The sequence below is a fragment of the Hemiscyllium ocellatum genome, chromosome 1 (genome assembly GCF_020745735.1).
Source record: "Hemiscyllium ocellatum isolate sHemOce1 chromosome 1, sHemOce1.pat.X.cur, whole genome shotgun sequence".
In the NCBI taxonomy this organism is placed as follows: Eukaryota; Metazoa; Chordata; class Chondrichthyes; order Orectolobiformes; family Hemiscylliidae; genus Hemiscyllium; species Hemiscyllium ocellatum.
Window position 1 is genome coordinate 115,538,127 of NC_083401.1, and position 288,358 is coordinate 115,826,484.

General features: G+C 40.6%; 3 protein-coding genes across 3 annotated transcripts; 1 reads left to right on the forward strand and 2 right to left on the reverse strand.

The window, feature by feature from the left end:
- Window positions 1–76,566: 76,566 nt before the first annotated feature.
- Window positions 76,567–91,791, reverse strand: smim20 (small integral membrane protein 20). The gene is made up of 3 exons (XM_060831376.1): window positions 91,611–91,791; window positions 84,433–84,489; window positions 76,567–77,743 (listed from the first exon to the last, which is right to left on the reverse strand). Exons 1-3 carry the CDS (start codon window positions 91,717–91,719, stop codon window positions 77,706–77,708), a joined length of 204 nt encoding a protein of 67 aa, XP_060687359.1. The 5' UTR covers window positions 91,720–91,791; the 3' UTR covers window positions 76,567–77,705.
- A 19,248-nt stretch (window positions 91,792–111,039) lies between these two features.
- On the forward strand, window positions 111,040–206,043 carry LOC132816516 (protein sel-1 homolog 3-like). The gene is made up of 23 exons (XM_060826257.1): window positions 111,040–111,493; window positions 118,172–118,298; window positions 119,346–119,467; window positions 133,702–133,817; window positions 134,038–134,096; window positions 144,082–144,214; window positions 149,388–149,523; window positions 150,924–151,082; window positions 151,584–151,804; window positions 155,966–156,145; window positions 171,451–171,570; window positions 173,041–173,181; window positions 173,408–173,470; window positions 176,282–176,458; window positions 183,107–183,234; window positions 183,327–183,410; window positions 184,445–184,535; window positions 184,647–184,725; window positions 184,820–184,929; window positions 185,027–185,154; window positions 187,939–188,041; window positions 189,174–189,246; window positions 205,157–206,043. The coding sequence occupies exons 1-23, from the start codon at window positions 111,223–111,225 to the stop codon at window positions 205,300–205,302; spliced, it is 2,967 nt and encodes a 988-aa protein (XP_060682240.1). The 5' UTR covers window positions 111,040–111,222; the 3' UTR covers window positions 205,303–206,043.
- A 7,676-nt stretch (window positions 206,044–213,719) lies between these two features.
- On the reverse strand, window positions 213,720–228,884 carry slc34a2b (solute carrier family 34 member 2b). The gene is made up of 12 exons (XM_060826393.1): window positions 228,800–228,884; window positions 228,550–228,666; window positions 228,293–228,421; window positions 228,033–228,176; window positions 227,803–227,914; window positions 225,506–225,701; window positions 222,030–222,125; window positions 220,144–220,264; window positions 219,010–219,177; window positions 217,947–218,063; window positions 217,734–217,858; window positions 213,720–214,289 (listed from the first exon to the last, which is right to left on the reverse strand). Exons 1-12 carry the CDS (start codon window positions 228,882–228,884, stop codon window positions 213,720–213,722), a joined length of 1,980 nt encoding a protein of 659 aa, XP_060682376.1.
- Between the last annotated feature and the right edge of the window lie 59,474 nt (window positions 228,885–288,358).

The following is a 288,358-nucleotide window of genomic DNA, read 5'->3' on the forward strand; positions in this document are numbered from 1 at the left end:
GATACTAAGACAATGAGAATAAGAGAGAAGCAGTGAGAAAGGGAGAGGGGAGATACTGAGAATGACAGCAGAATGAGACAAAGAGAGAGAGAGGTGGACAAAGAGTGGGAGACATTCAGAATGAGTGAAAGGGACATTGGAAAGAGTGATTGTGAGAATAAGACAGAGGGGGAGACAGTGAGAATAAGAGAAAGAGTAACAGTGAGGATAAGAGAGAGGTAGTAAGATGAGACTGTGAGAGTGAGATTGAGAAATAGTGAGTTGCTCAGAGGATAGATCATGATCAGCCACATTGCTGTGGGTGTGGATTCACATGTAGGCAAGACTGGTAAGGATAGTACATTATTTCACTAAGGACATTGGTGAATCAGATGGGTTTTCATGACAATCTACAGCGGTTTCACGTCATCATGAGGTTGTTAATTCCAAACTTTTTTTTAGTAAATTAAAATTCGCTATCTGCCATGGTGGAATTTGAATCTGGGTCCCCATCACATCAACTGGTCTCTTACATAATAGTCTAGTAATAATAACCACAAATCCATTGCTTCTCCTAAATAGTGAGAATGGGAGAAATAGAGAAAGTGAGAATCACAGAGAAATACAGACAGCGAGAAAGAAAGAGAAATTGAAATAATGATAGAGAAAAATAAAGACCGTGACAATGAGCAGGAAAGAGACAAATAACAACAGAGAGAAACAAGGTGGGAGAAAAAAAGAAAGAGAATGAAGGAGAGAAATAGAAAATGACAGAAATAGAAAGTGAGAAAGAAATAGGGACAATAGGAATGAAGCAGAGTAATAGCAGCAGTGTGGGTGACCAGTGGAATGCCACAAAGATGGTGCTCGGTCCACTACTTTTTGTCATTTATATAAATGATTTGGATCTGAACATAGTTATCTTGAGAATATGACTTAAAAGAAGTTCTGGGATTTACATGTTAAAGAAACGAAACCAGCAAACCCATTCTAAAAGATGAAAGACTTCACAATCTAGGGTTGTTCAATATATTATTTCAGCTGCATGAGACTAATCTGTTGTATTAATTTTTCTGTCTTATAGCCCTGCTTCACAACCACACAATGAAGAAACAGCGCGTTGAAAGCTAGTGCTTCCAAATAAACCTGGTGTTGTGTGATTTTTAACCTTACTAAACCGCTACAACTTGCCTCATTAATATATAACTTCCTATCTGAAGAAATACGCCAACCAAGCTGGATGTCAAGAATTCTGGATGTGTTATATTAGAACAGGTACCTGGCTAGTTCAACTCATCTCTGGTTGTGATGGACCCCCCATGTTGCTCACCATGCAACGCCATCTCAAGACACGATCCATATTCACCATGTACTCCTGCATCTTAGTACTTGCCAATCATCATGGTACATCTCTAATTGACTTGCAGGTAACTTAGGAAGCACAAACTTGCATTGCAGGGCATTCTGGCAACCAGGATTGAAAGATTGCTGTCAGGGCACTTTGTACACAGGGACAGAAACCCATTTAAGGATTGGACCGGACTGCATTTCAGGTCCGTTTGCTTGCTCTTTCAATAATCATTTAGTAGTTCATTCCCAACATCCCTCCCCCAAATCCCTCCTCCCTACCTTTTATCTTAGCCTGCTTGGCGCACCTTCCTCATTCCTGAAGAAGGGCTTATGCCCGAAACATCGATTCTCCTGCTCCACGGATGCTGCCTGACCTGCTGCGCTTTTCCAGCAACACATTTTTCAGCAATAATCATTTAGTGTTTATCTGCACTCTTGCAGTATCCATGTATTGCATTGCCATCCATGTTAGCAAATTGCTGCTTCAGCCAGAGCCAAAGACTATCAGTATTGCTTTATAAATATTCTCTTTGTGTAAACACTTACTGGAGCTTATCTGGAGAGGACTGGAAGGGATGTTGGGGAAGATTGCTGTTATGAACAATGTACAAAGACATCAATCTAACACCTACAGCACATGCCATTTGCTTGTGTGACAAATGTGCTGCGTGTTTATTCAACCAAATAGTTGGAGGAAAGTTGGTCGGGGAAGGTAACTGTCACTCAGGGATTCCCCATACCATTAATAAGGTACACAATCCGCACATACTCCAGGGAGTTGTTCCCAGTCAGTTATCCTGTTGTATTATTCATAGTCAGGGCATCTGTTCGATTACAGTCCAGGGAATGGGCAAAGGTCAGTCATGTAGGGCCAGCACCACCTGTCAGGGAGTTGTATATTGTTTGTTAGGGAGGTAAAATTTATTACGATTGGCCTCCACATGAGGATGATGGGTGGAAATGGGCTTTTGGGGTAATGTAAGCTGAAAGGGGATAAAGATGGGGGTGCAGGGAAGAAGTGACACCGTACTGACTGTATGCATTGTAAGCTGTGTTTCCTACCATTGCTTGCCTTTCTCTAGATGCAAAATGCACTGGCAAATCAGGGATAGCATAGGGAACTTGTGTGTGGAGTCTGAGGAGGTAGGGGAAGCCCTAAATGGGTTTTTTGCTTCTGTCTTTACGAAAGAAACAAACTTTGTAGTGAATGAAACCTTTGAAGAGCAGGTGTGCATGCTGGAATGGATAGAGATAGAGGAAGCTGATGTGCTGAAAATTTTATCAAACATTAAGATTAGATTACTTACAGATTAGATTAGATTAGATTACTTACAGTGTGGAAACAGGCCCTTCGGCCCAACAAGTCCACACCGACCCGCCGAAGCGCAACTCACCCATACCCCTACATTTACCCCTTACCTAACACTAAGGGCAATTTAGCATGGCCAATTCACCTGACCCACACATCTTTGGACTGTGGGAGGAAACCGGAGAACCCGGAGGAAACCCACACAGACACGGGGAGAATGTGCAAACTCAACACAGTCAGTCGCCTGAGTCGGGAATTGAACCTGGGTCTCAGGCGCTGTGAGGCGGCAGTGCTAACCACCGTGCCACCCACGGTGATTAAGATTGTCACCAGGCCTGGACTTTGGGAAATGCGATTGCATCACCACTTGCAAACATCTTTGAATCCTCGCTCTCCGCTGGAGTCGTACCTGAGGACTGGAGAGAGCCAAATGTAATTCCTCTCTTCAAGAAAGGAAATAGGGAAAACCCTGGCAATTTCAGACCAGTAAGTCTCACGTCTGTCGTCTGCAATGTGTTAGAAAGGATTCTGAGGGATTGGATTTATGACCATCTGGAAGAGCATGGCTTGATTAAATGCAGTCAGCACAGCTTTGTGAGGGGCAGGTCATGCCTCATAAACCTTATCGAGTTCTTTGAGGATGTGACTAGAAAAGTTGATGAGGGTCGAGCGGTGGATGTGGTGTATATGAACTTCAGCAAGGCATTTGATAAGGTTCCCCATGGTAGGCTCATTCAGAAGGTCAGGAGGAATTGGAATTCAGGGGAACTTAGCTGTCTGGATACAGAATTGGCTGGCCAACAGAAGACAGCGAGTGGTAGTAGAAGGAAAATATTCTGCCTGGAAGTCAGTGGTGAGTGGTGTTCCACAGGCTCTGTCCTTCGGCCTCTACTGTTTGTAATTTTTATTAATGACTTGGATGAGGGGATTGAAGGATGGGTCAGCAAGTTTGCATATGACACAAAGGTTGGAGGTGTCTTTGACAGTATAGAGGGCTGTTGTAGGCTGCAGCGGGACATTGACAGGATGCAGAGATGGGCTGAGAGGTGGCAGATGGAGTTCAACCTGGATAAATGCAAGGTGATGCATTTTGGAAGGTCGAATTTGAAAGCTGAGTACAGGATTAAGGATAGGATTCTTGGCAATGTGGAGGAACAGAGGGATCTTGGTGTGCAGGTACATAAATCCCTTAAAATGGCCACCCAAGTAGACAGGGTTGTTAAGAAAGCATATGGTGTTGTGGCTGTCATTAATAGGGGGATTGAGTTTAAGAGTCCTGAGATCTTGTTGCAGCTCTATAAAACTTTGGTTAGCCCGCACTTGGAATACTGCGTCCAGTTCTGGTCGCCCTATTATAAGAAAGATGTGGATGCTTTGGAGAGGGTTCAGAGGAGGTTTACCAGGATGCTGCCTGGACTGGAGGGCTTATCTTATCAAAAGAGGTTGACTGAGCTTGGACTTTTTTCATTGGAGAAAAGGAGGAGGAATGGGGACTTAATTTAGGTATACAAGATAATGAGAGGCATAGATAGAGTTGATAGCCAGAGACTATTTCCAAGGCAGAAATGGCGAACACGAGGGGTCATACTTTTAAGCTGGTTAGACGAAAGTATAGAGGGGATGTCAGAGGCGGGTTCTTTACACAGAGAGTTCTGAGAGCATGGAATGCGTTGCCAGCTGCAGTTGTGGAAGCAAGGTCATTGGGGACATTTAAGAGACTGCTGGACAGGCATTTGGTCACAGAAATTTGAGGGTGCATACATGAGGATCAGTGGTTGGCACAACATCGTGGGCTGAAGGGCCTGTTCTGTGCTGTACTGTTCTATGTTCTAAATCGTGAAGGCAATGCCCTACAGATATAAGGACCATTGCGGAATCTCTCAGTTGTACATCTACAAATGGGTCAGAACAGTGACTGATGCCCCATCTGTGTAAGATCACACTGATTCATTTCCCAATGACAAGGTCAGAACTGCAGCCTGGGCGTTAGGATTCAGGAACATAGCTGGCTTCCCACAACTGCTAGGTGCCATTGATTCAGACACTTTGCACTGCAATGGCTGTAACAGAATGTTACAGAACTCATCAACAGAAAAATGCTCCATTCAATTAATGTCCAGATGACCTGTGATTGTTACAACTTCCTGGAGGTATGTGTCCATGAATTTGGCAGCCGCAATGACTCCTATTTGGTACATTTGAGGATGCTTACCAGTTTGATTAATGGAGGACGAAGTCTATCCACTACAACTATGGCTCATGTGCCAATTCACAGGACACTGATTGTACCTGCGATCTTCATCAATGTGCTCACGCTTTGACCAAGGCCATGGCAGAACAGACAATAGGGCTGCTGAAGGTGGTTTCACTGCTTGTAGTAATCTGTGGGAGAGTTCAATAGCATAGACTGAACATAATATGCTGCATCATCCTGGAATGCAGTGCTATGCACAATTAGAGTAGACAACAAGGCAATGTGATAGATGCTGAAGAACTTTGAGAATGAAAGCAATCTTCCAAGGAGGAGGATGAGGACACTGAGGGAGAAGGAGGCTCTCCTTGTCAATGACAGCTCAGCTGTGCCACCACAATCCAGGCAGGACTTACTTGTCATCCAGTTCCAGTAGATAAAAGCTAGGTGCAGCAGGCCATCAAAGAGTTATACAGCATAGAAATAGACCCTTCGGTCCCACTTGTTCACACCGAACAGATATCCTAATGTGACCTAGTCCCATTTGTCAGTATTTGACCCATGTCTCTCTAAACCCTTCCTAATCATGTACCTTTACAGAAGCCTTTTACATGTTGTCACTGTATCCGTCTCTACCACTTCCTCTGGCAGCTTGTTCCATACATGCACCACCCTCTGCATGAGAAAGGTACTCTTCAGGACTTTTTCTCACCTTAAACCAATGCCCTCTAGTTTTGGATTCTCTCAGCCAAGGAAAAAGACCTTGGCTATTCACCCTATCAATTTTTGCACCCTCTCAAGTCTCTTCTACAGCAAGGCAACAAGAATTGTACACGGTATTCGGAAAGTGGCCTCACCCATGTCCTGTAAGCCGCAACATGATATCCCAACTCCTATACTCAATGTTCTGACCAATGAATGGAATGTAAAATTGCTGATGGTTAAGGTTCCAGCTTTTGATTTGCGTTGTGGAGGCATCCTGCAGGCTTTATTTGTTTTGGTTGTGTTTGCCTTTGGTGGCTGTAATAAAAACTCTTATTTGGAAATGTCTGGTTTGCCTGTAGGCAAGTGTGGGAATTGTGGACAGAGTAATGGTAACCTAGAAATGGCGTTTAGATGGGATGTAGTAGTGACAGTGTGGCCTGGTGGTGAAACAGTGAATAGAGTGAAAGAATGTGGTTGTATTTGTGAGAGAGTGTCAGCCATGCCAGCTATGAGCCCTTGAGCAGTGTGGCTTTGGGCTGCTATGCCACTATGTCAGTGAGGGATAACACTAGATTGCCAGCACTTGGACCTAGTGTTATTATTGCTAGACTATTAATTCAGAGACCCAGCTATCTCTCTGGAAACCCAGTTTCAACTCCTGCCATGGCAAATCAGTAAATTTGAATTCGATAAAAATCTGAAATTAAACAACAATTGATGAAAGTATTGCCAATTGTCAGGAAAATCTACCTGGTTCACTGATGTCCTTCAGGAAAGGAAACTGCTATGCCTACTTGGTCTGGACTGCATTAACTCTAGACCCAGAGCAATATGGTTGTGTCTTAACTGCCCTCTGAAATGTCTGAGTGAGCCACTCAGTTGTAATAGCTGTTAGAGACTGTCAAAAAAAATAAAATCAGACAGACCATCTGGCATCAACCTCGGCACCAGAAATGATAACAGCAAAAACAATGCCTGTTAAGTCCTCCTTATTAAAATCTGGGGACTAGTGTCAAAACTTGAAGAGTTGTCTCACAGATTAATCATGCAACCACCTGACATAGTTACGCAAAATCATACCGTAAAATATCCCAGACACCACCATCACCTTTCCTAGATATGTCCTGTCCCACTAGCAGAACAAATGGCAGCATGGTGAGATACAGTTGGGAGGGGGTTGCCCTGAAAGTCCTCAACATTGACTCCAGATTCCTTGAAATCTCATGGTATTAGGTTGAACATGGACAATTATCACAGACATATCAGCATTTCTTCGGGTTGACCAACATTGGAAGAAGCATTAAGTGCAGAATGGACTCTGGATGGGGAATTTTAACATCCACAATCAAGAGTAGCTCACAGCAGCACTACTAACTAAGCTGGTTGAGTCCTAAAACAAGTAGGTTTGGTCTGCAGACTTGATGAGAGAATGAACAAGAAGAAAAATCATATGTATTCTCATCCACACCAATCTGCCTGTTGCAGACACAACTGCCTGTAACAGTAAGAATGTCGCTGCACTGTCCTTGTGGAGATGAAGTCATGCATTCGCATTGAGACTATCTCAAATTATGCTGTGTGGCATTATCACTGTGCTAAATGGGATGGACACTGAATAGATCTAGCAACTCAATAAGCATCAGTTAGGTGGTATGGCCGTTGCAACAGCAGAATTGTACTGCAACACAATCCACAACCTCATTGTTTGGCATATCGCCCACTCCAGCAAGGGAATCAACCCTTGTTCAAAGAAGAGCATAGGAAGGCATGTTGGAGCAGTACCAGACATACCTAAATATGAGGTGTCAACCTGGTGAAGCTACAAAACAGGACTATTTGCGTGTTAAATAACATATGCAGCAAATCAAAGACACAGCTAAACTATTCTGCATCCAATGGATCAGATCGAACTCATGAATGACATTGGTTAATAAAACAACTCACATTTGGAGGAGGCTCCACAAAAAGCCCCATCCTTAACAATGGGAGTGCTCAATAAATTATTGCACAGGATAAGGCTGAAGCATTTGGAACAATTTTCAGCTAGAAGTGCTGAGTTGATGATCCATCATGGCCTCCTCCAGAGGTCCCCAACATCACAGATGCCAGCCTTCAGCCAATTCAATCCCCTCCACTTGATATCAAGAAACAGTTGGAGGTAATGAATACTGCAAAGGGCTGAAGACTAATGCTCTAGAACTTGCCAAATCCCTAACCAAGCTTCCAGTACAATTACAACACTGATAGGGCAAAAAAAAGAAAAATAGAAATGGAAGAGAGAAATAGAAATGGCAGAGAGAGAGAAAAATAGAAAGCGTAAATAAGGGAGAGTGCAATAAATTGAAGTAGTAAAATTGAGAATAGAGTATGAAAGGGAATAAGAAATTCTGTACCTGGCAGACATGAATATCTAAGTTAGTGAGAAAAGTAAATAATGGGCATATGACAACAGTAAAAGAGATTATTAAATAGTGAGAACAGTAACTTTATGGTTAATTACTGCTCTGATTCCAAGGTCAATTATGGTTTCCTTAAATTTCATGATCAGAACTATACACAATAATCCAGCTGAGGCCTAAGCAAGGCTTTGTATTGCTATAGCAAATCTTTCTCTCTATACCTTGATCCTATAGATACAAACCCAACATTCCAGTAGCCTTTTTAATTCATATTTGTATTTGGCCAATATTTTAATAACCAATGATTGCGGAATCCTATATCTCTTTGGACCTCCCACTGTTCCTGGTTTTACACCATGTAATTGTTTTCACCACCAAATGATTTATTTCACATGTAATTGTGTTGAAATCCATCTGCCATATTGTTATCTAAACACTTAATCTATCAGGTCTTTGTGAATTCATGGACCTTTCTGCATGTTAATATGCTATATTGCTGTGTCATCTGCAAACTTTCAATTGTATTATCTATGTCAATAATATATATAGTGAATACTTGTGACTGAAAAGTTAATGATAAAACATAGAAGTTATTCCAAAGTCACAATCTCCTTTGAAGAACAAAAAAGCAATTCAGAAAAATGTTCAGAGAAAAAGACTTTAGTTGTGTCTCTCCACTCATTAGCTGTCAATACCAACAAAATGTTTCTCCATAAACTCATTTGCCAAGGGAGAAGCAGGTAATTAAGGGTTATAAGAAAATTGTTGGAGGCAGTTCCATTAGTGACGCAGACTTTGGGAATAACAAAGTCATGACAAATATTAAGGTTGAGTTGGTGGCCATGAATATTCACCAGAGAAGTTACAGGGCAAGTAGCATTGAGAGAAGCAAGACAGCATATGAACTCAAAGGTCAAAGTCATGAGAATATAGACAAGAGCTTTACGATTTAAATGTCAGTTCCCTCTACATTCAGTTACTTGAGACATCCTATCATATTCGTGTGTCACCTAGCAAAAACAAATTACATTGAGAGCATTTCTTTGTTAGCTTCAAGTGCGTCCTTTTGTTTACCTGGTTGACTGATTCTCAAGGGTACCTCTCCCTTATGAAGCAATTTTGATGTTGACATTGCACACCAAACATAATACATGATAACTCATCTTGGAGATGCGACTTTGTTTCAACATTTCTTCTGCATTATTACCTTCAAGATGCTTTAGATTGATTTAAGTGAAGAAAATTTTGAAGCGAAGAGAAAGATTAAAAGAGAATATTTTTGTTTATCCATTATTATGCCATTATTAATTAAAATTATTCATGCAAAATCTCAACAGATATCCTATGATCTTAAAAGTAAGAGAAGAATGTACAGAAAGATATGTAATTGTTTGGCTGACCTTATATAGGTTCTGACATCTAAAAAAGGTAGAACAAGCCTGAAACCCTAATCTTGGATCTATTTGTGCAGTGTTACATGAAAAGAAGGTAAATAGGAGGACGCCACTATTGAATCAAATAATAATTAATAACGAGATGATGGAAAAGCAGATTACACTGAAAGAATACAGATACTTTGCCACTGTGATGACATCATAAGAAAACTTGGGTTAGATTAATAGTAGAAAAGAGAATATGATCAAAGGATTATTAACTTTAAGAAGTTAAATTCATGGCTATGATATGAACTGATGGACCTAGAATAAAGGGAAACAGGTGAATTATGTTTTAGATTATATTATATGGAAGTACATAGTGCCTGTTGTGGTACAGTGGTAGTATCTCTACCTCTCGTTCAGAACATCGAAGTCCAGACTCCTTGCTCCAGGGAGGTGTCATCACATATCGGAACAGATTGATTAAAAAAAACTCTACATTTACATTAAGCTTATTATGACACAGTGGTAGTGTCCTTTACCTCTGAGCCAGGAGACCTGGTTCAAGTCCCACCTTCTCCAGTGATGTGTAACAACATCTCTGAACAGGTTGATTAGAAGATATCTAATAGTAAAAGGTACGTGTGCCAATCCAGTAAAGTGTAAGGCTCTCATAAGACCATAAGATTTAGGAACAGTTGTAGGCTATTTGGCCCCTCAAGCCTACTCTACAATTCAATAGGATCATGGCTGATCCACAATTTCTCAGATCCACTTATCTGCATTTTACCATAAATCTTGATTCCCCTCTGATCAAGAAGCTATCTATCTCACTTTAAATATGCACAGTTCTCTGTGGCTAGGTATTCCAAAGATTTACAACCCTCTGAGAGAAAAAAAATCCTCCTCACCTCAGTCTTAAATTGCGTTCTATTTATTCTGAACCTATGCCCTTTGGTCTTAGGCTGTCTATTGAGAGAAAATGTATTCTCAACATTTACCTTGTCAAGCCTCTTCAGGATCTTTCATGTTTTAATAAGATTATCTCTCATTCTTCTAAAGTCTAATGAGTAGAGTCACAACTTTAGCCTTTGCTCAAAAAGCAATCCCTCCATACTGGGGATCATCCTCCTGAACTTTCTCTGAACTGAATGGGAATGAACTGAACTGCAATGAAATGTTAGCTATCCTTAAATAAGGAGATGAAAACTGCTCACAGTCCTCATTTTGCAATCATTGACTGTTCCACTTTCCACCACACTCACAGGTAGCAACTTTCAGTTCAATGTCACGGTTTAAAATAAGTCCTCACATAACTTCTGAATCACTGCTCAGAACTTTATATCTGTAGAGCATTGTCCTTGTACTCTCAGTGAATGGGAATCATATTTCCTTGTCTACCGTATAAAAATCTGTCAAAATATTGTACATCTGTCAAATCTCTATTCAATCTCCTCTGCTCGAAGGACAACAACAACTTCTCCAGCTTGTTGCTTAAAAAAACTCCATCTCTACAACCATTCCTGCATCTCCTCAAGCATCTTCACTAACCCTAACTCCACCTTCTCAAGGACCCTCATCTGATTTTCCTAAACAGTAATGATCAGAAATACACTAGTTCAGGCAGAACCACGGAGGTAAAATTTCAACATAGCATCCCTGCTTTGTACTCAATGTGTCTATTTCTTATGTCCAAAATCCCAGTTCGTTAATCACTGTCTCACCAGGTCCTGATAGCTTCAAGGATCAATGCATGTATACACTCAGGGTTTTACAACTGCATTGTGATGCCTATATTGGCTCTCCCTAACTCTCAGGAATGTAGTGCTGCTGACTGCACCAGAGTGCCATTCCAACACCCTCACTGGGCAAGGCTAATGCCCTTTGGTGTGGTTGTGGGCTTATTGTTGAGAAGCCTATCAATGAGATAGTCAATGTCCAAGACAAACAATAAGGAACATGGACAATCTTAATCGACAGGTCATTCAGACAATGAATTTTGTTGTTGTGAACAATAATAATGATTGTTTGGGAGTACGTGTCAGATCCCTCAACCCACTTTCTTGCCTAACTCATGGACATTTGTTTTGGTCTTGTCGTCCTTAATCTTTTCTGCTGCTTTCTTTATATTCAGCTGTGTCTGGAGTCTGTGCAAAGGAAAGTTGGTGACAACGTTTCTAAGCAACATCCCCCCAGTCTGATAGTTAACGTCTTTCCCTGTAAAGTGAAGAATCAACTTCTCTGTTTCAAATCTTCAATTCATTGGAACCTGCTTCTGATTTAAACCCGCCCACCATGGTCTTCACCCCTTCTTCTCCTGCATCTGTGCATTTGCCCAATGTTATCAACAATTCGAGATTAGATGGCACTGGATAAGAAAGTGGTAGCATGAGACATCAGGCAACTTGTAGGCCACTACCAAAACGAAAAAAAGAGTAAACCTTTAAATGACTCACACTGGTACAATATATCTTGAATATCTCAAAATGGAGCTTCAGTATACTTCCAGGTATAATAGGTATTTCCTTAGGCAGTTTGGCCATGAATGGAATTTGAGTTTGCCTTCAAGGTCTTTCCAGTTAACTGTGTTCTCAATGTCTGGCTACCATTGATAATTTACCATGGAAAGTTCTAATGCCAATTTTTTAAGGTATGGATGCATCATCCTTGCCTAAAAGCTATATCAGCAAGTTCTTCTGCCAACTGGATAATAGTAATTTAATTTGGTACAGAATCTACTACAGATATTTTGCATGTAAGAGGAAGGTTGGAAGTCCAAGACTGACAAACCAAGTAGAATTTCAATAAAGGACAGTCCAGCAGTATTTTGGAAAGTAAAAGACTATTAGGTAAATTTGCAGCAAACCTGGGCATGAGAAGAGTAGGTGAGGCAGTTGTTGGAAACTAACCATTATACAGTACTGCCAAAACAGTCCAAGGAAACTGTCCAAAGAAGAGATTAAAGCACCTGGAACCAGACTGTTCTTGCTCTTGTCAACTTTATTCCCTCAATTGTATATGGGTCCTGGCCCATCCATGCTTTTATGATTACCCTGACTCCTATTTATAGAATGGAAACATCTTGATTTTTTTTATGAGTCAAGTCCCATTGAGGTTGCACAAGATCTGTGAGGATCTTCAACTCATCTGCTGTTCTTATGCCAATACTGAGGAGATTCTTACTTGTTACTGAAGTCTAGGAGAATGGTCTGGAATCCTTAGCTTCAGTAGTTGAAAGAGATGGAGTTTTTACCAAATCACTTCTCCAAAAAAATGTTCAGGCTCTATTTCCTCCACAGGTTGTTCTGGTTATGAATGTGTTATTTTAAGCTTTTTAAATGTTCCTTTCATCTCCTCCAGGCCTTTATCCTCCCTCAATTGTGAGTGTGTCAGTAAGTGCAAGTAAGAGATTTGGCTTGAACATTGAATCAGATGGAGATTGCAATTTTTGGAGACTTTATTTAAACATCCCTTGCTTCACTGATCATTTATTCTGGTGGTTCAAATGATTAATATCGAGGAAATGCTGGAAGCAATATATTTTCATCAACTTCCAGAATCTCAAAATTAGGCACTCCACCTCTGCTATCTCTTCAGTAAAAGTGAAAAACCTCACATTAAATTAGAACATTGGGAAATATTGAGACAAGTCAAAATCGATCAAATTAGCTCAAAAACGTGTGAGCTTTGAAAGATCCCAAAGGTCAAATGATAAAGGAATAGTAAATCTGGATGAGTGTCCTCATGAAGTACACAGCTGACAATCTCCTAAACCATTTCTCTTTCTGGGTCAGGTAGGAATGGAGGAAGTACTAAAAGAAATAGAATTTCTATAGAGGCAACCATTAATAGAAGGTGTTAGGCAACAGGGTATCATCTCTGGATGGACTTATGCCAGTGACTGGTCTTTTTTCTGTCTTTATGAAATTAGTAAAATTATTATTATTATTATTCAGATCATCATTATTAGAATAATTATAATTATAAATTATTAAAACTTTACCTGGCCCAGGGTAACTATTCAGATATGGGACAATCTGGTTTCCAGCTGGTCTGGCCCCTGCACAGTCTCAAATGTTTTGGGTGCTTTCCCAATATTTTTAATTTGAATGTCCAGACAATATAACTGAAATAGCCAAAGTACAAAGGGATCTGGGAGTGCTAGTCGAGGATTCTCTAAAGGTAAACAATCAGGTTGAGTCTGTGATTAAGAAAGCAAATGCAATGTTGTCACTTATCTCAAGAGGAGAAAGTGAGGTCTGCAGATGCGGCAGACCAGAGCTGAAAATGTGTTGCTGGAAAAGCGCAGCAGGTCAGGCAGCATCCAAGGAACAGGAAATTCGACATTTCAGGCATAAGTCCTTCATCAGGAATGAGGAACCATTCCTCATTCCTCAATCCTGATGAAGGGCTTATGCCCGAAATGTCGAATTTCCTGTTCCTTGGATGCTGCCTGACCTGCTGCGCTTTTCCAGCAACACATTTTCAGCACTTATCTCAAGAGGGTTGGAATATAAAAGCACCGTTGTGCTACTGAGACTTTATAAAGCTCTGGTTAGGCCCCATTTGGAGTACTGTGTCCAGTTTTGGTCCCCATACCTCAGGAAGGACATACTGGCACTGGAGCGTGTCCAGTGGAGATTCACACGGATGATCCCTGGAATGGTAGGTCTAACATATGAGGAACGGCTGAGGATCCTGGGATTGTATTCATTGGAGTTTAGAAGATTAAGGGGAGATTTAATAGAAACTTACAAGGTAATACATGGCTTGGAAAGGGTGGACGCTAGGAAATTGTTTCTGTTAGGCGAGGAGACTAGGACCAGTGGACACAGCCTTAGAATTAGAGGGGGTCAATTCAGAACAGAAATGCGGAGACATTTCTTCAGCCAGAGAGTGGTGGGCCTGTGGATTTCATTGCTGTCGAGTGCAGTGGAGGCTGGAACGCTAAATGTCTTCAAGGCAGAGATTGATAAATTCTTGATGTCACAAGGAATTAAGGGCTACGGGGAGAATGCTGGTAAGTGGAGTTGAAATGCCCATCAGCCATGATTGAATGGCGGAGTGGACTTGATGGGCCGAATGGCCTTACTTCCACTCCTATGTCTTATGGTCTTAAATAAATTGTTTTTCTTCATTGGTTAATATTAGTTTATTTAAAATTATCATTATACAGGTTCTGGCCATCACTAAACCTAGATTGAATTAATTGACAATGAACTCTATCTAGTCATGTTTGAGGTGCCAGTTCATTGACTCTCTCATGATTTGTGCTTTCCCTGCAGAAATTTCTGTGCAAACCAAGTTACTTGATCATGTTCTCAATGTGGTGTAAGATATCATGTCCAGTGTAAATCTGCTGCAACACTGAATAAGGTATTTTTATCACTGCACACCATCATGATGTTGTCTGGTAGCTTTCTCAACCGTGCCCAGACATGAAGTGCATGAGGAGAGTTTAGTGCTCTCTTTATTAGGCAGTCAAGTGCTACTGTTGGTTCGATCCTGGAATAAGATAATAAATACATGCTCAAATAATGGCGGATGGACACCCATCTGGCGTAATGGCTTTAACCCAGAAAGACTGTAGCCTCTTGTCACAGTGATTCTATGCATTTGATCTCAAATTGGGATTCACAATCAGGCTTGATGGAGGACTGTCTAATATTCTTGAATTCTCTGCCACTCTATTGTCATGAATTAGAAATGAGTTAACATGACTCCAATCCTTAAAAGGATGCATTGATTGCCTTAAAAAGAGCACATAGCAATATTCCATCTGGATTAGATGTCCCAATGGCAAGCAGTGGGAACTGTTGTAAATGCTCATTAAGTTATAAATTCTTAGATTGAATTTTGTGATTAAGTGGAAGGTGAAACATGGTCCTTCATATTCAGGTCTGGTGAAAACTGTGGTGGAGCCGGCAAGGTAGTTTTTGAGATAGATTAGGAGTTGCTTCACTATTTAGGTGGCGGGGTGCAGGAACAGGAGATGGACGTTTTGCTGTCCAATGAAATGTAGGACTTGGCATTCTATGGGAGGGTGTTAACTGACTTAAAATGGGGGACTGTAGGTGGGAAACAGAGAGTGGCAAAGAGAGAGGGGTTGAAACAAGGGCAGCTTAAGTTTGATTGAGGGAAGATGAATGATACTTGAGGAAGAGTTAAGAGTCACCATGGGCAGAGCAGGGATTATGGGGTAGGATCAATGGTGAATGCATGGGGAGAGTGGAGGGTAATTGATGGGCAATTGAAGATGGCGTAGGGAACAATGAGGATAACTGAAGATATTGGAAGGTGGTAATAGTGGGACATTGCAATCAGAAGAAGCTGGTAGAAGAGTAGGCCATTCAGCTTCCCAAATCTGCTCTGTTATGCAGTAATGCAATGGCTGACCAAATTGTGGCCTTAACTCCATTTTCCTGATTGCTGCACCCACCCATCCCAACAACTCTATTTAAAAATTATTTCATGGGATCCGAGCATCACTGCCTGGCCAGCATTTATCACCCACCTCTAATTGTCCAGAGGGCAGCTAAGAGTCTATCACATTGCTGTGAGTCTGGAGTCACGAGTTGGTCAGACCAGGTAAGAATGGCAAATTTCATTTCCTAAAGGGCATTAGTGAACCAAAATTGGCTTTTACAGCAGTCAGCAATGGATACATGATCACCATTAGGGCTAGCTTCTTATTCCAGTTTTTTTTTCTTAAATTCAAATTTCACCATCAGCAATGGTGGGAATGAAACCAATGTTCCCTGAGCATTGGCATGGTATTCTGGATTGCTTGTCCAGTGACATTATCGTGACACCACTGCCTTCTCCAAACTCCTTTGGTGACCAAAACCTCGCTACAATTCATCATCAAAAATATTCAGTGACCAAATGTTCACTGCTCTCTTGGATTGAACATTATAAACATTAATGGTCCTCTGAGGGAAGAAATTTTGTCGTATGTCAGTCCGAAACAGGTAACCCAGTATTTTAAAACTTTGTCTCCTAATTCTCTATGATGGGAAACTTTCCCTCAGCATTCATGCTGTAAAATCCTCTCAAAATCTTGTATTCTTCAATAAAATTACCTCTCATTCTTCTAAATTCCTTCCTTTTTGCCTTTTAATTTTCCACATTTCTCAGATACCTTTTGTGTCTTTTACTGGAAAGACAGGCACAAAATACTCTTCAAATCTCTGCCAGTCCCTTGTTTCCTCATTATTAATTCCACAGTCCCTTTAGTAATTCAATGGAACAATGCTTGGTTTAGCCACCCTTTTTGTTTTTATTTACTTATAGAAGATATTACTGCCTTTTAAAAATATTTGTTTGTTTTCTTTCATAATCTAATTTCTCCACATATATTACTCTTTGAGTAATCATTTGATTGTTCCTAAAATGCTGAATTTGTTTGCCCTACCACTAATCATTGCATATTGTATGCCTTTCCTTTCGGTCTAATGCCTTCTTAACAGAATTATCAACAGATTGCACATCCTACTCACAATCCTTTTCCAGTGGACTACAGTATAGCACTGTTGAAAGTTATGAAATAACAACTGTGATGTTGGGGACTTCATGAAGAGGTGAAGATTGGTCATCCATTTGACAATTCTGTCTGAAGATGGATATACTGGCCTCATGCATTGTTGAGAATGGCATATTTGTAGAGTCTCTTCCTTCCGTTAGTTGTTTAATTGTCAACCTTCATTCATAACTGGATGTGGCAGGACTGCAGGAGTTAGCTCTGATCCGTTGTCTCTGTGGGATTGAATAGCACCGTCAACTGCATGCTGCTTCCGCCAGATGGAATGGAAGTAGTCCTGTGTTATAACTTCACCAGGTCGACACTTTTTTTTCTCTGAGGAAGGGTCACTGGACTCGAAACATTAACTCTGATTTCTCTCCACAGATGCTGCAAGACCTGCTAAGCTTTTCCAGTGGTTTTTGGTTTTGTTTCTGATTTCAGCATTCACAGTTCTTTCAGTTTCTACCTCATACCCTTTTGTGGGTATGCCTGGTGCTGCTCCTGGCTTGCTCTCCTGCACTCTCCATTGAACTAGGGTTTATCTGGGCCATGAAGTTACATATTGTGTTTGAGCACAATTCTACTGCTGCTGATGGCCAATTTTGAGTTACTAGATCTGTTTGAATTCACTGCTAATACTGCACAACTCGATGGAGGATATTCTGAACATGAAGATTGGATTTTATCCATACAATGATTATGCAGAGTCAATAGGGCCGTGTTTACAGTTATTTTTCTTGGTGCTTTGGTCAATGCCAGGTGTTCTGCCTAGTTTCATTCTTTTCTTTAAACTTAGTAGTAATTTTGCAACAACTGAGTTGCTCATGAGGCCATTTCAGAGGATAGTTCAGACTCAATCACATTGCTGTGGGTCACATGTAGTCCAAGGCAGGTAACATCATTCATATAAAGGATTTGGTTGTGAACCTAGGAGGTACAATTAGTAAGTTTGCAGATGACACCAAAATTGGAGGTGTAGTGGACAGCAAAGAAGGTTGCCTCAGATTATAATGGAAGCTTGATCAGATGGATCAATGGGCTGAGGAGTGGCAAATGGAGTTTAATTTAGAAAAATGTGAGGTGCTGCATTTTGGAAAGGCAAATCAGGCAGTACTTATACACTTAATGGTAAGGTCCTGGGGAGTTTTGCTGAACAAAGAGACCTTGGAGTGCAGGTTCATAGTTTCTTGAAAGTGAAGTTGCAGGTAGATGGGATAGTGAAGAAGGTGTTTGGTATGCTTGCCTTTATTGGTCAGAGCATTGATATAGGAGTTGGGAGGTCATATTGCACCTGTACTGGATATTAGTTAGGCCACTTCTGGAATACTGTGTGCAATTCTGGTCTTCCTCATATGGGAAGGATGTTGTGAAACTTGAAAGGGTTCAGAAAAGATTTACAAGGATGTTGCCAGGATTGGAAGGTTTGAGCTATAGGGAGAGGCTGATTAAGCTGGGGCTGTTCTCCCTGGAGCATCAGAGGCTGAGGGATGACCTTATAAAGATTTATAAAATCCATGAGGGGCAAGGATAGGGTAAATTGATAGGGTATTTTCCCTGGGATGAGGGAGTCCAGAACTAGAGTGCATAGGTTTGGCATGAGAGGGGAAAGATTTAAAAGAAATCTAAAGGGCAACCTTTTCACACAGAGGGTGATGCATGTATGGAATGAATTGCCAGAGGAAGTAATGGAGGAAGTTAAATTACAACATTTAAAAGGCATTTGGATGGGTATATGAATAGGAAGGGTTTTGAGGGCTTTGAGCCAAGTGCTGGTAAATGGGACGAGATTCATTTTGGATATTTGGACGGCATGGACCCAAAGGGTCTGTTTGCATGCTGTACATCTCTATGACTCCACGATTGCAGACTTTCTTCTGTAAAGAACATTGGTTAATGACTTGAGATTTTTCAATAATCAACAACTGTTACCATGCTAGGTGTTCTCTGTTGATTCCTTGCACCATATCTCTACTAACAGTAAGTTTTCTCAAGTCCATGAAAAGACTTACCTACCGGGAGCTTATCAATCTGCATGCAATGCATACTAGATGACACAAAATGAAAAGTAGAGAGGAGAAGTGAAACCAAATGTTGAGCAACAGGTCCTTCAGTTAGCAATAATGTGGTTGCAATGTCTGTGACTGCAAGTGCCAATATATCATATTAATTAACTAGGAAACATTCCCTTAACAATTAATAGCAGTTGCGTAACTGGTTAGGTCAAAGTAAAACTATCCTAAAATTAATCTAAAAAATACGATGAGAAGGTGGCAGTATTGTACTGGGGTGGACTAGCTACCTGATGAAGGAGCGGTGCTCCAAAAGCTAGTACAGTACTTCCAAATAAGCCTGTTGGCTACAACCTGGTGTTGTGTGATTTTTAACTTTAAAAATATGTTAAGCGTTATTGTACACAAGCTTGTTTTCAACTTTATTTTATTCTCCTGATACAATTTAGGACAAAGGTAGTTCTGCTCAGTGTAGCAGAGACCATTATGGTCTCTCACAGAGGTCACACTGCTGACTCTAATCTGGATTCCATCCTTATCTGACATATGCACATGCATATGTTCCAGCTGATGTCTATGGTTACCGATTAGACACATGGAATGGTGCCACTTTATTGCTTCCGGACCCTGGCACTCAGACCTAGCCCATAATTCCCTCTGCACCTTTTGATTCAGATGACTTTACTAATAAAAACAGATAATGCTGGACAATACTTAGGTCAAGCAGCATCTGAAGACAGAGAAAAACAAATTTGACAATTCATGGTTGTGACCTTATTTTTAAAAGCTGGATATTTAACCAGTATAATTGAATGATACCTTCATGAGACCCTTTCTCCTTTGGGAATCAGCTCTCTTGAGAGAGTGCACCATGCCACTCATCCTGTGGCCGACATATTTCTGATATTAGATAAATTACCTAGATCCAGGCAAATAGCGCAATTTGAAAATTTACAGATAATACAAAACTCTATGATCTGCATGGTGAACTATGAGGAGGAGAGAGAAGAATTTCAAAAGGACATAGCTTGGCAGAATGGGCAAACAATTGACAGATTAAAATTAATTCAGGGAAGTGTGTGGTGATTTATTTTGGTTGGAAGAACGTGGAGAAAAAATACAAAATAAAGGGCAAGTTCTAAAGGGGATACAGGAGTAGCAGGAACTGCAGGTGCACAAATCAGAACAGTTTGAAAAAACAGGTAATAAAGCATACAGCATTGTTGGCTTTATTGATAGAGGCATAGAATACAAAAGCACATATGTTATGTTCAATTGTCCAGCCCCAATTGCATCCAATTATGGGCAATGCATTCCAGGCACAATGAGAAAGCATTATGAAGAATGCAGAAAAGATTCACAAGATCGTTATTCAAAATAACTTAATCTATGTGGAATAATTGGTACTTCTCCTTGAAGAGGAGATTGAAAGGAGATCTGGTCATTGTATTCAAAATCTTCAGAGTTTTGACAGAGCAGATCGGAATAAAATGTTTATATTGATAGACATATCAAGAACAATTGGGAACGGATTTAAAGTAATTGGCAAATGAAGGTGGCTTGAGGAAAATCTTTTTCAGGCAGCGAGTGGTTAGGATCGACTCACCACTTGGCCATTGCATAAAAGATGCAGCGAGATTTGGCTGATGTATAAACCTCGGCGGACTTCTCATGTAATTCTCCCACAAATCCTATCAAAGTCCACATTACTCAGGCCTCCACAAGATTCCACCCGCTATAAATAAGATGTGAAAATTGAGCATTGATATGCATTAAATTGTTCTTAACATCCTTGGAGGAAATATGTTTTTCACAAAATATTAATCATTTGTTAATATTTTTAAATATATGCCAATTTTTGAAGCATTTTGAAACAATCCTGGAATTGGCTTGCTGAACTGTATAAGTGAAAAACAGACCCATCCAGTTAACAATTTTCATTGCAAAACTGTATGCACAAAAAGAAAAGTTTTTTTTGCAAGAAATTGTTTATTTTCAACTTACCTGCTACAAAACAGGAAACCACAAACAGTCAACATTGTTAGTATTGGTTAATTGAAATGCTCTCAAAATCAACAGTGAAATGGAGGTAGAAATTGATCTGTGGTGCAGGTACTTTTCAAGCTAGAAATGAGCACCAAGCATGTACACATCACAATGGGACAGTAAACTACTGATCCATACAGGCATTAGTTTTATCCCTGAATGTGTGGATCCATTTTATATGATAGACAACTAAAATAGTATTAGGACATTGGAATATGCTATGAAATCCTGTAATAATAAATGATGTAGCATTGATACATTGATATACCCTACATTCTGATCTATGTCCTGATGATAGTGCAATTCTAGAGGAAATGTTGCAAGAATAATACTTTAGTAAACATACAGTAAATGTATATTCCAAAACAGTGAAGTTCAGAAATGTTGTGAATTAAATGCTGAATTTGCTGAAGTAAGTATTGTAATCAGTTACTGCAATGAAACAAAATACAAATTCAAAAATCTATTTCAAAAGCATTTTTCTTCCAGTTTACCTGTAAATAAATTAAACTTTATCAAAAATATTTTGCATCCTAAAGTATGCAGTGGATGAACATTGTCCTCTTAAGGATTATCTTTGGAACCTGTCTAGTTAACATTTCAGTAAACAATTAAAGTGCTCAATTTGATGAGTTTGCAAGTACAGTATAGAGCTATTATAATAGAAAATTACAGGGACTCCACATTCTGCTTTAAACAATATGACATGGCACATGCTATTAGTTCTGGATCATTGGTGTCCCTGCACCACCATCTGCTGAGGTCAGAGTATGTGTTGGATTTGGCGTCGGTTGCAGACACTTAGTGTTGTGTGTGCACTGGACCAATTGTACCATGCATTTATACAACTAAGAAAGCTATAGCTTCTGTATGAAGTAAAAGATCACAAAATCCACACCACATTCAAAACTTTGTGTAATTGCAAGAAAATAGCAATTGTCATATTACAATGCACTAAGTTATTAGGGAAGGTATGGCATTAGGATGAGTTAAGAGACAGCAAAAATATACAATTAAATAGGTTCAACTTGGAGCTGCTTTGAATTCAGCTGTTTCAGTTAAACCAAACATTGAAGGGACTTGAGGTTGATTTAACTGTCAATCATAAAGAAGTGCAAGTTTGGTTAAAACCTGTTCAACAGATAAATTCAATCTTGTGAAAGATATGTTTTTTTTCAACTGATCAGGCTTGGATGATTGTAATGGTAAACATCTGTGGTAACAATAGCCAGGTGTTATTATTGCATGAAAGTGCTCTTATATAGTTGATTTACAACTGACATGTAAACAGCATATAAGTGTAGAAACGATATACTTGTATTTGTACATTTCTAAAATATCAAATTGAAATAATGAAAATTATATACTTCAGGAATAAAGATTCAATAGAGCTTTTAAACAGTTTCATTAAATAAAAATGTTTTCAGCAAACACAGAAAGTACCATTTTAATCTCGATACAATCAATTGAATTAGACCTGAGATATTGTCAGTGAATCCTGACAAGAGTAAGGAATGGATGGTGTAATTCTACACATGTCGCAATCTGTGTGAGGCTGAGGTTGACAGATGGATACACAAAAGGAAGTGGGAAGAAAGAGAGTTAAATAACACAGTGAGACAGAGGGCCGTAACAAAAATGAAACAAAAGGGAAGAAACAGGCAGTGAGAGGTCAAGGTCTCATCCAAAAAATGTCAATTGATCAAAATGTCAATGTTGAAAACCTTTATGTATCTGTGGTGTGTTTCAGAATAAAATCAGATTTAGCATTTACCCATCTTTACAGCTTTTGGACATAACCTCTCTGTGAATATTCTGCAAGCCGCTAATGAAGATGATGAGGCATGTAAAAGTTAGTGAAAATAATTTTGTACTGGGGATTGTGTCAGGTGCCTGGTTTATGCAACAGAACAATCGGAACTTCCCAGCTCACTTCATTCTCTGAGTCTGAACCCCCTCTCTGGGATTTAGCTTGCTGCCAACCAGACTGTTTGGCAAGCTGCATTAGGTGCCTGTTTGAGTGGACAGTGCATCAATTCTATTTAAATGTGGCAGATGTCAGAAATGGTTCTGCTCAGCTAACCTCCATCTTCCAGTGGTTGTCTGCTCAAATGAGCAACTAAACTTTTTATGACTCATAGTTCACTTAACACTAAACATGTGCAAACATTGCAAAACAAGTATCAGCAGAGCAAATATAATGTTGGCTTTCATAGTCAAATTAAAAGAAATTAAAACACATTTCATCATACACTGCTCATACTGCATCCAGATCTGTCTGGCAAGGAATAAGAGAAATTCAAACATTGGAAACATAATAATCAGATCCCTGATGCAAAGAGCAAAGACTATGAGAAAGGACTGAAAAAACCTTGAATTTTTCAGTCTAAAGGGAAGTGGTGATCTTATAGCAACACAAAGCATTGTCAAGGGGATAGAAAAAGTTAACTTGAGGATCATTTCACATTTGACTGCAGAATTTAAATATGGAACATAGATTCAAATTAATAAAAAGTAATTTTATAATTGATGTTGGGAAACTATCCTTCACATAAAGTGTGAATAACATGTGGAAGAAACTTTCTGATAGACTATGGAAGGTAAAAGAAATTTCATATCATTTCAGAAATAATTGGATATTAAAATAAGAGGGTAAAATTAGGATCTCTGGCTAGATAAACTAAGATGGATTGAATGGTTTTCGGCTATAATTATGCTGTAATTTTATGAAGAAAGTTACCACTTGGCCTCACTCCTTCCCTTATGAAGAAAGTTTCTTCATAAGGGAAGGAGTGAGGCAGAGTGGTAAATTTCAAGAAGGTTATCGGATTCTTCTCTTTGCTGACTTTCTCCAAGATGGCAACGAAAGAAAGAAGGGAAATCTGAGTCTAGGGACTATGTAATTTCAAAGATGTTAAGGCATTGAGAAGCCACTTAAGAGCTGATTTAGCACTCAATACTGGATTTTCCAGTTATGAAAGCTTTTTGTCAACTTGTCAGCAACTCTTCAGCATCATTATTGTGAGCACACTGCAGCAGGAGCTGTTTCAATGAAATGGACAAGTCGTGAAGACTTTCATCAGTTACACTGAAGTATGACCATTGAGAGACTAGTATCAAAGCACTTCTTCTCTCAGAGAATCTTTTCCCTGCTTTCTAGGTGCTTGCTAACTTCATAAAAGACACTTTAAATGTCTTGCACTTCACACACGTTCAGCTGCACTTCCCCACTGACAGCCTTCACTATGACATGACAACTGTTTATGCAGCTGAGGATCATGAACAGAGGTCACATCTCCAACTGTTTCAGAAGCACCAATACCTCAGCAGTCTCAAGCTTTCATCAATCCATCTCCAAGTGCACCAGGTATGACACATGATGTCCGTGGTTAATCAGATCTCTGTCCCAGGAAGCTCAATCTCAATGCCTCCCTTCATTCTGTATTTCTGCTTCTCACCATGTCCCAGCTTTTTTCTCCAACAAAACAAGAAAGCAAAAACCTGTCAGAACTCATAATGGCTTGTGGCAGAGGAGAAAATACGTCATTTTTAGAGAGTAACTGTGAGGTGGGGTGCAAGATCTAAGATTAAGTGTGAGTGTTCACTGTTCAGATGAGTTAGCACCGTACCTGCAGAGAGAGGCATGAGTGGAACTGCAAGTTTGTTGATCTGACAGATATAGTGGATGAGAACATTGTGCAAGTCTGTATGTGGTATTTTGCATTTGAAGGTGTTCACCCTTTTATCTTTCCTGCCCTCCTAAGGCCTGGATGGTCCAGGTACCCAGGAAACACTTCTGTTGCTGACTTTCTCAGTCACTTAAATCGAAGGAGGGATTAGTGGAAACACAGAGAATCAGCACAGTAATGCAGGCTCCAACCTTTAGAAACTACTTAGATAGTATTTGAAGTATTTTAACATTCAAAGCTATGGGCCTAGTATGGGAATTTGGGACTGATAGTAGTATATTTTTGGCAGTACACTTTGGATCAAGTGGCCTCTTCAGTACGGTATGATTTCATGATTCCAGAAGACTGGGAGAAGAATGCGAATCAACACTAACTGTGCCAAACACATTACTAGCAAAGTGTTGTGATGGAGGTTCCTCATCCAAGCACCAGCCCCTAATTCAAGAAATACTCGAGGACCTAATCCCAAATTGGCAGCACTTCCTGGAAACCATAGGAGTGGGCAATATAGTTCAGGCCTACTGGTATTAAAGCCAATATTAAGGGCAGATTTTGCAATTTTAAAACATTTATCCAAGGGATGAGGGTATCACTGCAAAGCCAGCATTTATTGTCCATCCTTAACTGCCCTCAAGAAGATGATGGTGGGCCACTTTCTTGAATTCCTGCTCTCCATTTGTTTTCTTTTGTTGGATATTGGCTTTGCTGGCAATGAGCACTCATGTCCTATCCCTAATTGCTCGTGAATCAAATTACTTGTCTGGACACTTCAGACAATAGTAAAGAGCCAACCACTCTTCTGCGGGTCTGGAGTTCACACACAGAGCAGAGCAGATGTGAATTGTAGATTTCCCCACCCAGAGGAAGACAATTTATGACAAACAATTATAGTTACACCATCACTGAGATTAGCTACTCATTCCAGGTTTAGTGAATGGATTTTAAATCATATCTGCAGAATATTAGCCTGGATCTCAAGATTACAACACAGCCATCAACTCCCCCTTTGGAAGGAACTGCAACAATTTTATTTTATCGGGTGTTCCAAGTTTCTGACCCAGTGACATTGAAATTAACAATCTATTTTCACATAAAGATGATTTGTGACTTAGAACTCCCATATGCCTGCTTCCTTTGTTTTTCAAGTGTCCTTTTTTAGAACTCTCTATCTCTGTGTTTGGCTTTTTATCCTAATCCAATGAAGGCCAACAGAAACTCAGAAAACAGCACTTTATCCTTTTATTAGGTATTTCACACTCTTTCAGCCTCAAAACTACTCATCCATGTTGAAAGCATGGAGCAGGCATTGAAGGTGGCAAAGGGCAGAATGTTCTCTGGGTGGAAGAATTCAATGTCCATCACCAAGAGTGGCTCAGCAGCAGATACTAAAGGGCATAGCTGCCAGATTGGGTCTGTAGCAGGTGGTGAGAGAACCAACAAGAGGGAAAAAACATTCTTGACCTCATCCTTACAAATTTGCTTGCTGCAAATGCATCTGTCCACGACAGGATTGGTCTAGACTGACCATGACAACAGTCCTTAGGGAGACAAAGTCTCATCTTCACAAGGGGAATCCCCTCCATTATGTGGTGTGGCACCATCACTGTGCTAAGTGGAGCAGATTTTGAACAGATTTAGCAACTCAAGACTGGGCATCATGAGGCACAGTGAGCCATCAATAGGAGCAGAATTGTACTCCAGCACAACCTTTAACTTTATGGCCCTGCATAGCCCCCATTCAATAATCACCATCAAACTAGGAGATCATTCCTGGTTCAATGGAGAGTGCAGGAAGGCATGTCAGGAGCAGCACCTGGCTTACCTAATAATGAGATGTCAACCTGGTGAAGCTGCCAAATACCACTAATTGCATGCAAAACAGCACGGATAAGCAGCAAGTGATAGACAGAGCTGGCAATCCCATAACTAAAGTTTAGATTTAAGCTCTGCAGTCCTGCCATATCCATTCAGAAATGGTGGGGGACAATTAAACAACTCACTGGAGGAGGAGACTCCACAAATATCTCTATCCTCAGTGATAGAAGAGCTCAATGCATCAATGAAAAAGATAAAGCTACGGCTCCCTAGCCAATCTGTTCCAGTACAGTTACAATATTGGCATCTACCCAACAATGTGGAAAATTGTCCAGGTGGATCCCCTGTACTTATAAGCAGGACAAATCTAACCCGGCCAATTACCTCCCCATCAATCTACTCTCGATCAAGAGTAAAGTGATGGAAGGTGTCATAAACAGTGCTATCAAGTAGCACCTGCTCAGCAGTAACCCGCTCAATGACACCCATTGCAGGTTTCACCAGGACCACTCAGCTTCTGACATCATTCCAGCCTTGATTCAAACATGGATAAAAGAGCTGAATTCCAGAGGTGAGATGAGAGTGACAGCCCTTCACATCAAGCTGCATTTGACTGAGTGTGGTATCAAGAAGTTCTTGTAAAACTGGGATCAATGGGAATCTAAGCAAACTCTCTGCTGGTTAGAGTCATACCAGGTACAGAGGAATATGATTATGCTTGTTGGAAGTCAGTCATCTCAACTCCAGGACTTATCTGCAGGAGCACCTCAGGGTAGCATCCTTGGCCCAACCATCAATGCAAGTGTGGATGCTTGTTGTTGATCATCCAGTGTTCAGCCACCATTCACAACTCACAACTCCATGGATACTGAAACAGTCGATGTTCAAATGCAACAAGGCCTGGACTATATCCAGGCTTGGGTTGAAAAGTGACAAGTAACATTAGCCTCATAAATGCCAGGCAATGACCATCTCCAACAAGAGACAATCTAACCACTATCACATGACATTTAATGATGTTACCATCACTGAATCACCCACTATCAATATCTTGGGGTTCACCATTGACCAGAAACTCAACTGGACTCACTAGACAAACACAGTAGTTACAAGAACAGATCTGGGACTAGGAATACTGCAGTGAGTAACTCACCTCCTGACTCTTCAAAGCCTGTCCATCATCCACAAAATATAACTCAGGAGTGTGATAGAATATCCCCCACTTGCATGGATGAGCACCACTTGAACAACCCTCAAGAAGTTTAAGACCTTTCAGGACAAAGTTGATTGGTACCACATCCACAAAGATCCACTCCCTCCCCCACCAACACTCAGTAGCAGCAGTGTGTATTATGTACAAGATGTCTGCAGAAATTCACTGAAGGTCCAAACCCAAAAACATCTCCATCTAGATGGACAAGGGCAGCAGATACATGGGAACAACAAATACTGCAAGTTCCCCTCCAAGCCATTCACCATCCTAACCTGGAAATATATCATCATTCCTTCACTGTCTCTGGGTCAAAATTCTGGAATTCCTTCCTGAAGGGCATTGTGGACCTACCTACAGCACATGGACTGCAGAGGTTCAAGGAGGCAGCTCACCACCATCTTCTCAAGGGCAATTTCGAACGGGCAAAAAATTCTGCCAAACAGCAAAGTCCACATCTCACAAGTGAATAAAAAAATCCTAATTATAATTACTTGAGGCCTTAACTATATCTTCCACATTCTCTTCAGCAACATCAGCCTGAAACTCAACAGCCTCAAAATGAGTGCAAAAAATTTCAATTTCTGCCCTGTTTCATTTTCCACTGATGTATTTTATTCAAGATGCAAAAACTGCTCAGGTGCTTTTAAGAAAATTTCTTCACCACATTGTCCTTTCACCTCTCAGACAGTGAATGGAAGGGCTGAATAAATTCTTTTGGCAGGGGTCTCATCGCGCAGTGTGAGGGTGGAGGAGAGAACCTGTTTCGTGCCCTGAGCTGCATTTTGTCAGCTGCAGTCACATAAGGGCGGCCACATGTGTCCAAGAGCTATCAAACATCCAAATGATGGCTGTTCAGCAACCTCTGCAGCGCCTCTTTGGGCAATGGTCACTTCTGGATCTGCATCCAGAGGATAAGTGCGGATCAATGACTAACACTCTCAAACCCAGATAAGTGAGATCTGGGCACGCTCAGGTTAGTTCGGGGAGGTCCTGGGGTGAAGTGGGGATGTTGGTGTTGAGAGTGTGTGTGAGACGCCTTTAACATGGGCAGCCATTGGCATCAGAGCTGTAAAATGGAGGGGTTTCCTGCTGCTCCTGAAAAGGGCAGGAAGAGTCTGACTGCTCTTGTGCTAGGGGCCTTCTTGAATATGAAAAGACAAGACAGAGTGAGCTGGGAGTGCCATGCACTATATTCGTGGTCTCAGCATGGTTGGGAATTCAGATTGGCTTGGCTAAGTGGCTCAACTGGGCTCCTGGTGAGTAAGTTATCTGCTCACTTATCCTGTCACTTTCAAGGCACGGCAAAAGGTGGACCATAGGCATACCCACCGCACTCTTGCACCCCTTTGACAACCTTCTAACCACCCAAGCTTGTAAAGAGCTTGTAAACTCCAGCCCACAATTTCTTCTTTGATAGCCTCTTGGTGTGCCTTCTTAATGAAACAGATCTTTGCCAATCCATTATGTATCCAAACTGTTTACAATTTGGCAACGGTACTCAGGGAGGTTGTGAGGTTGGCACCTGGAAAACATCATCCAACTGCAAGCTGTGCTACTCAACTGTGATTGGATCAAGTCACATTATTCATGGACCATAGCAAAGCTTCACTCTGTCCTGTGCTTGATATGGGCACAGTGGTGACTGGGTTTTGTATTCCCTGAGACTGATATCATTCAAAGATCATCATCAAATTTAAAAGAAAACATTAATTTGAGGAAGTTTTGTCTTCTATTTATTTAAAATAATTTGATTTGAACAACATGATGACCTGAAATCTTACATTGAACGACTTGCCCTGGAATTAATTTAAATTTATTGCACAACATTGTCTGTAGCCTGTGTTTAACATTCAAGATATTTACACGACTACAGCTTCACGACAGTGTTAAAGCCATAGGAAGTACAAAACCTCCAACTTTTGTCTTTTGCTTGATTGGCACTGAACTGTGAGTGAGAGTCAAATGACATAAACCACAGGAAATATGGTCATCACTGACTGAATCTCTGGTGGGGAAACAGGACGGTAATGTGAGAAAATATGGAAAGTACCCATGAAAAAAGAACAAAAAAAAGAACATTAAGAAACTGAAGTATAATTATGGCAATTAAGCACTTAAGATAAGAACTTTACAGAGATAAGCGCTACTCAGGGAAATATAAACAGAGAGAAATATACTGTTTCATCATGTTTCAAATAAAGCTGGGAGTGAAAATCAGGCAACATTTTACTGGGAAGAGAGTTCTGATAAAAGTGAAGATGTAACAGGGTAGTACTGCATTGGATCTTTACACATCCTGTCAGTGTGCTTGAGGACTGGGAACATGTAATATCCAGGGTGTATACTTTCTGCCTCCCACTTGCCTGCATTCCTCCCAACCAGTCTGAAATGTTACTGGGTATAGGAAAGACATTGAATAGCCTGTGGATGCTCGGTTACTTAAGGGATTCATCTTACTACTACTGGTATATAATTCATGGAGGGAGGAGGTCCTAGCCATTTGGGAAGATCCTTATTTTAACTGCAGGGATGGGTAACAGGAAAAGCAGGAGGAAATTGTTCTGACAGTGATGAGAAGTCCATCATTGTCACCTTGTTATAATACAATGTAAAGCCTGGGGACTGACCACTTGTGGTTGGGGTCAAGTATTGCCATCAATCCTCTTTCCTATGCTAGTCTAAGCGGTTGCTCTGTAGTCAAAAGTGGAAAATAGTCCATGGAAACATCTCAGCCAAAGGGACTCTTTCCTTCAATAACAAAATTTAGCCTATTGAATCTGAATAACTAAATAGAGTATATATTAATTCTTAGGCATATGAACTATACTAACAAGAAGTAAATAGGATAAATGAAGAAACCATACCAGATGCAACTTAAACTGCCTCCAAATTGTTCAAACTGAGTAAAACTGTCTGATGTGCCACTGAGTGTCTATGTCATGTATCAGAGTATTATTTTGTTCCTCCAGGGGGTGATGTGGTGGGATTGGCTCAGCCCAAAATTATTGCCCATCCCTAATTGCCAAGAGGAGGCACTCAGAGCAAACATGTTGTTAGGTATCTGGAGTCACATGTAGGTCAAATTGCATGATCCGCTATGATAAGGTTCAAACCCTGATCCCCAGACAATTAGCCTGCCGTTTGGATTACTGATCTATGAAATTACCACCATTTCCCTCTAGACTGGGCTGACTTTAGCTGAGCTCAGTTTAGCCCTTTCATAACAATTGCCTTATACAACAGAAACCTCCTTTGTAGGTTTCCGAGACCCATCGGAGGCAAGATGCATACCCACCCACGCCAACCAATTCCTACCCACAGTCATCTCCTCCTTTCTTTAACACTGCCCCAATAGGGTCTTCAAACTGACCTGTCAGCCTCCTCATAGAGAATCTTTACAGAATTACCTCGGGTCTTCAGGATTTCTTTTCTATCCTTCCCTGAAAGATTGCCATTTAAAATGAGAAAGCAAGAGCTGATAGGGAAGACCTTTCTTGGCTAATGGATAGCATTTCCAGTCTATCAAAGGTAATTCTGCAAGAGGTTTTCCTGAAAGCATATGGAGCTGGATTAAAGAAGGTCATGAGCAGTTGTTCAATGCTTCTTCCATTGAATCCAGAAGATGCGACTCAGGCATTATTGATGGAATTTTCCCGAGTTCTTACGTGATGCAGTTACAGAGTCCATGACTCGGGAATATGGTGACAACTGCTCTGCATGGTAGGACTTTTATTCAGTTGTGAAGATTTTTGTTGTCAATTACTTGTGGGCGGCACAGTGGTACAGTGGTTAGCACTGCTGCCTCACAGCGCCAGAGACCCGGGTTCAATTCCCACCTCAGGCGACTGTGTGGAGTTTGCACGTTCTCCCTGTGTCTGCATGAGTTTCCTCCGGGTGCTCCGGTTTCCTCCCACAGTCCAACGATGTGCAGGTCAGGTGAATTGGCCACGCTAAATTGCCCATAGTGTTAGGTAAGGGGTAAATGTAGGGGCATGGGTGGGTTGTGCTTCGGCGGGTCGGTGTGGACTTGTTGGGCCGAAGGGCCTGTTTCCACACTGTAACTATTCTAATCTAATCTACTTACTGTTATACTTTGTAGAAGGCAGAGTTGATGCAGCTGGTCTGGTGTTGGACCTCCTGTCAATGCTGGCTTCCCACTCCAGACAGTTTCCAGTCTATCACAATTGCAGGATTATGGTAAAGTTTCCTGGACACTCAATGCTTCAAGCACAATCTACTGATTTAATGAATCAATGATTTGGTCAAGTCAATGAATGCAGTGACAATTTTCTGTTGCTCCTCTCCATGTTTTTCTTAGATTTTTCTGGCAACCAAGACAGTGTAAGAGATTCCTAAAGCCACACTGTGTCTCTGGAGACATGCCCTCAGCAATAGGAAACAGACGATTTGGGAAAATGCATGCCAGATTTCCTGCTATGAATTAGACAGAAATGCCTCAATATTTGCAATGGCACAATTTATCTCTCTTCTTGGAGATAATTATAATTGTTAATTCCCAATGTTGGACATTGGAGGTAAAGGCAGGGAAAGATACTTAACTCTTTCAAATCTATAAGATAAACACATGGAGTCTTTATGAGAGCGTAAGAACTTTAAAAACCTCAGCTGGATTGCATTTGCAGTCACAGACTATGTTATTTTATCCATTTGATTACATTTTGCAGATTTTCCATTGATAGTTGTTCACCTGTGGACTTTACAGTTGGTTATTGGTGATAATCTGGAAGAGTATCAGCTGCCACCCTGGGATCACATTTGGAAAGTTGTTCAAAACGTTCTTTCTGATGTTAATGGATGAAATTGTCATCCTTAAGAACAGAAACATCACCTTCTGCATGAAGGGGATTTTTGATGGTGCTCGTGGGTTTTGTCAGGATGGTTAGTATCTTTCTGGATCTCCTCAGACTTTCGCTTTCCACCACCTTTACATTTTCCTTCAGGATTTGTCTTTGAGTGTCAGGTTTGAGCTGTTGGAATGCTGCTTACTTGTGACCATGGATTTTCTGCCAGGCAAAGAAAGCTGCTTGTTTTTAGTCCATGAGGTCACATATTTCAGAAGTACTTTTGTTGAACCAGTCAACGACAGAACTCAAACCTGATCCTCATACAGGAATCTCGTAGGGCTGACTTTATTTGTTCCCACTGTTGTGAAATTCAGTTGGATGTTGGAAGACTTTTCAGATTTATCATGAACTTTACTTGGAATTCTTTTCTTTACTCTTGCTGGTTTAGAGCTGAGATGTTGATCTTCTCCCTGTTGGACTTTTAGGTCTGGGGCTCAGTACTGCTGCCTAACAGTGCCAGGCACTCGGGTTCGATTCCATCCACAGGTGACTGTCTATGTGGGCTCTATGTGGGTTTCCTTGGGTGCCCTGGTTTCTTTCCACAGTCCAAAGTTCAAAGCCATGCAGGTTAGATGGACTGGACATACTAAATTGTTCATAGTGTCCAGAGATGTACAGGCTAGATGGATTAGCCACTGGAAATGCAGGGTTACAGGGACAGGGAAGGGGGAAATGTGTCTGGGTGGGATGCTCTTCAGAGGTTTGGAGTTAGCTCGTTGGGCCAAATAGCCGTCTTCCATGCTGTAGGGATTCTTTCATACTATGAATCTCCTGGTGCTGGAGTGGTTCATCACCGATCAAACAAGTCGATGTTCTGTCCAGTGATAGCAACACCCACATTGATTGAGTGGTACAGACATTACCTGGATATTTAAACAAAATAATGACATAATTTAGGAGATTCCAATGTTTTAATCTAGGATGCCTTCATATGGTTTTTACCCTTCTGGCAGATACATGGTTTGATATAATGAAGCCCTGTTGAGCACACTTTGTCAACAAAATCAGGTGTTTATGTTAACTTTTCCCACCCTGTTATTTTCCAACAGTTCCATTCCAGACATCAGAGTCACAACCAACCCTGGCATCAAAGTTTTGCAGAAAGATTACCTTTTATTCTTTTCTGATGGAAGCGAGGTGCTGATGAAGGTCAGATTAGAAATTTTCTCTATAACATCTTCATCAGAGTCAAGGGATGTGGTATAAATGCTGATGACCTCCACTAGCTATTGCCTTATTGGACTCTCTCATTCACATGAAAGAACACTGATCATTTCGATTTTAATGCATAATTTCTCTCCTTCCTTTTGTGTTTTTTTTAATTGTATGTGAATATATGTTGTGAACTTTCCCCTGGGGTTTTGAATGCAATCATATCATTCAATCAATGTGAGGGAATAAATCAGAAGAGTGTGGAATAAAGAGCAAATGGGATGTGAGACAGGATGACCAGGTTTAAAGTCACCTAAGACCGTTTCAGTCCTTGCACTGATCATGGTCTCATAAGGGAGACCTAAAAATGGATTGTCTTCTTCGTGGTGTTTGGACACATGCACCTAGCCCTCTCCTGTTAATTCAAGTTGAAGGCATAAGCTCTTCATCAGGAATTACAGAACAGAGGGATGTGGAAATCCTCATCCATAAATCACAAAAAGCTAGCATCCACATTCAGCAGACAATAGATAAGGCAAATAGAACATTCACCTTTATTTCAAAGGGAATGGAGTGTAAAAATATGGAGGTTTCACTAAAATTATACAAGGCACTGATCAGACGACAGATAGACTACTGTGAACAGTTTTGGGCCCTTTATCTGAGTAAATGTATATTGGCATTGGAGATAGTCCAGAGCAGGGTGATCGCTAGGCTGATACCAGAGGGACTGTCTAATGAGGAACATAGAAACAAGAGTAGGCCATTTAGTGACAGCATGGCTAATCTGTAGTTTAACTCCATATACCTGTCCCATATACCTTTGTTCAACAAAAATAATCTGTCTCAAATGAAAAACTAACAACAGATCTGGTATCAACTGCCATTTATGAAAGAGAGTTTCAAATCTCTACCAGCCTTTGTGTGTAAAGTGCTTCCTAATACCTTTCCTGAATAATCTGATCTTAATTCTCATACTTTGCCCTATTAAGATTGTGTAGATTGGACTTGTACTCATCGGAATTTAGAAGAATGAGAGGTAACCTTATTGAAACATGTAAGATCCTTTGGGGACTTGAAACAGTAGATGTGGATGTGGGAGAGTCTAGGACCAGAAGATATAATCCCAGAAAAAGGAGTCGCATATTTAAAACAGAGATGGGGAGAAATTTCTTCTCATAGTGGGTAGTATATCTGTGAAATTCTTTACTGCAGCTGGTTATTAAATGTATTCAAGATTGATACAGACAGAGCTTTAATCAGTAAGTGAATCCAGGGTTCTGGGGAAAAAGGCAGGAAATTGAAGTTGAAAATTATTAGATCAGCCATGATCACATTGAATGCGGAGCAGACTCAGTGGGCTGAATGACCTTTTTCTGCTCCTTCCTCTTGTGGTCTTATTATCTTCACTGAAAGCCTTCTACTTGCACCCAACACATTCAAGTGTTCAAACAAAGTCTACTTAATTGTAAACCCTTCTCAAGCTAGTTCTGGAAAATGGTCACTGGACCCAAAATGTTAACTCTGCTTTCTCTCCACAGATGTTGCCAGACCCGCTAAGCTTTTCCAGCAATTTCTGTTTTTGCTTTCCACGTTGATGGTTAATCACTTTTTACTGATGGAACTACCAAAAACTAACTCATAAAGAACTGCAATTCTGACCATATACAATGAATTTGAGAACAGATATTCCAAGTTAGATTTTCCAGGATATAATTTATAGTTTAAAGGTCTGCCAAAACCTTATGAACCATTTGTTTATTTGCAAATTTTTATTTGCCAGCTCAGTTCTGAATAACAACTATACTGGACTCAAAAGCTTAACTTTATTTGTCTGTCCACAGATGCTGCCTGACATGCTGAGTTTCTCCAGCAATTTCTGTGGCTTGTTTCTCTCTTTTGAATTTGTCAAAATTTGACCATGCCTCATAAGCAGTTAGTAAATCAGCTTTTTAATAAATTTTATCCATTCAAGTTAATACTTGTCCAAATCTGCGTCACTCTCCAATTCTGAAAAAAATTGCAGCTTATTCTGCTTTTGTATAATAGGGAAAGAGCCAAGGCAGACCTTGTTTCCTACTCAATAATGAAGTAATGTCCTCCATACGACTACTTCACTCTTCCACTGACAGGAACAGGATTGGGTAATCAGACTCATCAACTTTAGATTTTGATTCACTCATTTCTATTAGGTTTTCTGCAAATCATACCTTGGTAAGAATGATGCTAAGTTTTCAATCTTTGAGTTACAAACAGCAAATTGTCCTCAGCTAACAATATTAAATACCAGAGGTTAAAGGTTGAATAGATAGAGCCCTGGCATAAATGTTTCTAATCATATTTTTATTTTAACTTGCGCATCTCAAAAATCCAAACACATTGATTATTTGATCCTTATAAAGACCCATACAAATCCTCACTCAGAAGGCCTCCTGCAGAGAAAGGAAATCTCTCCTAGAATCCATCTCCTCCACCTACGCCTCTATTCCAGTGAAAGAAAATGGTGGAACACATGCTTTCCCATAATGTACTATTATTCATTCTAGGTCAGCTTCACTTTCAGCATACTCGCCGTTTTTACTCCAGCTACAACATATCTTCACTTTAAGAATGCACATGGTGACAGGAAGTTATGATTTTCTGTTGCAGTGCAGTGTTAATCCTGATTGTGTGCAGCAATCATCAAATGAGCAGTCAATACGAAATTGACATGACACCTGTATTAGATTGAATTATATCCTTTGAAATTACATTCCATGTGGAGATGAAATATAAGAGAGATACCCTACATCTTTTGGAAATCCTCCACATACAAACTCAGAAGGAAAAGATAGGAAGTCAGTATCATCCTTACAACCAGGATGATGCATTGTGAAAGTTTAGTGATCTCACAAATATGGTCTTGGTCAACATTGTTATCATTTAGTAAGATCTAGTAGAGATGCCTAAGACCAAATGGCCCACAAAATGTAATTAGCATGGCTCTTGTCCACAAAATTTTAAAACTGTCACTTCAAATTTTATGGTGCTTATCAGATGAGAATGCAACAGAAAAAGGAAATGATTCATGTTTCTAAACGTTTGAAGCCAATGTGCGCTGCATTGGGAATTTCTGAGAAATCACTGCAACTTTCAGCCTACTCACGCTTCTTAACTGTTCGTTAGATTTAAAATTGGACAGTATTTTTGTGACCTTATTGTTGCTGCTTGAAACAAGTATTTGCATATTCCTCAGAGAGTCCAGCAGAATTATTAACATATGAACCATTTGTGCTTCAGGCCAGATGCAATATTTATGAAAGACTCATATGTGTTCTGATCTTGTTTGGATTCCAAAACAATTACGTGAGGGATGATTTGAAGTTTTCAAGATATTAAAGGAAACAGATAGTTTGATAAGGAGGAACTATTTCTTCTGGTCGCGGAGCCTAGAACTAAGGTCATAGTCTGAAAATGGAAGCCAGAAGTGAAATTAAGAAAAACTTCAGTTCATACAAGACCACTGTTTTAAGAAGGAAGCTCACTACAAACTTCTCCTGAGCAATTAGAATGGGCATTAAAATGCTGGCCTAGACGTCAATGCCCACATCCCACATATGAATTTCAAAAATGTTTGGAACTCTCTAAACTAGCAAATAATGTTGGAAAAAATGGTCATCTTAAAATAGGAAGTGGTTGATGATTGTTATCCAAAGGTATCAAACAATATGGGTCTATGATGGCTTTATAGAGTTTGGTCACAGTTCAACCCTGATCTCATCGAATGGCAAGTGGCACAGGATCAAGAACCGTGCATACGTCCCCATATCTGTTAACAACATCAGACTTTGACATACAGTGAAGAAAAATAAAAAAGTAAAAAATTGCAATCTAAAGAAGATCTGCAAGCATGCAAGAAACTTAGTGATATTTAACATAGGGAAAGGACTTTAAGTCTTTTTCTGATTGAGTTGTTTGTTTTCTGCAGGGATCACTTGGCTCTAGATTCAATTCACATCAAAGCAGCATTTAACCCAGTTGAACTTAAGTCATTGGAGATCAGGGAAGAACTTTCCAATGGTTAGAGCAACACTTAGCACAAAAGGTCATGATTGTTGGAGGTCAATCATCCCAGTCCTAGGACATCACTCAGGTCGGTCCTCACGGTAGATATTTTCTTAATCAACCTGTTCAGAAATGCTATAACAGGCCTCTGGGGCACATGGACTTGAATGTGGGTCTTCTGCGTCAGAGCTTGGGATACCATCACTGCACCATAAGAGCCCCCAGTTCTTCAGGATAGTGTCCTAGGCTCAAACATCTTCAGCTACTTCCTCAATTACCTTCTTTTTATTATTTGGTTGGAAGTGGGGATGTTTGCTGATGATTGCATAATGTTCATATTTGTTCTCAACTCATTAGATACAGAAGCATTCCTTTCCTGGGAAGACCTGGGCAGCATTCAGGCTTGACTGACAAATGGTAGGTAACACAGGTTGTAAGTTTGCTTGCTGAGCTAGTAGGTTTGTTCTCAGATGTTTCATCACCATGCTATATAACATCGTCAGTGAGCCTAGGTGAAGTGCTGGTGTTCTGTCCTGCTTTCTATTTATGTGTCTTGGTTGTTAAGATAGGTGATATCATTTCTGGGTCTTTTTCTTAGAGGTTGGTAAATGGGGTCCAAATCGATGTGTTTATTGAGGGAGTTCCAGTTTGAATGCCTCACCTCTAGGAATTCTCGTGAGTCTCTTTGTTTAGCCTGTTCTAGGATGGATATGTTGTCCCAGTCGAAGTGGTGTCCTTCTTCATCTGTTTGTAATGATATTAGTGATAGCTGGTTATGTCTTTTAGTGGCTAGTTGGTGTTCATATATCCTGGTGGCTAGTTTCCTGCCTGTCTGTAGGATGTAGTATTTGTTGCAGCCCTTGCAGAGTACTTTGTAAATGACACTCATTTTGCTGTTTGCTGGTACAGAGTCTTTTAGGTTCATTCATAGCTGTTTCAGTGTGTTGATCGGTTTATGGGCTATCATTAATGCCAAGGGGTCAGAGTATTATGGTAGTCATCTCCGAGTAGTAACACAATTGACAGGTAACGACCATCGCTAATCACAGTGTGCTTACACCCACTTTGACAGTCAATGACATTACCATTGCTGACCGACCCCAGTGTCACCACTGATCAAGAACTTAGTTGGACCAGTCACATGAATACTAGGATTTTAAATGCAGATCAGGGTTTGGGTATCCTGAAATCAGTAACTCACCTCTCGACTCTGCAAAACCTGTCCGTCAGCTCCAAAGCATCATCAGGCACATGATGAAATATTCGTCCCATTTACCTGAACAAATGTAGCTCATTAACACTGTACCATCGAGGGCAAATTGGAGCTTAGTAGCATGGTGCAAAAACAACAATTTTTCCCTCAATGACTTCAGGAAGCAGAGAGGAGGACATGCCACTCTCTGTATCAATAGTGCTGTGATGGAGTTGGTTCAAAGCTTCAAGTTCCTAGGAGTTAATATCACCAATAATATGTCCTGGTACATTCACATTAATGCTACAGTCAAGAAGATGCACCAATGCCACTGCTTCCTCAGAAGGCTAAGAAAATTTGGTGTGCCCACAATGGCTGCTACCAATTTTTATAAATGCACCATAGAAAACATTTTATCCAGATGCATCATAGTTTAAGAAGCAACTGCTCTCTAAGACAGCAAGAAATTATAAATAACAAAACACGGTATCATCATATTACTCAATTCTCTTTGTCTTTAGAAATGTACCCAGGGTTGATTTTTTTAAAAATCCTGTTTATTAGACCACTTCAGTGGCTTTCTTTGCCTTCAACTTCCAGAACAGGAAGATTTCTGAAATATTTTTCTACCATGTGAATGCAGACCAGCCCATCATGCAAACTGACTCAATTGATTCCATCTATACTTGCTGCTGCCTCAGGAATGCAACCAATGAATCAAGAGTCAAGAGTGTGGTGCTGGAAGAGCACAGCAGGTCAGGCAGCATCCGAGAAGCAGAAAAATCAATGTTTTGGGCAAAAGCCCTTCAAAAGTCTTTCCTAATCCCGAAATGTTGATTTTCCTGCTCCTCAGATGCTGCCTGGCCTGCTGTGCTCTTCCAGCACCACACTCTCAACTCTAATCTCCAGCATCTGCAGTCCTCACTTTCAGCCAATAAATCAATACCCTACCCGTGGGGTGGCACGGTGCTCAGTGGTTAGCACTGCTGCCTCACAGCACTAGGGTCCCAGGTTCAATTCCAGCCTTGGGCATCTGTCTGTGTGGAATTTGCACATTCTCCCCATGTCTACGTGGGTTACCTCCGGGTGCTCCGGTTTCTGCCCACAGGTGAATTGGCCACGCTAAATTGCCCGTATTGTTAGGTGCATCAGTCAGAGGCAAATGGGTCTGGGTGGGTTACTCTTCGGAGGGTCAATGTGGAATGGTTGGGCCGAAGGGCCTGTTTCCACACTGTTGGGGAATCTAATCTAATCTACCCACCCTGGTTATATGATCTCTCACCCTCTTCCATCAGGCAGAAGATACAAACATTTGAAAACACATACTACCAAATTTAAGAACAGCTTCTTCTTCAGATTTATGAACCAATCTCTCATAAATTAGAGTTGGTCTTTCTCTGCTTCTTCTCTGTAGATGTAACACTATATTCTGCATTCTGTTCTATTACCCTGATGCACTGATGTAAGTTATGATTTGTCTGGATAGTATGCAATACAAGGCTTGTCACTCTATTTCAGTACATGTGGTAATAACAAATCAAATTAAATTAAAATCAAAATTCCAAAGCCATTTCACCAATACCGAATAGAAAAAACAGTCAGGATGCAAAATTCTTACTCTTGGCAAATGTAGTTAGAAAATCAACAACAACTTTAATAACGTTTAACTTCATAACAACATTCTCTACAAAAAAATCACATTCAGGTCTCATAGAAGTCGGCAGTTAAAAAGGCGAGTTGTATGTTGGCCTTTGTAGGAAAGGATTTGAGAACAGGATCAAGGATGTTTTGTTGCAATTATATAGGACATTGGTGAGACCACACCTGCAATATTGTGTGCAGTTTTGGTCTCCTCATCTGAGGAAAAATATTGAGGGAGACCAGTAAAATGTTTATCACATTGATTCCTGGGATGGCAGAACGGACATATGACGCGAGATTGAGTCAGTTTGGATTAATTCACAACAGTTTAGAAGAATGAGGGAGAGCGTCATTGAATTCTAGCAGGACGCGACAGGTTAGATGCAGGGAGGATGTTCCTGATAATGGGGATTTCCAGAACCATAGATTAAGAAGTCGAAAAGCACAGCAGGGCACACACCATCCGAGGAACAGAAAGGGCTAATGCCCGAAATGTCGACTCTCTTGTTCCTCTGATGCTGCCTGACTTGCTGTACATTTCCAGCGCCATACTTTTCGATTCTAATATCCAGCATCAGCAGATCTCACTTTCTTAAAGGTTAAGGATAAGAGGTAAACCTTTTCAGTCTGAAATGAGGAGAATACTTATTCTCCCAGAGGGTGGTGAGCTTGTGAATTCACTACCACAGAAAGTGGTTGAGACCAAAACATTATGTGGTTTTAAGATGGAGACTTGTAGCTAAAGGGATCAAGGGACATGGAGAGAGGGCAGAATCAGGGTATTGAGTTTGATGATTAGCCATGATCATATTGAATGGTAGAGCTGGTCTGAAGGGTCAAATAGCCTTCTCCTGCTCCATCTTCTAGGTTTCTAGGTTCATAGTTTTTTTCATTATTAAGGTAGCTATGAAATATTTTCTGTCACTAGCACATTCTCTCTTTTAAAAGATCAAAGATAATCAACAATAGAGTTTCTAAGAAATACATCCAAACCCAAAGCCTCAATTCAAAAGCACTGTAATACTTATTGAGACGTGCAACATTATTGTTGCATGCTGTTCATTGTAATTTGCTTTTTTTTATCAGAATCATCTGTTCTGATACTTATAGTATGCATTTGGTGTTTATGAATAGTACTTTGAAAGTAAACTTTCTAAAAGTTTACAACCTATAAAAGTTAAATGACTCAATGCTGGGGGAAGCTATGTGCAAAAAATATCAACCACAAAGGAAAGAACCTAAATAAACCGTTTGTCAAATCTCATATCAAATTATAGCATGCAATCTATTGACTGTTCATGAGACTGTATGCTCTATGTGGTGCTTTCTTAAATTAAAATAAAAACAGTGCTGATATGGCATTGACAATGTCAGCTCCAGTTAATACTCCAATAAATCCAATTGCTGTCACTAATTAGATCCATGATGATTATGATACTTAGTCGTGGTATTTAATAAGAAACTCTGTGGAGAAGTTATTTTGCAGACATTCAAATTGTGCACTGCTCACAAAGCCCACATTATATAAAAAATACCAGTGGAGACACTGAAGTCACAGCAGCCTATTTTGTACCCGAGAAATAAATGGTCAACAGTGGGGAGGCATGAAAGGAGATAATAGTCACGTATGAATTAAAAAGGAGTAGGCCATTTAGCCCCTTCAGCCTCCTCCAAATTGAGTAAAATTGTGGCCAATCTGATTCTGACCTGAATTTGACCTTTGTGTCTACCCCCTTTAACTCACTTGATTACCAAGAATGTAATTCTGTTTAAAAATATTCAGGAATCCTGCCTGAACTATTCTCTGGTTAAGAGAATGCAACAGAAAAACAACCCTCTGAGGAAAAAAAACTGTGACCTAGATTTCTAGAATCTCCCATGAGGGGAAGCATGCTTTCACCATCAATCCTATCAAGTCCCTCAGGATCTCATGTTTGATAAGCTTGCCTCTCATGTTACTCAACTCCAATGGATTCAGGCCCAACCTGTCCAATCTTTCCTTATAAGATAACCCTTTCATTGAGTTGGCAGGATGTGATGAGTGCCATAAATATCAGTATAAGAGCCTCAATTATTGATAATTTACATCAATGACTAGAATAGACCAAATGTTTGATTACTGAATTTGCTGATGATAGAAGGATAGTGAGAAAGTAAGTTGTTCAGGGAGATAAAGGGCTACATTTTCTCAGGCTTGTAGCACAATGCTTCTTTTGATTGGATTTGTGGAAGTTAGTCACACAACCCTCTGTTCTTCAATTCATTAATTAATTAACTGGCCTCTACATTGCCCATCTCAAGCAATTGTAAGCAAGAGTGTTCACCATTGCCAGCATTTTGTAATGTTCACGCTGTTGGCACCATGTTTAAATTCTAGCTCCACTGCACTTCACATGTGGCAAACAAGGCAAAATAACTCCACAGAAGCCAGTATCTTGCCACCGAGTCACTGGTTATTTACATATGGAGAGTCCTTCACACCGATCCAGCTCCCTCAGAGCCAACTTTCTGAGTGAACGAACCCCTGACACTCCTGTTTATATCTGTCAGCTAGGGCTCCCTGATTGGACCAGAATACAGCTCCAATTTCTATGAGGTCTACCTGGCTGACCTCATTACAATCACTACACCAAAACTATCTCTCACACTCTAGACCTGCACCTTATCCTCCAGAAAGGCCAGTTACCTCCTTTACTTTGCTTAGAATCACTTGAAGGTGCAAGTAGGTGGGTGGTGGAAAGGAGGGCAGTCCTTTTACTGCTGTCCTGCAATGGAGGCCACTCCACTGAGCACAGCCAGCCTGCACTGAGATGGCGTCCAAGTTAAGTGTGACATTCAAGTTTAAAAGAAACACTCAGCAGAGCATGAAGAAGATTCAGGACCTTCTGCACTCTGCCACTATATTCTCTCTTATTGCCTCACACTGAGAGGGCCACCATTACTCATTTGAAACCTGCCACTGCACACACATCTCAGCAAGGTTCATCAACTACAACTTGCACTATTGCATGCGGCATGTCAACTCAGCAGTTTTCACCCTACACATTGTCTCAAACTGCTAACCCTTCCTGATCCTTAAGCTTCCAACTCATTCACTTTATCGCTTCTCCCTGCATCATCACCAATGCTTCCTCTACCGCATTGTAGGAAAGAAACAGTTCATAACTGAACAGAGAGGGCAAAGACTGGTGGCAGGCAGGTGGACATTAGGTTCCTTCCCCAGTATGAGAAGAGAATGCAACAGTTGGCCATGAAGATAGCGACTGCTCATGTGGGGATGCTGAGACCTCCAAGAGCCGCCAATCAAGTAAACTTCATTGTGTTGTGCTGAACTGCTGTCTCTCATAAAATGACTTAGAGCAATTTTGACAAAAAGTCTAATTAATATCTGCAAATAATTCATAGTATAATACTGATTTTTTTTAATCAACATGTTCAGACCTATTATAGCACACAGCTGGAGTAGGTGGGACTTGTATCCAGACTTTCTAATCCAAAAGTAGGGACTCTAACACTGTGATGCACTAACACTGCATCACAATATGTGTTTGCAAAAACATTAATTTTAGATCCATGTTAACATTCCAAAGGTGAGTCCAGGGCTTGCCCATGATTAGGTGGGATGTAGGGTTGCTGTCTGTGGTGGAGAGATTTGGGGACTGGGGAGGAAAATCAGGGGTCTAAGCCAACATTGAGCAAGTTTGGACACTAAGAGATAAAAACTCATATCAGTGACCCAAGAGCAGCAGCAACATCAGTGGGTGAGCAGCAGCATTCAATTTCTTTAACATGAACTAGACTGGATGAGTCAGGAAGCAGGTCAGAGGCTAGGAATCCTACAGCGAATAACTCACCTCCTGACTCCCTACAACTTGCCCAGCAATTACAGGGCACAAGTAAGGAGTGTGTTGGAATACGCCCATTTGCCTGGATAAATGCAGCTCTAACAATACTTAAGAAGCTTGACACAGTCCAGGACAAAGCACCCCACCTGACTGGCACCACATCCACAAACATTCACTGCCTCCACTACCAAAAATCAGTAGCAGTACTATTTTGCACCATTTGGAAGATGCACTGCAGAAGTTCCATAAAATCCCTTAGACAGCGCATTTCAAACCCACAACCACTCCCATCGAGAAGGACAAGGGCAACAGCTAAGTAGGAACACAGCCACTCCAAGCCACTCACCATTCTAACTTGGAGGATCTTGACTATTGCACTTCTTTCAATGCCACTGAGCCAAAATCCAGAAACTACCGCCCTAATGGCACTGTAGGTGTATCTACATTAAATGGACTACAGCGGTTCAAGAAGGCCGCAAACCACCACCTTCTCAACTAAAAATGGGCAATAAATGCAGGCCTAGTGAATGACACCCACACCTCAAGAAGGAATTAAAGTTGAAGTTTGGAGCAGCATGCCTGCCCTTCCCAGATTCACACTCAGACATGTTACTGACACAAATAAAATACTTTGTAATTTACACATCCCTTCTTTGAAGATTTCCTACTGTTAACCTCCGGGCCAGCTTCTTGTAAAACATATAGAAATATCCTTTTGTATTTCCAACTGCTCTATCTTCACAGTTAATTATTTATTACATTTTTTGAATTCAATCAAGCATTACTTCATTAGTTCATCTAGCCAACAATCCTGGGTATACTGAAACAATAATTCCGCACTGAGGACTATATACATTACCTTTATTTCAATCAACCTTGGGGTAATGAACATGATTTAATAGTTTAATTTCTTGTTCTCAAATATCAGTCTGAAAACATTTCTAATTTTCACCTCCAATATTATGTAGCTTTATGAAATGTCATGAATTTTACAATTTTCTCTGCAATTCCCTCTCCTTTTCTCTAACTTTTGATGCTGCTATTTCTTCTAATGTCATAATTGAACAAAAGTTGAACTGAAGCACCCATTATCACCAGTGTTGCTACAACTCAAAACAATATCTTCGCTATTATGGGCTAAAATTAGAAAATGCACCAGGTCTATATTGTGTAGAATAGGATTTCCTAACAAAAAAGGGTTAAAGGGATAAATAGCCAGTCTATATTACATGTCACAGAGGCAATTGGCAATGTAGATGCCAATGTTTCAAAATAAAGCAACAAAAAAATGATACAGTAATGTAAGTTCCTAGAGAAACTCAGCACGTCTGGTAGCATATGTAGAGTGAAAAACAGTGTGGTCCCTGTTCAGTAATTGGTTTTGTCAGTGTGCGTGGATGAATAGCCCCTTTAGAGTGTAATCTTATCTCCAAGTAGCCCCATATGCCAGTTTTATACCATTGTCATATCAGTCTAAATAATAATCGTCATTTATTAGTCAAGTGTTTGGTAAACATCCCATTATCTAGTATTATTATGAATCATGAATAAAAATAATAGCCTTTTCTTGATATAAAAATTACTTCTTTTTCCAGATGAGTATCTTGTAACAATTCTTCAACAACGTCTCTATTTCCTTCTTTGGATTCTCGGCCATTTCCACTTCTCATTTTTAAATATACCACAACTTACTCAGTAGTTTCCACTCGTTATTAAATTACTCTCTTCCTCATTGCTGCCATTAGTATTAGTTTTCTACAGAATATTTGCCAAAATGTAGTGATGCGCTGACAGAAACTGGAGAACTATATTTTCAGGGGAAACTCGAGTATAAGAAGAAAAATTATAGAGTAATGTGTTTTGTTTAATATGTCGTACATGTATCTCGTCTTTATAAAAGTTTATCTTTTAGAAACTGTTGGGGCAATACAATGTTGCAACTCTGCTGAGTGACTAGTCTGCTGTGAAGCTGCAAGCTGCTCACACATACACACAAAAATCAGTTGGTTCCTGTCTTGATTGCTTCTTAACTTATGATGTGTTTTATTGTTTTAAATAAACTAACCCACACTGTTAATCAATCACTGATCAGCAACTGATTATTAGATTCTGGATCAGTGGTGCTGGAAGAGCACAGCAGTTCAGGCAGTAGCCAACAAGCAGCGAAATCGACATTTCGGGCAAAAGCCCTTCATCAGGAATGAAAGCAGAGAGACTGAAGGGTGGAGAGATAAGCTTGGGGGGGTTGGGGGTGGGGAGAGAGTAGCATAGAGTATAATGGGTGAGTGGGGGAGGAGATGAAGGTGATAGGTCAAGGAGGAAAGGGTGGAGTGGATAGGTGGAAAAGGAGCTAGTCAGGTCGGACAAGTCTGGACAAGTCATGGTGACAGTGCTGAGCTGGAAGTTTGAAACTAGGATGAGGTGAGGGAAGGGGAAATGAGGAAACTGTTGAAGTCCACATTGATGCCCTGGGGTTGAAGTGTTCCGAGGCGGAAGATGAGACGTTCTTCCTCCAGGCGTCCGGTAGTGAGGGAGCGGTGGTGAAGGAAGCCCAGGACCTCCATGTCCTCGGCAGAGTGGGAGGGGGAGTTGAAATGTTGGGCCATTGGTGGTTGATTGGTGCGGGTATCTCGGAGATGTTCCCTAAAGCGCTCTGCTAGGAGGCGTCCAGTCTCCCCAATGTAGAGGAGACCGCATCAGGAGAAACAGATACAATAAATGATATTAGTGGATACTGATTATTAGACCTTATTATTAACATGACATAATCAACTGAAATGGGACTCCAAAGAATACATCTCATACTGATGAGGCCTACTGTACTTAAACATGTGAAAAGAAGACCTCTTGGGTCTAAAGATATCAATGGTGCACAATATCTTCGATGCAGTTCCATTTAATGTGATACACCTTTATTACACTACTAAGGACTCTGGTTGCTTAGATGCCTCACAAACCAGAGTCTGTCTCAAGTGGTCAACCCATCATCAGATCTTCTGATTTGATTTTGGAGCAATTGACCAAATTGTTCTACATTGTCTGCAGCAATGAACTGTCTAAGATGTCCTTTCAATGTATGTCCTCTTTTGTTATGATTGTGGCATTTAAGATATTACCTGGTTTTGGCCCATTTAGTTGATTTTTTATTACATCGTTGTTCCGTTTCATGCTATCCTCAGATGTTTTCTGTCTGGTCTTTCTTCAAGGATATGTTTGAAGAAACAGAGATGGCTATCTGACTTGCCATTACAGTTTGGATACAAGGGGACACAGTTCTCCAACATAGTGTTTTTTATTTTGTAGACGTTTGACAAGGTCTGTGTGATTTTCTATCCTGCCTTCCTGTTGACATATCCAAGATACAGTTCCTCTGTTCAGCGACTAACTTCTTAGATGCCCATCGATATGCACCAGGACAGGCCCAGCACATCAGTTTACATTTGTTAATAGAAAACAAATAAATGCAGTTACATGATTAATACAGGTAAATTATGCATTGGATTACAGAGTTATTGTGTATATGTACATGCATGCGTGTGTGTTGACTTGCAGCCAGTCAGCAAGCATGTTATCTATAGGTGAAAAGCATGATCCAAATTCTTAAATCATGCTAAAGTGCATGAGAAAACCTTTGATGTCTTTTTTCATTATAAGGTAAGAGAGAGTTGAAAACACAGCTTACTGGAAAGCAGACGAATCCCTATTGAGAGACCAATTTATCTATACAACTTTTATGGCCAACAAATCCTAGAATGGGTCATAAATCAAGAGCTTCAGACTCAGAGGTAGGGTATTTCCCATTGCATCACAAGACAGTCCCTTTGAAGTATAGCCTTTCCAAAATCGAGAAATTTTGGAACTGTGTTAAACATCTAATTTTCATAACTAACATTGTGTGTGTGTGTGTGTGTGTGTGTGTGTGTGTGTGTGTGTGTGTGTGTGTGTGTGTGTGTGTGTGTGTGCGCTGACACCCACTCAGCTAGCAAGTTCATCTACAGGTGAAATCCATAGTTCAAAGTCTTAAATCATAAGAGCATGAAAATGTTATTTGATCCTTCAGCTTTTGGTGACCACCAGAATACCAGATGAATACTTATTGAGTTAATCAACTATCAGAGGCAGGGAAATGATAATGATAAATATTCCATAACGTTATGTTATGTTTGGTTCACACCAAATTGCAGAAGCATGGGGTAGTGGATGATTTTATAAAATTCACAAAAACAGGATATGTGGCATCTAGCGGAGACTTAATGAGGTAGGATGTGAAATTTTGATTTTGTAACAACAGATTAGTTGCAGAAATAAAGTGAGTGATGTGCTTGCAACTTTCTGAGCATTGGGCTGGTCTTTGGGGAGTTTGCATTTGTAATATATTTGCATTCCCTAAATACTCATTAATGTAAAGCCTTTTTTGAATAAAGGGCTACCCTTTCGATAAAATCAGTAGCATGTGAGAATCGAGAGGCACCCAGTTTGTGGTTGTTTAATGGTGTTGTGCACCCCAATGTGCTTTGTGCAATTGTGTGTGAGGTCAGCAGTTTTCCTTATTTAAATCTAAAGCACAAGAGAGGAGAGAAAGAGACTGGCAGCTTACATGGAGGCTTGGGATTGGCAAAGATGAATCAGTTGTGAAGGACTACGTAGAGTGGGGAATAGAGGAGTGAAAGAGGGACAGAGGATGAGGTCAGCACATGAGGAAATGAAGAGATATCCAGGAAAGGACATGGTGATGGGGCCTGGGGTATAATTTGTGTGGTCAGCCGTGAGATTTAGCTCTCTAGATTAGATTAGATTAGATTACTTACAGTGTGGAAACAGGCCCTTCGGCCCAACAAGTCCACACCGACCCGCCGAAGCGCAACCCACCCATTCCCCTACATTTACCCCTTTACCTAACACTATGGGCAATTTAGCATGGCCAATTCATCTAACCTGCATATCTTTGGACTATGGGAGGAAACCGGAGCACCCGGAGAAAACCCGCGCAGATACGGGGAGAACGTGCAAACTCCACACAGTCAGTTGCCTGTGTCGGGAAATGAACCCGGGTCTCTGACACTGTGAGGCAGCAGTGCTAACCACTGTGACACCGTGCCGTCCGCTCTATCTAAGCTCAACTCAAAAAACGACAGTGTTGTACACTTGAACAAGGTGAAACCAATGTCAGGTGAAATATTTACAAGTGGAATTTAAATTTAAATAACAGCCTTGCAAACCTTTCTGATCATAACTGTATGTTAAAGACAATGGAATTGAGTATGGTGCTGGACCTACCTGTTTGACAGGAGGCTTTCTGAACCCACCTATGATTGCTTTATTATTAGATGATGACAGGTTTCACCAATAAAGAGTTGCTCCTGATACTGAATTGTAGTTCCATACACAAAACCAGCACTTAGAATTTGTGCTATAATCACATAGGCAAGGGTAATAAGAGAAAGATCATAGACCATAAGACACAGGAGTGGAAGTAAGGCCAGTCAATCCATCAAATCCATTCTACCATTCAATCATGGCTAATGGGCATTTCAACTCCACTTACCCACACTCTCTCCATAGCTCTTAGTTCCTTGGTGCACACTTATTGTTACAACATTAGAAATAGTATAATATTGACAACTACCCAGACAAAGGTTTACATTTCCTATCTCTGAGCTTGAAAACGCTTTCTGGTAATTTTTTAGAATCATTGAAACTTATAGATTGAAGATTACCAGTCAATTGTACTAATTTTAGAGAGAACAAAAACAGAAAATGCTGTAGAAACTCAGCAGATCTGTCAACACCCATGGAGTGAGAAACAGAGGCAACATTTCAAGTTGGATATGATTCTGCTTCAGAACTGTTCTCTTCTGAAGAACAGTCATTAACGAAATTGAAATATTAGCTGCGTTTCTCACCCGAATATGCTGCCAGACCTACTTAGATTCTCCGGCATTTTCTGCGTTTGTTTCAAATTTCCAGCATCTGCACATTTTTCCTTTTATCTTAGAAAGAGCAATTGTGCTTACTTCAACAGCCCTGCATCTTGTCCATATCATCATCCTTGAGTAGCTAATGAACTCCCATTAAAAGAAGTCATCTCCAGGCCAAGCATTCCTGATACCAACAAATACCTGAGTGAAAATATTTCTGCTCATCTCCTCTCTAAATCTTTTATCAGCGATAATAAATCTATGATGCCTGGTCATTGCTATTTATTCTAATAAAAGCACTTTTAGTTCTTTGATTATATCATCTTTTAATATGCTCCATTCAAAGCACAGTCCAGACTTTTCCAACGTTCTATTACTGAAGTTCCTTAGTCCTGGTAATGTTCTGGTATATCTCCTCTTTACACTTTCTGTGGCCGATATATATTTACTTAAAAATGCTTACATTATTCCAGTTGAGTTCTAGAATCATCCCATTGCTTTTATCTGTTATTCCTCACATAATAAACCCAAGTAATCCTCATGCTGTTCTGACCATATCATTTATCTTTAAGATTTTGCAAATTTGTCACCAAGATCTCAATACTCATCTAAAGTTTCTAAAACCATGTCATTTGTAGTATGAAATCTCTCCATATTAGTCACTTCAAACTACATCCCTTCACATTTTCTGACAATGAATTCCATCTGCCATGCTTTCTCCTACTTTACTAGCCTTTCATGTCATTCTGAAGTTTATTAATATCATCACCACTATCGACAGCTTTTGTTTTGCATCATCTTCAAACTTTATAATGTTGTTGCCTTCTATAATTTGTTTCATTGCACATGAAAATTCAATAAAGATTAACTAGCATTTGCCTAACCAGGCACAATGGTATAATAGATTAGAAATCCTTTTCCACGTCTGTTTATCAACATCTGTTGAAGTAAGTTCCATGCCCTTGTCTTGCCCTTGTAACAGTTTCACCTTTCTTCTTATCCAACACAAATGCTTCCTGTTTCAACTGCCTCATTTAAAAACTGCACAAAGACAAGAAAAAAGGCAGGATGCTCTCTTTTCACTGTTACTGTGTAGCAAATGTTTCCTTCTTACAATGTGGAATAAAGTAAAAGTCAAGGTGCCATAGTCTCACCAGACCATTGGACAGCTCTCATTTGGGAGAGTTGACTGATAACTTAACCTGAGGGTCACCATGCCTTAGGTGGGAGGAAACGTTGAGAAGGAAAATCTTTCGTGGTAACCTCAGCCTGTAGAATAGAAAATCCTTTATTGTCACTTGTATACCAGTACAGGAGAGAAAAGTTTTTACAATGGCTGCCTCTAATGGTGCCATATTAGATAAAGTACCTAGGTAAAAATCTTGAATGCAAAAGAGGAATAAAAGGAAAAGTAGCAACATTACATACAGCATCTAAAAATTATGTAAGAAATAAGACAGTTATAATATAGTTAAAGGATTGACATACAGTCCAGTAAAGAATTTCCAACTGCAGCAGCACAGCAGTGGTCTGACTGCCCGTACCAAGCCATAGCCCAACAACTGTCCCCCACTCCACTCCGAGCTTCCGTCTGCTCCATACTGGCACACAACTACACCAAGATAAGTTGCGTTGCTCTGGAACTCGTTTCCCCTCACACTGCACCACGACTCATTTCCCCTCACACTGCACCACAACTCGTTTCCCCTCATACTACACTGGGACTCGTTTCCCCTCACACTGCACCACGACTCGTTTCCCCTCACACTGCACCACAACTCGTTTCCCCTCATACTACACTGGGACTCGTTTCCCCTGACACTGCTCCAGGACTCGTTTCCCCTCACACTGCTCCACAACTCGTTTCCCCCCATACTACACTGGGACTCGTTTCCCCTCACACTGCACCACGACTCGTTTCCCCTCACACTGCACCACAACTCGTTTCCCCTCATACTACACTGGGACTCGTTTCCCCTCACACTGCTCCAGGACTTGTTTCCCCTCATACTACACTGGGACTCGTTTCCCCTCACACTGCACTGGGACTCGTTTCCCCACATGCTGCTCCAGGTCTCGCTTCCCCTCGCATTGCACCAGGACCCACTTTCCCTAGCGCTGCTCCAGAATTTGTTTCCCCTCACACTGCTCCGGGATTCGCTTTATCCAGCGCTGCTCAAAGACTACTTACCCATGCGCTGCTCCAGGACTCACTTCCCCTCACACTACACTGGGACTTGCTTTCCCTCGCACTGCTGCAGGACTCACTTCCTCTTGCACTGCTCCAGGACTCATTTCCCCTCACACTGCACCGGGACTGTCTCTTCTTGCATTGCACTGGGATTCGCTTCCCCTTGCGCTACTCCAGGACTCATTTCCCTTCTCGCTGCTCCAGGGCTCGGTTCCCGTCACACTGCACCAGGATTCACTTCCACTTGCATTGCACCGGAACTTGCTTTCCCTCGCGCTGCTTCAGGACTCGTTTCCCCATGTGCTGCTCCAGGACTCGTTTCCCCGCATCCTGCTCCAGGACTTGTTTCCCCTCACACTGCACCACGATTCACTTTCCCTCGCACTGCTCCAGGACTCACTTTCTCTGGCACTGCTCTGGGATTTGCTTCATCTCGCGCTGCTCAGGGACTACTTGCCCACACATTGCTCCAGGACTTGTTTCCCCTCCAACTACAATGGGACTCACTTCCCCTTGTACTGCTTCAGGACTCGCTTCCTCTTGCGCTACTCCAGGACTCGCTTCATCTTGTGCTGCTCAGGGACTACTTGCCTATTCACTGCTCCAGGATTTGTTTCCCCTTTGTGTAGCAGGGAATTCAACCTATACCTGTACAGTGCAAACCAGCTGTCCAGCTAACTGAGCAAATTAATGCCTAATGTGGAATATTGTAGATATCAGTGTTTAAATTGACCTTTGAAGCAGCCCTCCAAAAGTTGGGGTCAACTAATACACTTAGTAAAGACCCAATTCACTGGCATGGATGTGGGTGGTGGTACTTTTGTTGTTCAGAATATAGAATCTGCTATGGTATGCGTGTGCCTTAACCTCCTGAGCATCTTCACAATACAGCCTGCATTGCTTTTAATATTCATTCATGGACTGTGGACATCACTGGCCAAGCCAGTATTTATTGCCCATGCCTAATTGCCCAGACAATCAATCACATTGCCGTGGGTGTAGGTCAGACTGTGTACGGACGGTAGATTTCCTCTCTAAAGGACATTGGTGAACCTGATGGGTTTTTCTGACAATCAGCAGAGTTTCATAGCCATCATTAAATGCAACTCCAGACTTAATATTCATTGCAACCCCCAGATGCTTTGCATGTATGATCCCTTGTTCCTAGTTACAATGTACCAGTAACTTAAAAATTCTTAGGTTGTTTGAAGAATTGTGGCTGACCACTAATGTAAGTACAGCATGTTGTGGCTGAAAAGAGTATGGGATGAGTGTAAAATTATATGCCAAATATATGCAAAAACATGATTTTTGGGGCTGAGAAAATAGGGTAATTGTTTTGCTGCATCAACATATGTGTTGCAATCTATTGTAATCATGGAAATGAATGGGACCTTAAACTTTTGTGAATAAATAACTTCATACATAGAGCAAGTAGTTTGTTGTCACGCTGATAACAGAATTTTCGTGGCAGAAATATTTTATTGCAGATAATCCAGTAAATTATGTTACACACAAAGCATGGAGAGGTTTGAGCTTTTATCATGCAATATCAGGGCAGATAAATCCCTTGCCATTTGTCACAAGGCATGAAATAAAGTGAAGAGCTGCAACTAACCTGTCGATAAATGAAGCAGTCACATCCAAGAGTTATCTGTGGCTGCAATAATAAGGTTAAAATATGGACTAAAACTCAAAACTTATTATAAAAGACTTTATGTTCTTCAAAAATGCAATGAATAATTTGTAGAAATAGGGAAAGTCCATAGAAGACCACAAAAGATTTGACAGTGTAACGAAACCAGACATTGTTGACTAATAAAAGAGAAACTACAAGTTATCATCTGAAACTTGAATTGTTTCACAATTTAGGCACAAATGTATCATTCTTCCTGCAGGCAACCAAAACTGTCACAAAGATTCCACATAAAACTAATACAGGGAGTGTCTATTTATTGCATAAAGCATGTATATCTATTCTATTACAACTTCAGTGACTTGGTTGAAAGAAATCAATATTCGCTAAATATACAATGGAACCTTAATGAGACACCTGGGATGCTATTTTGCACTGAAATGCCCAAAACGTCGATTCTCCTGCTCCAGTGAAGGTCCTATTTCCATGCTGTACATCTCTAAGACTCTAAAAGTTTTCACATATTCACAACCCTGGAACACTTCTGTAGGAAGATATTTAAATAGGTTAACACAACACAATCACTGATTCATTCTTCTGTCTGAAATACATGTTATTTAGATTAGATTAGATTAGATTACTTACAGTGTGGAAACAGGCCCATTGGCCCAACAAGTCCACACCGACCCGCTGAAGCGCAACCCACCCATACATTTACCCCCTCATTTAACACTATAGGCAACTTAGCATGGCCAATTCACCTGACCTGCACATCTTTGGACTGTGGGAGGAAACCGGAGAATCTGGGTCTCTGGCGCTGTGAGGCAGCAGTACTAGCCACTGTGCCACCGTTTACATCATCGAGAGTAAGTTTGATTTGATAATGTCCAATCAACCTTGCTTTTAATGGTTCCCCAGGAACAGGTAACAATACTATAACTTTGGCTCCTGTGACAAAATTACCATCTTTTAAGGTTTTTAATGTACTCTAGTTGTGAGTACCCTTCAAATTTTTTTGTTTTGCAAACTCACAAGCTTTGATCAGTTTCCAAGTGAAACTCAAAATTTAGGTTGGACGCATAGTCTTTGAGTTTGGTTTATCAATTTTTTTTATTGAAGTGGTCCCCTCTCCTATGTCAATATATTAATTCAAGAGAAGTAAATCCTGTGGACTCTTTAGGACCGTCCCTATTGACAAATAAGTAGCAAAGAAATTTGTTTAGCTCATTCATTAGGATATTCTTGACAATAAACACAAATTATGGCCTCCAAAGTTTGATGCCATCTTAATCACCTGACATGAATGGCAAAACTTGACTGCACCAATAAAAATATTTTTATTTTCAATATGGGTTTTCCTAATATCTAAGTAACCTGCTTTTGGAATTTCATGAGTCACTTATAAAGTTTTGTTATGATACACAAATAAGAATACCTCCTGATGGACAATTCCTCGTTGGTTGGTATTTGAGCTGGTCCCCATTTTCTCATCAATACTTTGTTTCTCTTTTCAAATAATTTCACTAAATATAACTCATTCAATTCAGAGTCTATTATTGCTTTACTTCAGGTTCAGTGGCTAGCACTGCTGCCTGACAACACCAAGGACTAGGGTTTTATCCCAATCTTAGGTGACTGCCTGTGTGGACTTTGAAAATCCGCCCCCCGCCCCCCACCGTGAGTTTCCTGCAGGTGCTCTGGTTTCCTCCCACAGTCCAAAGTTGTGCAGATTAGGTAGTTTGGCCATGCTAAATTGTCCTGTAGTGTCCAAGGTTGTGCTCGCTAAATGGGTTAGCCATGATAAATTCAGGATTATGGGGATACGGTATGGATCTGGGTGGGATGCTCTTCAGTGAGTTGGTGCAGACTCAATCGGCCAAATGGCCTATTTCCGCACTATCAGGATTCTATGAAGGTATTGTTTCTGATTCAATTTCTAAGTAGTCTGTTAGATATAATTCTTCCAATTCAGAATCCATCATTGCATTTCTCTTAATGAAGAGGAGCTAAACTTATCATCATCATTTTCTTCATCTTCTATATTATCTTACATTTTTCAAAATTGTACCCAAAAATGAATTTCAAATTATCTCCCTCTTGGATAGATTTCTTTTTTTTCTGTTTAATTCCATGAGCCTAAGATCTAGCCATAATACAGTCAGGAAACAATTCAGGATATACCTCCTGTAAAATTTAAGTCTCATTTACTTCCACTGGCAGCTCCACCACTTTTGATGAAGGCAATACTCCTGAACATATTGGGTAATTTTCCAAAAGAAGGAAATTCCTTCTACAGGGATTTGTTTCACTGCACCCAACTTGTCAATTTACAAAGTCACTTTTTAATCATTCTGTATGATGGGACTTTTCATGTGTATCTCGAATTGTTTTCTTCTTCATTAACTCCTCTGGAAGACAAACATTATCATCAATCCAGCATCAGTGACTGACTTGCTCTAGTATCTCCCAATATATTTATTAGTTTACCCTCTTGATTTGTAGCATAAGAAAATACCTCAAAACCTCCAGTGCTCTGATTCAATATTCAGAAAATAACTTTAATGACTGTCCTGAACTATCTCTTTCTTCTTGGTACATTCTAAGGAAACATGTTCTTTTGTACTACCTATACCGTTATAATATATATTTCCTTTTCTGATGTCTTCTTTTCTGAAAATTTCTTATATATTTCTATTATTGCAATTGCTTTCCCATTTAACATCTGGAAGTTGGCTTTGGTATGTCCAGTCTTATCAGAGTGAAAGCATATTAGTCACTTTGTCTCACTTTTTTATTCTAGGTTTTCTTCTGTATTATTTTGGTGTCTTTCTATCTAACTGTATCTTAGATAATTCCACCAGTAACACTGCAATTTCGGATTTCCTTTATTACAGTTCTAAACATTGGATAACCTCTTGAAGCATCTCATCCTTCCAAAATCTTGCTTCTACCTTTGCCTTTAATTTATGACTAAGTCTCAGTTTGGCTTTCGTCAAAATTTTAAAATAATCACTATTAATAGTTTCTAGTTTCAGAAACATTCAAAACACATCTCTAAATTCCATGCAATAAACTTCATCGTTACATAATCAATTATGTGCAGAATCATCACATACCCACTACTTTAAGAAAACAGAAACAGATCCTCCTTAAATCTAGTTAATTCAAAATCCACAAGAGCTCCACTTGTTATTATCTCATTTACTGGACGAGTCAGATCCCAGACTGAAATTTGGCTTGATGGATATTACTTTGCTTTGTCATTTAATTAACAGATGATGTTACACAGACACAGTATCATACAATGCTGAAACTTTGGTAGATGAGACAGAACTATTTGTTTACAACCAATCAATTCATCAATCAATCCATCAAGGGAGGACTGCCGTTGGCCAACCAATCACCGAGAATGTTGAAAAAGGAAGAAAAAAATTAAAAGTGGCCTGACTCTGACTGTTCTTTTCTGGCAGGACGGTTTTGCTTTCAAAGCTGATGACCTGGGAAGCTGTATTTTGGTCTTGCTCTCTCTAGTTATTCTCCAGTCAATGTTTTGTTGAAGTTCTGAGAAAATAACCACAGACTGTAATAAATAAGGAAAAGTTTTACCTGTTTGCACTGACTACTGACTTTGGAATTCAAGCCTGATATACTGATACACTGACCTGTGAGCTTATAATACAACCCATCATCCAAGGATTCCATGAAAGCCAAGTATTCATTGTTAAAATAGTGATCAAACTGGCAAATTACGATTCTTTTATTTTCTTTTAAATTTATCGTTTAAGTATGTGTCTGTAAGTGCAGTTTATATTTAAAGAAGATCGGCTTAGAGCATAGGTATTAATTAGATTGCCTTGTTATTCATCTGTGTTCTGTTGAAATAACATGTTTGTCTTTTTTTAATTTAAGTTATGAGCTTGGTGTCCAAGATCTGTTATTTGTAAAGTCTGTTCAGGAACAGTTGAGCAATTTTGAAGGTTATTGAATGTTTTGTGAATCCAGTGAACGTGAGGCTAATTTAATTGGGCTTGCTATCCTTGTATTATTTCACTTTGATATTTTAATTTCATTCTCTACAACTTTCACCACCGTAACACACCCTTCTCCTTACTGCACATGGTGCACTAGCATGACATATAACTGATTTTTCGTCCTTTCTAAAATTATCCCTACCTATTTTACATTATGGAGTATCTTTTGATTTGATAATGTCCAGTGAATTCTGCTTTTAATGGCTTTCAAAGAGCTAGGTAACAATGCTAACAAATATCTCAAAGAAAAAAATTAAAACTTTGATATTTTATCTTCTGTAGTTTTTATTGTTTGTTAGGGTATTTTCAAGATTTAAAATCAGGAGGACAAAAAGGGGACATGAAATAGCTTTGGCAAATAGAATTAAGGAGAATCCAAAGGGTTTTTACAAATATATTAAGGACAAAAGGGTAACTAGGGAAAGAATAGGGCCCCTCAAAGATCAGCAAGGCAGCCTTTGTGTGGAGCCACAGAAAATGGGGGAGATACTAAATGAATATTTTGCAACAGTATTTACTGTGGAAAAGGATATGGAAGATATAGACTGTAGGGAAATAAATGGTGACATCTTGCAAAATGTCCAGATTACAGAGAAGGAAGTGTTGGATGTCTTGAAACGGTTAAAAGTGGATAAATCCCCAGGACCTGATCAGGTGTACCCAAGAACTCTGTGGGAAGCTAGAGAAGTCTTTGCTGGGCCTCTTGCTGAGATATTTGTATCATCGATAGTCACTGGTGAGGTGCCGGAAGACTGGAGGTTGGCAAACATGGTGCCACTGTTTAAGAAGGGTAAAGACAAGCCAAAGAACTATAAACCAGTGAGCCTGACCTCACTGGGCAAGTTGTTGGAGGGAATTTGGAAAGGTAAGGCCTTTGTGCATGGGAAATCATGGCTCACAAAGTTAATTGAGTTTTTTGAAGAAGTAACAAAGACGATTGATGAGGGCAGAGCAGTGGATGTGATCTACGTGAACTTCAGTAAGATATTCGACAAGGTTGCCTATGGGAGACTGATTAACAGGGTTAGGACTCATAGAATACCAGGAGAACTAGCAATTTGGATACAGAACTGGCTCAAAGGTAGAAGGGCAGAGGGCGGTGGTGGAGGGTTGTTTTTCCGACTAGAGGCCTGTGACCAGTGGAGTGCCACAAGGATCGGTGCTGGGTCCATTACTTTCTGTCATTTATATAAATGATTTGGATGTGAACATCAGAGGTATAGTTAGTAAGTTTGTAGATGACATCAAAATTGGACGTGCAGTGGACAGCGAAGAAGTTATCTCAGATTACAACGGGATCTTGATCAGATGGGCCAATGAGATGAGAAGTGGCAGATGGAATTTAATTCAGATAAATGCGAGGTGCTGCATTTTGGGAAAGCAAGTCAGAGCAGCACCTGTACACTTAATGGCAAGGTCCAGGGAGTGTTGCTGAATAAAGAGACCTTGGAGCACAGGTTCATATCTCCTTGACAGTAGAGTTGCAGGTAAATAGGATAGTGAAGAAGGCACTTGGTATGCTTTCTTTTACTGGTCAGAACATTGGATACAGGAGTTAGAAGGTCATGTTGCAGCTGTACATTGGTTAGGCCAATTTTGGAATACTGCATGCAATTCTGGTCTCCTTCTTATTGGAAGGATGTTGTGAGACTTTAAAGGGTTTAGAAAAGATTTACAATGATGTTGCCAGGGTTGGAGAATTTGAGCTACATGGAGAGGTTGAGTAGGCTTGGGCTATTTTCCCTAAAGTGTTGGAGGCTGAGGGGTGACCTTGTAGAGATTTATAAAATCACGAGGGGCATGGATAGGGTTAATACACAAGGTATTTTTCCTGTGCTGGGGGAGTCAAGAACTAGAGGGCTTAGGTTTAGGGTGAGAGGGGAAAGATATAGAAGAGACCTAAGGGGCAACCTTTTCACGCAGAGGGTGGTGCATGTATGGAATGAGCTGCCGGGGAAGTGGTGGAGGCTGGTACAATTGCAACATTTAAAAGGCATGTGGATGGGTATATGAAAGGGGGCGGGTTTGGAGGGATATGGAGCAAGTGCAGGCAGGTGGGACTAGTCTGGATTGGATCGAAGGGTGTGTTTCTGTGCTGTACACCTCTATGACTCTATTTGAGGAATACAATGTAGACCTTAATCTGATTTTACTTTCTTGGAAACTCAAATCCCATGAAAAGTTTGACTAATTTTCCCAACACCACCATTGCCACCAAGGGCATTGCCTCAGAAAATCTTTTGAAACACTCTTAATTGTTTAAAGATACCAATTCCCTTTGCTGTTTTAGATAGGAGACTTACACAATATATTATGACCATGTTAAACTGTTCTTCAAAAGCTGATAACAGAATTGAAGTGGAAAGTTTAACTAATGGTTAGGTAAAACTTTAGCCATGTCTTTAAACAATCCTGTGCAATAAAAATATTTTTGTACTTTAGCCCTAATGTTTTCCTAATGTCTTAGTGACCTGCCATTTGAATGTTATGTGCCACTTATAAAATTTTGTGTAGATACTCAGACCACCTGATGGACTACTGCTATTGATTGACTGGTATTTGACCTGATCTCCTCTGTCCTCTAAATATTACTACTGAATGTCATGATGATGGTATTCTGATTCAGGATCCACCTCATTTTGTCCGATGTGTCAATACCAAACCAAAGCCTCCTCAATAGTGGTCACTTGATTTGGATACTCACTCTTTCAATCCTATTTTACATAACGTCTCTCACCTTCACATTATTTTAGCTTATGACTCATCTGGGAATGATCTCAGGCTTGAACAATCTTATAATCCCTTACTGGGCAATACTCAGCACACCTGGGTAATTGGTGAGATCAGGTCACCAGCTGGTGGCGCTCTTCTCGTGTCAGTTCCCTTTCTGGAACGCTGACCCTCTCATTTTCCCCCATATCACCACTCATGTGAACCCAGAACACAAAGCCAAGCAACTAGGCTTTGATGCTAAGACTCTTTTTGACCATGCTGATCAAACTTCCCATGAAATTCAGCTGCTTGCTCAAGGGTCGATCCTATTTTACGCACAGCCCGACTCGATTCGGGGCAGCCTTCATCATCATCACGCCCACTCTCACCTGCAGGACGCAGTATGTCCTGGGGTCTAGGCAGCCTCTAAACAGAAGTGGGCCTTGCTAAGGTCCCACCCATCTCCATTCTGATCAAAACTAATTGTCTCCTCCCCTCTACACCTCAATACCACATGAAACCAGAAGCTGAAGGTGGCATTCAACCTGTTATTGGTTCATTTCTACAGTAAGGCATCCTAGTCCCATGCCATTCTTACATCAATACACCAATCTGCTCGGTCCCTAAACTGGAACGTCCTGAATGGTGACTCGTTCAAGACCTTCATGAAGTAATTAAAATCATTGAGCCTCGTCATCCTCTTGTTGCCAATCCTGCTACTATCCTCAGCCAAGTTCCAATTGTTGTCAAGATCTTTACTATTGTTGACCTCCAATATGCATTCTTTTGTCTTCTGTTGCTTCCAGATGGCCAATACCTTTTTGCATTCACTTTTAAGGAACACCAAAATACGTAGACTTGTCTACCTCAAGGTTTTATTCACTCGTCCACACTCGTTTCACAGACTCTTCACATCCAGCTTGACTCACTTGAATTTCCTGGAGGGTCTACCCAAATTCAATACGTCGATGACCTCCTCCTTGCTAGCCCTGATGAAGTGTCCAATCACACTGACTCCACTATCTTACTAAACCATCTACATCAATGTGGCTATGTTGTACCCTCAGTAAGGTTAAGTCGAATCAGAAAGAAGTTAAATTCCTAGGTACTCTCATTTCTGAATGCGATCAGCACTGAACGTATTGATCCTATTCTTTGTATTACCCCTCCAGCCACTCCTAAACAGATGCGGTCATTTCTAGGTCTCGTCAATTATTGCCAACAATGGATTCCTAATTGTGCCCTTCTGACTCAAAAATTATCTCCCCGTCCTTGTCTAACATGTCTCAATGGTATGAACTCGCCCCTGAACAACTACAAGCCTTGACAGAACTTAAAACTATCCTCTCTTCAGCACTCGCGCTAGGCCAACCTTTGTATGACTGCCACTTCCGTCTTTATGTTGCCATCCTTGACACCTGTGCTACAGCTGTTCTTGCCCAGCAACATGATTCCTCTTGGTGCCCTGCTGTGTATTATTCTACTAAGCTTGACCCCATTGCACAAGGTATGCCTTCCTGCACCCAGATTCTCCCTGCTATCCATACTATGGTATTGACTGCCTCTAATATAACTTTACATCAAAGTGTAGAGGTCTGTACCTTGCAGTCTGCAGTATCCTTGCTTACCTCTAAACATACTCAACACCTCACTACAACTCGTCTCAGTCACTATGAGATTTCATTACTTCAGAATTCACTTCTTTAAATACTGCTCCAACATTAACCCCGCTACATTCCTGCATGTAGAACCTCTTGAACTACCTGATCCTCCTCATGACTGTCTTCTCATAAATGGCCTTGTTACTAAACTATATCCTGATCTTACGGATCAGGCTCTTGTTAACCCTGAACTTACACTTTCTGTCGATGGTTCTTCTTCTATCTCTCCAGAGAGCAAACGCATGTCAGTATATGCAATTGTCACTTTGTCCCATATAATAGAAGCTTATTCTGTCGACCCACACTGCTCCGCCCAGCAAGCTGAACTCCTTGCTCTCACCCGTGCCTGTATACTTGCTAAAGAAAGGTCAGCTAATATCTGTACTGATTGCTGCTAGCCTTTGGATGTGCCCATGATTTTGGTCAACTCTGGCAGCAGCACAGCTTCCTTGCCTCATCAGGAACCCCCATCCTCAATGCTACCTACGTTGCTAACCTCCTTAGTGCTATTCAACCTCCCTCTCAATTCGTAATTATCAAATGTTGTGCTCACTCCTCTGATGCTTTTGATGTCACTAAAGGCAGCAACACCACTGATGTGGCTGCTTTGAAAGCAGCTTTTGTGCAAAAAGACATGGTTATTCGAATAACAAATAGGAAACCAAAGGGAGACTCTCCTATTTCCTCTTCTAACACTCCGACCATGCCTGACCTAGAACAAATACGGACCCATCATGGGGACACCTCTGATGAGGAAAAACAAAGATGGATGGACCGTGCTTGTTATGAAAATAGTTACAATAAGCTTTGGGTTATGCCAGTAGGACAGATCTGTCTGCCCGACTCACTTTTGCCTATTCTAGTTGATCATGTTCATACACATCTGCATGTAGGTAAGGAAGGAATGGTGAACAGAATTCTCCAAACTTGGTGGAATCCCCACCTGCAAGAAAAAACAAAACAAGCAGCTTCAAATGGCCTAATTTGTCAAAAGCATAATCATGGGAAAGGAGTAAAGTGTCCACCATGTGAAACTCCCTTAACAAGTGCACCTTTTGATACTATCTTGTTAGACTTTATAGAATTACCTAGATGTCATTGTTATACGTATTGCTTGGTGATAATCAATGGATTGAAGCTTATCACTGTACTGACTGTACAGCAACAACTATTTGTAAAATTCTGCTAAGAGAAATCATATCCAGATTTGGAATATCAGTAATGGTCTCTTCCAATAACAGCCCCCCCACTTCTGTGCGGAGCTAAACAAGGCACGATGTACAAGTTTGAATATGAATCAAAAATTCCATTGTGCCAACCATCCCCAAGCAGCAGGAATTGTAGAAAGAGCCAACTGTACTTTAAAAGGTTAGCTAAGCAAATTGGTAGAAGATATAGCCTTAATTGGCTGCAAGTACTCCCAACTGCCCTTTTTAATATGAGAACCATGAGACAGAAAAAGAATAGGATTCTTGGCGGCTGAACTGATATATGGAAAGCCCCTGAGGACACCCTAGTCTGCACAATTAACTGCCCAATACACTGTTGTACATGTCATGGCAGAAGTGTTCACAGGTACCTGATTAAGCTAAGCAAAGCATTGCAGTCTTATTATCACAAGGTCATTGAATACCAGGGAAGGAAGAAGAAAGGGATCCAACATTAATGCTGGCAACAACATAATACTGGAAGACTTTAATCTTGAAAAATTGGGCCCACAATGGAAAGGTCCTTATCAAGTTCTTTTGACAACCGAAACTGCAGTAAAAGTAGAAGGATGTTCAACATGGGTCTCAAAGGACATTTCAAGCTTGTATCCCCCTCACAGTCCTAGTGTTAGTACTGATACAGGCATCCGATGTAAATCCAACCCAAGTACATGCGCCCAAATGTAACCAACCTATCTGCGATATCTCAGACTAGCTAAAACTCCAATGTGACTGTATAAATGAAATCTGTACTAATACCAATGGAAGTCATGAATGCAGCTGCCTAGCTGAAACTCATTTAAACTACTCACATTGTGTATCCAAACGTCACTCTCGACCTTATTGTCATCCTCGCAACACTTCTATGCCAGTCATCATGAGATGGCACAATTCCATAACCTCATCCGTTCTGTCAACTGAAAACTGTTACTTTGAAATGTTTGTCTGTTCCCCTCTCAGTGTACAGTGTATAAATAGGACTCACTCACTTGTTCAATCCTTCATTTGTGATGGCAAAACCCATTCAGTAGAAGTAGCATGTCACTATGTGAAGTGCACTAACAATCCTAAAGGATTCAATGTTAACGTTGTTCCATTGTTAGAATGGTGCATTGAAAGACACTCCGGTACCCATGACATGGTGTAGATGAAACAAAAATTATGTAAAAATATTATCAAAGACACTGGTCGTACTCCTACTCTCCATCAGTTAATACACTTGGACAGCTGAATGCTTGGTAGCAGCCACTGTTTACAAGATTCAGCTCTCACTCTGAGTGGACTAGTCATTCACTCACAGAAGTGCACCCTTTGAACTCCTTTTAGCCTTCATTGGCTTATGTGAAAACAAAGACTACCCATATTTACCCAGTGACTGGTACAGATGTTGTGCCCTAGTATGCACCTTACCACTTTTTACCCTCCACCATGAAGTACCTGAAATAGATGATGAATGGAATGTCCACCAACATGTGAATCAGCTCGGAACAAAAAAATAGAGGAAAAACAAAACAGGACTTACACATCTTCTTCCACCAACAAACCTGGAGGTCCAGGTTGCTGGGATTCTTATTCCTGGCTGGGGTGTTGAGATGGCCCTAGATCAGATAAGTGACCTTGCGTATGACATTAAACATCTTGCCAACTCAACTGCCATCTGAGGCTGGCGAACAAAGAGTTACAGGAGACCCGTTGATGACACTTCAAAATCGGCTAGTGCTAGATTTCTTCCTTCCGAAAGAAGGAGGCACTTGTTCAGTCATTGGCCCCCAATGTTGCACCTACATCAGTGATTTCTCAAAGGACATTTTGGACAACACAGATGTTATCAACAAAACGGGTCAAGACGCAGGGACACCCCACCGTCGTCCGATTCATGTGGATGGAGTATGACTTGCTGATTATGGTCACTGTACGGATGAATTGTGTGAGACATACTGATAGTCCTTGGTCTCATCCTAGGAATACACATTGTTGTCTGCATATGCATGAAACGGACCGTATATTGCTTTTTGCCTAAGCCAAAGAGGAATCTGGTTAATCAACCCTTGTCTACTCCTTACCACCATGTCCAAACTCCCATGCTGAAATCAGTATCTTTCAGACTCTGTTCCTCCAGATGATGACTTGTCAGAGGAGGTATTTGACTTACTAAGAATATAAATCAACTTATTTGACTAATTATACTTGTATAAGCTATGTAGTTGTCATGAAATGACAAAAGGAAGGAATGAGAAAGTTTATAGCCTTAAATACTTTCCTTAAACATTTAGACCAAAATGTAATTTTGAATTATAGTACACATTTGCTGCATACTAGAAAATGGTATGGCAAGGAGGATAAGATAATTAAGAACATTTGCCTTAACATCAGCGAATCTGCATAAACAAGACACCGAGTGATAACATTCCTTTGTGAAATTAATAAACAATGTTTAATTTTGACCTCAGAACGAAACTCAGTATCAATTAACTTCTCTCCCAAATTATTGCCCTTCGCTATTATCTGTCTAGTACAGAACATGCAGTACTTTCGTTAACTTTTGTGTTTGTGACAGTAACGCCTTTCTAAACCTGTATATAAAAATAGTCTGTTTTTGATAGTAGCTGGTCAGGGTTCTTGAAAGAAGAGCGATTCCTACCCACCTTGGTTAACATAATCCAGTTAGCTTGACTTAAGTATCAGGGTTATGTTGTAACAGTAATGCTATTAATTAAGGGGATAATTAAAATTAAACTAAACAGTCTAGGAGTTTTTTTTACTCCAGACCACCAGAGAGTACAATCTCCAGGACAAACCATGAGAGAGGCTTACAGGTCTGAGTCCACAAGTGATTCCCTGAACTGTCTCATATCTGTACTTTAACACACTTTCTTAAGACAAAAATTACGCAACACCAGGTTATTGTCCAATAGTTAATTGGAAGCACACTAGCTTTCGAAGCAACGCTCCTTCATCAGGTGGTAGTGGAGGGCTCAATCGTAACACACAGAATTTATAGCAAAAATTTACAGTGTGATGTAACTGAAATTATACATTGAAAAATTGATTGCCTGTTAATCCTTTCATCTGTTAGAATAAAGTGATAGTTTCACTTCTTTCATGTGTAAATCACAAAACCTTTTTTTTAAAAGGTTGCATGGTACATTGGGGAAACCGAGCAAAGGCAACGACAACGGATGAATGGGCACCGCACAACAATCAACAGACAGGAGGGTTCCCTCCCAATTGGGGAACACTTCAGTGGTCCAGGACATTCAGCCACGGACCTTTGGATGACCATTCTCCAAGGTGGACTTCGGGACAGGCAGCGGAGAAAGGTGGCCGAGCAGAGGCTGATAGCTAAGTTCAGTACCTCAACCTGGACCTTGGGTTCATGTCACATTACAGGTGACCACCATTGCACTATACACACACAGACAGATACTCCTACACACACACACTCTCTCACACACACAGGCACTCCTATACCCACATACACACGGACACACATACAGACATGCACGCAGATACCCACACACACACCCTTACGGACACTCACACACCCCCTCACAGACTTAAGACACTCTTCACTCACTACACAAACACACATCACTTTCCCACACTCACAACCCCCACCCCAGACAGACAGACACACACACACAGACAGACAAAGACACACATGCTAACATATATTTTGTGGGGTGAATTTGTACTTGCAGGGTTACATTGTACTTTGCTCAAAAACTGCATGCATTCATGTAGAACTCTGAGCTCAAAAACTGCATGAATTTATGTAAAACTCTGTTATCTCACTTTTTAGATTAGAATCAATCTAAACATCATGGCATAGACAGAGAACACAGGGGGCCAACACCTTCAACATATTGTCTTGCTATCACCATTGTTAACAGCTAACCCGAGGTTTTGTGATTTACACATGAAAGAAGTGAAATTATCACTGTATTCTAACAGATGAAAGGCTTAACAGACAATCAATTTTTCAATGTATAATTTCAGTTACATCATACTGTAAATTTTTGCTATAAATTCTGTGTTAGGATTGAGCCCTCCACTACCACCTGATGAAGGAGCGTCGCTCTGAAAGTTAGTGTGCTTCCAATTAAATCTGTTGGACTATAACCTGGTGTTGTGTGATTTTTAACTTTTTACACCCCAATCCAACACTGGCATCTCCAAATCATTTCTTAAGACACTTTGACTTTATATAAAAACACACAGGGTAATGATTCTGATTTAGTGTTTGAGTAGGCTGTTTGTTACAGCTTGCTCCATTCAGGAGTTGACTGTTGTAGTTCTATTAAACGAAATAAGCTAAACATATCACGCTCAACCCTTTTTTCTTTCTCTTTTTATTTAAGTTTTTTGTAAATAGTGCCATCTTTCTTTGGTAAAAATTCGTTCTCTTCCCATCCAATTTCATAGGCCTGGGTTCTCATCACACCAGAGTCAGAAAACAATTCAAGATATTCCTCCTGTAGCATCTCAATTCCTTTTACTTTCACCAATAGTTGTAACTATCTCAGAAAGGCTAATATTTGGAACCAACCAGATCAAACCTCAAGACAAAACCAACTCCTTCCACAAGGATTCCAACTATAAATACTCTCCTTGACAAGTCACTCTTTAATCCAAGTCCTTTAAATGGGTCCAGTTTATAACCTTCAAACATCCTTTAGAGGACAAATTGTGTCATCATCAAACATCAGTTACTAACTTCCTCAAATATGTTTTTATGGTTTCCCTCCTAGATTGGAAGATTAAGGGAATGCCTCTCCAAAACCTTTAAGCCTTTCTATTTTGTTTTATTTTGTTACAAATGAAGGGATCATTTCTCCTTTGAAATAAAATATCCAAAACTTCAAGTGGTCTGACTCTCTTTAGCAAAAATCAGGGAAGTATTCTCTTGACAATCCTGAGCTAAATCCCTTTCCTAAAAATTTCTGGGAGACATGCTTTATCTGGACCACTGTTATGGTTTAAAAAGCAATTACCTCTCCTGAAATAACCTTTTCGAAGGATTCCTTAGGCATTCCTACTACTGCAATAAGTCACCCATAACATTTCCAGCAATCAGCTTTCATATTTCAGGTCTTATTACAATGGAAGCATTTTATTTTCTTTACATCACTTTTAGCTTCTAGCCTTCCTCCTTTACTCTGTTGGGATTGTCTGCTAGCTCCCTAAGTCTAATGACCTTTACAAAAATGGATTTTCTATTCCTCCAATTTTCTTATTAATTTACACATTGCCACTTTCCATATGTAACTGTTTGTGTGAGATATCAATGTTATTCATCAGAACTATCACTTCTCAGAACTTTCATACTTGACTTTTGTCTCAATAAACCTTGGATGATCACATTACTGTTTCAGAACTCTTTCATAATAATGATTTTCCTCATGTTATCAAAAGCTTACTGTATCTTCACAGATCAAAAGCATTAGTTCAGCAGCATTTGTCTCTCAAAGATCCTATGAATGTCTACTAGATTTTTTTCCAATAAGCCTAAATTCCAATTGATACGCTTCAGAGACAACTTGATAAGCATCGACTATTGCCCTTGTAACAGCTTCATAGACTTTAGACTACTCTTTCACCAGATTGGTTTGCACATTCATAAATGCACTTATCAATTTACTCTGTAACATGAAGGTCCTAGTATCTTTTGACCACTTCAACTCCACAGCTATCTTTACAAATTGAAATATCTTTCAACTCCTTCCTCTGTAAATTCAGACATTAAATGAAGATTGTTAGTTAAGTTGTTCAGTAGAATCAGAATCATTCTGTGAATTACTATCTCATACTTCTTTACTCTCATTTTTTCTCTAGCTAAGTCATTTTATTTGAATTTTCTCAACTCTCTTCTGAATTCAAACTTTTAATTGCATTTCCCGTTCCATTGCACCTTTTTTCTTGCCAATTTAAGCTTTCTTATTCCCAATTCTCTTTCTCATTCTTCTCCCTTTTGATATCACTTTTCTTCCTTCATTTAAGTTTTATTTTCTTCATTTATCTCTCCTCCAATTTTCTTTTTTTTTCAGTTGTCATTGAATCTTAACTCATTTTAATTGTTCAAATCGCTATCTGGTTTCTTTTCTGTTAATTCTAAACTGATGATGGATTATCACTTTAATGATATCATCCTTACAAATTCCTCATTTAATTACCACCTTCATTTTGTTCACTACCTCACTCACGTTAACCCTTGACAAAAATTTCAAATAATCCACTGTTCATGTTGTACTTACAGTAAGATCTTAGAAACATTAAAGGTATTTTAAAAGTCCAACTTTAGTAATATACTTTATGGCAACCTATGCCCAGTACCTCCATGTTTCTTTAAAGATACACAGAAATCTCGAAAATTCAAGGAATTTCAATCTCAAATGAGTACCCATCTTGTCACAGTCACTGCTGATGTTAATACTGGACAAATCAGAACCCAGAGCAAAACTTGTTGAATGAGATTCGAACTATGTTATTTTTAACAATGGGGGACACTTACTGAACACATTGACATGAGTCTGCCAGTGCACTTTTAAGGTAAGACTACAGCAATTCTCGAGACATATAACACTCTTCAGATAGTTGTTTCCTCTGCATCCTCAGATCTACACTCAGTACCATGCACAATCACATGCATAACCTCAACCTTTCTGTCCATGAGCACTGTCTCCCGCTACATCTAAGCTGCTGCAATCCCAAATTCCATTTTATTCTTTCATTCGGGGCTTTAACAAGAAACATTTTTTTTCTTCATTTCAGGTATTAAGGAACAATTCTGAAGAAGTCAATCCAGATATGAAATAATAACTCTTGCTCTTTCCACAGATTCTGCCAGACATGCTAAGTCTCGTCAGCATTCTGTTTGTTTCAGATTTCCAGCATCCACTGATTTTTTTTTTATGTTAGTTGTGATTTGATTGTAGGACTGAATCAAAGGTTGAATGTTCCAAGTGTAATATTAACACAAAAATCAAGGTTGACACTCCAGTGCAATAAGGAGAGTCGCACAATTAGAAGTGCCAGAGTTTGGTTTGGCATTAAATTGAGGCCTAAATTGCTCTTTCAAATATTTCATGGTATTATTTTGGAGAGACATTATCCATGGTGACCTAGCCAATATTCATTTTTTAATCAATAACACCAAAACAGATAATCTGGTAATTATCACATTTCTGTTGGTGAAACCTTGCTGAACACTTTTTGTCTGTCATGGTTCCAAATTTAAAACAGTGACCATACAAAGTACTGCACAGTCAAAAAAATACTTTGAGACACTGCTGATTGTGAAAGGCATCATTGTCATGTCCAAGCATATTGTGAGCTTCAAACTAATTGGTATATCCTTAAAACTGTTCACAAAGGCTGTAAGAAGAGATCATCTGACTTCTTTTGTGCATTAAATGCTTTCTAGTCCCCAGAGAAAATTAAAGGAACCATCCAGTTTGATGCTAACTCAATGTCTTTTTCTCAAAGGCATTCAAAAGGGTAATTTCAAACTGAACTGCTCATTCAGATATGCAGATCCTGGCTGTCTCAAACTCCCAAGGTACGAATGCCCAAGCACTGGATGTATAATCAACCTAACAGTCGTCCTTACTTGGAAAAGGACTTTGAACTAGTGGATTACAGATGGTGATATGGTTATGCTCTTTAATAAAACAAAGAACTGAAGTTGCTTGAAATTTGAAAGCAGAAATTGTTAAAGAAATTCAGCAGGTTTGGCAACATCTGTAAGAGAAAGCAAAGTTAACATTTCAAGTCCAGAGAATGGTCTGGCTAATTTTTTGCTTTTAAAAATAATAGCAGGAAGCTGCTTAGAGACAGAGTTCTATCAGAAAGTCATCAAATCAGCAGTAAGTCACAAAGCTAGTTCAAGTGTACTGCAACTATATAAACTGCTGGTGAGACCACATCTGGTGTACTGACAGCAGTTTTGTTTCCCTTATTTAAGCAAAGTTATTTCTTTGCAGGCAGTTCAGAGAAGGTCACAAGGATGATCCATGGTATGGAGGGATCGTCTTATGTGTAAAGGTCAAAAAGATTGGGATTTTACTCGCTAAGAAATGTCATCTACTGTATCTGATGCACCCGATGTGGTCTCTTCTACATCGGGGAGACAAGACACCAACTTGTGGATCATTTCAGACAATATCTCTGGGACACCCGCACCAACGAACCCCGCTGCCCCGTGGCTGAACACTTCAATTCCCCCTTCCACTCAACCAAGGACATGCAGGTCCTGGGCCTTCTCCATCGCCAAACCCTAATCACCTGACGCCTGGAGGAAGAACACCTCATCTTCTGCCTTGGAACCCTGCAACCACATAGGATCAATGTGGATTTCACCAGTTTTCTTATTTTCCCCTCCCCCCACTTTATCCCAGTCCCAAGCCTCCAACTCAGCAACGCTCCCTTGACCTGTCCATTGTCGTTCCCGTCTATCCGCTCCACCCTCCTCCCTGGTCTATCACCTTCTCCCCCACCTTCATCTACCTATTCCATTCTCAGCTACCTTGCCCCAGCTTCCCCACCTCTCATTAATCTCTCAACTCCCCCGCGCCCCGATGCACAAGCCTCATTCCTGAAGAAGTGTTTATACCCGAAATGTCAGTTCTCCTGCTCCTCGGATGCTGCCTGACCTGCTGTGCTTTTCCAGCATCACACTCTCATCTCTGATCTCCAGCACCTGCAGTCCTCACTTTCGCCTCCCTGTCTATATGTGGTGCAAATTTCAAAGAATCATGTACCTGCACCTCTAGAACAGAGGCACCTACAACACTACCCAAGGTCCTACCATTAATTGTATAAGCCCTACCCTTGTTTCTTGCACTAAAATGCAATACCTCACGCTTATCCAGATTGAACTCTATCTGCCATTTTTCAGCCTATTGACCCATTTGATCAAGATTCCTTTGTAATCTTAGAAAACCTTCTTCACTGCCTACAATGCCACCAAATTTGGGGTCATCCACAAACTTACTAACCATGCCTTTTATAATCTGAAAAACAATGATCCTACTGAATAACAGAGCAGGCTCAATGCACTAAATGGTCTATTTTTATTCCTGTTTTTTATGTATTTAAAGCAGACAATGTAATAAACATCAATTATGAATGGAAGGACCCTCCCCAAACTGTCCCAATGTTGAATTTATGAGTTTCTAGGAAATTTGGCTGCAAGTAGCATTTCAGATTAATGAGAATACACTACTTTTCCAGATTGTCAATTCATCTGAAACATTGATTCATTTAAGGAATTACAGGTCTATCACAAAAAAGCATGGACAATTATAAAAATATATTTTATTTTGTCTGTATTGAATCTTTGCTTGTATGAATCAAATGATTTAGATGTTGCATTTTCTATCATCTGAGGGTATCCACTTTTGACTTAAAACATATAAGAAAGCTTACTGCTGCAGTTGCTTATATTGCGGCAATCACACTGACGGTAAAAAAACACATACCTCTCACATAAACATACTGACCACAGCTGTAAGAAAGCCTAAAATCTGACCCTGACATTAGAGAAATGTCCTTCTTTCCTTTATGACTGTAAATTCTGACATAATCATTAGTTTTGCTTTACGTTTTATTTTGTCCTCATGATAGATAAAGACAGTGAAACACTCCAAAGATACAGGAATTGGTGTAGGCCATTTCACCCTTCAAGCCTATTCTACTACTCATTTAGATCCATGTTGATGAACGTGATCTCTATTGTTCCAAAGCTCATAAGGTTACCTAACAAAAAACTATCAATCTCCATTTAAATTTCAAATAACCTCACGTTACCAGCCTTTTAGAAAAAAAAAGTTTCAAATAATCACAATCTTTTGAGTAAAGAAACATTTCCTGACTTCAATCTTTGATGGCCTAGTTTGAATTATAAAATATGCCCCTTCTTGCTAACTTTCCCCAGTCTCTCTATTCCACCCTATCAAAACAAAACACCCCAATCAAATTTTCCCTTAATCTTCAATACTCAAGAAAATTCAAGCTTCATTTACATAACTTGTACTCATAATTTAATACCTTCAGCCCCAGTATTAAACTGGTAAACTGAGTTGGACAATACAATGTCAGTCAGTAATCCAAATGCATCCTAATCAGAACTTTTAAGAACTGTAACATAACTTCCATCCCTTTGAACTCTGATACCCTTGAAATAAACGTTAACATCCCGCAGATCCTTTTAAGCATATTTTTGTATTTGTCCACTCCTTTTTAGTGCTATCAGTACACTAATACTAAAATTTCACTAATTGTGCACAGTGTCTAGCTTCTCAACATTTAGAAACTATTTTGATAATACTTCAGTCCATGAACTTCTCAAAACTGATGTCCATTTCTCAAATTTACCCACTCAGTTCATCTATCAATGTGCCTCTGCAATTTTCTGCTGCAACCTGTACTGCAACTTTAATGACAACCTCTTGTTTTCATTAAGACAAAATTTATCAGTAGGAATGACAGCACTTGTCTTTCTCCAGCTGCTTACTGAATGCAGTGCTAGTTTCAATAACTGATTACAATATTTCATATTTCATTTGCAGAGAGACAATTTATCTTCAGCAGCTAGAAATCACATGGTCCAAGTCAAGTTGCTAGTTTCAGCATTAAGCATTTGAAAATCTCAAATAGCTTTAACAACTTTACCCCAACAATTGACTAATAATACCTATCAATTTTAACCCTACTGCGAATCCTCTTGCAAGGATGTCTGCCTTGAGAAGTTTTCCTCCTCTCTCTCTCTCCAAGAACCTACCTGCCTATCTTCCTTTCCACCTATCCACTCCACCCTCCTCTCTGACCTATCACCTTCATCCCCACCCCCATTCATAGATTGTACTCTTTGCTACCTTCCCCCATCCTCCTCTCTGACCTATCACCTCCATTCACCGATTGTACTCTATGCTACTTTCTCCCCACCCCCCTCTCATTTATCTCGCCACTGCAGGCACTCTGCCTCTAATCCTGATGAAGGGCTTTTGCCCGAAACATCGATTTTCCTGCTCCTCAGATGCTGCCACTGTAATCTGGACTCTGGTTTCCAGCATCTTCAGTCCTTGTTTTTACCTAATAATACCTATCTACAGCCTGAGAACAGCACCCACTAGTGCTCCAGTTTGTTTAATTCCATTTCTTACACCTCCCAGCTTGATTACAGTGATCTAATTGAAGTGTTTACACAATCAGAATGATAACACAGATTGGTAATCGAAAATAATGGACAGAAACTTAAAAATAAGGCTAATCGCGAGTCAAATCAGGAAGTATTTCTCTGTCAATGACCTCAGGACGTCCTATTTCATCTTGATAGGGAGAGGCTGAAGAGGCTGGAGCTGGTTTCTTTGCAATGTCGGAGGTTTATAAAGTCATTAAGGACGTGGTTAGGGCAAATAAACAATGTCTTTTCCCTGCAGTGGGGAGTCCAAAGCTAGAAGGCATAGTAGTTTGAGGGTGAGGAGGGAAAAATTTAAAAGGGATCTAAGGAGCAACATTTTCATGCAGAGGATGGTGCACGTATACAATGGGCTGCCAGAGGAAGTGGTGGAGGCTGATACAATTACTACAGTTAAAAGGCATCTGGATAGATATGTGAATAGGAAGGATTTAGAGGGATGTGGGCCAAGTGCTGACAAAGATTAGTTTTGGATACCTGGTCAGCTTGGACAAGTTGGACCAAAGGGTCTGTTTCCGTGCTGTACATCTTTATGACTCTTAAGTGCTTTGCAAGTGTTGAAATACATGAAAGATGCCTATCAGCCTGTACCAAAAATCCTATCAATAACAAAGATAATGACAAATCAGCAGCAATGTTTAGGGATACATAATAGTCAGGGCACCAGCAGAATACATACTTTCTGGGAATGCATGGAATCTTTCACAGCTACCCAGGGGAAGGGAGTTTAATGCTTGATCTCAAAGATGAATTTTTATTACATCTTCAAGTTCATAAGATTTTTTAAAAAAATAAACAAGTGAGGATATCAAAGAAAAAAAGGATCAACCACAGCAAATGAAACTCAGGTACAGATCAGCCATTTTCTAACTGAATGGTGGGCTGATGAACTAATGTTCCTACATTTTGATTGGCATTATTAATTGGAGACAATGTTATGTTGCAGTTGATAAAATGTGGAGCTGGAAAAGCACAGCAAGTCAGACTGATGCTGTCTGACCAGCTGTGCATTTCTAGCTCCACGTTTTATCGTCTGACTTCCAGCATTTGCAGTCCTTACTGTTTCCAATGTAATATGGCATGCTTGTGTTTATTAGATACTAGATTAGGAGTGCTCAAATTGGTTTAACAAGGAACTTTTTAAAATGAGAATAAGAGCACCTCATCCTACCAATGATGGATTAAGAGGCCAGTGTACCATCCAGTTCTCAAACGTGATTTTTTTTTGCCACTTTTTGGTTGATTTAAAACACCTCCTTTTGTAGCCCAGCTTATGAATAATTTTTATGCATTTGGTCAATATCCAATTTATATCATGCAACATGATAATTTCAGCTACATGTTCTCTTATAAACATTCAACACTAAGGTGCAATAGATAGGAGACAAAACTCAAAATATGTATACAGATAGATGAGTATGATTGATACTCTCTTTTGCTGATCTTTCCTGTTAAGTAAATTCAAATCATTTTAAAATAAGTTTATTTTTCACTGCATTAAGTAAACGACAACAAGCAGTTCCTGGAACTTGCCACCTTGGTGCTCAAATTGAGAAAACTTCTACGTAATACTCTTTATTGTTCTTTCAAACCCAACTGTATACATCTGTAAATAAAATGATTGTATAAACAATGCAATTCACTTTTTAACAAAGAAATAGTCAGGGGAGCATGATTACAGTTTTTTTTATTCAATGAAACACTTCATAACACTCATTCATTAGGCAAAACACACATTTTAAGAAGTGTATACAAGTAGAATATACATATTCCAGATAAATTTGAAAGGACAGCACACAACCTTGTGAATTCAGCAGCTTTTCACTTGACATTTTTTCACCTGTGACATACTAGAAAATCCAGAAGATATGGAAACTTTGTGATTATACAGAACTATGTTCTGCTGCATTGCAAAACTTTACTCTGTAACATATTTTCTTATTTAAAATGAATATCCACAAAATTTACTTCAGGCTATTTTAGTTATTTAGATTAGATTCCCTACAGTATGGAAACAGGCCCTTCGGCCCAACAAGTCCAACCGACCCTCCGAAGAGTAACCCACCCAGACCCATTCCCCATATTCACCCCTGAATATGGGCAATTTAGCATGACCAATTCACCTACCATGCATATCTTTGGATTGTGGGAGGAAACCGCAGTACCCGGAGGAAACCCATGCAGACACAGGGAGAATGTGCAAACTCCACACAGGCAATCACAGGAATCGAACCTGGGATCCTGGTGCTGTGAGGCAGCAGTGCTAAACACTGTACCACCGTGCTGCCCCACAGGTTTTTAAAGCAAATCTATATAATTATGAAACTTTATGGATTGCTGTTTCTCCAAGTTTTTGAGATGAGAATTTTACAACTGATTGACACATTTTTGGTGACTTTAATTGGAATATCTGAAGCCACAGGTTGAACATTTTATTAATCCTTACAGCTTCATTATGTTAAAGTTATAATGTTATTTGGGATATGAGCTGACAACGTTGTTTTCCTTGTAGATTTAAAATTTTGCTTAATAAACATGTTGACCATATAGCTTGAATTTCAATAGAATCACAAAATTGCAGTTTGAGAAAAATATCCATTTTAATTGTGGCAACATTATACAGGAAAATGTTGACAATTTGGGAATTTAAATGCAAAAACGTATTTCAAACAGTGTAAATGTCGTTAATAAATTAAATGAAGGGACGAACCACAGCGTATTAGAATTCTTTCTCCACATCACGGTGACATAATTGAATAAAATAGTCAATCTCTGAAGGGTTCTTCCTTAAAACGGGTCAATCCTGAGGTTACTTCCTATTGAAGGGATCAGACCAGACTTTCATTCCTTAAAATAAAATATTCATAATGTCAATATCCCAGTATTTTGAATTTTTTGTGATGAGATTATACATTCAACGTCTTCACATTCAAGAAGGCAGGCGCAATTAAAAAAATAAACTAGTTGAAAAAATTAGAATTAAACATTTGCTGTCAAGTGAAATTTTAATTGAACAGGGGCAAGTTATATATTGTCATGAATGAGCCATGGATATGGTAGTATCCCGGTAATGTTACTGGACTGGTATCCCAGAGACAAACTAATATTCTACAGACGTACATTCAAACCCCACCACTGCAGCTCAGAAATTCAAGGTGAACTTATGAAATAAATCTGAAACAAAAGAAACTGTCAATATAAAACTACTGGATTGGTGTGAAAACCCAACTAGTTCACTAATGTTTCAAAGAAAAGGAAACCTGACATCTTTATCTGATCTAGCCTATATATCTGACCAAAGTTACAGCAATATGCTTGACACCTAACTTTACTCAAGATTTGGAGATGCCAGTGTTGGACTGGGGTATATAAAGTTAAAAATCATAACGCCAGGTTATAGTCCAACGGGTTTATTTGGAAGTACTAGCTTTTGGAGTGTTGCTCCTTCATCAGGTGGTTGTGGAGTATAAGATCATAAGACACAATTTATAGCAAATGTTTACATGTGATGTAACTAAAATCACATGTTGAAAAAGACCTAGATTGTGTGTTAAGTCTCTCATCTTTTAGAATGACCATGTTGGTTTCAGTTCTTTCATATGTAAATTGCAGAACATTTTTAAAGTTACATTCTCGCGTGAATAATTGGTGTCATGCCAGCCCAGATAATGCACTGCCCTGTGTGATACTATCTGTGCTACAATGTTCAGACTGATTCTAATCTAAAGAAGGGATTTACAGAATTTTACATGGATTCATGCAATTTTTGAGCAAAGTAAAATGTAATTCTGCAAGTACAAATTCACCCTACAAACTTATAGTATTTGGGTGTGTGCACGTGGATGTGGGTTATGAGTGTCTGAAAGAGTCTGTATGTGTGAGAGTGAGAGTGTAAAGAGATATAAAAAACAGGCAACTGACTGTGTGGAGTTTGCACATTCTCCGCGTGACTGTGTGGGTTTCCTCCGGGTGCTCTGGTTTCCTCCCACTGTCCAAAGATATGCAGGTCAGGTGAATTGGCCTTGCTAAATTGCCCATAGTATTAGGTGAAGGGGTAAATGTAGGGGTGTGGGTGGGTTGTGCTTCGGTGGGTCGGTGTGGACTTGTTGGGCCGATGGGCCTGTTTCCACATTAAGTAATCTAATCTAATCTAAATCTGAGAGAGAGTGCATGTGCGTGAGTGTGGGAGTGTATGTGTGAGCATGAGTGTCTGCATGAGTGTGCGCGCGTAGGAGTGAGTGCACTCATAGACAGACAGTCAGACATACACACTCTTACAGAAACACACACTCCTCCAGACCCCCTCTCATACAGGTCGGCCAGCATCCAAAGAGCAGGAAAATCGACGTTTCGGCCATGAGCCCTTCTTCAGCTCATGCCCGAAACGTCGATTCTCCTGTTCCTTGGATGCTGCCTGACCTGCTGCGCTTTTCCAGCAACACATTTTCAGTTCTGATTTCTAGCATCTACAGTCCTCACTTTCTCTCTCTTATACACTCACACATGCACCCTCTCACAGACTTATACGCCTTTACACTCTCACACTTATAAGAGGATTGGAATATAAAAGCAGTGATGTGCTTCTGAGACTTTATAAAGCTCAAGTTAGGCCCCATTTGGAATACTGTGTCCAATTTTGGGCAACACCTCAGGAAGTACATACTGGCACTGGAGCGTATCCAGCGGAGACTCACACGGATGATCCCTGGAATGGTAGGCCTAACATGATGATTGGCTGAGGATCCTGGGATTGCATTCATTAGAGTTCAGAAGACTGAGGGGAGATCAAATAGAAACTTACAAGATAATGCATGGCTTAAAAAGGGTGGATGCTGGTAAGTTATTTCCATTTAGGCAGGGAGACTACAGCATTTTCCCAGTAACCTTGTGACATCAAGAATTTATCAATCTCTGCCTTGAACACATTTAGCGTCCCGGCCTCCACTAAACTCTGCAGCAATTAATTCCACAGGCCCACCACTCTATGGCTGAAAAAATGTCTCCGCATTTCTGTTCTGAATTGACCCCCGCTAATTCTAAGGCTGTGTCCACATGTCCTAGTCTCCTTGCCTAACGGAAACAATTTCCTAGCGTCCACCCTTTCCACGCCATGTATTATCCTCTAAGTTTCTATTAGATCTCCTCTTAATCTTCTAAACTCCAATGAATACAATCCCAGGATCCTCAGCCGTTCCTCATATGTTAGACCTACCATTCCAGGGATCATCCATGTGAATCTCCGCTGGACATGCTCCAGTGCCAGTATGTCCTTCCTGAGGTGTGGGGACCAAAACTGGACACAGTCCTCCAAAATGGGGCCTAACCAGAGCTTTATAAAGTCTCAGTAGCACAACAGTGCTTTTATATTCCAACCCTCTTGAGATAAATGACAACATTGCATTCGCTTTCTTAATCACGGGCTTAACCTGCATGTTTACCTTTAGAGAATCCTCGACTAGCACTCCCAGATCCCTTTGTACTTTGGCCTTATGAATTTTCTCACTGTTTAGAAAGTAGTCCATGCTTGTATTCTTTTTTTCAAAGTGCAAGACCTCGCATTTGCTCACATTGAATTCCATCAGCTATTTCCTGGATGACTCTCCCAAAACTGTCTAGATTCTTCTGCAGCCTCCGCACTTCCTCAGTACTACCTGCCTGTCCACCTAACTTCGTATCATCGGCAAACTTTGTTAGAATGCCCCCAGTCCCTTCGTACAGATCATTAATGTGTAACGTGAACAGCTGCAGCCCTAACACTGAACCCTGCGGGACACCGCTTGTCACCGGCTGCCATTCCGAAAAAGAACCTTTAATCTCATCTCTCCGCCTTCTGTCAGACAGCCAATTCTCAATCCATGCCAGTAGCTCACCTCGAACACCATGGGTCCTCAACTTACTCAGCAGCCTCCCGTGTGGCACCTTATCAAAGGCCTTTTGGAAGTCTAGATAGACCACATCCACTGGGTTTCCCTGGTCTAACCTACTTGTCAACTCTTCAAAGAATTCCAACAGGTTTGTCAGGCACGACCTACCCTTACTAAATCCATGTTGACTTGTTCTAATCCGATCCTGCTCTTCCAAGAATTTAGAAACCTCATCCTTAATGATGGATTCTAGAATTTTACCAACAACCGAGGTTAGGCTAATTGGCCTATAATTTTCCATCTTTTGTCTTGAACCTTTCTTGACCAAGGGGGTTACAATAGCGATCTTCCAATCATCCAGGACTTTCCCTGACTCCAATGACTTTTGAAAGATCTCAACCAACGCCTCCGCTATTTCCTCAGCCACCTCCCTCAGAACTCTAGGATGTAGCCCATCGGGGCCAGGAGATTTATCAATTTTAGCTTTTCTAGCACTTTCTCTTTTGTAATGGCAACCGTTCTCAACTCAGCCCCCTGACTCCCTTTAATTGTTGGGATATTACTCATGTCTTCCACTGTGAAGACTGACGCAAAGTACTTGTTAAGTTCTCCAGCTATTTCCTTATCTCCCATCACTAGGCTTCCAGCATCAGTTTGAAGTGGCCCAATGTCTACTTTTGCCTGTCTTTTATTTCTTATGTATTGAAAGAAATTTTTACTATAATTTTTAATATTACTGGCTAGTCTACCTTCATATTTGATCCTCTCCTTCCTTATTTCTCTCTTTGTTATCCTCTGCATGTTTTGTAGCCTTCCCAATCTTGATTTCCCAGTGCTCTTGGCCACTTTATAGGATCTCTCTTTTTCTTTAACACATTTCCTGACTTCCTTTGTCAGCCATTGCTGTCTAATCCCTCCCTGGATAATCTTTCTTTTCTTGGGGATGAACCTCTATACAGTGTCCTCAAGTATACCCACAAACTCCTGCCATTTCTGTTCTACTGTCTTCCCCGCTAGGTTCTGCTTCCAGTCTATTTTCGTCAGTTCCTCTCTCATGCCCTCATAATTACCTTTATTTAACTGTAACACCATTACATCCGATTTTGCCTTCTCTCTTTCAAACTGCAGACTGACCTCTACCATATTACGATCGCTGCTTCCTAAGTGTTCCCTTACTTTAAGATTTTTTATAAAGTCTGGTTCATTACATAGCACTAGGTCCATAACAGCCTGCTCCCTTGAGGGCTCCATGACAAGCTGTTCCAAAAAGCCATCCTGTAAGCATTCCATGAATTCCCTTTCTTTGGATCCACTGGCAACATTATTTACCCAGCCCACCTGCATATTGAAGTCTCCCATGATCACCGTGACCTTGCCTTTCTGACATGCCTTCTCTATTTCCTGGTACATGTTGCGCCCCTGGTCCTGACCACTGTTAGGAGGTCTGTACATAACTCCCATTATGGTTTTTTTGCCTTTGTGGTTCCTCAATTCCACCCACATAGACTCCACATCATCCGACACTATGTCATTCAGCGCCACAGATTTAATTTTGTTCTTAACTAACAAGGCAACCCCACCCCCGCTGCCCACCTTTTCTATAAGTTGAAAATCTTTAGATGCTTAACTGCCAGTCATGACGCCCCTGCAACCACGTCTCTGTGATGCCTACCACATCATAATCATTCACGATGATCTGTGCCATTAGTTCATCTGCTTTGTTACAAATGCTACGAGCATTCAGGTAAAGTGCCTTAATGCTAACTTTCTTATCATTAGAGATATTGGAAGTCATAAGATGTCCTGTTATCCTTCCTTTTTGCTGCATTCCCAGTCTGCCTCAAGTTTAAATCTGCCTGCACACATGCTATCCTGCTGCTTATCTTTCCATTTAACTCCATACTCACTGTTGCTTTCACTTTCCCTTCAATTTAGAACAGAAATGAGGAGACATTTCTTTAGCCAGAGAGTGGTGGGCCTGTGGAATTCATTGCCACAGAGCGCAGTGGAGGCCGGGATGTTGGGTGTCTTCAAGGCAGAGATTGATAAATTCTTGATCTCGCAAGGAATTAAGGGCTACGGGGTGAGTGCGGGTAAGTGGAATTGAAACACCCATCAGGCATGATTAAATGGCGAAGTAGACTTGGTGGGTGGATGGCCTTGCTCCCACTCCTATGTGTTAAGTATTATACACATATACACACTCTCTCACAGTCATTCATAAATCACTCCCCACACCCCTTCCCACCCACCCCACACATTTAAGCAAAAATATAATTTCACTGGAGGCAGTTCAGTGAAGGTTCACTTGGGTGATCCACAGAATGGAGTGACTGTCTTATGATCAAAGGTTAAAAAGGTTTGGACTCTACTCACTGCAGTTTAGAAGAATGAGAGGTGGTCTCATTGAAACATATAAGATTAAGGGGCTTGACAAGGTAAATGCTGAGAGGATGTTTCCCCTCATGGAAGAGTCTAGGACCAGCAGGCACAATCAGAATAAAGGGGCACAAATTTGAGACTGAATGAGAAGGCATTTCTTCTCTCAGAGGGTTGAGTGTCTTTGGGACAACTTGCCACAGATTTGTCAGGGCAGAGTCCTTATGTATATGTAAGGCTGATCTGATATTCTCCATATCTACTTTCCTACACTTTTACAGTAACCCATGATTCCCCTAAGGATTCTATTGAATGGTGGAATCAGCTTGAGGCATCAAATGTCCTACTCCTGCTCCTATTTCTTATGATCCTATTGAACAACTCTGGCAGCTCGGAAATGACACCTATAAGGCAATACAGGATATCTGCTGTAGAAGTGCAGACTGTGATCCAGCAGGCAGGTAACCAAGTCTAGTTTAATGAGGGATGAACAAAAGCATCCAGGAAGAGCATCAGGAGTAACTTAAAATGACATGTTACCCCGGTGATCAATGACAGGTCCACATGCCTGCTAAACAGCAGAAAAAGTATGTTTTTAATAAAGCTAAGCAACACTACATTCAGTGAATCAGGTCAAAGCTCTGGTGTCCTGCCACATCCTGTAATGATTAGTAATAGCAATTAAGCAAATAAAATGAGGAGCCTCGATTTATATCTGTTACAACAATACCCACTTGCTATGAATTACAGAAATAAAACTAAATTGTGATTCTACTAACTGCATCAAAATAAAGCAATGCTATCTGGTTAAATTTGCAGAATATCTACCTGCGTAACAGCCATTTCATCAGTCAAATCTTAAGACACAAATCTATGGATTCCAATATGTTGACTGTTGGTTTTTGAGTGTTTATTAGACAAAGAAAAACACAAGACAACATGATCTGCAAGGATATTCACTGGTCTAACCTCAAGACTGCATAATAAATTATTTATTTTATATTAAAGCAAATTAAACTTTAAATAAGGTGGCTGCATTTTAATCTTCTATGATAAATATATAGTAGCATATATAAATATAAATATAGAGTAGGCCATTTGGTCCTTTGAGAATGCTTCACCATTCAATATGATTTTAGCTGATCCGCCAACTCCATACCCTCTTCCTGTTTTCTCACCATGCACGATGATACCTTTAGTGCTAAGATTTATATCTAAGTCCTTCTCAATACCATTCAATGCTTTGGCCTCAAATACTTTGTGACAGAGAATAGACTGATTCTATATACTCACCTCCAGGTTGAATTTCCTCCTGCTTTATTCCAGTTCGGTTCACCTTTTGTTCTTGCCCTGTTTAAAAAGCAGTCAAGTAATTATTCTGCATTCTTTCCAAAATACTATTCATCCTAGGGAGGCGATGGTAACATCACTGAATTCATAATCCAGAGGTCCAGGCTAATGTTGTGGTGACATAGAGTTTAATCCCACCAGTGCAAATGTTACAATTTGAATTCAATCAATAGATGTAAAATTAAAAGCTAATTTCAAGATGATCGTTATCACAAAAAGCCCATCCAGTTCACTAATGTTCCTTCAGGAAGGAAACCTGGCTTGCATGTGATTCCTGGCCTATAACACTGTGGTTGACTCTTCCTCTGAAATGACTGAGCAAGCCACTCAGTTGTATCAAACTACTACGAAGTTGAAGAAAATTGAATGGACAACTGATCATTGACCTAGGCACTGGAAGCGACAATGACAACAAACCTGTTCACCCTGCAAAGTCCTATGTATGAAACACTAGGGAACTGTGTCAAAATGGGACAGCTGCCCCAAAGATTAATCAAGCAGCAGCCTGACACAGTCAAACTCATTAAATTATTCCTCACAAAGGAAGTCCTAGGTACCATCATCACCATTCCCAAGTATGTCCTGTCTACCAGCATGACAGACACACCAAATGTGGAGACAAAGTGGTATCGGGTTGGGAAAGATTGAACTTGAGTCCTTAACATTGATTAGAGTAAAAAGTGAGGTTTGCAGATGCTGGTGATCAGAGCTGAAAATGTGTTGCTGGTTAAAGCGCAGCAGGTCAGGCAGCATCCAAGGAACAGGAAATTCGACGTTTCGGACAAAAGCCCTTCATCAGGAAGGGCCTTCATGATGAAGGGCTTTTGCCCGAAACGTCGAATTACCTGTTCCTTGGATGCTGCCTGACCTGCTGCGCTTTAACCAGCAACACATTTTCAGCTCCTTAACATTGATGTCTCAAGGCATCAAGATATGAATCATTTTCAGAAATGCTGATTCATCACAGGCTCATCCTAAGGTGTCCAGCATCATAGATACCAAATCAATTCACTCTATATGAAGTCAAGAGATAGCTGAAGGAATTTGCTACTGCAAAGCCTATGGGCCCCAACAATATGCGAACAACAGTACCAAATAGCTAACCTGTGTAAGTACAGCCATAATGCTGTCATTTACACAAAAATGTAAAAACATTAGCAAGTTGCTTTGTCCACAAAAACAGGACGAAACAATCCAGCAAGAGTGATTGCCCTTGACATCAAGATATGTTTGACTGAATTTGGCATTATGGAGCTCTAGCAAAATTAGTGTCAATGGAAAGTTAAGGGAAAAATCTACACCAGCTTGTGTACATTATTACAAAGGAAGATGGTTGGATGTCAATCATCTCAATCCAAGGACAGATGTTGTCAAACTTGAAAGGGTACAGGAATGATTTACAATAATGCTGCTAGGTTTAGGGAGTATGAGCTATAGGGAGAGGCTGAATGGACTGGGGCTATTTTCCTTGGCGCATTGGAGGCTGAGGGGTGATCTTATAGAGGTTAATGAATTCATGAAGGGCATGGACAGGGTAAATAGACGAGGTCTTTTCCCTCGGGTCGGAGAGTCCAAAACTATAGGTGTAAGGCAAGGGGGATAGATTTAAAAAAGGGAATTAAGGGGCAACTTTTTCCGCACAGGGTGGTGCGTATATGGAATGAGCTGTTAGAAGAGGTGGAGGAGGTTAACACAAGACAACATTTAAATGGCACCTGGATGAGTAAACAAATAGGAAGGGTTTAAGTGGGATGTAGGCCAAATGCTTGCAAATGGGAGTATATTTATTTAGGAAATCTAGTCAGCTGGATGAGTTAGACTGAACAGTCTGTTTAGGTACAGTATATCTCTATGATATCAATGCAGGTGTTCCTCAGTGTGGTGTTCTAGGTCCAGCTGCCTTTAACTGCTTCATTAATGACCTTCCATCCACCACTCGTTTACAGTGGAATTGGAAGTGAGATTTACACAATGTTTAGCATCATTTGTGCCGTACCCCAATTACTGAAGTAAACCATGGCTGAAAACAGCAAGACCAGGACAACATTCAGTCTTGAGCAGACATGGTCGCAAGTAATATTTGTATGACTTAGATGTCAGGCAACAATCATCGCCAACAAGAGAAAAATTAACCATCTCTCCATAATGGGGTTATCATGACTGAATTCTCCATTAATAACATCTTGGGGGTTAGTATTGACCTTAAACTGAACTGCAGCAGCTATAACTATTACCACGGCTACAAGAGCAGTCAGTATTAGTCTCTATGATGGAACTGGTCAAAGCATTCGGCTGGAGATCCAAGATGGCGGCGACTCAGCAAGTCTGAGTCTACAGAGCCCTTCCCAAAACCTGGGAAAAGTGAGTTTCCTGCCCCCACCACACTTGCCAAACCACCCAAAAAATTTCTTTAATCTTAATTAGCTGCTGAATATTATATTTAAATAGTCTAATACTGAGTGGATAATGAGTAAATCAAAGGGACCCCGCAGCTCTCAGAAAACAAAGACCCCTCCCCCACCCTCCTCTCCTCCTCCGGCTGCAGCTGATGTAAAAACAGGCCTTGTAGAGATGATTGCCAGGCTGGAAACGACACTCGTCAATTTCATTGCAGAATCCCGACAGAGATGGAATGCATTCGAAGAAAAGCTGCAGAAACAGAATCAAACCATGGAGGAGCTGCAGGGCCGAGTGGAGGGGACGGAACTAAAGGCCACGACCTCCGAGGCTGCAGCTCAAACAGCTGCAGAACAGGTGCGAGCTCTGGAGCAGAGAGTCAGGGCCTTTGAAATTTACATCGATGACCTGGATAATAGAAATCGGAGAAAAAATATTCGGTTGCTGGGCCTTCAAGAGCAAGAAGGGAAAGAACAGTTAGTAGTATCTCTGGAGCGATGGCTGCCCCAGCTTTTAAACCTGGGGGCTGAAACTGACCGGGTAAGGGTGGAGTGGGCCTACCGGGTCGCAGTACGCGGATCTGGCCCAAACCAGCGCCCACGCCCAGTCCTGTTCTGGCTGCAGAGTTATAGGGAGAGGCAGATACTCCTGGATGCCTCCAGAAAGCTTGGAAAGGATCCTAAAGCTATGATTCATGAAGGATCCAAGATTATGTTATTTCAGGACTTCTCCCCGGCTTTGGCACGAAGAAGGAAGGCGTTTGATGAGGTGAAGAAATGTTTAAGGGACTTAGATATTCAATACACCTTACGCTACCCAGCGACGTTATGCTTTACCCACGAAGGATCCGAGTATAATTTTAGATCATTGGAAGAGGCCAAGAAACTTTTAGACTCGGTTAAATAAATCGTAAGAGACAATTTATGTTGGCTTGCCTCTCCCTCACTCCGTGGGGAGAAATGGATACTTTATTCTACTTTACTTTTGCCTCTGGGAGCGGGGTTGTCTTCCTTGCTATGTTATTATACTTAACTGTAATCTGTTGGAGTTGTAATTTTATAGTTATGTGTGTTTGTACGTGGCATTGATGCTATTAGATATACTCAGGTATGGGTGGGGAGGGGTGGGGGTGCGGCGCTCACTGTTAACTCTAGCTCGGTATTATATCTAAATCCTATTAAGGAGCGCCCGGGTCGAGGGTGGGACACTGTTTGGGAGAGGATATGGTGGAACGTTGGAAAGGTAGTAAGGCCCCCTGAGAACAAGGGGGAAGATCTCCATTCAAACATGTTTAATTTTTTTTTTGTTCTTATTGTTTGGAAATAGCTTCCTTTTTATCATACTGTTATGAGTGTATTAGAGAACATTTTCTCTTATTTGAAGGATGTAAGCGACTCAACTATACACTCTGGATGATTGTGGATTAGTTGAATTTTGATGATTATATATTTAAGATTTATTTTTATATTAATGTTTGTGCTTGAAAATTCTGCTTATTTTTGTAAATTTGTCAAAATGTTAAATTCCCAATAAAAATATCTATAAAAAAAAAGCATTCGGCTGTTACCTGAAAGGTTGGTACTTCAAGGCCATCTAAGATGAAACACTTACTATAACAGGGTCTTGTGCACTGTGGTAGCTTGCCTACTTCTGAACCAAGAAGCCCCAGATTTACATATTACTTGTTCAGAAGGGTGTCACAACTTAAAGTCATTGAGATGTACAGCACAGAAACAGACCCTTCAGTCCAACTTGTCCATGCTGACCAGATATCCTAACCCAATCTAGTCTCACCTGCCAGCATCCAGCCCATGTTCCTCCAAATGCTTCCTATTCATATACCCATCCTATGCCTTTTAAATGCTGCAATTGTACCAGCTTCTACCATTTCCTCTGGCAGCTCATTCCATACATGTACTACGCTCTGCATGAAAAAGTTGCCCCTGAGGTCTCTTTTATATCTTTCCCCTTTCACCCTAAACCTATGCCCTCTAGTTTTGGACTTCACCACCCCAAGGAAGAGACTGTGTCTCTTTATCCTATACATGCCCTCATGATTTTATAAATCTTATTCTATAAGGTCACCCCTCAACCTCCAATGCTCCAGAAAAACAGTCCCAGCTGAACACTGCTAAGAAAATATCCACAACAGCCAAGCCAGAGGCAGGAAATTCTGCATCAAATTCTTCCCATTTCTGCAAAGACACAATCTACAAGCCACAAATCAGAAGTGTGATGAAATACTCTTCATTTGCCTGGATGGATGCAATTCCACCAACATGCAGAACAGAACACTTTACTAGCACCTCATCTGGTACGGTCACTCCTTTCACTAACATTACACAATACCAGCAGTGTGTACCATTGATAAGATGCACTGCAGAAATCACACAGATGCCTTTAACAGCACCTTCCCAACCTATGGTCTTTACACAATGAACAAGGATTGCAGATGAATGGGATCATGTCTTCTGCCAGTTCCCCTTAAGGAAAGCAATCTTGACTTGGGACTGTATCACAGTGCTTCCATTGTCACTGGATTAAAACCTAGAAAAGCCCTTCTTAATTGCTCTGTGAGTGCATCCCTAACCCAAAGGCTGCAGCAGTTCAAGAAGGCAGCTCACCATTACCTTATCAAGAACTTTGGCAATATGAAATGAATACTGGTACACAAATGATAGAAACAAAAAAAAACTCATGCTTCTGCATGCCCAACAGTGGAACTTACTGTGAAGTTAAAATATTCAGGAACAAGTAGTTTGACATTACAAATAACAAATTTCATCTGAACTGAATAAAATTGTGACATATCTCTTCAGTAATGTTAAGAAAACACATCTATAATCTGATTTCATGCGAGATTATTTAGAGGTGTCAGCCACAATCTTCGAATTCTTCTTAGATTAAATTATGATGCCTGAGGACTAGGGGTCTGTACATATGAGCCACTCATTCAAAAAAAGGTAAACATTGAATCTGGTAATCATATCCTAGTGAGTCAGTTTAACATCAATGGCAGTGAACAATTTAAATATGGCATAAGCAAAAATGGCTAATTACTTGGATAATCATGAACTGATAAAAGGTGGCAAGCATGGAATTGTTAAAGTCAAATTACGTATGACTAATTTGACTGCATTTTCAGTGCTGTTAAAGTTGAAGCTTGCTTTTTAACGACTTGTTTTCAGAATGAGAGTAGCATTGGCAAGGTCACCATTTATTGCCCATCTCTAATTGGCATGGAGAGGATAAGGGTGAGCCATTTTCTTAAATTGCTGGAGTCCATATGTAGGCACACCCACAGTGTTGTGATAGAGGGAGATCCAGGATTTTGACCCACCAACAGTGCCTGAACACTAGCGTATAATATGGGGGGGGGGGCGCTTGCAAAAGTAACATGGAAAATAAAAGCAACAGTAGGCATTTGTCCCAAGGAGCACAGTCTACCACTCAACATAATAATCATGGCTGAATTCTCCTTTTCAAGGTGTGATTTACAAAGATGTTGCCAGGGTTGAAAGATTTCAGCTACACAGAGAGGCTGAACAGGCTGGGGCTGTTTTCCTTGCAGGGTTGGAGGCTGAGGGGTGACCTTATAGGGGTTTACAAAATTATGAGGGGCATGGATAGGATAAATAGACCAAGTCTTTTCCCTGAGTGGGGGAGTCGAGAACTAGAGGGCATTGGTTTAGGAAGAGAGGGAAAAGATACAAAAGAGACCTAAGGGACAACTTTTTCACACAGAGGGGTATGTGTATGGAATGAGCTGGCAGAGGAAATGGTGGAGGCTAGTACAATAACAACATTTAAAAGGCATTTGGTTGGATGGATGTACGAATAAGAAGAGTTTGGAGAAATATGGGCCAGGTGCTAGCAGGTGGGATTAGATTGGGTTGGGATATCTAGTCGACATGGACCAGTTGGACAGTTCCATCCTATACATTTCTATGACTTTATGTGGAGGTGCCGGTGTTGGACTGGGGTGGACAAAGTGAAAACTCACAGAATACCAGGTTACAGTCACAACAGGTTTATTTGGAAGTACGAGCTTTCGGAGCACTGCTCCTTCATTAGTTAGCTGACTACCTGATGAAGGAGTGATACTCCGTAAAGCTAGTATAGGTTGACCGCCATATCTGCGGGTCTGGTTTCCGCGGTTTCAGTTACCCTCAGTCTACCGTATCCCAAACACATTACAGGGAACATTCCAGAACCAGGGAGCTGCCAGGAAGGTAAATTTCCTATTTAAAGGGAATGAGTTCATGACTATCCATGGTTTTGGGCTTCCATGGTAGATCTTGGAACATATCCCCTGCAGATACAGAGGGAACACTGTCCTTCTAAATAAACCTGTTCGACTAAAACCTGGTGCTGTGTGATTTTTTAAAAAATCTTCCTCCATTTCAACACCATGCCCCTTGGCACTGCTAACCTTGAGAAAAGTATTTATTTTTAAAACACATTGAGCGAACTGGCCCCCACGGCCTTCTGTGGTAAGAGAAGGCCACAGATTCATCACCTTGAGAGAAAACAGCTCCCTTTCAATCCAAAATGGCCAGTCGCACATCCCCAGGCCATGACCCTTACGGTGGAGGCTACGCCCGGGGAAAACAGCACCACCGCATCCGGGGTGGGAGCCAGCCGTGCCCGCAACCACCGGCCCACCTCCGCCGCAGACTGTTGCCCTTCCACAACCCCTCCCTTTCTCTCTCTCTCTCACTCACTGTATTGCTCAGTGTAAATCAGCGGCCGAAAGTAGATGGGGTAAAAGGCAGCTCCCAGCAGAGCAGCGAAGCCACCGAACAAGAAGACCACCCGCGCATGCCCGGCCATGGCGCACGCGGACAAAGCTGACGAACGGGTTACCCTCCTCGACACACACACACTTCCGCTATCGGTCTCGGAATGCATGCGCGGAATGTCACGTGATCGGGCACCCGTCCGCCATCTTTGAGACGGGCGATTCCCACAGAATGGGATCGTCGAACGCACTAGCCTGCTGCGCACGCGCTGGGAGTTCCATCTGTCTGCCTTGTTGATTGTTGTTGTCTCTCTTCCAACAGTTTGCAAACCCCTACATATTTTACACAGTGGCTTCATATCATAAAACATGCTTTGTCGTGGATATTCCATAAGTTCACTTCTCAACCACTGAAAACGGTGACTTTGTGCACTTTTCATTGTACGCCTGGCTCCTTTACCTGAGGAATTAAAATGACGTTTTATTGTCAAGTGTACTGAAGTCCAGAGATACATGAGCATAGGGAAAAATATACAAAGTCACCTGTCCCTGCACCATCTTATGTACAAAGGTACGTAGGTATAAAATCTGAGGTACAGTCAGTTCTTCCATGACGCAATGGTTGTGTTATAGAGTCATAGAGATGTACAACCCTTCGGTACAAATAGTCCATGCCGACCTGACATCCCAACCTAAACTAGTCCCATTTGCCAGCACTTCGCCCATATCCCTCTAAACCTTCCTATTCATATACCCTTTTAAATGTTGCAATTGAACCTGCCTCCACCACTTTCTCTGGCAGCTCATTCCATACACGCACCATCCTCTATGTGAAAAAGTTGCCCCTTAGGTCCCTTTTATATCCTTCCCCTCTCACCCTAAACATCTCCACTAGCTCTGGATTTCCCCACCCCAGGGAAAAGACTTTGTCTATTTATCTTATCCATACCCCTCATGATTTTATAAACCTCTATGAGGTCACCCCTCAGGCTTTGACGCTTCAGGGAAAATTGAACTAGCCTATTCAGCCTCTCCCTATAGCTCAAATCCTCCAACCATGGCAAAATCCTTGCAATCTGCTTTATAGAAAAATCATGCTTTAGAAACAACGCTGTAAGTGTTGGCAATATAATCATGTTACAGCCAACACACATTTTAAAAGTTCACACTTCAGAAACAGCATCCCCAATTCATCAATCGTGTTATAGCGAATTCACGTTGATGAAATACATGTTATAGCAGAACGAACTGTACACAAAAAGAGGAACCCCGGTCAAAAGGGGATTTCTTTCAGCATCTTAACTCGCCCACTGGCAGCACTCATGGAATTGCAAGTGATAATATCCATCTGTTAAAACAAATCCTTTCTTCAAAAATAATTAGTGAGACTCTAGCTGATTTCTGTCTTCGTAAAAATGATAAGTAGAATCAGAAAAATGAGGGGAGACGTAGCAGTAAGATTGAGTCTTACAGTGACAGGCTAATGAGACAGTGTAATATACAAAGGAACCTCAATTATCCGGTTTTTGATTATCTGAATATTGGATTAACCGACAAGATCACAAGGTCCCGATTGTCAGCTAAACTATGTTATCCAGCATTCGATTATCCGGAATTTGATTAACTGAACAAAATACTCCGCTTATGGAATATCCACAACAAAGCATGTTTTATGACATGAAGCCACTGAGTAAAATATGTAGGGGTTCGCAAACTATTGGAAGAGAGACAACAACAATCAAAAAGGGAGACAGATGGAACTCCCAGCACATGCACAGCGGATTAGTGCGTTTGACGATTCCATTCTGTGGGAATCTCCCATCTCAAAGATGGCAGATGGATGCCTGATCACGTGACATTCAGCGCATGCCAGTGTCCTTCGGATAATCGAAATTCCTCTGTGTATAGAGAAAGTGAGGACTGCAGATGCTGGAGATCAGAGTTGAGAGTGTGGTGCTGAAAAAGCACAGCAGGTCAGGCAGCATCCAAGGAGCAGGAGAATTGATGTATCAGGCACAAGTCCTTCATCAGGAATGAGGCTTATGGGCCAGTGGGGCTGAGAGATAAATGGGAAGGGGGTGGGCGGAAGGTAGCTGGGAATGTGGTAGGTAGATGAATGTGGGAGGGAAAGTGATAGGTCAATCCCAGACCATCCACAACCTCATCACTTCTGGGGATCTCCCATCCACAGCCTCCAACCTCATAATCCGAGAACACTACACCGCCCAGTTTTACCTTCTACCCAAGATTCACAAACCTGACTGCCCCAGTTGACCCAGTGTCTCAGCCTACTCCTGCCCCACTGAACTCATCTCTGCATACCTTGACATTGTCCTGTCCCCCTTAGTCCGGGACCTCCCCACCTACGTTTGGGACACCACTCACACCCTTCACCTCCTCCAAGATTTTCATTTCTCCGGCACCCAATGCCTTACCTTCACCATGGACATCCAGTCCCTTTACACATCTATCTGCCATGATGAAGGCCTCCAAGGCCTCTGTTTTTATCCTCTCACGCCGACCCAACCTGTACCCTTCCACTGTAACTCTCCTTCACATGGCTGAACTGGTCTTCACCCTCAGCAACTTCTCCTTCTAATCCTCCCACTTCCTCCACACCAAAGGGGTAGCCATAGACACCTGAATGGGACCCAGCTATGCCCGCCTCTTCATCGGGTATGTGGAACAGTCCATCTTCCACAGCTACATTGGCACCGTTCCCCACCTTTTCCTCTGCTATATCAATGACTGTATCGGCGCTACCTTGTGCTCCCATGAGGAGGTTGAACAGTTCATCAAATTCACAAGCACCTTCCATCCTGACCTCAAATTCACCTGAACCATCTCAGATACCTCTCTCCCCTTCCTGGACCTCTCTTTCTCCATTTCTGGCACCAAACTAAACTCGAACATTTACTACAAACCCACCAACTCCCACAGCTACCTGGATTACACCTCCTCTCACCCTGCCTCCTGTAAAAATGCCATCACTTATTCCCAATTCCTCCGCCTCCGCCGCATCTACTCCCAGGAGGACTGATTCCAACTGGAGAATATCCCACCTGGCTTCCTCCGCCTCCGCCATATCTGCTCCCAGGAGGACTAATTCCACCAGAGAATATCCCACCTGGCCTCCTTCTTCAAAGACCACAATTTCCCCTTCTACATGATCGATGATGCCCTCCAGTGCATTTCCTCCACTTCCCGCATCACTGCCATGAACCCCACCCCTCCAATCCCAACATGGCGAGAACGACAACCCACCCCCTCGACCTGACCTTCCACTTCAGCAACCTCCGGATACATCGCATTATGCTCCGCCATTTCTGCTACCTGAAAACAGACCCCATCACCAGAGATATCTTGCCCTCCCCACCCCATTAACATTCCAGAGAGACCATTCCCTCCGTGACTCCCTTGACAGATCCACTCCCCCGACCCACGGCACCTTCCCCTGCCACCCCAAGGTGCAAAACCTGCAACCACACCTCTCCCTTCATATCCGTCTAAGGCCCCAAAGGATCCTTCCATATCCCACAGAAATTTACCTGTACCTCCACACACGTCATCTACTGTATCATTTGCACCCGATGTGGTCTCTTCTACATTGGGGAGATGGAACACCAATTTGTGGATCATTTCCAAGAATATCTCTGGGACACTGCACCAGCCAACCCCACCGCTAATGGTTGAACATTTTAATTCCCCTTTCCACTCCATCAAGGAACGCCGGTCCCGTGCCTCCTCCATTGTCAAGCCCTAACCATCTGATGCTTGGAGGAAGAATGCCTCATCTTCTGCTTTGGGACCCCAAAATTACTTGGGATTAATGTGGCTTTCACTAGTTTCCTCATCTCCCCTCCACCCAAATTATCTCAGTCCCAAGCCTCCAACACAGCACTGCCCTCTTGACCTGTCCATCTTCCAACCTCCTCCCCAACCCATCACTTTCACCCCCACCTTCATCAACCTACCACATTCCCAGCTCCCTTCCCCCAAATCCCAGAGCCCTCCCATTTATCTCTCAGCCCCACTGGCCCACAAGGCTCATTCCAGATGAAGTTGAAAAATGTGGTGCTGGAAAACCACAACAGGCCAGGCAGCATCCGAGGAGCAGGAGAATCGACCTTTCGAGCATAAACCCTTCTTCAGGAATGAGGCTGGTGTGCCAAGCGGGCTGAGATAAAAGGTAGGGGGGAAGGAATTTGGAGGACGGGTGCTGGGAATACGATAGATGGAAGGAGGTGAGGATGAGGATGATAGGCCGGAGAGGGGGTGGGGGTGGAGAGGTCAGGAAGAAGATTGCAGGTCAAGAGGGCGGTGCTGAATCCGAGGGTTGGGACTGAGATAAGGTGGGGGGAGGGGAAATGAGGAAGTTGGAGAAATCTACATTCATCCCGTGTGGTTGGAGGGTTCCGAGGTGGAAGATGAGGCGCTCTTCCTCCAGGTGTCGTGTGGCTAGGGTCTGGCGATGGAGGAGGCCAAGGACCTGCATGTCATTGGCGGAGTGGGAGGGGGAGCTAAAGTGTTCAGCCACGGGGCGATTGGGTTGGTTTGTGCGGGTGTTCCAGAGTTGTTCCCTAAAACGTTCCGCAAGTAGGCGGCCTGTCTCCCCAGTGTAGAGGAGACCACATTGAGTACAGCGGATACAGTAAATACAGCTTCCTCATTTCTCCTCCCCCCCACCTTATCTCCGGCCCAACCCTTGGATTCAGCACCGCCCTCTTGACCCGAAATCTTCTTCCTGACCTCTCCGCCCCCACCCCCTCTCCGGCCTATCACCCTCGCCCTCACCTCCTTCCACCTATCATATTCCCAGCACCCCTCCCCCAAATTCCCTCCCCCCTACCTTTTATCTCAGCCGGCTTGGCACACCGCCCTCATTTCTGAAGAAGGGCTTATGCCCGAAAGGTTGATTCTCCTGCTCCTCGGATGCTGCCTGGCCTGCTGTGTTTTTCCAGCACCACATTTTTCAACTCTGGTACTCTAGCATCTGCAGTCCTCACTTACTCATTCCTGATGAAGGGCTTGCATCCAAAACAGCGATTCACCTGCTCTTTGGATGCTGTCTGACCTGCTGTGCTTTTCCAGCAACACACTCTTGAATATAATATATATAGCATAACTGGAAGTGAGGCAAGTCATGCAACCATTCTGAGGAAGGGTCACCAGACCCAAATCATTAACTCTGATTTCTCCTCACAGATGCTGCCAGATTTGCTGAGCTTCCTGAAGAAGAGTTTATGCTTAAAATGTCGACTCTCCTGCTCCTCAGATGCTGCCTGACTGGCTGTGCTTTTCCAGCAGCACACTTATTCGACTCTGATGTTTAGCATCTGCAGTCCTCACTTTCTCCTGCTGAGTTTTTCGGTCAGCGTCTGTTTTTGTTTGCGTAAGTGATACGACCTTGCTCTGACAAGATGGAGCCATGGCAAGATGTTGTTTAGAGTTAATGTTTTCCTTACTTCAGTAGATGCTATGTGTATGCTGCATAACCAGAGGGGAAAAAAAAAGTTTTAAAAATGCACTAATGCTTGAAAATGAATGTACTGGTCAGACTGGAGCACTGTTCTGAGATATCCAAAACAGGTCTGACCAATGTGCGTCATTCACAGGTTTTACTTTTTTTTTTACCTTTTTGGGTACCAAGACCAAGAATATTATAATCATCTAAAGGCCAAAACAAAAGCATCTCTACTTTTTTGAAGACTGCAACAACAAAGATATGAATTACAGAGCACATAGGAAATTCTTGAACTTGAAAAATAATTTTTGCTCATCATAGAATGTTCTTGAGATAGTTTCTTAGAACAGCATATTTTGCAGCTGAGATGATGTGACTGGATTAGTTAATTACCTCAGTAAGGCTACCTCTCAGATAAGTAACCACAATATGATTAATGCAAGGTTTGTGAAGGTTTGTAGCTCAGGTTGAGGTTTAGGGTGTAGGTTTGCTCACTGAGCTGTCGGTTTGATATCCAGATGTTTCATTACCTGGCTAGGTAACATCATCAGTGGCGACCTCCAAGTGAAGCGAAGCTGTTGTCTCTGTTTTCTATTTATATGTTTGTCCTGGATGGGGTTCCCGGGGTTCGTGGTGATGTCATTTCCTGTTTGCTTTCATGAGGGTTGATAAATGGTATCCAGATCTATGTGTTTGTTTATGGCATTGTGGTTGGAGTGCCAGGCCTCTAGGAATTCTCTGGCATGTCTTTGCTTAGCCTGTCCCAGGATAGATGTGTTGTCCCTGTCCCTTGTAGTCCTACACACGGATGAAAAAAAACACCATTTTGACTGGGACAACACATCTATCCTGGGATAGGCTAAGCAAAGACATGCCAGAGAATTCCTAGAGGCCTGGCACTCCAACCACAACGCCATAAGCAAACACATAGATCTAGATACCATCTATCAATCTCTCAGAAAACAAACAGGAAATGACATCACCACAAACCCCAAGAACCCCATCCAGGATAAACATATAAATAGAAAGCAGAGATAACAGCTTCGCTTCACTTGGAGGTCGCCACTGATGATGTTACTGAGCCAGGTAATGAAACGTCTGGGTATCAAACCTACAGCTCAGTGAGCAAACCTACACCCTAAACAAAATGATTAAATTTGATATGGTAGTTAAATTCACAGATGACACAAAGATAGGAAGGAAAGTATGTTGTGAAGAAGACATCAGAATGTTGCAGATAGACATTACTAATTTGAGTGAGTGGTCAACAATCTAGCAGATGGAATCTAATGTGGGAAAATGTGAAGTTGTTCATTTGGTGGGAAAAGTAGGAAAAAACAGATTGTTTAATGGCAAGTCACAGGGAGACAATGATGTATTATTATTGCAGGATTAGTATTATACAGACTCAGATAACATTCTGGGAACTGAAATAACTCCACACAGGCTGGTTTTGCGTCACCAAGTCACCCTTTATTTACATGAGGTGAGTCTTTGACATTGATCTAGCTCCCTCAAAGCCAGCTGTCAGAGTGAACAGAATCTCTGACACTTCTGTTCTTATCTGTCACCCAAGGCTCTATGATTGAACCAGGTTAACAGCCCCAGTCAGGATACTTATATTGTATGAGGTCCACCTGGCTAACCTCATTACAATCACTACAGGAATCTGATTTGGAATCACACCATGGCAGATGAAGAATTTCAGCCTCAATAAAACAAAGACTAGAATCTGAAACATCTGAAAATTAAACTTGTCCACTAATGATCTTCTGTATCAGAAAATAAACCTGCCATCCCTACCTGGTCTGGCCTACATATGACTCCAGACCAACAACAATCTTTCCTGCCCTCTGAAATAGCTAGCAAACCATTCAGTTCAAGGGCAATTAGGAATGGTCAACAAATTCTGGCTCAGCTGGTGAAACCTATGTCCCATGAATGAATTAAAGAAAAACTGCAGAATCCTGAAGTGCAGAGGGATTTGGATTTCTGATGAACAAGTCATAAAACATCAGCAAAGCAGGTACAGCAAGAAAGCAAATAGGATCAAGAGTCAAGAGTCGAAAGTAGCTTCATTTGTCATTTGTACCATATACCTGTACAACTGATACATTAAAAACAAGACTGTGTTCCTCCAGGACCAAGGTGCTACATGGACAGGACAAACTACATGACTATATGCAGGGCAGCATAAAGGATGCTGTCCTTTATCACAAGAGAAATTGAAGACAAATGTAAGGTAGTTATGCAACAATTATGCAGGACATTGGTGAGACCACATCTCGAATCTGTGTGTAGCTTAATCTTCTTATTAAAAGAGAATGTGAATGCATTGGAGGCAGTTCAGAGGAGGTTAACTTGACTGATAACTGGAATGAGTGGTTCACCTTTTGAAGGTAGGGTAGTCAAACTGGGCTTGTTTCCACTGGAGATTGGAAGAGTCAGGGTGATTGGATTGAGGTGTATAAGATCCTGAATTATCTTGACAAGGTGAATATGGAAAGCATGGTTCCCCACAAAGGATGTTTGTGGTTCAGTCCAGAACAGCATGAGGGAGCTGGGTTCAATTCCAGCCTCGGGAGACTGCCTTTGTGGAGTTTGCATGTTCTCTCCGTATCTGGGTGGCTTTCCGCCTGGTGCTCCAATTTCCTCCCACAGTCCAAAGATGTGCAAGTCAGGTGGATTGGCCATGCTAAATTATCCATAATGTTCAGGGATGTGTACATTATGTGCATTAGCCATGGGAGTCACAGTGATAGGGTAGAGCAATGGATATGCGTTGAAGGGTTGGTGTGGACTCGTTGGGCCAAAGGGTCTGTTCTCACACCGTAGGATTCTTTAAAAAATACTAGGGAACAGTGTATTAAAATTTGGAGTCACCTTTCAGGGCAGAGACGAGAAGAATCTTTTTGTCAGTGAGTTATGCAATTTTGGATCTCTCCACCTCTGAAGGTGATGGAAATGCATCATTGAATATTTTTAAGATGGATTTGGATGGATTCATGTTAAGCAGGAGAGTCAAGAGTTATCGGGAGTAGATGGAAATATGGAATTCAAAACACAAACAGATCAGCCATTACCTTACTGTATAGATGAGCAGGCTCGATGAGTCAAATGGCCCACCTCTGCTCCTATTTCATATGTTGAAAATGCGTTGCTGGTTAAAGCACAGCAGGTCAGGCAGCATCCAAGGAATAGGAAATTCGACGTTTTGGGCATAAGCCCTTCATCAGGAATGATGCCCGAAACGTCGAATTTCCTATTCCTTGGATGCTGCCTGACCTGCTGTGCTTTAACCAGCAACGCATTTTCAACTGTGATCTCCAGCATCTGCAGACCTCATTTTTTACTCCTATTTCATATGGTCTATATTTGGCGATAATTGTTATGGTCACCATTACGGAGTTGAGTATTTGAATCCAGACTTTATTTATTGAATTTAAGTTCCTCCAGCTGTTGTAGTGGTATCTGATCCTGTGTTCCCAGATCATTAACCTAGGTCTCTAGATGACTAATCCAGTGATGTTACCACAGCACCACCATCACCTGCCTATAGGTGGATATTTTGCCAGGAAATCCAGAATGCCAGTGTTTTCAAACAAGGTTTAAAGGAGCAAAAACAGAAATTGTTAGAGAAATCTATACAATCTGTGAAGGATCAACGTGAGCCTTCTTCAGAACAGTTAGCAGCGAGGAAAAGGTGGCAGTGGAAACAGAGCCTAGACAGAGAGAGACAGACAGACAGACAGAGACAGAAAAGTTAGGGATTGTTGACAGTAAGCCAGGTAAAACTGAAGCTAGAGATGTGATAATAGGGTTGATGAGTATGGTTGGTAGGTTGAAAATAAGTTTCTCCAGCAATTTTCTTTTTTTGTTGTTTATTTCAGATCTCCAGCATCTGCAGTTCTATTTTAGGGTTTAAAGGAGGCTATGCTTGCTGCCAACGCAACTGCAGGGGGCCCACTTACCAATTATGCAAGCCTTGTATTATAAGGTAAATATCAGTGACACCCGTTTTCTGTTCCAGTGCATTGGCAGGAGATACACTTTTTAAAGGAAGAAAAGGAATTGTAGAGATGCAGAGTTTAAAGGAGAGTAAACCAAGCATTGACTGCTGAAGTTGAGAGTATGTTGCTGGAAAAGCACAGCAGATCAGGCAGCATCCGAGGAGCAGCTTGCTGCCTGACCTGCTGTGCTTTTCCAGCTACACATTCTCAACTCTGACCTCCAGCACCGGCAGACCTCACTGTCTCCATTGACTGCTGAAGGCCTAACTGCCAATGGATATGGAAAGAAAGCATGATGCAGGATAGTATATAGACAGTTAGTAGTGGATGAACTCAAGTTTATAGGACGTGTAGGCTGGAAGGCTGCAAGCGGAGCTAGGAATCGAAAAGAATGTCATGATTGCAAGTAATTTGAGTCACTCTGAGACAGTCACTAGTTAGTGATAAGGCTTTGAGTTTGTAGTGCAGATTGGAAGTAACAGCTTCATTCTTTCACATAACTATATGTCCACATGGAGGAATCTATCAGGATTCTACAGAAGCAATTTGACAATAGACAGTCCTGAATGGGTCAAGGAGGTGATACAGAGACAGAGCTGTCTGGACATGTGGAAGCTGACATCATGTCTTCAGAATAATATCGCCATAAAGGCAACATGTAGACATGGAAGAGTATGAGGTTGAGGATAGATCCTTGGAAGACTCCAAAAGTAACACCATGATGGGAGGAAGAGAAGTAATTCTTGGAGATGACTGGTTACATTTGGATAAGTGAGAATGAAACCAATCAGGAGTAGACAATGGAGGTAAATAGAGAAAAAGAGATATTGGAAGAGTATGCAGTAATTAACTGTGTTAAAGCCTGGTGGGATGAGCAGCAACAAGAGGAATTTAACTCCACTAGTCTTAGAGGATGCCATTTGTGATTTTTAAAGGTGAAAATCTGACAGACAAGATTCAAACGAGGGATGAAAAGCAGGTGACATCAGCTGAAACGTCAACTAATTAATGACAATCCAAAGGTACTTGAAGGCTCTAAGGTTACATTTGAAAGAGGAAGAGAGAAGCCTGTGTTGATCTGTAATCTTAGAGTAAAAAGAGTTTCAGCAGAAGCCCAAAAGTGCTACAATGCGGTGAGGGATATACTTTATATTGTGGTTCTGTTTGCTGAGCTGGGAATTTGTGTTGCAGACGTTTTGTCCCCTGTCTAAGTGACATCCTCAATGCTTGGGAGCTCAAAGTTTGTGCGAAGATTTGTAGCTCGGGTGCTTGTTGTAGTGGTTCTGTTCGCCGAGCTGGAAGTTTTAGTTGCAAACGTTTCGTCCCCTGGCTAGGAGACATCATCAGTGCTCTGGAGCCTCCTGCGAAGCGCTTCTTTGATGTTTCTTCCGGTATTTATAGTGGTCTGTCCTTGCCGCTTCCGGGTGTCAGTTTCAGCTGTCCACTGTAGTGGTTGGTATATTGGGTCCAGGTCGATGTGTTTGTTGATGGAGTTTGTGGATGAATGCCATGCCTCTAGGAATTCCCTGGCTGTTCTCTGTCTGGCTTGCCCTATGATAGTAGTGTTTTCCCAGTCGAATTCATGTTGCTTGTTGTCTGAGTGTGTGGCTACTAGGGATAGCTGGTCGTGTCGTTTCGTGGCTAGTTGGTGTTCATGTATGCGGATTGTTAGCTGTCTTCCTGTTTGTCCTATATAGTGTTTTGTGCAGTCCTTGCATGGTATTTTATAAACTACATTAGTGTTGCTCATGTTGGGTCTTGGCTCCTTTGTTCTAGTAAGTTGTTGTCTGAGCGTGGCTGTTGGTTTGTGTGCCATTATGAATCCTAAGGGTCTCAGTAGTCTGGCTGTCAGTTCTGAAACGCTCCTGATGTATGGTAGTGTGGCTAGTCCTTTTGGTTGTGGCATGTCCTCGTTCCGTGGTCTATCTCTTAGGCATCTGTTGATAAAGTTGCGCGGGTATCCGTTTTTGGCGAATACCTTGTATAGGTGTTCCTCTTCCTCTTTTCGCAGTTCTGGTGTACTGCAGTGTGTTGTAGCTCTTTTGAATAGTGTCCTGATGCAGTTTCGTTTGTGTGTGTTGGGGTGGTTACTTTCATAGTTTAGGACTTGGTCTGTGTGTGTTGTTTATAGTGCCGGAGGAAACATCACAGAAGCACTTCACAGGAGGCTCACAAGCACTGAGGATGTCACCTAGACAAGGGACGAAACATCTGCAACACAAATTCCTAGCTCGGCGAACAGAACCACAACAACGAGCACCCAAGCTACAAATCTCACAAACTTTGGATATACTCTACGTTAGATATTTGGAAGTCTTTGATACTCACTTCCACAGAGTGAGGATGGGTCTGCATGAAGCGATCTATTAGGTTAGGCTATTTCTTAAAACTCTTGAATGTTATCCCATTTTCTACCACATCTATCTTCCATGACATCTAAAACTCTATCTTCCATATTCTAATTCACATTGAGTCAATTTCAGCTATCACCTCTTTGCTTGTTGACTCATACCAGCTCCCAATAAACAACATCATGATATTAAAATTCTTATCCCTTCTTGAAAATCTCTCCATGGCTTGACCTCCCTATCACTGTAATCTCCTCCAGTTCCACAGACCTCCAATATATCAGTTCTCCTAAATTTTAGCCTCGTAGGCATTCATTCCACTACTGATGTCCATATGGTTAGCTGCAAAAACCCTCCCTAATTCGAAGGGCAGAATATGAACATATATATGATGGGAGCATGTGCATGGAAACATGGATAGTCTGGGAGATGTAAAGAGCTGATTGTGAATAAACAATGATTTATCTGGATGTTGGCAGTAGTCTTAGTGGAATATTGGCAGATTCCACATGCAGGAGGAGCAGTAGAGGTGACCTACAACAACTGAGAGCATTTCTGAGAGATTGACAGTAGTAGCTCATCACAGATACTTTGCCAGCACCTTCCAAACCTGTTATGTCTACCACCTTAAAGATAAAAGGTAGTAGGTTCCTGGGAATGTCACTAACTGGAAATTGTCTTCAAGCCACATACATCCTAATTGGAACTCTATTGCCATGTCTTTACTGTCCCTGGCTCAAAGACCTGACATTCTAACCAACAGCAATGTGGGTGTTTCAATCCCACATGGTCTGCATCTGTTCAAGAAGGCCACCTTTTCAAGGCAAATGAGGATGTGCAATAAATTCTGACCTTGTTAGTGGTGCCAACATTCTGTGTGTGAATACATATAAAAATCAACAACAAATTGATAAATTAATTTGACATTAAGGCTATGAATGTGGATCAGAGTCCATGATTTGGAGGGGCCAGTTGGACTAGGATATACAAAGTTAAAAATCACACAACACCAGGTTATAGTCCAACAGGTTTATTGGAAGCACTAGCTTTGGGAGGGCTCCTCCTTCATCAGGTGGTTGTCAAGCACCTGACGAAGGAGCAAGGCTCTGAAAGCTAGTGCTTCCAAATAAAACTGTTGGACTATAAGCTGGTGCGTGATTTTTAACTTTGATCAGAGTTCAGTTAGCTGAATGTGATACAAGAAGCATTGTGAAAAACATCAAGAAAGGATATATTACATGATGCATCCCTCTAATGTCTTGCCAATCAAGTTGTCTCAGTTCCCCTGAATGATGTCAAGCTTTTTGAGTGTTGTTGGAGCTGCACTGATCAAATTAAGCTGGAAGTGTTGTGTCACACTCCCATCTTGTGCCTTACAGATGGTGAACAGTCCTTAGAAAATCAGGAGGTGAATTAGTCCATGCATGATTCCTAGCTTCTGACCTGCTTAGCATTTATTTGGCAGATCCAATTACATTTCTGGCCAAGAGCGATGTGGTGGTGATGGTTTTGATTATGCTAATGCTATTAGACATCAAATGAAGATGGCAAAATTCAATCTTGTTGATGATTGTCATAGTCTAGCATTTAGGTGGCACAACTAACAGCCCGAGATTGAATGAGATCTTGGTTTTGCATGCAGATATGGTTTGCTTCATCTCCAAAGCAGTGGGAATGGAACTGAACACTGTGTAATCATTTGAGAACATTCCCTCTTCAGACATCATGGAGGGAATGCTGTTGGTACACAACTTACTTGAAGCAAAGGCTGACAGATCCACTGAGTACTTCCAGTACCTTATGTTTTTTTTCAGATTTCCAGCCTCTAAAAAAGTTTACCGATTGAATATTTAATACCTGACCTGTTTATTTTTGATTAAGGATTCGTGTGAGCAAAAATTTTGAATTCTTGGCCGGTAAACCCACCATCAGGGATTCTGAAATTAACTCCTGGGTTCGCTGTGAACATGTAGTGAGCAGTAGTTGTTTTGGTCATATTGAAATATACACTGAACATTTATTTCTTATAACTCCTTTTAAAAACTAAAAATCAAAGACAAGCGTTACAGGTCAAAACTGGATCAAAAATTACGTTATATTTTTCAATTATTGCTCCTATAAATCTATCGCAGGAAGAATTAATTGAAACAAAACATAGTTATTTTAACAACTGTGGTTTCTGGAGTCGTTTATTCAATAGAATAGAAACACCAATACTGTAATGTCACTTTGCTAAATATAATTGTGGAGCACACAACGTTCTTGTCACTTCGCTATTTTGAATCCATGCTTGCTCACCAGAGGAAGCTTGAGTTTCTAATGAGGAATTGCAACGCGTTCCCAGAGTGGTCAGCGTCACGGGTGGTGACAGAGTGAAAACAAAATCTCGAAATCCTGTTTGTAATTGTTATTCACAGCGACGTGGCAGGAGATGAATGAAAAGTTATGTGGGGCAGAACTAATTGTATACACAGGAAATGGCACCGCAGTTCACCAGTTCCTTAATCCTGGAGACACCCACTTACACCTCGGGCAGGGCATTTTATTTCTTCAGAATAAGTCGATCCCGGCCTTGGTCCATTAGTGGTCGGAGAAGGGGCATGATGTGAAATCAAACGTGCTGGCGGGAGCAGTGGACCGCGCACACCTCGACATTTCAGCGGCGGCGGCCGCAGACCACTCGCTGCCCCGGGGCTGCGGCTCGATCTTCCTGGGGTTGCTCCCGGGACGCCTCTCCCATGAGCGGTGCCGTTCCCGGAAGTGTTTGCGGAGGCTCCACGTCTGCCAGATTTCCCCAGCCCGTCCTGCAGCTTCGGGGCAGCCTGCTGCACTCAACCCGGATCAGGATTTACCGAACGAGCCTTTGTCTGTGAACTGCTTTGGTGTTCATTTCATAGTCTTAAACTGCGAGTTACATAACTCCTGTTTATCCAACCTGAACGTAATCGCGATTAACTCGATGTGAAATGTAAATGGAAACTACATATTGATGGGAGTGGGGATGATGTCCAGTTTGTTTCTGGTATCCCCTCACAAGAAGATGAGGCAACTCTGGCAACTCTGTTTGGGGTGGTTATTAATCCTGGTAAGTGATGCTCAGCGGGGAGACATTCTGTCCCAAGCGCAGTCTTTCCACGGTTCTGAGGTATATCCAATTAATTGGTCTGGAGTTTTCGCTAAGAACAACAGTGAAACATTCCTGTTCATTATCCCTCGCAAATTTACAGCACTTTCTGCATCCGCGCATGTAACTGGGCAAATTCAGAAGTCACTCCTCCCTGTTCCAACTCTCTTCACTTGCTGCAGACACCTGTTGAGTATGTTCCAGTTTGCACAGTAATCTCACTGCGAAAAAAAAAGTTGAAGACGGGTTTTACTTTTGGCCAAAGCGGCAGCTCATTCTGGGAACCCCCGGCGCATAGCGGCCGATGGACCATTCCAGCAGACGCTGGCTGTTCCCCGATCGGTGGGCGCCCCTGGTTGGGGGCCAGTCTTGGATGTCCATCCCCGATTGCCCTTGAGAAGGGGCCGGTGAGTTGCCTTCCATGTGGTGCAGGTACTCCCACAGAGCTGCTGGGGAGAGATTGATACAGCAGTAAAAACCAGAGTCTCTGAATATTTTTTAAAGTAGAGGTAGCTTCTTGACCAACTTCTCCCTAAACTGCAGCCACTGGAAAGTTCCGCTCATGTTGAACACATATGGATGCAGGACTTCAGCGTATTGACCTTGGAGAACCACACAGCAGCAGGAAAGATTACAGAGAACATTGTTTGTGACTAACAAGGGGTGAAAGTTATCCAAGGTTAGACAGGAATGTGGAGTCATCAAATCAACCATGATTGTAATGAATAATGTAGCAGGTTTGAGGGGTGACTGGCCTATCCCTGCTCAGAATTTATATGTTCCAATGTATACAAGTGAATTCCTGTATTTTGACTCAGGATTAGTGAAGGAACAAGGATATAGTTCCACATCAGGATAATCTGTGGTTTGGAGGGGAACTTGAATTGTTCTTGAGCATCTGTTGCCATGCAGGGTAATAGCGGTCATGGGTTTGGACAGCACTGTGAAAAGTAGCTTAATGAGTTATTGCAGTACATCTTAAATACAATACACACTGCTGCCACTGTGCCTGGTGGTGGTGGAGGGGGTGATGGTTTATGTGATCGATGGGATGACCGGCAAACTAGCTACTTCATACTGGTCTTGAGCTTGAGTGTTATCTAAGCAAGTGGAAAGTATGCCATCACACTCCTGATTTATGCTTGATGAATGGTAGACAATCTTTGGAAAACCAGGAGCTGAGTTACTTCCCTAAGAATTCCAAATCTCTGATCTTCTCTTGTAGCTGTAGTTATGTGGCTGCTTCAGTTCAGTGTTTGCTTAGTGATAATTCTCTAGAATGTGAATAGTATGGGATTCAATGACAGGGATGCCATTGAATGTCAAAGGTATGATGGTTGGATTCTGTCTTGTTGGAGATGACCGTCACTTAGTATTTGTGTGGAGTGAATGTTACTTGCCACATTAGCCCACACCTGGATGTTGTCTCTGTTATATTCCTTTTAATATTAAATTCTTTAAGCTTAGCAAACATCTTTTAAAATAATCCTTTACATTGGAATTATTTCACTCTTTTATTTTCTTAAAGAACATACCAAATTTGTCAGTGTCAAATTTGTCACTTTTTAAATGAATCTTCAACTATTCTTTAATAACTGTAATGTAGCTGCTCCAGTTTGTTTGTGAGTGATGTCATGTTTATCTCTGTGTCTGTTGTCGAACAGAGCGGCCAGAGTAACAGCCTGTTTATTTTCTGGCATGTTTTGAATGTCCAAGCTCTTGAATACATGATTCTGCTGTCAATGCAGTACTAAGGAAGTTATGAACCTTCAGAAATGCTACCCGTCTGATGAAATGTTAAACATCCTGTTCAGGTGTTCATTAACAAGATCCTGTGGGATTATTCAATTCAGATGAGTTCACTTCCCTCATCACTTATATTTGCCAAGGCACAAGTAACTTCCTGGCTAGGAAGGCAGGGCAGAGAAAAGTTTTAAGACTGATTCCTAACATCAAAGCACTTATTTGTTGTGGTTCTGCTTGCCGAGCTGGAAGTTTTTGCTGCAAACGTTTCGTTCCCTGGCTAGGGAACATCATCAGTGCTGTTGGAGCCTCGTGTGAAGCGCTGCTTTGATGTTTCTTCCGGTATTTATATTGAACAAACCAATATAAATACCGGAAGAAACATCAAAGCAGCGCTTCACACGAGGCTCCAACAGCACTGATGATGTTCCCTAGCCAGGGAACGAAACGTTTGCAGCAAAAACTTCCAGCTCGGCGAGCAGAACCACAACAATGGATACCCGAGCTACAAATCTTCAATCAGATTTTAATCAAAGCACTTAGTTATGAGGACGAATTGGAGAAATGTGGATGTTTCAGTCTTGAAGAGCACATAAAATGTTAAGTTTCAGAGCTGTATAATAAAGCGGTATTCAAAATGGAACATCCAGAAAAAAAATTGAAATGACCACATGGAGAAATAAGCAATTGAACTCCAGTTCCCAAAAAGACTGACCCATTACTTAAAAAAAAACAAAGAATTGCAGATGCTGGAAGTCAGAAACAAAAAGAAAAACTGCTTGAACACTTCTGCAGGTCTAGCAGCACTTGTGGAGAGAAAGCAGTGATAAGGTTTTGGCTATTGAGGGTTTAACAGACAGATGTGAGATTGATGTACTGGGAGAGATTGGATTAGTTAGGACTGTATTCACTAGAGTTTAGAAGAATGAGGGGTGGATAAAATTCTAACTGGGTTAGACTGGATAGATGTAAGATTAGATTCCCTACAGTGTGGAAACAGGCCCTTCGGCCCAACCAGTCCACACTATCCCTCCGAAGAATAACCCATTTCCCTCTGACTAATGCACCTAACACTAATGGGCAATTTAGCATGGCCAATTCACCCGACCTGCACATCTTTGGACCGTGGGAGGAAACCGGAGCACCCGGAGGAAACCCACGCAGATATGGGGAGAATGTGCAAACTCCACACAGACTGGAATCAAGTCTGGGTCCCTGGTGCTGTGAGGAAGCAGTGCTAACCACTGAGCCACTGTGCCACCCTTCTCAGTGACTGGGGACTCTGGGACCAGGGAAAGGTAAAGGCCTTTTAGGACAGAATAAGGAGAAATTTCATCACTGCAAATGGTGAGCATGTGGAAACTGTTGAAGTCAAAATATTGAAGACTTTCAAGAAAGATGTCGGTATAGTTCTTAGGACCGAAGGGATCCAAAGGATATGCGAAGAAAGCAGGAATAGGGCACCAAACTGGATGATCAGCCAAGATCATATTTAAATGCTGGAGCAGGCTAAAAGGGTTGAATAGGAGACAGTGAGGTCTGCAGATGCTGGAGATCAGAGTTGAGAGTGTGTTGCTGGAAAAGCACAGCAGGTGAGGCAGCATCTGAGGAGCAGGAAAACTGACGTTTCAGGCCAGAGCCCTTCATCAGGAATCACTAAAAAGGTTGAATAGTCTACTCCCGCTCCTATAGTTTATGTTTCTGTCCCGCCCTATTATTCTTTTAGGAATGCTCTGTCGTTCTTTACATTCTGATCTGCCATTCATATTTGTTCAGTTATAAGCATTTTCCTTAAGTTTAACTCTTTCTTTAACTTCCTTAATTAACCACATATAGGGACCCACCCTTTAGAATATTTCTTTACAGTAGGCATATTTAGTACTTATAAATACTTATTTTGAAATATACTCCAAAATATCACTTCTGCCATGATGTGTCTAATAATCTATAATCTAGCCTACTTTGTTAGTTCACTTCAGCGAGCTCAGTTTTTATGCCTACATAGTTTCTGTTATTTAAGTTTAAGTCCTAATCTTAGACCAAATTTTCTCCTTTTCAAACTGAACATAATGTTCAATCATATCGTGGTTACTACCACATATAAAGTGCCTTAACTTCAAAGTTATTATTCAATCCTGTAATACTTCACATCACAGAGATTAATATAAACTGCTGTCTCATTGCTGCTGAGCACAGCAGGTGAATATTTATTTGCTTACTGGAAATGCTTCAGTAATGTTAGTTAGACTGTGGTGACATTCAGTGCTCATCACAATCCAGAGAACATAAGTGGAAGCTATGAAGTTCACACATGCAACCTAAATTTATCTGAGTAAAATGTATTAATCTCTGCTTCAGATTTTGTTCATTACAGTGCAGCAGTGATGATATTAACACTTATTTGCTTATGAATTTTATTTCTTTGTATTTTCCTTATTTTATTGTCCCGATTCATCTAATTCATTAGAAAATAGTGAAGGGCCATTTCAGTTGATATATGTGTTTTAAGGAATCTAAAAATGCTAAGATTTGATATAAAATGTTAAACAATATTAGTGTTGTGCAGGTGCTGAACCTAATAGAAATTTGTCCTTTTTGCTTATTTTTTCCAGATGCCAGGACCTTTACACAGTGCAATTACAACACGAACTACCTCAATTTTGAAATCTTCAACAGACAGACAGCGCAATGATTTCATTAGATTTGTTAATGCATCTGACATGGTAGCAGCTGACTACAAACTTTCCATTGATTATTTGTGCTCTGAGCCAAGTACTATTAGAGTTGAGGTGATAGTTTCAACCAGCATTCAAACTGGAGTCGTCATTTACAAGAAAAAATGGAAATGTGAAAAACATCTTAATATCTTGAGAAATCGGACTCTGTGGGTGAAATTTCCAAACATTATGTTATACAGACCTGATTATGTGCTTCGACGTTCTATTGTCATAAACAATGTAATGTTAAGAGCATGGATTATAAATAATAGATTTGAAGCTCGTGAGAATCACAATCTGTTTGTTTATGAACAAGCTGCAACTAGAACCTACAAGTTACTGAAGACATTAAGTTCTTTTGAAAGGCCTTTTAAAGATCATAAAGAATGCCTTCAGTGGGACACAGAGAAGATACGGGCAATAAAAGAAAGGAAAGTGCTCCAGTGTTTGCTTGATAATGGTATGACCATTTTTTTCTCACTTACTTTATTTAACTATATATATAATTTTTTTTTCCTATTGTGCTTGTGATACATAAAAGTGATCAGCTCTAATCTCGTCTCTTTGGGTCATATTTCTTCCACACACAAAAAAAAGTTTCTCATGTGTTTCATTTGAGTTCTCTCTAATGAAGGGATGTATTTAACTTCAATAAACTTTTCTAGAAATATAGTTATATAAGCAGTTATAAAAACCTGAATATTTCCCAAGATGTCCAATTTAATCAAAGCAATTTTAGAAATTCCAAAATCATTTGAAATGCCTTGGATGTGCTCAGCTGTACATTTCTATGAATCTATGAGTCTATCTAACATTTAGCTCATATCTTTGCTGTTTGTTTAATAAGGTTCTCCACAGTAGGCTCATTCAGAAAGTAAGGAGGCATGTGATATGGGGAAATCTGGCTGTCTGGATACAGAATTGGCTGGCCCATAGAAAACAGAGGGTAGTGATAGATGGAAAGTATCAGCCTGGTGACCAGTGATGTTCCACAGGGACCTCTGCTCTTTGTGATTTTTGTAAATGACTTGGATGAGGAAGTGGAAGGGTAGGTTAGTAAGTTTGCTGCTGACACAAAAGTTGGTGGAGTGGGGTAGATAGTGTGGAGGGTTGTTGTAGGTTGCAATGGGACAGTGACAGGATGCAGAACTGGGCTGATAAGTGGCAGATGGAATTCAACCTGGAAAAACGTGAAGTGATTTACTTTGGAAGGTCGAATTTGAATGCAGAAGGCAGGGTTAAAGGCAGGATTCTTGGCAGGGTGGAGGAACAGAGGGATCATGGGGTCCATGTCCACAGATCCCTCAAAGTTGCCACCCAATTTGATAGGATTGTCAAGTAGGTGTATGGTGCATTGGCTTTCATTAGCAGGAGGATTGAGTTTAAGAGCCACGAGGTCATGCTGTAGCTGTATAAAGCCCTGATTAGACCACAATTGGAATATTGTGTTCAGTTCTGGTCATCTCATGAAAGAAAGGATGTGGAAGCTTTAGAGAGAGTGCAGAGGAGATTTACAAGAATGTTGCCTGGACTGGAGGGCATGTCTTATGAAGAAATATTGAGGGAGGTAGGGCTTTTTGCATGAGAGCGAAGAAGGATGAGAGGTGACTTGATAGAGGTGTACATGATGATGAAAGGCATAGATAGAGTGGATAGATAGAGACTTTTTCCCAGGATGGAAATGGCTATCATCAGGGGCATAATTTTAAGGTGATTGGAGGAAGGTTTTGGGGAGATGTCAGAGGTAAGTTCTTTACACAGAGAGTGGTGGATGCGTGGAATGCACTGCCAGCGGTGGTAGTAGAGTCAGATACATTTGGGACATTTAAGCAACTCTTGGATAGGCACATGGAAGATAGCGCAATGCATGGTTTGTAAGTTAGCCTGGTGTTAGAGCAGGATAAAAGGTTGGCACAACATCAAGGGCTGAAGGGCCTGTACTGTGTGGTACTGTTCTATGTTCTTCCTGCATTAATTCTCAGCTTTGCATTACCCAGATAATAAAAAAAATCATGTATGAAAGTTTAGATTACCTACGGTGTGGAAACAGGCCAATCAGCCCAACAAGTCTACACTGACCCTCCAAAGAGGAACCCACCCAGACCCATTTCCTCTGACTAATACACCTAACACGATGGGCAATTTAGCATGGCCAATTCACCTGACCTGCACATCTTTGGATTGTGGGAGGAAACCAGAGCAAACCCACGCAGACACGGGAAACCGTGCAGCACCACACGGGAAGTCGCCCGAGGCTGGAATTGAACCTGAGTCCCTAATACAGTGAGGCAGCAGTGCTAACCACTGAGCCACCATGCCAACCTGGAGCATTGACACATGTTTTATTTTTATTGTATGCATCAGGTGGGATTTATGTCTTCTCTTCATAGAGGGTAACCTAATGAGTTGATCATCTATCTGTTACAGAATCCATTTGATTTTCATTCCGCCGGAACATTGCCCAGGTGACAAAGATAAACATCGACTCCAACTCAACAATAATAACAAAGTCAGGAAAGATCTAATGAAACAAATCTTATTTTGTAAAACTAACCATCTTGTACCATTTAAAAATTATTTGGACATCCTGCTTCAATTGAAATATTCCAATTTTTCAAATTTAATCTGTAGAACCCAAGAAAACCGCAACTTGTAGAAAGATTCAGATTCTTATTTTTGCTGTTCTGTAATGCTTGTTCGATTGCAAACCTTAACAGTGGACAGTTATTATTTTCTAGATTAAGTGAATGTAAGATACCTCTCCACTCTTCAGCAATTGCTCTATCAGATTTTGTCTTGTTTTCTGTTTCATCTTAATGTTTATAAGGGAACCTATGTTCCTGGATTTGCTTGTGAGCATATCACTTGAGTTCAAATATAGATCACAGTGTGAAGTACCGAGGCCTGTTGTAGCATGACATGATATTCCATCACTGTTAACATGCCTTTCTGTCTCCATTGTGCTTTCAGTAAAATCTTTCTCCAGTTAAACGAGAAACTTTTTTAATCCATTCAAATTTCTATCAATTGTAGGCTGTGAATTCACTTACTTATATTTTGATATAGGGATTGTCATTTATTTTAGAAGTTGGACTTTGAACTAATGGCAAATCAATTTTGAATTATGTGCATCAGAAGTTTAATACTTAATTTGTCAGACTTTCTGGATCCATGACTTTTAAATTAGCATGTGAGAGTGGTAATGGAAATTTGTTTGCAGTGTGAGTGTTTCCCACGCACAAAGTCATGCTGACTATCTCTAATCAGTTCTTGCCTTTCCAAATACATGTACATCCTGTCCCTCAGGATTCCCTCCACAAATGTGCCCACCACCGACATCAGGCTCACTGGTCTATAGTTCCCTGGCTTGTCCTTACCACACTTCTTAAACAGTGACACCACGGTAGCCAACCTCCAGTCTTCCGGCACCTCACCTGTGACTATCGATGATACAAATGTCTCAGCAAGAGGCCCAGCAATCACTTCTCTTGCTTCCCACAGAGTTCTAGGGTACACCTGATCAGGTCCTGGGGATTTATCCACCTTTATGCGTTTCAAGACATCCAGCACTTCCTTCTCTGTAATATGGACATTTTGCAAGGTGTCATCATCTATTTCCCTACAGTGTATATCTTCCATATCCTTTTCCACAGTAAATACTGCTGCAAAATACTTGTTTAGTGTCTCCTCCATTTTCTGTGGTTCCACACAAAGAGTGCCTTGCTGATCTTTGAGGGGCCCTGTTCTCTCCCTAGTTACCCTTTTGTCCCTAATTCTATTTGCCAAAGCTATCTCATGTCCTCATTTTGCCCTCCTGATTTCCCTCGTAAGTATACTCCTACTGCCTTTCTACTCTTCTAAGGATTCACTCGATCTTTCCTGTCTATGCCTTATATATGCTTCCTTCGTTTTCTTAACCAAACCCTCAATTTCTTTAGTCATCCAGCATTCCCTACACCTACCAGCCTTTCCTTTTACCCTGACAGGAATACACTGTCTTTGGATTCTCGTTATCTCACTTCTGAAGGCTTCCCATTTTCCAGCTGTCTCTTTACCTGCAAATTTCTGCTTCCAATCAGCTTTCGAAAGTTCTTGCCTAATACTGTCAAAATTGGCCTTTCTCCAAGTCAGAACTTCAACTTTTAGATCTGGTCTATCCTTATCCATCATTATTTTAAATCTAATAGAGTTATGGTCGCTAGCCCCAAAGTGCTCTCCCACTGACAACTCAGTCACCTGTCCTGCCTTATTTCCCAAGAGTAGGCCAAGTTTTGCACCTTCTCTAGTAGGTACATCCACATACTCAATCAGAAAATTTTATTGTACACCCTTAACAAATTCCTCTCCATCTCAACCCTTAACACTATGGCAGTCCCAGTCTATGTTCAGAAAGTTAAAATCCCCTACCATAATCACCCTATTATTCTTATGGATAGCTGAGATCTCCTTCCAAGTTTGTTTCTCAATTTCCCTCTGACTATTGGGGCGGTCTATAATACAATCCCAATAAGGTGACCATCCCTTTCTTATTTTTCGGTTCCACCCAAATAACTTCGCTGGATGTATTTCCAGGAATATCCTCACTCAGCACAGCTGTAATGCTATCCCTTATCAAAAATGCCACCTCCCTCCTCTCTTGCCTCCCTTTCTATCTTTCCTGTAGCATTTGTATCCTGGAATATTAAGCTGCTAGTCCTGTCCATCCCTCAGCCATGTTTCTGTAATTGCTATGATATCCCAGTCCCATCTTCCTAACCATGCCCTGAGTTCATCTGCCTTCCCTTGCATTGAAATAAATACAGTTTAATTTATTAGTCCTACCTTGTCCCTGCCTGCCCTCACTGTTTGTCTTGCTTCTGTTCTCAACTGTACTAGTCTCAGATTGACTACTTTCCTTACTATCTTCATGGGTCCCAACCCCCCCGCCTTACTAGTTTAAATCCTCCCGAGCAGCTCTAGCAAATCTCCCTGCCAGTATATTAGTCCCCTTCCAATTTAGGTGCAATCCGTTCTTCTTCTACAGGTCACTTCTACCCCAAAGGAGATTCCAATGATCAGAAAATGTGAATCCTTCTCCCACACATCAGCTCCTCAGCCATGCATTTATCTGCTCTATCCTCCTATTCTTGCCCTCACCAGCTCATAGCTCATATTCTCAAGGACCTCCTTTTTAAATTCCTGACTAACTCACTGTAGTCTCCCTTCAGAATCTCAACCTTTTCCCTTCCAATGTCGTTGGTTCCAATATGGACAATGACCTCTTGCTGGCCCCTCTTCACCGTGAGAACATTCTGCATCCTCTCTGAGACATCCTTGATCCTGGCACCACGGAAGCAACACACCATTCTGATTTTTCGCTGCTGGCCACAGAAACGTCTGTACCTCGGACTAGAGAATCCCCTAACACAATTGATCTCTTGGAACCCGACGTACCCCTCATTGCATTAGAGCCAATCTCAATATCAGAAACTTGGCTGTTCGTGTTACGTTCCCCTGAGAATCCATCACTCCCTACATTTTCCAAACAGCATACCTGTTTGAAATGGGTATAGCCACAAAAGACTCCTGCACTAGGTGCCTAACTGTCTTATCTTTCCTGAAGGTAACCCATCTATGTGACTGTATCTGAGACTTTCCCCCCTTCCATTAGCTGCCATCCATCATATCCTGTTGGTGTTCCAAATTCCTCATTGCTTCTAACTGTGTCTCCAACTGATCCATTCGATCTGATAAGATTCGCAACCAACAGCATTTATGGCAGATATAATACACAGTAACCCTTAAGCTCTCTTTATCTTTTGCAGAATGAGCTTCTGTTTTATTGTTAAAACCAAATCTGCTGCATAGCATTACATTTTTGTATTTCAATGAAATTCCCACCATGTTAAATACTGAAAGGAAAGATCTGTCAGGCTGAGGTCTGCTGTATCCATTGGTAGAATAGAATGAGATAGAATAGAATGCCTAAGTGAGGAAATAGGCCATTTGGCCCAACAAGTCCACACTGACCCTCCGAAGAGTCTCCCACCCAGACCCATCCCCTTACCCTTCGCCTATAGCTCTACATTTCCCATGGCTAATGCATGAAACCTACACATCTCTGAAAACTATGGACAATTTAGCACAGCCAGTCCACCTAACTTGCACATCTTTGGACGCATAATCAACTGGGTTCATACTATATCATTTTTCAAAATATGCTACTCGCTCCTTTGCACCAATTTCTTAATTAAGGTGACTTGACAGGCTAAACAAATGACAAGTTTGATTCATATCTTCCAAGGAGCAGCAATGATCTTTGGATTGAGCTCTATATTTCTGTCCAAATCTTCTGATCATAGCTTCTTTGGAAAAGGGTCTTCCGTTGAACTACTTCCTTTTCATGCTGAAGTTCCAGCTAGGGGATCATCGAGTGATAGAGCTGTACAGCACGGGAACAGAGTCAAGGTGAGAGTGGTGCTGGAAAAGCACAGCAGGTCAGACAGCATGCGAGGCGCAGGAAAACCGATGTTTCGAACAAAAGCCCTTCACCAGGAAGTATCTTCATTCCTTCCTGCTGTCAAGGAGACAGGTGCCAGCATTCTTAAAGATCTATTCCACCCTGGCAATGCTTTTCTCCAACCTCAACCATCGGGGAGAAGGTACAGAAGCCTGATAACACGCACCAGCCGATTTCAAAACAGTTTCTACCCTACTATTGTTAGAATACTGAATGGACTCACAAACTATTAGTGTTCGCCTGTACCTGTGTTTTTGTTTTTGCCGCTGTTTATCTTTTATTTACTTTTCTATGCTATTTAACCATACGATCTGCCTGTGAAAAGACAAAACTTTTCACTGTGCCTCGGGACACGTGACAATAAATTCAATTCAATTCAATTTCTTCCTCTCACTAAACCTTGTGTTCCCTGACATTTTTGGGACGTCATTTGTATCCTCCTTTGTGCCGGAAGAACTCATGTATGTCTTTAATTGGTTTTCTTTTATATCTTTTAGCTGTTTCTGACTGAAATTGGCCAACATTTATCTTCACTGTTATATTTCTCTTTGCAAATTGATTTACTGGTGCTCCTAACTGTCAAATATTTACGTTGTTTTGGACGCATTCATATCTCCAAATTAATTTTATTTCTTCTAGATGTTGTTGAACTACTTCGTTTTCCTTTTGCATCATCTGGTTCAAATTTTGGCATAGTAAGGAAACTAAAAACATTTAATAACTTTGAAATGGAAATGACAAGTAAAGACCTTCTTAATAATCCAAGGTATGTCCTACAACTCAGAAAATCCAAAATTATATGCTTGACATTCATTCTTATGATTTATACTTCTAATATCCTATTTGCTTGCATCAGAGAATAGCACAAATTGTCTTTGTAGTTTAAAATAGTTCAATAACTAATGATTTATTTTACTAACTTAAACAGAGCAGAAGGTGTATCCAGTAATATGTTTTGAATTAAAACTTATAATAAGGCTTCAAAAACAGCAAATATAACAAGATGCACCATAACCAAAGATATGGCCAAAACCTCTCATATTTTCTTATGCAACTGAATGTCAAATTTTCTCTTATAATGTTCCTGTGAAGCGCTTTGGGATGTTCTATTATTTTAAAGTCGTTATATAAGTATTAGTTGTTGTTGCCATTGGAAAGGGTGGCGCTGGAAAAGCACAGCAGGTCTGGCAGTGTCCGAGGAGCAGGAAAGTCGATGTTTCGGGCATAAACCCTTCATCGGGAATGTGGAGGGGGAAGAGAGGTGAGAGATAAATAGGAGGGTAGGGGTGGAGCTGGAGGGTAGGTAGGTGGGATGGCAATATGTGGATGTAAGGGCAGGATAATTATGATAGATTGGGGGAGAGGGTGGTGAGGATAGGTGGGAAGGAAGATGGACAGGTAGGACAGGTCAAAAGGGTGGTGCTGTGTTGGAGGGTTGGATTGGGATGAGATGGGTGGAGGGGAGATTTGGAAACTAGGGAAGTTCGTGCCGTGTGGTTGAATGGTCCCAATGCAGAAGATAAGGCATTCTTTGTCCAATTGGCGGGTGGCTTTGATTTAATGGTGGAGGAGGCCTAGGACTTGCACGTCCTTGGGCGAGTGCGAGGGGGAGTTAAAGTGGTTGGCCACAGAGTGGTGGGGTTGTTTAGTGCGTGTTAGTTGTAAAGCAAGCAGATACTGTATGTACATGTTATGTTTTTCTTTAAGATATCTTTTTTCTCAGATTAGGCTATATTTTGCTAAACATTATTTATAGAATTTTCCGATTGTTTAACATAATCAGGTTTTTTTTTCCTCTAATTTTGTTGGATAGGTTCACTGTATCCATCTGGCTTTTTGTGCTTCATGATTGTAAATGGCCCCTGTGTGGGATCTTCCATCACATCAATGACAAACAGATCTATGCCACCCCATTGCTGTTTCTTACTCAAGATGGTAAGCCATGCTTCAGTGACATTCTAAATGGCCAGATACACTTTAACCAAAGCAATCACAGTGCTGTAATGGAATTAAATTGCTACTTTCAGTTTTTCCTTTGATCAGTAGGTAATTGTGAGATAATGGGAGGGGAAGTTATTGGAAGCCCCATTGTATCTGTTTTGGAACAGATAGGAGTGGAACAAGCGGAGGTTGCTGCAGATAAAAAGTACAAAGGAAAGATGATATGGCATGTGGAGGAAGGAATAGTTACTTGTGGAGAAGATGCTGTGATTTAACAGTTTATGGTAAATTTAACCACCACAGGTTTTGTACTGTTGAATCCTAGGTTGGAGCAACTAAACAGGGCATAGTGATGTGACTTGGACTGCATGACATTATTTCATTTTAGGTTGGGGCTAAATGTTTGTCAAGGAGATGTGAGTTATAAATTGTCCAGATTCTGTAATCCCATCTTTGACCTGGAGAAGCCCACCCTTCCTATTTTGGTAACAGGGAGGTAGGCATGGGTTGAAAACAGATGTCTGGTCAGTTGTTCAAACAACAGAAGTCCTAGCACTGATCCTTGCGGAACACCATTGGTAATAAACCTCCAGTCAGTAAGACACCTTCCATAACAACCATTTGTCTTCTATGATCAATCTAATTTTGTATTCAATTTAGTAACTCACCACAGATCCCATGTGACTTAGTCTTCTGGACCAGACTACTATGAAGGATCTTATCAAAAGCTTAATAAAGCCAATATAGACAACATTCAATGCCTAACTCTCATCAATCATCTTTGTGACTTCTTCAAAAAATTCAGTCAAGTTTGTGAGACAAGATGTCCCCCACATAAAGCCACACTGACTATCGCTAATAAGTCTTTTCTTTTCCAAATGCAAATGGACATCGTTCCCTCAGTTAGAATATTAAAGACTTAACTTATGAATCAGCAGTTTCCATTTCAGCAACAGGAGTCAAGAGATCGCAAGCCAGGAAGCAGCCCGGAAAGTAAGTTAGAATATTAAATACTTACCTTGTGAGTCAGTGGAGTGAAGGCTGAACGGAGTGAAAGTGGACACAGGAATTGCTGAGTAAGTGAACTAATATATTTGGGCAGTGGCTAAACCCAAAACACTACATATGTAGGGCCTCCCACCCTTTCTCCTCCTTTAACCAAACAAATTGTGTGGAGGGTGGAAGATAAGTTTTTTTTTCGATTTCTTTGGCAATTTAGAGTACAGGGAGGGAGGCTAGGGCAATTGCACGCCCCTCTTGCAGGATGTGGGAGGTTAGGGTCATCATTAGTGACTCCGCTGAGTTCACCTGCGAGAAGTGCACCCAACTCCAGCTCCTCACAGATCGCATAGGGAATGAACTTCGGATCATTCGGAAGGCTGAGGGGTGATAGAGAGGAATTATAGGGAGGTAATCACACCTGAATTATAGGATAAAAGTAGCTGGGTGACTGTCAGGAGAGGGAAAAGGCAGACTGTGCAGGGACCCTTGAGGCTGTTCTCCAATAATAATTATACTGCTTTGGATACTGTTGGAGGGACAACCATGTCTCTGGCACTGATTCAATGGTTAAAGGGACAATGGTTGGAGATTCTGTGGTCGCGAACGAGATTCCTGGATGGTATGTTGCCTCCCGGGTACCAGGGTCAGGGATATCTTGGATTGAGTCTACAGGGTTCTTAAGAGGGAGGGTGAACAGCTAGAAGTCATGGTAAACATTGGTGCCAATGATATAGGTAGGGAAAGGGATGAGGACCTGGAAAATGAATATAGAGAGTTAGGTTAGAAGCTGAAAGGCAGGATGAGCAGAGTAGTAATCGCAGGATTGCTACCGGTGCCACGAGCTAGGAACACAGCAAGTGCAGATGAACACGTAGCTGCAGGGCTGGTGTAGGAGGGAGGGCTCCAGATATATGGATCATTGGGATACCTTCTGGGGAATGTGGGACCTGTACATGGAGGATGGGTCGCACCTGAATTGTAGGGGTACCAGTATCCTGGGCAGGATGTTTGCTAGAGCTCTTTGGGAGGGTTTAAACTAGTTTGGCAGGGGAATGGGAACTGGACCGACAGATCAGAGGATGGGGTAGCTGGTGAATAGGCAGATATAGTGTGCAGAGAGTCCATGAGGAAGGATAGATAGTTGATAGGGCAAAGTTGCAGTCAGTGTGATTTGAAGTTTGTCTATTTTAACGTAATAAGTGTCAGGAATAAGGTGATGAACTTAGAGCAAGGATCAGTACTTGGAGCAATATGTTGTGGCCATTATGGAGAATTGAATATCCCAGGGCAGGAATGGTTGTGGGATGTTCCAGGGTTTAGAGCTATAGGGAGAGGCTGAACAGGCTGGGCTGTTTTCCCTGGAGCATCGGAGGCTGAAGGGAGACCTTATACAGGTTTACAAAATTATGAGGGGCATGGATAGGACAAATAGACAAAGTCTTTTCCCTGGGGTCGGGGAGTCCAGAACTAGAGGGCATAGGTTTAGGGTGAGAGGGGAAAGATATAAAAGAGACTTAAGGGGCAACTTTTTCACGCAGAGGGTGATACGTGTATGGAATGAGCTGCCAGAGGATGTGGTGGAGGCTGGTACAATTGCAACATTTAAAAGGCATTTGGATGGGTATATGAATAGGAAGGGTTTGAAGGGATATGGGCCGGGTGCCGGCAGGTGGGACTAGATTGGGTTGGGATATCTGGTCGGCATGGACGTGTTGGACCGAAGGGTCTGTTCCATGCTGTACATCTCTATGACTCTAGATGTTTCAAAAGGAACAGGGAGAGAGGTAAAAGAGGTGGGGGAGTGGCATTGCTAATCAGGGATAATTTTATAGGTGCAGAAAGGGAGTTTGTGAGGGGGGTTATCTACTATCAGTATGGGTGGAAGTCAGAAACAGGAAAAGAGCTTTCACTTTATTGGGAGTTTTTTTATAGACCCCCCACATTAGCAACAGAGAGACTGAAGAGCAGATTGGGAGACAGATTTTAGAAAGGTGCAGAAGTAACAGGGTTGTTGTCATGGGTGACTTCAACTTCCTTAATATTGATTGGAACATCCTTAGTGCAAATAGTTTGGATGGAGCAGATTTTGTTAGGTGTGTCCAGGAAGGATTCCTGACTCAACCTGTAGATAGGATGACTAGAGGGGAGGCCATTTTGGATTTGGTGCTTGGCAACTAACCAAGTCAAGTGTCAGATCTCTCAGTGGGAGTGCATTTTGGTGATACTGATCACAACTCCCTGACATTTAGTGTAGTCATGGAGAGAGATATGAGCAGACGGAATGGCAAAGATTTTAACTGGGGGAGGGGGAGTTACAATGCTATTAGGCAGGAACCGTGGAACATAAATTGGGAGCAGGTATTCTCAGAGAAATGCACTATAGAAATATGGAGGTTGTTTAGGGAGCACTTGGTGCGAGTGCTGGGTAGGTTTGTCCCACTGAGGCAAGGAAGGGATGGTGGGTTGAAGGAACCTTGGATGTCAAGGGGTGTGGAACATTTACTGAAGGATGTAACTGGAGAATGGACTGAGGAGAGCTAGAAGGGAGCATAAAAAAGCCTTGGTGGGTAGAAGTAAGGAAAACTCGAAGGTGTTCTACACTTATGTGAGGAACAAGAGGATGGCCAGAGTGAGGGGAGGCAAAAGTGAGGACTCCAGATGCTGGAAACCAGAGTTTAGATTAGAGTGGTGCTGGGAAAGCACAGCAGGTCAGGCAGCATCCGAGGAGTGGGAAAATCGATGTTTCGGACAAAAGCCCTTCATCAGGAATAGAGTGTAGAGCCAACTAGGGATAGTGGAGGGAACTTGTGCCTGGAATCAGAGGAGTAGGGGAGTTCCTTAATGAATACTTTGCTTGAGTATTCACTAGTTAGAGGAACCTTGTCATTTGTGAGGAAAGTGTGAAACAGGCTGATGTGCTCGAACTGGTTGATGTTAAGAATGAGGGTGTGCTGGAAATTTTGAAAAACGTGAGGATAGATAAGTCCTCTGGGCCAGACAGGATATAGTTGAGAGTGTGTTGCTGGAAAAGCACAGCAGGTCAGGCAGCATCCGATGAGCAGGAAAATCGACGTTTCCGGCCGGAGCCCTTCATCAGGAACGAGGCTGGGAGCCCCTGGAGTGGAGAGATAAATGAGAGGGGTTTGGGGCTGGGGGAAGGTAGCTGAGAGTGCAATAGGTGAATGGTGGTGGAGGTAAAGGTGATAGGTCAGAAAGGAGGGTGGAGCAGATAGGTGGGAAAGAAGATTGACAGGTGGGACAGGACATGTGGGAGGTGCTGAGCTGGAAGGTTGGAACTGGGGTAAGATGGGGAAGGGGAAATGAGGAAACTGGTGAAGTCCACATTGATGCCCTGGGGTTGAAGAGTCCTGAGGCGGAAGATGAGGCGTTCCTCTTCCAGGTGTCGGCTGGTAAGTGAGTGGTGATGGAAGAGGCCCAGGATCTGCATGTCCCCGGCAGAGTGGGAGGGGGAGTTGAAATGTTCGGCCACGGGATGGAGTGGTTGACTGGTGTGGGTGTCCTGAAGAGATGTTCCCTGAAGCGCTCTGTGAGAAGGCATCCAGTCTCCCCAATGTAGAGGAGACCGCATCAGGAACAACTGATACAATAAATGACATGTATGGAATTGCAGGTGAAACTTTGATGGATGTGGAAGGCTCCTTTGGGGCTTTGGATGGAGGTGAGGGAGGAGGTGTGGATGCAAGTTTTGCAATTCCTGTGTTAACAGGGGAAGGTGCCAGGAGGGGAGCGTGGCTTGTTAGGGGACGTAGACCTGACCAGGTAGTCACGGAGGGAATGGTCTTTACGGAAAGCGGATAGGGGTGGGGAGGGAAATATATCCCCGGTGGTGGAATCCATTTGTAGGTGGCGGAAATGTTGGTGGATGATGCGGTTTATGTGGGGTTTGGTGGTGTGGAAGGTGTGGACCGGGGTGTTCTGTCCTTGTTGCGGTTGGAGCAGTGGGGTTCGAGGTCGGAGGTGCGGGACATGGATGAGATGCGTTGAACAGCATCTTCAACCACATGGGAGGGAAAAGTTTGGGTCTTTAAAGAAGAAGGCCATTTGGTGTGTTCTGTGGTCGAATTGGTTCTCCTGGGAGCAGATGGGACCGAGGAATTGGGAACACAAAATAGCATTTTTGCAAGAGATAGGGTGGGAGGAGGGGTAATCATGGTAGCTGTGGGAGTTGGTGGGTTTGTAAACAAATGTCAGTGTTGAGTCGGTCCTCGTGGATGGAGATGGAGAGATCTAGGAAGGGGAGGTGTCAGAGATGGTCCAGATGAACTGTTCGACCTCCTCGTTGGAACACAGGGTTGTGCCGATGCAGTCATAGTGGAGGAAGAGGTGGGGCAAGGTGTTGGCGTAACTGCTGAGGATGGACTGTTCTACGTAGCCAACAAAGAGAAGGCATAGCTAGGGCCCTTGCGGATGCCCATGGCTACCTGTTTGGAGGAAGTGGGAGGATTCGAAGGAGAAATTGTTGAGGGTGAGGACCAGTACAGCCAAACAAATGAGTGTCAGTGCAAGGGTACTGGTGGGGACTTCAGGAGGGGAAGAGATGGAGGGCTTGGAGGCCCTGGTCATGACGGATGGTCATGACATCCAGTCCCTCTACACCGCCATCCACCATGACCAGAGCCTCCAAGCCCTCCATTTCTTCCTCTCCCGGTGTCCCCATCAGTACCCTTCCAAGAATCTTAAAAACAGGTTCCCACCTGCCATTCTTAAAGACCTTCTTACTTGAGCTGACTCCACAAAATCTCGCTCTTAAAAGATGGAGGTGAGATCAAAGATGAAATAGTAGCTCAGGAATATAGGCTGGTTGGAATTAGATTTAAAAAAAAAGGTTCAGCAGGTTTTGATCATGACAGAACGTGAAAACTGATAGGTTAATGCTGTTTTGAGCTTTGAACTGAGAAGAGATAATTCACATTGATGGAGAGGAGGAGGTACAGATCTGTTAAGAGGTATCATAGGTGTGGGTGATGGATTTTAGAGGGAATTAAAAACTGAAAAGCTTGCTTTCACATAGAGCCTTTCAAAACCACCAGAAATCTCAAAGGTCTTTAATGTTGTGAAGGTATGTTAATCAAAATATTAATTTATAATCTGCTTAATTAGAAAGCAAATACATATGTGATGTGCTTACTTAAAGTCAGTGTTGTATTTCTGAGACTAACAACATTGAATGAAAAGATTTCAGGTGAAGCATGAATTCTCTTTGGAGTCGATGTTAAAATTAGGTTCTGGAGGTATTCATTAGAAAAAAAATTCAAGCATCTATTCTTTAAATTGAAACTCAGTATTTTAATTTCCTAATTCCAACATGGTAAATAACTATTAAAATAATATCATAGATGTACAAGAAACGTATAACACTCTACTTATGGGGAGAGTAGAGCCAAGGGGAACTGCTAACTGCACAGGGTGGGTCTTTGCACTCTGGGGCTCAGGGCTGTCTGCTGTTCCTTCCTTTTCCTGGTTGCACCTCACCACAGCCCCCACCCCACCACTCCACCATCTCTCTGGTACTGGCCAGCACCCTTGGGTTCCTGTAGGTAGTTCAAGGCTGAGGGCTGGCAGTGCAGCTACTGAATTTTGCATAGGCTGTGAGGATGGCTAATCTGGTCTCGATGGAGATCAGCCACTCTCCTGTGGCGTTTTCCTGGCCATAGGCTGCAGTTTGCCATGGGGCAGCCTGTGTTCTGGGTGCTACTTGGGGAAGGAGGTGTTGAGGGAGGGTCTGCTGAGCTCGGCAGTGCCCCATGAGCCAGGAGTGGCTAGGAAGAAATGGACAGGGGGAAGAGCAGAAGGAGGGAGGGTGAAAGTAGGAAAGGAGAGATAGGGAAGGAAAGAAGATGCGGTTGGAGGAGAGATCAGGAGAGAAACAGAGGAGGGATGTGGGAGGGAGAAGGAGGGTTGCAGGAGAGAGAAAGGGAGGTTGGTGGGGAGAGGAAGGAGAGGAGGCTACTGAGCCAGTCAATGACTGGTTCACTGTGGGCTAGCTCCATTGTGTTCCAGCAGGTCCTACAGGAGGAGGCAGCTTCTTGGGAGATGCTGGTGAATGGTAGCTCCGGCCGGTGATCTGAAGACTGCTGGTTTGGGGCTTCCTGGGGAGCTAAGAGTGGACTCAAGTTGGAGAGGGTGAGTCACTACAAAATAACATCAGTCGGGCCAGGGAAGACATAATGCAGTGCTGCAAAGAATCTCAATATATAAGTTCAAAAGATAAAGAAGCAGAATTAGGCCATTCAGCCCTCGACCCTGCTCTGATATTCGATCGTGGCTGAAATGTTTCTTGACCTCATTCTCCTGCTTTCTCCCCACAACCCTCGATCCTCTCACTTATCAGAAACCTATCTTAAATCTGTCTTTAATCTCAGCAAGTTTCACAGAGTCTTTAGAAGGAAAAACAGAGCTAATGTTTTGTGACCAGTGATTCTTCATCAGAACGGAAAGTGAAGTGACAGTGTGGGGGGTGGGGTCAGTGATTAGAGTACATGGAGGCATTGCCCAGAGAGAGAGAAAAGAAAAGAGATAGGCAAGCAAAGAGATTGCCAATGACAAAACTAGAGACAGATCAGTGCTGGGTGGGGTGTCAACGAGAAATGTAAATGGTTGAAACAAAGTCAGAAATTGCTGGAAAAACTCAACATGTCTGGCAACATCTGTGCAGAGAAAACAGAGTTAATATTTCGAGTTCAATGACCCTTGCTCAGAAATCAGTTTCAGAACTAGATCTGCTGAGTTTTTAATGAAAATAATGAGATGATAAAGCCTCTTGCTGTACACTAGCAAGAATCCCATATTGCCGTTCAACATATTTTTTACACTTAGTCGGGATCCTCCTCACTAACCATCTCACACATTGCTTATATCATTCAATGATTGAGAAGTTTCAGCCCAAAATCTAAGATAATTTGCCTCAGAACTATTCTCTTTCTCTATTATATTACCCATCAAAATATGTGAATAAGTGGAGTGTTCCTAAAGGAGAATTCCATATTTATATCATTGCCTAAGTGAGACAGTTTTTCTCAGCTAGTCATAACTGATCCAGGAAGCTACTCCAGTGTTAATGGCTTGTATGCAAAATGACATTGGGTGCCAATTAATATTTGCATCATCTGTTGATACTTATATTCCCTGAGTTTACCTGTTCCTTGGCGAAAGTGCTTTTAGAACAACATGGTGCAGAGTTTTATATTTCTCCCCAAGACATGAAGATTATGTGTGTGATTTTCAAGAAGACAAATTGTATATTTTTGTGCAGTTTAAACATTTTGTAAATAACCTTCATATATTTGCTTCAGTGAGTGAAAGGAATCAATTTAACCCTGGGATACAACTGGGTTACAACAGCAGTCAGTCAAGTCATTCTGAAGCATAGTCACTGTTATAATGCAGGATTTGTGGCAGCTAATTTGTGTACAGCAAGCTCCAACAAATGACAATGTGAAAATGCCCAGGTAATTTGTTCTTAAGAGATGTAGTTTGAGAGGTAAATAAAAACTGGCCAAGACATTAGTGATAATTCCCCTGCGAACACGAACATTCAATCATTTGTGTCCATCTAAGATGGTGGATGGAGCCTTGGTTTAATGTCTCATCATAAAGATGTCACAACTCACAATGCAGCACTCTCTCATACTACACTGAAATACCAACCTTGATTTTTCATATCGAGGTTTAAAGAACTGGGTGACCAATCACAAAATGGTAGAATACAGAAGGAGCAATTTGGCTTGTCATCAGTGCGCTATTTTTTTCGATGGAACTGACTGTTGTCCCCGTAATAGATCATATTGGCTTAAAGGCGAAGAGTAAATTCACCTGGAATCAATTGTATAAGTATTGCAGAGAGTCACATTTTTGGCTGCACTGGACCGTTAAGGACTAACAGCTTAAAGTCTTTCAGGCAGCAGTAAAAGTTGAATTAAATATGAACCTTTCAGTGTTTAAAGTGTAATCATTTCTGACATGTGGTTTACTTGCCAATTACTGAGTTCTCTTTTTACCATCTCACCTTCCACTGGAATTTTTATTCTCCAGATTTTTCAATCAAATGTGTCATTAATTTGAACAGCTCGAGAAGTTCTCTGAATAACTTTCTGTACTAGAATCATTGCTGTATTTCTTGTCTTGTCACATAACTGAAGTTCTTCATCATTGATACCTTTATAATGAACCTCTAACTGGAGACGAAACACATTGTAAGCACAACCTCCTGGTTTTTGCTCTCTGTACCTCCATTGATAAAACCAAAAATCCCGTATTCCTTTAGTCAACTTACCTGTTTCCTTCAAAGAGTTGTGTATGCATATACCATGGTCCCGCTTGTCCTGAAATTTTTGGAATAGTGTAATGTATTTTATATTGCCAAAAGGAATCAATTCACATTTTTATATGATAAATTTCATAGGGTCATAGCATATGTCTGTATTTTTCACCATTGAAATCCTCTTCAAGTCAATTACTGTTCTTCTCACTATTTACTGCACTCCCAAATATTGTGTCAACCGCAATCCAGGAAATAATGTCCTGTAAAGTGCACTCAACAAATATATATCAAAGGGAATATGGGCCTAATGTTGACTCTGGGGAGCAGCATCAGCATCTTCCTTCAGTTTGAAAAACACCTGTGAATTAATACCATGCTTTCTGTCCCTTGGTCAATTTTGTACTAACACTGAAGTCCCATGGTTCTCTGTTTTGGTAACAAGTCTACTTTGTAGCATTTTACCACATGCCTTTTGAAAGTCTCTATACACAACATCAATCACACTCGGAGAAAGTGAGGACTACGAATGTTGGAGACCAGAGTCAAAGCGTGTGGTGCTGATAAAGCTCAGCAGATCAGGCAGCATACGAGGAGCAAGAGTCGACATTTTGAGCATAAGCTCTTCATCAGGAATGTTGGGGGACCCAAGGGGGCTGAGAGATAAATAGGAGGGGGGGTGGGGCTGGGCGCAAGCTGGCTGGGAGTACGATAGGTAGATGAAGGTGTGGATGAAGGTGATAAGTCAGAGAGGAGGAGCAGATAGGTGGGAAGGAAGATGAACAGGGAGGACAGTTCAAGAGGGCGGTGCCAAGATAGGGTGGGTGGAGGGGAAATAGGGAAATCCACATTGATCCAAGGTGGGCCCCAAGGTGGAAAATGAGGCATTCTTCTTCAGGGCATTAAGTGGCTAGAGTTTGGCGATGGAGGAGGCCCAGGACTTACGTGTCCTTGGCGGAGTGGGAGGGGGAGTTAAAGTATGCAGGCACAGGGTGGTGGGTTGTTTAATATGTGTGTCCCAGAAATGTTCTCTGAAACATTCCACAAGTTGGTGCCTTGTCTCCCCAATGTAGAGGAGACCACATCAAGTGCAACAGACACAGTAGATGACGTGTGTGGAAGTACAGGTAAATCTCTGTCAGATGTGGAAGGATCCTTTGGGGCCTTGGAGGGAGGTAAGGGCGGAGGTGTTGTTGCAGGTTTTGCACTTCTTGCAGTAGCAGGGGAAGGTGGCAGGTGTGGAGGGTGTGTTGGTGGGGGACATGGACCTAACAAAAGAGTCACAGAGGGAATGGTTTCTCCAGAATGCAGATAGGGATGGGAAGGAAAATATATCCCTTGTGGTTGGGGTCTGTTTGTAGATGGCATAAATGGCGGAGGATGATGCGATGTATCTGGAGATTAGTGGGGTGGAAGGTGAGGACCAGGAGACCTATGTCCTTGTTGTGATTGGAGGACGTGGGATTCAAGGGCACAGGTGCAGGAAGTGATGTGCTGGAGAGCCTTGTCGACCATGTGTGAGGAGAGATTGTGGTCTTTGAAGAAGGAGGCCATCTGGGATGTTTTATGGTGGAATTGGTCCTCTTGGGAGCAGATGTGGCAGAGTTGGAGGAATTGGGAATAAGGGATATTGTTTTTACAGGAGGCAGGGTGGGAGGAGGTATAGTTCAGCTAGCTGTGGGAGTCAGTGGATTTGAAGTAAAAGTCTGTGTTGAGTCAGTTGCCAGAAATGGTGATGGAATGGTCCAGGAAGGGGAGGGAGGTATCCTGGAGATGGTCCAGGTGAACTTGAGGTCGGGGTGTAAGGTGTTTGTGAAGTTGATGAACTGTTCAACCTCCTAGTGGAAACATGAGGTGGTGCCGATTCAGTCATTGATGTAGTGGAGTAGGAGGTGGTAAATGGTGCCGGTGTAGCTGCAGAAGATGGATCGTTCCACGTACTAGATGAAGAGGCAGGCATAGCTGGGGCCCATGGGTGGATTGGAAGGAGAAATTGTTGAGGGTGAGGACCAGTTCAGCCAATTGAATGAGTGTGTCAGTGGAAGGGTACAGGTTGGGTTGGCGGGAGAGGAAGAAACGGAGGGCTTCATCATGGTGGATGGATGTGTACAGGGACTATATGTCCATGGTGAAGATGAGGCTTTCGGGGCAGGGGGAATGAAAGTCATGGAGGAGGTGGAGGGTGTGGGTGGTGTTTTGAATGTATGTGGGGAGAACCTGGACCAAGGGGGACAAGACGGTGTCAAGATATGCAGAGATAAGTTCAGTGGGGTAGGAGCAGGCTGAGATAATGTGTCGACGGGGGCAATCAGGTTTGTTGATTTTGGGTAGGAGGTAGAATCAGGCAGTGCAGGGTTCCTGGACAATGAGGTTGCAGGTTGAGGATGGGAGATCCCCTGAGGTGATGAGGTTGTGTACGGTCTGGGAGATGATGGTTTGGTGATGGTAGGTGAGGTCATGGTCGAGGGGGCAGTAAGAGGAGGTGTCCATGAGTTGGCGCCTAGCTTCAATGGTTTAGAGGTTAGTGAGCCAAACTACCGCTGTGCCCCCTTGTCTGCAGGTTTGATGGTGAGGTTGGGTTGGTGTGGAGTGGAGGGCTGCGTGTTGCGAGGGAGAGAGGTTACAGTCAGTGAGAGGGGTGGACAGGTTGAGGTGGTCAGTGTCATGGCAGCAGTTAGAGATGAAGAGATCAAGGGCAGGCAACAGACCAGCATGCGGTGTCCAGGTGGCTGGGACATGTTGAAAGCAGGAGAAGGGGTCCTTGATAGGTGTGCAAGAGTCCTGATGGAAGAAGTAAGCACAGAGGTGGAGGCAGCAGAAGAAAAGTTCAATGTCGTAATGCATGTTGAAGTCGTTGATCCGGGATCGTAGGGGTGAAGGTGAGGCCTTTACTGAGGACTGATCGTTCATCCTCAGTGAGGCCAAACACTTTAACTCCCCCTCCCACTCCGCCAAGAACATGCAAGTCCTGGACATTCTCTGCCGCCAAATTCTAGCCACCTGATGCCTGGAAGAAGAACACCTCCTCTTCTGCCTTAAATACTTCCAGCCACAAGGGATCAATGTGGATTTCACCAGATTCCCCATTTACCCCTCCCCCACCTTAGCGCAGGTCCAACCTTCCAACTTGGGACCGCTCCCTTTAACCGTCTTACCTGCCCATCTTCCTTCCTACCCATCCGCTCCGCCCTCCTCTCCGACCTATCACCTTCATCTACCCATCACATTCCCAGCTACCTTCCCCCTAGCCCCAATCCCCTCCCATTTATCTCTCTGCCCGCTTGGGCCAAACGCCCCACCAATCCTGATGAGGGGTTATGCTCGAAACGATGACTCTCTTGCTTCCTAATTTCGTTGAAGGACTCACTGCAGTTTTTCAAAAATGATTTGCATTTATTAAATCTATTAGAAAAGAAAATTTGGAATATGGAACCTGGGTTGGATGCAGAATAATTTTGGAAAAATTGAAGACAGAAGGTAGATGGCCCTAGTATCGGAACAGTCCAGGGGCTCTTTTCATGGTATGTTCAAAGCAAAGATAAAAATTTAGGAAGAAATGCTGTAGTATTTGTCAAAATCTCCATGGTGTGTAATTTGAATGAGTAGTTCAAGTTTAACTGGTTTAAAATCTTGAATTGAGATGAGAATTGAAGTGGATACTGTACGTGCACTTTGTGCCTGTGTAGAATTTCAAAACAGCAATAAAAAAGGAATATTTGGCTCATTTGCATCTAATTTTAGTTGAAAAGCAAATAGGTGATGAGACTTTAACTCATTAAGTCAGATCCGGCAATTGGCAGAGAGTTTGATCTTGAACAATGTGCATTGTCGTCAGCTGTCTTTGAATTTGTAGCAGTGGTTGTTGTAATGTTTGTCGTATTGTGGAAAATAAGGCAGGATAAGGCAGTAAGTCAACACTGGCGTGAAAACTTTAACAAGAGAAGTTGACATTTAAAGAGGAAGTTTATGAGGACCAGGGTTATATAATAAGGACGAGTTTGCAGTGGCAAATTCTGTTATTGAGAAATATTTGAAAATGTATTTTATAAATTACTTCCCACAAATGTAATTTCTGTTATTAAGTCAGCAAATGTGATTTCTCATTTTCACACAGCAGAATTCCATAAACAGTAATCTACAGCATTGTTCATCTACTGCATTGTTGTTGATATTGATTGAGGAAATAACGTTGTCTGGCTTCCTTCTTGAATACTAACTTCAGGTGGGCCAGGGAGGAGGAGAGGTGGGGAGCTAGGGGGAATATTTGCTTTGTCTCTGTTCAATCCCCAACGGAGGAATCATTTTCAGAATCTGGAGGTCATGGTGGCAAGACCCTGAAAGTGATTAAGTTGCTCCCTCTGAGAGTCCTGACCAATTAACGTTGGCAGGAAGGCTTCTGAGGTTTAAGTGTTGACAGCAGACCATTCACGACTGAAAAGGTTGACAGCCTGACTGTAACTAAAAAGAGAGAACAAGAGCAATATGCTTCAGGTATATAGAACTTTTCATCTCAGATGTCCCAAAATATTTACAACTGCTAAAATACTTTTGGAATACAAACGTTGTTGCAACATGGCCAAACACAGTGGCTATTTTGGACACAGCAATGGCTGACAAACAACACTTGAATAATTTCAGACAGACTTAAGTGTGCATTGAAAGTGCCTGAGGGAATTTGCATTGAGTGAGTGACGAGAAAGCAGTTAGAAATACCCATCCCATGATTTTAGAGCCACGAAACCCCTCGCATTCAAGAGGTAAGAGAAATATCCATGGGTGCAGATAAAAAATTAATAAACACATTTAATTTTGCAGATTTTTATCATCTGACTAGATGGCTAATTTGCTAAGTCAGCGCTTATGAGACCGTCTACAGGGCACTTGTTCACCCACATGGTATTTAAGCTGCAATATGTTGCTAATTCTCTGATGTTGTGATTTTCCTTAGGTCATATTCACTTTCAGATTATGCTGTCCTCAGGAAAATATGTTGCAGGAAAGTCAAATTTCAAATTGTCATTGAGACGATGGTGTCGATTGGATTTCACCTTACAAGACAGAAGGGTACGTGATGTGTCTTTACTAATATGAGATTCATTGATTCTAGTGAGAACATTTCTGACCTCTAAATGATTATGAATCTTGTTTCCATTCCTCCTATAAGAATAAACGTCTACTTAACAAAACAACTAGCAAAGATAGTCTACTCAAATATCAACTTAATAATTCAGTGAAAAAGTGATTGAATAATAATTTTCAAAACACTATTTTGATTATTTGATAGATGACTTTGTCAGTCAGCTATGGCGAACGTCTGCAAGGCAGAGAAGATGCATTTTATCAGTAAGTTAAAATACATAATTACAAAATATTTTAAGTCTTAATTTATTGTGCATCATTCTGAATAATACAGATCAATAACAGTTCATTATTTTGAGCATTTCTACAAAAAAAAAGAGAAATGCAATGATGTGCATCAGTTATGCAGGTTCTTTTCAATTAGAGAGCTATCTGACAGAATTAAATTGTTTCTTAGAGAAACATATTGGGGAACCGACCAGGAAGCAAGCTATTCCAGATTTAATATTGTGTAATGAGATGGGATTAATCAATGATCACATCATAAAGGATCCTCTAGGGAAGAATGATTACAGTATGCTTGAATTTCAAATTTAGTTTGAGGATAAGAAGCCGAAGTCCCACACTAATGTTTTGATGTTAAACAAAGGTAATTGCGGCATGAGGACAGATTTGACCTTTGTGGACTGGACAGAAAGCAAGAAGGTCACACTACTGTTGAACAATGATAAACCTTAAAGGAGATATTTAATTCCACTCAACTAAAATATATTCCAGAGAAGAAGGAAGATTGTAAGGGGGGTGGGGGGAATCCATGACTAAACAAAGCGTTAGAGACAACATAATCATAAAATCTCTATAGTATTGAAGCCAGGTCATTTGGTCCTCTGAGTCCACACCAACCCTCCAAAGAGGATCCCACCCAATCCCTGTAATCCTCTATTTCCCATGGCTAATCCACCTAGCCTGCACATCCTGGAAACTATGGGCAATTTCACATGGGCAATCGACCTAACCTGCACATCTTTGGACAGTGGGACTAAACTGGAGCACCCAGAGGAAACCCACACAGACATGAGGAGAATGTGCAAACTGCATACAGACAGCTGCATGAGGTTGGAATTAAATCCAGGTCCCAGGCGCTGTGAGGCAGCAATTCTAAACATTGAGCTACTGAGCCACAAAAAGTAAGGCGTACCGTATTGTAAAGCTCAATGCAGGCTGGAGGATTGGTAAACTTTTTAAGACGAACAAAGTGTTACTGAAAAAGTCATAAAAAGAGCAAATGTAAATTATGAAAGAAAATGAGTGCAAAATATGTTAAAAATACATAGCAAAAGCTTCTATAAATATATAAAAAGAGGGAGTAGCTAAAGTGAATTAGAGGGCAAGACTCAGGAGTTAATAGTGGGGAACACAGAAATGACACTAAATTAATATTTTGCCATAATTTTCATGATGGAGGACACTGAAGCCATCACAATTGTAATAGATAATGAAGAGGTTATGAGGTAAGAGCTGCTCCTTTTTTTGAGATATTTTAGGTGTTGGAGGTGATTTCCTCGAATTCTAGGAGCAGCAATTACTGTTTTATATGCTGTTGCATTGTTTTGGAACTTGGGAAAAAAGAAGTCAAAACAACAGCAGTTTAAAAGGGAGAAGAGCAGACAAAGGAAGCACATGGTGAGGACAGTGCACAGGAGAGAGAGAGAGAGAACCTGCACAGTTACCACCTTTGCTGTTTGAATTCATGTATCGCTGGACATCGGAGTGCATCTGGGAAAATTAACAAACAGTGAAATTCACAACTAATCTTGGAGGAACTGTTGGGCGAAGTTCACAGCACAGAATCAGATAAGGTAATTGTTGTTTTAAGTCTGTCCGAGAGAAAGGCTGTATTAGTGACTACAGTGGATTCTTTCCTGCTTATATGTTTTTGGAGATACGTCTCTTAATTAAACTTAAAATATAAGCCATAGCTATTAATTTAACCTGGGGCAGTGTTTGTAGAGGAATAAGACGGTGTTATTTTCTGGGTCTGTAGATTGTGAAGGAGCAAAAATGGCCTTTGCAGTGATGTGTACTTCTTGTCAGATGTGGGAGTTTAAAGAGAATTTAAGGGTTACTGCGGATTATATTTGCCATAAATGCTGTTGGATGCGAATCTTATCAAATCAAGTGGATCAATTGGAGAGACAGATAGAAGCGATGAGAAATTTGCAACAACAACAGTATGTGACGGATGGCAGTTATAGGAGGGGGAAAGTCTCAGATACAGTCACATAGATGGGTTAACTCCAGGAAGGGTGAGAGAGGTCGGCACCTAGGGCAAGAGTCTTTTGTGGATATACCCATTTTAAACAGGTATGCGGTTTTGGAAAATGTATGGGGTGATGGATTCTCAGGGGAATGTAACATGAACAACGAAGTTTCTGGTATTGAGACTGGCTCTAATGCAACGAGGGGTACGTCGGCTTCCAAGAGATCAATTGTAGTCCGAGGTACAGATAGACGTTTCTGTGGCCAGCAGAGAAAAAGCAGAATGGTGTGTTGTTTCCCTGGTGCCAGGATCAAGGATGTCTCAGAGAGGGTGCAGAATGTTCTCACGGGGGAGAGGGGCCAGCAGGAGGTCATTGTCCACATTGGAACCAATGACATTGGAAGGGAAAAGCTTGAGACTCTGAAGGGAGATTACAGAGAGTCAGGAATTTAAAAAGGAGGTCCTCAAGAGTAGTAATATCTGGATTACTCCTGGTGCTACGAGCTAGTGAGGGCAGGAATAGGAGGATAGAGCAGATGAATGCATGGCTGAGGAGTTGGCGTATGGGAGAAGGATTCACATTTTTGGATAATTGGAATGTCTTTTGGGGTAGAAGTGACCTGTACAAGAAGGATGGATTGCACCTAAATTGGAAGGGGACTAATATACTGGCAGGAAAATTTGGGACCCAGATAGATAGTAAGGAAAGAGATTGATCTGAGACGGGTACAGCTGAGAACAGAAGTGAGTCAAACAGTCAGGGCAGGCAGGGACAAGGTAGGACTAATAAATTAAACTATTTATTTCAATGCAAGGGGCCTAACAGGGAAGGCAGATGAACTCAGGGCATGGTTAGGAACATGGGACTGGGATATCATAGCAATTACGGAAACATGGCTCAGGGATGGACAGGACTGGCAGCTTAGTGTTCCAGGATACAAATGCTACAGGAAGGATAGAAAGGGAGGCAAGAGAGGAGGGGGAGTGGCATTTTTGATAAGGGATAGCATTACAGCTGTGCTGAGGGAGGATATTCCCGGAAATACATCCAGGGAAGTTATTTGGGTGGAACTGAGAAATAAGAAAGGGATGATCACCTTATTGGGATTGTATTATAGACCCCTCAATAGTCAGAGGGAAATTGAGAAACAAACTTGTAAGGAGATCTCAGCTATCTGTAAGAATAATAAGGTGGTTATGGTTGGGGATTTTAACTTTTCAAACATCGACTGGGACTGCCATAGTGTTAAAGGTCTAGATGGAGAGGAATTTGTTAATGTGTACAAGAAAATTTTCTGATTCAGTATGTGGATGTATCTACTAGAGAAGGTGCAAAACTTGACCTACTCTTGGAAAATAAGGCAGGGCAGGTGACTGAGGTGATGGAGCACTTTGGGGCCAGTGACAATGATTCTATCCATTTTAAAATAGTGATGGACAAGGATAGTCTAGATCTAAAAGTTGAAGTTCTAAACTGGAGAAAGGCCAATTTTGACGGTATTAGGCGTGAATTTTCGAAAGCTGATTGGAGGCAGATGTTCACAGGTAAAGGGACAGCTGGAAAATGGGAAGCCTTCAGAAATGAGATAACAAGAATCCAGAGAAAGTATATTCCTGTCAGGGTGAAAGGGAAGGCTGGTAGGTACAGGGAATGCTAGATTACTAAAGAAAGTGAGGGTTTGGTTAAGAAAAAGAAGGAAGCATATGTCAGGTATACACAGGATAGATCGAGTGAATCCTGAGAAGAGTATAAAGGAAGTAGGAGTACACTTAAAAGGGAAATCAGGAAGGCAAAAAGGGGACATGAGATAGCTTTGGCAAATAGAATTAAGGAGAATCCAAAGGGTTTTTACAAATATATTAAGGACAAATGGGTAACTAGGGAGAGAATAGGGCTCCTGAAAGATCAGCAAGGCGGCCTTTGTGTGGAGCCGCAGAAAATGGGGGAGATACTAAATGAATATTTTGCATCAGTATTTACTGTGGAAAAGGATATGGAAGATATACACTGTAGGGAAATAGATGGTGACATCTTGCAAATTGTCCAGATTACAGAGGAGGAAGTGCTGGATGTCTTGAAATGGTTAAAAGTGGATAAATCCCCAGGACCTGATCAGGTATACCCAAGAACTTTGTGGGAAGCTAGAGAAGTGATTGCTGGGCCTCTTGCTGAGATATTTGTATCGTCGATAGTCACAGGTGAGGTGCCGGAAGACTGGAGGTTGGCAAACGTGGTGCCACTGTTTAAGAAGGGTAAGGACAAGCCAAAGAACTATAGACCAGTGAGCCTGACCTCACTGGGCAAGTTTTTGGAGGGAATCCTGAGGGACATGATGTACCTGTATTTGGAAAGGTAAGACCTAATTAGGGATACTCAGCATGGCTTTGTGCATGGGAAACATGTCTCACAAACTTGATTGAGTTTTTTGAAGAAGTAACAAAGAAGATTGATGAGGGCAGAGCAGTAGATGTGATCCATATGGACTTCAGTAAGGCGTTCGACAAGGTTCCCCATGGGGACTGATTAGCAAGATTAGATCTCATGGAATAAATACAGAGAGAACTAGCCATTTAGATACAGAACTGGTTCAAAGGTAGAAGCCAGAGGGTGGGGGTGGAGGATTGTTTTTCAAACGGGGGGCCTGTGACCAGTGGAGTGCCACAAGGATCGGTGCTGGGCCCTCTACTTTTTGTCATTTACATAAATGATTTGGATGTGAGCATGAGAGGTACAGTTAGTAAGTTTGCAGATGACACCAAAATTGGAGGTGTAGTGGACAGCAAAGAGGGTTACCTCAGATTACAACACGATCTGGACCAGATGGGCCAATGGGCTGAGAAGTGGCAGATGGAGTTTAATTCAGATAAATGCAAGGTGCTGCATTTTGGGAAAGCAAATCTTTGCAGGACTTATACACTTAACGCTAAGGTCCTAGGGAGTGTCGCTGAACAAAGAGACCTTGGAGCGCAGGTCCATAGCTCCTTGAAAGTGGAGTCGTAGGTAGATAGGATAGAGAAGAAGGCGTTTCGTATGCTTTCCTTTATTGGTCAGAGTATTGAGTGCAGGAGTTGGGAGGTCATGTTGCGGCTGTACAGGACATTGGTTAGGCCACTGTTGGAATATTGCATGCAATTCTGGTCTCCTTCCTATCGGAAAGATGTTGTGAAACTTGAAAGGGTTCAGAAAAGATTTACAAGGATGTTGCCAGGATTGGAGGATTTGAACTATAGGGAGAGGCTGAACAGGCTGGGGCTGTTTTCCCTGGAGTGTTGGAGGCTGAGGGGTGACATTATAGAGGTTTACAAAATTATGAGGGGCATGGATAGGATAAGTAGACAAAGTCTTTTCCCTGGGGTCGGGGAGTCCAGAACTAGAGGACATAGGTGTTGGGTGAGAGGGGAAAGATATAAAAGAGACCTAAGGGGTAACGTTTTCATGCAGAGGGTGGTACGTGTATGGAATGAGCTGCAAGAGGATATGGTGGAGGCTGGTACAATTGCAACATTTAAGAGGCATTTGGATGGGTATATGAATAGGAAGGGTTTGGAGGGATATGGGCCGGGTACTGGCAGGTGGGACTAGATTGGGTTGGGATATCTGGTTGGCATGGACGTGTTGGACCGAAGGGTCTGTTTCCATGCTGTACATTTCTATGACTCTATGACTGTAAAAGGAGGAACTTAAAAAGCAATTATTATTACAAGGGAAAAGATTTTATGAATAATGGTCAATGTATATTTTTTGGGTTGGAGAAAGATTTGTGGTGGGGTCAGTATTGGGACCCTTGCTTTTCCTGATTTGTATTAATGTTCTAGATCTTGGCGGCACGGTGGCACAGTGGTTAGCACTGCTGCCTCACAGCGCCTGTAGACCCGGGTTCAATTCCCGACTCAGGCGACTGACTGTGTGGAGTTTGCACGTTCTCCCCGTGTCTGCGTGGGTTTCCTCCGGGTGCTCCGGTTTCCTCCCACAGTCCAAAGATGTGCGGGTCAGGTGAATTGGCCAAGCTAAATTGTCCGTAGTGTTAGGTAAGGGGTAAATGTAGGGGTATGGGTGGGTTGCGCTTCGGCGGGTCGGTGTGGACATGTTGGGCCGAAGGGCCTGTTTCCACACTGTAAGTCTAATCTAAAGTCTAATCTAATCTTGGTGCACAGGAGGCAATTTCCAAGCTTGCAGGTGACACAAAAGATGGGAGAATTATAAACTGTGAGAAAGATAGTGTAGAACAGCAAAAGGACTTTGACAAGTTGATGGAGTGGGTAGATTGGTGACAGATGTAGTTTGATGCAGACAAGTGTGAGATGATGCACTTTGTGAGATGACAAACACTGAAATACATGATAAAATGGATGGTACAATTCTAATGGCGGTGCCGAAGCAGAAGAACCTGGGTGTATATGTGCATAGATAATTGAAGATGGCAGGACAGGTAGAGAGAGCAGGGTTTATGGAGAATACAGTGTTTTTGGCTTCATTAATAAAGGCGTAAAGTACAAGAGCAAGAAGATGATGTTAAACATGTACAAGACACTTGTTAGACCACAGCTGCAGTGTTGTGTACAATTATAGGTGCCACAAAGTAGGAAAGATGCAAATGCATTAGAGAATGTGCAGAAGCACTTTTTACATGGGCCATAGCAGACATGCTATGAACTCCACTTGAATTTGAAAGGGTTCTGAAAAGACATTGCCAGGGTTGGAGGGTTTGAGCTATAAGGAGAGGCTGAATAGGCTGGGATTGTTCTCCTTGGACTGTTGGAAGCTGAGGTGTGACCTTATGGTGGTTTATAAAATCATGAGAGGCATGGATAGCATAAGTAGACAAGGTCTTTTCCCTGGGGTGGGAGAGTCCAGAACTAGAGGATATAGAGAGCAACTCTTTCACGCAGAGGGTGATGCATGTATGCAATGAGCTGCCAAGGAAGTGGTGGAGGCTGGAATAATTGCAACAATTAAAAGGCATCTGAATGGGTATATGAATAGGAAAGGTTTAGAGCGATATGGGCTAAGTCTGGCAAATGGGGCTAGATTAGTCTCAGATATCTGGTCAGCATGGACAAGTTGGACCAACAGGTCTGTTTCCAAGTTGTGCATCTCTGAATCTATAATACTTTGGAGTCCAATATTTAAGTAACATTAGATACAAGTGCAAAGTGTAACATGCTAGGGTCAAACAAGGTGATCTCAAACCAATGATTTCCAAATCTGTCAGCCACTGACATTTTTCACAGGTTATGCCTGGGTCTATTTCAGACTGATCAGTAGTGATTGATTGCTGTAATTATGCAGCCCAGGCTGGAGTTTGTTTTTTTTTATCATAAATGAGTTCCTGTGACAACACACATTTGCTAAATGGGACAGACTTCAAACAGATGTCGCAACTTAAGACTGGACATCCATCAGGTGTTGTGGGCCATCATCAGCAGCAGTGTTGTACACCAGCATAATCTGTAACCTCATGACTCAGCATATCCCTCACTCAATCATTACCATCAAGCCAGGGGATCAACCCTAGTTCAATGGAAAATACAGAGAGCATGCCAGGAGCAGTACAAGACATACCAAAAAATGAGGTGTTGACCTGGTGAAGCTACCAAACAAAACTACTTGCATGCCAAACAGTATAAACAGCAAGTGATAACAGAGCTAAGTGTTCTCACAACAAACGGATCATATTGAAGGTCTACAGTCCTGTCACATCTAGTCATGAATGGCAGTGGACAATTAAACAACTCAGTGGAGGAAAAGGCTGTACAAATATCCCATCCTCAGTGATGGAAGAGCCCAGCTCATCAGTGCAAAAGATAAGGCTGAAGCTTTCACAGCAATCTTCAGCCAGAAGTGCTGAACGAATGATCCATCCTGTCCTCCCCCAGTAGTCCCCAGTATTACAGATACCAGTCTTCAATCAATTCATTCCACTCCATGTGATCTCAAGAAATGGTGGAGGCACTTGGTACTGCAAAGGTCTGGGCCCTGACGACATTCTGGCAACAGAACTGAAGACCTGTGCTCCAGAACTTGCTGCTCCCTTAGCCCAGCACTTCCGATACAGTTACAACACTGCATCTAACTGGAAAATTGCCCACATATTTTCTATACATGAAAAGCAGGACAAATTCAACCCAGCCCATTAGTCTACTCTTGACCATGAGTAAAGTGATAGAAGGTACCATCAAAAGTACTCTCTAGCAATACCTGCTCAGCAATAACCTAGTCATCGACGCCCAGTTTGGGATCCACCAGGAGCACTCAGCTCCTGACCTCATTACAGCCTTGGTTCAACCATGGACAAAAGAGCTGAATTCCAGAGGTGAGAGTGACTGCCCTTGACATCAAGGCCAACTTCAACTGAGTGTTGCATCAAGGAATCTTAAAAAAAATGGAAGCAGTGGGCATCATGGGGCAAACTTTTCACTGATTTGAGTCATGCCTGGCAATAGAAAATGGTTGTGTTTGTTGGAAGTCAATCACCTCCGCTCCAGGACACATCTGCAGGAGTTCCTCAGTGTCCGGGACCCAACTATCTTCAGCTGCTTCATCAATGACCTTCCTTCCATCATGAGTTCAAAAGTGGGGATATTTGCTGATGATTGCACAATGTACAGCACCATTCACAACTCCTCAGATACTGAAGCAGAACATGTTTAAATGCAACAAGATCTGGACAATATCCAGGTTTGGGCTAAGAAGTGGTAAGTAACATTTGTGCCATACAAATGCCAGACAACAACAATCTCCAACAGCTATTTTCTGGGCCTATAGATTGTTAAAGTGCAAAGATGGCCTTTCATAGAGTGTTGTGCTGTTCCTGTCCGATGTGGGAATCATGCAGAGGATGGTGCATGTATAGAATGAGCTGCCAGAGAAAGTGGTGGAGGCTGGTACAATTAAAACATTGAAAAGATAGCTGAATGGGTACATGAATATGAAAGGCTTAGAGGGACATGGGCCAAGTGCTGGCAAATGAAACTAGATTATTTTAGGATATATGGTTGGCATGGGCGAGTTGGACCGAAGGGTCTGTTTCCATGCTGTACATCTCTATGACTCTAAGCAACACTCTTTAACATTCGATGCAGTAACCATCATTGAATTCCTCCTACTACCAACATTCTTAGTATTACCAATGACTAGAAACTCAACTCGATTCTCCACGTGAACACAGTGGTTACAAGAGCAAGTCAGAGACTCGGAATGGTGTGACGAGTAATTCATCTGTGGACTCCTTAAAGCCAGTCAACTACCGACAAGACACAAGTCAGGAATGTGGTGGAATACTTGTCACTTGCATGGAATAACACTCAAGAAACTTGGCACCATCCAAGACAAAGTAGCCTGCTTGATTGACACCACATCAACAAGCATCCACTCCCTCCACCACTGACATGCAGTAGCAGCAGTATGTACTATCTACAAGAAGCACTTCAGAAATTCACCAAAAATCCTTAGCGTCTTCCAAACCCATGACCACTTCCATCTTGAAAAATGGCAGCAGAGACATGAGCAGAGCAAACAACACTCCAAGCCACTCACTCACTATCCTGACTAGAAAATATATCACCATTCCTTCATTGTCACTGTGTCAAAATCCTGTAATTCCCTCCCTAAGAACATTATGGGTCAACCTACAGCATGTGGACTGCAGAAGTTCAAGAAAGCACCTCACTACCACCTTCTCAAGGGCAACTAGGGACAGGCAATAAATGCTGGCCCAGCCAACGATGCCCACGTACATGAGTGAATAATAAAAAATCAACCATTCGGAGTTCGTCTTCTTTATACTTTGAAGATAGCATATACTTTATACCCTTTACTTTATACTTCAATTTCAAATAAAATTAAATAATGACTTGCTTGAAATTTTTTCTAAGGGATATCTGTATTATCTATCCAGTTTGTAGAGTATGAAATACGAGATCATTTTAATCTCTTTTTCTTCAGAATAATGTAAACATCATTTGTCTTTATCTTGTATTGCTTTCCAGCTATCCTGAAGATGTTCATCATAATGATTTAGTTGGGTACTTTGTCCTTGGAGGCAGCAATCATGTCCGAGGTTTTGAAGGATTCATTGGCCCTGCGAAGTTATACCGACTGGTAGGCCTAACAGTCCAAAAGGTAAATTTTGAACTGCAAGCATGTGACACATAAACAAAAAAATGTTGTGTTTACTCTTTCTACCAGAATGTTTGGACCTGTTTGTTTACTGGTCACTCACCAATAATGTTATGAACATTATTACAGAAGTGCTTCAAAAATAATGTGGAAGGGTTAATACAAAAGCAGTTGCTGAAAATCTAAAATAAAACAGACAATGCTGGGAATATCCAGCTGGGTCAAGCAGCATGTGCTGACAGCAAATTAGAGTTAATGGTTCAGATCTGTTCTAATTGAAGGTCACAGATGGGAAACACTAACTCTGTTTTCCTCTCCGTACTTGCTACCTTTCCTGCCTTGTGTCCCTTTATCAGATTGTAGCTTTACTTAGCTTTTCTTTATTCATTTGTAGGATGTGGGCATTGGTGGTTGGGCCAGCATTTATTGGCTGTCCATTGTTGCCTTTGAAAAGGCGGTAGTGAGCTGCCTTCTTGAATTGCTGTAGTCACATTTTTAAAAAATTTGGTTGTGGAATGATGGCAAGGCCAGCATTTATTACCTATCCAAATTGTCCATAGGGTAGTTAAAGAGTCAATCACATTGCTATGGATCTGGAGTCATATGTAAGTCAGACCAGGTAAGGATGGCAGTTTTCTTTCCTTTAGGACCTTAATGGAAAAAATGTTTTTTTCTGACAATCAATAATAGATTCATGGTCATCATTATATTCTTAATTCCAGATGTTTATTTAATTCAAATTTGCCATTTGCTTGTGGCAGGATTTGACCCCACGTCCCCAGAACATTACCTGGCTCTCTAGATTAAGAGTCTTGTAATAATACCATGAGGCCATCACCTCACCATGCTACATGCTGTAGGCTGACCAGTAATGCTCTTAGGGAGGGATTTCCAGAATTTTGACCCAGTGACAGTGAAGGAACAGTAATATGTTTCCAAGTCAGCATGCTGAGTAATTTGAAGTGGAACTTGCAGGCAGTGGTGTTCCCCTGTAGCTGTTGCCCTTGTCCTTCTAGATGGAATTGGTTGTGTGTTTGGAAGATGCAGTTTAACAATCTTTGGTGAAACTCTGCAGTGTATCTTGTAGATAGTACACACTGCTGCTGCTGAGCATTGGCGGTAGGGAATGGATGTTTGTAGATTTGGTGCCAATAAACTGGGTTGCTTTTTACCAAATGATGTTAAGATCCTTGAGTTGTCAGAGATGCCCCCAACCAGACAAGTGGGGAACATTCCATCACACTTCTGAATAAAGTCATAGAGTCATACAGCACAGTTACAGACTTCTTGGTCCAACTTGTCCACGCCAACTAGTTTTCCTAATTTGACCTAGTCCATTTGCCAATATAAGGCCCACAGCCCTCCAAACTCTTCCTATTCACATACCCACCCAGATGCCTTTTAAATGTTGTAAATGTACCCACCTCCACAACTTTCGCTGGCAGCTCGTTCCATACGCATACTACCTTCTGCGTGAAAATGTTATCCCTTAGGTCACTTTTAAATGTTTCCTCGCTCACTTTTAACCTATGACCTCTAGTTTTGGACTCCCCACCCCAGGGAAAAGACCTTGACTATTCATTCTATCCATTCCCCTCGTGATTTTATAAATAACCATAAGGGTCACCCCTCAGCCTCTGATGCTCCAGGGAAAAAGCCCCATCCTTTTCAGGTTTTTGTTCAGCCAGACCCTACCATGAATTGTCTCAGTCTGTTTGCCTTACCAAAATGCAACACCTTTTCTAAATTAAACTCCATCTGGCACTCCACTGCTCGTTGGACAATCTGATCAAGATCCTGTTGTACCCTGAGGTGACCTTCTTTGCTGTCCTCAACATCTCCAATTTTGCAAGTTTACTAACTATATTCACATCCAAATAATTTACATAAATGACAAAAAGCAGTGGACCCACCACCGATCCTTGTGACACACCACTGGCCACAGGTCTCCAGTCTGAAAAGCAACCCTCTACCCTTACTCTGTACTCTGTCTCTTACCTCCAAGCTAATTCTGGATCCAATTGGCTAGCTCACTCTGGATCCCATGTGATCTAACCTTACTACTCAGTCCACCATGTGAAGCATGTCGAACATTTTGCTGAAGTCAATACAGACAACGGCTACTGCTCTTCATCAATTTTGTCACCTCTTCACAAAACTCAGTCAAGTTAATGTGACATGATTTCCTCTGCACAAAGCCCTGTTGACTATCCCTAATCAGTCCTTGCCTTTCCAAGTATATGTAAATCCTGCCCCTCAGAATCCATCCAACAACTTCCCGACCACTGGCATAAGGTTCTGTGCCTTGTAGATGATGGACAGATTTTGGAGAGTCAGGAGGTGAGTTACTCATCACAGTATTTGACCTACTCTTATAGCCACTTACTTTATGTGGCAAGTCCAGTTGAGTTTCCGGTCAGTGATGACATCAAGGATGCTGATTGTGGGGTGTTCAGTGATGGGACATCATTGAATGCTTGGAGGCACTTTTTAGATTGTCTCTTATTGGTGGTGGTCATTGCCTGGCATTTATGTTGAGCAAATGTCACTCACCACTTGAGAGTCCAAGACTGGATATTTTCCAGATCATGTTGCTGAAACAGCATTGTACCCTAATGCTAGTTGTCGTCCTAAGGATCTCCATGTAATCTTATGTAATCTTCATCCATAATTCCACATTGTTTGAAGAGTGTTGACCATATTATGCCAGGTTAACTTTGTCTTGAAAAGAACCCAGGTTGCTATTGATTTTACTGAAATGTAACCTTTTATGGTGTTAATTTCTCATATTCATCCCATTTGTTTAAGCATTTATTTCTTCACAGAGCAGACAGATTGAGCTTAGGCATTCATACTTAATTCAGGCAAAGTCAGGAATATGATGGGTTTCAGGTCATCAGGTCATGGGTTTCTGCCTCATTAAACTTACTTCCAATCTCAAGGTCCATCACCTCCATACCTAGAAGATAGTAACTGTGTTTAGTTTAATATTGTTCTTAGGGTTGTTTGTGTATCTTTGATACTCATACATTAAGACTTTGCAGAACAGCTTTGGGACTAGATATTAACACGATTGCCATTTACCAAGATGAGGCTTGGTCATGAAAGAGATATTACTGTAAAATGATCTTGCACCAACAAAGGAGCTGGAATTGCCTTTCTTGAAACTTGGACGGCTACATAGTGGGATAGTTTACAAGGTATTGGTGGGAATAGGTAAGATAGACAGATAAATAATCGTTAGTATTAATCAGGGAGTCCAGGACACCAGATCAATTTTGTTACAGAACAGAAAGAGGGACCAGTTCAACACGAGATGGGAGGCAGCTGTTTGGAATTCTGCTTGCCGTATAGGAATTGATGCCAGGGGATTTGTTGATCTTTTATATGATTGGCAGATGGCTTTGAGAATGCCATTCTCATTGTTACGGGGACAAAAGCAGGTTTGGGAAGATAGGTCACAAATCAGCCACCATTACACTGAATAGGTTTCAAGGTGTGGGCGGCACGGTGGCACAGTGGTTAGCACTGCTGCCTCACAGCGCCTGTAGACCCGGGTTCAATTCCCGACTCAGGCGACTGACTGTGTGGAGTTTGCACGTTCTCCCCGTGTCTGCGTGGGTTTCCTCCGGGTGCTCCGGTTTCCTCCCACAGTCACAAAGATGTGCGGGTCAGGTGAATTGGTCAAGCTAAATTGCCCGTAGTGTTAGGTAAGGGGTAAATGTAGGGGAATGGGTGGGTTGCGCTTCGGCGGGTAGGTGTGGGCTTGTTGGGCCGAAGGGCCTGTTTCCACACTGTAAGTCTAATCTAAAGTCTAATCTAAATTAGGGGCATAATTTTAAGGAGGGAGGAGAAAGATTTAAAAAAAGACATGAGGAGCAACTTCTTTTTACATGGGGAATGGTTCATGAGTGAAGTGGACTTCCAGAGGAAGTAGTGGATGTGAATCAAGGTACAACGTTTAAAAGACATTTGGAGAAGTTCATGAATAAGAAAGGGAAATGGGCCAAGCACAGGTATGTGGGACCATTTGAGTTTGGGGTTATGGTCAGCATTGATGCATTGGACCGAAGGGTCTGTTTCCATGTTCTACGACTCTGTGACTCTATAAGTTCAGGGGGTTTAATCAGAAAAGAACTCTGTCTTATTGATTTTTGTAAAAGATTACTACATTTGGTAAAAAAAACTATGATTTTTACTGAAAAGCCATATCATGTACAGCATTTCTTGCCTCTAGTCTCAAATCCAAGCTCCATTCACTTCTTACTAATTCCATCCCTCTTCCTGTAACTATCTGAATTTGAGCAACAGTGCACAGCCTTTTATCATATTTAACTCACAGGATGAGCGTGTCATCGTGAATTTCCACTATAATGCTTGCAGATCCTCATTCCCCACTAACATTGACTAGCATCAGCTGTGCCTCAGAGAATCTGTTGGTGAAATCCTCATTCATGTATGTGTCACCTTTTCTCTTGACTATTTCAACACCGTCCTTGCTCATCCGCCATGTTCTAACCCCCATAAATCTAAGACCATCCAAAACTCTTCTGCTGCATCTTTACTTCCACCAAAAGGTCTTCATCCATCAGCCCTTTGCTTGCCGACCTACACTGACTCATAGTCAAATAATGAGAAATTAAAATTCTAATCCTTGTTTTCAAGAACCACCATAGCATCGTCCTCATATTTTTCAGCCCAAATTCTTTGAAAAATCTGTACTCCCTGTAACTCTGGTCTAGTATGCCTCCTTGACTTCATGCTTCATTACTGGTGACCATGCCTCCAGCTGCCTCGGCCTTACACTCTGTAATTTCTGCCTAAAACACTCTGTCTCTCTATTTCATTTTTCTTTCCTCAAGATCTTTCTGTAAGACACAACATTTTGCTTACGACCCTCAAATGGACTTCTCAGGTTTTATTTTGTTTATTTTGTTTAACAACCCTCCTGTGAAGAACTTAGGGATGTTTTATTACATTTAATGTGCCATGTTGTTGATATTTCTGAACAATTAGATTTATTCATTGTTATGCTGTGTTTGAAGATCTCACCTCATTACTGTCAGAGGATACTGTACTTAGTGACAAGTGAGCAGGAGGTCTCTGTATCATCATTGCAGTTTTTGTAGTATCCGTTCAACTGCTACCTAACCCAACTTCTTTTGTATGTCTACAGATTTCAAATCCTCTTGTAACTAATCACGAAATCCATAAACATATTGAACAGTACTATCAGAAATGCAACTATCTCACTACGCTTATCATGAAATATTTCCACAGCCTTGGATTGCACAAAAAGTTACAACATTTGAGTAAGTAAACTTAAGTTTGTGAACTTTTTCAGAGAATGAGCTTATTTTCTCTTTTGGCTGTATGCAAAAGAATTATCAATCATTGTAGAATATATAAATCATTGCATAAAATCTGGATGTAGAGGAACTCATGAGCTAACTAGATGTTGTAATGAGAAGCTATGGTTTACTGATCTGTACATTTTAGATTCTAATGAAATGCTACTCATCATCAGGATGTCTGCACAGAAGACATATATAGAATTAGATGTTTAGTAAACTTGTTTTGGAGACTGTACTTCTTCAATTGGCCTGCAATAGTTGGAGTCAGTAAGCTGAAGGGACAGTGATTTCTGGGCTGGATCAAGGCAGGGGATGATTTCGAGTAATTTATTCACTCATATGGGTTTTGCTATGGAAAAGCAAATTACTATGGATCCTGGAAATCTGAAACACAGAAAATGTTGGAGGTCCAGTAGCATCTGTGGGGAGAGGAACAGACTTAATGTTTTCAAGTCCAATATAATACTCCTTCCGATCTCAAGACATTGCCACCAGAGTGGGGTATGAACTCATGTGCTGAGAGCATTAATCTGGGGTTCCTGGTTACTAGCCTAGTGATTTTACCATTATATCCCAGCATTTTGATAATAGTCTGGGTTTCAGTGACAAATCGTTTTTGAAATGTATGTTCAATAAGAAGGAGAAAGTTTTCATTTTTAAAGATTGTGCAGGGATCCCTTTTCACTGAATTGACTGGAGTTTGGTTCTTGTGGATCTTATCTAATTTGTGGGTAATTGTGGAACATTCATCATCCTACAAAATTACATTCCAGTACTGAGGAAGAACTAACTTACCTTAGATCATAAGACTGTAAGGTATAGGAACAAAATTAGGCCATTCAGGCCATTGAGTTTGCTTCATTTTTTTATCATGGCTGATATGTTTCTCAACATCATCTCCTGCCCTCTCCCTGTAACCCTTGATCTTGGTTGAAGTATTTTTCATGCTAGTTTTTTGGCTCTATTCCTAGTGAGTATTTTGCGAGTTCTTCAGCTTCCAGCATAGAACACTGTTTACCAATACATTCCTATCAATATCATGAAGACTACATATGACATAACACTCCTTATACTACAGATGTTAAATTGGTTTTTGAGTGAATTAATTACATAATTATTTTTCCCTTTCATTTCTCTGGTATCAGTCCTGAAATTGCTATTGTGATAAAAATGTCCTATTATTTTTCCATGGAATGATTCCTACAAAGAAGGTGTTAAATTATAAATCTTAAAACAGCAGATCACAACAAGTGCTAGCCAAGATACATTTTATATTTTTTATTTGAAGGCATTTGTAATGGGATATTCTTCACGATTTCCCAGTGATAATCCATGATTGTAATTTCATTTATTTACAGATCAGAACAACAATTATTATTTAGATTTGGTCACAAAATATGGACCGAAAAACTTTGATGAAGAAAAATGCGCAGCACACACCTGGGGGAAAAGAACTGAGAAGAAATACAAGGCTTTATTTGATCTGCTTCAGACAATGGCATTAGAGCCAATTTTAGGTAAATGCAAAGTGTTTTGTTGTTTAGAAAATAAAAACAAAATTGGCAATCAGTCTTGGAAATGTAACTTGATTCATTCCAAATTACATAAAAGGCGTCCCTTAAATCATGTTTTAACACATTCAAAAATCCCACACCACATTTATATGTTAAAGCATTCCAAAATTGGCATGATAAATTAAATTGTGCAATAAAACATAGCACTTTCCATGTTAGAAAGGAATTTACCCTGACATTTCTGTGGAGGGGGATGGAATGATTACTCATTAAATTTTTATGTAGGTAATGGTTCTGTTAAAATGATGGAGAAAGTTATTTATATCTCACTGACCATTGATCCGGAAGACGATCAGTCTACAATTACTGGAATAGCTTAGCAGTTTACAGGGGAAACTGAATGGATGTAGACATCATTAATTTATTGATTTCCAAAATTCAAATTTCATTTTTTGTATAGTTCTTTGCATTTTTACAAATCTTTTGTTGTGATCTTGTGCTTAGACTTCGCTCATTCACCAAACCTACAATCTACACTCATTAAAGTTGGTGAGAAACTTTTTCAGAAGACAGTGGAGAGTCTTGTTCGTCCAGACAGTGCCCAGCATATTGGCCACCTGACCGCTTCACTCATGAAGGCTAGCTGCTGTGGTTACTATAGGGCAGCCTATTTCCTGGCTGTCATTTTTGAGACCGGTCTAACTGTGGAAATACAACCCTTACAGGTAAAATAAATGACTATTGATTGCATTAATTTGTTTCACTGAAAAGTCCATTTATGTGTATGTTAAAAATATTTTGCTCTCTTGTTTTGTTTCAAATTTACACATTATTGAAAAACAGCCAAGTACTTCTAACAACACTGCTGTGAGTTTGCTTTGAAACTCTACAACAGGACCAAAATCATATTCTTAATGTTTGATGGTGGCTGACAATGAAATGTTGACTTGTTGTGAAGTTAACATGGATTTGACCTATTTCCTAAGAACTTTACTATCTTTAAAAAAACATGAATTACTGGTCAAGAAAAAATCCAAGTGTTACTATGTACAGGGATTCACTAATCTGACTTGTGAATTCTTGTATTTAGAAATTCACTTCCATGCTGTGGTGTAATTTTAAAAAGCTGACATATGAATGTTTTCTGTACTTACATATGGCTGCTTTATATTGGCCTGCATTGTGTTCCAACTTGCGTACACATGTACTTGTGAGCAGACTCAGAAATGGAACCCATTTGCAACCTGGGGGCTGCCTGTAACTATGAGGAACAATGCTGTCAGATTTCTTTCGTCAACAAAAAATAACTAGTTTATTATAAATAAAGCTTAAACAAGCATATGATTATTGGTATAGGTAGGTTTAGATCAATCAGGCTTGTGTTCTAACATCACAAAGTTAACATGAGGCAAATATGGGCAACTATGGTCACATTCCTCAGGATAGATCAAATAGCAAATGCAATCAAATCAATCCTAATGATTACACAGCAATTTCCCCAGATGTTAGTGGATCACAATGGCATTAAATTTCACAAGGGATTATCATTTGTTACGTTTGGTGACCTAGCTTTGAAATACTGTCAAAGGCCATGGGCTAGCTCAATGACTCAAAGGCTCAAAGACTGCTCCTGTTCTAGTTGTTTGCCATTTTTTTTGCTGGGACTGTTGTCGCTTGGATTCTGAAGGAATCCTGACTTAGTCACAACCACAACTTTAGATCTTGACAAACAGCAAGCTTCACCATGTTAGCAGGGTCATTGGATTTGTTTCCTGAGCTCTAATCTGGCTCAAGTGCATAAGAAAATTGCACATGTGTTTTTTTTACACTTATTCTTCTATATTGAACTATTAATTGTGTGCACACATCTTTGAAGCCTTTTACAGCTGTTAGGATTTTCCTGAGTCCTCACTGCACAGAGCTATGAAATGTTCTGGGACTTCCCTTAGCACCAACTTCATAGAACCTGGACTATTCAGTTGTCTTCAGCAATATGGCCAATAGCAACACTACCTAACATAATGTCTTTTTCACCCTCACACTCTCACTCCGACACACTGAACAATGACTTCCAGTTTCACTGGCTGTCACCTTTAAACTCCCCTTCAGTGACCCTGAACTGAAGATCTATTGAACCCTTCGCAGCAGGCATCATCCCTATTTCTGTGGAGAACTGAATGGAATTACTATTTTAGAACAGTCAAATGTAGCACCCTTAGAATAATCTGTACCACTAAATGTTACACTTTGCCAAGTGTTGTCTCACAAATTGATGCAGCAAAAAATAACTCATTTCACAGGAAAGTATATAAAAACAAAATTAAACATATAATTGAAAACTATAATTAGGTTGTTCCTTAGTGCATATTAAAGATGGAAGTACAGGTGGCTTGTCAAGGTTGCAGCATGTTGGGGTTTCCAGGTTGGCCCAGACTGGCCCAGAGCAAACACATCTGAAGTGAAGACCTGAGGTCTGAATAGCTTTAAATCAAAGTTTATCAGCTGGAGGCTGAACTGCATACACTGTAATGCATCAGGGAGGGGAAAAGTTACCTAGGTTCTTTGTACTAGGAGGCATTCACAACCTTTAAGATTGGGTCATCTGATTTGCTCAATATTCAGGGACCAGAAGAGTATGATTGTGACTGAAGCAGGTAAGGAGACCCAGGCAGGAGTCTCAGCCTTTACATTTCCTCTTCTGGGAGATTCCAGAACTGGGGCCGGCAGGGTCACTGTTTAAAATCAGAGATCATCCATTTAAAACAGAGATGAGGCAAGAAAAGATTTCCAAGGGGTGTGAATCTTTGGAACTTGGTAATGGATGGTGGAAGCAGAGTCCTTGAATATTTTTTAAAATTGAGATAGATACATTTTTCTTGGATTTTTTTTAGGCGAGAGATTATCTGGGTTTGGCAAGTTTTACAATTTGAGGTTAAAATCAGATCAGCCAAGATCTTTTTGAATGGTGGAACAAGCTCAAGGGGTTGAATGGCCTATTCCTGCACATAATTCGTATATCCATTTGACATAGTCTCAGAATAAGGGGTTAGGCCATTGAGGACTGAGCTTCGGAAAAATTTTGCTTGAAGGATATTTTGATTTGATTTGATTTATTGTTGTCACGTACAGAGATACAGTGAACAGTGTTGTTTTGTGTGCTATACAGGCAGATTGTACCATACAAATTGCTTTAGATAGCAGAGCAGAGTGCAGAATAGTGCTACAGCTACAATGAAGGTGCAGGGAGAAAGATCAACAATAGCATTTGAGACATCCATTCAAAAGTCTGATAACAGTGGGGAAAGAGCTGTTCTTGAATCTGTTCATATGTGATTTCAAAGTTTATATCTTCTGCCTGATGGAAGAAGGTAAAAGAGAGTATTACCGGGCTGGGGGGAGGCTCTTTAATTGTGTTGGTTGCTTTCCCACGGCAGTGGAAAGAATAGATGGAGTCAATGATTGTTGTATCTGTTGAATATCCTGCCACAACAGTCGGTGGAGGCTCAGTCTTTCAGTATGTTCACGATTGTGATTAATAGATTTTAACATATCAAAACATCAAGGGATACAGGGATTGTGCAGGAAAACGGTGTTGAATGATTTCACTGTCAGAAGTCACACGACACCATATTATAGGCCAACAGGTTTATTTGAAATCACAAGCTTTCGGACTGCTGAAGAATTGAAATGAAGAAAAGCACACAGGCACAGAATTTATAGGCAGAGACTTCAAGGGCAGAGAGATCAGAAGATCATACAAATGGTGTGGGTGAAGTATCTAATTAACAAACTTATTAAGGTAGAGAGATCATAACGAGTTATCTAGGTGATGGTGTCAAAACAGGACATAAGGAAAATTTTACAGATACAGAACAATGTGGTGGGGTTACACATAACGCGACATGAACCCAAGATCACAGTTGAGGCCATCTTCATGGGTAATGAACTTGGCTATCAGCTTCTGCTCAGTGATTCTGTGCTGTTGTGTATCTCAAAAGCCTTAATTAGTTAGGCCCTTAATTAGTTTGTACATTTTTGGAATTACTTATTACTTTAGTTAGACCCTTAGCATGTGATTGTTATACCTGTCATGTTATTCCACCTGTTTGGTTGATGTCCAGCACAACCTTATTTTTAATTTTTGTCATTATCTCTCTGCCTCCATTAATCAGATTATAGGTCATCCCCTTCTCTTGCTCTTCAGCTGTTGACAGTTTACTCCCACTATCTGACACTTTTGATCACCTGACTTATTATTCAGCCAATCAACAGTCCACTCACACCATTCAAACTATCATTTGATCTCTCTGCCTATAAGTTCTGTTCCTGTGTGCTTCTCTTCACATCACCTGACGAAAGGACAGCGCTCTGAAAGCTTGTGATTTCAAATAAACTTGTTGGACTATAACCTGGTGTTGTGTGACTTCTGTGCTTGTCCACCCCACCTCATGATCTCATTGAACGGTGGAGTAAGCTCAAACGGCTGAATGGCCTACTTCTGTTCCTATTTCTTATGTTTGACATATGAACATTTGAACTTTTCAACAGCCATGTTGTTGAATGCTTCCTTGGATTCACACCAACCAGAATATGCCTGCAAATTATACACCACCTGTAAAATTCAGCCCTTGCCTTATCATATGTATCATTATTTCACAATGTTTTAATTCACGAATGCATCTTTTTCATGTATATGTTTCTGTTTGCAATAGAGTTAGATAACTTGTCAGTCATCAAAATCCTACTGACAAAGCCTAAGGATCAATCTCACAATTACTTGCCTCCTTACCTCAGTCCATTGTAAGAGAAAAGGCAATATTCAACTTCTTGAATACATTCTTATTATCATTCTCATTAAAAATGGAATTTCATTGATATTTCATCAGGGCATGCTATACAGTTTTGTTGCTGCTCAAGGAAATGAAAGACTTGCCTTAATGCATCTTGGATATAAGCATGATCAAGGTATTGATGGTTACCCCTTGGACTACGATATGTCATATGGTTACTACTCAAACATTGCACAACAGACTGTTCGTGATCGGGACATATTTGATGGAGAACAGGTAGGTGTTATGAACTTAAGTAAGACCCATACTAAAAAATAGAGATGAAAATTCAATAACTGCAGAATACTATTTAATTTGGGAAATCTCACTGTCAGAATCAACTTTTAAAAAATCAGTAATGAAGGATTCTAAATATTTACAATTTCTTTCAATTTGTAAAGATGTTTCTCAGAGTACAACTTCGAAGGTGTTTGATAACTCCCTTTGTGAGGTTGCTGAATTTAGATGCCGCTCAGATATTAGCTACATTTGAATTGATGCAATTCCCTGTTGATTGATTCCCCACTGATGTCAGAGATTGCTCTTTAAGACGTGTTATTAAACAAAATCAAAATTAATTATAATACTTTAGAGATTTTTCAGAAAGGATCTGATATTGAAGTTGTAAATCTTGCTGGTTATGAATCCATGCTTTAGGGGATGATAACACTAATCGAAGGTGAACCAAATTCAACCGTTTGTGCATATTTTTTAATACTTACATTTGAAACTTTGGGAGGTGATGGGTGGCCAGTGATATTGAGAATCAGTGCCTAACTGAATTTATAACAATCTTTCATTTGTTATGAAGAATTAATATTCTTAAACGGCAGTCTGAGTGGTCTGCTGTGCTGAGCTCTGTGCCATACCCCCTGGCAAGGAGGACCGATACCCCCACCCTCATCAACCACCCCAGGAGAAAAAAACTGGTAATATAAACTTGCTGAACATCAGGAGCTGCTCGAATTGTGGTGTGACAGCTTTAAGGCCAGAATGAAAGCAAATAAAGAAAAGAGACTGAAGGAGTACAGCAGGCAAGGCACCTCCCTACTGCATTGGGGGTGGCTGCAGCCATTGCTCAAACTACTGGGACGGCCCCTTTGGATTTAATGGGGCAGCAGCAGCAGCAGTTACTCTCAGAGTTTGGCAAATACCAAGAAAAGATTGAATCAGCAGTAGAATCACTATCTGGCATGCTGAAAAAGCATGAGCAGGAAATTTAATTGTTGGACCAAAGAGTAGAGGCAGTTGGAGGAGAGGCCACGCTGTCAGAGACTATGGCAGAGGTCTTGGGAGGAAGGATCCGAATACTGGAAGACCAGGTTCAGGTCCTTCAGGAGCAAGTGGATGACCTGGAAAATAGAAGAAAAAACTTACGGCTCGAGACTCTTCCGGAACGCGAGGAAGGCGAAGACCTCGTTGGCTTTCTGGAAAAGTAGCTCCCGAAGTTTCTGGGGCTGGAGTTGGAGTCAGGCTTGTTGAGTATGGAGCAGGCCCACCAGATCACAGTGTGCATGTCCGGGTCAGACCCATAACCCCATGCAGTCCTAGTGCAACTCCTGCATTATAAAGAAAAACGGTTAGTGATTGAAACAGCAAGAAGACTGGGAAGAGATTCACAGGCTTTAACGTACAAAGGCTCAAGAATAATGTTTTCTCAGGAGCTCTAATTTAGAAGAGAAGGGCATTTGATGAAGTTAAGAGAAAATTAAGGGACTTGAACATTTAATATTCCTTGAGGTACCCGACTGTGTTGTGTTTTGCTCATGGAGGCATGGTGTATAATTTTGATTCTGTAGGAAAGGCAATGGATTTTGTAAATTCTCTAAATTGAAGGACTCGAGTTGGGGTGAGGGCGGTGGTTACAGGCAATGGTATGGGTTTTAAAATTTTTTTATTGCCCCTTCTTTTCTCCTCTCTCCCCTTTTTTTGTGGTTATCGGCTTTATACGTACTGCCTTGATGTAAAACTGGAATTATTTCACCCATCAGTCAGTTGGGTATTATCTGGGGATTATATTTACTGCTGTCCTTTTGTTTTTGGATTGAGGGTGGCTGTACCTGTGGTTAAGATGTGTGGGGGAAGGGGAGGGGCATCCTTTGTTAACTCTCAGAATGTAAATAACAGCTTTTCTTCATTTGTGAATTGCCTGGGACTAGGGCACAGCCTCAGCTAGAGGGGGTTGGGATGGTAGCAAGGATTGGGAGGAGTGCACCCTGTCGGCAAAGGGAGAGATCTCTAGTAAATTGGCGGTTATTTGGGTGTTTGCTTAAGTTAAATGTAGTGATTAGTGTTTTCATTGTCGTATATTTTACAGAAGTGGTTTTTAGACTTTATAGAGTTAATGTCTTTGTCACTCACCACACCTCAGATAAGCTCCGTCCTCTTGGGGAACCACGGGCCGTCCAGGATGACCATGGCTAGTGATTTGTTCAGGTGGTGCACCTGGAATGTAAAAAGGAGCTATTCTCCCATTAAAAGAAAAAAGATGCTGTCAAGTCTTAGGAAGGAAAGGGTGGACATCGCCCTGCTGTAGAGATGCATTTAACTGATGAGGAACATCTGAAGCTGCAGAAAGAAGGTTTTGAGAGGGTATACTTCTCCTCCTTTAGCTCCAAGAGTAGAGGAGTGGCTATACTGGTAAGAAGGAACTCCCTTTCCAGGTAACTGAGCAAATTAAGGACGAACATGGACGATTTATCATTCATAAAGCTCTAATACATGGAGAAGGGTATGGCGTCTTGAATGTGTGTTATCCTCCGGTGCACCCTCTTAAATTTCTAATTGATGCAGTCGCTAAATTAATGTGTCTTGGGGTGCGGCGCATGATCATATGAGGGGATTTTAATCGCCTGATAGATCCTGAGGTAGATAGGGTGCCAAGGGGCCCGACAAGTATGCCCATACAATCTAAGCAGTTGGTGGACTTGTGTGAGGAGTTGGGATTGGTGGATGTGTGGAGGCATCTTCACCCTAATGGAAGAGACTTTACTTTCTATTCCAATCCACCCAAGTGCCACACATGTCTTGACATGATTTTTTTATGCCATTGGATTCTTTGGATAGAACATTGGCATGCAAAATTGGGAATATAGTTGTGTTGGACCATGTGCCAGTGTATTTAGATGTTAAAATCGAGGGTGGTGGAATGGATGCACGGCACTGGTGCACGGACTCATTCTTGTTAAGGGATAGCAAATTTGTTGAGTACATCAGAAGAGAGTTCAGGGTCTTCTGGGATATCAACTCGGGTACAGCCAGTAACTGGCAATATTTTGGGAGGCCATTAAGGCATATTTATGAGGCCTGATGATTTCGTATTCAGCGACTAGAAGGAGGCAAAGGGAGAAGCAACAATGGATGCTGGAGACCCGGCTGCAGATAACTGAGGAAGTTTATTATAATAGGCCGTCATTGGTCAAGCTGCAGCATTGCACACACAGGTGGCAAAAAAAAAGAGGTCTCCTTTGCTACAGAAAGACTATTTGAATTTGGAGATAAGCCAGGTAGATACCTGGCATATCTGGTTAGGAAGAAAAAAGCTTCCCAGTCTATTATGTCTGTTAGAGAGAAGACTGACACAGTTACCTGTGAGTTGAAGAAGATCTATGTTAGATTTAGGAAATACTTCGCAGAGTTATATCGGTCAGAGGGAGGCGAACACGGTGCAGCGAGAATACAGTCCTTTTTTGAGAATCTGGACCTCCCCAGTATAAACACGAAACAGATTTCCCTGTTGAATACGCCTATGATGGTACAGGAAGTGCAGGAAGTAATAAAGCATCTCCAGGGTAGCAAAACTCTGGGACCAGATGGATTCCCAAGTGAATTCAAAAAGGAATTCATAAATGTATTGATGGGGCCACTTCTGGGGATGTATAGCTGTTCAAATACACAGGATTGTCTTCTGCCCTCTCTTTGGGAGGGGAATATCTCCCTCATTTTAAAGAAGAGGAAAGACCCCAAAAAATGTGCCTCATACAGACCAATTTCACTGTTGAATGTAGATTTTAAATTTCTATCTAAGATGCTGGCTCTGAGGTTGGAAAAGATCCTGCCCCATATTATAAAAGAAGATCAGATGGGTTTTGTCAAGGGCCATAGCTCTTCCAACAATATCAGGAGGGTACTCAACATAGTGCAGGTATGCCAGCAACGATTGACCCCGGGTTTGGTGGTCTCCCTAGACACAGAAAAGGCATTTGACCAGATAGAATGGCAGTACTTCTTTGGGGTTCTAGAGCGCTTTGTTCTGGGGGTGCCTTTGCTGGGTGGGTGGCCGTATTGTATAATGATCCTAAGGTAGCAGCCATCACAAACAGTACTAAGTCATGATTTGGAGATGCCGGTGTTGGACTTCCAATTAAACCTGTTGGACTATAACCTGGTGTTGTGTGATTTTTAACTTAGTACTAAGTCAGATAACTTTAATATTGGGAGAGGTAGTTAACAGGGGTGTCCTCTTTCACTGTTGTTATATACCTTGGCAATTGAGCCATTAGCTGAGGCTATCAGAAGGGATCCTGAAATAGTGGTGCCAGGGATGGGAATGGGGGAGTATAAGATCACCCTACATCTTACAACATCCTTTTGTACTTGGCCAATCCGGAGGAGTCCATTCCTCGATTGATTCAAACAGTTAATTTATTTGGCAGTTTACAGGGTACAAGATCAACTTTACAAAATCAGAAGCCATGCCAGTGGGGGGGGGGGGGGGGGGGGGGGGGGTTAGTGGAGATGCCTGATCTGAAGGATGGAATGCAGTTCCCATTTAGATGGTCGTCAAAAGGTTTTTTATATTTAAGAATTTTTATTACACCTGCCTTCCACCAGCTGTGTAAAGCTAACTATGCATAGTTACTGGAGAGGATAAAACAAGATGGGCAGTGGTGGGAGGGGTTTACCGTTTTCATGGTTAGGCCGAATAGCCTCGATTAAAATTAATATTCTTCCTCGCATGAGAATGCTCCCGTTCTTGCTTCCTAGATGAGTGTTACAGAGGCTCAATGGTTGGCTAGGTTCTTTTACTTGGTGTCGCAAGTGCCCCCTAATTAAATTTACCAAATTGCAGCCTTGGCAGGATGAGGGAGGAGTGGAACTTCTGGACTTGAAGAAATATCAAATAAGCACCCTGGTAGCATATTTCAGTGATTAGGTACGGGGGGAGTTCGGAGTCGAATTCGGAGACTTTGAAGCCTCACAGTTGAGATGTCCTTTAGTTAATCTATTATTTATGAATAAGATGAAACCATGATTGAGCAGTGTAAGAGTCCAATCATTTTAAGTACAGTGAAAGTTTGGAGGATAATGAGGCAAGACAAGAGCAATTAACTGAAGACTTCATCGTTTACCCCATTTGGTGGGAGCCCAAAGATTTAAACCTAGGACAATGGACTCTAGCTTTAAGTTATGGGAGAATAAGGGAATCTCTTGTCTGGGAGATTTATTTGAGGGGAAGGTCTTGATGTCATTTAGCCAACTAAGTCAGATTGTCTAATAGGGACCTTTTCTGGTACTTTCAGATAAGGGATTATATACGGAGGAAGACCACGCTCCTGGCTCAGTTTTACAAGTCAGACATGGAGAAAAGAGTGCTCCGGTGTATGGGCGCTGTTTCAGTTAGTACCTTGTATCATTTACAGAAAGGATGTGCCTTAGGGGACATGGAGAGACTCTGTAGGATGTGGAATCAAGAGCTAGAAGAGGTTATCTCATTGGAAGTATGGGAAGGTATATGGGAAAATGTAAGGAAAATTTCAGTATGTAACAGAGTGCAGGCCATGCAATTGAAGATCTTACACAGGGCTTATATGGCACCAAAGAGGCTAGCTAAGTTCAAAAGAGGAACGTCACCAGGGTGTCCCAAATGTAAAGGCACTCTTACACGCTGCTCCTAGTCATGTTGTAAGATCCGAAGATACTAGAGTGCTGAAGGACACCTTGGGCATTGAAGTTAACGTGGATCCGGTATTTCTACTTCTGGGGTTGCCAATTTTCCCTTTCTGGGGAAGACCTTGTGTAACATTCTTACCCACTGTGTGAGGAAGAACATATTAATGAATTGGGCATTGGTAAAACCACCAGGTCTTATAGGATGGCATAGGCTGGTGATGGAGCACCACAGAATGGACCAGTTTTACAAAATGTGGCCCTTTCTAAATTATGTTGGCACAGACTTATCAGCAATATTAATTAGATCTGTAGTTTTAGCCATGGGAATCAGTCTGGAGGCCCGGAGGGGTGGGGAGGTGGGGGGGGGGCGCTAAAGGAAGAGATTATGGGGACAATGACTGGAGCCCCAGTGGAGATGTGATGAGTGAAATAGAATAAAGTAGTGACCTATAATTTAATTTAAGTTAATTTGATTTCAGTTTAATTTAATTTTTGATTTGATTTGTTTGTAGTTTAGTTTACGTTAAATAGATACATTTGTTCTGGTAGAATAGTAGACAATTCATTATTAATAGTATCGCGATATGATATTGTTGTACTGACTTTATCTTTCTGTATTTTGGTACTACTCTTTTTTGTATATAGATGTTTTGTAAAAGATTTAAAAAGGTTTCTAATTAAAAAAAGGGAGATTTGCATGGAAAGTTCTTTATGCAGAGAGTGGTGGGTGCCTGGAATGTGTTGCCAGCGGAGATGGTCGAGGCGGACATGATAGCGTCATTTAAGATGTATCTACACATATACATGAATGGATAGGGATCAGAGGGATACAGATCCTTAGAAAATAGGTGACAGGTTTAGATAGAAGATCTGGACTGGCGCAGGCTTGGAGGGCTGAAGGGCCTGTTCCTGTGCTGTAGTTTTTTGTTCTTTGTTCTTAAGTTCATATTTATTCTAAGAGTAATAAGTAGTAATGATAGTGATGGGGTAGCAAGTCAGAAGGGCTAAATACAGTATATGTATAGTTAAAGAATTACCATGTGTCCCAGACCAACACATTTGCAGGAAGGTGTACCCGACTGCACAAGCTTGAGCCCTGGATTTTGGAACTTGAACAGCAGCTGGAGACTCAGTTGTGCATCTGTAAGGCAGAGGATGACATGAGGAGCACATGTAAGAAGGTGATCACATTGGACAACAGCCTTATACTGGCTAAGAGGGAATAGGTGACTACCAGGTAGTCTAAGGAAAACCAGGCAGGTAGTGCAGGAGTCATCTTGATTGATAATGGGTATCATTTTGGAGACTGGTGAGGGTGATGGCTCCTCGGGAGAGTGCAGCTAGGGCCAAACCCCTGATTCTGCCAGAGATTCAGCTGTCCAGAGGTGGAGGAAGAAGAATAGAAGAGCAGTTGTGATAGGGGATTCCATATTCAGGGGAATAGACAAGCATTTCTGTGGCAGTAAACATGACTCATGGATAGTGTGCTTCCTCTCTGGTGCAGGATCAAAGATGTCACAGAGCAGCTGCAAGACAACCTTCTGGGGAAAGGGAATCAGTCAAAAGTCGTGATTCACATTGGTACCAATGTTATGGGTAGGAACAGGGATGAGCTCCTGAAGATAGATTTCAGGAAGTGAGGAAGGAAATTCAAAACCAGAATCTCAAGAGCCCTCAAGATTACTCCCAGTGCCATGTGCTGGTGAACATAAGAACAGGAGGATTGATACAGGGCTGGTGTAGCTAATATAGAATTAGATTTCCAAGGAATTGAGACCACCTCTGAGGCAGATGGAACCTTTACAGACTGGACAGACTACATTTCAACAGGGCTGGTCTGATATCCCCACAGGGAGATTTGCTACTGCTGTTTGGGTTGGTTAAAGTTGCTTGTCAGGGGAATGGGAAGCTGAGAAGTAAACTAAATTAGAAGGAAAATAAAACTGGTAACAGGAAGTTGAATCGATATTAGAGACTAGAAGACTGGAGAAATAAAGTTCGACATTGAGTGTGATTCGAAGTGAAATAATGTCAAAATGATAAAGCTAAGGACACTCTACATTCACAATAAGATTGATGATCTAAAGACACAAATAAAGATATGTGAGTATGATCTTATTGCTATTATAGAATAATGGCTGCATAGTAACCAGGATTGGCAATTGAATATTCAAGGATATTCAACATTGAGGAAGGACAGAGAAGAAGTAAGATGGAGTTGAGCTGATAATAAGGGATAGTAGGGGAAGATCAGAACAATAATTTGTGGAATCTGTTGGAGTGGAATGAAAAAACAGCTCGGGGCAACGAACATTGGTTGGAATTATTTATAGGGTATAAATAATAGCGTTAAATGAGGAATAATATTAATGAGAAGATGAGAGAAGTTTGTACTATGAGCAACATAATTAGCACAGGTAACTTCAATCTGCATGTAGACTGGGAAAACAATTGAGCAATAACTTTGTGGAGGATGAGTTTTGGGATTATGTTTGGGATTTCTAGGACAGTATATTTAGGAGTCAATGAAAGGGCATGTTGTTTTGGATATGGTAAGGTCCTAGGGAGTGTTGTTGAACAAAGAGACCTTGGAGTGCAGATTCATAGCTTCTTGAAAGTGGAGTCGCAGGTAGATAGGATAGTGAAGAAGGCGTTTGGTATGCTTTCCTTTATTGGTCAGAATATTGAGTACAGGAGTTGGGAGGTCATGTTGCAGCTGTACAGGACATTGGTTAGGCCACTGTTGGAATATTGCGTGCAATTCTGTTCTCCTTCCTATTGGAAAGATGTTGTGAAACTTGAAAGGGTTCAGAAAAGATTTACAAGGATGTTGCCAGGATTGGAGGATTTGAGCTATACAGAGAGGTTGAATAGGCTAGGGCTATTTCCCCAGAGCGTCAGAGGCTGAGGGGTGACCTTATAAAGGTTTATAAAATCATGAGGGGCATGGATAGGATAAATAGACAAAGTCTTTTCCTTGGGGTGGGGGACTCCAGAACTAGAGGACATAGGTTTAGGGTGAGAGGGGAAAGGTATGAAAGAGACCTAAGAGGCAACTTTTTCACTCAGAGGGTGAAACGCATATGGAATTAGCTGCCAGAGGAAGTGGTGGAGGCTGGTACAATTGCAATATTTAAAAGGCATCTGGATGGGTATATGAATAGGAAGGATTTGGAGGGATATGGGCCGGGTGCTAGCAAGTGGGACTAGATTGGATTGGGATAGCTGGTTGGCATGGATGAGTTGGACTGAAGGGTCTGTTTCCATGCGGTACATCTCTATATAAATTGTATCATGTAATGAAAAAGAACTGATTAACAATCTTGCTGTAAAAGAACCTTTCGGAATGACTGACCATTATCTGATGGATTTAACATTATTTTTGAAAGTAAGGTTATTCAATCTGAAGCAACGGTGTAAAATTTGAATAAAGGAAATTATACAGGTTTCGGTTCGGCAGAAATTTGCTGAGGTGAATTATGAGAACATATGAAAGGGTCTGACTGAATATAGGCAATGATTAATCATTAAAGAGCTATTAGATGACTTATAGCAACTGTGCATTCTTTCAAACTGTAAAAACTAAAGAAAGATCAGTCAACCACGGGCAATAAATTTAGTTCACGTTTATACAAGGTTAAAAGTAAAAGCTGACAAAAAAAGGCAGTAAATGTGAGGGTTGGAACATTTTTAGAATACAGCAAAGGAGGACCAAGAAACTGGTAAGGAAAGAGAGAATAGAATATGAATTCAATCGAGCAAAAAACAAACTGAACTGTAAGAGCTTCTATCGATATGTAAAAAGGAAAAAAATATTGGTTAAAATATGTATAAGCCCATTACATGTAGAGTCATTGGAATTTATAATGGGGAGCAGAGAAATGGCACAGAGGGTAGGTGATTACCTCGTGTCTGTTTTCACTGAGGAAAATATGAGAAAACTCCCAGAAATAATGATCCAAGTGGTTGAGGTGAATGAGGAGTTAAATGAAATTAATATTAGTAAGAAGAATGCATGAGAGAATTAATTGGGCTGAAAATTGATGCATGCCAGGACCTGATATTCTGAATGAGGTCCGCAAGATAACTGCAGAGATGGTCAATGCATTGATGATCATCTTGAATGATTCCTGTAGATTGGAAGGCACCAAGTGTTTAAGAGGGAGTGAAAGAGAACATTGAGAACAGTGGATCTATTAGCTTTATGTTGATCGTAGAGAGAATGCTGGAATCTGTTGTGAAAAATGTGATAAACAGACATTTGCAAAGCGATGATATGGTTGGGCATAGACAGCATGGATCTGTGAATGGAAAATCAGATTTGATGAACTTGATGGAGTTTTTTTTGAAGGTATTACCAACAAAATTGACAGGGGGAGTCGCTGAACATTGTATACATAGATTTTCAGAAGACTGTTGATAAAGTCACAGCAGAAGGTTGGTTAAATAAATTAAAGCACGTGGGATAGGAGATAATGTACTAGCATGGATTAACAATTGGCTAACAGAAAGAAAGCGAAGTGTGAATAAATATTCATCACCAAGGCCCTTCAGGGAAGGAAATCTTCCATCCTTACCTGGTTTCGCTGACATGTCACTCTATCCCAATGTGATTGACTCACACCTGCCCTCTGGGGAATTAGGGATGGGCAATAAATGCTGGCTTAGCCAGTGATGCCCTTGTCCCGTGAATTAGTTTTAAAGATCTCTGCACATTTGCTCTTCCTACCAAAGTAGGTAACCTCACATTTTTCCACATTATATTTCATCTGCCATGTTCTGGCCTATTCAGTGAGTCTGTCCAAATCCTCCTGAAAATGTTTTCTCAGTGGTCTGGTTGGCTAGTTTGTGATGCAGGGGTTCAATTCCTGTGTCGACTGAGATTACCATGATAGGTGTGCCACCTCAACCTTGCCCATGCCTGTGATATGATGACCCTCAGGTTAAATTCACGACCAGTCACCTCTCTTTAATGAGAGGTTCACCCTACTGTCCTCTGTCACTACAGTGAACTTTACCTTTAACCTCTTCCTCACAACACATTTCCTGCTTAGCTTTGCATCATTTTGTTGTCTGTGTCAAAGCGAAATGTTCTGTTTGGTTTCATTTTATTGATGGGATGTTGATATGATTTATACAACTGTGTGGCTTGCTAGGAAGAGCAGGTGTGCAGAGTTTTTAAAAATTAATTAACGGGATGAAGTCATCACTGGCTCGGCCAGCATTTATTGCCCATCCCTTATTACCCAGACAGTAGTTAGGAATTAGCCACATTGCTGTGGGTCCAGAGTCAAGTGTGGGCCAGATCACAGAAGGATGGCAATTTCCTTCCATAGAGGACATTTGTAATACAGGTGGGTAAACTGGCCCTGAATTTTCGCAAGTTTCAAAGAATGAGAAGTGATCTCATTGAAGCTTAAAACATATTTAAAAGGATAGACAGGATAGATGCAGGTGAGATGCTCCCCAGTTGGGGAGTCTAGAACCATGAATACAATTTAAAAAGTCGATACGTGTGGTGCTGGAAAAGCATTGCAGGTCAGGCAGCATCTGAGGAGCAGGAGAGTTGACATTTCTAGCATAAGGTCTTCATCACGAGGAGGTGCCACTTAGGTCCAAGGTGAGGATTGTTTTTTAGTGTGAGGTTGAGGGCTGTGAATATTTTCGAGGAGAAAGTGAGGTCTGCAGATGCGGGAGATCAGAGCTGAAAATGTGTTGCTGGAAAAGTGCAGCAGGTCAGGCAGCATCCAAGGAACAGGAGATTCGACGTTTCGGGCATAAGCCCTTCTTCAGGAATGAGGAAAGTGTGTCCAGCAGGCTAAGATAAAAAGCTAGGGAGGAGGGACTTGGGGGGTGGGGGGGGGAGGCGATGGAGATGCGACAAGTGGAAGGAGGTCAAGATGAGGGTGATAGGCCAGAGATAGGTTGGGGGCGGAGAGGTCAGGAAGAAGATTGCAGGTTAGGAAGGCAGTGCTGAGTTCGAGGGATTTGACTGAGACAAGGTGGGGGGAGGGGAAAAGAGGAAACTGGAGAAATCTGAGTTCATCCCTTGTGTTTGGAGGGTTCCCAGGCGGAAGATGAGGCGCTTTTCCTCCAACCGTCATGTTGTTATGGTCTGGCAATGGAGGAGTCCAAGGACCTGCATGTCCTTGGTGGAGTGCTCCGCCATTGCCAGACCATAACAACACGACGATTGGAGGAAGAGCGCCTCATCTTCCGCGTAGGAACCCTCCAACCACGAGGGATGAACTCAGATTTCTCCGGTTTCCTCATTTCCCCTCCCCCCACCTTGTCTCAGTCAAATCCCTCGAACTCAGCACCGCCTTCCTAACCTGCAATCTTCTTCCTGAACTCTCCGCCCCCACCCCACTCCGGCCTATCACCCTCACCTTGACCTCCTTCCACCTATCACATCTCCATCGCCCCCCCACCCCCCCCAAGTCCCTCCTCCCTACCTTTTATCTTAGCCTGCTGGACACACTTTCCTCATTCCTGAAGAAAGGCTTATGCCCGAAACGTTGAATCTCCTGTTCCTTGGATGCTGCCTGACCTCCTGCGCTTTTCCAGCAACACATTTTCGCCTGTGAATATTTGGAATTCTCTACCCTGTAGGGCTGTGGAAGCTCAGCCTTTGAGTATGTTTAAGGTAGAAATTTCTCCGTTTCTGAATACCAGTGACTGGTTATGGGGATAGAAGGTCGGTTATTTTGGTTGGCTGGTTTGTCATGTGGAATAATGACAAGAGTGTGGGTTTAATTCCTGCACCAACTGATGTCACTATGAAGGTCTCTCCTTCTTAACCTCTCCACCTGCCTGAGGTATAGTGAGCCTCAGATTAAACCACCATTAGTTGTATCTCTCTCTCTAGTGAGTCTGGTAAGACTATGGTGACTTTACCTCTACCTGTGAAGATGGGGTGAACAAAAGGCATTGAAGTGCTTGACTTGTCCTGATGGAAGGCTTCCATCAGTTTTTCATATTAACTTCTAGTAAACAACAGGAAAAGTGAAGAAGGAACAACTGAATCACAGTTGGGAATTACCAGGAGTTGCTTGCCTCTCCAGCAGAATCTAATTTATCATCGAAGACCAATGACTTCACCAAGCTCAGTTCTGTTGAAAGCACTTACAGAAGAAATCCTGCCTGGGTTGTTACAGATGACTGTGCTGTACTGTAGGATGATGAAAGGGATATTCCTTGTAGTCTTCCCTACTTGGAAGAATGCTGGGCTGCTCACAGCTTCTCCTCACCCATCAGATTCCCTCTGGCCGACTCCTGTTGTCCAGAGCACAGTATGTGAAGATTATACGGCACCCCCTGTCTGTACTGTACTGCAATGATCCCCCTGATTTGACCAAGCATGGGAGCCTCATCTTGAAGAAATATGATCTGTCCCTCAACAGCCAGAGTGAAAGGTGTTGCATTATATGTGGGCCTCACGATATGATCTGCTAGTAGTTGCATCACACTCTATTAATGCCCTATATGCATTAGATCCTGGAGACCTCTGCAGGGAGAGTAATGGGATGCCTCTGCATGGACCTTTAACAGAATTGATAGAGTCATAGAGATGTACAGCATGGAAACAGACCCTTTGGTCTAACCTGTCCATGCCAACCAGATATCCCAACCCAATCTAGTCCCACTTGCCAGCACCCGACCCATATCTCTCCAAACCCTTCCTATTCATATACCCATCCAAATGCCTCTTAAATGTTGCAATTGTACCAGCCTCCACCATATCCTCTGGCATCTCATTCCATACAAGTACCACCCTCTGCATGAAAGAGTTACCTCTTAGGTCTCTTTGATATCATTCCCCTCTCACCCTAAACCTATGTCCTCTAGTTCTGGACTCCCCGACCCCAGGGAAAAGACTTTGTCTACTTATCCTATCCATACCCTTCATAATTTTGTAAACCTCTATAAGGTCACCCCTCAGCCTTCGACACTCCAGAGAAAACAGCCCTAGCCTGTTCAGCCTCTCCCTGTAGCTCAGATCCTCCAACCCTGGCAACATCCTTGTAAATCTTTTCTGAACCCTTTCAAGTTTCACAACATCTTTCCGATAGGAAGGAGACCAGAATTGCATGCAATATTCCAACAGTGGCCTAACCAATGTCCTGTACAGCCGCAATATAAACTCCCAACTCCTGTACTTAATACTCTGACCAATAAAGGAAAGCATACCAAACGCCTTCTTCACTATCCTATCTATCTGCGACTCCACTTTCAAGGAACTATGAACCTATACTCCAAGGTCTCTTCGTTCAGCAACACTCCTCTTATCCAGACATTAGTTACACAGGCACGGTAGGAGATTGTAGATGTGGAACAATACGTTTTCTCCCACCTGCACTCCCCACGTTGTCCAAGAAAGACAGAATTGTATATATCATATAACATCAAAATTTTACAATACAATGTGTGAGAAAACAGCTCAGGGATCCTGTGCGGTCTGTGAAATATTGGGAGGTGTTTGTGAATTGTGGAACAGTGTTGAAATTTTATAGCTTCCCTCGGATTGCCTTTGCTTCACAGCCATGACTCGGATTAATTAATAATGATCAATAACATGATCAGGTTGCTTGTGGTCAGTGTTTTTATTCAACACAGTTGGTCACTGCATGAGGTTCACCTGCAGAGTATTGTGATGAGAGATACTTTTAACCTGGTAGGTGCCAGATTAATGCAATTGCCACTTGAAAGCCTCACAAATAGAGTCCATTCCCTCAAACAGAAAAAAATTACACTTTGTCTGCCCATTCTTGGTGCGGTGGCAGCCATTTTCTATTTCCATTGTGCATTTGAGATTTGAACAAGGTTGACAGATAGTGGGCGGCACGGTGGCACAGTGGTTAGCACTGCTGCCTCACAGCGCCAGAGACCCGGGTTCAATTCCCGACTCAGGCGACAGACTGTATGGAGTTTGCACGTTCTCCCCGTGCCTGCGTGGGTTTCCTCTGGGTGCTCCGGTTTCCTCCCACAGTCCAAAGATGTGCGGGTCAGGTGAATTGGCCATTCTAAATTGCCCCTAGTGTTAGGTAAGGGGTAAATGTAGGGGTATGGGTGGGTTGCGCTTCGGCGGGTCGGTGTGGACTTGTTGGGCCGAAGGGCCTGTTTCCACACTGTAAGTAATCTAATCTAAACCATGACATGATAGACTTCACAAAGCAAAGTTACAAACTCAGCCTATAAATCTCAGTGATTCCATCCTCACTCCTCAAAATAATAAAATAAAAGAATTAAACATAATTCTTTTATTTAAGTGTTCATCTCTCCACTTTACCCCCTGAAGGCAGGTCTGCAGGTTAATAATGCCAGATGTCATTATGCGTTGTCCTGCAGTCAAAGCCAGGGAGATGATGCTTATCAATGATCCCTCCTCCTGCAGTACCCGATGCTTCCTACCTGCAGAGGAACTTTCCCCTGTTGAGGATGGCTGTATGTGTCTGCAATGTCTTTTGCGCCAACAGGAGAATTAATATTGAAATTCTGTCTCTGGATTTGGGACATAATAGCTGTCTTGTATAATTTTGTTTTATTGAAATTTGAGTTTTTGGTTATATGTTAAAATTTTGCCAATATGGTCTTTTGCCATAAATTGTCTCAATCCATCCTGTAATAATAATAATTTCCAATCTTTTCAGGCTTTTGTTGAAACAATAAGACTAATGGATGATTCAGCTTTACAGAGTCAAACTAAAGAAAACGATGACCTCTTTTTATGGCTCAGGTATCAGGCAAATCATGGGGATGTATTTGCTCAGGTATATATTGCCTATACGGTAATATTTTTGCTTTATTTTATTCATTCACACATTTTGCTGAATCATTAGAAGCTATGACTGTCTGTTGCTGCTACCTTAATAAAAGCACTGGATTCTGTGATTGATTGAATGTTATATGCCATGGTCGAGCTGAAGAGCGTTGGATGTGCGTTTGTGCTGATATTTACTCTGTGCAAATTACTTACCTTGGTAATTTATTAAGAGTTAGTACTCAGTGGAATTTTGCCAGTGTAGACAAAGAAATGGGTAAATCGCAACTTATCTTTGGATAAAGAATGATATCTGTTGTTTGAGAGAGGGAGAAGTGAAAGATCAAACCATTTGATCAGACACTTAAACCAGGCTTATCCTCTGCAGGGTTATTCCTCTTTTTGCCTGGGTATTTGTACTTGGTGTTATATCTCATTTATGTCCATAAAGAGCATCAAGCTGATGAGTTCTCAGTTGTAGGTGATCCAGTGGATTACCTATTCTGACTGAATAGGTCTGGTGAAAAGAGGTTTACATTTTTCTGTAATGGCAATTGGCGGTTGAGAAGGAATCATTTACCATCCATAACACCACCTGCTTCCACCCATATCATCCCACCCTCCTGCTGAAATCCTCATCTGTGTTTTTGGCACTTTTAGACTCAACTCTTTTCGTGCCCTCCTGGCTGTCTTTCCATCTTGCACCATAGCTAATCTACAACTCTGCAGTTAATGCAAACACAGAAAATGCTGGAGAAACTCAGCAGGTGAAAGAAACAAAGTTAACATTTTGAGCCTATTGTGAGTCCTCATCTTCTGTTTTGAAGAAGAACAAAGAAATATCTGATTCTGCACCAAATTCCTGCTCATACGTGATACATTCTTGCCTCCAAAGTTAGAAGTTAAAATTCCAGTCTTAATGTTTGGAATCCTATATTGCAACGCTTTTCCCTAATTCCGTAACATTCTCTCATTCTCCGTTCCCTACTGACCTCAATGTTCCTCAGAAGCTAGACTTTGGTGCATCATTCTTCTTTTTTGCAGTGTTGACAGTCCAGTTGCCTCGGCCACATGCTTTAGAATTCCCACCCAAAATCTCATCTTTCTCTCCATATTTTGTGTTTCATTTAAATCTTTCCTTGCAATTTACCTCCTTGATTAAGCTCCTGGTCCCTTCTTCTAATATTTCCCCGCCCCCAACCCTCCATTGGCTTGGTGTTTATTTTTAGATTTTACCTCTCCAAGTCTTGGGATATGAGTTGTTGATGAATGTGAGGAACTACAGGTACTTTCTAGTGGAAGGATTGTGAATAAATTGGGCACAGGAAGCAAATCTCTTCCTCACTTGTAACAAAAATATCGTATTTTAATCCATTAAATACTTTGAAAAAATATTATAACAATGTTGTAATAACATGTAAATTAGTGAAAGATTTTAGTTGTCCTATTCTAGCCAAATAAAGTTTATTAACAATTGCAGCAAAAACTTGCGAGAATGCTTTACTGGGGACAACAGGGTGTCACACGTGATGTGAAAGCTGCTTTGGAATGGTATTCTAAAAGTGCAGAAGAGACAAGAGACCCATTGTCATTGTATGAGTATGGACTTTTTCTTTTCAAGGTAGGTATTATATATTTGAACTACTCTGCATACCTTCGCACAAACTTTGGATTCCATTTCTTTGATAAATGATCTCAGTTATTATACATTTCTCAGAGTTAAACCACTCTGCAAACTGACAGAAAGTTACAGATCTGAAACATTAATTCTGTTTTTCTCTTCACAGGTCCTATGAGTTAACCCTCATGTAGTATATTAACTCTGCTATGATTTAAATTTCTCTTAGGGCAAAGGAGTGAAAAAAGATGTAAAATTGGGCTTAAAACTAATCAATGAAGCTGCTTCTAAGGTAAGATATTTGTACAATGCAAACACATGCATTGTTAAACATGTTTGTTATCTATTTTAGAACACCCCTCAATTTATTGCTGTCCATGTGCTGGTCCAGCAGTCATTTAAATGTTCCTAATGTCTCTAACTCTACTAACACTGCTGACAGTCCACACAGGTTCTCTCTGTGTAAAGAACCTACCTCTATTATCTGCCCTATACCTTCCTCCAGTCACCTTAAAATTATGATCCCTTGTGACAGCCATTTCTGCCTTGAGGAAAGGTCTCTGGTTATCTACTCTATCTACGCCTCTCATTACCTTGTACACCCTATCAAGTCATCTCTCTTCCTTTTTCTGCTCAGTGTGAAAAGCCCAAGCTCACTCAATCTTTTAAAGTTTTTCTCCTCTCACCTTAAAAATATGCCCCCTATTCTTGATATCCTGTACCCTAGGGAAAAACATCTGCCATTCACCCTATCGATAACTCTCATGATTTTATAATATAAGCTTCTATACAGGTCAACCCTCAATCACCTATGCCCCATTGAAAAAAAGTCCAAGGCAATCAGTCTCTCCTATAATTCAAACTTTACATATCCAGTAACACCCTGGTAAATCTCTTCCCAGCCCTCTCCAACTTAATATCCTTCCTATAGCAGGGTAACCAGAACTGGACATAGTACTCCAGAAGAGGTCTCATCATGGTGCTATACAACCTTAACATGATATCCCAATTCCTATACTTAATGATCTGAGCAACAAAGGCAAGCATGCTAAATGATTTAACTACCCTATCTACATATGACACAAACTTCAAAAAATTATGTACCTAAACCCCTAGGTCAAAAGGTTCCAACCTGAAACATCGACCCCTTCTCCTCTGATGCTGCTTGATCTGCTGTGCTTTTCCCAGCTCCGCTCTGATTCTCCAGCATCTGCAATTCTCACTATCTCCAACTCTCTGTTCCACAACACTACCAAAGGCTCTACTTGCATTATAAAAGCCCTGCCCTCGTTTGTTTTACTAAAATGCAATTTTTCACGTTTATCCAAGTTAAATTACCTGCCACTCTTCATCTAGATCTTCAAAATAGTAGTAGGATGTTTCCAGGAAAAAAAATTGATTAAGCTTTATTGTTTACACTAACTCTACCTGCATGATGAAGTAACTCGGTAAGGGGGCCCTTAATATTTTAAATCAGATGAATTAAAAATTGATGTAGTTTGTTTAACCTTACATATTGCAACTTTGCATGTTACATGATTTTGCAATCTGGTGAGCAACACCATTTGATGAGCATTGGTTATTGTAGACAAATCTGAACCTTCAGCTCTCTTGCAACATGGAAGTGTATATACCAAGCATCATACAGACCTGACAAAATATTATGCTAATCATTATTAACATGATGATCAGAGTGCTGTAGTCACTTTGGAAGACACTTAAAGATGTTTTCATGAAAACTTAAATTTACCAAATGCAAATAAGCATGCTTATCTGGGAGTGATATGTATAGATTAAAAAGTAACTAGCACATACAATGTCATAGTGTAAGATTTGAGAATCCTATAGTAGATAGTCATGATTTGGAGATGCCGGTGCCAGACTGGGGTGTACAAAGTTAAAAATCACACAACATCAGGTTATAGTCCAACAGGTTTAATTGGAAGCACACTAGCTTTCGGAGCGACACTCCTTTGTCAGGTGACTATCACCTGATGAAGGAGTGGCGCTCTGAAAGCTAGTGTGCTTCCAATTAAAACTGTTGGACTATAACCTGGTATTGTGCAATTTTTAACTTTGCAGTAGATAGTATTGCTAGCATTTATCAAATAACCGAAGCATTCAATTAGAACAGTGCAAAGTACTCATAAATGTTGAACAGCATTGTATATTGCAACAAATTATCTTAAATCAATAACACAGAAGCAGGTGAGTCACCCAAACTAGTTTTCCCGGGGTTTATAAATCATACCAGCTTCTCACAACTTTCATGATCTCATCCTTCCATTTCCCTGTATTCCTCTTCATTAGGCTTTCATTAGTTTACTTGATTTGAAACTATTACACAGGGGAGGACCCTGAAATGTAGTTCAGCTGCCAGCTGATTGGCCAGTCTGCCCTACCAAAAGTCTTGTGGGTGAGCTGAGTGAGTTCCTTTTGGGACTTCTGCCCCTCACTGGGAGAATGATATGCCCGGGGAGCTGTTGGCCAATTTGATTAGCTGGCAGTTTCAATGCCCCCAGCAATGCCAGAGCTGGGTACTGGGTGCTGCTGGATCCATGAGGAAGGCCCTGTGGGTTCGAAAGGAAAGTATGTCCAGGGCTTTGGGCAAGTGGAATTTCAGTACTTGCCCAAGTGGGTTTTGCTCTATGGGTAGGTAGGAAAGCAGAGGAGTTGCCATCTTTTTGGGTGGGTTTAGCACCAAGGGACAAGCGGCACCCTCCAATGGTAGAAGCCCTCTTCCTTTCTAATAGTTAAAACAGTTTTACAAAATGGATTGACCCACATCATGTCAATTGTTTTATAATATTGGTGTCAATTGAGCTTTTAATGAGCTTTGCTAATTCTGGTGCCCTCCCACCCTCTGTGCCATAGGGGTAGGCTTGAATATAAGTGGGAGCTGGTGTGTTAATCACTCACCCTATAAGACATGCCCTCCTTGTCCAAACCTCATCCTGCATGGGCACATAATATTCAGCCCAATGTTCTGAAGAAGACATGGTTCTGTTTCAAGCCCACTGTACCACTATTGAAATATAAGAGAGTGGAAATACATAATTATGTTAATGAGAATTACATCTAAAGTTAATTATTATTGATTCAGGGATCACATGAAGCAATGAATGGTTTGGGATGGTATTATGAAACCTTTAAGAAGGACTATGTGAAAGCTGTGGAGTACTGGGAGCAAGCAATGAAAATGGGAAATCTGGATGCACTACATAATCTTGGAGTGATGTATGAAAGTGGACTATACCCAGGCAAACCTGTAAAAAATGAGGTAAATATCTGCAAATTTCTTCATCTTGTTTATGTCTTCATCACCAAAATCAAACTGTGCTTCTGTTTTTTTTAAGATCTTGCATTCATTATTCATTTGTTTGCAACCTCCCTATGGAATCATAAAACCTCTTTGATAGAGCTACCTAATTATGCCACTCACTCCTGCTACTCTTTCTCTTAGCCCTGCAAGTATATGTCTCATTTACTTATGAAAGTTCACACTGATTCTGTTCCCATCAACCTTTCAGGCAGTGTTTTTCACGTCATTACAACTCACTTTTTTAAAAAAAACTTCTTGTTTTCCCCTGAATTTTTGCCAATTAAATCTGTCCCATAACCAACTCTTCTGTAGCATATCTGGTATGTTAAATTCCCATGCTAATTGTCTGTAGAGTCCCAGGATGTGTAGGTTAGGTGGATTAGCCATGGGAAATGTAGGGTAACAGGGATAGGCTGGGGGTGTGATTCTGGGTGGGATGCTCTTCAGATAGTTGGCGAAGACCTATTGGGCCGAATGGCCTGTTTTCACACTGTGGGGATTCTGTGGTCAAGCTGTAGATTCCATTATAAGAGCAATGTATGTTCGAAGCAGCAGAGACTCTCCAGCCAGAAATGTGGTTGCTATGTCCTTGCTAATGTTCCACAATTTCTCAACATCGTAAAGTCAAAGCCACACAAGGTGGCTTGTTGCAATTTCTTAATTGTCAGTGAACACTTCAGTACAATGTCAACAGTAAAAGTGTTAAGACAGGCTTAAGAATGTGAAAAATGAGAACAGGTGCCATATGGTTCTTAGCTGGTGCACCATTTAATAAGATTCTGCCTTAAATTCTGCCAGAAGTAAAGTCAAACCTATCACCTATTTCTGTGCCTTCTTGATCCCTCCTGTATATAACACAGAATTTTTGATGGCTGGGTTGCCAAAATTGCATATAGTAATACAAATGTTGCCTCACAATGATCCAGGTCAGATTATAACTGGTTTCAATCCATGTAATAACCACTAGTTGTCACAATTTGATTTTGGTAACCTTTCATATAGTGACTAAATATTTCCAGTGAATAACTAAATCTAATTACTTTTTCTCTATTAATAGATTATAGCCCAAATCTACCAATTTCTGTATTATCAAAACTTGAACTTAATTTGGGACGTAATTTGGGACCTTATAAAATTGTTGACACACACAGGCGCACCCACATGTTGAATTTGTCAGGGAAATTTAAGCTTTCAGTAGTCTCATGAAGGGTTTTGGTCCAAAACTTTGGCTTTCCTCCTCCTTGGATGCTGTCTGACCTGCTGTGCTTTTTCAGGTCCACATCTATTGACTGACTCCTGTTACATGGGACTGTCTGTTTGTGTCTCCTGCACTGAGCTCAGTGTTAGAGACACAGGACTCACTGTGTAATTACCTTGGAATTGATACAGTTATCAATTTCTGGCTTAATTCAAAGATTAGCCAGTATTACGCATCTGAACACCACAATCATCTACTCCACTCACTCAGCCTGATCTGTATGATTTTGGTTCCCTAATTTAATGGAAGAGATATTAGCTTTGGAGGAATTCCAGAGTAAGTTCACTAAGTTGATTCTGGGTACAGAGATATTTTCTATGGAGAGATGTTGAGTAGGTCGAGCTTGTACTCTTTGGATTTCGAAGTATGAGTGGTGTCCATATTAAAGTAAATGAGATCCTTAATGGCTACCAGAGTAGAGGTGGAAAGATTGTCTCCACTCTTGGGATAGTTTAGGACCAAAGGCCATAATCTCCGAGTAAGGGTCACCCATTTAAAACAAAAATTAAACATGAATTTTTTTTCCCTCAGAGATAGCAAATCTGTGGAATCTTTTACTACACAGGGCTGTTCAGAATGAGTTGTTATATATAACCAAGGCCGAGGGAGACAGATTTCTACTCATTAAGGAAGTGAAGAGTTATTGGGAAAAGGCAGGAAAGTGGAGTTGAGGATGATCAGATTAACCATGATCTCATTGAATGATGAAGCAGATTTGACGGACCAAAAGGCCTACTTCTACTCAAACATTTTATGGTTTTAATGGTCTTATGACCAATTCTCTCCCATCATGTAATAGCTACCATCTGACACCTGACCCAAATCCGCATGACCCCAACTGACTCTCCTATCACCATCAACCTTCCCCTAACCTAACCAAATTAATCCCAAACTTGACCTGACCTGAATCTCTCCCAGTACCAGCTACCCGACCCAACTACTAGCCTCACTAACCCAACGCAACCCCAACTCAACCCAACTCAACCATCTCACAACTACTCTCTTGGTGTGACCCAACAACTAGTTTATTCATGTACCCACTCATCCACTCACCTGCCTACCTATTCTCTCTCTCACTCACCCAACACAAGAGCTAAAATCTTTTTTAAAATATGTATGCAGCAGCTAATATTAAAAATAAGCATGACCTCTCTTTGCCTGTTGTGTCCAGCACCTGTCAGTCTTCTGCAAAAAGGGCTGCTCTGACCTCACCAGGATTGTGAATCTAGGCTAAAAATGTACAAAAACTATCTGATCACAGAACAGTTTGCAGGCAGTGGCAATTCATAAAGCAGCAAAACTGACTTGAAGATCTGGGCATGGCATGCATTTGTTTCATGAGTTCATTTGCATTGCGCATTACTTAGTCATCCCTTTATTTTATGCATCCACTCTGAAGAAATGTGAACTTTTTAAAGATATGGAATGATTGGGCTGTATGAACGAATTTGTACGTTTTCAACATAAAATCAATGTAGCATCCTTTGGCCCACTTCTTTCATTCACCAAAACCTCTTTGACGGTCTTCAGGTTTCCATGTAACTTGAAATAGGTTTTCTATTTTAAAAAGTACATTTTTTGCTTTGTTAATGAATTGTGCACAATGCAGGAAACTCTCAGCATGCACCAGTAGATCCACCTTGATATCTAATCATTGCCTGTCAATCACAGATTTTTCCAGTGTAGGACATCTTTTCAAATGGATTAGTTATGACAGAGCACCCAGTTTAACTAGATTACAATATAATACTTAAGGAAGTGCTTTACATAACTATCACTTTAATAAGCATTTACTTACAAATATCAGTCAAATGGGTGTGCATCTCACTGCTGAGTACACATATCCTTCATCTGCTGTTTGACCATAATGCTCATGAATGATTGACAAATACTTTTTCCAGAGTTGAGTGTGTCACTGGAAAAACGCAGCAGGCCAGGCAGCATCCAAAGAGCAGGAAAATCGATGTTTCAAGCATAAGCTCTTCATCAGGAATGAATTATTCCTGATGAAGAGGTTATGCTCAAAATGTCGACGCCTGCTCCTCAGATGCTGCCTGGTCTGCTGTGCTTTTCCATCGCCACACTCTTGACTCTGATCTCTAGCATCTGCAGTCCTCACTTTCTCCAAATATTTTATCCAGTCATCATTCTTCAACAGATGTTGTCCCACCAACCAGAAAAAGGAACAGAGTCCATTTTATGGATTTTTAAAAACGTTTTTGGGATCTCATATATGTGTTTGTACTAAGAGTTTGTATTTTACAGTAATTCGCAGAGTCATAGAATTGTTACAGCACAAAAGGAGGGAATTTGCCTTGCACCGGTTCTGTTACTTCACGATAATCTCATGCCTTTGTCTCATACCCTTACATGCAATTTCCAACCAAGTAATCATCCAACACCCTCATGAATACATTATTTGAATCTAACTCCATCACATTTCCAGGCAGTGCATTCCATACCCTAACTGCTCACTGAGTAAAGAAATTTTTGCATCACATCATTTTTGCTTCACTTTAAGTCTGTGCCCTCTATTCTTTTTTTGTTTTATGAATAAGCACAGCTTCTCTTAATCTACCCTGTCCATCCCCCTCATGACTTTGAAAACCTCCATCAAATCTCCTTCTCTTCTCGAAGCATTTTCTTCACTTTTTTTTTCACTGAAGCATAAAAGGTTAAGCGACGACCTTATAGAGGTTTATAAAATAATGAGGGGGATAAATAAAGTTAATGGTAGTTGTTTTTTTTCCATTGGATAGGGGATTTCAAAACTAGGGGCACATTTTTGAAGGTGAGAGGAGAGAGATTTGAAAAAGATGTGAGAGGCAAATCTTTTACACAGAGGGTGGCTCGTGAGTCGAATGAACTTCCTGAGGAAGTGGTAGATTTGGGCACATTACAATGTTTAAAAGACACTGAGATAAGTACATGAATAGGAATGGGTTGGAGAGATATGGGCCAGGAGCAGTCAGGTGGGACTAGTTTAGTTAGGGATTATGTTCAGCATGGATGCTGTATGACTCTATGAGAACAGAGTCAACTTCTTCAATCTATCCTTATAACTGTTTATAATAATTCTAAATCAATTAAAGATAGAGCTGCTCCTAAGTTGTTTCCATCAGTTAAAACCCAAGTCTAATTTTTAAAAGTATGTTTCTGTTCCATTCCACTATTCAGATTTAACGTGTATGATTAGTGCATCAAAGGACTAATAGATGGTGAATCTCTATTCTGTCCGGATTTTCCTAACAAATCAATGTGCATAGAAGTAATGACAATCAAGATTGGTGATAGGAAAATTAATATTGGAGCTAATAGTAAATAATTTAACTACATTTATAATTATTGAAGAAATTTTCAAATAGAAACTTTCCTATTTTCAATGTATTTCAATGTCAATTGAAAATTGCACAGAAGTAATTTAGTTCTCATGCCTCCTGGAAAATCTCTTAACCTGCAGAACTCCATAGACCACAGCTTGAGAGTTACTGCATTATGTCACAGGTTAGGTGAAGTCCCCACATTCGCAGAGGACCGTGCAGCTGCACTCTCATTAGAGACACAACTAGTAATGGGTTTAATCTGAGGGTCACCGTACCTCAGGTGAGGGGCAAGGTTGAGAAAGCAAAATCTTCATGATAACCTCAGCTGGTACAGGAAATAAACTCATGCTGTTGGCATTACTCTGCATTGCAAACCTAAATGTCCAGCCAGTTGAGCTAACATCTGTGGTGTGTTATGCCTCATTGTCAATTTGTCAGTGTACCTTTAAAAGTCATGCTGCTGACATCATCATTGTATGATAGCGTGGGTATGGGGGTATAAAGATTACAAGCTCCAGCTCAATTCAGATCACTTTAAGCATGACACACAAATGGGAACATACTGCTCTGTAATATTTAAGTATTTTAGTCTAATAAATATCTGTTTGATTATTCTATACTAGGTTATCCACTTCTAGTCTCTTACGTTACATGGATGACTTAAGCATTGGTGGTGTATGTATGGAATGAGTGCCAGAGGAATTGGTAGAGGCGGGTAAAATTACAACTTTTGAGTCATCTGGATGAGTGTATGAATAGGAAGGGTTTAGAGGGATATGAGCCGAATGCTGGCAAGTGGAACAAAGTCAAATTGGGATGTCTGATTGATGTGGTCAAGTTGGACTGAATGATCTGTTTCTATGCTGTTTGACTCTATAACTCACTGCTGATCCAATGCATTACACTGTAGTAAGATAAGAATCTAATTTGGAAGTGAGAAAAACCTGTGAATGTTTGTCTGGCATCCGGTCATGGATGAGCAGAAATATAGTCCAACGAAGTATGACAGAAATCATGCTCTTTGATCTACTCTACAAGTTCACACAAAAACATTGACCTCTTTCCTCTTCCTGGGAACTGATTGGGGCTGAACTAGACCATTCTCAAACTTCATGTTATATTTAAACCTGAAAACAGCTTAGACCATCTATGTAGCTGATTATCTCCTTACAGTGTAGTACTGGCTGGCCACCCACCTTCCAGCCTGCTACATTTGAGCTTAATTAAAGCAATGCTGTATGTATCTGCACTCACCCCAATTCTCATTGATGCAACTGCCCTGGGATCACTGACTTAAATTGGTTTGTGGTCAATGGTTCCATTTTGGTTCTCATTCTAGTCTCTAAATCAATCCATGGTTTTGCTCGCTCTCTCTCTCTCTCTCTCTCTCACACAGACACACACACATCATCTTTAGCCTTCCAACTATCTGAGATGTCTACATCCTCCTATTTTGTCCTTTTGCATGCCCTGATTTTTAAATACTCCACCCTGGTGGGTGTGCCTCAGCTCTTGGAATCCTAAATCTCCCATCTCTCCCACCTTCTCATACCCACTCCTCTCTCTCTCCCTCGCTAGCCTCCCTTATAAAATGTTCTTTGAAACCTACCTCTGTGACCAAACTTGATATCTCCTTATGTGGTGAGTTTAACTTTGTTTGCTGGCACATTTAGGATTAATGAAATATGAAATTCATTTCCTAAGTGGAAGTGTGCATCTTCTACCTAATTTTTTAGGAAGCTGAAATACAATTATTTGGGTTCTCAATACTTTTATGTGCCCTTGGTTACCCGTGAATAATTGCATGGGAATATCTTGCTCAGATCGTGTTCAGGAATTTCCTCAGAGTGACTGTTCCTTTGCTGTCATAATCAAAAGTACTGTTCAAACTCTCTTCACCCATATCCAAGTTTCCATTATAATTCTGGCAACTTGACATAGCTCCAAGAAATTTTCCTGTCTTGGGAATTTTCTCTATCTGAATAACTTTGATGAAAATGATACTTATTTTGTTTTTTTTACTAGACAGAAGCATTTCAGTATTACTATAAAGCTGGATCTGGTGGACACTTTGAAAGTGTAGCTCGCTGCTCCTTTTATTGGAGTACAGGAAACTTTGAATCTATTCCACATAACCCCAGAATGGCAGTCCTGTAAGATACATATTATAAATTCTTTCTTTGCAATATTTGATTGTAAACAACTGCATTAAAGTCATAGTTTCTTTGTGTTTTTCCCATGACAGTTGGACCAGATTTGTTGCTGAAAACAATGGATTTTTGGGTTATTTCATGAGAAAAGCTATGGATGCCTATCTTCAGAAATCCTGGTAAAATGAAGCTGTGTCCTTAGATCTTGTGATTGTAAATATTGCACTTTTTCAAGATTGTAGTTCAATTTTGTTTCTTTGTTTCTTATCTAATGCATGAGGAATTAAATTTAATTATGATGACAGATTTTCCATTCCATTGTTCACAGTCAGAAAATATTGTGTTTACTGACAATTGGATAATTTCAAGTGTCACATGAGTAAAGTGATACTTTAAGGGCTTGTCAACATTCTTAATATACTTTAGAGATTGACAGTGCCTGAATAAACTTTGAAATTTAAACAATGTTAATATCCCACTTCTAATATTTGACATGATTTGGAGATGCCGGTGTTGGTCTGAGGTGTACAAAGTTAAAAACCACACAACACCAGGTTATAGTCCAACAGGTTTAATTGGAAGCACACTAGCTTTTGGAGCGACGCTCCTTCATCAGGTGATCACCTGATCACACAATGACCTGATGAAGGAGCGTCGCTCCGAAAGCTAGTGTGCTTCAAATTAAACCTGTTGGACTATAACCTGGTATTGTGTGATTTTTAACCTAATATTTGACAACACACTCAGGAAGTTAAGAATTAAGGCATATACCAAGAAGTAATGATTTCAATTATTTCTCTTGATGTCCCATGGTATCCATGCAATTTTACCTGTTGTATATAATCATTTACAATAAAACTGTAAAATTTGATAAATTCACTTAATCATTCCATTTTGATCTATTCTAATAGAAGTAAGTGACAAATTCAATCATCTGTATTTTTATACCTATACATTTTTGTTATTATTGATATTGTCTGACGTATTAGCACTGCTGCTGAATCAGAATTTCTCCCAATACTTTCTGAAATTTTTATGACATATTTCTCAAGTCCAATTTACACTGTCCATTGTTGCTAATGCAGAACAATTGGTGAATTTGCTTATTGCATAGTATTATGATTAGAAGTCTTAACATTTCTATATTTAGAAACTGAATAGTTCAAAGAGGTTAAATTATTTTTTAAAAAATCTATAATCTCAACTGCCCTAGGAATGAAGCCTTGCTATATTTCCTTGTGACAGCAGAAACAGGAATTGAAACGTCACAGACAAATGTTGCTTATTTCTGTGAACAACACCCTGTAAGTAACTGCTCATTGATATTTTAATAGCATTTGTTGAAAATTCAGGGGTATGTTTTTCATTTGTATAAACAAAAATTAAAAATCTATCTTCAAATGTGTTTTGATTAGGATCTCACAAATAGCAGTGATGAATATATATGGAGATATTATAATTTATCTGCATTTCAACTGACCACACATCCTTTTGGTATGTAATCTGTGGATATTTGATCTGACTTGAAATCACACTTCAAGTAAATAGCAATATATTAATCCACTTCTTAATTGCGTATAATTTTCAGTTTTAATAAAAATGGGAGATTACTACTATTATGGTCACAACAACCATAAAAAAGACATCACGCAAGCAATTGAGATGTACACCTCTGCTGCTTTATTGAAATGTTCACAAGTAAGTATTCCAGTTGTTGGACCACTTCATCACAGTCAGCAAGTTCTATGTGTCCTAATGTCTTGTATATCCATAATTTTTTATTGCTTTCCAACAGGCATTTTATAATTTGGGTTCACTGGTAGAGGAGGGAATTCATATACCAGAAAAAAGTTTAGACCTTCTAAACATTCGAGCAGCAAATCATTCCAACAACTCCTCAATCCTGCTGGAATTATATGGAAGGTAAGCCAAAATGCCCTTTACAAACATAATCTATTCTGATTTTTATTTCTAATTGTGAATCAAACTACTCAGTACAATAGGTCTCCTAATGCCCCTTGTGGTTCAGATTTCTGAAGATTTTCCCCATTTAAAAAATAGTCTGCACCTTTATTCTTCTTCCCAAAGTGCATAACCTCACACCTTCCCATAATGTATTGCATCTACCACTTTGTCCACTCTCCTAGCCTGTTCAAGTCCTTCTGCAGCGTCCCTGTCTCCTCTACACTATCGGCCCCTCCACCTATCTTTGTGTCATCTGGATCAGGGCATCATGCAATCAGCAAACATGTCCAGCAGTGGCCTTTTTGATGGAGGAAAGGCTATTGATTGAGCAACTAAAGAGGGTTCAACCTTGGAAAGTGAGTGAAGGACTCCTGTAATGATACTTCGAGACTGACATGATTCCCCTTCAACAATAAAGCAAAGGTTGTGTCAATCAGACTTTGGCTGCAAAAAGATATGAAGACAAGAGTTGGACACAATAGTCAGAAATAAAGAAAATGAAACGTAACCCAGCTAAGAGCAGAGGTAGAACTGTTCACAGTATTCTAGTATCTTGTATAGTTTTAGCGAGACGTGCCGATTTTGATACTCCATTCCCTCTGAAATAAATGCCAATGTTCTGTTTGCCTTCCCAATAGCTTCTGAATTTATATGCTAACTTCTTGTGATTCACAGATGCGGATGCTCCTTTACAGTTTCCTACATAATATTCCATATATCAGATTTTTGCCCACTCTGTGTTCATCCTCACCACTTGCCTTCCCATCTATTTTTGTGTCATTGTGAACTTGATTATAGTACTTTCACTTTCCTCATCCAAGTCACAGTATATATTGTAAATAGTTATGGCACAGTATTGATCCCAGTGGAACACAAATAGTTTACAAATTGCCATCCTGCCATCCCACCCTTGTTGAAACTCTCTATCATTTGTTGGTTATCTAATCCTGTAATCCATGATAATACACTATTCCCAAGTCTATCTTGGAGTGCTTAGCTTGCTAAGTTTTATGAGCAGTTACTTATCAAAATCCAAATATATTACATCTCTCATTCCTCTTTACCTATCCAACTTATTACATTCTCAGGGCATTCTAATAAATTTGACAGGCATGTGCCCCCACCCCCCTTCCTGAAGCCATTCTGCTTGATTATAGTATGAATTTCTAAATGCTTCGCTAATGAACCCTTTATTATAGCCTCTGATATTTTCCCAATGACAGATATTAAGCTGACTGGCCTATAGTCAGCTGTTTTTTGTCACCCTTTAGTTTTGAATAAGGGTCTTATTTTGGAAGTTTGTAATAGTCTGGAATTTCGGCAGAATCTAAGTATTTTTGGATGATTATTAAAAGTGTATCCATATAGCTACCTTTGTGGCTACTTCCTTCATAGGATGCAAACCATCAGGTCAGGAGACTTATTGGCTTTTAGTCCATTAGTTTCCCCAGTACATTTGATAGTCTTTGCATTTATTTCCTCCCCACCTTTTTCCTCTCAATTCAGTATTCTTAAATGCTATTAATGGCCTCTCATGTGAAGAGGCTATTCAGCCCCTCTGCCATTTCCTGGTTCCTTGTGATTAATTCTCCAGCCTTGTTATCTACAGGGCCTACGTTCACCTTGGCCTTCTCTTCCTTTTTTATATATTTAAAGAAGTTTTTGCCGTACATCTTAATATTGCTTGCTAGTCTGCCCAAATAAATTATTTTCTCCCTCTTTATTTGTTTTTGTCTTTTTTTTGGCTTTTAAAACTTTCCCAATCCTCTGATTAATCATTAATCTTTGCCACAGTGTGTATGTTGTTGTTTGTGTTTCAATTAGATATTCTCTTTAACTTCCTTGGTTAACAATAGTTGGTCTATACTCTTCCTTAAATCCTTTTTCCTCACTGGCATATATCTTTGATGGGAATCATTAACAATGCTACGTCTACAATTGTTCATCAACAGTCTTATCCTCTAAAATCCTTTCCCACTCCATTATAGCCAATTCTGTATTCATTCCTTTGCAAATGGCTCTATTTAAATTTAGCACCATTATTTCCAACCCAGCTCGAGAATGAGTTGAGAGTTCCATCAATGTCATGGATCGTGTGAATTCTGATTGTTATATATGAGACCCTCTACTCCACAGTGAATGAAGAGTATATTATGGAGGTCACTGCGAGCTGCCTGTGCCATCACTTTCATTGAAGATACAACAAGAGTATTAAAACACTCCCTGCCAATGGAGGATAGACATCTTCAGGCCACTATTGACAAATCTTTGCTTTCCTTCACGATTTTCTTTTCTTGACTCACTATTAATAAAATAAAAACTATTTTTTATAATTTGTTTATGAAAATTATTATTCGTGTATTCTCAAAACAAATTAAATGTGCATTTTATGAAGAGATTTTTAATAAACTTTAGTGTACTTACCATCTTCATATCTCTAACCCAAGAGTGCTATCAGTTGATTACCTACCGCACAGGGACTGTAGCGGTTCAATAAGGCAGCTCGCAATCATCTGCTGAGGGCAGTTAGGAACAGACAGTAAATGCTGACCAACCAGCAAAGCCCACATCCCACAAATGAATTTTAAAAAATGAGTCCTGAGATGAATGATGAGAATCCATGGTTTGTTCTGGATTATAAAATGGGGAATAGTCGTACAATAACAGCATGGTAATTCAAATTCATTTTGAGTTGCTCACTTTGCAATGTATAAACGTATTTCATTTTCTCTGTTTTTCCAGGTGTATAACCGTAGATATGGAAGAGGGTTTTGTCCCATGTTCTATCGCTTTGCTTTGTATTCACCTGAAAACTATATGGAGGAATAGCTGCTCTGCTGCTCTTGTATGTATTCCACAAACACGCGCTCTTACTTTATGTTGCTTTCCTTAGGCATTTCATGAGCAGTTGGTTCAGCGCTTGATATAGGTAAAAACGAGGTTTGCCGATGCTGGAAACGATGTCCTGATGAAGGGCTTTTGCCCGAAACATTGATTTTCCTGCTCCTCGGATGCTGCCTGACCTGCTGTAGTTTTCCAGCACCACTCTAATTTAGACTCAGCACTTGATATACCTATGATTCTGAATTTTATTGACCACCATTTTCAAAGAACAATATGGCACAGGAACAAGCCCTTCGACTCTCCAAGGCTGCGCCAACATAGTTTGTCCATTTTCCATGAAAGCATTTGGGACATGGTGTTAGTTCATGAGAAAAAAATCAAATTTTTATGAAGCTCATGATGTACATCATTGCTGTTTACATCATATGCTGGCAAACAAAAATGCTTGACAAATTTTCACAAGCATTGAAACATACAAATTAGGAGCAGGAGTAGGCCATTTGGCCCATCACACCCACTCCTGCATTCAATGTTAGGGCTGATCTTCTATCTCAACACTGTACTGATGCTGTGTCCCCATAGTCTGGAATCTCTGTGTTTCACAAAAAAATTTTATGTCCAGTAAAATTATGAATATGCATTCTTATTTCTCAGTTTCTGAGAGCTTGGGTCCAAATTTTATCACTATGGTCAAGACCTAATCAAACTAACATCAGCCATTCTTAAATAAGCTAAAGATTTATAAATTTACAGTCAAAGGTGTACAGCTTCCACAAAAGAAAAAAATGCAAATGTCAATGAACCTTGAGTATCATAGAATCATCATAGAATCCCTACAGTGTGGAAACAGGCCTTGGCCCAACACATCCACACTGACCCTCCAAAGAGTAACCCACCCTCACCCATTACTCTGCCCTATTACCCTACATTTACTCCTGCCTAATGCCCCTAATTTACACATCCCTGAATGCTGTGGGCAATTCAACATGGCCGATTCACCTAACCTTCACATCTTTGGATTCTGCATATCTGCGTATTTTTTCCATTCAGGATATACATTCTTCAGTCAATATCTTCAGAAACTGTTTTACCTATTGAATTGGAAATTGAATCATTTGTGTGTTTGTTTTCAGTTATATACTGCAGGCTCAGTACTCCTATCAACTTTGATTGTTTTTGCTGTTAAGCATTACCGGGACACAACAGGTAGGTTACAGAGAAATATTGAAGAAATTCTACAGCCTTTTAATTGAATGCATGACTTTTTTAAGAAAGGAGAGACATATAATTGAAGTGATGATGAAGTTGAAAATAATGTTTTTAAAATGTGATAGAAACACGCCCATTGTTCAATGATGAAATGCTGATGTAGAATAAGATAAACAATTGAACAATTGAAACCTTAAAAGATTGTTAAATTTGAAAGAATGTTAAATTTGTTCTTCACTTTCAATTTGTTTGCTTTCAGTATAAATATGACCTATACCTTTATAAATGCTATTTTTCCTTCAAACTGATGCAAAATACATTTTATCCAGATATAAATGAAGATATTATGATTGATAGACATGTGGGTACATGTAAGGATTTTATTCAATTATATTTATATTATATGGAAGCTTAAGTTTCTTTGGAAATTTAGTATATTTTCACTGACCTTGACACGATAACCCATGTTTTATATAGGAACATAAGAAATAGGAGTAGCAGTATACCATGCTGGCCCTTGAATGCCAACCCCACTAATCAATTAGCTTGTAGCATCATTTCTATCTTCCCCATATCCTTTCCAATGTTTAACTTCAGGAAATCAATCAATCTCAGTTATGAATACATTCGGTGATTAGGCCTTCATATTATTGTGGTGGAGAATTCCAAGGAGTCATCACCCCTTAAGCAAAAAGATTATTCCCATATTCCAGTCTCTAAAATTGCCTTTTATTCTGATAGAGTGTCCTGTGGTTCTGGACTCACCAACTATGGAAAATGGTACATCCACTGGTTCCTCATTATCTATTCTGCCAGATAAATGCTAGATAGAAGACAAAGAGGTTGCTGAAATCATGAATGTACAATTCTATTGAAATTACCAGTAGATGTAATGATGTATAAGTTTGTAAACCCTGCTATGGCAGCTCATGCTATTGAGATAAAGAAATATTTACCCTGCTGAAGTCCATGGATGAAATTTAATACACTACACACACTACCACCTCACTCAACACCGTTCCTGTCACCCCAGTGGGTTCTGAGGTAAATGGGGTCATGTAAATGGTGGGGAGGCTCCACATTGGATTTCCTGCTGCCCTCTGATTAAGTTTGGATCAGGAGAATTGACAGGACGCTACTTCTCAAGGCCAGTTGAGTCCATTAAGTGGGCATCAGGGATGTCATTCAGTAAATTGTATTGATTGGTCGGTGGCCTGTGGGCATTTTGTGACTGAACTGGCATCAAAATGGGGCTCCTTTTCATAATGATTGACTTAACTCAGCTGACAGTGGAAATTGAATGTAGAACATTTCTGAACATTACAGTTAAGCTATTCACTGCTGCATCAGAAAATGAGCAAGATTTTATTTAATTGAGATGGTAGAAAAATCACAAAGTGATTTAAATAACATGATAAATATTTTTATTTTAGTAATAGTTTTCAAATATGCCTTGACCTTTTTAGATGAGGATGATTACTGATTGTATTAAACATGCCACCCGTCTATAACTGATTGTGCACGTGTGTAAGTGCCAATTGCATAGCACGCATCTTCATTCCGTGTATGTTTGCATGCCAGAACACACTGGCGTGTTATAAAGCATTAACTGGGATTCAGAAAAGCAATTCTAGTCAATTGGGCTTTGTGTAATTTGATAAAACGAACAGTAGAAGACACTATTGCTCTTTTACACTCGCCTCAGTATTCAGGTGAAATTTAATCATCTATGAACATTTTCCCATATGCAGCTACTTTAAAGGCCAGTGAGCACATTAGCCCAGTAGGATTATGATAGTCATACCTTTTTGTAATATTACTGTCGACTTTCTAACAAACTATACTAAAAATGTTGGTGTGATTGGTTGGTTGCAGTGCTAACAATTTATCTTCCCTTTCCCTGAAGGAGCTGATTCATGCTAGGATAAGGTTCCAAAGTAGCAGGCCTCTCCCTTTATTATTCACATTGCCCCTCATCAATACTGCCTTTGTTATGCATGAGTCCAAATGGTAACAAAAACAGAAGTTTCTGGAAAAGTTCAGCAGGTCTGGCGGCATCTCTGATAAGAAATCAGAGTTAATGTTTCGGGTCCGGTGACCGTTCCTCAGAACTGTACTTGTTTGTAAGTTATTTGATACAGTTGACATTGCGGGCTAAAGTGATGCTGTTCTTGCTAACTTTAGGTGAGCATCTTTCAGCAGGAATGACAGGAAAGGAAGTGTTAGTGATAGCTCTGCCTAGACTGCTATTATTTCTCTCTATATAAGGTTTAAACTTAGCTCCTAACCATATGAAGAAAGAATCTGCAATTTGGGCTGATGAAACTTTGTTATTATTTATTTTTAAATGGAGTCAAGGAAATGAAAAACTTGTTTTTATATTGTGCCTTCCATGACAGCTAGTTAGGTACTTTCAAAATGTATAAGATCTCACAAACAATGGCCAATGCCCACACAATCAGTTTTGATGATGTTGGTTGAGAGTTGAGGGACAAACAGTGGCTGGGGGACAAACAATGGCTAAGGCACCACAGCAAACTGCCCCAATGTTCCTTAAAGAGAGCCCAGCTGAGAGCACAAATGGTGCCTTGGCTTAATATCTCACCAAAAGTTGGTACTGGTGACAATGTGGCACTTCTTCAGTGATGCTTTAGAGTGCTATTTGAAATTTTATGCTCAGGACCCTGAAATGAGACTCTAGTGGAGTCTCATTGAGGAACTAGATTCATTTACTGATCAAGCAATATAGGAGCATTTATTTGCAATTAACATCTATGTTAGATTTGAAAAGGAGAAATGGAATATGGATTTAGAGTGCCAATTATTGTTCCAAGTATCTTTAAGGGATCAAGCAGATGCAGGCAACAAAAAGCCTGGTCAAAACTAGTCATGGGTAAAACAACAGGTGAAAATGAGAAGTATGCAAACAATTTATTACATCGTCTACCCTAATTTCTGATGAGAATGTCAGCTATTGTGTCTTCGGTAAGGGTGTACTGTCAGTGCTGTTGTATTAGGATACTCCAAGATGTCGATGCAGCAATAATGAATATTTCCCAGTCAAGAGGTCAAGTGAGTTAGAGGGGAGCTTAAGACTGGCTGTATCCTCCCGTACCTGCTGCTTTTTCTCGGTTACAGTTTTGGAAAATGCTGTTAGAGAACTTTTGGCAAAGTGCTGCAGTGCATCTTGTACATGGGACACTTTGCAGCCTCTATGCATTGATGTTAGAGGAAGTGAATGTTTATGGTAATGGATGGGACATTAATCAAGTGGGCAACATTTGTTATGACCAGTCCCCAGGCAAGGTTCTCACTTTATTGCGGTTTTAGAGGTGATATCCCAAGTTGTTAAGGGTCCAGATGAGGACAGATGAATTGGCTCCACTTATTTAGTTACCCATCTCTGGGTTTGTTAACATAAGGTAAATTTTTAAAATTCCCTTTCCATGTGGATACCTTTCCTCCAGGACAAATTAACTTACTTTTTAAAAGAAGACTTTTTCTGAGTTAATGAAGGAGTGAGTTTATTATGTAAAAGCCTGATTTTAAAAAATAAGCAAAACACATACACGCATATTAGAAAAGAGTCCAAAAAAAGTTAAAAGAAATATGCAGATGAGTCTGATTACTGTGAAAAGTAGGCAAGTTGAGCAGTTTATTTGGAGATGCTTGGCTTTTCAGGTTAGCTGAAAGGCTGAGTTCTGGTTCCTTTTGATTGCACTTTCATTTGATTTGTGGTTTCCAGCAAAAAGAGTAAGGGATTTCCTAGATTTTTTTTACAAGTAGTGCAGGGGTGCCTAGTATTTTATCAGCTATGACTCTTACAGTACGCACCTTTGCCCATTGGCACACGCACACACATCAGGTTGAGCTGGCCTTTCACTCCAGGAATAAGGCAAAACCATCTTAACAGGCACCATATATTCACTGTCAATTATCATAAAATCTCATCTGGTTCACTAAGGTTCGTGTAGGAAAGGAAATATGTTTTCCTTACCTGGTCTGACTTATGTGACTCCTGAAGCACAACAATGTGCATGACTCTTAATGATCCTCTGGGCAGTTATGAATGAGCAATAAATGCTGGCCTAGCCAGTGTCATGCTTATCCCATGAATGTATAAACAAGTAAATCATACTGTCCATGAGATTACAGACTTTGGTGGGAACAGTCTATCAACTTATCTTCCCATGAATTCATATTTCTGGTTTCACTCAGCTATAACATCTCCTGACCATTGGGTGTCTTCGTCCTCTGTCTCCTGAGAAGTCCCAAATCATCTTTCAGCACTAAGACCCAATCTGCCTCAAGGACGAAAGTTTTTCAGAGTCTCTAGATTGCCATGGATGCATCCCTTCAACCAGACATCATACTCCCAACTGAATTACCCAAACATCTGCTGCCCACTCCAGCCTCAGTCTTGGAAAATCTCTGGAAACACAAATCTTCTTAAAGTCGTTGGGGCTCTTTAGACCATTAAAAATTGTCAGTGAGACTTGGATGCAGTAGTCCAGTCCCTGTTTCTGACAGATCTCATTTTCACTGGGAAATGACTCACTCATCAGGAAAACCTGAACTCAGCTAAGTCAATTGATCTCAAAACTGACCTCATTTTCACTGCGGCAAGCATCTTAACCCATAGAGTGAGAGTCACAATTTTCTTAGAATAGGTGTAAATGCTCTTGAAGGGAAATAAGATCTGCAAAACTGTCATATCATGATTTTATTTAAATCCCCAACCTTATGAAAAATTCTTAAGAATTTACGAGGTGGCATCTATGTGCACAAGATCAGATTGTTGCAGTTCTATGACACAGTTCTGGTACAGCAACTGCTTGTAATAAAGATGGTGTTACCGGTACAGGGTTGGAACTCCAGAATGTCACCCACAATGTTTTACAAAGTCCAGCCAGGTCATAAGACTGTCAGAAATCTTGAAATGACACAAACGGTTTTCAGGGCTTTTTTTCAGTTGATTATGTGTTTCTTTAACTGCTTGTAAGCTTTGTCTATTTTGATCAATTTGGGAATTAGTCATGCATTAACCTTTAACAATGCAGAGCAGTGTAATATTCTGATCATGATGGTTTCAGTAATTATCTGTCAGAGTGTGAGGTTAGAGCCTGCCTGCCCCCATGGAAATAGCTGCTGCCTTGAATACAGTGGTGTAGCATCGCGCTGAGTCAAGAAAGCACAGCAATGGCTCTACTTCATTAGGAGGCTAAGGAGATTTGGCATGTGCGCAACGACCTAACAATTTTGGAGACACTCCATAGCAAGCATCCTGTCTGTATGCGTTACAGTTTGGTATTGTACCTGCTGTGCCCCAGACCACAAAAGAATTACAGAGAACCATGAACACAGCCCAGTTCAGCAAGAAAACTGACCACTCCATGTACACTTGCTCCTGCCTCATGAAAGCAGCCAACATAATCAAAGACCCCTCCCACTCTAGTCATACTCTCTTCCACCAAATTCCATCAGGTAATAGATACAAAAGTTTGAATATACCAACAGATTTAAGAACAACTTCTTCCCTGCTGTTATCAGACTTATAAATGTACCTCTCATATGTTAGAGTTGATCTTTCTCTTCATCTTCTCACTAATTTATTATATTATTTTATCACTAATACTTGGTTGTATTCTACAAGCAATAATTATGTCAGCAGGGTATCCCTAAATTCATAACTTATCGAATCATAAATCTCGAATTTAAAGGACAGAAAGAGAATATTTGACCCAATATGTCTGTACCAGCTCCCGAAACAGCTGTCAAGCTGGTCCCATTCTCTAGCCATATCTCCATTGTCCTCTAAATCCATCACTTTCAAATATATATCCAGCTCTCTTTTGAAACCCCCTATAAATCCACCTCCACAGCTCTCCCAGGCAGAGCGTTCCAAACCCGAATAACTCTCTGAATAAAGACATTTCTTCTCATCTCATTCCTAGCTGTCTTGTAGACAATCTTGAAATTGTGACCTCTAGTTATTGACATAGCAATGAGTGGAAACAGAATGTCCTTCTTTACTCTTTATTCATAATTTTGAACACATCAGTAATGTGGCCTCTTAATTTTCTCTGTCGAAAGAGAATAAGCCCACTTTCTCTAATATTTTCCTCTATCTCAAATTCCTCATTCTTTGGTATTGTTCTAGTAAATCTCCTTTGCACTCTCTCCAGGGCTTTACCATCCTTCCTTGAATAAGATGCCCAGAACAGAACACAATAATCCAATTGTGGCCCAACCAATGATTTGCAGACGTGCAGCATCATCTCCTTGTTTTTACACTCTGTGCCTCTATTTATAAATCCTAATATCCTCTTAGTAGCTGTTTCAATTTGCTTGGTCATCTTCATAGGTTTATGCACTTGAACCCTGATATCACTCTGCTCCTGTGCTCCCCTCAAGGTTGTACCATTAAGCCATATTGACTCTCCATTGGGTTATTGTTGGCATGAGTTGGCATACATTGGCAGGAACTTTAAGTAGCTATTTGGACTTAGAGCATGAGTTGACAATGAGTGATGTTCTCACAAAGAGTCATACAAAACATTAACCCTGTTTCTCTCTACAGATGCTGTCAGAACAGATGAGTTTCCTTAGCACTTTCTGTTGGCATTAAATCAGTATGGGGGTTATACAGAGTCATGGAGGCATAGAGATATGAATTGAAGCTAAGTTGACATGGGGTTACAAGGGCTCATGAGGGATTAGTCATGGATTGATATAGAGGTTATATGGACAACTTCAGGCTGGATGGGGGATATATTGGCATGAGTTGGCATGGATGAAATATAGATACTTTGGATGGAAGGATGAAAGCTAGAGAACCTAATATTTAACAGAACAATTAACAATTATTTGGTGAGTCAGGGATTTCCTGACTCCCATCTCTGCTCCCTAACTTTAGAACAAAGGTCTGAGCCAGAAAGTCTGTCTGGGACATTTACAAACAAAGTACTGGAGATACTCAGCAAGTTTGGTACCATCTCTGGAGAGAGAAATAGAGTTATTTTTTTCAAGTCAAATCTGGCTCTAGGGCTGAAGGAAGGTAGACCTATGAAAACAGCATTTTGTGCTGTTGAGATGGGGAGTGAGAGGCAAAGGGCAGGAGAAATGAAGTGACAATGATGCAACAGAATAAGTGACAAGCAGAGTGGTGATAGTAACGAGGGGGGAGGAGTAAACAAGGTGGAGATGGAACAAGAGAGAGAGAAAAACAGTTGAGCGGAAGAAGGAATGGGAGTTTTTGTGGCCCTGGATGGTGAGTAGAAGTTGTTACATCTCCTGCAATTACATGAGAAGCTGTTGAGGGAAAATAAGGATTTGAGGCAAGGGAGTTTAAATGAGGAGGTCACAGGAGGAATGATCTGTTTGAAATCTTGACAAGGGAAGGGAGGAGACAGGATTTAGTGGTGAGATTCTGCTGCCGTTGGCAGAAATAGTGCAGGTTCATCCTTCAAAGATGGAAGCTGGTGTGATTGAAAGTAGGGACAAGATGAATGTTATCATGGTTTTGTCAGTATGGGGAATGAGTGAGAGCAGAAATTAGGGAAATGAGTTGGAAACAGTGGAGAGTGCTGTAACAACAAATAAATTTCACCTGATCTGAAGGAAACTGCATAAGGGCAGAAAATGTCTTAACAAACCTAATTTAAGTAAGTAACTAAGTTGGTAGTTGAGAATGTCGATGGAAGTAATTTTAATGTACGACCAGATGGCATTTGGTAAGATTCTACAGAAGAGATGACTAACTGAAATTAAAACTTGCAGAATTCAAGCCAAGTATTTGTCAGAGTTAGGAAGTTGACTAAACCTTAGAAGACAGAATAAAAAGAATGGCTATGTACTCAGAGTACAAGAAAGTAATTAGTCATTGTTTGTCATGATCCCAATACTAGACAAGTCAGATCCAAGAATAAGATCTGACTTGATAAAGTAGAAGTTCTGTTTTTTATTGTTTTGGTCAATCACTGAATATATTCACAAAAGATTACCAACATACTTTGAACAATAGAACGTAACAGTCTATTCTACACAAAAACGCAAACTATGCTACATTATGCAATAATGTTTTGAAATAGTCTTACTATAAATATGAGAAGAAAAATTAAATCCCTTTACCTCACAACAACATTTTGGATAATCAAATCTCAATGAGAGGTCGCCCCCTGTTGGCAAGCTGTAAATCCCTGTTCAAGTGACATGGATATATTTGGTTGGTTTCCCTTGTAGTATATTCCTTTGCATTCAATTGATGCTATTTTTTTTTCTTAATGGCTCTTCCAGAGCCCATCAACATCTTTAACTCACCTAAAAAAAACAAAAAAAACTAAGAACAAAGAACATTACAGCACAGGAACAGGCCCTTCGGCCCTCCAAGCCTGCGCTGATCCAGATCCTCTATCTAAATCTGCTGTCTATTTTCTAAGGATCTGTATCCCTTTGCTCCCTGCTCATTCATGTATCTGTCTAGATACATCTTAAGTGATGCTATCATTCCCATTCCTACCACTTCCACTGGCAACGCATTCCATGCAGCTACCATCCTCTGCATAAAGAACTTTCCATAAATGTTTCCCCTCGCACTTTAAACTTGTGAACCCTAATAATTGAATCCTCCACTCTGGGAAAATGTTTCTTGCTATCCACCCTGTCTACATCTCTCATGATTTTGTGGGCCTCAATCAGGTGCCCCCTCAACCTCCTTCTTTCTAATGAAAATAATACTAATCTACTCAACCTCTCCTCATAGCTAGCACCCTCCATATCAGGCAACATCCTGGTGAACCTCCCCTGCATCCTCTCCAAAGTATCCACATCCTTTTGGTAATATGGTGACCAGAACTGTACGCAGTATTCCAAATGAGGCTGAACCAAATTTTACACAATTGTAACATGACTTGCCAACTCTTACTCAATACCCCATCGATGAAGGAAAGCATGCCTTATGCCTTCTTGACCACTCTACTGACCTGCATTGCCACCTTCAGGATACAATGGACTTGAACACTCAGATCTCTCTATACATCAATTTTCCCCAGTACTTTTCCATTTACTGTATAGTTCACTCTGGAATTACATCTTCCAAAATGCATCAACTCACATTTGTCCGGATTGAACTCCATCTGCCATTTCTCTGCCCAACTCGCCAATCTATCTATATTCTGCTGCATTCTCTGACAGACCCCTTCACTATCTGCCACTTGACCAATCTTAGTGTCATTTGCAAACTTGCTAATGAGGCACCCTACACCTTCCTCCAAATAATTTATGTATATCACAACAGTGGTCCCAGCATGGATCCCTGTGGGGCACCACTGGCCAAACCTCCCTTTGTCTACTACTTTCTGTCTCCTGTTGCCCAACTAGTTCTCTATCCATCTAGCTAGAACACTCTGGACATCATGTAACCTCATCTTCTTCATCAGCCTATCATGGAGAATGTTATCAAACTCCTGACTAAATTCCATGTATATGACATCTACATCCCTTCCCTCATCAATTAACTTTGTCATCTCTACAAAGCATTCTGTTAGGTTTGTAAGACATGACTTGCTCTGCACAAAACCATGCTGCATATCACTGATACACCCATTTTCTTCCAAATGGGTATATATCCTATCCCTTAGTATCTTCTCCAGTAGCTTCCATACCACTGACATCAGGCTCACAGGTCTATAATTACCTGGATTATTCCTGCTACCATTCTTTAACAAGGGGACAACATTACAATTCTTTAGTCCTCTGGGACTTCACCTGTTTTCAAAGATGCTGCAAAGATATCTGTTTAAGCCCCTGCTTTTTCCTACAGGATAGATCGAGTGAATCCTTAGAAGAGTATAAAGGCAGGGAGTATACTTAAGAGGGAAATCAGGAGGTCAAAAGGGGATATGAGATATCTTTGGCAAATAGAATTAAGGAGAATCCAAAGAGTTTCTCCTTATTTTATTAAGATGAAAGGGGGAACCAGGGAGAGAATAGGGCCCCTCAAAGGTCAGCAAAGCGGCCTTTGTGTAGAGCCGCAGGAGATGGGGGAAATATTAAACAAGTATTTTGCATCAGTGTTTACTGTGGAAGAGGACATGGAAGATACAGAATGTAGGAAATAGATGGTGACATCTTACAAAATGTCCATATTACAGAGAAGGAAGTGCTGGATGTCTTGAAACGGGTAAAAGTGGATAAATCCCCAGGACCTGATCAGGTTTACCCTAGAACTCTGTGGGAAGCTAGGGAAGTGATTGCTGGGCCTCTTGTTGAGGTATTTGTATCATCAATAGTCACAGGTGAGGTGCCGGAAGATTGGAAGTTGACTAACATGGTGCCACTGTTTAAGAAGGGTGGTAAGGACAAGCCAGAGAACTATAGACCGGTGAGCCTGATGTCGGTGGTAGGCAAATTGTTGGAGGGAATCCTGACGGACAGGATGTACATGTATTTGGAAAGGCAAGGACTGATTAGGGATAGTTATCGTGGCTTTGTGCGTGGGAAATCATATCTCACAAACATGATTGAGTTTCTTGAAGAAGTAACAAAGAGGATTGATAAGGGCAGAGCAGAAGATGTGATCTATATGGACTTCAGTAAGGCGTTCAACAAGGTTCCCTATGGAAGACTGGTTAGCAAGATTAGATCTCAAGGAATACAGAGAGAACTAGTCACTTGGATACAGAACTGGCGCAAAGCTAGAAGACAGAGGATGGTGGTGGAGGGTTGTTTTTCAGACTGGAAGTGTGTGACTAGTGGAGTGCCACAAGGGATCGGTGCTGGGTCCACTTCTTTTTGTCATTTATATAATTTGGATCATTTGAATGTGCGCATAAGAGATATAGTTAGTAAGTTTGCAGATGACACCAAAATTGGAGGTGTAGTGGACAGTGAAGACGGTTACCTCAGATTACAACAGAATCATGATCAGATGGGCCAAGAAGTGGAAGATGGAGTTTAATTTAGAAAAATGCAAGGTGCTGCATTTTGGGAAAGCAAATCTTAGCAGGACTTATACACTTAATGGTAAGATCCTAGGGGGTATTGCTGAACAAACAGACCTTGGAGTGCAGGTTCATAGCTCCTTGAAAGTGGAGTTGCAGATGGGATAGTGAAGAGGCGTTTGGTATGCTTTCCTTTATTGGTCAGAGAATTCAATACAGTTGGGAGGTCATGTTGTAGCTGCACAGGACATTGGTTAGGCCACTGTTGGAATATTGTGTGCAATTCTGGTCTCCTTCCTATCGGAAAGACGTTGTGAAACTTGAAAGGGTTCAGAAGAGATTTACAAGGATATTGCCAGGGTTGGAGGATTTGAGCTATAGGGAGAGGTTGAGTAGGCTAGGGCTGTTTTCCCTGGAGTGTCGGAAGCTGAGGGGATTCCTTATTGAGGTTTATAAAATCATAAGGGGCATGGATAGGATAAATAGACAAAGTCTTTTCCCTGGGGTCGGGGATTCCAGAACTAGAGGGCATAGGTTTAGGGTGAGAGGGGAAAGATATAAAAGATACGTAAGGGGCAACTTTTTCATGCAGAGGGTGGTACATGTATGGAATGAGCTGCCAGAGGAAGTGGTGGAGGCTAGTTCAATTGCAACATTTAAAATGCATCTGGATGGGTATATGAATAGGAAGGGTTTGGAGGGATATGGGCTGGGTGTTTGCAGCTGGGACTAGATTGAGTTGGGATATCTGGTTGGCATGGGCAAGTTGGAACAAAGGGTCTGTTTCCATGCTGTACATCTCTATGACCTTATGACTTTCGCTTCTCTCAGTAAGCTAGGATAGTTCCCATCTGGTCCTGGGGTCTTGTCCATCTTAATGCCTTTTAGAATACACAACACTTCCTCCCTCCTTATGCCAACTTGACCTAGAGTAATCAAAGATCTATCCCTAACCTCAACATCTGCCATGTCCCTCTCCTCAGTGAATACCGATGCAAAGTACTCATTAAGTATCTCACCCATTTTCTCTGACTCCATGCATATCTTTCCTCCTTTGTCCTTAAGTGGGCCAACTTTTTCCCTCGTTACTCTCTTGTCCTTATATATGAATAAAAGGCTTTGGGGTTTTCCGTAACCCTCCTTGCTAAGGATATCCCAAGACCTCTTTTAGCCCTCTTAATTCCTCATTTCCAATGGGTCGTACATTCCTGATATTCTTCCAAATCTTCATCTGACTTCAGTGGCTTAGACCTTATGAACGCATCCTTTTTCCTCTTAGCTCGTCTCATAATTTTATCTATCTTCCATGGTTCCCTAATCTTGCCATTTCTATCCCTCATTTTCACAGGAACATATCTCTCCTGAACTCTAATCAAACTCTCTTTAAAAGCCTCCCACATATCGAATGTGCATTTCCCTTCAAACAGCTGCTCCCAATCTAAATTTTCCAGCTCTTGCTGAAGTTTGGTATCATTGGCCTTCCCCCAATTTAGCACTCTTCCTTTAGGACCACTCCCATCTTTGTCCATGAATATCCTAAAACTTATGGAATTGTGATCACTACTCCCAAAGTAATCCCCCACTGAAACTCCAATCACCTGGCCAGGCTCATTTCCTAAAACTAGGTCCATTATGGCCCCTTCACAAGTTGGACTACTTACATACTGCTGTAAAAAACCCTTCTGTGTGCTCCTGACAAATTCTGCTGTACCCAATCCTCTAACGCTATGTGAATCCCAGTCAATGTTGGGAAAATTAAAATCTCCTATCACCACCATACACCTTTCTATGATCTTTCTACATATTTGTACCTCTATTTCATGTTTGTTGTTGGGAGGCCTGTAGTACAGCCCCAACATTGTTACCGCACCCTTCCTATTTCTGAGCTCTGCCCATATTGCCTCACTGCTTGAGTCTTCCATAGTACCCTCCTTCAGCACAGCTGTGATATCTTCTTTGACCAGTAATACACCTCCTCCACCACTTTTACCTTACTCTCTATCACGCCTGAAGCATCTATATCCTGGGACATTTAGTTGCCAATCATGGCCTTCCCTCAACCAAGTCTCAGGAAGAGTAATAACATCATACTCCCAGGTACAAATTCAAGCCCGAAGTCCATCTGCCTTAGCTCCTATACTTCTTGCATTAAAACAAATGCACCTTAGACTGCCAGTGCCTCAGCGTTCATCCTCCTCTTCCTGCTTACTCTACCCCTTAGACACTGACTTCATTATCTAGTTCCTTACAGGCTTTAATTACTACCTCCTTTGTGTCACTGACCTCCTCATTTGGTTCCCATTCCCCTACCACATTAATTTAAACCTTCCCCAACAACATTAGCAAAGGCACTCCCAAGGACATTGGTTCCAGTCCAGCCCAGGTGTAGGCCATTGATTTTGTAATAATCCCACCTCTCCCAGAACTGGTCCCAATGTCCCAAACATCTGAACACCTCCCTCCAGCACCATCTCTCATGTCATGCATTCATCCTGAATATTCTATCATTCCTACTCTGACTCGCACGTGGCACTGATAGTAATCCTGTGATTATTACCTTTGAGGTCCTACTTTTTAACTTGGTTCCTCGCTCCCTAAATTCTTTGTGTAGGACCTCATCCCATTTTCTACCTATATCATTGGTGCCTATATGCACCATGACAGCTGGCTGTTCACCCTCCCCATTGAGAATTTTCTGCATTCATTCCAAGACATCCCTGACTTGTGCATTCGGAAGTCTTGTTTTCAACTATAGAAATGCCATATACTCTCCTTACAATTGAATCCCCTATGACTATAGCCCTTTCACTCTTTTTCCTGCCCTTCTGTAAAGCAGAGCCAGCCACAATGCCATGATTATGGCTACTGCTGCGTTCCCCTGGTGAGCCATCTCCCCCAGTGGTATCCAAAATGGTATACCTGTTTTGGAGGGAGATGACTGCAGGGGACACCTTCACTGCCTTCCTGCTTTTTCTCTGTCTTTTGGTCACCCATTCTCTTTCTCACTCAGCAAGCCTAATCTGTGACCAATTTGCTAAACCTACTATCCACAACCCTCTCAGCATTCAGCATCACGTATGCTCCAAAGTGAGTCCATCTGCAGCTCCAGAGCCATCATGCCATCTAACAAGAGCTGCAACTGGACACACTTCTTTCATGTGAAGGAGCCAGAGATACTAGCTGTGTCCCTGAGCTCCCACATTGAGCAAGGTGAGCATAACATGGCTCTGAGATTTCCTGCCATTTTTAATCTTAACCTTTACCTGAGTTGAGACTAAAGTTACAAAAAAGGAAAGAGGATTTTTTTTAACCAACTTAACTTACCAAAATCCACTGCCTGAATATATCAGCTTTTTAAATTGTTTGCTTACCTCCCTAGCAGCCCCCTAGTCATTATTCTCTCTGCCCTCAATGCAGTTTTAATGCTGACTTATGAATTAAGTTGTATTCCTTGGTCCAACCCATCCATACCGACCAGATAACCTAAATTTGTCAATACTTGGTCCATATTCCTCTAAACCCTTCCTGTTCATAATCTTATCCAAATACATTTTAGAATGCTTGCCTTTATTGGTTAGTGCATTGAGTATAGGAGTTGGGCAGTCATGTTGTGGCTATATAGGCCATTGATTCCACCACTTTTCTTCTACTGCACACAATACCGCATGCAATTCTCGTCTCCCTGTCACAGGAAGGATGTTGCAAAACTTGAAAGGGTTCAGAAAACATTTACAATGATGTTGCTAGGTTTGAAAGGTTTGAATTATAGTGAGAGATTGAACAGGGTGGGGCTATTTTCCTTGGAGTTTTGGAGGCTAAGGGGTGACATTATAGAGGTTTATAAAATCATGAGGGGCATGAATAGGGTAAATAGTGAAGGTCTTTTGCCCAGTGTGGGGGAGTCCAAAACAAGGGGGCATAGGTTTGGGGTGAGTGGGAACAGATTTAAAAAGGACCTAAAGTGCAACCTTTTCATGCATAAGGTGGTGTGTGTATGGAATGAGCTGCCCGAGGAAGTGGTGGAGGCTGATACAATTACAGCATTTAAAAGGCATCTGGATGGGTATATGAACTGGAAGAGTTGAGTGGAAAATGGGCCAAATGTTGGCAAATGGGACGAGATTAATTTATGATATCTATTTGGCATGGACAAGTGAACCGAAGACACTGTATCCATACTGTACAGCTCTGACTTAATGAGTCTATAAATGTTGCAATTATACCAGCCTCCAGCACTTCCTCTGACAGCTTTTTCCATATAAGCACCACCCTCTGCATGACAAAGTTACCCCTTAGGTTGATAGGTTCTAGACTTTTTGTTTAATAACTGCTAAGCTACTCAGGACCTCGTTCTAGACTAATTAGAGATGATAATATACTTCCAGTTCTGGATAGTGAATAGCTTGGAGGGGAACTAGCCTTCCCATCTATTTATTAGACACCCACAAACGTGGCTGGTCACCACATGTTAGAAAGTATATGTTGGCCTTGGAAAGTATATGGTTTAGATTTACCAGAATGTTGTCAGGGTTCCAAGGGTTGGGTTACAAGGAGAAAGGATCTGAACAAATCAAGTGCCCAGGAGAGAAGTTAGAAAAATCTGACTTTGTTTTTTTCCTAAGCTAGAGCATTGAAGACAAAAACCAGGTAAATAAAGTCAAGATACAAATCAGCAATGATTTTATTGAATGGTGCTGCAGCCTTGAGTGGCTGGACGCTGTGCTTTAAAGCAAAGCTCTGAAATTTCGACTCCAATGCAAGCAGCTGCCAATGGGCCAGAATTGATCAGAGGATGCTATCTTTAACCATATTTTCCTCTTTTTCTCAAGCAAAGTGCTAGGTTGTTTTCTAAAGCTGTTGGATAACATGTAATAAATGATTGCTACATTTTATCATATTTTGTCTTATATAAATGCATATATTTGTGACAGGATATAAATTAACTATGTTGTTCCCAATATTTTTAGAAATTGTTTCCACCTCAGGTACAAATGAACATATTCCAGCTATGAATTCTTTGAGTCAAAATATTCAGTCAGATGAGACTGTATCAGAAGAAACATCGTTACCTTTAACTGCACCAGAGTATCGCGATCAGAATGAGGCTGATTGACAGAGTAACAGCAACGAAGGCAGATTAATTTGTTCATGTTGAAAAAAAATTCCTATGTAATTACTTACATCATTCCTTATTAGGAATATTTCTATTTATTTCTACATGATATCTGTAGTGAGGAAACAGGCCATTTAGCCCAGTTGGTCGATATCAATATTTATGCTTCACACAATCTACAGTCCATCCTCTTTTATCTGCCTGGAAGCATAGCTTTCTACTCATTTTTCCCCTCATATAATTATGCAGCAACCTCCAAATATATCTTTGCTATTTGCCTCAATTGCTCCATTTGGTAGCATGTTTTAGTTTCTATTCACTCTCTTGGTAAAGAGGTTTTTTAGAATTATTTGTTGGATTTATTGATGATTATCTCATATTTATGACTCTAAGTTTTAGATCCCTGCACAGTTGGAAACACAGTCTCTGCATCATCCCCATTAAATCCCTTCCTTAATTCCAAACTCTACCAGGTTACCCCAAGTCTTAAGAGCCCCAATGTACCTCACCTTTCCCAACAATTATAACCTCTCAGTTCTGGGATATTCTTTATAAATTTTCCTTACATCTTTTTTATAATGTCTACCAGAACAATGCCCAGTTTTCTAAGTGTTATCTAATTAATGTTCTGTATAGATTTAACAGAACTTATCTGCTCTACAAGCCTACATTTGTGTCTTGTTTGCATTGTTATGGATGTGTTTCCCTGCATTGCTACTTAAAACAATTTGTGACTCTGAAATTCTGGTTTCCTTTTCTTCAGTTTGAATACTAATATGAAGATAGATTGTATATGGATTAACCTTTGAAAATTTATTTCCATCCTGTAAAGCTGTATGGCTGAGTTCATTGACAGAAGATGAGCTTGTATATAGTATACTGCATCAGGTAGTGTAATTTTTGATTACTTTACTTGTCCACTTGAAATAAATTGTGTGGTCAGATCAGTAAATGTAAATGATTAAGTAGTTCTAGGCTGAGTAAGGAACATGGTAAATGTGATCTAAATCAAAGACCAGTTATAATTATTTCTTCTTGAATTAATTACTTTGAGGCAACCTTTGTTAAGAATCTAATGTTGCCTGTTTAAAAAGCTAACTGCTCCATATTAATTTTTTCTTTTAATTTCACTCATTAAGCATAATGTTTGTGTTGATAATTGTGATCTCTGCTATGAGTTGTAGAAACAATTCTCCACACCTCGCTAAAATGATATTGAATTATAAATGATACTGATTCTCATGTATGGAGGATATGATTGTCAACTAGTTTGCGTGAACTTTCTGGCTCTAAAAGAGTTAATGCAGGAAAGGAAAGTGAGTGGAGTTGATTTGACTGAGCAAAGCATATATAAATAATTTAAGATTTGCAAACATCACATTCTCTATTTTAATATGCGTGATCTTGGGTTTACAAATTAATACAAGAAAGTTTGAGTGAAGTCCTTGACCTTCAAGTCTGGGATTGGCCAAGAGCCTTTCTCATCAGAATGATAGTCAGCAGTGTGAAGTACTCTTTTTACACTTTCCAACCATTTTAATGTAGCAACGAACCAACAGTTCAGTTATCTTCTTGCTCAAGTCTTTAGAGCTTGTGAAGTTTTACATGTGTGCGTATGTGCCAAATTCAGCTTTTCCAGGACAAAGATTAATGTAGAAATAGTGTATTATACCACTATCAAGCTTGTATTGCTGTCAAGAACATTTTGTATGACAGCATGCAACATTTGGAATTTTAAATAATGTGACTGCAAAGTGTTGGTGCAGGATTGCAGTTTTGCCATCAGATGTCACTCACGCATTTAGCAAATAGTGACACTATAATTTGTAAGGTTATTATTGTATTTAGTAAGAGTTAGCAATTTTTGAACACTTTCCTCTTGATTGTTTGGAACTTAAACTCCTGAAAATTAGATGTGGGGCTTTGAATTCTTAGTTGCATAATCAGGGATATAATGGTTTTGCAATTGAGGATGGTTAGGTAGTATAATTTTATGCGTTAATTTTATACAACAACAAATTGAAGGACAGCTCATTAATTGATGCAATCAAAACAAATCTGAATAAATATTACATGTATGATTTTATTCTATTTGTTGATGATTATTATTTACATGGAGGTACTTTGTTTTTATGGAACTGTTGGTTTCAAACATTTCTCAAGCTAAAATTGATAGCAATTTCATAAATAAATTTCATATTAAATGCTGTTTTGTCAAGAAATTCCAGTCATTGTTATTAATTTCTCTTGTAGCCCACACCATGGAAATCCAATCAGTGGTAAAGTTTGTGCAATATTTTCTAAATGTATTTTATGCAATTTAATGTTTTATTGCTATCATTCCAAACAGTCTTCAGTGTGCCAGCAAATAAATTAATTTATTCTCAATTTTCACCCCTTTCTATTTGGACGTAACTCAAACTCCTATATTTCACCCATGTCTTATTTAGCCATTCATATGTGGCTTGGCTTCCTACATGGTGAGATGACATGCAGCAGGAGGCCGCCATCACTCCTGGCAATTGGGAGGAGGGAGAGAGCCTAAGACCAGGAGGGCAAAGAGATGCTATGATCAGGGGAGGAAAATAAAAAGCCCTAACTGTGATGGAGGGAATAGGACAACAATCAGGGGGGGATTGGAGAAGACTGGCAATTGGGAGGAAAGGTCACTATCAGGAAGGGGCAGAGAGCCCTTGATTTATAAAGGGTGCAACAATGCTTCAATTTAAAGCATAGTTTAAAGCATCCCAACACAAGTGCCTGATTTAGCTATGTTCATGAAATGGCACACCTTTCCGAAGCAGGTCACATGGATGCTTCATGATTCACTAAAGCTGCATATCTGGGGAGTTTGCTGAAGAGGGCATTGCATAGTGATCATGGGCAAGGATCTTGATTCTGTTTTTTTAAAATTCCCTGATCTAAGATTAAATAAAGACAAAATTCCAGTACCCTGACTGGTCAGGTAACTTAGCATTAAGAAGACCTCTCTGGTGTAAATATCTAAGTGACACAGCAGTTTCTGAATTAACTTATCAATCATCAGAATTGTCTACCTTTAAAACTAAAGGGAAACTAACAATTCTCTGTCAAACAAAGACCTTTTATTTAAAAAGATATGTTGTAACTATTATTAGTTGATTTTGCATCAGATAATTTAAGAACTATATCAATGCACTCATTGGCAGATGATGAATGTATAATTTTGCTACATTGCACTGCAATTCAACATTTTAATGAAATTGTATTTCAGATGGTATGCAAGATCTAAGTCACTGTAATATATTTTGATTTACCATTGTGATATAGTATGTTAAAGAATTGTTGGTGATGCATGAGAGAAACCTTTAAAAAATAACAAACAATATTCCGCCAAAGTAAATTGAGGGAAAGCGATATCAAAGATTCCAGTAGTTGTGTTGGCTTAAATTGAGTAATACATTTAACTGATTGTTATCCAACTTGAAGTGTATTTGTAAATCAGTAATTCATATTAAATTCATTTTCCTGATGAACACCTGACAATGTGTGTCTCTTATAATTACAATAGAGGTGCTACCCATTGGTTTTGACACTTCTGAACTTTGTCAGCATTACATATTGTTGACCTTACAGAGCCAAAGTGGTCGTGGATCACATGGATTGTATGTACATATATAAAAACTTGACACAGTCAATTCATCAGACGTATCATGTGCTGAGTGATAATTGTTGCTTTTACCAATTTTTCTTTATACGTCAATAACTTTCATGAAAACAATTGCAAAATCATAAAATTTTACTTGTAGAACAGCCCCTAATCAATGATCCCAGCACCAGCAATCCCACTTTTTTTTTCCTTTCATGTATATAATATTACATTTTAAAAACAAAATAACAAACAATAGAATACTATGTGTAGTTTAAAGCACTGGTAACCATAGGATAATTATCAATTCATTTTGAATGACAGATGCTTCATTCTTGATAATTGTTCCTTTTGTACAAGACTGGAGAGCTCCAGTCTTCAACATATGTAATACCTACATAGATAATAGATAATACCTGTGTGAGGTATCAGTTTGTGTATATAGGAAAGGAAACTTAGTGAGACACAAACTCCACGAATGATTATAAGTTAATGGGAGATGAACTTGTCTAACGCTTTTCACCAAATCTTCTGAGGAGTGGCAATCACCATCAGATTTTCACTCTGCTTGTATTTTCTTGTGTAAATGTGAAGCTCCATAGTTCTAATCAAGACATCCAAATTTGGCCTTTTTCTGAAAAGTGAAATGCACCTATTTTTGGAATCCTTCCTCTATCACAGGATCATTGTATGTAATGTTTCATTCCATCTGACTGTGTCAAGCTGTTCCTCGACTCCTCTGCATGTCAGCTCTCTCAGGTTTGGCATTAGGCCCCAGTTGTTGGTAAAGAGGATCTTGCAGGATCACCAGGGCTTGGTTTTGCTGTTTCTGGTGCTGAGTTTGATCATGTGGTCCATACAGTTTCATTCCTTTATTTAAATTTTGTCACAGTTTGGCTTGCTGGGCCATTTCAGAGGACAGTTAAGATCCAAACAAATTCTGTGGGTCTGGAGTCACATGGAGGATAGACCAGGTAAGGGCAGATTTGTTTGTATTGGTGAACCAGATGGGTTTTTACAACAATCAGTGGTGATCACCATTAGGCTGGCTTTGAATTCCAAACTTTACAGGATCAAATTTCACTATTTACGATGATAGGAGTCAAACTCATGTCCCTAGAATAGTATCCTGGGGTTCTGGATTACTAGAGCAATGACAATACCACTGTGCGACTGTCGGTGCCTCCCTCATTCAATTGATTCACTTGTTTTATTTGAACAAAATTGACTTGAAGAGAACAGTGTGCACATATTCAGCCTCATTCCTGTTGAAGGACTTCTGCTCCTCGGACGCTGCCTGACCTGCTATGCTTTTCCAGCACCACACTCTTGACTGTAATCTCCAGCATCTGTAGTACTTACTTTTTCCCTGTACATATTGACCAGAATTCCAAGGTAGTAATTACTGTAGAACTTCAGCAGACACCATCAATATTCCTCTGAAATAAACAACCATTTGTTGAAGCCAGATCTGCAAATTGCTGTCAGTATTGGTTGGGCCACTTTTGGAATATTGTGTGTAATTCTGGTCTCCTTCCTATAGGATGTTGTGAAACGTGAAAGGGTTCAGAATATATTTACAGGGATGTTGCCAGAGTTGGAGAGTTTGAGCTGCTGGGAGAGGCTGAATAGGCTGGGGCTGTTTTTCTAGAGTGTCGGAGGCTGAGCGGTGACCTAATTGAGGTTTATAAAATCATGAAGGCATGGATGCAGTAAATAGACAAGGTCTTTTCCCCAGGGTGAGGGAGTCTGAAATAACAGGGCATAGGTTTAGAGCGAGAGGGGAAAGGTTTAAAAAAGACCTAAGGGGCAATTTTTTCACGCAAAGGGTAATAAATGTATGGAATGAGATGCCAGAAGAAATGGTGGAGGCTGGTAGAGCTACAACATTTAAAAGACATCTGGATGGGTATATGAATAGGAAGGGCTTAGCGAGATATGGGCCAAATGCTGGCAAAAGGGACTAGATTAATTTAGGATATCTGGTCGGCATGGATCAGTTGGACTGAAGGGACTGTTTCTGTGCTGTATATCTCTATAACTCTGATTGTGTCCAGAAGATGCACCATTGAGATCTTTCAGACTGTTGTCAATTAGATATAGTCCAAAATATCTGCTCTTTGGGCTGAATGTAATGGCTGCAGTGGTGACATTATTGGCCAACTGGAAAGCAAAGACAGCCCTGCTGTAGCTATTCCCAGAAGGCACAATGGGATTGAATCTAAATTTAGCAGTTAAATGTCTGCCATTGCAGCTTATGGCCTCTGAGAACAAAGATGACACCTCCAAGAGTTAAGGGCAAATCAGAAAGCTGATAGCTCATCAGTCCCAGCAGTGCCACTGGGAAACATGGCCTCTGCTGGTCCTGAAACAGGTGTTAGAACATTGAAAAGAGAGAAGGCTGTGTAGTGCAGCTAAGCTTTTTTTGCCTCATCAGGGCCAGTTCGGGTGTCTCTGTCAAATGGAGGAGGAGAAAGGTTCATCGTGGAGAATAAGGTTGGTCCTCTGTGGGTCAAAAGGTGAATGTAATATGGCCCACTCCAAGCCTTCAGGGAGACCTAGAACATTTTACTGGTCCTCCCTAAGTAACATATGACCATGCAGGTTCTGAACCTGCTGTATCTGACTTAATTCCATTCCCAGCCTGCTCGAATCTGTAACCTGTACCCCTTGGCCTGCTCAAAATGAGGGAGGAATAGGTTGTGGGGAAAGAATCACATTCTTCCCTCAATTTCACCTTTAAACACCTTTGATGATATTAAATGAAGTGTATGAATGAGGCATAACTTAGTATTAAATAATGTCGTCATGTCATAAATAATGTTCCTCACACTTTAACAGCCTGCCCTGAAACAGTAACTTTTACATTTACTGTTAGATTTCTCCAATCTGTTTTAAAAATGTGGAATTTCTCATAAGTTTTCATAGTGAAGGTTTTTTTTTTGTCATTTGTTTTACTTGTATTTGCTCTTTGAGAGTATCTCAATGTGATTCTACTCTGCTTAATTACATTATTGGTGCTAGAGATTCCTACTGAGACCAGGAGAACTCCTTGACTTATTTCCAAATTTAAACTGATATTGGAAAAAGGGAAATCCACGCCTCAGAGATCCCTAGATCTGAAGTGAGCGAGTACCATTATTTAGATGTTGACTGCAGAACTTAGACCAATATTTCAACATACAGTATACACTGTATGATAGATATGATCTCAGCAAGCTTGTAAAATAAATCATAAACACATGTTTTAATGTGTGTAATATATATTTCTAAATGAAATGTTAAATGTGGTTAAAAATTTACAAAACAATAGAAAATTAGGTACAACAAAAGATACACAAGTCCATTAATCACACTGACAGTACATATTTAGGCAATTATTCATTCAATACATAAATTATACACAATAAAAAAACATAAATGTACATTTAGTATACATGGAGTGGGTTTTGATATCGTGTCTTTTACAATTCCTGACAAATTTAAAATTTAAAGAGCCTTTTTTATCCCATTGTGCTTTCTTAATCAATCACTCCTAGAGCTTTGCAAGATTATCTTAGTGTGGCTATTTTGTATGGTCCAATGTCCTATTGGACAGAAGTCATCCCACTATTTACATATCTGTCATAATAGGTCATTGCGCAGCTGTTGTAACTCATACAGTGGTAACAAGAGGGTTCTGAGTCAGATAAAGTTTCAGACTATAAACCTGAAATTGTATTCAAGAAACTGTTGTTTTGATATAAAAGCTACAAGGTCTTATGTAAGTTTATCATAAAACTTCAGAAACATCGCTGTATAAGATATTATCTAAACAAATATGAAGTACATGTTCAATTCCTCAATAATCATTAGTATTTGCAAATCTCAAAGGCTCAAGCACTGACCAGAATAGTAATAAAATTATTTCAGAAAGGCACATCATAGTAATTCTACTTGTGGAATGCTTGGAAGTGAATGGAACAACTCATTGTAAAGTCTGCAAGTCAGGATTGTTATTTTAGTACAATCCAACAGAACTGATGCATACTCAAGCATTGTTGGAACTTGACCTTGGGTAATTTATATATAAAATCCTGAATTTGTCACTGGTGGCTTAATGTTCTTACCCAGTGTTCTGTACAAAATTGACACTGGTTTGGCCGCATTGTACTATGAATCATCTTTCATATGTGAAAGAACTATCCACAAAGGTTCACAGTTTATAACATCCTTTCTGCCAATTAGTCCAAAAAGTATTGAAGCTTTTCTATTCTCCTGTTTGCTCTCCACCGCTCCCCTTTCACAGTTCAGTTTTCTTTTTATTGCTGGCGCACACATCATAAAGTCCAAAGCTACTTTCTTACATAAAAATGTAATTCCCTGCAATGCACTATTTATTTTCATGTTATTGTCATCATTTGGCAATATGCAACTATGAGTCCCCACTAAATATCATAAAAAGTGAAGCATCATAAAAAATGATGTTTGACTTCAGTAAGACTACTTTTTACAGAGCACAAAATAACAATCTACATAGTGCTAATTTTAAAAAAAATATTTTGCATTTTAAAATATATCAAGCTATGCATATTCACCTAATAGACTTGAGGGCAACAATTGAATATAAATTTCATGAATGCGACCCAATATAAATTGTTGAAGGAATCACTTCTGGCAGACATTTTATTAACAACACTAACCATTCAGGATACCAGAAGTGATTGAAACTGATGCAGGTTAATCTTTTTAAAAATACTGTACAACTGCATGCAGGCATATTTTAGTTATTCTGCCAGTTATTCTGTTTCTATATATTTGTTGAAATATTTTTTGTCTCATTTTCCACAACTGGAAATGTTGTTATATCTTGTTTTTCATTCTCTAGGATTACTGGATTTTCATAAACTTCAAGTGGTTTGGTTTGTTTTTCTTCTCTATCACTACTTTTAACACAATTCTTGCAACATTTACACTTTCCAAAGCACTGAGTGGAACAACATATTGTAGCACGCTGTACTATTCTGTCCCAAGGTTTCAGGGAATGCATCCAAATCGGAAGAAAGTCCCAGGTTTGTAGTGTCTTTGGCAAGAACCTTGGGCACTTTGTTTGCATAACATTGATAACAATTATGATGATTATCATCATCAAGATAGGAATACCTACGCCAGCCAGTACCTGCCAACCAGCCATTGAGAGCCCAAGTATAATTAGAGGGATCAATAAAAAGCAAATGATCAAGTAGGCAATTGCAAACCACCTGTACGTGGAAGTATAAGTTCCCAATGCTTTCGCTAGGCGAATTGGAATACGCATGAATGGTATAGGGTACCAAATTAGGATTCCAGAAATATTGAAAAAGAAGTGGCACAAGGCTATCTGGAAGGATACAAAACAAGAATATTAATGTACTAATGTGAGACATTAAAAATAAATCTGAACATTTATTTACATTACAGCAATTAATGATTCTATTCTTTTGGGCTAGGTGGTCCATATAAGATAACACAGCTGTAGAACATTCAAAATCAAAGTCTAATAATGTAAAATGCTGTTATTCTTCATTGTCTTTGACTTAACTGTGACTGCAATACTATGTCAATGTGTTAAACATTTAAGCAAACCATATGATTCATTGTGAGGTTCATGTGTTACTGATCATAACAGAAAAAGTTTGGCTTGAATACTTGATGATATGAAATTGTCAAATCCTAAGGCACAAAAGAAGCCATTTGGGTTACTATGCATGTTCCTTTTTTGACTAGTTACTGTATATGATCAATTCTATTTCCCTTCTCTTCCCAAAGTCCTTTTGAGATATTTAACAATCCATTTTGGAGATTAGTAAAACTGTTTCTACACTGGAGAGGTCAAGTGAATCCTTAGAAGAGTATAAAGGCAGTAGGAGTATACTTAAGAGGGAAATCAGGAGGGAAAAAAGGGGACATGAGATAGCTTTTGTAAATAGAGTTAAGGAGAATCCAAAGGGTTTCTACAAATACATTAAGGACAAAAGGGTAACTAGGAAAGAATAGGGCCCCTCAAAGATCAGCAAGGTGGCCTTTGTGTGAAGCTGCAGAACATGGGGGAGAAACTAAACGAGCATTTTGCATTAGTATTGACTGTGGAAAAGGACATGGAAGATATAGAATGTAGGGAAATAGATAGTGACATCTTGAAAAATGTCCATATTATGGGGGAAGAAGCGCTGGATGTATCGAAATGCGTACAAGTGGATAAATCCCCGGATCTGATCAGGTGTACCCTAGAACTATGTGGGAAGCTAGGGATGTGATTGCTGGGCCTCTTACTGAAATATTTATATCATCGATAGGCATAGATGAGGTGCAGGAAGACTGGAGGTTGACTAATGTGGTGCCACTCTTTAAGAAAGGTGATAAGGACAAGAACGATAGACCAGTGAGCCTGACCTCGGTGGTGGGCAAGTTGTTAGAGGGATTCCTGAGGGAGAGAAGGTACACATATTTGGAAAGGCAAGGGCTAATTAGGGATAGTCAACGTGGCTTTGTGCGTGGGAAATCATGTCTCACAAACTTGATTGAGTTTATTGACGAAGTAACAAAGTGGATTAATGAGAGCAGACTGATAGATGTAATCTATATGAACTTCAAAAAGGCATTCAAAAAGGTTCCCCATGGGAGACTGGTTGGCAAGGTTAGATCTCATGGAAGGAAGTGAGGACTGTAGATGCTGGAGTACCAGAGTTGAAGAATGTAGTGCTGGAAAAACACAGCAGGCCAGGCAACATCCGAGGAACAGGAGAATCGACGTTTCGGGCATAAGCCCTTCTTCAGGAATCAGGACTTATATTCAAAACGTCAATTCTCCTGCTCATCGGATGCTGCCTGGCCTGCTGTGTTTTTCCAGCACCACATTTTTCAACTGTAGATCTCATGGAATACAGGAAGAACTAGCCATTTGGATACAGAGCTGGCTCAAAGCTAGAAGACAGAGGGTGGTGGTGGAGCATTGTTTTTCAGACTGGAGGCCTGTGACCAGTGCCACAAGGATCAGTGCTGGGTCCACTACTTTTCATCATTTATATAAATGATTTAGATGTGAGCATAAGAGGTATAGTTAGTAAGTTTGCTGATGACACCAAAATTGGAGGTTTAGTGGACAGTGAAGAAGGTCACCCTAGATTACAACGGGGTCTTGATCAGATGGGGCAATGGGTGGAGACGTGGCAGATGGAGTTTGATTCAGATAAATGTGAGGTGCTGCATTTTGGGAGGGCACATCTTAGCAGGACTTATGCACTTAAAGGTAAGGTCTTAGGGAGTGATGCTGAACAAAGAGACCTTGGAGTGCAGGTTCATAACTCCTTGAAAGTGGAGTCGCAGGTGAAGAAGACGTTTGGTATGCTTTCCTTCCTCGGTCAGAGTATTGAGTATAGGAGTTGGGAGGTCATGTTGCGGCTGTACAGGACATTGGTTAGACCACAGTTGGAATATTGGGTGCAACTCTGGTCTCCTTCTTATCAGAAAGATGTTGTGAAACTTGAAAAGGTTCAATAAAGATTTACATGGACATTGCCAAGTTGGAGGATTTGAGCAAGAGGGAGAGGCTGAACAGACTGGAGCTGTTTTCCCAGGAGCGTCAGGGGCTGAGGGATGACCTTATAGAGGTTTACAAAATTATGAGGGGCATGGATAGGATAAATAGACAAAGTCTTTTCCCTGGGGTGGGAGAGTCCAGAACTGGAAGGCATTAGTTTAGGGTGAGAGGGGAAAGATATAAAAGACAACATTTTCACGCAGAGGGTGGTACATGCATGGAATGAGCTGCCACAGGAAGTGGTGGTGGCTGGTACAATTGCAGCATTTAAAAGGCATATGGATGGGTATATGAATAGGAAGGGTTTGGAGGGATATGGGCCGGGTGCTGGCAGGTGGGACTAGATTGGGTTGGATATCTGGTCGGCATGGACGGGTTGGACCGAAGGGTCTGTTTCCATGCTGTACATCTCTATGACTCTACGACTGTCTCAGGTAGTATGCTCACCTCCATGGTTAATAAACAGTTAATCTCTAACCATCAAAACTCTTTCTTTTCTGAATGTGGTTCTGATCTATGACTATAACAGGTGATCTCAGAAATCCTAACATGGGGAGAAAATTAGCCAAGGTAATTATGTTTAATCATCATGCTTCCGTGTTACCTGGGCAACATGAATGCAAGGGAGAACAACGATGTTAGCTCTAAAAGTTCTTGCACCAAATTCACACATGAAAAAGTAAACACTTGAACAAGAACAAGAAATTATTGTTCACCGCTATTTACCGCATGTGGCAAAGGAAGAACAAAAAAGAAACTGGAGGCAAATAAATACTTCTACCTATATAAAGTAGTAAAAATTGTTTAAAGAGCAAAAGACTTGGAAACAGAAGTCACATTAATTTGATGATAACATGCTTAACTCATTCTCAGAATGTGGCCTAGCTTTTAATACTAGCTACTTGTTGCCCTAAAAGATGGTGGTTAGCTGTCTTCTTTCACAGTTCAGAAGATTGCTTGGCTATTTCACAGAGCAGTTCAAAGTATAATATTCAAACTGCATACAGGCCAAACCAATTGAAGTGGCATGCTTCAGTTCTGTATGGATGTAGCTAGTTTTCTTCAGTCTCTTCTCCCAGATCTTTTCTTCTTATTCAATTCTTCAGCTACCATGGTGGGATCTGAATTTATGTTTGCTGGATTTTTACCTGGATCTCTGCTTTACTGATCCAAAAACATAAATGCCACACTACTAGACTACATGTAAAATTGCAATTAAATTGTTTGATTTGTTTAGTTACTCACCTGCAGGGAGTTAGCTAAGGTTTCTCCTGGACTAGCAAGAGCAGCTATAATAGCTGTTGTAGTTGTACCAATATTGGAACCCAGTGTGAGGGGATAAACTCGCTCAATAGTTATTACACCAATTCCTGCCAAATAAACAAATACCTGAGTAAATAATATTTGTGCTGCAACTTACAATATGTTCATACAAAAAAAGGAACTTCTCATACTTACCAACTAATGGAGTAAGTGCTGAAGTAAAAATGGAACTGCTCTGAACAATAAAAGTCATTCCAGCACCCACTGCAATGGCTATATATCCAGTTAACCAAGCAAATGGAAATTTGAAATCTGAAAAGAATTATATCACAAATTATTGATATTGTTATGTATACAATGGACAATGACACTGAATTCTAGAACAAATATTTATATGTTTAAATGTCTGATTTACAAAACAAAACTGTATATATTGTTATGAAGCAAGTTCCCTACGAATTAGTAATTGTCCTTTTTCATAACATATATTTTATTGCCAAATATGAGAAAAATATATTTCAATCACTGGAGTAATATCTGATCAATATTGAAGTTTTTCTATTCATTATACATTTTCTTATAATGAATGGTAAAAAGCATTGTGCAATGAAACCATGAAAATGTTTTGATCCAGATTATTAAATATAATTTATAACTTACACATTAAAGAAAGAACAGATTTATCTAAATGACTGCAGATTTCCAACTACTAGATAGGGAGATATTAGTTAAGTCATTAGAGCCTCTGACAATAGTGCATATTGATTGTGTTAGCATGCTTCCCTAAATATAATCTAATAATTTTTTTAAAATCACCAAAACAACTAGGGTAATTTTCAGCCACATTGTCTAAGCTGTAAAATGATGACTTTTAGCTGTCATTAACTAATGTATTCTCCATGGCAACATTCTTTCATTCAGGGTTCACTTTCAAAATATCACGATAAAAAGCATGGAATGATTATAGATCTTCCATGCATTAACACTGTGGAATTTGTTTCTTCTTCCCACATGCTGATAAGTGGATAACAAAAGTTGGAAAGGTATCTTTTACCAAAATCTCCACAAGAATGAAATGTGTACAAATTGTATTCACTATCTCAATGTATCTCACAGTGAAAAAAAGTAGCAAAGTACTTTAATTTAATTTACTGTAAACTGCAAAGGTCAGCAAATGAGGAAGGAGCATTCATTAACATTAATTTATCCTGAACTACACCTTTCAGCTTTGTGATCTGAAATGAGTCTTTACACTTACCAGTATTAATAACTTTTTTAATAACTGCAGCAACTTGTCCTTTTAACATGGAGTTCAGAAGTTTAACAATAAGTATCAAACAGGTACAGAGGGCAATCAAAGAGGCTGCAAGAAGGATTAGACCAACCCCTAAATCTGATAAGGTTGTATTCACAAATAGGTGATGACCTAAGAAAAAAATAATTGTAATCATTATGTGTAATGCCTGAATTAATCTATTACAATTTTACCGATATCTTCTGTTCCTACATGGCTTAATGTCCAGAAATAACAATCTGTATGAGTGAATTCCATAATCCTATGTATGAGTTCCATAATTTAATACTGCAATAATTATCTGATATGCTGGAATAATTTGCTTTCATATAGTACCTTAACATAGCACAATGTCCCAAAATGCTTCAGCTCTGAAATCAAATGAAACATGAGGCGTCTGACATTAGTATATGGGCTGAAATTTGATATTGTGGGTCCTGACTACCATTTGGAGAATCAGTAGGAAATCTACATTGTTTGTATGAGGGAAGCCTGACTAAACTAAGTGCCTCTCAGGCAGTATATATCAGTCTCACTGGTTTGAGTCAGAGGCAAAGGCAGGGGAGCAGCTTTCAGTGACAGGCCTTTTCAGATATTTAGACCTCAAAACCCCCACAATGGAGGAATTCCCCAGTAGGCAGATGAGCAACCTTTGAGAAATACGGGAAAACTGTGCATTTTCTACTTAAGCCATGATCTTACATTTAATAAAGTGCGGTATAATTAGTATCAATGGTTCATTAATGAGCCTCACTGACATCCCACAATGAGTGGGCATCTCTCAAATAGCCTCCTTTCTACCTCCAATTTAACTGCCGGTGGATTTCTCTATTGCCAGGAGACAGATGCATGGCCTGTCCTGCAATTCAGTATGCTCAGCCACCACAGATTTCTGACATGACAAGCTGGAATTGACACCACCTGTAGTATTTCCCTTAGCCCAGTGGTCCTCAACTGTATTTTACACCTATTCAGTCTTTGTTATAAACTCAATACACTTCTGAGACATTTCACTTTCAAATGAGCAATCTGCATTCAATTGGTTAAATGGCTATGGTACGTGATTTCTTAAGTAAAAGCAACTGATTATTGACTTACATTTTTCAAGGTTTATTGTAACTGATACATTTTTTAGAGTCCAAGTGTAGTTGTTATCACTCCAGCAAAATTCAGGTGATGTGCAGTTGTATTCACTGGGAACAGTTACATTTTTCTCTACCTGCAAGACAAAAGAATTATTACACAAAATCAGTAATGTTCTTTACAACCTGATATCATCTGAAACTGAACACAACATTTCAGCATTAACAAATGTCCTATAGTGTTATTTTGTCATTAAGTTAACAATTGTATTCTGCTAATTCAATTCCGTTCCATGTGTGCTTTGCCCAAAGGTGCAGTTGCAGAACATCCCAAGCTTTTTTTTCCAGCTTTGGTCACTTGTGGTTTATCACTGCCTTCTGCAATCAAGGACAAGGTGTTTGGAATAGAAATGCAGCACTGGACCAATGTGGCTTCTGGCTTGCTATTGTCATGTGACATTACCATAACACACTGATTGGATGTAATCATCTTGCAGTCAGTTTTCAAAAAGATGTAGGACACAGGCCAAACTGTTGATCTGCCAGCTCAATAATATGGTGTCAGAGTGCAGCTGAGGCTGCATGTTTTCAGGCTGTGAAAGCTCTGAAAGCTGCTACCAAAAATCATTGAAAAGGAACAAGGAAGCAAGTCACAACTACAATACTGAGTAACACATAACGATGGCAAACTTTTCAGTCTAAGCACTGATTGAAACAGAAGGTGACACATAATGCAGCTTGCAGTTTTTCTATACACAATGGTGATAGATGTATTTAATAAGCCATACTCTTTGCACTATTGAGAAAGATAGTTTCAAAACATTTCCACTGTAAATCTCTCTGAGGAACAAAACAATACTTCAGAAATTTTGACAGCTTTGAAGGCACATTCTGAACTCCAGTAGATGGAACATATTAAAAGGTACATATTCAACATCAGGGCCCAAGATGAAAAAAGATTCATTTCAACAATAGATCACCTTCATGAACACAGTTTACAGAATTCTATGAATTTGCACAACTAAAACACAATCTAATTAAATAATTTTATTAGGTATAAGAGATTTTGCAGGCGAACACATCTACTCAGAGAGGGGAAATTTACTCTCAGGAAAGCAACCAATGTGAACTAATGCTAATGTTGTAAATCAGCATCTACAGCTTATTGATGGCAAACAGACTAGGCTTTGAATTGTGCTAAAAGCCATTCCATACTCAAAGGGCCGAATAATAATGGATAAAGAGCTGTCTTCCAATATTGTGCAATACCATACGCAAAGGAAGGGAAAGATTGTCTAGAGTAGGGAAATCAGCAATAAGTCAAATAATTTTCCATATAAGTATATGGATAGGAGGGAATACAAGGAGCTCCTGATGGGTGTTAGAGAGATGTCAGCCTAAGATTTTAATGGAGCACTCTACATCATGTACCAGATTTGTTCAATCAGGTTAATTCCTGATAAAGGGCTTACACCTGAAACGTCAATTCTCCTGCCCCTCAGATGCTGCCTGACCGGCTGTGCTTTTCCAGCACCATCCTCCAACTCACTCAAGTTAATAGAAGATTGTAGATGGTCAAACCTACTCCACACTCCACTCAGAATTTGTCAGAACAGGCAGAAAGTCATGAGCAGATTCTGTTTCCATATTCCTCCACCATATTAAAATTTTGCAAATTCTTGGCCAGAGTAACCATAGCTGCAACCTCTTTATCATTGATCTATGATCTGCTGCACCATTTGACCAGCTTTCTTCAATTATATTGTTGCCAGTTTTATGGATTATGCTTGTAGAAATCGTCTCTAAATGTAAACAACTAAACCAATTTGACAAGCTTTTCATCATTGTCATCTATATTAATTATACTCTGCATTAGTTTACTGACATTTGTTATTCACTTACCATTTCAGTTACTGTTTTACACCATTCCTTAATAAGGCTTTTGTTGGCTGCTGCTGGATCTCCTGTTGCTATATCATTTATCACAGATTTATCCAGCTGAAATTAAATAATTTTATACATAATCAAGAAAAAAGCAATTCATGAATTTTGATTAAATATCACTGTAGAATTCAAATAATGTCTAAAAATTCATTTTTGGCATAACAGCATCATTAGCAATATTAATAGTTATTGGCTGTGAAGGATGGTCCTTGCAAGTGAATGTCTTGCTGGGGCAGTTGAGTCAATTGCATTGGTGTGGTTCTAGTGTCACATATGGACCAAATTGGTTAAGACTTCCAGGTTTCGTTGCTTAAAGCACATTAAAAAAACCAAAGGTTTCATGGTAACCAATAGTGATATCAGTTTTTTTTAATATCCATGTGATTAAAATTGAAAATATATTCTCGAACTGTCATATAGGATTTGATATCATATGTAACTATAACAACAGCAATGGAATCTTTAAATATTGTAAAATATTCCACAGGCTTAGAAAAGGAAGTGTAGAGCTCTGCTTCATGATCATGACCATTTCCATTATTGTTGCCATGATTCACATTGTACAGAATCATTAAATGAAAGCAGCATAAAAGGATATCAAGCCATCTGTCTAATCTGTTTTGGCTTTTTGTGAGAGCAACTCACTTAGTCTACTTCTCCATCGTATTCCCCACAGCTATGTTAGTTTTTTTTTGAGATAACTAATTAGTTCTTGAGAAAATCACAACTGGGTCTGCTTCCATCATACTCCAGACCCAAAGGATTTATTGTATTTCTTTTCATTTACACATCGGAAATTCTGCTCTGTATATCAAGTTCAGATAATTGATAAATATCAAAGATAGGAGTTCAAAGACTGACAACTTAGGTAGCTGATTATAAATGTTCCTTCAATCCAAAAATAACTGTTTCTTACCTGTTGTTCTGCCAATGTTGGATCCAAGCTGTTACTGTCCCTTTTATTTCATGAACTGTAACTTTGCTGCAAGCCTATTCTGTGACATTTTATCAAATCCCATTTGGAAGTCCAAGTACATTAGATCAACCACATTGCCCTAATCCACAATCTGTTATTTAAAAATCTCATGAAACTTTGTTATACTCAGTTTACTCTTACAAATCCCTGCTCAATTTCATCAATTGATTTCCATTTGCAAAGTAATTGTTAATTGCATATCAAAATATAATTTCTAAAAACTTGTTCATCACCGATTGAGGTGTAGCAGCTTGGATTATCTTTTTATTAGCCAGTGTCTAACTTTTGCAATTCTCCAGTATAGTGACTACACCTTTATATCAAGGGAGGATTAGAAAATTTTGGCATGTGTCTTTCTACCCTTACTTTCCAAACTATCTTGCGATGCATTTCATCTTGTCCTGATGAGTTACCAATTTATATATAGCCAGACTATCTAATATATTCTTTTTATGCATTGTTAGCCCATCAATTATCTTGAAATATTACCCCATTCCTTTTGCACCATAACTTGGGCAGCATCTCATTCCTTGGCAAAGAAAGATACAAGCAACTCCTTCAATACCTCAGCCATGCCTACTGCCTTTCAGACTAAAACCATTTTAGGCCAATAATCACCTGTATTCTGCCTTCAACCATCCTCTTACATTTTATATTCCACTTTTAGATTTCCTTTTATGTTAGCTGCCAGGCACTTATCTATTTGTTTCACTTCTCCTCTGAACTTTCAAGTTTTGCGCCTGCTTCTCAATTGTATTATCCACCTGACATTTGTCAAATGCACCATTTTTTGCTTCATCTTAGAGTGTATCTCTTTCATCATCTATGGACCTCTAGATTTCTTAGCTTTATCTTTCCTCCTCATGCAAATGTACCAACATTGTCTCTTAGTCAGACCTCACCTAAAAGCTTATTTTTCTCAGGTTATTGCTCTCTTCTAATTATCTGTGCACCTTCATTTTCCTCTCCAATGATACCTCCTGGTTCTCATACCACAGTTTTCTTTTCATCTAAAGATTGCAATTAAAAAGTACACCAAAGAAAAATTCTTGGATGGCATGATTGAAATTTCATTCTTTACCTTGGGGGTTAACATGTAAAGGTCTCACAGAGATTTTGATAGAGACATCAATCAATCACTTGAATTGCATGACACTGTGATCTTTTGCTATAAATTCTATGTCTTATGATTCTGCCTCGCTAGTCACCTGATGATGGAGTAGCGCTCTGAATGCTAGTGATTCCAAATAAACCTGCTGAACTATAACCTGGCGTTGTGTGATTTTTAAACAGAGAAGAAGAATCATTCCCTCTCCAGATAAAATATGCTTTTACACAAAAAAACTTTTCACAGGGCCTTCTGTGTTTCCACTAAGAGCATTTGTCCTGCTCATTTGAATCATCAACTTTTGAGCAGAACCATTCATAGAAACACAAAGATTAAGGATTTTACTGATTTCACAATTCACTTGAATACCTTAATGAAAAATGTGATGTCAAACACAACTTAGTAATTAATCATATCATTAATTATAAATCAGTATACTATATGATTATATGTCAATTATTGTCACATTATGTTTCTTCAATATTGTGCTGCAATCTCAGGCTAGCTATAGCCTGTTGCTGGAACGGGGCCTGAACACATTGCCTTCTGACTCAATGCTACCCTGAGCCATAAAGTGGTTTAAATTATTTTCACTTAATATAAGATATAGTAATTCATTCCTCAATAATTCATGGAATATTTTTACTTCAACTAATTGATATATCAATATGCTTAATCAAGTTCAATTGCACAATAGTCTGAAGTTTTTTTTTAACTGCTGCTTCTTATCGGAAGCTATGGAAACTCAATATAAAAGTGAAAGTATCTAAAATATCATCTTTGAAAGTATTTTAGGGTGATTATCTTCACTAAATGTTTGATGAACCATTTCTGAATGACGCCTTCTTCAGCAATTGGATATGACCTGCTAATGACTAGAGTTGTGAAGGAAATCAGCTGGGAGGATGCTGCAGGTCTTTTCACTTCCAGTTCTATTCAGTGCATCTCAAAACAGATACTGGTGGTCTTGCACTGGAACTTCCTCAATCTCATAATTCGTAGGTACATCCTGGCTATCAGGCTAGATAATCTTTAAACTTTTCCAGACAGAATCTTTGGGCCTTGATTCTTTCTGGCTATGGTTCTCCAGCTGCATCAAGTATGTCCTTCAATTTTGCCAGCCAGAAACGTAGCTGCAGAAATGACAATAGTCAATAGTTGCCCTTCAGTTTTTGCTCACTGTTCCACTGCAAAGTGTGATAGAGTACCATTGGACAGATTGAGGGTTTGACAAGCTTTGATCACTCTGGACACATGTCATCGGTGTAGCAGTAGCTGTAATTATTATTTGGATGGGTTTGGTTAATGGTTTAATAATGATTCCATCAGCATTATGTTGCAATAGCTTACCTGTATAATAAGTTTTGTGAAGTCATCAGTAATGACTTTTAACATATCTGGAGCATCCTCACCACTCTTGAGATCAAATGATTCAACAATGACTCGAGTGAGATGGTACAGATAGCCAGAGGCTGCTTCAATTGGTAACAGGACAAGAACTGAGAGCCAGTTAAAGAAATCATGCACAGTTGCACCTGCAAAAGCTCTATGAAGAAAATAAAATGGTTACTATATATTCATAATTCTAATTCTATATAAAAACAGTATGCTCATAACACCCATGCCTTTTACATACAAGTTGCCAGCAAATCCTGACAATCAAGTCAAGCTTAAGTAAATCAGTGTATTAATCATTTAAAATTCTTATTAGTTGGCCCAACTTCAATTGTAAAATGAGCCTGGCAGTTTGGAAATGACTATTTTCAGACCTATTTTCTCAATGTTTACTAAATGATGAATAAGTATATTATTCATCTTTTAGTAGCTGCAGTTTGGAGTGTTGTGGAACAGAGGGACCCAGGAGTACAAGTACATAGTTCATTGAAAGCGGCATCACAAGTAGACAGGTGGTGAAGAAAGCATTTAGTATTCTGGCCTTCATCAGTCAGGGCATTGAGAATAGGAGTTGGGACATTATGTTACAGTCGTAGAAGTCATTGGTGAGGCCATAATTGGAATACTGTGTACAGTTTTGGTCATCCTATTATAGGAAAGACATAGTTAAATTGAAAAGACTGCAAACAAGATTTACGTGAATGCTACTAGGACTAGTAGGCCGGAATTATAGGAAGGTTGGCCAGGATAGGACTTTATCCCTTACAACATAGGAAAATGAGGGGTGACCTTATTGAGGTATATAAAATCACAAGGGGCATAGAAAGGATGAATATATATAGTCTTTTTCCCAAGGAAAGGAAATTGAAAACTAGATGGCATAGGTTTAAGGTGAGAGGGGAAAGACTTAAAAAGGACTCAAGGGGCAACTTCTTCATGCAGGGAATATGGAAAAGCCTGCCAGAGAAAGTGGTTAAGGCAGGTATAATAGCAACATTTTAAAAAAAAATTTGGATAGTTACATGGATGGGAAGAGTTTAGAGGGACATGGACCAAATGCAGGCAATTGGAACTAAATGAGTAGGCACCACAGTCAACATGGACCAATTTGAGCTGAATGGCCTGTTTCCATGCTGTGCTACTTTATGACTCTAAATGGAAATATTAATTGATGTGTTATGAAATGAATTTTTCTCCCCTCTGAGATCTAAAAACTTGGCAATAATACCAAAAGAAGGAATATCATCAACTTGAAATGTTATCGGTTTATCTCTACAAATGCTGCCTGACCTGCTATACATTTCCACTCTTTTGTTTTTCAGAATTCTGACATCTGCAGTATTTTGCTTTGTGTTAGCTATAACCTCCTGGCTTTTATTCTCCTTGCCTCTAAGTAAAAAGCCAAATATTCTCTACCTCTTCTTAACTGCCTTGACAATTTGTACTACTTTCCGAATCTTGGTGAAGCTAAAGCATAGATGTCCCTCATCTCGAATAACCTTTAAAGGTAAACTATTTGGTTTGTTTCACACAATCACAGAATTGTTATAGCACAGGAGGAGGCCATCCAACCCATGTGTGTACAATGGTTCTATTCCCTAAAGCGAATCACTTGCCCTTTCTCCATTTTCTTACACACCATTTCTATCCAAATAATCATCCAATGCCCTCTTGAATGCCTCAATTGAACCTGCCTTCACCATATTTCCAGGCAGTAATGTCATATTCTAACTACTCACTGTGTGAACAAAGCTTTTTCGTCACATCACCCTTGCTTCTTTTGCACATTATTTTAAATACGTACCCTCTGTTTTTCCTTTCATGAGCCAGAACCCTATCTACTAGGGCCAGCACGCACATGCTTTTGAAAACCTCTACCAAATGTCAGCCTCCTCTCCAAGGAGAAAAGCCACATCTTCTGCAATCTCTCCTTGGAACTGAAGTTTCTCAGTCCTGCCCTGCCTTATTCTTCCTATCAACATGAATGACTTCATATTTCTAAACTTCTACGATGCTTTGAATATATCCTACAATTAAAGTCACTGGAATAATTCCCCTCATTCTCCCCCCCCCCCCCCCGCCCCAAGAGAAAGTTATATATTTCAACCACTAGTTTAATGTCAGAAATATTTAACTCTTGCACTCTTACCCTTCTGCCCTACAAGTCTGCTTTACGCAGCCAATGTCGATTGTGGATTTTTACATCTGTAAAAGGAAGTTCAAAAGGGGAAACTGTTGGCGTGAGAACGCACCTTCTGAATTCAGTCCGGTCTCCGGATTGCATCAAAGCCACGATGGTGTTGGTGACTGAGGTGCCGATGTTCGTTCCCATGATCACGGGGATGGCGGATCGCACCCCCATCACTGTGAAACAACAGAGCGGGCCACTGAGTAAGACCAGGGACACGACAGGCAAAAAATTTTAAAATAAAACTCAAATCATTGCAAAACGTCGCAAAGACCAAACGCGACTCTCACTTACAGCCAGAGGACACCATGCTGACCACGATGGAGGAGGAGGTGCTGGAACTTTGCACCAGAACCGTGACCAAGATCCCGATCACCAGACCGGCCACCGGGTTTGCCAGGACCACGTTATCCTTGAAGATATCTCCGGCAGCTTTACCTGTGGGGCAGTAGAGCAGGGAGGGACATGGTGCTGAGTAAGACATCGGCTACACCCGGAATGGAACGGAGTGCGCGCCGGCTCGCGGCTCTGTGCCCCGCGCGCCCGGCTCTCACCTCCCACAAGCTGGAAAGCCGAGCTCAGGATGTCCAAAGAGCACACAAACACATAGAGGAAGCCAAGAAGTAACGCCAGCTTCAGCACCGCCGTCAGCACACGGACAACCTTCTTCGCGGCACTCAGCTCTGCCAGAAAGAATCATTATTATTCTGTGTTCTTATAATTATATAAACTCAATTCCGCCAAGGAATGAAAGGAGCCAAAGGCTAGTTTGTCCCTTGAGGGGGGAGGAGAGTGGGATGAGGAGGCTTACCTGACCACTTGACACCAACGACCTCGAGTTTGGACACTGCCCAGGGATCCTCCGGTTCGTCCCCTACCAGGGCGATGGTGGACGAAGCGGGAAGCAAGCCCGGTTTCTCACTGGTTCCTGAAATGTGGAAACGATGCAGAGAGCGATTGAGAGGGAATCAGACCCAGCGGGAAACTGAGCGCAAAAGAGCAGCTCTGAGGTGCTTTACTGGCTGTCCGGCCCGAAAGGGGAACACCTCAATATGACTTACCGCTCACCGCTGGCATGGCGTTCGCCTCGAGTTCGCTAGTTCCAGGGCTGCCCTGGGAGCCGTCCAATTCCGGCCGAGGAGCCATGGTCTGCAAGGAGCAGTATTCAAATATTTCATTAATATTTCAATACCGATTACTTCTACACCTGTCAATAGGTGAGAATATAACCAAAGGAAACATTCTCCTTTCCCCATCATCTGGCCATCTCCCAACCCGAGTCTGGCGTTCAGCCGCATATCAGTGATGTTTTGCCTCCCCCCCTCCAAGGTCAGGACCAAGAAGAAATTATTCGACTGGGGGACGGGGAGGGAACTACAAACAGAAAGCAAATAATACTCTTTAACCCAGGATGAACTCGCTGTTGCTATTAAATTTCACTGACACGAAGACAAATAGGATGCAAAATGAACACCAAAATAACTGAGAGGCAACATCCTAAGGATTTTAAACAAATGTTGAATGTTATTAGTAAGAATAGATAATACAGTTAGTCAATCGTCCACTTTTCTGCTCACCAGACACTAGCTGCTAAAAGACTGATGGAGAATGCTGTAATATTGAGTGAAGGAGTCTTTATTCACATCCCATTCCACTTGGGTTATATACATCATGGCAGAGGCCGAAGTCTACTCTTAGTAAGTTAAATGACGAAGAATCACGTGCTAGACCACAATGTTTCTGCCTGACAAATGACCTTAGTGACCATTGTAATATTTAACTACTGTATAGCAGAAATCCATAAAATAATTATATCACTCCTTTCAGATAAAGGAATGAAACATAACTTTTCAAAAAAAGTATTGATTTATTTTTAATCCCATGGTCAGTCGCATGGTTTAACTAAATGTTTAATGCCCCACATGTTGGCTCTGTTTCAACAATTTACTTGCAATGCCTGTGATTGGATTATCTGGACAAATAGAAAATTGAAGAGCTGAAAACGTTTATTTTGTCCCACCATCCAAATGGTCCCATTACAGACAGGCAAAAGAAACAATCTGAATCAGTCTCCTGCCCTAGTGGATTGATCACATTCAATAGGTGTTTTGGTGAGCATCAGAACTATTTAAAACAATTAACAAATATTTGAATAAGGGACACATATGTTGCAAGATCGTTTGGTGATTATCGGGTGCTCAATCACTGGAGTTGCCAGATGATAAATAATCCTTGCATCTTTGATGCCAACAAGCAATGTGAACCTTTCACCAGAGCTATTGAAAACACTTATGTGATTGTTACAGGTTTATCACTTAAGGCTATCTTCTGGACATTTCTTGCAATGTTATCTGGAAACATTACTTTGGTTACTAAGAAGAAATTTATTCTGGTGTTCCATCATTTTTCTTTAATTTCTAAAGAGTGCATCCACATATAATAAAGTAGGACTGCCCTCCGGTACTCAAGGGTAAGGTTGAGCAAAACAAAGAGTGTCTGTGACAATGAGGTCACAACATGCAGGAGGCTATACAAGTATTCAATGAGCATTTATTCTGCATGAACCTTTTAGAGGAACAGTGGGAAAGGTACCTTTGCTTCATAAAGGAGAATGTTACTAAGTAATCTTGTCTTGTAATTTCAACATGATCATTACAACTGAGCATGGATCTCATGAATATATGAGGCTTAGAACAATAATCCAATAAAATATTAGCTCAAATGGCATTATAGCAGTTTGAAAATTTAAGTCTATTAAAAAAAAATCTTGATATAAAGTTTGTTTTAACAAGAGCAGCCCACCAAGCTAATGGATTGACATGAACGCTTCACTGAATTACTGCAAAAAAAAGCTGCTGGCTTTGCTCAGTTCAGTCTATCCATGCCAATGTGAACAATACTTAATTGTTCCTGAAGTCACTCAGGAAACCATTCAGTTAGATTGGAACACAGAGGGAGCCTGAGATGAACACCAATGTCTCACCCCAAGAATTAATTAAAAATGTCGAAAGCGGTTTTGAAAACAATGAATTGGCAAGTCCTGAATATTACCTCTAACACTTCCATGTATGATTAATTCTGTGTAAGATCCATTTATATATAATGTATAACAGTAATAGATTATTTTATGAACCAATGGCAACTTAACTAACTAAAGAAAGCAAAAGTTATCTTATTTGAACAAGAAAGTAAGCCAAATTTTAACTGGTCAATTTGTTTTTAAAAGTTATAAATATATATATTTTCAGTGATGTCAGTGTATTATGAATGTAATGGAGTCCTACATCATAAGAAGGTGTATTTTTGCAATACAGAGTTAATTTTAATCTTTGAATGCAGTTGTTTGAGGTGAAACATACTGCAGTACCTGAGATAAATTTGAGTCCCGTGGTAAGAACATTGTATAATTTTGCTACAGAAAACATCTGTCTCCATTATGTATGTTTATTATTGAAATTGAGAAATAATAAAACAAAGAAGAAAAATTTTCCCTATGAATTGTTTTCTTTCCCCTATATTGAATTTAATTTATTCCATGGAATATTGAATAACATCCCAAATAAAATACTGTAATGGGAAAGTAACTTTATGATTTAGAAAAACCATTAAGATTTGACGGTTAATACACCTCACAATAATTTCAAGCTATAGATTTTAGTTAATTGTTGCATCATATTAAATATATTTCATTTCCTGGTAGAGACTGCCACTATTCATCAAGAATAAACTATAAATTTGACATTAATCTTTTTTTGTCATCTCCTCTAGGATTAAGCATCGTGATTCAAGATGAGCTATCAGCTGAAGCTTTGTAACCTTACAATGATAAGTTTGAGGTATAAGATGCGGGAATGATGATTTACTTATTATATGTAGCTGGCCAAAATGAATGACTGAATCAGTAAATGGTAATAACAATAAAACAAAAGTGAAAGGTAAAACAACTTTGGAGAACAGTAAAACCTCAAGGTTTCTATGCCTTGTTAGACATGCCTTGCAGAAGACACTTTCCTTTATATTTTCCAAATGCAAACATATTACAAGAAATGGTACAGGAATAATTAACTTTTCCTACAGCTTTCTTGACATCAATTTATTTGGATCCTAGGAGAGACGTCTAAAAGAAAAGTTTAACTTCAACAACAACACTGAATTTTTTTATATTCTGATCTATGGTTCTTTGATCATCGATTTTTCTGAATCATCTCCTTTTCTGCCATTATTCTTTCTTGCTGTTATATCCTTTGTTCTGTTTCATATCATTTCCATGACTTCCTTAAGTTTTGTTTTCTTTTTGGCTTTAGGCTATTTCTATAAATATTCTTTTTGTTATGGTGTTTTGGGTACAAAGTGTATGAGCTGGAAGCAAGACATATTATGTCAGAATAATCTAGATCCCAAAGGATTTGTGTGAATATAAAATAGCCTCCTAGCCCGCACCTCTCCTAAAGAGATTTTTAATCAACATTTGTGCTGGCAGGTGGGACTAGATTGGGTTGGGATATCTGGTCAGCATGGACGGGTTGGACCGAAGGGTCTGTTTCCATGCTGTACATCTCTATTTTAGAAAATGCAGCTGGAGAAACATCAAGTTAAAATTACAAGAGGGTAGGAGCGAGTAGATGTGGTTAGATATCAAGCAGGATAACTGATTAAATATATTTCTGAAGTTTTGATTACATTATCAGAAGCATTTACAGAACTTTCTCACAAAATATTAACTTGGTTATACTTGAGTTGAATGCACCAAATCTTGAATGAAATGGTTTGATAGGCAGAGTGGTCTTTATTTTCATTCTGTACTTCCTTACAATCTTTCCCTTCTGGTCTTCAGGTCAATCTTCTCTCACTGATGAGTTTGAATTATGAAAAAAAATGTTCCAGTATAACTGATACAGAAAAAGATGGAAGGCGGTCACGTGACTTTAAACTCCATCAGTATCATTTGTACCGAGAAGGTAATTAAGATCAGTTTTTTTGGGACACAGCAGCTTCAAATTTGCTGACCCATATGACCAGTCCCAGGTCCTGATAATCTTTATCCCAGAATTCTTAGGGAAGTGAACCTTGAAATAGCAGATGCACTGGGGATCATCTTTCAAAATTCTATAGACTTTAGATCAATTCCTAAGAATTGGAGAATAGCTAGTGTAACCTCACTATTTAATAAGGGAAGCAGAGAGAAAACAGCAAATTATAGATGAGTAAGCTTGACATCAGTAGTGGGAAAAATACAAGACTCCTTTTTAAAAGATGTAATTTGGAAGATAGTGATCAAATCTGACAGTCAGCATGGATTTATGAAGGAGATGTTGTGTTTGACAAAACTATTAAAAATGTAACTAGTACAGTGCGTAAGAGGGAGACAATGGATGTGGTTTATTTGGACTTTCAGAAAGCTTTCAATAAGGTCCCACATAAGAGATTAGCAAACAAAATGAAAATGCTTGGGATTGGAGATCGTGTACAGAAATGAATTGAGGACTGTTTGGCAGACAGGGAACAGATCCTTTCCAAGTCAATAAGTAATAGGATACCACACAGATCATTGTTTAGACCCCAGATATTTACAATATTAATGATTTAGATTAGAAAACAACTTGTCACATTCCAAAATTCTGAAGACACAAAACTGAGTGGGAGGGTGAGCTGTGAAGAGGAAGTCAATATGATTTGGACATATTAAGTAAGTGGACAAATACATGACAGGTGCAGTATAATGTGGATAAATTAAATTTAACCACTTTGGTTGCAAAAATAGGAAAGCAGATTATTTATCTGAATGGCAATCAATTGGGACCAGGGAGGTGCAACATGCTGAAAGTAAGCAGGCAGTGAAGAAGGCATATGGTATGTTGGTCTTCGTATGAGAGGATTTGAGTACAGGAGCAGAAATGTCTTACTAAATTGTACTGGGCATTGGTAAGACTAAACCTGGAGTATTGTGTGTAGTTTTGGTCCCCTTACCTTAGGAAGGATGCCCTGGCTATTGAGGAAGTGTAAAGAAGATTTACCGAACTGATTCCTGGGATTGTAGGACAGATGTACAGGGAGAGACTAGATTGATTAGGACTGTATTCAATTGAGTTTAGAGGAATGAGATGGGGATCTCATAGAAATCAATAAAATTCTAGCAAGATTATATAAGGTAAATGCAGGAAGACTATTCTCAATGATCAGAGAGCCTGGAACATTGAAGAATGTCAAGAAAGATGTAGGTAAAGTTCTTAGGATAGTAAAGAAGGCATTTATTACACTTCCCTTTATTGATATAGGCATTGGGAGGTCATGTTGCAACTGTACAGGACATTGATTAGGTCACTATTGGAATACTGCAATTCCAGACTCCCTGCTATCAGAAGGATGTTGTGAAATTTGAAAAGGTTCAGAAAAGATGTACAGGGATGTTGCCAGGGTTTGAGGATTTGAACTACAGGGAGAGGCGGAATAGACTGGGGCTATATTTTCCCTGGAGCATCAAAGGCTGAGAGGTGACCTTATAGAGGTTTATAAAGTCATGAGAGGCAAAGTCATGAGAGGAAGGGATAAATAGGCAAAGTTTTTTCCTTGAGGTCGTGGAGAACTAGAGGTTTAGGGTGAGAGGGGAAAGACAAAAAAGAGACCTAAGGGGCAACTTTTTCACGCAGAGGGTGGTATGTGTATGGAATGAGCTGCCAGAGGAAGTGGTGGAGGCTGGTATAATTGCAATATTTAAGAAATGTTAAGCTGATGTTAAGTAATAAGTTGAATTCCTACACCTGCTCCTAGGCACTATATTCATTTCCAATCCTGCAGTGTCTCCAATTTAAAATTCTCAATCTTACGTTCAAATTCCTTAATAATTTCACCTCACTCTATCTGTTTATTCTCCTACAGTCCTACAAACCATCCTCATAGCTCTTCAAACTCTCCATTCCACTGACTTAGCCACTTATGCGTCCTCCTTTTCTTTGTCCTGCAATTGTGTAGTTGCTCAATCAACAATCCCGTTCTCTAGAATTCCCTCCCTAAATCCTTCAAACTACTTCTGCTCCTTAGAAAGCCTCCTCAAAATCCATCTCTTTTACAAAGTTTTTGCTCCTTTACAGTGTCTCTGATTTTTAGGCAAATCACACCTCATTTTGGGATCTTATTTAATGGTGTCATATAAACTAGAGTTTAAGTGTGACTGTTTTAGGAACTGAGCCTTAAGAGAAAATGTTCTTAAGTGCATGAACAATGGCTTTTCAGCCGTTTAAATCAATAGTTAGCTAATATGTTATAAACGGAAAAGTATCTTAATGTATTGATATCTTCTAGATTTAACAGAACATTAATGTGGCTTACTAACTGCTATAAATGGCTTGATATTGATTATTTTAGTTGAACTAAAATAAACTAGACTAGTAGAGTAAATATCAATCTGGACTTTAAATTAATTCATTACTTGTGACAAAACTTTTCCTAACACATTATAAATTTGTTACATGAAGTTCATCCTTGAAAATGGTTTGCACTTATTTGGATACCATTGCATCAAAGTACGCACTATAATCAGTTTCTATGAGCAAAAAGTCCAGTACAGTACTGTAATTAAGAAAAATTGACCTTGATTACACGTATAGTGTTAATCATATAATTTCCAATTGAACACTGGAGTTCAAAAACTTAAAGTTGAAAAAATTATGGGTGATATCATTTACACTAGCAAGTTAAATCACTTTACTCTAAACTGCATTTTATGTCAGAAACATAATTAATTCATTAGATTTTCCAAAGTCCATTATCATTAGGTTTAGACCTCAGATGAACTTTCGTACAGTTTGTCATACCTAGCAATTTTCCGCTGTTATTTAATTGCCCTGTTTTATTAGTACTTACATTGCCAACTTCAAGAAAGATATCAGTGCCACTATTGTCCAGAAACTTTATTGCTTGTTGCATAATAAAATCTGCTTGAATGTAAGTTATTTTACATAGGCATTGGTTAAAGTAATAGAGCTGAATGCAGGAAGTATGGGAAGCATGCAGGGAGAAGAGCTTAAAAGTAAGGTGAAACAATTGTGAATCAACAATTTGTTGTTTGTCTCTGCGTTAAATATACATAGATATGTTCATTCCATATTTAATAGTGACTTACAGTTATGTAAAATAGTAATTGTTTAAGTTCTGGGTTCTTTTAAGTGTTGTGATATGCGATATTAAGTACATATATTTCTGTCTATACACATTGTATTTCGATAAAGCAAAAACAGTAATTTGTAAGTGAGGAAGTAGATTTTTACTATTGAGGATTCTGTTACCCTTTGTATCGGATAAATATAACTTCCATAATTTCTATCACACATGGTTTAGTGCCGCAGCAATGTATTCTTTTAATAATAAAAATTCTTTAGTGTGAGTAAGATCGTAACGTTACAGTGTTAAACCTGTCATAATTATATCACTTTTTCATGCTTGGAGGATTGAAAGTAAATTAGGGAGCAATTCAAGCTCTTCAAACAGAATAAAATTGACATCAAGAAAGAAGCAAGAAAATTTAAATTCAGACAAATGCTCGATAGTGTATTTAAGCAGGATGAAAGATTCAAATTCATCAATCTTTTGACTTGAGATAGAAAGAGGAAGAACTTAGTTCACTGCAAATTACAAACATATTAAACAATGGGGATGAAAGTGGCCATGCTATATCCATTCTTTGGGGTTGCAAGATGGGGGAATAAGCACAAATGACAGAGGACTATATTCTACCCCTGAATGGAGAAGAACATACAAAAGCCATGCTGTATTGAGTATTATTTAGTTATCCCATTCCACATCAACGAGACACAATACCTCTGTATATGCTAATAAAGGCCCTAACACATGATCCACAACCTCACTCCAAATTCACCATACAACCATTCAGTTTTTTGTGGCCTAATATGGGTTCTTCAAGGAACCACCAAGACCGCTAACTAAACAGTATGTTTTTGTCCATTGTGAAACCATGGAGAGTAACACTACAGCCTCACTTTCTCTGCTCCATTATTCATTTCTTTCTTACTTCCAAGGATCTACCTAATGCCGCTGTGGGTGTCAAAACTAACTCCAGGCTGGTCTGGTACCGATTGCAATTGACAACTTATTAGACTTACAACTACGAGCCCTATATTAATTTATGTCAAACTTCCAGGGTTTGGTGCATATATTGAGCACATCACCAATCCTGACATCTAAAAATGGGCCTAAACCAGTTTCTCTTGGGTCCCTTTTTTAATGCTCTGATAGTTATTTCAGTTCAGGGACATGTTCTTGAGGCCATTTAGACCATGAAGCCTGTGGATTCTGTCTAAGAGCAATCAAACATGTCAAACATCCCATTATTTCCCCATAAATCTGCAATCTCTCTTTGGTAAAGGTCCAATTCCATTTTAAAAGCCACAATTGAACCAACTTCTATCATTGTCTCAGGCAATGTATGTTAGTTCTGAATATTAACTATATAAGAAAGTTTCTTTTGATGTTTCCTTTGGTGCTTTGACCAACATTCTTTAGTAAGTGCTCTCTAATTCTAAAGTCTTAACAAATTGGTCCAATTTCAGAAACCTTGGTCCTAAAATTCTGAAAACTATTATATTATCTTTTAATCCCAGAACTGCCTCTATTTGAATGGAGGGAGGTGAAAAAATTTTATTGTTTTAAAACTGAAGAGGTCTGCCCACTGGTTCCTGCTGACATATGCAATCAGGTCTCCAAATTTCTGCAACCTCCTTTATTATTTTTTTCCAACATAACTAGGATCAAGCCAAAAATACTGTGGATCTGCTGGAGAACATCATTGATTAGCTTCATTCAGTTCACAAAACAACCATTCACCACCATTCAGTTTCCTGTCACTCAACGAGCTTCATTTCTATGTTATCACTGTTTCTTTGATTCCATGGGCTTCAAATTTGTTGGAAAGCCTAATATGTGTCACTTTATCAAACACCTTTTGGAAAATATCAAACATCCCTTGAGAGTCTTTTAGGTTTTGCAAGAGTCCTCTGTTTTCTCATAAAAAACTCAATCATGTTGGTTCAACATAATTTGCCTTTAACAAAATCATGCTGGCTTCCCTTCCATATTTACGTCTTTCCAAGTAACTTATGCTGATTTTTCTTTCTAAAGGTTTCCCACCACCTATGACAAGCTGACTGATCTTTAGTTGGTTTGTTTATTCTTACAGCTTTTTTGAACAAAAGCGTATCATTTGCAATTCTACGATCTTCTGATCACATCTATATTTAAGGAGAATTGAAAGATCACAAAATTGTTACAGCTCAGATGGAGGTTGTTCAGCCCACCATGTCTGCACCAGCTCTCTGAATGAGCATCATGACTTTTTGCTATTTTCTCACCCCTTCACAATAACTTTGCACCTTATCTCAATCAAAAAAATTAATGAATGCCATGTTGAACCTGCCTGCACTATTTTTCTTGGGACTGCATTTCAGTCCTGAGCACTTGTTATATGAAAATATTTGTCTCATGTTGTATTTATTTCTTTTGTAATCACTAAATCTGTTCTCTTTCATTCTTGATTTGTTTATAACCAGATGTCACACGACACCAGATTATAGTCCAACGGATTTATTTGAAATTACAAGCTTTCCTAGCACTGCCCCTTCATCAGGTGGTGAAGAAAAGCATACGGGCACAGAATTTATAGGCAGAGAGATCAATGGCAAAGAACTCAAAAGATCATATGAAGTGTCGAATAATAAGTCTCAGTAGGTGATCAAAAGTATCAGACAGTGTGAGTAAAGTATGAACCGCTGAAGGGGATGACCTATAATCCAATTAATTGACGTAGAGAGATATTTACAAAAATTAAAAATAAGGTGGTGCTGGAGACAAACTAAATGGCTGAAATAACAAGATAGGTATAATTGTATGCCGATGTTCTAACCAAAGTAACAAAAATGCAAAACTTTACAAACTAATAAAGCAGAAACATCACAAAAGGTTGTCAAGGTGAGAAAGATTTTACAATTAAAGAACACTATGGTGGGGTTACATGTAGCATGACATAAACCCAAAATTACAATCGAGGTGGTCTTCATGGATACGGAACTTGGCTATTAGTTTCTGCTAAATGATTCTGTATTGTTGTGTATCTCGAAGGCCACTTCAGAGGACGCTTGCCTGAAGATCGGAGGCTCAATGTCTTTGACAGCTGAAGTATTCACTGATGGGAGGGAACATTCTTGTCCAGCAATTGTTGTGCAGTGGCCATTCATCCATTTTGTAGCATCTGCGTGGTCTCCACAATATACCTCTTACTCCAATCAATCTTACTCATCACTGTACTTCCCCATTAAAGTCAACTCTCTGCTAATTGATTTTTCTTACTCTCAATTGTTGCACATCATTCTCCAACACCATCCTAAAACTTATGAAACAATTATCACTGTCACCTAAATGTTCCCCATTTCCAAGGATCAGGGCCAACAGTGAACCTTTCTATTGGATTGGACAAATTGTTATAGGAAACTCTCCCTAACTCAGTCCAGGGACATATGCCCCTCATTGCCATGCACTACACATATCACAGTTTATATGTGGGCAATTGAAGTCCTCTATTATAACTTCTCTACAGTGTTGGCAACTCTTTGTAATTTCTCCAAAGATTTGTCCTTCTACATCACTTCCACCAGTCAGTGGTCCATAAACTACACAAGAGCAATGTAATTGCACACTTTTTATTCCAGAGTTCTTGTTGTACTAATTCTGACATAGAGTCATACAGAATGGAAACAGATCCTTTGTTCCAACCAGTCCATGCCGAACATAATCCCAAACTAAACTAGTCTCACCTGGTTGTATCTCTCCAAACCTTTCCTATTCATATACTTATCCAAATGTCTTTTAAACATTGTCATTATACCCACATCCACCATTTCCTCAGGAAGTTCTAAATCGGAGGAAGGCAAATTTTGATGGTATTAGGGAAAGAACTTTCAAAAGCTGATTGGGGCCAGATGCTCGCAGGTAAAAGGACAGCTGGAAAATGGGAAGCCTAAGGGGCAACTTTTTCACGCAGAGGGTGGAACATGTATGGAATGAGGAAGTGGTGGAGGCTAGTACAATTGCAACATTTAAAAGGCATCTGGATGAGTATATGAATAGAAAGGGTTTGGAGGGATATGGGCCAGGTGCTAGCAGGTGGGACTAGATTGGGTTGGGATAACTGGTTGGCATAGGCGAGTTGGACCGAAGGGTCTGTTTCCGTGCTGTACATCTCTATGACTAAGTTCATCCCATGCCCAAACCACCCTCTGTATAAAAAAAATGCCCCTCAAGTCTTTTTAAAACCTCTCTCTTCTCACCTTAGGACTGCTCACCCTAGTCTTGAAATCCGCCTTCCTAGAGAAAAGATAACTACCATTAACTCTACCTATACTCCTCAGTATTTTATGAACTTCTATAAGGTCACCTCATAGTCTCCTACGTGCCAGTGGAAAAAAAGTTCTAGTCTATACAGCTTTTCTTTATAACTCAAACCTTCCATACCTAGCAACATCTTGGTAAATCTTTCCTGAACCCTCTCCAGCTTAATCATATCCTTCCTATAACTAGGTGACCAGAACTGGACACAGTATTCCAGAAGAGGCCTCACCAATGTCTCTGTACAACCTCACTATGACTTGCCAACTCCTATACTCAAAGAACTGAGCAATGAAGGCAAACATGCCAAACAAATCTGAGATATCTTTCTTCTCCATCACTGCAGTGTTCTCCTGAACCAATATTTCTCCCCTTCCTCCTTTCCTTCTTTTTCTATCTTTTCATAACAACTTATAACCAGCTTATAACACCCAGTCTTGCCCTATTACAACGTCACAATTCCACATTTTAATCTGTGTCCACAACTCCCCAACCTTACAGTTCTCCACATATTTACAAACATGAAATTTAACTCTGTCTTGGACTTCCTTTCTTTCTTCCCTAATCTAACTTCACCTCTTAATTTGCTATTCTTTATGTTAGTGCTCACTGTATTCTTGAGTATTTTGCAAAACATGTTATTCTCATCAGCTATTCTTTCTTGGTTTTCCATACCCCTGCCAAGTTAGTTTAAAGCCCTCCCAATAGCACTAGCAACACGCCCTTCAAGGACCTCAGTCCAAGTTCTGTTCAGGTTCAACCCATCTCTCTTGTACAGGTGTCATCTTCCCCAGAGCCAGTCCCAGGTTTCCAGGAATCTGAAGCCCTTCCTCCTGCACTACCTTTCCAACCATGTATTCATCTGCTTTATCCTTCTATTTCTGTACTCACTTGTCCATGGCACTGGAAGTAATTTGGAGATTACTACATTTGTTGGTTAACTTTCTACCCAGTTCCTTAAATTCTGATTGCAGGACCATATCTTCCTTCCTGGCTAAGTCATTAGGACCAATGTAGGCCACAACTTCTGTCCTACTCTGAAAAATATTACTCTGAAGAATATTCTGCAGCTGCTCTGTGAAATGTTTTAACCTGGTATCAGGGAGGCAACATACTATCTTGGAGTCATATTGAGAGTCACAGAAACACCCTCTATTCCCCATAAATAAAGAAGCTGCTGTTGCTATTTTGCTTCCTTTCATCCTCTGACCTACACAGTCAGGCCACTTTGTGATGCCAGAAGCTTGGCTTTGACTGCACTGTCTTGAAAAACCAATGCCTTCATTAGCTTCCAAAGCAGAAAGCTGATTTATGAGCAGGATCCCAGGGGACTACTGTACGACCAAATTGTCACCCATTTCCTTCCCTCCTTCCATTCTTTGAGATAGGTAAGTGAGTTAGCCATGGAAAGTGCATGGTTACAGGGATAGGTTAGGGGGTTGGATCTGGGTAGGATGCTCTTCAGAGAGTTAGTGTGGACTCGATGGGCTGAATGCCCTGCTTCCACACCATAGGGATTCTATAATTCTATCTGCAGTGTAACCATCTCTCGAACCATGCTGTCCATTTAACTCTCAGCCTTGCAGATGTACTACAGTGTCTCCAGTCACTGCTCAAGCTCTGAATTTCAGAGTATGAATTTCTCCAGTTGTGAGCATTTCCTTTACATGTGATCATCTAAGACACTAGTGGGGTCCACTTGGTTCACCTGAGCTGTCATGTCTTATACATTGCTGCTTATCTTTTTCCTAGCTACTTGAAACCTTCTGATCCTATGATCAATGTTCTGTACATGTTCCCATGCTGACATTCATTTACTTAACTCACTTGATTCCCCTGAAGCAAATCCAGCAGTGACCCCTTCCTTCTTGGGCTGGCACCATTTAGGTCAAGGGAATTTTCCTGAATTTGCTTCCAGAAACTCTTGTCCCTTCTTGTTCTTTATGCAGTTATTATCCTAGACTATATTAGGACAATTGACATGTCCAATATAATTGCTCTATTGTTTACGTACTGCTCTAATTTTCATGTAAATTTGCAAGTCTAAACTTCTCCCGCTTATTAGTAGCCTATAGAAGTCAGTAGTATTATGGTACCCTTAAATTTTTTTAAAAAATCTAAGCCAATAGATTCTGTCTCTGAACTCTCTAGAACATTCTTTTTCTCTGAGTCTGTAACATTTTTCTTAATAATTGCACCTCTTATCTATTTGCTCCTTTCCTACCTTTTTCTGAATATCTTTCTCTACAGTTCCATCTTACTTTTCACTTAGCTCAATAAGTTTAAAATAGTTAATTGAACTGCAATGCAAACGGGCTTCCAATCTGGGGATCTGGACAGTTCTGGTAAAATGGCTGAGTGATGTGACAACGTCGAGTTTCTAATCCAACTGCACGACATCGTATTTTATGAATGGGTGTGTAGGTTTGAGTGTCACTTATCCAATCAGCAGTACTCAATTCAGCAGTTCACCGCTAGTGAGCTCAATGTTTGTTATTCCACTGAGGGGAGGTAATGCCATCTTCGGGTTAAATACTTTGGTGGAAATATGAAGCTTATTAAACTGATGAGGCTGCCTGTTTCAGAGTACACAGGAAAAGATAACAGCAGTACCTATCTGTGCTTCTTAATGCCAGTGAAACCAACAAGAAGTGTTGCCATTTGACACTCTTATCTAAAAAAGGAGATATTGGCCAGAGAAAGTTCACTAGGTTGATCCCGGGTACGGATGGAATGCTTCATGAGGAGCCATGATTTGAATATACCAGTGTTGGACTGGGGTGTACAAAGTTAAAAATCACACAACACCAGATTATAATCCAACAGGTTTAATTGGAAGCACACTAGCTTTCGAAGCGACGCTTCTTCATCAGGTGATTGTGGAGGGCTACAATCGAGCCCTCCATAATCACCTGATGAAGGAGCGTCGCTCTGAAAGCTAGTGTGCTTCCAATTAAACCTGTTGGACTATAACCTGGTGTTGTGTGATTTTTAACTTTATGAGGAACAGTTGAGTAGATTGGACCTTTACCCATTGGAGTTTAAAAGAACTGGAGGCAACCTTAATAAACACGCAAGATTCTTAGTGGACTTGAGGGGATAGATGTGGAGATGTTGTTTGTGGGAGAGTCCAGGACCATAGGGCATAATCCCAGAGGAAAGAGTTGATCATTTAAAACAGATGTGAGGAGAAATTCCATCTCTCAGAGGCTCAGTGAATCTGTGGAATGTTTTTGCTGCTGGAGAGCTGTTGGGGCTGGTTTGTTAATTATTTTCAAATTTGAGATAGGCAGATATTACTTAGTAAGAGAATCGGGGAGGAGTCATGAAACTGGAGTTGAGGATTATCAGATCAGCCAGGATCTAATTGAATAGCAGAGCAGACTCAATTGAGCAAGTGGTCCTTATGGTCCTCTAGTGATAAAATTCTAAATTTAAAGATGCCAGTAAAGTGGTGTATGATGAATAGTGATATGACAATCAATGGCAGGTGTATCTTTTGGAAGACTGGAAAGTGGAGGCCATGCAGTGAAACTTCCTGAAATGAACTAACTGTCTATGCCCACCATGAGGTTCAATTTTTATATTTTAAGAAAGTACCACCTCAAAGTAGTCAGGCACTTTCTTATTCCTATTTTCACCAGTTTGAACCAAGAGCAAGATATCGGTTAGTTAAAAATGGAGATGCTGTAGTAAATTTAATGAAAACAATACTCTTATTTAACTGATTTGTGGCAATTGCTGTGGTTAAAACTGTTGCTGAAAACAGTGCAGTGGATACATTGTTTTCACTTCCAGAGACTTTCATTAAGGTTCTGCGAGAATAGTGTCTAGAGTAATTGGGGAAATAGGTTTGAAAGACATTAACAGAAAGTGATCAATGAGGGTATGGCTCTTTTACTGGCCATAATTTTTATTCATGATTTTGGCAAGAACATTGATCATACTTTTACTTGGCTTGTGGATATAAAAATGTGAGTGGAGTTTTGCAGTAAAAAGATTAGTAGGTTACAAACTGATTTAGATAAGCAAAATGAATGGGCACATAAATGGTATAAGTTAATGAAGTGAAATTTTATGAGTTGCGCAAGCGGTCCATTGGCAGGCAAGGTTTGGAAAGTTTTCAGAATAGACTGTAAATCAGGATTGCATTGCCTTTTTTTTTATTGTTTGGTTACTCTGAGATTACTGGAGAAATCTCTCCAAGAGTATTGTAGAGATTCAAAAATGACTTCAATTTTAGCTGGCTTCAAATCCTCATTGTTTGGCCAGAAAAATGAGCAAGCAGTGCTATATGACCCTAAGAAATGGTTGGCTATGTCTTCACATAGTGCACCGTTGACCTTGGGCGAGGTTATAGACCATTCTAAATGGGGCAACTCTCCATGCACCTCGTCCAACAGTACTTCAACAGTCATATAGAAAAAAGACTTTGCTTGCTTCACACCATCACATGAGCAAAACGTTTATTTTATTCTGCCACATCAAATTTCATTATTTTTTATTTTTGCATTTGTTTTCCTTGCTGTCCCCTTCAGTTTTACAAAAGCCTCCAAAATAGTTGAAGTGCACTTTGAGCCTTTCTCAAAGTGTCTTTAAAAAAACAAACCATAAAATAATCCAGTCATTCAACATTCCCAGGAGATTAACAATAGGATGCATTTCTTAATCAGTAGTGGGAATAATCAAGGCTGTTATTTTTCAGTCACACAGTAGACTGGCTGGCTTGCTGAAACTGACAACAAGGATCTTGAGTCAACTTTGCATGTTTTTTTGGTACGAGAATGGATTTGTAACAGCATTCACTTTTGAGAAGAGTAAAATAACAATGATTTCTAACCAGTTAATCTCCTTCAGTTATAAATATACTACAAAAACTGAAAGAGCTGCGGAAGCTGTAAATCAGAAACAAAAACAGAAGTTGTTGGAAAAGCTCAACAGGTCTGGCAGCATCTGTGTCATCTTTGAAGAGAAATTAGAGTTAGCGTTTCAGATCCAGTGACCCTTCATCAGAGGTTCTATATACCTCTGCTTGACTGATCTCTGAGTGATCTGGAATGTAATCTGAACAGATGGCATCTTAGGCCACTAACTGCATATTGCATGTGTTAAATGTACTGCATCCAGTACCTTAAAATTGATTTGGTATTAATTGCTAGCATTTTGGAAATTTAGGAAATAGGAACATGAGAAGACCCTTCAACTCTACATTCAACTAGATCATTGGTGACATTTTCCTGTCACATCCCATATCCCTTGACATCTTTAATATCTGGAAACTCATGGATCTCTGTCTTAAACAGACTCTATGATCAAACCGTCAGAACCCTCTGGGGTAGAAAATTCCAAAAGGGCTTCCAGGGTGAAGAAATTTATCCTCATCTCAGTCCTAAGTAGCCGACAACTTATTCTGAAATTATGCCCCCCTGGTTCTAGGACTCCAGCCAAGGAAAACAGCCTTTTACCATCCACCATCAAGACCAGTAATAATTCCGTAAGCTAAAGTGAGATCACTTCCAGCATTTGTGCTAATTACTTTTCTTGCACAGACCTCCAAGGTCTTTGCATGGCAGCGATTTCTGGAACCAGAACAGGAAATTGTGTAGCTTAAATGGAATGTTGATCATCTTTTAATCTTCAAAACTCTAACAAGGTGGACCACCCTTATGTGTGGGAAAAGGGATAAAGAGTACAATTTGTATCTCCCTTGGGCTGGGGTTAGGGATGTGAAGTTCATAAAGCTTGCATTTGGTAAAACAGTATGCATCAATTTTGGAGGAAAAGAAATTCTAAAGCAATGAACTAATAATTTACCCTAGTAATTAATCAAAATGACCATTCTCTCCTAATCCCTTTCACTTACGCGTAGTTCTGGCACAAGGCACCTTGCTCTGCCACCTTGACTGCCTCCTTCATCGCACCTGCAGGAGAAGGACAGAGTCTTGTCTTCATCTCCAAGATATTTTCCAATGTGAAGCCTTGTCTTGTATTTGCATTACATCCATCCAATAGGCACATCCCATAGCTTGCAGTCTCTCCCCATCGCTCTCCTCCCCTCCCACCTTCCCACCCTCCCTCCATATCAGCCCATTCTCGTTAGAGTCACAATAGACACATCACAAAGGTTTTTGTCTTCATGAATCTACTTACTCACACAGCTCCTCCAATCAGAGGGTGTTTTTTCCCACATTTGCTGCTGATAGACTCATTAGTGAAAAATAGCCACTGAGTAGGAGGGAATCATCTTGGACAATCTCCCACTTGTATTTCCTGAATTTGGTGGGCTGGGTAGGAGCACGCTGGCCCATCTGTTGGAGAAGAGTGTGGTGCTGGAAAAGCACAGCCGGTCAGGCAGCATCCAAGGAGCAGGAGATTCGACATTTTGAGCATAAGGCCTTCATCAGGAATAAGGGCTTATGCTTGAAACATTGATTCTCCTGCTCTTTGGATGCTGCCTGACCTGCTGTGCTTTACCAGCACCACACTCTTCGACTCTGATCTCCAACATTTGCAGTCCTCACTTTCTCCATCTGTTGGAGAAGTCTACACTAGAAACACATGGACCTATTTTCATCAATCTCTCTTCATGGAACAATCCCACCATCCCAGGAATCATTCTAGTTTTGTATGGCGTGTTTGAAATGCTTACATGGCAACTGTTTATTTTCTTTGTACAAGGAAACCAAAGCTGTACACAATAATGTAAGTGCTATCTTACACAGGTTCTTTTACATGTTACAAGTACTGTCTTGGCTGAAACAGATTTCTAGCAGGACGACCTGGCTAACCTGAACTTCACTGGTAAAGATCCTCCGCAGCAGAATGACTCTGATGGATCAGAAACAGAAAAGGGACAACAGGTGTTTTATGTACTAGAGTTTTTGGGGTGCGGTAGCTTGGTTTGAAAATGCCTGAGATCCAAAAAAGCAAATGAATATTTCCTGGATTGACATCAATAACCTGCCCCTTGCCTTCTCTATTCTTATAACGTCAGGCAATTGTGGGAATATAAATGAACATAGGGGAAAAGAACAAGCCCTTCTGTCTCCCAAAATCACAGTGGCTCAGTGATTTGTACTGCTGCTTCACAGTGTCAGGGGCCTGGGTTTAATTCATGCCTCAGGTGACTGTCTATTTGGAATTGTATATTCTCCCTGTGTCTGCATGGGTTTCCTCCAGGTGCTCATGTTTCCTCCCACATTCCAAAGATGTGCAGGTTGGGTGCAAAATTGCCCATAGTGTCCAGGGATATGCAGGCTGGGGGATTAACCATAGGAAATCAAGGGTTATAGGAATAGCGTAGGGGGCTGTGTCTGGATGCTCTTCAGAAGGTTGACTTGATGGGCCGAATAGCCTGCTTCCACGCTGGAGGAATTCTATGTCTACACCAACCATGATGCCATTCTAAACCAATTCCTTCTGCCTGCACATGGTCCATACCCCTCTAATCCCTATCTTTTCATGGGTCTGTCTAATGGCTCTTAAGCATTATATTTAATTCTACCACATCCCCTGGCAGCATATTCCAGGCATCTACCACCTTTTGTGTAAAACACTTGCCTCTCACGTCTCCTTCAAACTTCCCTCTTCTCACCTTAAACTTATGCTCCCTGATATTGCCACTCTGGGAAAATGACTCCGACTGTCCAAGCCGCTCATAATTCAATATATTACTATCAGGGTCACCCCTCAGCCTCTGATGCACTAGCGAAAACAATCCAAGTTTGTCCAACCTCTTAGTATAGCTCATAACTCCAGTCCAGGCAACATCCTTTTGCACCCACTCCAAGTTCCCATATCCTTCTTATAGTGACCAGAACTGCAGACAATGCTTCAAATGTGGTCTAACTAAAGTTTTTATACAGTTGCAACATGATTTGCCAATTTATATACTCAAAGACCTGAGCAATAAATGCAAATATGCCATACACCTTCTTTATCACCTTTATTTATTCATGTTGTCATTTTCAGGCAGCTATGGATATACATCCCAAGATCCCTCTGTATATCAATGTGCTGAAAGGTCTGCCATTTATTCATTAAGGATAATCAATGTGGTTTTCTACGGGAATGGTCTTGCATTTGACCTCCCAAGATGCATCATCTCTCACTTGTCCAGACTAACCTCCATCTGCCATTTCTCACCCAACTTTCCAAATGATCTGTATCTTGCTGTGTCCTTGGAAACCTTCCTCACTATCCACAACTCCACCAATTTTCATGTTATCTGTAAACCTACTAATCAGATCACTGATATTTTCATCCAACTCATTTATATAAATTACAAACAACAGAGGTATCAGCACCGATCCTTGTGGAACATTACAGGTCACAGAGTTCCAGTCAGTGGAGCACTCCTCCACAATTATCCTCTCTGTCTACTAGGACCAAGCCAATTTTGTATCCAACTTACCAACTCACTGTGGATCCCATGTGACTTAATCTTGCTGACTAGCCTACCATGAGGGACCTTGTCAAATGCTTTAGCAAAGACCATATAAACAACATCCACTGCTCTATCCTCATCAATCATCTTTATCATTTCTTTGAAAAACTCAATCAAATTTGTGAGAGAAGATCACCCCCTTATAAAGCCATGCTGACTAGCTCTGATGAGTCCAATGCATCTAAGAGTCAATAGTTACAAACCTCTGTACAACTGGATCTGAGTTTTTTTGAGAATGTTTCAATGATTCTGAAGTTATTAATGCTGTGGCAAACTGGGGAAATGTCATGATTTGGAGATGCCGGTGTTGGACTGGGGTGTACAAAGTTAAAAATCACACAACACCAGGTTATAGTCCAACAGGTTTAATTGGTAGCACACTAGCTTTAGGAGCGCCGTTCCTTCATCAGGAGTGTTGCGTGATTTTTAACTAGGGAAATGTCATAAGGTACAAAATATTTTTTCACACTGCCCAATTTTGACTGATTAAATGATTGAATTACAAGGTACATTTGATAGCCACCCCCAGCACACAAAAGCATGTTTGAAAAGGGAGTGAATAGGCTTCAGCTTGCCCTGACTTGTCTCCCATTCTACTGTGGGTGGGGAGGGGTCAGGTAGTCCACCCACCCTTTAGCCTGTTAGACTTATACCTGATGAGTAATCATTTAAGTGCCTCATTTTGGCACCACGGTCATTTTAGCCTGTGCCAAGTGGATGACCTGACAGCTCTTACTCTGCAAGCTGTTGTTGGAGATGGTGTATGAAACAATTGTACAAAAGCCAGTATTCCATCACCAAGCCATCCTTTATTTACTTGTACACAATGTACTGGCTGTGGCCAGCCAGCTCGGAGCCAGTCGGCTGAACTGACAAGATTCTAATCTTCTGGTTATAAATCTTTATTCATTTTCTTCTGGTATTATTGGTCAACCAGGGATTTCCTAACTGGCCTAACCAATGACCTCAAAGTTAATACGGTCAGGCTGGTTCCAATCACTACATTGTAGAAGGAGATCTCCTTCAGGCATCTTCTATGCCCATTGGAGGCATCCTGCCCAAAATCTTCAAAAAGGATTTTGTTGTATTTCTTAAGGCTAAAGGGATCAAAGGGAATGGGGAGAAAGCAGGAATGTGGTGCTGATTTTGATGATCAGCCATGATCATATTGGATGTAGAGTTTGCTTCACAATCTCATTTTGTATATTGCTGTTAGTCCCAGCAATGGCCTTTGCTCAAACCTGACACTGCTGGGTCTATCGAAAAGAATGGATGGCAGCTTTCAAAAGCAGAGTTTAATCCCCGGAAGAATTTACCTTGAAAAATTAACACAATTTCCAGTATAAAGTAGCTGCTGGGCTATTGGCTTTTCTGGTAGCTCAGCTCTTTACTGATAAGTAGTTGGGGTTAAGATAGGGTTTGTAGTAAGTATTAGGTAAAAACAATGACTGCAAATGCTGGAAATCAGATTCTGGATTAGTGGTGCTGGAAGAGCACAGCAGTTCAGGCAGCATCCAAGGAGCAGCGAAATCGACGTTTTGGGCAAAAGCCCTTCATCAGGTAGTGAGTATTGTCAGCCCTGAACTAAGGCTGTATGGACTCAAGAAGCTACATACAATATTAAAGTAGATAGTACAAAGTCTTATGAAAAGAAGTTGCAAAATATTCACATAGGATCATATCAATTAGGAAGATGTGTTGTTCTGTTTGTATTCTCATATGTACAGCAGAGAACAAATGTTCAATGAATAAAATAAATATTTCATACATTATTATTTTATTGTCAGTCAAACACCTTTTCCATGGCATTGGTCATGATAAATCTGACTTTATGTTGCAAAAGCTGTATATCTTCAGTGAAGAAATTTTGAAAATAAATTGATACAAGTGCTTTTCAAGACAAAGAATTGCTATTAGTATAGTGTTTGAAGATTAAATAGCTATTTGCCAATTAAAGGTAGATGGAATATTGCATGCAATTCTGGTCTCCTTCCTATCGGAAAGATGTTGTGAAACTTGAAAGGATTCAGAAAAAAGTTACAAGGATGTTGCAGGGTTGGAGGATTTGAGTTATAGGGAGAGGCTGAACAGGTTAGGGCTATTTTCCCTGGAGCGTCGGAGACTGAGGGGGTGATCTTATAGAGGTTTATAAAATCATGAGGAGCATGGATAGGATAAATAGACAAAGTCTTTTCCCTGGAGTTGGGGAGTCCAGAACTTGAGGGCATAGGTTTAAGGTGAGAGGGGAAAGATATAAAAGAGACCTATGGGGTAACTTTCTCATGGAGAGTGGTGCGTGTATGGAATGAGCTGTCGGAGGATGTGGTAGCGGCTGGTACAATTGCAATATTTAAGAGGTATTTGGATGGGTATATGAATATGGGCCGGGTGCTGGCAGATGGGACTAGATTGGGTTGGGATATCTGATCAGCATGGACGGGTTGGATCGAAGGGTCTGTTTCCATGCTGTACATCTCTATGACTCTATGACTAAATAAATTGGTATATTTCTGAAAAGAGAAACATGTTGTTGAAGCTTTTCATTTTTCAGTCATTAGGACCAATGTAAGAATGCCAATATTTAAAACATAAAATAATTCATACCATACAAAACCAGGTGTTGTTTGGCACATCATGCCTAATCAAGTGATGCTTTGCTATGGAAATCTCTCTCACCTTCATAGAACTGTAGAAATGATAACTGCATAGAAGGATGCTATTTGGCCCAAATGCCCGCCAATCCTAACTTCCTGCACACAGCCCATGGCCCTGCAGCTTGAGGTGCAGATCCAGGTTCTTTTTGGAAGAGTTTATGGTCTCTGCCTCCACCACAACTCAAGCAGTGCATTCCAGACACTCAGCACCCTCTGCATAAAAGATTTTTTTCCTCACATCCCCCCTAATTCTTCTGCCAATTAACTTAAATCTACGACCACTAGGTTTTGAACTCTGCCAAGGGAAATAACTTCCTCCTCTCTATTCTAACTTGACCCCTCATAATTTTGTATACCTCTGTCATGTCACCCCTCAACCTCTCTACTCTAAGGAAAACAACCCTAAACCTCTCCAATCTCTCCAGAGAAATTATGTCCTTCCTGTCATGCAGTGACCAGCTCTTTACACAAAACTCCAGTTGTGTTCTCAGCAGTTTCTTATTCAGTTTCATTCCCCTACTTTCATATTCTATACCTTTGCCAATGAAGGAGAGCTTTCTATATGTTTTCTTTACAATCTTCTTTGCCTGCACTGCTACCTTTGGTGACCTGTGCAGTTACACATCAAAATCTCTCATCTACCTCTCTCAGTATATTCCTGTTTATTGTGTCTTTCCTTTTACTGCTTGACTTCCCAAATTACATTATCTCACACTTATCAGAGTTGATTTCCATCTGCCACTTTTCTGCCCACTCTACCAACTATCTACATCATTTCAGAGCTTACAGCTCTCCTCCAAATGGCTTTTTTTTTGTCATCCTCAAACTTTCCATTTGTGATCCCCATGTTGAAGCCCAAATCATTAACGTATAAAACAAACATCAGGAGTCCCAACACTGAGTCTTGCAGGACATCACTTGAAACAGCTATCCATTCACAAGGGCAGCCATCAATTGTTGCCCTTTCTTTCCAGTTATTGAGCCAATTTTGGATCCACTTTGACACATTACACTATATCCCTTAGGTTTTTACTTTTTTGACCAGTCTGCCATGTGGGACCTTGTCAAATTCACTTTGTCTATCTCCAACTCTTTCTTTACTTAATTTCACTGTTTCTACTTCTGAGCAAAGGCTGCCAACCAATATCCATAACAAACACACTGACACCCAAAGTTACCTCAACTACACCTCGCAGCCTGCTTTCTGCAAGAATTTGACTCTTTTTTCCCAGTGTCTCCCTCTCTGCCTCATCTGTTCTGAGATGAGTGAATGGAACATGGTGTCTGTCAAACAGTGGAGTTTAGGATTGAATTGGATTGAATTGAGTTGAATTGGATTGAATTGAATTTATTGTCACGTGTACCGAGGCACAGTGAAAAGCTGTCATGTGAGCAATACAGGCAGATCACATAAGTAAGTAGCATGGATAAGTAAATAATAGGTAAACAGCGGCAAACCAAAAACACAGGTACAGGCAAATGCTAAGAGTTTGTGAGTCCATTCCGTATTCTAACAATGGCTAGAATTCTAACCTTTCTAACGTAGGTTAAAAACTGTTTCAAAACAGGCTGGTGCATGTGTTCAGGCTTCTGTACCTTTTCCCGGATGGTAGAGGTTGTAGAAAAACATTGCCAGGGTAGGATGGATCTTTGAGAATGCTGGTGGCCTTTCCTTGACAGTGGGCCTGGTAGATGGATTCTATAGCTGGGAGATTGGCCTTTGTGATTGTCTGGGCTGAGTTCATCACTCTTTGTAACTGATCTTGAATGGTACAGTTGCCATACCAGGTAGTGATGCATCCAGACAGAACATTCTCGATGGTGCACCTATAAACGTTGACAAGGGTATTCATCATCATGCCAAATTTCCTCATCTGCCTGAGGAAGAAGAGACGTTGGGCCTTTGTAACCAGTGCGTCCACATGAAGAGTCCAAGAAAGCTTGTTGTTGGTGACCACTCCCAGGATCTTGACACTCTCCACTCATTCCACTTCTGTGCTGTTAATGTGTAGGGGACATGAGTAACATCCCACCGAAAGTAAATAAGGAGTTCCTTGGTTTTGCAAGCATTGAGAACTAAGTCGTTCTTAGTGCACCATTTTCCCAGGTCTTCCACCTCCCGTCTGTATTCTGTTTTGTCGCCATCTGAGATTCGACTGACTGTGGTGGTGTCATCATTGAACTTGTAAATGGCTTAATCTGGTATTTGGTGATGCAGTCATGGGTATACAATGAGTACAGTAGGGAACTGGGAGGGGGGGGGGGGGTTCATTGTTAATGAGGATGAAATATTGTCCACAATCTTTACTGATTGTGGCCTGTGAATCAGGAAGCTGACAATCCAGTTGCAGAGAGTGAGGCTCAGTCTGAGATCACTAAGTTTAGTAATCAATCTTGAGGGGACAATAGTGTTGAAGGCTGAACTGTAGTCAATGAGTAGGATTCTTACAAAGCTGGTTCTTAGTGTCAAGGTGTTCTAGGGAGGAGTGAAGGGCAAGAGATATGGTATCTGCTATGGATTTGTTGGTCCGATAGGCAAATTGGAGTGGGTCAAGAGTAGGGGGTAGGCTGGAGTTGATTACTGCCATGACCAGCCTTTCAAAGCACTTCATGACCACCAAATTAGGGCCACTGGCCAGTAGTCATTGAGACATGCTGCATGAGCATTCTTAGGCACAGAGATGATGTTGACCCTCTTGAAATGGCAGGGACAGTGACCTGCTGCAGGGAGAGGTTAAAGATATCCGGGACGACCTCTGCCAGTTGATTTGTACTCAGAGTGCACAACCTGATACTCAGTCTGGTCCCATTGCTTTCCTAGGATTCACATGTAGGAAAACTGACTTCTGATGCAGCAACTGTTGGGATAGGTTCATCAGGACTCGTCGGAATAGGTGTTACCTCTCCGACGAGATTCTGCTCAAAGCGAGCATAAAAGGCATTGAGATGTTCTGGGAGGGATATGTCATCATCTTCCACTGTCTCTTTTTAGAACCTGTAATGTAATTCAGTCCTTGCCATAGTTGCCGGGTGTCTATTTGGGTTTCTAGTTGGGATCGGTATTGGTCCTTGGCCCTCTTAATGGCTCTGCGAAGGTCATACTTGGATTCCTTATATTTGAGTGGGTCTCCTGATCTAAAGGCATCATACATGGATTTTAGCAGGTCTTGTATGTCCTGATTCATCCAGGGTTTCCTGTTGGGAACACCCGGATTGACTTCCTCAGCATGCAGTGCTCCAGACACGTGCTGATAAAGTCTATGATGGTGGTGGCGTACTTGTCCAAGGTATCTGCGGGCTGTTTGAACATGTCTCACTCAGCCAATTCCAGACAGCACCGGAGTTGATCCTCTGCCTCCTCTAACCAGCACTGGACCTGTATCTACGACGGGGCCTCCTGCTTGAGCTTTTGCCTGTAAGCCGGGAGAAGAAACATGGCATTGTGGTTGGAGTTCCTGAAATGAGTGTAGGGGATGGAGTGGTAAGCATCTTTCACAGTGGTGTAGCAGTGGTCTAAAATGTTCGGTCTCCTGGTGGGACAGGTAATGTTCTGGTGGTACTCCAGCAACACCTTCCTTAAATTGGCTTGATTGAAGTCACCAGTCACAATAAACAGGCTTTTGGGGTGTTCCACTCCAGAGTGTTAGTGATGGAGTACAGCACATCTAGAGATTCCTCAACCTTTGCAATCTTATGCATTGAGCAAGGTGGGAGGCCATTCAAAACATCAATGGACTAGTCACATCTAATGATAAAAATAAACAGCAGTATGCTTTGGAAATAGTATCGCGGTCCAAAGCTGTAACACAACATAACTTTACTTCTTTACATCTGTCACTGCGCAAAATGCCATTCCCAATCCGTTTCCATGAGGAACATTAAAGTTCCAGGAGGCACAGTTTAATTAGTTTAATGTCCTGAAAATGTGAAAGAAGCTGGATATTCCACACTGAAGTTAGTAACTACAGTAAATATTATCAGGTATGTCATCTGTTCTTGAGTGCAGATAATCAAGAAACCTGTCGACATTGATGATTTGGAGGAACTTTCACTCAACTGCATTGCAAATATAAGCTTTTCACTTCACTTTCACTTCAATGATCCTGTATATTCAAGGAAAGAAAGACTGGAGAAAGGAATCATGGCAATGGTAACAAGCAATGAGTGTGGAAGACTACATTTCGAATACCAATCAAATAATAGCTTGAGCCTGAGAGCTTGTGCCTGCAGGTTGGGTTGGAATTTGCAGTAAAAATAGTAAGACATTTTCTTGTCCATGATTAGGTTTAAAAATCCAAAGGTTATACCTTGATTTTGTTTTATTCATTCATGGGTTGTGGAATTTGCAGGCTGGTTGCCCTTGAGAGTGGCTGCCTTCCTGATCAGCTTCAGTCCATAGGTACACTCACTTTGCAGTTAGGAAGGGAGTTCCAGGATTTTGACTCACTGCCAGTGAAGGAACTATCTAAATCAGGATGATATATGGTATGGAGGGGACCTTGACGATTGTGATGTTCTTGTGCATCTGCTGCACTTGCTGTTCTAGTGATAGAACAATAGTGATTGGTCACGGTCTTTGATTGTGATGTCAAAGGAATCCTAGTAAGTTGTTGCAGTGCATCTTGTATAGTGCTGCCACTGATGCTGGAGGAGTAAATGTTAAAAGATGTTAGATGGGGTGTCTGTTGTGTAATGTGTTATAGTCAGTATGTCAATATATCTTTAAGGAACATGCTTTTGACATCACTACTATATCATAGCATTGACATGATGGTATCAAGATCTCAAACGCCACCTTATTTTGAATCACTTGAAGCATGACACTCTAATGGATGCATGCTCCACTGCTGAAAACTAATAGCTTAATTGACGCTCATGTCTGAGAAATGCAATGTTTCATTTAAGAGTTAGTAGTAATGTATATTGGATTCATCAACACAATGATATCTATGCCCAGTTTCTTACCTGATAGGAGAGAATAGAAGTGTTGTTGTCAAGCCATAAGTATATAAAACAAGTATAATGTTAGGATTCTGGGATGGTAGGCTGCTATTTAGATTGGGAGAATAGAATGCTAGGTAAGTGGGGTGCCAGGTAAGTAGGATACCAGCTGGGAACGACAGATGATAGGGTGCCGGGGGCAGAATGCTAGTTGTATACGGGTTAGAAGTGAAACACCTAGTTGGAGGCAAACCAGTTCCAATCAAGTGTTGCTTTGTCCTGAAAGGCGTTCAGCTTCTTGAGTCTTTTTGGTTGAGCACATATCCAGGCAAGTGGAGAGTGTTCCATCACATTCCTCACTCACTATACAACTGCAAACAAAGTCTAAAGAAAAGATGAAACTGGACGGATCATCTAAAATGGATGTAGGCACTGGAATTTACAATGGCAAACTCAGCTGTGTTGAACATGCAAAGTCCTCCTTACTGATATCTACTAAATCAGTCAGACTTTGAACAGAGTTAGCAACTCAAAACTGGCACTTCACTAACCTAGCACACATTTTACTAACCTAGTCTAGCATTCTACCACTAGCACCCTACCACATGTCTTTCCAAGCTGACATTCTATTTATCTGGCACGCAACGCTCTCTACCTAAGTCTTGCTGTAAGATGTATCTCTCTCTCTCTTTTCTCTCTCTCTCTCTCTCTCTCTCTCTCTCTCTCACACACACACACACACACACAGACACACAAAACAGTCACATGCCCCCATCCCACACACACACACCACACACATCCCACCCCAGACACAATACACACACCCCACCTCATAAACAGCACAAACACAACCCCCATCTCACATGCCCCCCACACACACGCTTCCCCACCACTATCCCTTTCATTTTCTTTATTAATATTAAAACATATAAGTTAAACTGTGAAAATCCTTCAGTTTTCTCCCAAACGAAAACGTTTGTATTTTTTAAAAACAATCTATAGTTGAAGACAGAGAAAGTGATACAGAATCTTCCATTATTATGTCATGTAGCCTGACTATGCACTTGGAATTTGGACAGGACTCCAGTCCTTACAGATTAATTCTAGGCTCCAATGTGATCTGAAACTCATCAAGCTGACCTCTGAACTGATTTTCAAGTGTAATTCTAACATCTACTCATTTATCACTATCTGAGTGTGACAAGTTACCATAAAGTGGGTGTTTACATGAAGATGATATCTGTTCACATGTCTTTTGAGTGAAATTGCACTGAGTGGAGAGTCACATGGTTAATGTCAGACTCATAGGTTTGTGGCTGAAAACTCCAAAAGAAACTCCAAGATTCAAAAGTAATGGAAAGCAAAATATGACCATCGGCTTCAGGCATAAGATTAAACGCAAATCCGGTGCACAGGGAGAAGTGTAAGTCTGCACAAAATAAAATTGATGCAGGGAATTCTAACGTGCAAATAATAATTTTATGGTTGAATTTTTAATAATGATGAAACTTTTATATTTTTGTTATGTTTAATTCAGTTTAATTCAGATAAATGCGAGGTGCTGCATTTTGGGAAAGCAAATCTTAGCAGGTGTTATACACTTAATGGTAAGGTCCTAGGGAGTGTTGCTGAACAAAGAGACTTTGGAGTGCAGGTTCATAGCTCCTTGAATGTGGAGTCGCAGGTAGATAGGGTAGTGAAGAAGGCATTTGGTATGCTTTCCTTTATTGGTCAGAGTATTGAGTACAGGAGTTGGGAGGTCATGTTGCGGCTGTACAGGACATTGGTTAGGCCACTGTTGGAATATTGCGTGTAATTCTGGTCTCCTTCCTATCGGAAAGAAGTTGTGAAACTTGAAAGGGTTCAGAAAAGATTTACAAGGATGTTGCCAGGGTTGGAGGATCTGAGCTACAGGGAGAGGCTGAACGGTCTGGGGCTGTTTTCGCTGGAGCGTCGGAGGCTGAGGGGTGACCTTATAGAGATTTACAAAATTATGAGGGGCATAGATAGGATAAGTAGACAAAGTCTTTTCCCTGGGGTCAGGGAGTCCAGAACTAGAGGGTATAGGTTTAGGGTGAGAGGGGAAAGACATAAAAGAGACCTAAGGAGTAACTTTTTCACGCAGAGGGTGGTACGTGTATGGAATGAGCTGCCAGAGAATGTAGTGGAGACTGGTATAATTGCAACATTTAAGAGGCATTTGGATGGGTATATGAATAGGGAGGGTTTGGAGGGATATGGGCTGGGTGCTGGCAGGTGGGACTAGATTGGGTTGGAATATCTGGTTGGCATGGACGGGTTGGACCGAAGGGTCTGTTTCCATGCTGTACATCTCTATGACTCTATGTTATAAATTTCTAAAATATGCATGTCGTATTCAAATGTATGAAAGGGTTTCGAAAGTTCAAAAATGAAATATTTCTTCCTGTCTGTGAAATTTTAGCAAGTGGGATTAAATTTAGAATTAGTTGACAATTACTTTTGTGACCTGTATGCCTCTATCTAAATCTTTTGTTCTGAATATCCTGGCTTACTGTGATCTGCCTAGATCATAGAATCTCCACAGTGTGGAAACCAGCCCTTGGGTCCAACAAGTCCACACCAACCCTTCAAAGAGTGACCCACCTACATCCATTCCCCTACCTTATCATCCTGTATTTACCCCTGACTAATACATCTAAACTACATATCCCTGAACACAATGGGCAATTTAGCGTGGTCAATTCACCTGACCTGCTCATCTTTGGATTGTGGGAGGAAACCGGAGCACCCGATGGAAACCCACACAAATACAGAGAAAATGTGCAAACTCTGCACAGAGCAGTCGCCCAAGGCTGGAATTGAACTTGGGTCCCTGGCACTGCAAGGCAGCAGTGCTCTACTGTTGATAAAAAAACCTTTTCACTGTACTTCATTAGATGTGTCAATAAATAAATTAATTAATCATTTGTTTTTGAAAATTGCTCATGGAAACAATTGGGAACTGAGGGAACAAGGTACAGGTTGATAGTGGATGGAGCAGAGAGAGGCCTGAAATGGGAAAAAATGTGGAAACAGAAATCAAGCTTGATTAGGGTTCATCCAGTTACAATCAATATTGTGCCCAAAAGATCAATACTTTTCCCAAGGTTATGAATGACGTGTGCAAGTCAATTCCATGACTGCACTTCATGAGTTCAGATAAGAGGTTCTTTAATACCTCTGACAGTTTCTTGATTATTGAGTCATACACAGATTCCCTTTCTTGCAATTTTTTCTAGGACATTGAGAAATATCGTGATGCTATTCCTATCTGTGATGCTGAACTGGAAATTTTCATCAATTTTGCTTCCAATTTAAATTGTTCTCTTGTTTTCACATGGTCCAATTCTAAACTGTCCATCTTTTCTTCTCCCTTTGTCTAACATTTTTCAAATAGTATCTTCCAAAACCACAGATCTAAACAATTTCTTTACTCTTTCAAAACTCTCTTCCTGTAAAAATTGTATCCCGCTATCCAATCTCGCCATCATATGTGCTCCTGTACTGTCATCTTTTGTACCAATGCTTCCAACATGCCTTCCTTTCACTTCAACCAAGGATTTGCTTCTACTGTTCTGAGGAAGGGTCACTGGACCTGAAATGTAAACTCTGATTTCTTTGCACAGATACTGTCAGACCCGCTGAGCTTTTCCAGCAATTTTTGTTTTGTTCCTTTTACTGTAGTCGATTATTCAAAAGGTCATGGCTGATCTATTTGTGTTTTGAATTCCACATTCTTACCTATCCCTGATAATTTTGATTCCCTTGCCTATCTAGAATCTGTCTACTTGCACCTTAAAACTATTCAGTAGTCCCCACTGCTTTCTGAGACCAAAGTATCACAACCCTCTGAGAAAAAAAAACATCTCCTCATCTCTGTCCTAAAAGAGTGACTCCAAATCTTTAAGCAGAATTCCCTATTTCTGAACCCACCCACATCCTTTCCACATCCACCTTGTCAAGATTATTCATGATTTTATTGACTTCAGTCAAGTCACCCCTCATTCTCCTGGTGTCCAGTAAAAACAAGTCGACTTTGTCCAACCACTCCTTAGAAGACATATGCTCATTCCAGATATTAATCAATTTCTTCTGAACTGCCTCCTATGCATTTACATTCTTCCTTCAATAAGACAACTGAAACTACACACCATATCCAAGCTGTGGTCTAGCCAATGCCTTATACAAATGAAGCACAAGATCCTTGTCTGGTTTCTTAGTAACAATTTATTTTACACAAGTTCGATTCCAGCCTTGGGCGACTGCTCTGTGTGGAGTTTGCTCATTCTCCCTGTGTCTGCATGAGTTTCCTCCGAGTGCTCTGGTTTCCCCCCACAGTCCAAAGATGCGCAGGTCAGGTGAATTGGCCATGCTAAATTGCCCATAGTGTTAGGTGCACTTGTCAGTGGGAAATGGGTCTGGGTGGGTTACTCTTCGGAGGGTCGGCGTGGACTTGTTGGGCCAAAGGGCCTGTTTCCACACTAAAGGGAATCTAATCTAATCTAATCACACATTCCTTCCATTTATTACACTTTCTCTTTTGTTCTTTCCTTGATCTATTGACCACGGTACAGAAAGAACACCAATATAAACAACGAAGCAACCAAATATGTAGTAGTGAAGCAAATTACAATAATATCAGTTTAAAATGCAACTAAAACCAATATTAAATGGGATTCAAATTTTAATCATAGATTTGGTCATGTACAATTTTCTACGTGCATGACAGACCTCCTTGGAAGCAGAGGGTAATAGTGGAAGGATGCTTGTCGGACTGGAGGCCTGTGACTAGTGGACTGCCTCAGGGGTCAGTGTTGGGGCCATTGCTATTTGTTATCAATGATTTGTTTGAGAATGTACAAGGCATGCTTTGCAAGTTTGCTGACGATACTAAAATATGTGGTATAGTGACAATGAGGATAGTTATCAGAGATTACAGCAGGACCTTGATCAACTGAGGAAGTGGCAAGAAATGGCACATTGAGTTTAATATAGATGTGTGAGGTCTTTCATTTTGGAATGTCAAATCAAGGTAGAAGTTTCATGGTGAATGATAGGGCCTTAAGGAGTGCAGTGGAACAGAAGGAGCTTGGCGTTCAGGTGCATGGCTCTTTGAAAGTGAAGTCACGGGTAGACAGGGCAGCAAAGAAGGCTTTTGGCACACCGGCTTTCATCAGGGTATTGAGTATAGAAGTTGGGAAGTTATGTTGCAATTGTACAGGACATTGGTGAGGCTGCACTTGAAGTATTGTGTTCAATTTTGGTTACCTTGCTGTAGAGAGAATGTTAGTAAAGTGGAAAGAGTGCAGAAGAAATTTACAAGGATGTTGCCAGACTCAACAGTCTGAGTTATTGGAAAAGGTTGGACAAGCATAGGAGACTGAGGGAGGATCATATAGAAGTGTATAAGATCATGAGAAACATGGATAGGGCAAATGCATCTAGTCTTTTTCCCAGGGTTGGGGAATTGAGGACTAGAGGGCATCAGTTTAAGGTGAGAGGGGAAAGAATAAAAGGGAACCTGAGGGGCAACATTTTTACACAAAGGGTGGTACGCATGTTGAATGAGCTGTCAACAGAAGTAGTTGAGGTGGATCCATTAACACTATTTAAAATGCATTTGGGCAAATACATGGATAGGAAAAGTTTAGAAGGATATGGGCCAAGTGCAGGGAATTGGGATTAGCATGGATAGGCATTTTGGTCAGCGTGGAGCAGTTTGGGCCAACAGGCCTGTCCTCGCACTGTAGGACTTGGTGACTCTATGACAGATCAATCTTTATTAGGGTAAAGAGCCTTTTATCAAAACTGTCTACTAAAATTTACACATTATCTCAGATTGTTTCTCAGAAACATCTTGAAACACTATACATACAATGCAGTGATTTTTGTTCTAAAGGACAACCAAGCATGACATATTTCAGGAAATAAACATCTGAGAAAAAAACTACATTAAAGTCTGTGATGATAAAACAAGATAATGGGATTTTAATAGAGACCCTTGCATAGCTAACTGGCACACAGTACACATTACATGTCGAATCATAGAATTGTTACAACACCATGGAGTCCAATTTGCCCATTGTGTCAATATTAGCTCTCTGTAAGAGAAATTTAGTTAGCACTGTTCTCCTGCTACTTCCTTGCCCAGCAATTTTGTTTCCTAAGTTACATCAAATTCCCTTGTGAAAGTCATAATTGAATCTGTCTCCACCACACTCTCAGGCATTGCATTTCACTTTTGCATTTCATAACAACTTGTCACATAAAAAGAAATAAAAAAGCAAAACAAACTCTTTTGAGTTCTGAGGAAGGGTTATTGGACCTGAAACATTGAATTTGATTTCTTCCACAGATGCTGCCAGATCTGCTGAGCTTTTCCAGCAATTTTAGTTTCAGTTTCTGATTTCCAGCATCCACAGTTCTTCAGGTTTTTATTTACATTCCCTTTGCATTTTTATTGTCAATCACCATAAATTTACATCCTCTGGTTCTCCACTGCTCTGTCAATGGGAATAATTTTTCCCTGTCTACTCTATACAAACGGTTGAAAATGTGTTGCTGGTTAAAGCACAGCAGGTCAGGCAGCATCCAAGAAACAGGAAATTCGACGTTTTGGGCATAAGCCCTTCATCAGGAATGAGGAGAGGGTGCCAGGCAGGCTAAGATAAAAGGTAGGGAGGAGGAACTTGGGGGAGGGGCGATGGAGATGTGATAGGTGGAAGGAGGTCAAGGTGAGGGTGATAGGCCGGAGTGGGGTGGGGGCGGAGAGGTCAGGAAGAGGATTGCAGGTTAGGAGGGCGGTGCTGAGTTGAGGGAACCGACTGAGACAAGGTGGGGGGAGGGGAAATGAGGAAACTGGAGAAATCTGAGTTCATCCCTTGTGGTTGGAGGGTTCCCAGGCGGAAGATGAGGCGCTCTTCCTCCAACCGTCGTGTTGTTATGTTCTGGCGATGGAGGAGTCCAAGGACCTGCATGTCCTCGGTGGAGTGGGAGAGAGAGTTAAAGTGTTGAGCCACGGGGTGGTTGGGTTGGTTGGTCCGGGCGTCCCTGAGGTGTTCTCTGAAGCGTTCCGCAAGTAAGCGGCCCGTCTCCCCAATGTAGAGGAGGCCACATCGGGTGCAGCGGATGCAATAGATGATGTGTGTGGAGGTACAGGTGAACTTGTGGCGGATATGGAAGAATCCCTTGGGGCCTTGGAGGGAAGTGAGGGAGGAGGTGTGGGCGCAAGTTTTACATTTCCTGCGGTTGCAGGGGAAGGTGCCGGGAGTGGAGGTTGGGTTGGTGGGGGGTGTGGACCTGACGAGGGAGTCACAAAGGGAGTGGTCTTTGCGGAACGCTGATAGGGAAGGGGAGGGAAATATATCCCTGGTGGTGGGGTCCGTTTGGAGGTGGCGGAAATGACGGCGGATGATACGTTTTATACGGAGGTTGGTGGGGTGGTAGGTGAGAACCAGTGGGGTTCTGTCTTGGTGGCGGTTGGAGGAACGGGGCTCAAGGGTGGAGGAGCGGGAAGTGGAGGAGATGCGGTGGAGGGCATCATCGATCACGTTTGGGGGGAATCTGCGGTCCTTGAAGAAGGAGGCCATCTGGGCTGTGTGGTGTTGGAACTGGTCCTCCTGGGAGCAGATGCGGCGGAGACGAAGGAATTGGGAATATGGGATGGAGTTTTTACAGGGGGCAGGGTGGGAGGAGGTGTAGTCCAGATAGCTGTGGGAGTCAGTCGGTTTATAGTAGATGTCTGTGTTGAGTCGGTTGCCTGAGATAGAAATGGAAAGGTCTAGGAAGGGGAGGGAGGAGTCTGAGACAGTCCAGGTGAATTTGAGGTCAGGATGGAAGGTGTTAGTAAAGTTGATGAACTGTTCAACCTCCTCGTGGGAGCACGAGGCAGCGCCGATACAGTCATCGATGTAGCGGAGGAAAAGGTGGGGGGTGGTGCCAGTGTAGTTGCGGAAGATGGACTGTTCCACATATCCTACGAAGAGACAGCCATAGCTGGGGCCCATGCGGGTGCCCATGGCAACTCCTTTAGTTTGGAGGAAGTGGGAGGATTGGAAAGAGAAGTTATTCAGGGTGAGGACCAGTTCAGTCAGTCGAAGGAGGGTGTCAGTGGAAGGGTACTGGTTGGTGCGGCGGGAAAGGAAGAAGTGTCTGTGTTGAGTCGGTCACCTATACAAACCCCTAATGCTTTTGAGCTTCAATCTAATCTTCTCTCAACCTTCTCTCAGGAGAACATCTACAGCTTCTATTTCCTTCTGTACCAATACATCCTTGTGTATCTATAGGATTATTTGAGACAAGGGAATTTCCTGAATGTTGCCATGATTTCAAGTATGTTGCTGGAGGTAACTAGTTAATATTCTTTGTCGAAGATGAAACCTGTCTGGCAATGGTTTGTTTAAAGCTCTGGCAAAATGTCAAAAGATTAAAGAAGGGTGAGGCATTTCTGCTGATGTGACAGGAAAAGATAGTTAAAGCCTACTGTGCAAAACTGTAAAGTGGAATGAGTGAGACTACGAAACATTAAAGGAGAAGCAGGTAAACATTTTACAGCTGCAATTAATAGAGTTCAAGTTCTAGTATGAATTTAGAATATGCAATAAGTGTAGGCAGAACTATAGCAACCTTATCTTAAATTTGTGATATTTCACCTGAGCTCTCAAAAAAATGATTGCTAGCTTGTGAATACCTATGCCTCTTGGTATACAGAATACCAGCAATGGTGGCTCTTCCAAACACCATTAAACTGCACAATTATACTCAGTGTGTTGAACAATGAGAAATGTAAGGAACAGTCTTCTTTTCTGCAACATATATATTTTATATTTTTAGCGTTGCATATTTATTGGTTTCCTCACACAAGTGGCATTCTTTGTTCTTTATGTGATCCTTGAAAATGAGGATTGGAAGCAATTCACCTACAGTGACATCACAGGAAAGCCCTCATCTTATTTATTCGCATGCAAGGTTTCAGCGTATCACTATATAATAGCCAAGTACTTTGGGTCATTATTGCTCAGGAACCAAGAGCCACCTGAATCTGCACCTTCACTGCTTTCCTGATTAGCATCTGCCTCAGCTATGTGATGAAGGAGCAGTGTTCCAAAAGTTAGTACCTTCAAATAAACCTGTTGAACTATAACCTACGTTATGTGATTTTTAATTTTGCCTCAGCACAGACAAGGAATCTATCAGTCTAAGCTGCAAACCTGTAAAAGTGTTGATCAATCATTACATCTCGGACTACTCTTTTAAATCAAACCATATCTTTTAGATGTCATGTTGAATATTCCTATTGGTTGTTCAGCTCCTTAAGTGTCATTGGGAGTCAAAATTGAACTGTCAAGGAACAGCACCTCTTATTTTTGTTCAAAGCCTTCTGTATATTTTTTTGTCTCCTTTCCCCCTCTGTTCTGGTTTCTGTTCTGGAAATATCTAACTTTTTTTCAGTGTGGATGAAGTTTATCCACCTGAACTGTTTCTCTCTTCACAGATGTTACCTTACTGTTGAACACATCAATAAGTGTTAGTTTTTATTTAAGATTTCCTGAATCAGTGGTATTTTGCTTTTTTTCTAATATTTAAAAGATATGGGGATTTAATCAAAGAAGTTCAGTGAAGTTATCTGTTCTGTTAGGGAAACCCAGAACAAATGGGCACATTTTTGGGTTTATAACTAAACTATGTAGGATTGAAATCAAAAAGTAATTTTCACAGAAGATAAGTCTGCAGATACTTATAGTGTCATAGAGCTGTACAGTCTGAAAACAGATCCTTTGGTCCAACTCGTCCATGCTAACTAGATATCCTAAACTAATCTAGTCCCTTTTGCCAGCCATTAACCCATATCCCTCTAAACCCTTGCTATTAATATATCCATCCAGATGCCTTTTAAATGTTGTAATTGTACGAGCCTCCACCACTTCCTTTGGCAGCTCATTTCATATATGCACCATCATATGTATGAAAAGTTGCCTCTTAGATCCCTTTTAAATCTTTTCACTCTCACCTTAAGCCTGTGCCCTCCAATTTTGGACTCCCCTACCCCAGTGAAAATGCCTTGTCTATTTACACTATCCATGCCCTTCATGATTTTATAAATCTCCCGAAGGTCACTCCTCAGCTTCCAACACTCTTGGGAAAAGAGCCTATTCAACCTCTCCCTATAGATCAAACTCTCCAACCCTGGCAAAATCCTTGTAAATCTTTTCTGAATCATTTCAAGTTTCACAACATCCTTCCTACAGCAGGAAGGCCAGAATTGAACGCAATATTCAAAAAGTGGCCAAGTACTTTACAGCTGCAACATGACCTCCCAACTCCTATACTCAATGTACTTGATGAGTTGAAATATTCAAAACTGAGGTTGGGGTTAACTAGAATCTGTGACTTGGGCCTTTTTAATGCTGTTGTTATATGAGAATTGTACCCAACAGTGGGCCAAATGTTTCCTGCTCACTGATCAAGTATCTCTGATGATGATTGTAAAACTCTTCTACTATTAAGCTATTCATTAAGTGAATCACTGATCAATAAAGTCAGGTATACAAATGAGGCCCAAACATGTGATTGCACCAGTCCTGTCTTAAGTGATTGCTAAACATTCATATGGCTAGAGGCATGCTTACACTCATTCTACACTGTCTTTAGTTTCTTTGCAGATGTACAAGCAACATTTAGGAAGGATAAAAAACATAATTTAATACTTTTCCTTGTTGTCTGGCCCTTTTATGAAACTGGATTGTTTCAACATCTGATTTGTCACGTAATCAAGGAACAACACTGCTACCAGGGAAGCAGGATTCCTGAGCATTGTTGTTTAAAGGGCTCAACACCACACATTGGCTTTCTTTCTTCAGCTGTTGGTTAACTTCTCACTTTTTTTTAGCCTAGGAGTAATGTGATAACCTTGATGTCTTGTCGACATTGGTCCCTAGAGGGAAGATACCAGTTGTCTAAGCTTACAACATGAAGATAAATGGAGTTGGTGATAGTGAGGAAGGTTGTCAAAGGCTACAGCAGGATATCTATTAGCTGGAAAGCTGGGTGGAGAGACAGCAGATGGAGTTTAGTCTGAACAAGAGTGAAGTGATGCATTTTGGGAGGCCAAACGCAAGAGGAAAGTGTTCAGTAAATGGCAGACCTTTAGGAATATTGATATACAGAGGGATTGTGGGATCCAAGGACATTGCTTCCTGAAAGTGGCGACAAAGTGGATAAGATGGGAAAGAAGGTATATGACATGCTTGCTTTTATCATTCAGAGCATTGAGTATAAAAGTTGACAAATCATGTTGTAGCTGTGTAGAACTTTAGTTAGGCCACATTTGAAGCATTGTGTTCAGTTCTGGTCACCACACTATAGGAAGGATGTGGAGACATTGGAGAGGGTACAAAACAGGTTTACCAGGATGTTAGGAGAAAGTGAGGACTGCAGATGCTTGAGATCAGAGTTGAGAGTGTGGTGCTGGAAAAGCACAGCAGGTCACCTGCACCACTTTGAACCCATTGGGACACTGCAAGGATTTAGCTGCCAGACTCTCTATGTAACAGAGATCATAACTGAGGCAGGAAAATGCTGGGATGACTACAAAGTGGTTTATTTGGCCAGTTGCTGGACAGCTGCACTATGGAGATTCCACCATAGCTTTGTGCCATGGTTGCAGAAAAATGTTGGACACCTTTCCTGACACCTTACCCTAACATATTACTAGTCTTCTCATCTCCAGCACATCACCACAGGACTGTTAACATTCAGCTTGTAACATACTGTTACAAACCTACTTAGCCGACTGAGGGATTTGCAATATTCATATTTCTACAATAAAATAATAAGATAGAACATGACAGACGTTTGTTATCATTCAGATGTGATCACAATTTATAGTAATATTCAAAGTGCAAGGTAGAGGCTTTTTATTATTAGTTCCCAGGATTGGGTGGCATTTATTGCCCATCCATAATCATACTCGACAGGGTGGTGGATCACATGCCTTCTTGAATTGCCACATTTTAGATGGTGTAACTACATCCAGAGTGTTGTTAGTAAAAGGTTCCAGGATTTTGACCCAGTGATTATGAAGTAGCAGTAACACAGTTCCAAATCAATATAACGTGTAGTTTAGAGAGGAATTTGTGGGTGGTACGCCTCAACTCTTGCTGTCCTTGTATTCTAAGTCCGATTGGTAACTGTCATAATAAGAATTGGCATTTTAAAATATTTCGTACGAAGTGAAATCGCTCAATAAGGTGGGGTAGTATTTCTCATATGTTAATAATAATCAATAACAAGACAGGGATTTTTTGGGTTCTTAGACAACAATATTTTACTGAGACTTCATTTCATCCAAAATAGGACTTTACTAAAGTTAATGATTGGTACTTTCTCACAAGTACAATGTCAGTTGAAGTTTACAAAGATAACACAAGCCATTTAATTACTATTGATTCATTCGTGTTTCCTGAATACTTTTTAAAAGAATAGCTTCCATACAATGGTTGTCATTACTGTAGATCTCTCCTTCTGTGTGTAACTTGAATGATTGATCAGCTGGCAATACGTAAGCCTTTAATGCATCTGTATACGATATCACATTGCTTGGCAGAATAATACATTTGTAACTTGTTATTATTTTTGATCCAAGCAAGTATTTGATCCAAGCAGTTCATATTTATGTGGTTAAACTTCTCACAAGCTCTAAATATTAATCACCAAGGAGAATGTTTGAAATATTTTACATTCTTTTGAAACTAGAAACACATTTAAATAATAAATATTGAAAGCAAGCAGGTTAATCCAACAAGGTTGGAAGCCAGCATTCCTTAATGAGCCAATTTGCCAACCATGTTCTAGGGAACTGAGGTCATGAGTTTCAATAGTACTATTCAGGAAACTATGACCAGTTGCTGCAATGTTCCTTAATGCTTGCTGTCACAAACCAATTTTGATGATAGAAATTAATGTTTAAACAGGTGGATGGGCACCAGTTAAGAAAGTTACTTGGCTCCGGATAATGTCAAGCTGTTGGAATTGCACTCCACTGTGACTTGTGCCTTTTGGATAATGGACAGGCTTTGAGGAGTAGGAGGTGAATTAATCACCATTGGATTTCCAGCCCCCAACCTACTCTTGCAGCCACAGTATTATTGTGCTTAGTCCAGTTAGGTTTCTGATCAACCTATTCTCCCCCGCCCCTACCCCACCTTCATAGTATTTGGATTCTGAGGGGATTAAGCTATGGTCTTGCCATAGACTGTCAGCACTTGGCATTTGTTAGACACAAGCACTATTAGATACCTGTGGCTAATCGCCACAAGTCTGAATGTTCTCCAACTTGTTCAGCATTACGGCCTCATTATGAGCAAATGGAAGTGAATGTTATATGCCCATAAGTAACCATCCCTTCTTCTGTTCAAATGAGAGATGGTCAACATTGAAGCAGTTGAAAGTATTTGGGGCAAGAACACTGCCTTGAGAAACTCCTGCAGCAATGTTCAGTGGCTGAGATGGTTGAGCTTCAATAAACACAATAGGCTTCCTGTGTATTAAGTTTTGTCCTCACCAATTGGAGATTTTTATGTCAAAATCCAGTTGAATTTAATTTTACCAAGACCTGTTAAAGCCACACATAATCAAGTGTTGCTTTGATATCAAGGGCAGTCAATTTGACCCCACCTCTGAAATTCAGTTTTTACCCATGTTTAGACTAAGTCTAAATTGAGATCTGGATCTGAACTGGCCTGTCAGAATCCAGGCTGGGTTTAATGACCGTAGGTGACAGCACTGTGGACGACATGTTCCAACATTCTACTGATGATCGGAAATAGACTGATGGAATAGAAATTGGCTGGACCGGATTTGTTCTTGATTCTCGTAGATAGATTATACCTCCGTAGACTTCAACCGTTTTAGATAGGTTTTTTTTCCAGCGCTGTAGGCACATTATTTAGGGACACTGGTTCCAGAGTACAAGTCTTCAGCATTACAGCTAAGATGTTGTCAGGGCCCATAGCCTTTGTTGTATACAGTATCTCTGGCCATTTTTGTTATCACATGGAGTGAACTGAATTGCTGAAAACTAGCGTCTGTGATGTTGAGACCTCGCAAAGAGGCTGAGATGAAATTGTTGTTGAACACAGTTGTTAAAACTGCAATCTTGTCTCTTTTTTACTCTTTCAAGGCACGTGAGCAATGCTAGCACATGATAATGTTGACATATCTTACTTTAATCATTAAACATTATGAAAAATAAATGAATTCATGTTACAATGTTCTTCATCTGAAATTAAAAACAAAGTAAATAAAACATTTTTTTGAACATCTATTCTTTCGGTATTTGGTTAAAGTTTAATACTATAGTAGCTTATTCTTCAAATTTGACACCAACTGTCATCCAATTTATATGTCATTGACAAATTCACATATTCTGAAGATTGTTAGTTGCTCATAATTATAAGAGAAAAACATTGCTCTCCCTTCCACCAGGAAACCCCATTTACTATTAGTAACAGATGCTAGATGAGACTTTCGCCCCAGCAATTCAGAGGAAACACTGGTCTGACATTTAAACACACACATTTTTGGGTGCAGGCTTTTAGATTGACCAATCAACAAGACTGAATGAATTATAGAGTTATACAATATGGAAACAGACCCTTTGGTCCAACTTGTCCCAGCCAACCAGATTCCTAAACTTGGCCCATATCCCTATTCACGTACCCAAGCAGATGCCTTTCAAATGTTGTAATTGTACCGCCTCCACCAAAAATTGATCTGAAGTACACCTGATGTTGTTCCTCAGTGGTGTTTATCATCATGTTATGTCTTGAGGTTCTCAGAAATTTGAAATAGTCACAATAATTTAATGTCACTTGTCCCTTAAGAAATATAATTCCTCTATGTAGCAATGGAATTGTTCCTATCAGGAGAAATCTTTTCTCACAGAGGATGGTGAATCTTTGAAGCTCTAGTCCTTGAAGGCAGTGGAAACAGAGTCCTTGAAATTTGAAATCAGACATAGATTCTCGATAAGTTAGTGGGTGAGAGGGTGTTGGGGGAGGCAGAACTATGAAGTAATCAGATCAGACATGGTGGAGCGAAATCAAGGGATGTGGTCTACATCTGTTCCTAATTGGTACATTGTTTAATATTATCACTGACATAAGAAATCAACATATTTTATTCATTGTTTTTCATTTATAACTAAACTGAACTCCTTAAGTCTTTTATAGCTTCCTTACTTTTCTGAAAAATACACTTTATTTTGTCACTTTAGCAGTAAAATGTTGTGTCACTTCTGAAGAAGTTGTTCTTTGGTCTAGCATCCCCCATCCCCTCATTTATCTCTCCACTCTGCAGGCACCCTGCCTCTATTCCTGATGAAGGACTTGTGCCTGAAATGTCGATTTTCCTGCTCCTCGGATGCTGCCCGACTTGCTGTGCTTTTCCAGCACCACTCTAATCTACACCGCCTTCAATCTTTCCATGTCAGTGCATTTATTCCCTCATTCTAAATTTTCATTTTGGAGTGCTATGGGTCTCTGTATATTGTCATCTTCAGCTGCCTGATCTTTTCAAATTACCTTTCTTTCCTTTTCTGTTGATTTCTTTGTGTTTTTCAATATTAAGAATTTCAAATCTGACCTTTTAATATATTCATGGTATGTAGGCACTTTTAGCTGGGCCACCACTTATTCATCTCTAATTTCCCTTGAGAATGTGGTAATCAGTTACCTGTTTGAAACACAGCAGTCACTTGGTAGACCAATAAGTCTGTTTAAACAGAGTTCCAGGATTTTGATCCAGCACCATTGCTGAGTCAAAATGGCAATATTCCTAAATCAGAATGGCAAGTGGCTTAGAGAGTAACTTACAAGTGGAGATATTCCCCTCTATCTACTGTCCGTGTTCTTCTAGATGGAAGTGATTGTGAGTTTGGAAGGTGCTATCTAAAAAGCCTTCGTGAATTTCTGCAGTAGACAGTACACACTACAGCTACTGAGTGGTAGCTTGTTGAAAGCCATTCAGTTGGCATTGCATGTTATTTCTCATAACAATTAAACTTAATCAATCTCTAGACTCTAATAGTATCTACAACCCTCAGAAATGCCTCCTTCAACTCAGCCACTCAGCTTCAGCAAGCAGGACTCCTGGACATGGAACATGCAGTTTTACCCTTCCCTCTGTGTATTCCTCTAATCTGGGTGTTCCTAGCTGTCAAGGATCAGCTCTACCATGTGGTGCCTGATCACTCAGTTTTTCTTTTTCTCTCGCACTAATTTGAATTAATTTTTATATGCATTGGATTAAAATTTATCATTAAATCTATGTAAAATGTTTGTGTTTTACTCACAGCTCATTCGTGGAGAGGATGGATATTTGAATGCCAGTTGTAGGTCTTTGAGAAGTGTTTGAACGAAATCAGAAATGGGGATCATCAGGAAAGGTGAAGGGTGGGTATAACGAGCGGCAAGTGGGCGGGACAAGCAATAGCCAGTAGAAACTCGTGCACGTTCATTGTGGGGTCAGGAGGAGCATTCTTGCTTTACCTTTCATTCGGTAGGTTTTAAAAAACCTTGTTTTGTTGTGGCCTGAAATAGAACTGCTAAGGACCACCTGTTAAGCTTCATTTAATTTCTGGGCCTGATGGTCTTAGGACAAATATATTGCATCAAATAAATGTACGTCCACTCACTCACATGTGCAAAGGTTGTAAGACCTATTTCAGGCATAAGGAATCCTGGATACCAATTTTGTTGTGTACATAAATATAGCTGGAGATATGTTTATGTCTCATAATGAGCATATGTTGCTTGCCTGACTTATGGAGATTTAGAAGGCTATACAAAGAATGCGCATGGTAAAACAAGAACACTGAAAATGCATTCGTGCACATCAGAGGGTTCCACATGGTGTAAAGAAGAATTATGCACTTTTTGTAGTTTCCAAGTTGAACTGTTTTCACCCACGGGCTGTATAGCCGACAAGGGATGAGTAAATTGTAAATGTTAAGTCTATTATGATCATGTTGAATACAACATGATGTATTGGGACAAGTTGAATATTATTGCAAATTCTGCAAAATTTGAGTTTGAATATTGTCATAATACTGACAAATTCCTTATGATGAAGCAGTGCTTTGAAAGCTAGTGCTTCCAAATAAACCTGCAATCTGGTTTTGTGTGATTTTTAACTTTGAAAATAAAGGTAACCTAGGGTGACCAACCATCCGAGATTTTAGAGGATTTGCCCAAACTGGGGGTATTGATCCAGCACAGGATCCTTAATCCTGAATTTCTAAGACAGAGACTCGAAGACCACTTATGAGTGTCCACTTGTCGCTGTTCACACGTTCGATTTCTGTACATGTGCAGTATACTTTTCCCACATTGCTTGTGGACCAGGTCGAGCTGCAGTATTTTTCTTGAACCAACCAACAAATCTGATTACCACTGCACACTATTTGACCCTGCAATCTCACAATCTATCAAAGATTCCCTGCCTAATCCATCTATCAATGGATGGTCCCCTCATCCTTTCAGATATCCCACACTCAAAATATCTGTGCTTTCCTCCTCACCCAGCTATTTACAGCCCCCCAGACAATCCATCAATAGTCTCCCTCACTTGTTCTCTCCCATTTTTCCCAATCTATTGATGCACTCCACCAACCAACCACCACCATCACAATTGTCTAATGGCTTTTAATTATTAATAGTATTAAATCTGTAACTCTCATTGCCAATTTACAACCATTGGTAACTATTAATTATTCTTTTATCATAACCCTTCATAATTTTGCATATTTCATATCACGCCTGAATTCCAGATAGAAAACCATCTGCTTCAAAAGTTTCTCTCCACTGATGTAATCTTGCATCCCTAATAATTTTATGAACTTGTGCTGCATCTTTCTCATTGCTTTATTTTCTTCTCATTATTGTGCATCCAAAATTGTAAACACAATTACAGTCTGACTAGATCTCATACGTGGACAGTAAGTTAATAAAATTATTATTATTCTAACTTGAATACTGTGAGAAAACAATGTACTGCCATGTCAGACAAGTAACCTTTGTAAAACAACTCAGACAATGAAGATGCTATTTTCCAAAATTTTCAGAAGATAAATCTATTTTCATTGCCATTCAGAGGTATTTTTGAAGCTTGTTAGAAAACATGAAGAATGCCACAAGTATTGATACAGTTGTAGGAATTTTATGAAAGTGAAAGTAATTTCCATGTTTCACTGACAATTGCTATGAAATAAGTTATGGAATGTAAGCAGATATTTAGATTAGATTCCCTACAGTATGGAAACAGGCCCTTCAGCCCAACAAGTCCACACAGACCCTCCGAAGAGTAATCAACCCAGATCCATTCCCCTACTCCCTACTAATGCACCTATCACTACGGGCAATTTAGCATGGCCAATTCACCTGACCTGCACATCTTTGGATTGTGGGAGGGAACCAGAGAACCTGGAGGAAACTCACACAGACACAGGGAAAACGTGTAAATTCCACACAGACAGTCACTCGAGGCTGGAATTGAACCCGGATCCCTGGCGCTGTGGGACAGCAGTGCTAACCACTGTGCCACCGTGCCGCAATTATTTACACTGTTCTTTGTTACCAACTTCTTCAGCAATGAAAATACCATTGGCATTACTGCGAGATCATCCATTTTCTAATCAAAGACAAATATATTCAAGTTTTCTGAATGATGAGATACTCAGAGTAGAGTTATCTGGGTGTCCAAGTACACAACTATCTTAAAGCTAGTGGGCAGGTACAAAAAAGTATTGAGAAAGTTGAATGCACTATGTGTCCTTAGCTCAAGGAGCTTTGAATTTAAAAATGAAGAAAAAACGTTTTATTTGTACAAACTTTTTAATCAGGCCCTCTCTGGAGTACCAGGGGAAGGATATGTTTTTCTTGAAGGGACGCAGTGCAGATTTACCAAAAATGTAGAGTTATAATGATGGGTTTCCTAATTTTGGTTTACTCTTACAAGAGATTAGATGGTTGAGGAGGAGTCTAGTTTAGACCAATTAAATGATGAAGGGATTTTGCAGAGAATGTGAACTTATTCTTGGCCGGAACAGAAAGTTGGCTAAATCAGCACTCTGCTAAATTTTTCTGCTGATTATACAATTTCTCATTTACCAAGACCAATCTCATCCACTCTGCTCCAGATCTACATTCCCATCATTGTAAAGTATATTCTGAGCAGCAACGATAAAGGTTCAAGCAAGATACATTTGCCACCAAAATAGTGTTGTAAGCAAATCACAGAAACTAAGGCAAAATCTGATGGATCAAGTGTTTTGTCATTGAGTTCAAAACTACTCCTGACTTAAATTAAACCTATAAGGCAGAGAGTTAAGTAACATATGTGATTTACCAACCTGAATTCACAGGCTTTAAATGTACAAACTTTGTTTGAAATATCAACAAGCCCTGAAACATTTTTTCTTCGTAGGTATGCAGTGTAAAAGATTCTGTAAACTGCTTTTCCTCACCAAAATCTTTCCTTCTGTCAATCAATTTCCACAAAAGTCATAATGATGGGGGCAGAAGGAACAGAATGAAGAGGATATGGGAAACATGCAAGATGAAGCTGCATCCACAGGGAAAAAGAAATCAACAAGTGGGTAATTCATTTTAGTTCCAAATTCAATGGAATGGAAACATACTGAGGCAACAAAAGGATAAAGAGCAATAGATGCACTGAGGTGGGGTATGAATCAGGCAATGGAAACAGGACTGACTTGATTATGGCTTCAATAAATGATTGGAATGAGTTGTATTATATGGGTGTAGACATTTGTTGGTTCTTGATGAAGGACTTTTGCCCAAAATGACGAATTTTCCTGCTCCTTGGATGCTGCCTGACCTGCTGTGCTTTTCTAGCACCACACTCTCGACTCTAATCTCCAGCATCTGCAGTCCTCACTTTCACTTTCACCTGTTGGTTATTGCTTATGTGCTATGAAGAGGTACCTTTCGATGGATAGGGTTTGTAAAGTTAAGAACTTGCAATGTCTTATCAGATAATAAGGATGTAGGATCAGGAGTAGGCCATTCAGGCCCTTGAGCTTGTTCCACCGTTTAATGAGATCATGGCTGAACTGTGGACCAACTCCATTTCTTGCCTTTGGCCAATATCCCTTAATATCTTTATTTAACAAAAAATATCTATCTCATATTTAATGACTAATCCATATACACTGCTATTTGTTAAAGTGTTCCAAACCATTACTAATCTTTGTATGTAGAAGTGTTTCCTAGCGTCTCTCTTCAATGGTCTGACCCTAATTCCCAGACTACACCCCTAGTTCTGGAAACTCCAACAAGTGGAAATTGTTTATCTTGTTTTACCCGATCTTTTTTTGTTAATATCTTGGAGACTTTAATCAGATCACCACGTAATCCTAACTCATATAAATCACTCCTCGTAACCTAACTCCTAAAGTCAAGTATCATACTTGTAAACCTATATTGTACTCTCTCCAAGGCCAATATTTCTTTCCTAAGGTCTAGTGCCCCGATTGGCTCTCAGTATAACACGGATTTGTTTAACTGCAGCAAAACCTCTCTTAGGAGAAAGTGAGGTCTGCAGATGCTGGAGATCAGAGCTGAAAATGTGTTGCTGGAAAAGCGCAGCAGGTCAAACAGCATCCAAGAAGCAGGAGAATCGACGTTTCGGGCATGAGCCCTTCTTCAAGATTCCTGAAGGGCTCATGCCCGAAACGTCGATTCTCCTGCTCCTTGGATGCTGCTTGACCTGCTGTGCTTTTCCAGCAACACATTTTCAGCAAAACCTCTTTTCCCTTGTACTTAAATCCTCCTGATATAAAGGTTAGCATTCCAATAGCCTTTTTGATTATTTTCTGTACCTGTGTGTGGCATTTTAAAGATCAATGCACCTGATCTCTAAGTCTCACAAGACGATATGTATAAATCCAAGTAAAGATTGACTTCTGATCTCCTCTTTCTGTCTGTAAGATGTTTAACAGTTAAAAGTTCATTGTGAATTCATTTTTCATATCAAGATTGCAAGGGACCTGGTTCAGCCTCAGGCAGCTGCCAGGTTTGGAGTCAATATCTTAGTTTGTAAGAGAACTTTGGTTTTCCCAATATTCGATTCAAAGAAATGTCTGTTTACCAGGACTCAGAACCAGGCAAACTGTCTAATAATTTAAACAACAGTAGAGGAATCAATACAGTTGGATTACCATTTCTCTCTCAACTTACTGACAGCAATAAATTGAAACACTGCATATCGCAACCTGCATCATTCCTTTTCAGGAAGTAATCAGAGGTACTTACCCGCAACCTTCGAGCTCAGAAGAAATTATTCAAGAATTTTGAAGGAACATTAAAAGTTCTGGATATTAATTAAATTCTGACCTGGATTCAGTGCCGCAGCTTTATTTAGTAATAAGGAACTTTTCAAGTGTCTTACTATAAAAGAAATAGTTAAAGTTTTGAAACTGTATTATGATTCTCCTTTTGCTGCTTCTAGTAAGAAAGTTCAACATTGAGTAAGCTTCTGAACTCTAAACTGTCTCCCGACAATTGATAACATTTCTGTTATTGTTTTACAATATTCATTTTTTAAGGTGGTTAAAACTTAGTATCATATTGCATCATTTAACATGAGTGTGGTGCTAATATGTTATCATTGCGTGAGTCACTTCAGTCTCATTAACCTTTTAAATTATGAATGTGATTAATTAATGATTGTGATTTATAGCATTTTAAGATAGTTTAAACTAGTTAGCATCGTGTAATGTTCAAAGGAATGTGATTGTGATGTTTTTGTGCTTCTTGGAAACATTTTGAATAAGCTAACACAATTTAAGGGTCTTCTAATTGCTTTATTATTTTTGAAGATTTTGAAATGTGATTGGAATGTGTGATATCGTATAAGATTTTTAAAACAATGCCTTTATGAGATGCCTTTTCAAGATGAATTTTACACTGTTGATCTATTTATTAGCTGTGATTTGAAGTGGAACATTGTTATGTTGATCATAAACATTGATTATTGATATTCAACTTCCATCATCTGGTTTTTAACATTCAGGATTATCATGGAATAAAGTGATTTTAAAAATGGACAAATAATGACCAAAGATTAAGGGCGTGAATTACCTGATCATTGATTGAGAAGGTACTGTGAAACGATTGTGAGATATATGAATCTATCCTGAAATTACCATTTCATCCAAAGACAGAAACAAGACGAAGTCAGGACAAAGAAATTCACATCTTGTTTAATTCACATTTGCGTGGTAAGTGTGGAAAAAAAAATGAGCAGCTGCTTGGCACAGCAAAGCAGAGAACAAAAACAAATATGTTTTGATAACAATAAAATGCAAGTTTCTCCTAACAGAAGGATACTGCGAAACTTGAAGGGGTTCAGAAAAGATTTACAAGGATGCTGCCAGGGTTGGAGGGCTTGAACTATAGGGAGAGGCTGAGTTAGGCTGGGGCTGTTTTCCTTCGAGTGTCGGAGACTGAGGCGTGACCTTATAAAGATTTATAAAATCATGAGTGGCATGGATAGGATAAATAGACAAAGTCTTTTCCTTGGGGTGGGGGATGCAGAACGGGACAGCATAGGTTTAGGGTGAGAGGGGAAAGATATAAAAGGGACCTAAGGGACAACATTTTCACACAGAGGGTGGTACGTGTATGGAATGAGCTGCCACAGGAAGTGGTGGAGGCTGGCACAATTACAGTATTTAAAAGGATGGGTATATGAACAGGAAGGGTTTAGATGGATATTGGCCAAGTGCTGGCAAATGGGACTTAATGAGGTTAGGATATTAAGTTAGACAAATGGGAAGAGTTGGATGGAAGGGTTTGTTTCCATGCTGTACATCTGTACAACTCTTTCTATCCCTCTTAATCTCAAAGTCTGCCCTATGAAAAAGTAACTTGAAACATTCTCATTTGCTGAGAAAACAAGCATATCTACAAGCTGCATCACTGTGTTGAAACAGAACAGCAGCTAAATAGTTGGGACTCTAAAAGCATAAAACTGAAAATGCCTTTACTTTCCTTTCTCTTCCTCACCCACCACTCACCACCCACTTCTGTTTAAACTGAGTACCTTTGGCCGTAACATAGAGGAGCCTGAATGACATGATCTATACTGAGATTTATGCTGGAATCATACAAGAGGTCCTTCAAGGTCTTTCTTGATATCAGGAGCAACCCACTGCAATATTTATGCATCTGCCAAGCAGTGAGGTGAGTTTCTCTCTACACACTGGATCAAGCTGCATCACTGGCCTTTTTCCTTCTTCTCATATTTCTCACTCACTCTGAGCCAACCTGGTTGGTCACAGGAGGTATCCTGATGAAGGACTTTTGCCCGAAACATCGATTTTGCTGCTCGTTGGATGCTGCCTGAACTGCTGTGCTCTTACAGCACCACTGATCCAGAGTCTGGTTGGTCACAGGATCCCTGCCTTGTATTGCCTTGCCCCCTCAGCCAAAGATACAAGTCCCACAGTTAAGCTATATTGCTGTTTTGTGTAAACACAAGCCAGGAATCATGTCATGGTTGTCAACAGTCCTCAGTAAATGCAAAGGAAGTAGCCTTTGGTTGGGGATCCTAGCACAGTAAGTTAAGGACAGCCTCCAATACCAGTCCAGCGAAATGGATGTGGTTAGTCAGCCACTCAGGGCAATCAGAGTCAGGAGAATATCTACATAAAGAGTGAGGAGATGAATGTCAGGCAGCCCACTACCCATCTTAGCACTTTCTGCCTTTAAGAAAGTTGCTTTCTCCTTGAATGAGACAGAGACAGATATAAATAGAGATGAAAATGGGTGCCACAGTTCATCCTTTTGATGCAGATGGAGAGGTGTCCTGAGTGAGGGAGTAGACAGAGTGGAGGACAGGCAGAGTCGCTGATGCTATGGGTTGAGGTGATGACAATGGGTGAGGGAAGATGTTGCAGAGAATAGTCTGAGTCATAGAGCATGAGCCTCGGAGGGAAGTGGATCCAGTAGGAGATAGTAAGAATGTGAGATCTAGGGCAGATGGTGGTGACATTTATGCTGATGAGATGGAGAAGGCCATTGACTTTCTTTCTACATTGCTGTGCATTCCTCCAAGCAGTTAAGATTGCTCTGAGCCAGGTTGTAATGTTGTACCAGGAAGAGGATGTCCTCTTTTGCAACACTTTGTCCAGGTCCAGGAGTACCAAATTTCCTTTGTCTGCCTTGTCCCAGCAAATGTTACAAGTTGTGGAGGGTGGCTCCAGACTGACGGCGCTTATCTAGATGCACAGTGATCTTTTAAAGGTGCCAGGAATGCCGGTCAATTCCTGGCGAGTTATTCCAGACACAGAGCTTGATAAGGTGGGGATAGAATCAGATGAGGGAGTGGGGGGGGGGATAGTTACTGAGATCGATTTGGTAAAATATGGCAAACACTCTCATTCATGATGAAACCCCGCCACCCAAAAAACTGAACACAACTGGTGCTTAGCTACTAAAATGTAAGATGTAGTCTGTGTTTGTGTGTGTTTGATATTGCATCTTTACTGTCATTGAGGATAGTAGATAATAAAATTCCTCTCTGCTTCCCTATAGTTTGTCTCTTTCTGAGGAGAGTGCACCAGCATTTCTTCAGAATACTCTCACCAGCCTGGAGCCCTCTAGACCCTGAGGCCCAGACCACAAAATCTTCACAGTCAAAAGGATTCCTCCAACCTAGCTGCAGATGTTGGGCTTGCACTTAAACATAGTGGGAGGTAAGAAAAGAAATGCCCCCTCAGCCTGATTTACTGCAAGAATGGGAAGGTGGAGGAGCAGGGCACTTGCAAGTACCCTGAGATAAAATGTCCATCCACCCATTGAAGACCTCTCAGTGACACAGCTAAAAGGGTAAAAGTAAAGTCACCATTGTCCTACTGAACCTTGGGGTTTCTCTCTCATCAGAGAAATGATTGTTTAACTGAGGACCATCAGACTTCAGGTAGTTAATGAGGTATGTATGGTGAGAAACCTCACTCAGCCTCTTGATGAATGCTTCAGGGATTGAGAAGCAGAGTCTTTTATGTTAACCTCTGCTGGTGCAGGAACTGAATCCACACTGTTGGCATTATTCTGTATCACAAATCAGCCATTGAACCAACAGAGCTATCTGACTCCCAGTGGGACAGCTATTTCATCAGTATAGAGAACTGACGCATATGAATATGTATTCACTCCCACCGTTTTAATGTTAACTGTAGTCTCATTTCCCTGCTAGGTGTCTACATGATTATCTATAGTGACAGCAATGCCACATCTTCGCCCATTACAAAGAGATGTTACTCTTGCTTCAGGACACCTTTGAATGACTCGCTGCACCAGCGATGTGTGTTTCTGTACTCTCTCTCATAACCCAGAGAACCATAGCCCTGGCATTTGCATAGTGCAGTCACAACTCCAAAGGTGACATTTGAAGACTGACACTTTGTTCTATCAGTTCAATTGCAAAATACTGGGATTGGGATTGCCACATATCATGGGCCCTGCACAGGAGGATGCAGAAGGGTGGGGTTTTCCGAACCTGGCTAAGCATTCTCTATGAGGTAGGCATCACACATCTGAGGGGAGACTTTCACAATTCCTTTGATGAGGGACAGTGGGGAATTGTTAATATTCGTGGGCCCCATGATGTTGGAAGTGCACTCGCTGAGAATGCTCCGGCATTGTAAATGGTATGATTCTAACATTAAATAGGACTCTTGTGAGCAATGGCAGAATGAGACCAGTGACATCAGGTAGAATACTTAGTGCGGATTACAAGTTTGATTTTCTCCCAATAAACTGTCTACCATCAAAAGAATTGGCAGGCAACTCAAGACCAGTTAAGACATTTTCTATTCCTGCTGTATTCATCAATTTATAAGGTCATAGCAAGTTTTGAGAAGATTTATAGCTCAGGTTGAGGTTCTGGTTGTAGGTTTGCTGGCTGAGCTGGAAGGTTCATTTCCAGATGTTTCGTGACCCTAACATCTTCAGTGGGCCTCCGGGCGAAGCACTACTGATAATTCCTGCTTTCTAGTTATATGTTTGGGTTTCTTTGGGTTGATGATGTCATTTGTGGGCGGCACGGTGGCACAGTGGTTAGCACTACTGCCTCACAACGCCTGAGACCCGGGTTCAATTCCCGACTCAGGCGACTGACTGTGTGGAGTTTGCACGTTCTCCCCGTGTCTGCGTGGGTTTCCTCCGGGTGCTCCGGTTTCCTCCCACAGTCCAAAGAAGTGCGGGTCAGGTGAATTGGCCATGCTAAATTGCCCGTAGTGTTAGGTAAGGGGTAAATGTAGGGGTATGGGTGGGTTGCGCTTCGGCGGGTCGGTGTGGACTTGTTGGGCCGAAGGGCCTGTTTCCACACTGTAAGTAATCTAATCTAATCTAATTTCCTGTTCTTTTTCTCAGGGGGTGGTAGATGGGGTCGACCTCGATGTGTTTGTTGATAGAATCCCGGTTGGAATGCCATGCTTCTACGAATTCTCATGCATGTCTCTGTTTGGCTTGTTCTAGGATGGATGTGTTGTCCTAGACGAAGTAGTGTCCTTCCTTATCTGTATGTGAGGATACTAGTGAGAGAGAGGGTCATATCATTTTGTGGCTAGTTGACGATCATGTATCCTGGTGGCTAGTTTTCTGCCTGTTTGTCCAATGTAGTGTTCGTTGCAGTCTTTGCATGGTATTTTGTAAATTACGTCAGTTTTACTTGTTGTCTGTATAGGGTCTTTCAAGTTCATTAGCTGCTGTTTTAGCGTGTTGGTGGGTTTGTGGGCCACCATGATGTCAAGGGATACGAGTAGTCTGGCAGTCATTTCCAAGATGTCTTTGATGTCGGGGAGAATGGCTAGGCTTTCTGGCTGTGTTTTGTCTGCTTGTTTGGGTTTGTTGCTGAGAAGTCTGCAGGCTGTGTTCATTGGATACCCATTCTTTTTGAATACACTATGTAGGTGATTTTCCTTTGCTCTGCACAGTTCCTCTGTGCTGCAGTGTGTGGTGGCTCATTGGAATAATGTTCTGATGCAGCTTCATTTGTGGATGTTGGGATGATTGCTTCTGAAGTTCAATATTTGGTCCGTATGTGTTGTTTTCCTGTAGACGCTGGTTTGAAACTCCCCATTGGCTGTTCACTCTACTGTGATATCTGGGAATGGCAGTTTGTTGTTGTTTTCCTCCTTTTTCTTGAATTTTATGCCAGTAAGGGTACTATTTATGGTCTTGAATGTTTCCTTTAATTTGTTTAATTTAATGATGACAAAGGCGTTATCCACACAGTGGACCCAAAGTTTGGGTTGGATGATTGGCAGAACTGTTTGTTCGAGTCTCTGCATTACTGCCTCTGCTAAAAACCCTGATATTGGAGATCCCATGGGTGTTCTGCTGGTTTGTCTGTAGCTTTTGATGTTGAAGGTGAAGCGCATGGTAAGGCATAGATCCACTAGCTTGATGATAATGTCCTTGCTGATGAAGTTAGTGGTGTTTAGTGTATGTATCTTCTAATAGCGTAGGAGAAAGTGAGGACTGCAGATGCTGGAAATCAGAGCTGAAAATGTGTTGCTGGAAAAGCACAGCAGGTCAGGCAGCATCCAAGGAGCAGGAGATTCAACATTTCGGGCATGCCAAAGAGGGGCTTATGCGCTTTTCCAGCAACACATTTTCAGCTCTTCTAATAGTGTAGTCAGTGTTGCCTTGGCTAGGCTGATGTTCATTGATGTGAATAGGACTGTTACATAAAAAGAGACCATTATTTCATCCTCTTCTATTATGGTGTCATTGATGGTCTTCAGGAAATCTTGAGTGGAGTGTATGGAGTGGCATGAGTCTTCTACTAGGTGTTTTAGTCTTTGGTGTAGCTCCTTGGCCAGTCTGTACGTTGGTGTTCCAGGTAGTGAGAATATGGGCCTGGGGGAGGGGGTGTTCCTGGTTTGTGAATTTTGGGTAATGCATAGAAGAGTGGTGTGTTGGATCATCTGGTTTCATTTTTTGGAAGTTGGTCTTATTTATTTCTGCAGATTTCTGAAGTGTTTTTGATTAGGATTGTGATTCAGTTTTTTAGTTGTGGGGTCAGGCCTATCGCCACTAGTTTATAAGTGTTGGTATCTGTAAGTAGTGCTTTCACTTTTTCAATTAGTCTCTTCGATTTAGAATGACTGTCAAGTGTCCTTTGTCTGCAGGTAGGATAACAATGTTTTTATCTTTTTTCAGCCTTTCCAATGCTTTCCATTCGTGTGTATTGAGTGTTGTTTCCTTCTTTTTTTCTGCTTAATGCTGGTGTGACTATCTGTCTGATAGTTTGCTGGGTTTCTTCTGTGAGTTGGTTGTCTTTTAGTGTTGTTTCTAATGCTGCTAAGAAATCTTTCTTATCTGTCTCCTGGCAGTTGTAATTTAATACTCTTACAAAGACAGCTTTTTCAGTGTCTATTAAGGGTCGGTCAGATAAGTTTTTTATCCATGCTTCTGTGTTGTCGGTGTTGTTACATTGTGTAAGTTTGTCTAGTTTTTTCTGCAGGTCGAGTTTCTTTCATTTTCATATCTATGGCTTGTTGTACTGTGTCTGTCCATTCATGGTCTGTTGCATGAGTGAGTAAAGATTTTTGGTGCAAAATTTCCCGGTTGTATTTATGGAGTCTGTTGTGATCATTAATCATTTCTCTAAGCATTCTGCAGCCATTTTGCTCTGCTGTTCTTTTGGCTAGTGGGGTGTCAAAGGGAGGTTTGTATTTAAGGCATTTAGGTAATACCTGTTTTCTTAAGCATTTGTTCAGGAAGTACAGCTGTTAGCGGGTGGCACGCTGTAGATGGCATTCATTTTCCATTTTTGGGCCATTTTTAGCGTATTGTGCCCATAGGTCTGAGTGAGTTTTCAGAAGATTTGTAGCCCAGGTTGAGGTTCTGGATGTAGGTTTGCTCGCTGAGCTAGAAGGTTCATTTCCAGATGTTTCGTCGCCCTACTACGTAACATCTTCAGTGGGCATCCTGGCGAAGCACTGTTGGTAATTCCTGCTTTCTATTTGTATGTTTGGGTTTCTTTGGGTTGGTTATGTCATTTCCTATGGTGACATTATTTCCTGTGGCAATGTCATTTTCTGTTCTTCTTCTCAGGAGGTGGTAGATGGGGTCCAACTCAATGTGTTTGTTGATAGAGTTCTGATTGGAATGCCATGCTTCTAGGAATTCTCGTGCATGTCTCTGTTTGGCTTGTCCTAGGATGGATGTGTTGTCCCAGTCAAAGTGGTGTCCTTCCTTATCTATATATAAGGATAGTAGTAAGAGAGGGTCATGTCGTTTTGTGGCTAGTTATGGCTATTATACAGACAACAAACAAAACGAATGTCATTTACAAGATATCGTACATGGAGTATAACAAACACTACATTGGAGAAACAGGCAGAAAACTAACCACCAGGATACATGAATATCAACTAGCCACAAAATGGGACAAATGGGCAATATTAGATTAGCTCCCAAAATACATTTCACCAACTTTTCACAGTCAAATTAAATAAAAATTGGAAGGGTTTCAGAAAGCGTAACTAATCCAATATCACCCATGATACATTACCACACACTATGTAATATTTTAAAATCTGTTGCTTTGGGCTTTTTATGGATCTACAAAAATTCCTCACTATTTCAAGGATTTTTGCTATAATTGTATATATAATGAAGGTCACAGTATATTGTGAGGAAAATGAAACAATATCTGCAAGAGACCTTTCCAAACGTAATGGACAGAATTGAGGAATTGTTGTTATTAGCTTTGTTATACAGTTTTTGTAATAAAATATGACCACGTTTGAAGTAAATTATGGATGGTTTTTGCCATTTTACTTCCCAAATTGATGAATATTCAAAAGACAAGTTATTATTATGTAAGGCACTTTTTAAAACCTTCTTTCTGCTACTGCTTTGCACTTATCTTGTGATATAATGTGTTACTTCAACCTACATGCATGATGGAATGTTGTGAGGTGTACGGTTCAAAGAACAATGTCTATTATAATGATTCTGTAACTCATCAAGTAAGTTTTGGTTATTTCTGTCACCATTCAGATTGCCATAAAGATAAACTGTCCAAAGATTACATTTATTTTCAAGGCGAAGGCTAGTGTCTTCTATCGATGCAAGGTGCATATTTAGAGATGCAACATGAAGTGGCAAGGTGGCTCAGTGCTTAGCACTGCTGCCTCACAGCGCCAGAGACCTCCGTTCAATTCCCACCATTAGCAACTGTCTGTGTGGAGTTTGCACATTTTCCCCGTATCTGCGTGGGTTTCCTCCAAGTGCTTCAGTTTCCTCCCACAATCCAAAAATGTGTGGGTCAGGTGAATTGGCCATGTTAAATTGCCCACAGTGTGACGTGCATTAGTCAAGGGTAAATATGGGGAATGGGTATGGATGGGTTACTCATCAGAAGCTCAGTGTGGTCTTGTTGGGCCTAAGAGCCTGTTTCCATTTTGTAGGGAATCTAATCTAATCACATTAAGTGCCTGATATTCTTAAACCAGAGATCTAATGATAGTTGTTGGAATGTTAACAAAATTGCTTAGCTGATGGCAAGAATGTGGACCATGGGAATTCCACAACATTATTCTTCATCTTGAGTGGTTTAACTTATCATGCAGTCACTCCAAAAATATAGTGCACATTTTATTGCTTGTTTATTCCTGCTCCTCTCTGTTAACCATTTCTGGCGCAAGATTAATCACTAATTTTTGACTGCCCCCTCACCTGTAGGCATGATTTACATTGTAAACAGCTAAACCCTCTGATACCTTGACCAATGAACCACACTTGGGAACCGAACTTGTGTGCATAGCTCATCAGTTCAATGTAATTGAAGCCAAGGTCCCATTTGATTGGGCTGCCAATCAATATCTATGTTCACATCATTCTGTCATTTTCCCCCAGAATCAAGCACAAGCTGATTTCTTCTCTTTTAGTTAATCTAAAAATAACTTTGCTTTCTGAAAACACTGGGTGAGATTTTCGTTACAGTCTGCCACTGTGTGCCACTCCCATTCTCATGTTTTTAAAATTTCTTTGTTTTTTTTAATGTTTGTAACTGAACTTCTTAGTGCCAGCAGCATACATGTAAAACGCACCAATTTAGATTACTTACAGTAGTGGAAACAGGCCCTTCAGTCCAACAAGTCCACACCAACACACACAATTGAGCATGGCCAACTCACCAAACCAGCACATCTTTGGATTGTGGGAGGAAACCCACACAGACACAGGGAGAATGCACAAACTCCACACAGACAGTAAGTGGGAATTGAACCCAGGTCTCTGGCGCTGTGAGGCAGCAGTGCTAACCACTGTGCCACCGTGGTGCTGCTGTGGGAGTGTTTCTTTGGTAACATTCACCATCAGCTGACAATGCGATATCTACAGGTGATTAAAGAGTCTCCTGCTCAAAGGGGGGAATTTGCATCATGGCTATAACTTTCCTGTTGAAATACATTGACATTAACATAGACGTCAGAGCATGAAGGTTTCCAATATTAGTTGCACTTACAAATATTTCACTTTACATTGGTTTCACTTTATTCTTTTGTACTTCATTATTATTTGTTGAATCTATCTTAGTCAGAAAGGAAAATTGGCAGACCTCAAGGTTGGCATGCATTAGCAGTTACAGGGGATTATGGGATATTTTGATCTTTGTGACAGGCAAAATGACCATCTGTAGTCCTTTGTTGCACATGTATCTACAATGCTATTACGGAGGGTATTGCAGGATTTTGACCCATCAGCATTGAAGTAACAAATCCTTCTTAATTTTGTAGGCTGCACAAATGTTTCTTTGTTCCACCTACTTACTAATGGTAGTTCAATCGTGAATCTTTCAGTATTAATTCAATTATGTTTATGATATAACAAGCCAAAAGCTTGAAGTTAAATGATTTCGTTGGTGTGACTATCTGTCTGATAGTTCGCTGGGTTTCTTCTGTGAGTTGGTTGTCTTTTAGTGTTGTTTCTAATGCTGCTAAGAAATCTTTCTTATCTGCATCCTGGCAGTTGCAATTTAATCCTCTTACAAAGACGGCTTTTTCAGTGTCTATTAAGAGTCGGTCAGATATGTTTTTAATCCATGCTTCTGTGTTGTCGGTGTTGTTA

Coding starts and splice junctions, on each gene's coding strand:
- slc34a2b (XM_060826393.1), bottom strand. CDS start 228,884: ATGGCTCCTCGGCCGGAATTGGACGGCTCCCAGGGCAGCCCTGGAACT. Junction 219,178..220,143: donor TACAATAAACCTTGAAAAAT/GTAAGTCAATAA, acceptor TTTTTTTCTTAG/GTCATCACCTATTTGTGAAT. Junction 218,064..219,009: donor TAAAAAAGTTATTAATACTG/GTAAGTGTAAAG, acceptor AATTCTTTTCAG/ATTTCAAATTTCCATTTGCT.
- smim20 (XM_060831376.1), bottom strand. CDS start 91,719: ATGGCCGGGCATGCGCGGGTGGTCTTCTTGTTCGGTGGCTTCGCTGCT. Junction 84,490..91,610: donor GATTTACACTGAGCAATACA/GTGAGTGAGAGA, acceptor CTTTTTAAACAG/GGCAAGAACAAAAGGTGAAC. Junction 77,744..84,432: donor GGAGGAAATTCAACCTGGAG/GTGAGTATATAG, acceptor TTTTATTTTAAG/GAATGAAAGTCTGGTCTGAT.
- LOC132816516 (XM_060826257.1), top strand. CDS start 111,223: ATGTTATACAGACCTGATTATGTGCTTCGACGTTCTATTGTCATAAAC. Junction 119,468..133,701: donor GCTGTTTCTTACTCAAGATG/GTAAGCCATGCT, acceptor GATTTTCCTTAG/GTCATATTCACTTTCAGATT. Junction 173,471..176,281: donor TCAATGAAGCTGCTTCTAAG/GTAAGATATTTG, acceptor TTATTGATTCAG/GGATCACATGAAGCAATGAA.